The sequence below is a fragment of the Aedes aegypti genome, chromosome 3, assembly GCF_002204515.2.
Source record: "Aedes aegypti strain LVP_AGWG chromosome 3, AaegL5.0 Primary Assembly, whole genome shotgun sequence".
Classification (NCBI taxonomy): domain Eukaryota; kingdom Metazoa; phylum Arthropoda; class Insecta; order Diptera; family Culicidae; genus Aedes; species Aedes aegypti.
In genome coordinates, this window is record NC_035109.1 from 141978367 (window position 1) to 142233462 (window position 255096).

Sequence of the window (255096 nt, forward strand, 5' to 3'; positions counted from 1 at the left end):
AATGGTTTGGATTCCTTGAAGAATATGGTCAAGCGGGGAATCACAGCTCTTGAATACTCAAGCTAAAACACTATTATGTGGCAAAACAATAGTTTCTTGAATCCGATAAAACCACGAGGTCGATCTTTCTCCCCCCTCTGTTGATAATCAACCACGTGCTAGCTATTCTTCGCCGCAGTTTTCGCGCGCGACCCATTCCGTTCATACGGCAACCGGAGAGTGAGTACTCCGCACATCTCTTGCCACACCGTCGCGACGCTTTGCGCAGACTTCAGCACGTGAGAGTTTGCGCATCGACTGGAGCGCGACACGTTTTCGCGAAGAGACCGGCTTTTGCATGACCATAACAACGTTTCGCGCGTGGACAAATGGATCGCGGATCTCAGCGTCGTGCTCTTGTTGAATGGTCCTCCAGCGAGGGGCGTCTTTGGGCGTCGCGCCGCCGCGCATACGCGCATATATAATTCCAGCGAGCATCGGCAAGGGTTTCTCAGTTTCGATTCGGTTGTTCCGCGGAACGTTTGTTCGGTCGAGTTCGGCGTGCGAAAGGTAGTAAAGTACCTCTACTTTAGGTGTTGAACAGGGCGGTGGCGAGTACATACACATGTTGGGTTCGGTTTCCAGTGCTTTTTGGTGGTCGTTTTTTTGGATTTACCGCGATCGCGCTGTATTATTCCTATATTGGGACGGTAATCAAAGTGTGATTACCGACCGATCATCATTGCTGTACACGGGTGTGGTTCGGCTGGAAACGAAGTACGAGTGGATGATGTGTTGAGGGGGTAGCGATCCGGTCTATAAGGTTGACCAACGATTCGCTAAGGCTTTGCAAAAGTGTTTCGGCCAGGTGTCGGTAAAGAAGTGTCGCGAAATCTATACGGTCTTACAGGGAAGAGAAGAGGAGGAGAGTGTGGTGCACGCGTTTCGAAAGCACTGATTGAGAATCGGTGTTTTCTCATGTGAAAGAATTATTTGCACTGTTGTTTGCCGAGTTCGGTTGGAAAGTAAACTTAAACGATAATTTATGTGCATAGATTGCGGGACTCGGGTGAAACAAGAAGGAAACACTGAACTGAAGCGTCGCTGGAGTGTGTCTCCGTTCGCATTCAACAGTCCCATTATTATGTGTAATTATTTGTCTTCCATTCATCGGTAACATTGCAGAAACAAAATCGTACAATCAAAGAGGAACAGATTGACCTACCTTAGAGTGGGTGAGAGGCAGAGGGAGTGAGACTATTTGTGTTTCCGATAGTTTTGCAAAGTATCTACCGGGAGAGACCGGCAGCAGAGTCCACGTTGCAAGCTGTTACGAACTACGAAAAATAAAAAAAAAGAAACAAATGCAAAGTAAACCCGATTAGGGCACTGTGAACGAAGTGAAACATTTGGCGCAACACTCTTGACGACCCCCAAGCGGATCTTGATTCTTGGGAACCAAGCCGGGCAGCAGTGCGGGGTGTCTCCGTTTCTCCAGTTCCCGAACTGGAGTTCAGAGTTATATTTATAAATTTCCTTTTTTCCAGTTTCTTATTTGCAGTGAATCTTTAAACTTTTTTGTTTCCATGCTGAGTTGTGTTTTTTTTTGTGTGATTGCTTGTGTTCGTTAGTGATTGAAGTGAAGAGTAATAAAAACTGCTGACTTTTCCGCTGGCGCAGGTGTAATAAAAAACTACTGCTCGTTAGGAGCACTGTGTATGCAAAAAGGTAGGTGGAAATTATCAGAATTTATTTAGGTTCCCATTGTCGCCTTTTATGGGTTAAAGTACACTGGGCAACAAAATCAGGATTTTTGTGTAGTTTATCGTCATTTGATTGGATAAGCCAACGGGATTTTAGTTACATGTACAGTGTTTTAGTAGAACGGGTGTTTTATTCACATATTTTTTTGTATTTGTATGGAAATTTAACTTATTGGTTCTATGATAACACTGCGGAACACGTTTTTGTCTCCAGCATCAAAATACCTCTATTTACTCTGAATCTATTACCGTTTACATAATTATCATAGCACGTCTAGTTTTTGAGATATTAGGTGTTGAAAATGTAAAAATTGACTATTTCAGCCAACTTGCATGCAAGTTTGCCAGCTTGTAAGGAAATTTATTTGCTTAATTTGCCACAGAATTCAAACTTTATGAGTATAACAATACTTATGATCAAAGTTCATAATACTTTTCATGCGGAAAAGTTATTTTTGATGGTTTAGTAAAGTATTGTATTTTACCATATAAGAGTAACAAAGAATTTTGTATGGAGACTGCAAGCATGTTGAAAAAATCGGTTTAATCTAAATTCAATCGTAAAATTTCAACCAAAATATATCTAAAACGAAAGTTTAGGTCCTCTTTTACATGCTTGGTGGATAAGATCACAAAAAAGTTTGATAAAATATACTTCAAATTTAAGGTAAACATCAACGAAACCAATGTTTTATACCGTTTTGATTCATATTACGGACAGCTTCAAATTCCGGACACTCTACTTTGTATGGGAAACATTTCACACGAAATGTTTCATTTTTTGCCGTTCAAAAGTTCTCAATTTCAAGACTCGTTTTAGTAAGCTTTATCCATAAATATCTTTGAAAATTTATAATGCCCAACTACCTTAGATGGCTCTTTAGTGGTTGGACGATTTCAATTGATGATTTGTCTTTTCTATTTATGATTTTCATGAGCTGTCCGGGATTCGAATCAAAGTGTCCGGAATAGGAGGCAAAAGTAAGGAAGCGTCCGGAATAAGAATCCTGAAAAGGCCACACATTTTGATTTATTCAAAATTATTCAAGTTGCGGAAGCGTATTGTTTATCCACCATTCGAAAGTTAAGGGCTTCCGACGCTCGATAACGCCAAGGAATCATACAGAATGTTTTATTTTGTATGCTCTATGCTGGGTTATACTTCACTGAGGCCTTAAGTGTCCGTAATATGAATCAAAACGGTACAACTTTGACGACCTGTAGCTAAAAATTGTGACGTGCTGGAAAATTTCTGAAAACGGCATCAGATTCAGCAACCCCAAATCTACTAGAGACACATAATTTGATTCTTGAGACACGCAAAAATGTCATTTTTGTTGCGCTGTGTAATTGTTTATCACTGAAATCTTTACTTAAAATAGACGTTGATTAGCTCATTCAAAACAGTAAAATCGTTATATTACGCCAATTTCTCCAAAAAGTGTGTATCCTTTTTTTGAAGAAAGTGTAATTTTTGTTCTTTAACTGTAAATCAGGCCGTCCCTTATTTTTCGAAAAAGCAAAATGTAATTAGTTCGTCATTGTAAAGTGCTCGTTTTGGGGCTCGTGGGGGCCTTCCTTAACCGAGTGGTTAGCAAAGCCATGTTGAACGTGTCTGGGTTCGATTTCCGGTCGGTCCAGGATCTTTTTGTAATGGAAATGTTCTTGATTTTCCTGCACATAGAGTATCTTCGTACTTGCCACACGATATACGAATGCGAAAATGGCCATTTTGGCAAAGAAAGCTCTCAGTTAATAACTGTGGAAAGTGCTCATAAGAACTCTAAGTTGAGAAGCAGGCTCTGTCCCAGTGAGGACGTTAATGCCAAGATGAAGAAGGCAATGCTCGCTTTGGTAAGAAAAAAATAAGGTAAAAGTTTGAATTCTGTCCGTGGACGCTAAGTGGTCCCCCAAAGGTTTTGAGGGTATCAAAAATCGAGCTCGCTGCTCTAGTGCACGCTACATGGGTACAAAAAGCCACTAGTTATAAATTCTCCTGTACGCCCTCATAGTCAGCATTCAAGTTTATAAATAATTAACTTCTATGCTCACTACACTTTGCATTTGTATTAAATAGTTTCCAATCCGAAAAAGGTAATACATTATGTCAAAAAATAAATTAACTTTGATTTTTTTTTAAATTTTTGATTATGTTTTTAGCATTGCACCATCTTTTTAATTTAGTAATATCCTAGGTACCCCTACTAATTCATACCTAAGTCTGTAATCATGAAATAATTCAAAAATTTTTAAGCATGCACCAAATATATAACTCATTTACGAGTTTTGCTGAAAATCTCATCAAAATCGATCGAACGTTGGCGAAAAAACAGAATATTGAAACTTCATTGTCGATAACTACAGTGATACCTCCATGAGTCGATGTTCCATGACTCGATATCGACTCATGGAACCATACTAAAAACATAATTTCATGGTTACTATGATGGTCCCTAGAAGCAGCTTTCCAAAGAATTGCTGTTCCATGACTCGATATTTCCATGAGTCGATGGTCCCTTCAATATCGACTCATGGAGGTTTCACTATAGTACTGTAATATTTTTTTTATATTGATTAACGAGATTTTTAGCCCTGGGCTAGTTCATCTCGGAACCAACGGCTTTACTTCGCTTCCGAAGGAAGATCTTTTTGAGTCATAAGTGACTATGTCGGAGATGGGATTCGATCCCAGGTCCTCAGCGTGAGTGGCGTGTGTTTTAACCACTACATCAGGTCCGCCCCCTAGTACTGTAATAGTTAAACGACTGAAAATCCCTGCTATGTCCATTTTCATGACTTTCCATGGCAGATCTTGAAATGTTTATCTTGAATATTCCATTCCATTTTTACAAGTAATTTTAATTATTATTGAGTCATCATGGTAATTGTTTTTTCTTTATTATTCTTCTTCTTTAAGACCTATTCCCCTTTTAGCTTAAAAAAAAATCGAAAAAACTTACTATTTGAACCCAAAATCTACACATTCTTTGTAGAATATACACTACGAAAAAACTAATGTTTTACATGACGTAAATTTTATGTTACGCAGAATACACCATATAGGCCCCGTCCACAAATTATGTAACGGTCTAGGAGGAGGTGGGAATACGCTCGAGCGCACAATGCGTTGAATATATGGAGATGTGGGACAAAAATCAAAACTGGAAGATTAAGCCATTTGAGCACCTAGGTATGGAAGGGAAACTTGTTTCTGGTCAAAAGAGCTACAATTTTCATAAATGGCATATAATATACACATAATCGCAAAACTATCCCAAGTGCCAATTTCATTGTTTTCAAAGAAAAACCTTGCAATTTGTACTTTTATTGCTCATAGTTATATAAGAAACTATTTGCAAATACGTCTCTTCTTAGTCGTAGCTGCAAAATTGACTTATACACCTTTATGCAAAAAATCGCATTTTTTTCAAATTTTTCAGTTGTTAATATTAATTTTGAATAAAATCTAAGAAACTACACGTAAAAATATTATTTTAGGCATAAATTTGCTCTGGTGTTATGTCTGGTTGAGCCGAGATCACATAGCATTGCAAGATTTTAGGTTTTTTTTTTATCACAAACAACTCATTTTCTTACTTGTGCTGGTTAAGGAGTATACCTACAAATAGTCTAAAATCTCGAAGAGTTATAGGGAGTTGTAGCTGTATCTTTCAGAGCTCTTAGAGAACACTCTAAGAAAAATATTTGTGAGTGATTTGGAGTGGAACTCGGAGGAACTTTTTTGGAATCGATAATCCAAGTTCCAAGTTAGTATATCGTAAGTTTGATTTCAGTAGCCAACCCATCATGCCGATTTATCATATTTATAGTGAAAATTGGTGTGGTTATCCCATACAATATACTTTACCAACCTTCAACCATGTTCTCTTCTAGATTTTGATTAAATATATTGGTTTCAGCACTCTCCGTACTACTTGAAGGAATGCTGAAAACATGCAACAAAATTTAGTTTTTCTGCTACTCCGTCAACTGTAATTTTCAACGCTTGTTGTAGTAGTTTTAGTGCTTTGTATAGCTTTAAAATACTCAATTGAATAGCGGATGGATGCTATCTATAAACTCTTGTGGATACTAACTATCGCCGAATAAAATAATTTGAAATTTGATTTTTGTCTATGGAGCAACGCACTGTGGAGCGTTACGACTTATACAAAAATTTTAAATTCTTCACACAAAAAGCGTCACGGTAGGGGGGGGGGAGGGGGTCTAACATTTCCAAGTTTATAGTTTCCTAAAAATGACCTAAATATGATAGTATCTGTCCTTCAAAATGCGTCATTTTTGTAAAATTACATCCAATGTAATTGAAGACTGTTGTGCTCCAAACAACATTTAATTCAATGTGACGGAAAATTATGTCATTGGTAACTTAAATGTACATCATAGCGCTAGCTTTAAAATGTCGGGCATATTTGACGTAAATTTACGTAGTTTTTCTAAGTATGTAAGAAGAAACACTAATAAAAATTCAGCAATTGATGCACACAAAGATTTTTTTCACGAGACTCAACTAACAAAATGTTCGGTAGCTTAGCAACGGCGCACGATTTACTGATACTCGGCTTTCATTTCCTGAGATCCCAGGAAACACGGTATACACAAAAAGCTAGGGCCTAGGCTATTCCCACGTGTAAACAACGATTTTCCATCAAAACATCTGTCGTCATTACTGTCGTCAAGCAAGAGGCCTTGAGGATAGTAAAGGAGAGCAGGCCTTACTTTCTTTTGCACTCGTTCGAGTTTGCGATAGGAATGACGTCACTGCCAAATGTCATTTTTCGAAGTATAAAACCTTGCTTCTTTTTACCGTGCCCAGGAAATTAGTTAACAGACTACTCGGCTGTGCGAATCTCAGTTAAAATTAGCCGAAATTCGCCATTCTAAATTAAGTGTGTGTAAATTTGAATGCAGTTCGGTTAAACGAACGTCAAAGTCGAAAATGACATTTGCTGTTTTCTAGCCCTTGTTTCACTGTACGCGTAAGTGTGGTGTATCACCTACTCATGAAAGAGTTCAGTTAAAATAATAATAATAATAATAAACACAAATATTTTTTTTTCTTACAATTGGGTTTTACCTTGGGTTTTCTTACACTTGAAGAATCTCAGCTAAACGGATGTCGACCACCGTAAAGATGTTTTATACTCCCTGTTTTTTGGATCAGTGGTGGAAAAGTCCACATCATGAAGCAGCTCACGAGTGCATACCAACGCATAACACACATCACAGACTCGCGAACTGGCTAGGTGTGAGTAAGTCCGCACCCATCTGCTCGGGAGAACATGTCAAAAGAAGTAGCAACTTCGGGAATGTTTACTCGCGAGTAACCGATGGTTTCGACAGACAAATTAATTGTATAACCATCAAATGGACAGCCAAACTTGTAGTTGTAGTCAAAAACTCATGGAAACCACAACCACGCAGTTTTTTTCCCAGAAGCACAATATGGCTTTGAACAGCTCCGAACACGTTCTCGAATCACCTTAGCTTCGGTTACTCGGGAGCACGACAAATGCGAGTAAACCAGCGCTCTAACGCTCAGTAGCGTTTGGTTTTGTTTTTGTTCCACTTCGGCAAAACTGTTCGCCACTTTCCATCACTGATAAACATCGCTCAGCTTTTAAATTTGTTCCTTATCGATTTTCAGCTATTCTAAAATAAGGCAAATGGTTTTCTATTTACTATATTTAATATTTCCTTAGAATTACTGCTTTGTTACTCTGCACACTTAGTATAGAATGACGAAACTTGGCTTATTTTAACCGAGAACCGCACAGCCGAGTACTCGGTATGCAAATTTCCTGGGATCTCTATCCTGAGGCATAATAAGAGTGGGATTATGAATATGTTGACATTTAATTTAAATTATCACCTATATGGATTCGCATTATGCGTTTTACACAGTGTATTCTGTGCTCTTTCGCCTTTGGCGACTTTAAATAGATACCGATCTGGTTTTTTCGTTGCTGGTCTTTTTCGTGCTGAAATTACAAAAAGCTTAATCCTGCCTAGTTTGGGTAGTGGCTACGGTTAGGTTAGCTCAGATCAATCTTCAGCATAAAAGAACAGCAACGATCAATCTTTGCAGACTCATGCAAAATGGTGCAGCCAAAGTGGCGCTAGTTCAAGAACCCTACTTTCGTAGAGGGAACTTCTATCTAGGTAACCTTGTGGACCCAGTTTTTGCTACTTTCAGCAAACCTAAAATGGCAAACTCGCGCTCCATGCCCCGCGCATGCGTGCTTGTTAATAAAGCAATCGTTGCTACACTCATTTCTGAGTTAACTACCCCGAGATGTATGTGCTGCCACAATCGATGTTTCTGTTGGTGACCTCAACAGGAAATACATCTATTGTTCGGTAAAGTTACCACATGATGAACCATCCCCAACGGATGACTTCAAACGAGTTGTCGTACAACTCGAGATTCTGGGAAAATCATGCCACAGAATTTAACCGGACTGTAGATTTGGTAGATGTATTTTATACGGCTTATGTTCACTTTCAACCCAGTGATCTTGCTTAGGAATAGATTAAATACTGGTAGAGGAAAAGACGATTAATTTCTTGCAGAAGCTTCCAAGTTAGTCGAAAACAACTGAAAAACGATGTACTTTATCTTTCTACATAAATACATGTGTTACCTTTGGTTTGATGTGCTTAGGTAGCCATGACTTTTGTGAGTTGAACATGTATGATTATTCAATAAAAATGGATTTATCTCATATAGTCTATTAGCAAAATCGATTTTAAACGAGGTAGAAACATATCATCTTCTCCAAATTTTGCTCACATGTACTTGAAAGACTGCAACATCGTTTGGTGGAAAGATATATTTTTTGAATTGCTCATAGTTGAGATACAATGCATACAAAATAGCTAATTTTAAGATGAAAAACTCAAACAACATGAAAACCATAAGAAATACAACTTTGGTATTTTCAGCAAAGTTGTAGCAAAGGATAAGTATAAAAACTTTGTAGAACATAGTAGGCCAATAAAACCAAAAAAACAAAACACTTAAGAGCAAAAAACGCTTTTTTATTTAAAATTCTTTATTATCTCGGCTGTTAAGCAAAACCGAGAAAAAGTTTGTTCGGTAAAGTTGTTTCTATGTTAACGTTAAGTATAGTAATAGTTTTTTCAATAAATTATGGTATTTTGTTATTAAGTCAGTTTTTTCTCATTTTTGTCTCAACATCACTAAGCAATGTTCATCTAATTTAATCATTTTCAGAGCTCAGAAGATAAAAATTGTAGATATGAACTAAAAATGTTTAAGTTCTGTCAAAATACGCATTCTAGCGGAAATATTTTTTTTTCGAAATACAAAATAATTTAATGGTTTAAAGTAGCTTATGAAGCAAAGTGTATTTAATATAACGGGTGTTCAGTAAAAAATCTTTCTGTAATTAAAGTAAAGAGCGTATCTCTTTTTAATGTATTCGAATCCTCTGAGCAGAATCTCAATAGAGAAACTAAAAAGTAGATTGGACTACCTTGTACCTTTTAATTCCGCCCTAAATAGTTATCTTTGTTATGTTTGTTGTTTGTTTGTTACGCGTATTTCGACTACCACTCGCAGTCTTCTTCAGTGTCAGTCACTCGTATCCACTGAAGAAATTGTCGCATCGGTTCTCCAGATTTGTGCTTTTGAAAATTTAAGGTTTGGCTTCGTTTCATCTTCACCTTAATCGAAGATGGCGTCGAAGCAGCAAGTACTCCGCGAGCGAGTTGTACAGTTTTACGAAACGAATGTCCATCGTGGAACAGTAGTTTACGGAACAAGTTGCAGAATGATGATTTTTACAGCACGAGTCTTAAATTTATCCTACGAGGCTCGCCGAGTAGGATTATTATGTCGAGTGCTGTAAAAATCGAGTTCTGCAACGAGTTACGTACAACATTTTTTGCAATTTCGTAGAAGACCACATGAGGGTATCAGAAATTATATCGGAATGCATTCACCACCATTTTACAATTTCTGAAAATGGTAGTGTAATGATTCATGACGCACTCTAAAGAGTTGCGTAATGAGTCGTTACAACAACGGTTTCAGTTACGTAATGACTATTCCCACACTGCATACTTCAGTGCAGGAAAGTAAGCCAGATGACAGATTGGCGTGATGAAAAACAGCCGATGGGCAATTGCAAAAAAAAAGTTTAGGGTAGACCAATTCGAGACGAAAACGTGCCCGGAGTACAGTTTATCGGATCCTGGAATGAGCGTGGAGCGGAAGGCCTGTAGTGGCCGGCCGGTTATCTTCTTCAGAAGAATAAGGAAGCGTTGAAAAAGTTGTTCCGACAAAAAGGACGCAACGATTTTGCGTGACGTCGGCCAAAAATATCAGCTTGATTCACTGAACCTTGAAGATGGAGGGCATCATCTGTCGGAAGAAGACTCGGTTTCCCGAGTACAAGGACGAGCATATAGTGACAGTGAAATCGCAATGCTGGTAGATGACAAAGAAATACCGCGGAACGTTGATCGTGCCGGACGACGAAAGTTACTTTCCGATCAACTTGCCGCAGTGCCGTCCCATTGGGGATTTTTTCGGCTCCCTTAGTGCCTTAGTGTACAAAAATAATTGGAGGGCCAAGGAAACGAAGCAGTTGATAACGAGGATCCGGAATTGTATCAGGAAGATGGACGTCAGTGCCGTTAGACTATCGAGACTGCCGTTAGACTATCGAGATCGTCGTACGTCTAATCGAGGCCCCTTTTCTAATATTCATTGACGTTTTTTAAGGGATAATAAAAATACTGAATTCAACAAAAAACCTTTTTTTTTACTGTAAGGCTGGAAAATTTATCATTTTTTATTGAACACCAGTTATTCTTATCATGAATTCCGATTAGCAAACGTAATCAGTTGATGTGCGACAAAAATTTTCAATTTCATTGAGAATATGCAAATTTTTGAATAATATAAACATTTTCTCAAAAACTGTACGTCTTTCAAAAATTCTGAGAGCATATTCGAAGTTAGCGGGCAAAAATCTATTGAATCCATTGCAAATAGTCAAAATACTTGAACCTGTGTTGCCCAGTGTCATTGCTATATTGTGAGGCATGGAGCTAGAGGAGGGATCGTGAGGATTGTTGTGTTCTGTTTACCTAATATAGGATTTTTTTGCTGAACCACGACAAAGTCGTAAATAATGCTATTGAATGGAAGGTAGCGACTCGCGGTTGGATGGCTTTGGATTGGCTTGTGTGCTGATATTCTGCCAGCGATAACATTCAGATTCAGCTGACTAAATGTCACGTGCGTTGATCGTCGAGGGATGACTCTGTCCGTGCCATGATCGTCGGGATCGATGTTTTTGTGTTGTTTGACAAAAGGGACGCTTGCGATAAGAGATGGAAAGAAATTGTGTCATGTTTAAATTGCATTTGAATGTGACGATGAGTAAGATTCTCATATTCGTCACACTTGTGAAATATTCACTTTATTCATCCCTCTACCGGCAGCTTCATTTTTGACCATATGACTATTTTGTGATGAAAAGATAGATGCTGCTAGTATAGAGGGCTTATTTTTTCCATGACAGGTCATGAAAGTGATCTACGTGCATTACGGATCGTTGGTGGGCCCTGGTTGAACAGCACAGAAAAAAAATAGTTTCGCGCATATTCCCCGCATTGTGAATTTTGCTACTGCATACGTAGCTCTCTCTTAGAAATTCGTTTTTTGATTGAACATATAACCTTTCGGTGTACGAGAATACTCCTATAAGAAAATCGAAGGAAGCATCGTATAAATTGTACACTTTGTCGAAAGACATGTGAACTCACTCACTGATCAGAACCTATCGATGAGAGCACGTTGCTAGATAGCATTTTATTTGCAATAAATTACGATTTACACTCACCCAACAGCAAGCTCGCAAAAAGTCATCAACGGATTCTTATTTGCCGCAGTCATGCAGTCATGTCTACGCTTTCCCACAAGAGATACCAATCTAAGCACTAGGCAAAGTCTGGATCTCGTCATTTCACAGGCTCAGCCCATCAGCTCCCTAACCAAAAGAGCGTGGGTCGGCTCGTTACTGACACCGTAAATTTATCAATTAAATTCTTGTTAAGACCAGTTACTGCTCATCAATCCTCACCCGAGGAACACCTATGCGAAGAAGGGGACTTGCTAGAAACCGTGTCCGTTGATGGACGGCTAAACTCACCCGCTAAAGTCATCATCGTCCGAGTGCGCGAACGTGTATGTGCTAATGATGCTAGCACGTGACGAGATATGCTGGTAAAAAAATCGATCAAGCTTTCGAGCGGACGGCTCCTGTTCAGGGTCCGTCCATATACCACGTGAACAGAAGCTTTGAACCGCCTTTCCTCTTTGTATGAATAAGCGTAGATATCCCATTAACACCTACCCCATCCTTAAATGTCTATCTGGACTTAATTCACTACATTTTGAATTTTTGTAAACATTTTAAAAATTAGTCAGATATTTGAAAAATATAAAAATATTTTCTGCAAATATCTGATAATTTTTTTTGAAATGCTCACCAAAGCTCAAAATGGAGGGGATCAATTTGCAGAACAAACGTTTTGTATAAACGATCGCTTAATATTGCATATATTTTGTATGAAATTATTTTTCTCCAAGTAAATATAATTGTGTGGCTAATCATATTCGAGGCTTATAAATCATTATATTTATAGTTTAATTCGCATAATCTATGGCTTATTCGTATTTTAATATTTATAAAAAAATAGGTTTTAGAATAATTGGCTGAATTAAGACTGAAACTTACGGAGAAATCAAAACGCTATGTTTGTTTTTTAAATCAAACGTTTCGGCTTTTGGACTTGGCTTTCTTCAGGGATATGAAGGTGTACCCGTTCTTGTAACGCGCTCAAAGTTTTGCGATCGGTTGTCACTTTTATGGAGTTCTCCTTCTGGTTGCCGAATCATTTATACGGTTGCGTTGGCGTATAGCCACTGTTTTTATGTATCACTATCTGTTTTACCACCTACCCTACACCAAAATGGAAACTTCAGATCCTTCTCTTCTTCTTCTTCTTCTTCTTCTTCTTCTTTCTGGCATTACGTCCCCACTGGGACAGAGCCTGCTTCTCAGCTTAGTGTTCTTATGCGCACTTCCACAGTTATTAACTGAGAGCTTACTATGCCAATGACCATTTTTGCATGCGTATATCGTGTGGCAGGTACGAAGATACTCTCTGTCCTGGGAAGTCGAGAAAATTTCCAACCCGGAAAGATCCTCGACCAGTGGGATTCGAACCCACGACCCTCAGCTTGGTCTTGCTGAATAGCTGTGCGTTTACCACTACGGCTATCTGGGCTCCCAAAACTTCAGATCCATATTTTTCAAAAATTTCCATGATGATTTCCATATAAACTTACATCGCCTTCGGGCACTAAAAAAGCAGATTTTTTCACAGAAACCTTTTCCATGATAAGGCTTGTAAAAAAGATATGAGAGATTGGATTTTCATTTTTTTTTTGAATTTTTTAATGCACTATTGCTTTACTGCGAGTTTGAAAATTAATACACTTTGCTTTAATGTAATGTGGAAAGCCATATTAGTTATGAAGTTAGTGTAATGCCAAATTGTAACGGTTTTCAGATCGTGCTATGCGAAGTCTCGACAGGTGCTCCGAGACCGTTTTGAAAAATTGTACCAATGCCTTGAAATATCTCATTTTTTTGCAATTCAATTGACTCTTGAAAATTTAGAGGTAGTTTTAATTCATCTTCATTTTATTATGTATATGACGTCATGGTGGAAGACGAAACACATTTTTCTACGAGTCTCATGCACACGGCCAACATGTCGATTATTATCGAACTTTTATTGTGCCGTAAAACTTTGATAGCGTGGAACCCATAACATACTTAACGAAATGAGATAATATCTATTAATTAGTTAAGCAAACCGAATGCAAAAGTAAAGAATATTAGTATGACACTTCATGTCAGAGCTATTTTCATTTGAATCGAGAACATTTGAGACATAATATACGACTATTAAAAATTTATGCAATTTCAGCAATTTCGAAACGTTCACAAACAATCTATTCTACGATCACTGTTTGATGTAGTTTTGAAAAGTTGGTCACTTATCTTTAAGAGCCTAGTTAGGGGTGGTCCATTAATTACGTAAGGGTTTATGTGGGGAGGGGGGGGGTCCAAGATTTCTTACGCGCCATACAAATTATTTTTGATTTTCATACAAAAAATCTTACCATTGGGTGGGGGGGGGGTTTTGAAAAACCGCCAAAATTGTCTTACATAATTAATGGACAGCCCCTTATCATAGAGTTCGAATATGGTTTCAAATCTCTTAGCGAAAAGCATTTTAACAAACTGGGAACATTTTTATAATAAAAGTCAGAAATTTCCATATAATGTTAAAAGCCTAGAGGTATGCAACGCCCTATAAAGTTACGTAATGTATTCAATTTTGTTCGATCATTATCAATGTAACCCCAAAACAGAAAACCGACTTTTGATTATATGAAAAATTATATATCCATTCAAAATAAACCTTTTGGCAACCTATCACCTACAATCGATAGCTAGGATACCAGTACTTGTTTTAAAAATATAAATTATAATTCTTTGAAACAGCATGCATAAATATTCAAGTTTTCTTCGAAAAAACTATCAAAGTTACCCCGTTTAACGGTACCTTGTTATGAAAACGCTCAGAATTTGGGCTAAAATCTGTTTTTTTTTAATTTGGTTTAGTCCTGAACGTTAGAGAAATCAATTTTTCTTCTTCTGAATATTTCCGTGAGTGTTAATCTTGTGGTTATTTTATTCAAACATATGAATTGAGGTTTAATAAAGTAATATTTTGCTTCAGAAACCTGCTCAGCTCTAGGAAATAAAAAAAAAATTCAAAATTTCCTAACCAAACCAATTCTGCCTTTTTAAAGCCACGAATTTTGAAATCTTTCCCGATAAACCAAATTTAGTTGCATTTATAGGGCACCCAGAAAGTATGGGCACGACTTTACTATACTGCCATTTCATGTTAAGTGTGGATAGAAATCTGATTTTTACATATTTAATTCTTGCACTTATCGAGAACAGATTTGGGTTGTTGAGAGAATTTTTTCGCTACCCTTTTGTTGATAGTGACTATGTACCAATTTTGCTTTCTGAAAATTTTTAGCATGATTAAAACAATATTTTATGTTATTTATTATATAGCTTTATGGGGTAACATTCATCATTCATGCGAACAATGATCGGTAATATTGAAAATACTTACTTACTTACTTACTTACAGGGGCTACTTACTCATGGCCCCTGAAGCCGAATATGAAGGCCGAAGTTTTATAAGTCCTTTATTTTTTGAGTTATTTGAAAATTGAAAACTCCATGAATCATGGAATACGCCTAAATGTTAGCAATTTCTTAAACAAATTTCGCATTCTTTATAGCAATTCTTTAATTTAGCTTATTTGCTACATTCTTATGAAAGTTTGACAACGGAATCTTTTCCGGCGATACCAATTTCAGTAAAACCAGCATTTTCTTCGCTAATATCATTTGCAGAACTCATGTGAGACATGAATCTTCGGTAGCGTCATCCATGATCATGAAAATCATTGTTGCGCAAAGTAAAAAGAAAATAACGTAAAAACAAAACTTAATTTTCGCAAAAACCTTAATTTTTATGAGCTTATGTATATAAGATATACAAGCACCATTCATGCGTTGGAAATGTTTCATCGAAAAATGTTGATAAAAACGTTTTACAAAAAGGGTCATTCCGATCAAAGTTATCCAGCCGATCAATGTTACCCCGAAATTTGGGTAGGATTAATTATCAGATTATCACTTATTTGATTGGAAATAATCAAATTAAGGGGTGATTACTATTTCATGTCAGTAAAATAAGTAATCATGGAAAAAGATAGAATGAATTTTATGTATTAGTGCATATTTAGTTTTGGACATCTATTACATTTGTCTTCACTATACATAGGACAGGTGTACCAGTTATGGACATAGTGGTTCCTTATTTTATGTCTTAAAATTTTGAAAATTTGAATTTGTTGTAGTAGTTAGATTTAAGATATATCTTGATGTTAAAGCGTTGAAAAAGATTAAAAATATGAAAGTTATCAAAATTTAACATATGGCCAAATAGGGAACCACTATGGCTATAACTGGTAAACTTTCCCTAGATAACATATTTATCATTTTACCTTCAATTCCCGTCATATGCGTTGTTTCAGAAGCATTACAGTTAACACGCACGTTATTCAGAAACATATATTTTCGCTAAAATTTTCCATAATCAGTCTTATGCTATTCCCTAGTAAGTCTAAAAGATTGTGATAACATGCTGTTTCAATCAGGCAAACTTTTCTGCGGAGTTTAGTCAAAAATACATATATGTGGAAAACGTGCGTGCCTGGTGTAATGCCTTTAAAACAACACATATGAATTAAAACTATGGCAAATGAAAAAAGATAATAAATCTTCGAGCTGTTTAGTAGAATACCTATAAGTAGATGAAAAAACCGAATTTAGCACTATACCATCGTCGAGTGTAGTACACGACACTGAAGACGGCCTTACAGTTGAGATCGAAATACGCGTATCTGTCAAAGGATACAAACTCTAGTGAAATTAAATGGTATAGTGCTAAATTCGGTTTTTTCATCTACTTAAATGAAAAAAGATGTAATCTTTACTTTGCCAAAACAAACGTTATAGATGTACAAAACAGGATGTACACTGGAAATTAAATAAGCTTGGGATCACCCCCTAAAAACAAACAAAAGTGTTCAGTCCATATCTCTGTGTTTACACGTCCAATTGAAACTCTCTAAGCCACATTCAAAAATCGAAGAGTTATTCTTACTTTGTATGTAGTTTTCCAAAAATATTTTTTTTTTAATTTTGTATACTCAATTATTACTTAAAGTTGTGACATTTTTCAAAAAACACACTGAAAAAATATAGTTAATTTTCTCAGTATTGGATCGACCAAAATCTTAAAACAAAGTGTCATTAGGATCGTAATCTTATGTTCTTTGAAGGACGCTCACGAAATTTTTGCGAAAAATCTGATAACCATTCAAAATTCATTAAACTGTCATTCAAAACATCGTGCAAAAGTTTGGGTTCACCTGAGCCATATCATATCATTTGTGTCAATATCTCTGCCGTTTTTCAACCGATTTCAATAATTCATAGCTTTTTCAAACACAAATAATGGCGCGTACACGATTGGTTTGAGATTTCACAGATTTTTCGTGTTTTAAGTAAGTTCATTTAACCCAAACTTTTGTACGATGACTTGCATGACTGTTTCATTGATTTTGAATAGTTTTCAGATTTTTTCTGCAAAAAAAATCGTGAGCGCCCTTCAAAGAAATAAGACTACGATTCTAATGACACCCTATTTTCAAAATTTTGGTCGATCCCATGCTGAGGAAATTAACTTCAAACTTTAAGCGTTTTTCTTAATGCCTACTTCTTCCTTTTGAAATAGTAATCAATTTATTTTCGGTTGTCACGCGATTAGTCGCGCGTTGTATTTTGTACAACACCCTTTGTTTGTCATGTAAAACAAGAAATACTTCACGATCTAGATTAAATATAGAAAAACCATCTTCGACAAAGTTGTTTAGGCGATCAAGAGTTTACATGCAGTTGTAATTCAGATGTGGAATTCCACCACCAGGCAGCGTTAGTATGCATGAATGTTTTGTTTTGCAAATATCTCAGGAGCCTGACCACTTAAAAAGACAACGTATGCGGCAAAATTGTTCAGTAGCTCAAGGACTATCACTATTTGAGCCAATAAATTCGAAATTTTGCCACCAGGCAGCGCTAGTGAGCATGACATTTTCGTTTTGCGGATATCTCAGATTCCTGATCACATAGAAAGATGGCGTCTTTGATTCAAATTTTTCCACCAGATAGCACTAGTGAGCATGAAAATTTTACTTTGCTGATATTTCAGGAGCTCGACCACTTAGACAGATGGCGTTTTCGGAAAAGTTGTTTAACCTTCCAGTCGTCGCGCGGTTTGTCTGAACCACCACGCTGCTGTTGTGAACGAAAAGCGAGGTTTTTCAACAGTGTTGTACAAAATACAACAGCGCGACGACTGAAGTGTTAAGGCCAACCATTGAACGAGCTAATTAATTCTAAATTTTGCCACCAAGTGACACCTGTGAGCATTAAACATTCGTTTTGCAAATATCTCCCAGTGCCAAACCACTGGCTAGTGACAAAGAGGCGTCTGCGGCATTGTCGTTCAGTACTTCAAATGCTATCCTTGTTTAAGCATTGAAATTCGATATTGGTTAAAATAATTATAGCCCTTAAGCGACTGATCAACTTTGCTGAAGATTCCGGTTTTCTAAATGGTTTGGACTCTGAGATATCCGCAAAACAAAAGTGTCATGCCCACTAGTGTACATGGTGGCAAAATCTTAAATAGTGATAGCCCTTGACCGGTTGAGTAGTGTTCTTGAGAAACTGTCGAGTATTGTTCTTAAGAAGATTTTTGAGGAATACATTTTGGTTTAGTGTCGATAGATATCTTTATTGCAAAATGGTATCATACAAATCACAACTATTTTACAAAGTACAACAGCGCGACAGCCCGAAGGTTGCTTGATCTTGAAGAAGAAATGATTGAGTCAGTGCAAACACAATTTTTATTATACGCTCTTCGCAGATTAGGTTGGACTGAATCACCATTACCATTTTACAAAGCTAGATGTATGTTGATAGATGTTCACACACTTAGAGAGCATCGTGAATAGGGTAGTCGGGGTGGTTTCGCCAATGGGATGGAATGAGCACTCTTTGAAAACTGCATACATCCTTGCAATTTCATCTGAAATAGCATGCAACCCTAAAGCTGACAAGGAAATTAAGCAATAGGCATGCTATAAGTCAGTGCTCAAAACTTAAAGAAAAAGAAATAAATGAAGATCGAAAAAACTGCCCATATAGCCCCGAATAGCTTAACTTTCAAGTATAGTGAAAAATATAATTTAGATTATATGAGATAATTTTACAATCAAAAATAGGGGTGAATAGGAATGACGTCGTCAAGTAGGTGTCAGTTTTCGGAATATATCACCTTCTCAATGTAGTACACCGTGGTGAAGCCCAAGCAGGACAGTTCGGGTTTGCGTCGTCCGATTGATTTTGCTGACGGATTCGCGCGTATTTTCGTTGCCGGAGAATTTTTTTCCCCTGTTTTGAAGCGTCTTGCTGGGTAGTGATTCGTGAAGCCCAAGCCGGAAAGTTCGGTTTTGCGTCGTCCGATTGATTTTGCTGACGGATTCGCGCGTGTTTTCGTCGCCGAAGTTATGATAACATATTTTTTCTTGAAAGCGTAACTTTTATGTAATATTAAAACAAACTTTGTATGGTTCGTCACTATAAGTGTCGGCATTATGCTTTTTTCTTATACAACTTCAATATACATATATTTTTCTCTTTTTGACATTATTAAAAATTATCTCTTGAATTGTTCGACATTGTGAATGTTGACGTATTTTCCAAAACTTCTACCATATCGAGACAAAATGCACAGTAATACTCATATGTAATTTTCAAACAAACTATGTATGGTTCGTCACTACAAGTGTTGGCATTATTCCTGTTTCATTTAAGTTAAAATATATGCATGCATTTTTCAGTTTTCGTCATTAATAAAAACGTCTTTTGAATTGTTCGACATTATAGATGTTGACGTATTTTTTCCAAAAACTTCTCGAGACAAAAATACAAAACTAGCTTTATATACAAGTCGTATATTTCCCCCTAGTCCATGGATCGCATCACCGACCAAAGGTGACTCCCAGATCTTTTCCTCCCTCACTAATAAACACCCTTCCCGTGGTGGTTGTGGAGATGCAGAGGTATTCTCGGTCTCTAGAAGCAACAATCATTACACCCTAACATTCCTTCCCCATCCCAACTGACTGTAAGGACTTGGCCGGCGCCGTTATTGATCAATAATATTAGATCTGCTAAAATTGCACTTCGAGAGTAAGCGGAAACTCCCATCCCTTATTCATTTGGATCGTAGTGCAATTCTTACCAGTTCCGATCAATCACGGAGTAGCAACCATTGACATGTACAGTCAGTCTATGCTATGCTAATTTTACAATCAAAAATAGGGTGCTCATTTCACCCCATCGCTAAAAAATCGACTCAAAAAATGATGAATTTGGAACAAGCGTTCATTTGTTCGTGAACTTTATAAGACAACGGCAATCATACTTATCTAGTGTATTGATCTAAGAATTGTTGGAAATCATGCAAAAATCAGAAGTTTCCATAATATTTTCAGGACTTTCATCGACTTTTTCTTAAGATGGCCAAACTGCCCCACTTTCCCCTACGCAATGAATTCATTTATAGATGACATTATTTCTTATAAAATTGATTCACCAGTATTGTTATCTAAATTGAACTTTTATGTACCATTCCGACGTTAAGGGGAATTCGGGGCATAATAGACACATCAAGCAAATGCTTGTTTTAAGACCACACAATGACATTTTTTCAAATTACTACCGGCTAGTTTTCAAGTTTTATGTTAGTACGACGTGCTACATTCATTCATGGTAATATAAATCATATCATATGCCAGAAAAGTGAGATAGAAAATTAGGTCCAAAACAAGGCTAGCAAAAGGGTATCGGGGCAAAATGATCACTTGCATGGAATTTAATGATTCCAAAATATTTAATGTCTGTCAGTCGTTCCGATGTGTAAAAGGGCTCTCTCTCTATCATAAGAGATAAAAAGAACCTTTCTGGATTCGTTATTTTGCTCAAAAATTAGATTCTCCCACCGATTGAGGGGGTGTCTATTTCGCCCCGGTGTTAATTATGCCCCTAATCTCCCTAAGTCATCGAGAAATATTTGCAATTAACTATCACCGTAAAATTATGTACAATTCGGGCCGTTGAACCAAATGATGACTATTTATAATAAACACAACAAATTAATTGACATAACTTGGCGCAAGGCGAAGCTTAAACAATATTATCGCTCATTACCGTCAAACGGGGTATTTTGCAACAGGGGTGAAACTTGCAACACTTCGACATGTAATCGAATAGTCGTTTTGTGCAGCATTGAATTCAATTATTTTGATTTATTCCGCCGTGTATTGACCTTAGGTATGCAACAGAAGGTTTTGACAAGGGTTTGGGTATCGTTTCTTTTTTGGTGAGTTTGCTGGAGGTGAAAATCTTATTAAAATTTGGATTGTATAAAACTAATGTTGAAAAACGTTTTACGTTCCACACAAACGGTAAAAATATGTCATTCGAGGCATTTGCTATCAGTTACAGTACTTAGTAGTGTACAAATTGACAACATAAAAGTTTTGATATTTTTTCGCTTAAACACTTTAAAAATTCAAAAACGATTTTAACTACCCTTGTGGGGTAACTTGCAACATCAATTTTGATCTCAATTGTTTGATATTTCCTGTCGTTTGTCATTGAAAACACATGAAAAAGCATAATTGAACATATATTTGTACAGTAACATTAAAATGTTTGTACCTCAATCAATTCAATACACTTTTTGTATTAATTTTTGGAAAAATTTTAATAAATCGTATTATTATTAGATTTAGTCTTATTTTCTTCATGAAAGTTAATTAAAAATGAATAATTTATAAAATCTACATAAAAATTAACTTACAGATCAGTCATTGGGAACTCTCTGCATGAAATGTGATGAAAGTTATGTCAAAACCCAACAGAGACCATTTAAAACATACATATCAATATGTTATACGTCGCTTAGATTTAAATATGTCTAAAAAATAAGTTATGTGAAGTTAAACCTAAAGTACCATTGAATTCGTAGAAAAGTTGCATTTAAACGTTTTGATGGCTTTCCAATAACTGTCAAGACTTACAATATGCTAGAATTTCCAGTGTGGACACCCTATGCAATGCCAATGAAGTTTTCAATCAAATTGGTTCAATGCTCATAATTCAATCAATAATATTTAGTTTTCTAAGACAAAACTAGCCTGTTTCTGATAATTGTCATGCTTTTACTGTAGAAAATTATTAAATGACCATAATAACACGATATAGGATAAATTTTTAATAGTGTACTTTAGGTAGCACTATGTGTTGCATGTTACCCCACATCAGGGGTAGCATTAAAAATGCATATTTTGCGTCTCTCCTGATTCCAGAAAACTAAATATTGATAAAATTAATACCGCGTGGTATTCTTTAAGTAGCGATTAGGGTACCAGATGGTTTTTGTCTCATCTGAATCCTCATTTTTTTCATCCACATAGCATTGAAGATGAAAATTGTTGCAAGTTACCCCGTTTGACGGTATGTCAAAAAGTAAAATTAAGCAATTGAATGTATTAGGGTAAAAGCACCGGTTTTGGCCAACCTAAGAGAAAATGTTAATAAAAATTGAATGGGAAGCCGTATTTATACTACAAATATGTCAAATGCAAGCTTTCAATTCTTTTTATGTGTGTAAAATATCAAAACTGAGCTGTAACCATATTTTTCGCTTTGAAAATCCCGTTGGTCAATATAGGCCAACGGAACCAGTTTCGGCTAGAGATTTATCTTCGGTTCCTAAATTGCCCAATCGCATTGATTTCTCATGAGAGTGGTCAAATTAGGAGTGCCCTGGCCAAATTAGGTGTATGGGAGTTAAATTTTTAAGGAAAATGATTAGTTTCTCTTATATTTTTAATCAATCTGGACGAGTAAATGAATGTACCTCTATCACGTGAATGTTTTCTACTGAATACAAAAGGTTTCATGTTGATTAGCTATGTAAAACGGTGTATAATCCCCTATGGCTACAACTGGCGTATGACCAAAACCGGCGCTTCTACCCTAGTGAAAACAGCGCATAAAAAAAGTCTTTGTTACTGAACGGTCTACAAACATGATTGACGACAATAAACATAGAAATAAATATATTAATATTGTAAATAAAAGGCTCTTTCATCTCTTGGTCGTCGTCGAAAACTGAAAAAAAAAAACATCTGGGGTCCTTAATACCAAAATTCAAAATATGTAAAAAATCAATAACATCGAGAAATCAAAGCCATAAATAAACAGATTTCATGAATAACTAATTGATTGAATGTTTGATTGATTGCCTAAAACATAAATAATAGATTTTAATGTGGACTTTTGGTAACACCCGCCGCCTCTAAGTTGTTCACGTGGTATATGGAAGACCCCTTTCCTAGGAGAGAACCCATCGGCCTTAGTTGCGCGGATTTGACATTGATGTCCTCGATTCAAAACCGGACCCGGGTTTGACCGGAATAACAAGTCACGCACGCACGTAATGACACTACACGTACCTACATGCACGAACACCACGAGGCACCTTTTGCCCATCAAGAACTCCGTCCGTGTCTAACCTTGAACGAGTCCCCTCGCCCAGCAGAACTTTAAATGGGCCTTCATCTTATTTTTTTTTTTGCTCTCCTCCTTCCAGTCCCTTTAGGAGCTTGCTCTGGTTTGCCTTCGTGTTGAGATAGGCGTTTTTTTTTGTTATTTGCATGCGCTCGCCTCATTTCGCATCGCACAGTCATCCATAATCTGTTATTTACGCGAACACCCCGAGCATCATTAAACAAAAGTGAAATAAACATACAAACCATCGCATCACGCCTCGTTTCCAGCATCCTATTCATTCATGATGATACTGGGCCTAGACTGTCTTGACTTTGGCCAAATACACCGGGAGTAGGGCAAAGTGATTCAAAATGCATTCATGGAGTAAAATGGTCCAGAAATCATTAGACCCCCTGTCGTTTATAATGACCTTCAGCATTCCATTATATTCCCTTGTAAAAGCCCACTTATGAGGTTCAGAAGGAGTTTATCAGTGGCCGAGAGGCTTTAAGGGGATAAAAATGTAATCCCAGAAGGAATTAGTTGTTTTTTTTTATCTATTTCCTTTAAATGCTTCCAATGTCAAATTATTCAAATTATATTTCAAATCTCTTTGAATCCCCATCAACTTTATTACGACTCCCCCTTTCATTAAAACCCCTTTTTATCCCTTTTTATGAAATTTATGCAATTTATGAGTGTCCGAAAGGGTTTTAGAGGGGAGAATATTGTTTCCAGAGTTTGAAGGGATTTCCAGAGAAAATAATAGATTCCATTGGAGATGTAAGGGAGAATTAACTGATCATTAATTTTTGATATCTCTTTACTTCTATTCTCAATTATGGCCCCATTTGAATGAGTTGGCATTTTAAACCATCTTACCCCTATGCTAGAATTGCTTCTTATTCTCACGCAGAGCTCGCAAATGTGGATACTTTTCATATGGAAATGTATTGTACATGTGTGGTGCACAGTGGTACGAGCATCTTATATATCTACGGTTATTTAAATCTTATGACTGGGGGTGACCCATTTCGCATAAAGACGTTTCGTATATGGACGTTTTGCATACGGACGTTTGGAATAGCATTTTAAAGAAGTCATATAATTCTCATTATGCCAAACGTCCTTATGCGGAACGTCTTTATGCGAAATGTCCCACCCCATTATGACTACGTAGTCTTGTTGTAATATTTCTATTTTTACGCAGATAACACGGTAGAATACAAATGTTTATGTTCATATATTTGACAGATTTCTTTGTTTTCGACCCACTGTGTTGTGCTGTTACGAAAACAACCATGATAGGGCAGGAAAGTGATATTTAAGCTTCTGAACCCCATCCAAATGACGATTATAATCAACTTCAGAATCGGGTCGGGTGAGGAATCATGTTTCTGTTTTGTCGAGCTTGACCTTACCCAAAATCTGCCAGTTGCGCAATAAGTTGACACGAGTAAATTGTGCCCCTTTGGATTGGAACAGAGCGTGGTAAAATGGGTAAAATAGAAGTACGAAGAGTTATGTTTGATTGCGCGTTAAACTGAAATTGGCTGCTCCAACATTTTGACTATTTTCTATATTCAGATTATGGTAGAGTAGACTAGTTATACATAATTTGAAATGCGCCGGATTTACAAATGTGTGGCCCTGGAGCCATAGTATTGAGGGGACCTTTTACCACAAAACTTGTTTGATACCATAGAATGTACTCGTTGGTAATTTCCCTAATATCTTTAAGGATCCATGTTTATGGCAATGTTCTAATTGCTAGGAGTTAGTTTCAAAACGCTTTAAAAACCCTCCCCCAATATTGTTTTTATTCAAATTACGGACACTTAAGGCCTTAATGACATATAACTCATCAGAGAGCAAATAAATTGAATCATTATGTTTGATTCGTCAGCGTTATCAAGCTTTGTAAACACTTAACATTCAAATGGTGAGTAATGTTTTTATTCTACAACTTAAATAATCCATCTATCTATATATCTATCTATCTATCTATCATCTTAATAAATAAATTTGGAATGGCTTGAGAATGATGTTCTAAGCACCCGACGTTCGAAGATTTTATTGGCCAACATCGCTAGTAAAGCAAATCAACTCCAACAGCAAGGTTTTATTTGACAAGTGCTTTTCAGGCTATTTCTCAATGAAAATGCCCTAATAGTCACCTTTCTAGAACCCCTTCTACAATAAAGCTTGAGCTTGAGCTTGAGCTTGAGCTTGATTGGCCGCCCGTGGATGCACTCCAGTATCGCCAGATCAGCTGCACTTACACAAGGAACCAACCGAATGACTGCTTGGGACTAACAGGCATCCTCAGTGTATAAGTGCTGGTGATCTTCTATTTTTAGGCAACAATGGCACCTGCCACGTCAGAATGCAGACCAATGAGGGGAAGGGGGAGGAATTGATGATGCATTGAACTGACTCCCACGTAGACCGTATATTCCACTGCATCCACGTCAGTTCATGCGGGAGTGTATGGATTGGGGGAAAGGCATGGCAGAGAGGTTTGCTTTTGTGGTTAGCAGACTGCCTATGTATCAGGCGTAAGAAAGGCGTGCGCGTGGAAGTAGGAAGCGTTAGGGAAACGGTTTCTTTCCGTCTCTGGTTCTAGCGTTTGCTATGAACGAATAGTTTGATAGTGATATATTTAGAATGGAAGATAGAAGCAAGTGAGAGATATACAACTACTAAGTACGAGGAAAGGGACGGGTCTGGGATTGAACCCATGACCTTCTGCATATGAAGCAGAAGCGGTAGCCATCAGACCACCAACCCCGTCCTTTCTAGAACCCCTTCTACAATAAAGTCCTGAAACCCTGTCCCAATTTTAGTACCAAACGAGTTTAGGCCAGAAACACATGATTACCGTAAAACGGGGTATCTTTGATAATGCGGGTAACTCTGATAATGCGTAACCCATCACGTACTAAACGAAATATCATAATTTCTCTTCATCAGTTAAGCACTTCATGTAAGAGCGGTTTTCATTTGAATCAAGAGGCTATTTGAATTTGAGGCTTTTTATACAAATATTAAAAATTGACCCAATTTTAGCATTTTCGAACAACGCTTTCTAACAAAGCTTTTGGTTGATTTTTAAAATTTTTGTTTTATTTTTGTCAAAGTAAAATCGTTTTGATGATACAATAAGCATCTTGAAATTATTCTAAGCTATAATTATAATCAAGATCAATTCTATAGAAGTAGCCCTTTTCGAGTTATTTTAAGTTTAATACCAAAATTTATCATATAAATAATACAATTGGATATTTTTATTAGTTATTCACGGCTCTCCATCAAGAAAATTAAGTCAGTAGAGAAAAATACTCTCAAAAACTTATTGTAATTGATGAATAATCGTGAATTACTAATAAAAATGGCATATTTTATTGAATAATTAATATTTTGCCTTAAACATAACATAATTTAAAAATTGCTACTTTTAGAGTGGTGATAATGATCATTATGGTTCAGAATAATTTCAAGATTCTCATTTTATTATCAAAGCCTATTTATTTCAGCTAATCATAAGCATTGATGACCGTACAATTCGTAGTTGCTACTCCGTGATTGACTGGAATAATCAAAATTGTACAGGGAACCAACAGATGCAGCTTGGGAGTAGCCATCCTCAATGTACAATTCCGAGAACTCCAAACTAGTAATGTCAATAACGGCGGCGGCCACGTCCTTACGGTCATCGGGGAAGGGAAGAAACGGTAGTGTGACGTCCATTGCTACTAGAGACCGAGTTCACCTCTGCATCGCCATGGTTTTCAAAAGCAGGATTTGTTAGTGGGAGGGTTCAAAGCTACATGATCAGGATTCACCTTGGTAAGTGATGCGATTCATGTAGCCTCAATTAAAAAGTTATCTATACTGTGTCGACATCATTAATGTCGAAATTTACGAAGGTTTTGTTTAGTAACTGTGACAAATGAATAAAAGATTAGGTACGTGTATCTATTTTTTATAAAATAATGCAATAAGGGCTTATGTCGACACTTATAGTGACGAACCATCCATAGTTTGTATAACGATTAAATAAATGCAAGATTGCCACGATACAAATTTGTGTTATCACAAGCGTGAAACGAGCTCATCAGTTGGTAATCCATCCTCGACTGGAGTCACTCAGGAACGATATTAATTGACGAAGGGAACGAAACGGGGACAATCATACCAGCCGTTTCAAGGGAAACTGACCAGTTGCGCATTTATTTGTGAATGTATCTAATGCATTCCTGAAACAAAGTGTAGATTAATTATTTTGCAAAATAATAATTAAACTATATATAAAGAGATGGGGATACTTAACAATCTAACAATAATCAGAACAATCTCACCAAACGTCTTTTTCATACAACGCTTCTATAGCTTCATCTAGCATATTTCAGCATTAGCATGGGCGTCTCCATAGAAACGTTCGCTCTGCGGAGTATAATCAAGCTTGATAGAAACTTCTCAGCGATGCAAAGAGGAGGCGATTTTGCCGTTTTTCTGAGGAGAAAAAACTAAACTCAAAATTTTCAACACAGAACCTCACCTTTACTCACACTTCAAAAGAACTCTTGTCATACTCGGTAAGTAGGCCTTGACAAGGGTTGGTGGATTTTTTCTGCGCTTGTCATTTTTTTTCTGTTTTTCAGGTGATCTCTGAGTATTGACGAATTGGATGTGAAGCAGTAATTTGTGTCTGTCACCCGAGCAAGACAGTCCTCGGGGAGTTGTGAGAGCACCCTTTTTTGATGGAATTTTACTCTGTTGTGTTTTGTGTTGCATCTTCCTCGCTCGATTTTCGTTGTCTCTCTGCTTAGCATTTTTTCGCTCCCTCGCAAAGAGGTAAAGGCAGCATGCTGCTCTAGAGTATTTCACCGATGTGATGTGGAGGAGTATGAGCCTCTGTACGTGCCATAAATTCTTTTGTTCTCATGACTTTTACTGTGCGCCGTGTGTTGGTGCTGTCTCGCTCTCTCTCGCGGGCAACTTGAAAACAGGACGCACAGTAAAAGTCAAACGTTTTATAGCATGCACAGGCTCATTATCAGGCCTGAGTATAATCACGTCACTTCGTTGCCCGCCGTATGCACGGAACATGATTTTGCCCAATGCCTGTCATATCTGCACATTTTTTACGTTTCCTTCACTAGTCTAAAGCGCACAGAGTTGTGGTTCAATACTCTTTTCTATGATTTTTGGCTCTTTTTAAAACTTCTGAACTTTATTGTTCAATTCAAATGGTTTTTAACCTCACAGAAAAAAAATATTTAAATTTCAATGTAGTGTAAACTGAAAACTACTGTAAAGATAAATAAAATTCATGTAGCGTTACAGCATCTTGTAAACTTGAATGAATATACATTCAATTTTCAACTAAAAATGCTTGAATTTTACATGATCGTGTAAATTTCAATAAAATTCAACTAAAAAATAATAGATTGGTCGTTGAAATTTACGTTTATTTTTATGCTCCAAATATGTGCATGAAGGAGGTACAGATCTGAGACGAGACTCGCGAAGACGGTCTTCTTTTTCTGTGATTGCTGAGTTTTTTTCTTATTCCACTTTGTGTTTATACCAATTATGCGCAAGCCGTTCAAATCCTCACATGAACCTCTCAGCAAAAATGATTGAGTTTGCATCACATCGAATCATAAATAGCCGTTTGATTGAAATTTCATGCCAGCAAACGTAGCAGACATTAGAAATAATTAATCTTTTGCTTAGATTTATCAGAAACTTTGGAAAAAACTGCTCCGCTGACTGAGGGTTTCAATAACAATTTACTTTGAACACAATACTTTTCACTTTTTCAGCCATAAAAACGGTGGGCTGCATTTGACGTTTCGTGAGAGGGGAATCTGGGCTGCATATGACGTTGATATTTTTCCTCTTCGCGAGTCTCTCTCAGGTACAGATACTACACACGAAATATGAAGCAACACTTTTTCCAAATTGCTAGATAACTCCCGCTCACCAACGACAATCAAGGCAGGCTTTGGAAAAATCGCTAGTTTTCTTTTGTTGTGTGCTTTCGATCTTTCTGAATAAACTTAGAAAAAGGGACATAGTTGTATGTGCATTTTATTTTAATTTTGATTGGAAAAGACTAGAAAGATGCGTGTTTCAATACCTTAAATTCGATCAAATTATCGTGACATTGTTTTTGGGTGTGCAGGAATTGATTTTCAACCGATTGTTGTTAACATTGTTAAAATACAAATAACATGTTTTGAACAATTACGCACTTTTCTCAAGTTTGTCCATTCTTTAAGATCTGGGTTCACAGTGATAGATCGTGACAGCAGAATCTCGGCTCACTATGACCACAATGACGTACATAAATTTTGTATTGGTTTTTCCCTCCCAGATTTTCACAAAAACTCTGATAGGCAGCAGATTTAAAAAATACGGAACAGAAGATAAATTGACGTCCACATTCGCGCGCGGCCTACTACGATCGCTGTTAGAGCATCTACTAAAAGTCGATAAAACTCCTATAAATGCTTCTCCTTTAAGTTTTGTCTCTAGAAACTACAGGGCGTTCAATAAGTTTGTATACACTTGAAAATGTGTTAAAGAAATGAAAACACAAGATATTCTTTTCGAAATCAATTTTTATTGAAGCAATGTTCATTGAAAACCTTTAGGGCATATAACCTGGGAGCATCCCTCCCCCCTTATGAGCTTTACGACGAGCTTGAGACGTTTCTCAGAAGAATCACACGTGACACGCAGCTGGTAGATCGGCATCTCGTCCCAGATCTTAGAAATGAGCTTCCTCGATTGATCTATAGTACTCACTTGATGTTCGCTCTGCTTGGCCTGCATAGACGACCATACATAAAAGTCCAGGTCCGGGGAGCTGGGAGACCACACAGTCTTATCGAAAAATCAGTCAAATTTTATTATCAAAGTCTATTTATTTTGACAAAAACCAAAATTTTGAAAATCGACCACAAGTTTTTGTTGAAACCCCTTCTTATTAATCATTAAACTTTGTTCCAAACATCTGTTTTCTATCAAGATTCTTCGGTGAAAATTGTAAACAAAAATAATAAAAATGGGGTTTACGTGTAATATAAGGTTTAAGATTTATTTTTGAATTTTGATTTATCTATATAAATAAAAATGGAGTGGTGTTTGTATGTCACGAAATGGCTTCCGAACGGGTCAACCGATTTGAATGATTAGTTTTCCGTTTTGTTCGTCAAGTGTTCCGACGTGTTTGTGTGTATAAAAATCCCAGATATTCACCGAGAAAGTCGGAAAAACGAGCGTGTACGGAACTGTCATTTTGTATGGCACGATCCATAGCGTTTTTCAACAGCCTACTTGATGGCAAGACGAAGTTTGCCGGGCCCACTAGTGAATAATAAAAAGCTGTGTCCTTTTGACATTCAGTTTTACATATATAAAAACAGTATGTCTTATGGGGTACTTAGAGGTATACCGCAATTTTCTCATATAAAATCAAATGAACTTTTATTTTTCTTGTTAAATTTTGCATTAAATCAATGTTTCCTACTAAATAAAATCAAAATAAACCATCTTGGACATTCAAAATGGTTTCTGAAAATTTTTAATATTATTGTTACAGTCAAGTAAGATGAGAACTAAATTAATTTCGTAAAATTACTTTTTAACTATAATTCAATATTTATCCCACAGTTTTTATCTTTACTTAATCTAGAATTTATCGTTTAGGCGGCGAAATAATAATATACAAAATTTGTGGCATTTTGCTCTGGTGGTCTTCTTGCCCCTTAGGAGTGGCACTCTTGCCCCATGCCTCGTTTAAAAACCTCATAAGAAGGGACATTTTCAAAAATCTCAAATCATCATGTGTTTCTTATATTTTTGAAATCTATAGATAACATCATTTAGAACAAGAGGTGGGCTTGCCCTTACACTGGAATAATCTTCAAAAATTGTGCTTATCAACCATGATTTGAACCTATATATCTTAAGGTGTCCTTCTTGCCCCCAGCCCCCCTTTCGACCATTCAACTAACTTTTCTCAATCAATAATATTTTTGAAAAATTTATTCTAAACAGAAAAATGGTTCGAAGTTATGAGCTAGTTATATGCTTTGGAGAAATTATTCCAGAGATTTCTTGGTGATGATCTTCTGGATTCTTCCTGAAATGTCAATTGGTGATTTCTCCAGGAACTTGTCCATTGATTTCCTCGAGGATTTCATTAGAATTTTATTTATGAACTTCAATGGGAATTCTGCTTTCCTAAAAATTTCTGCAGGGATCTGTTAGGGATTTTTTTTAAATTTTCAAAGTATTCTTCAGTAATTTCGTCGGAATATGCCCCAGATATAACTACCTAGACTCCACATGAATTCAGGACTCATTAAAGAAAATCGGAGATCAATCCTGGGAATGCAAACGGAAACTTCTCCTGAGATTTTCTCAGGTAAATTCCTTTGAAGATTTCTGCAAAAAAAATAATCAAAAAAATTTCCATGTACTTCGGAAATATTTGCTTCATAACACAGTGTAACAAAAATGACATTTTTGCGTGTCTCAAGGGTGAAATTATGTGTCTCTAGTAGATTTTGGGCTGCTGAGTCTGATACTGTTCTCAGAAATGTTCCAGTACGTCACATTTTTACCAACAGGTCGCCAAAGTTGTATAAAACATTAGTTTTAATGATGTTTACATAAAATTTGAACAATATTATATCAAACAATTCTATAATCAAATCCACAAAGCATGCAAAATAGGAGTTAAACTTTCATTTCAGATGTAATTTGGTTTGAATTACACGATTAAATTTAGATTAAATCAATTTTTTCAACATGTTTGTAGTCTCCATACAAAATTCTTCGCTTCTCTTATATAGCAAAATACAATACTTTCCTTAACCTACATAAGCATCGGAAGTATTATGAACTTTGTTGATATGTATTGTTTTACGCATAAAGTTCTGTGGCAAATTAAGTAAATAAATTGTCATGCACGCAAGTTGGCTGAAATAGTCAAATTTAGTGTTTTCAACAGCAGTTTTTTTTAAATCTTAAGAAATTCTTGACGATTTTCTCTATCGGCCTACATAGGTAAGCATAAAATTTTTAAATTTCTTAGCTGTTTAGTCAGCAGTTCTTGACGGCATCACCACGCTTGACTATTGTTACAATAAGCGTGGTTTCCAAATCAGAGATGCCTGAAAGATTTTAGTATGGATCCTGGAAGTCAGTGCGGGTTCCGGGATTTCAGTGTAAATTCTGAGATTTCAGGATGCCTCCTGGCATTCCAAAATTGATCTTGGGATTCCAGTGGAGATCCTAGGATTTTAGTGCAGTGGGTTTCCAGTGTGGATCCTGGGGTTCAAGTGTGGATCCTCGGATTCCAGTATGGATCCTGGAATTCCAATGTAGATTTTGGTATTAAATGCGAATCTTGAGTTTCCAGTGTGGATACTTGTATTCTAGTGTTATTCCTGGCCCTGGGATTGTAGTGTCGATATTACGATTCTAGTGTATATACTGGGAATACATTGTGGATCTTGAGACTCCATTTTGTAGATTTCGAGTGTAGATATTGATAAGCCAGTGTGGATTCTGGGATTCCAGTGTTATTCCTGGGTTCTGGTATTTCATTGCAGATCTTGGGATTCTAGAGTGGGTACTAGGATTCCAGTGTGGTTTCTGAGATTCCCGTATGGATCTTTGGATTCCAGTGTAGATCCTGAGGTTTCAATATGGATTCTCGGAATTCAGTGTTGATCCTGGGACTACAAAGTGGATCCTGGTGTTTCAGTTGGAGCCTAGGTTTTCAGTGTGGATCCTTGGTTTCTAGTGTAGATTGTGTTACTTCAAAGGTGCTATTGGGATTCAAGTGTGTTTATTGTATTTCAGTGGGCAGTACTGTAGATTGTACTGTACCTAATGGGATTTCAGTGTGAATACTAGTATTCCCATATGGATCCTGGGATTGTGTATTTTCAGTGGGGAACTTGAGGCTTCAGTGAGGATCTTGACATTTCAGTGTGGACCTCGAGATTTCAGTGTGGATCTAGAATTTTCAATGTGGATCTTACAATTTCAGTGTGGATCCTGTGATTGAGAATTGGAATCTAGGTTTCCAAGGTGAAAGCTGGGATTCTAGTATTTGTCCTAGGGTTCTGATGTGAATTCTCGGATGTCAGTGTAGATCTCAGAATTCCAGTATGGGTCCTATGTTTATCTTATGTTTGTCTCTTGAATCGCCGGAAGTGACCTCAGAACCCAATTACTGTCTGTGCGTCTCGCCGAAGTACCAATAAATGCAAAAAGCATATTCTAACAGAAATGTTGAGATTATTTCATGAAGTTTGAGCAGTCCCATGTCTAGTTTTGCCTCCTCTACGTTTGTTTGTTCCTGATTCACCGAACGTGACCGCAGAATCCGGTCACTGTCTGGTCAAGTGGCTGAGGTGTCCATACAGGCAAGAAACATGTTCTTACAGCAACGCTGAGGTTATTTCATGGAGTTTGAGCAGTCACATGCATAGTTTTATCTTAAGTTTGTCGCTTAGTTCACCGGAAGTGACCCTACAACCCAGTCTTCGCCTTATGGTAAAATTGACAATATTGAGAGTTGATGTTTTGAATTGGGTATCTAATTTGTTCCTTGGGCTCGGCTCTTACACGGACAGTGCTTCCGGAATCAGGTTCCGACAAAAAAAGCAAAATGAATGGCTAATAATCCACAAGTTCTGTTATAATAGCCTAATATGATCTTCATCATGTCTCCATACTTATTCATATAATACTTATTCATATAAACAAGTCGAGGTATTATAGCTCATAGTGTGTGTGATTATAATAGGCTAGCTATTTTCTTCTGATCCGAAAACCTGTAGGACTTATTTTAAAATCGAGTTTTTGTAAAATTGGAAATTATTGTGTTCCTTAAAAGCTGAATGGTTTCTTTTAGTTAAGCAAACTAAAAGAGTCTGAGTTTGATTCCCGGTCGGTCCAGGATCTTTTCGTAATGGAAATTTCCTTGACTTCCCTGGGCATACAGTATCATCGTACCTGCCACACGATATACGAATGCGAAAATGGCAACTTTGGCAATAACTGAGGAAATGCTCATTGAACACTAAGCTGAGAAGTAGTCTCTGTCTCAGTGAAGACATAATGCTAAGAATAGAAAAGAAAGCTTTCAAAACCCCAAGCTGTCAAAGTGAATCAAATTGGCACTTTTAATTGGAACCTGCTGCCTGTAATAGTAAAAACCTTCAAGTCTTTTGAAATCAAGGTTTCGAAGGTGCTTGGAAAATGATTACATGTATCCATGCAAACGATTGCATGGATGATCAATTTCAATGTAAGAAGAAATCTTAACCTCACATTAGTCACTACCAATAGAGTAAGGTGGGGCAAAAGTTCGTCCTTAGTGGTATAATCAAAGTTTGCAGGAAAATAATAGCAGATGAAACAAAACAAATACCATACAGCGAACCTTCAACATATTGGCTATAACTTTGCTGAACAAACTTGTGTGAAAATATTTACCCATTTTTAGTTATAACAGTTTCAAAACTGATTGTCTTAAACGAACTTTTGCCCCACCGGTGGGGCAAAAGTTCGAATCTAGTGTGGGGCAAAAGTTCGTTGGCTAAAACAGAAAATATGAATACTTTTATGCCAGACATACTTTACCTATACCAGCTGTAAACTTATGTTTGCCGAAAAATACACACTAAATTTTCATCAAAAAATGCCCAAAACAGGGTTAATTGTAATACACCCAAAAAATAGCAGTTTTTCGCAAAACTAAGTGAAAATGTAAAATATTTGTGACATTTTTCGCACGATCAGGCAAATTTCGCTAAATTTGAAGATAATATGTAGATTTAAGGAAATTTGAAAAAAATTTCGTGGGTTTATACATGGGTCGAACTTTTGCCCCGCAGATTCGAACTTTTGCCCCGCTATGGGCCAAAAATTGATTCCAACTATTTATGGAAAAACTAATACACGTCAAAGCATCCTTATGATAGGCCTAGAAACGCCCTTACATAAAATATTGAAAAATATTTGATCTTCATTTGGTTCCATGCATCGAAAGTTTGACCAAATATTACAATATTTACGTCGAAAAACAACAAATAGCCATAACTTTTCCAAATCTTAATCGATTTTTATGATATTTGGAGTGAAAGTCTCTTACTTAATAGCATTCGAACCACCATGACATTTCTAAGTTTTGATTTGATTTGAGCTAGAAATCTTAAAAAGAAACTTTTGCCCCACTCGAACTTTTGCCCCACTTTACTCTACATAATTGAAAAATTCTGGGTTAATCAATAAAATCTTTGTTTCATGCCTTCAAAGCACCCCATGCTGAAAATTAAGTACTTCCAATTTGCGAATTGTTCGTACAAATTTCTCTCCATTCTACATGGTTCTCTCTCATCCATTCAATTCGTTTGCGTAGTCACCACTAGCATCGCAGCTGGAACCAAGAGTATCATTGTTCGCGTGTTTGCGACGCGTTTGTTCTTGAACCTGCAGCAAGTCCTCTTAGTTTGTTCCCCTTTTCTTCCATTGCTCCACTGCCATACTATACCTTCTTGATATCAGCTACATTTCCCACCGTCTGGGGTCGATCTGCTTTATATAGAACACTGTATTACGGTTTATTTACGTTTTATTGATAATTTCCTTCCTACGACTGGGGCACACTGATACTAGTGTTACTACTTACCGGTAGTGTGATAGCAAAGGGAATCTTCGAGTATTGCAGATTTCAATAATTTCTTGATGTTCTTGTTGGATTAGTAATCGTATTTAACCTAATTTTTACCAAGGGTTCCCACTATGTGTTGGTTTATCGTAGTGCTGCTTCCACTTTTCAAACGTCCTTCCATTTATACAATGCAATACAAAAAAGTATTTTAAATTCATTCGTATTTGTCAATTTTGCGGTTAAGCCATTCATGCAATCTTTTTTTTTTGTTGTGTAGGTGCTATTACTTTCTAAATTACCCGTTTGTTAAAAAAGAAAAGAATTCACATAGCACTCTCACCCCGCACTTTTCAAGTCGACGCACTTCCAAAGCGCGTTCTCCAGCAGGGACCGAAATAGGCAATAGTTGCTTCTGTTTTCTACATCTCCGGGCTATATGTAGGTAGGTATGATCATTATGGTTTTGCATCTCGTTGGTGACTTCGCCTAGCAGCGGGTTCTCACTTGTCGCAGTAATTGGAGCTGATTAGGCAATGCCCGCACTTTCGTTGGTTCGTCACACCCAACCGACGATCTTACTTATCTTTTTGGAAACTGGTTGGATATAGTGGTAGCAATTGTGGTAATTTGCCGTTTTTTGATATGTTGAGCGTCTAATTAGTGATGAAATAAATTGCTGTACAATTTTATAACATGACATTCCCGATCAGAAAGACATAACAGAGAAATAACTCAAACCTACCAAAAATAATTATTTATGTCAACGTTTGTCATATTTAGATATTTTGAAAAATATTGGTTAGAGAAAACTTAACAATTGTATCAGAATAATCACAAGATTGTTTTAAGGTAAACAATGTGCAATATATAACTTTATATCATAGTAATATATCTAATTTGTTACAACTTTATAATTGCCTTTTCAATCTCAATTTATTATTTCTTTACGTTCAATATAAAATCTAACCTTTTATTTTTTTATTTTTGTGTTCCAGGTATTGATGCTCTTTATCTCAAAGTAGAGTACCAGGTATTCTCTAAGGAATTCCAACAGGTATGTGTCTGAAGTTCTACTAGATATTCCTCCAGATATTCATCTGTAAACAATGCTAAGAACCCATTCAAAAATGGTCCCATGTAGTCAATCCATTTTTTTTTCCAGAGATTCCTCAAGCAGTTCTTTTCATTTTTTACAAGATATCTCCAAGAGTATTTGTAGGGCTTTAAATAGTTTCCCCTTAGCGATTCTTCGAAGAAGTTAATCAAGAAATTTCATAAATTCACCCAGAAATTTCTCCACGAACTCTACAATGGATTCATCGAAGAATTTCGCTTAGATTATGTCCAGGAACTTTTTCCAAGTAATTGTCTCCAACAATGAATTTCTTCAGTAGTTCCAATAGTTTCTCCATGACTAATGTATCGAGTCGGTGTCTTTATGACTTGTACGTGAGAAATATCGATAATTGTATTAGAAAATTGTTCATCAAGACAGCTTGCAGACTACTTTGTTGTTTCTGTCACATGATGAACCGCAGCCGAACTGCAAGGACCTTTGCATAATACTCTGGACAATTTGTCTTAGAGCTGATTATCAAACTTTTATCAAGCCTTTAAGCTGATTATCAAACTCTTTCGGGCAAAAAACTAAGATAGTAGATAAGTTTTCAAAGAAAAACAACAAACATTCCAAGTTTTCGCTCACACTCATGGGTAAGACAATCATTCAATGCATGTCTTCTAGATATCTCGGGGTTTGGTTCGACTACAAATGCATCTGGGGAAGCACATTGTGTAGCTGACAATGAAATGCCGGAAAAGAATCATTGCCATGCGAACTATAACTTGAACATGGTGAGCATCCCATCCGGAAGATCTGGTCAAGCTGTACCGAATCTTGTCAGTTTAAGAAGACCACAGCTGGTTACGGAATCCGTAAAAAGCCCTATTCGCAGCTGCAAGACGCTTTAACACACTTCCGGCGGTATTCGACTGCTACACCTTCTGTTGATAAGGGCTGAACATTGAAATGCAACGGTCGCTATTCTTGTTTGTTCGGAGGGGTAGACAACCGTGCAAAAATCTTGCTTACAATGAGATAGTGATCAGAGTCGATCATTTTATAAGTCTAAACAACTTAAGTATTATTATAAGAATACAACAGAAACCCTGAAAATCCTTTCTTTTCCTATTGTAAAAAGTATTCTCTAACCTCGAACCAACCGCCAGTTCTTCGGTGCCCCTAACTGACATAGTTTTAGGATAATTACTAAGTATCATATGTGGAAAAATGAAATGAATTCGGCTCGGTTATGCCCCATGGCGCAAGGAGTTGGGTCATGGATTCCTAAGCGATTCTCTAAGACTTCCTCTGGAAATTTATTTTGAAATTCTTGCAAGAACTTTCTCCGATGGTTTTATTAAGAAGAATTCTACTCTGAATCCTTGTAGCAATGTCTCATGGGACACCAATCAATCCTGCACCAAATTTTTCAGAGATGTCATCAATAAAATTGTGGAAAACTGAACAAAACACACTAGAAATGTGTATAAGCTGCTCAACACTAACTCTGTTGAACTAAGCATTACTTCGTGGATTTCGCCCAGGGTTTCAAAAAGTATATTTTAATTCATTTTTCAAGGATTACTCCAGTGCTCTCTAGCCAAGGGGTGGATCACTTCTTCAATGCACATCGAATGTACATCAAATTGCATCAAATGCATTTTTTCGACATTCACATCAGCTTAGCACTGATCATTTTTATCGTGCCATGCTATAGCAACGCATTTTTGTTTGTTGTGAAAGGATCAACATAGTTTTACTCTTCCCAATAAACTATTTATCAATATTTTGTTCATTTCAGGTACTCAAGCTGTAGCTTCAGAACAAATATGTATTAAATTTTAATTGAAAGCTTTCCCGATGCCGCGGCAATCCATAAGCAGATTCTTGGAGCGGATAGTGTGTGATCATAAAGGGTTTTTTTTTTTAAAGAACGGTCTACACCTTAACAAGTTTTGGTAGTACTCAGTGCACGTCATGAGTTAGAGGATGATAGCTTGATAAAAATTCGTCGTATCACGTCCCTGTCAGAACCACCTTCCAGAGAAACCCACATACTGTGCCTTAATAGTGACGGTGGAACGTACAACAATAGCCTTGAAAACAATTGGTCTAAACAGCTTTTTTTAATTTTTTTCAACAATAAACTGTAGACTAGATGTGTTAAAGCCTTATCTATCTTATTTCTATATTGCTTCCAGAAATCTTGCCTTAGACTTTCCACAACTATTGAACGTAGGTCTATGGAACATAGATTTGCTGAAATAATTTCTTAATATTGTTCATAAATAACAGCAAATGAACAGATCTCTAGGTCTTAAATCATGTACCACACATGCTGGACACTTCCGAATAAACTCCTCTCTATAACAGAGCGCGATATAGCTACGCGTCTCAGTTAATATCTATGCATTACATGCTTTGACGAATAAAACAACCACTAATCATTTCGGATAGTTTTTCTTTGAGCATGCCAATGGTCCATCTTCACAATATGACGATTTCAAGCTTCCCCGAAGCTGGAATCCACCTTGTCATCAGCTTAATTTCCCGAAAGGTTTAACGGTTTTCGATGAAGTTGTTACTCAAATGTCGATATCCGATACTCTAATGAAAAATGTTTCTAGTCCCTCTAGGCACTATAAAACCTGATCGATCATTTTTTGAGCGAGGTCTTCTTAAGTTGATAGAAAAATGAGTTTGACACTTCAACAAGTACAACAATGAAACGTTTGAGCAAGCCATGAATTGCAAATCTATCGAGTGTGCATTTAAATGCATTTCGATTTAACAGATGCATCAAGAGTGATCCACCCCTTGTCTCTAGCTCTGTGCGTTAGCAACAAATAAGCATGCATCTTTAATTATTGTTCAATAATGGTAATGACAGCTGAATAAACAATTTGTCCTATAAGGAGCTGAGAAGATGCTCTTAAAATACAAACTTAGGTCAATGTTCTGCGTTATGCATTGGAATGAACAAAAGTTGAATCACTCCTTGTTAAACGTTTCCAAGGATTGTCATTTGACTAGTCAAGATTGTTTAAATAACGAGCTGAACAAGACTTGTTTCATTCTATTAAAAAGCCAATACTCTACCAAACAAATGTATATGTGTAAAGGGATATTCAAAAGATAAACTAAAGTTTACTTGCTTCGTACTTCAGCTATTTCCACATGTTCAACATAAACATGATTAAGAGCTGAATAAGTATTTGATTAAATCTTAATTCAGCTTCGGTATATTATTAGAACAGTTGATCCATGAGAGGCCAAAATAACGATTATTACTTAAGGCTCACATTGATTAAATTTTGAGCAAAAAATGGTTTTGAAAATTTGTAAAACGATGATGGTTATATTCCTCTTAAACTTATTGTTCAGCAATAAATAAGCCGTGCAAACGTGGTCACCCTATAGCTAAGTTTTTGGAAAATGGACTATATATCCGAAATTCGTGTTGAGCTCTGAATGCATTTCAAAGTTTCAATTACTAATATAAAAAAGTTATCAAATACAATCATAACTGATGCTTTCTCGAAACTTTTTAAATAGTTGTTTAGAAAATAAACTTGATCTGCCTCCAGAAGAGTAGGATCTAATGAATGGCTCGCAGCTATTGGTCAGATCTCACAAAATCTAAATATGACATGCCATTGTTGTTCTATGAGTTTATTTTAGAGATAATTTCCAGATCTTCTATCTCTTATATGTATCAAGTCAATACCACTTTCAGCTATCTATATTATAATTTGCTATTCCTAAGCTGTTTACGTCTGCTCATCCCGTACAAGAAAAGTTGAAATTTCTTTGACAGAATCGGTTGAAGAAATTTCTATAGCGAGCTACATTTGAAATGGCATTCTTTCTCTACTGAATACTGTGATCTAAAAAAAATGACTCACTTAACCATTTCTGCAAAAATCCCAGGTATCAAGTTATTCCACTACATTTCTTTTCAGCTGTATAGTCCTCTGCATGATTTAAAGATATTCATACAGAGGATTATTTCTTCAAGGCATAATAAATTTATGTAAAACACAAATCAGCAAAATAATTAACTAATAAAAAATAACTTATAAAATAAATGAATTTTAATTTAAGTTAATGAATCATTCAAATTGAAATCTTTTTGAACTTCAACTTATCATGAAATTAGATGAATCATTTCAGACTGATTTTACTTTATTCTATCCTATTCTATTCTTAGTGCTTGCTTCAGACTGATTTTATTTTATGTGAACAATATTCAGCTATGAGAGGTAAATATTTTGCACTGGACGGTATATTTATCAATTCTAGGATGACCCGGATGGTGTAGTGTGTTACTATTGAAACTTTTTTAAAGGTACTTTTTTGTAAACTTACTCCAAATTTTGTTTCAGCTACCCATCTTATTCCTTGATGGCTACAGCGTAGCGTCATGCCATTGCCGGGCGTATTGTAGAGATCCATCTTCGCCAGTTTTGGGCGACACTCCTCCAGTTGCCCCCAACGTTTAGGGTAACCAGGTCCTCTTCTTCTGCGTTGTACGCAGCATATTCGTGGTCTTCCACGAAGTCGTCGACAACTACCTGGTTCTCTGCTGAATTGTATTTGGGCAATTCTTTCTTCCGACATTCGCTCTAAGTGACCAGCCCACTGAAGTCTGCCGTATTTCACACGCTTAATATTTTTTTAGTTTCCCACCGATTAATGTCCGCAGCGCTTTACGCTCGAAAACACCGAAGGCTTTCCGGTCTGTCTCTTTCAATATGCCCGTGGAGAGCCACCGGAGGAATCAATGTTTAATACAGGGCTATTTTTGTTTTCGTTTGCGATTTTGCGAGACCTAAGCATGTTATGTAGTTCGTAAAACGCCCGGTTCAGAGCCGCAATCCGTCTTTTCACTTCGACATTCTCATTGTCACATGTTACAAGTATTACAAGGTAAACAAACTTTTCAATAACTTCAAAGACATCCTTACCAAATACTACCGCAGTACCAACACCACTAGGCCTGTCTCTATCTCTACCTGCAACCATGTACTTTGTTTTGGTAGAATCAATGGTCAGGCCTATCCTTGCTGTCTCCCTCTTCAGAGGCACGAAGGCTTCCTCCACTGACCTGCGATCGATTCAAATAAGGTCGATATTGTCCGGAAAGCCAAGGAGCATGTTTTCGACTGTATGATTATAGTGCCGTTTTCCTGCACACCAGTTCTCCCAATAGCACCCTCGAATGCAATTTTGAACAGTAAAATCGAAAGTGCGTCTTCCTGCTTCAATCCGTCTAACGTCACAGTTAGAAGTAAAGTTGACACCTCGTCTGCAAACCTAACACTTGATTTCGAGCCATCATGCATAGCACGTATCCGCCTAATTAGTTTCGCTGGAAAACCATGTTCAGACATAATCCGCCACAGCTCATTTCTTTTCACTAAATCCTACTCTGCTTTGAAATCAATAAACACGTGGTGAGTCTGCAAGTTATACTCCCAGAATTTATCCAGTATCATTCGCAAGGTCCGTTGTCGAGCGGCCCTCACGAAAACCAGCTGGTATTCGCCGCAGAAAGACTCCTCAATTGGTCTCAGTTTGTTAAATGCGACAGTATTTTGTACGCCACATTCAGCAGGATCATTCCTCTGTAATTGGTACACTCCAGTCTGCGCCCTTTCTTGTAGATTGGGCGTAACCAGCCGGAGGGCAATACTTCGACCCATACCTTTAGAAGCACTCGGTGGATCGACTGGTAAAGCTGCTCACTTCCGTGCTTGAGAAGCTCGACCGGGATCTCGTTCTTCCCAGCCTTACAATTATTCAGCCAGATAGCCATCTTAATCTCTCTAATGATCGGTGGGTCCACGGCTTAATGGCTAAAATATTAACGTCCCATAAAAAAATATAAAATTTCCATAAAAATTGCAAAAATTGCCAGTGAAGAAACAAGGGTGAAATCAACAGAAAAGTTAAAAATTTACATAAAAAAAATAAAGAAGTGCATAGAAAAAACAAAATTTTTCATATACAAAACAATTTTGAGCAATAAACAGATTCAAAAGTGCAGTAGAATCGACAATAATCTCACTAAAAAATATCGAATTTTACATTTAAAAACCTCAAAATGTCCCTATTTTCTTCACAAAAAGCAAGAAATAATTATAAATTTTCCACAAAAAAAAGCCAAAATTTGCAATACATAAATAATAATTCACCCACAATAAATCAAAAATGTCCATTTAAAAAATCCAAAAGAGCAATACACTATAACCTCAATTTACGAACTAGATCGGGGGTGCGTAAATTGAATCAGTGCGTAATACGAGGGAGTTCAGTTCGTAAAACGAGGTTTTGCCGTTTGCAGTCTACTTGTATGAAATTAATTTATATCATTTAGAAAAAATATGCTCTTTTAGCACCATTAACATATTATTAATACATTGGGTTCTAAATCAGGTTAGAATGTGTGCATGTTAAGGCCTTCCAAGAACTCTTTGGAGTTAAGGCATATGATTCTACATGAGTTAACGGAGATCAATTTATCATTTCTATGTAGAAGAATGTCTCACAATACTGGACCCTAGAAGATTGTTATATTTTTAAGAAGCGTTTGTATTGTCAGATCCAAGTTTTGGTAATTAAGTGAGTACAACAGGTTTTCTAGTTCATCCAAAAACTTCCTGGAATATATACCTGCAATGTACTGGCATATTTGGCGATACTTTGATGTTTTTTTGATATGGCACAGGTCCTTATCTATTCATAGTAGTAAAATGAGTATTTTTATAATTTGTGCCGATGTCATAGGTCCTCCAAGGACTCCATTGAATATAGGCCTTGGGATCTACGACCGTGATAATAGAGGTTACTTTTCAAATACTCCACAAGCCCCTAACCATTCATGTGAGTAAACGGTGTATTGTAATAATTTGAGCGGATGTCCTAGGTCCTCCAAGATCTATATTGAATATAGGCTTTGGGATCTATAAACGTAACCAATTATCAATAGATGCTATTTTGATATGGCACAGGCCCTTATCTATATGTAGCAGTAATGTTATAATTCGTACCGAAATCCTAGGTCCTCCAAGGACTTCATTGAAAATAGGCCTTTGAATCTACAAACGTGATCAATGATCTATAGGTAGTTTTTAAATATGACACAGTCTCTTAACCATTTATTCAAGTCAACTGAATATTTTATTGATTTATACGGATGTTTCTGGTGCTCCAATGACTACATTTAATAAAAGACAGGATCTACGGCCATAATAAGTGATTAGAAGAGAATTTTCAAATACTCCACAGGTTTTTTACCATTCCTGTGGGTAAACGGTGTATTGTATGAATTTGTGCGGATGTCCTTGGTCCTCTAAGAACTCTATCGAATATGGGCATTAGGATATACAAGCGATACCAATCATCAATAGATAGTTCTTCAATATTGCAAAGGCCTCTTACTGTCCAAATTTGCAAACGAAGTGTTGTATTGAGTTGTGTCGATGTTTTTGCACTTCCGAGGATCACGATATATGGGCCTTTGTATCTACAAACTTAAGTAGTTGTACATTGATGATACTTATTTATAGCATAAAATCTAAACCCTTAAGACTAAGTAGCCTGTCATTCGTTTTGATAGCCTTGTTGATTCAATTCTAAATTGGCGTCGGACATCGATTTTCGTCATCCCCTCATCGTGCCCATTCCGAAAATACCCATATTGTATGGGTTTCCAACGGTTTACCCCAACCAGAGGTAACCATCTTGGATTCCAAAATGTATGTATATTGTATGGGTTTTTAACGGTTTACCCGAACCAGAGGTCGCCATCTTGGATTCCAAAATGGCGTCGGACATCGATTTTCGTCATCCCCTCATCGTGCCCGTTCCGAAAATACCCATATTGTATGGGTTTCCAACGGTTTTCCCCAACCAGAGGTCGCCATCTTGGATTCCAAAACGGTGTCGGACATCGATTTTATGCTCTTATGCCCCACCAGCCAGGGAACTGGTGTTTACAAACTAAGCATCATCTGTGGCAACACTTTATGCGGCATGATGGAACTTTGCCGAGCGCGCTAAGGGTTGTTAGACCACTGACGTAGTTGCATGAAGTGGGTGATGAGGTACAAAAGTAGCGTTACAGCATGCTTAACCATATTTGTAGTACTGAGACAACCCATTAGATCTAAAAATGAACCAATTAGAAGATACTTTAAAAAGCGTTAAGTTCGTATGCAAATAAAAAAAAATATTTATGAAAAAACTCATCAATCGAAGTATACACATTTCTGCAACTGCTGTAGGCAGTTACACCAAAGATGAAAGTGAATTTCCGTAATATGAGTCCGTATTATGTTTAAAATCACTCGCCACTAGCTCAGTAGAAAAACCTATCATACAAACAAAACACACATTATTACTCATTATTGGAAAATTACGTTATTTTTATGGAAAGTTTTACTTAAATATTGGAATTTTCTACAACATTTTCATGTATTGATTGTCATTTTGAATTGCTCAGTTGAGTTTGTTTATTGCAACTTTGCATTTACTGCTATTGCTCTTTTTGATCTTTTGAATGGACATTTTTGATTTATTGTGGGCGAATTATTATTTATTTATTGCAAATTTTGGCTTTTTTTGTGGAAAATTTATAATTATTTCTTGCTTTTTGTGAAGAAAATAGGGACATTTTGAGGTTTTTAAATGTAAAATTCGATATTTTTTAGTGAGATTATTGTCGATTCTACTGCACTTTTGAATCTATTTATTGCTCAAAATTTTATTATTTATGGAAAATTTTGTTTTTTCTATGCACTTCCTAATTTTTTTATGTAAATTTTTAACTTATCTGTTGATTTTACCCTTGTTTCTTTACTGGCAAATTTTGCATTTTTTATGGAAATTTTATATTTTTGTATGGAACGATTAATTGTCTGCCACGGCTTAATCGTCATCATCAATGTTCATCCTGATTCTGGCTTCTAGCTATTCCTTGGAAATTTCTGCAGTAAATCTGCAACAGATATCTGGACAGAGCATGCGTTACAGCCTATTGCTAAACGAGCCCTTTTCCATTTTTTTTACTGAGAGCTTATAGTCAAATTCACTATTTTACATTATATATGGTATAGCAAGCAAGATGCTGTTATGCTAGAAATGTCCAAGTTCCGACCCTAATAAAACTCCTCTCAACTATAGAAAAGCTTATGGTGGACATAACTTAGAAATAGACAATATAACATTTACTCTCGAAGTGCACATCATAGCAGTTGTCATATTATTGATCAACAACGGCGCCTGCCAAGTCCTAACAGTCAGTTGGGATGGGGAAGGAATGTTAGTGTGTAATGATTATTGCTTTTAGATAACGAGAATACCTCTGCATTTCCATAATCACCACGAGAAGGGTGTTGATTAGTTAGGGAGTAACAAGATCTGAGAGTCACCTTCAGTCGGTGATGCGATCCATGGATAAAAAGGAAGAATACGGTTTTTGTTTAAAACTAGTTTTGAATTTTTGTTACGTGGTGGAAAGCTATTGGTAGAAGATTAAAAAAGAAAGTCAACATTTATAGTGTCAAACTTTTCAATGTTTTTTTTTAATAATTACGAAAAAGGCATGTGTATATTACAATTCTATGAAACATGATACATATCATATGATAGAGACCTTTCTTAGGTGAGTGGTTAGAGTCCGCTGCTACAAAGCAAATACATGCTGAAGGTGTCTGGATTCGATTTCCGGTCGGTCCAGGATCTTTTCGTAATGGAAACTTTCTTGACTTGTTGCAGTGCTTGATGTGGTCGCAAATCGTGTTCAAGGTTTTTTGGCGTGGATCGTGGTCTATAATGAACCTGATGAATCGTCGAGGTGGAGAGGTAGTCATTAAGAAGTTGTTGCTCATCACACCTGACTTTTGCCATTTTCCCGCTTGGTACGTGTTTTTGAAGTATGGTATTAATGGTTGACAGGCTTTGCCTGTGGACATAGCTTTATCGTTGTGGAACCTCGCTCGGATGAACGGAAATCCTCGCCAGTCTTGATTAGGGTTGCTGAGCTGGAGCGTGTTGTAGCGGGATCACACTCTCAGCATACGTGGTCAAATCTCCCAGTGATTGGTGTTTTCGACTGCTACTGATACTGGTTAACAGGCACCGCCTGTGTACATAGCTTGAACGTTTCGGAACCTCGTTCGTTTGAACGGAAATCCTTACAGAAATCTCCTAATCGGTATAGCTGAGGCGAAGCAGAATTGTGGATACTGTGCTCGCCTCTGCTCGTTGTCACTGCTCCCATTTGGTGTTTTTGTCAGCTTTCGCTTCTTGGTTGACAGGCACTGCCTGCGTACATAGCTTTACACGTTACGCTTAATCCGCTTTAATGTCCTTCGCATGGAATCTGCCTTTCTTCCCACTCATCACGTCCTCCAGCAGGTACAAGTTCGTCCCGAGGATCTCCTTCACTATTGCCGGAACGAATTTCGGCTCTAGCTTGCTGTTGATCTGGTCCGCTTTCGATGAGAGGATGAACGTTCGACGCCACACCAGATCTCCGACTTTGAACGCCACTAATCTTGTGCGGAGGTTGTATCGCTGTTTCGCCCGCTGGTGGCTGTTTTTGATGCGATCGATGATCAGCTTCTGTATTCGGCGAATCGTTGATAGCCGTAGATCTTGCGCAACTTTTGGGTCTTCCGGCGTGTTCAGTTCTTGCTGCGTGTAGAGGTCCGTGTGTAGCAGTAGGTTTCGTCCGAAATTCGCTTCGTGCGGACTCACACCCGTTGCCTCATGCCTGGCCGCGTTGATTGCTGCCGTGATTGCCGGTAGCTTCTCGTCCCACTCTCGATGATCGCCGTCCAGCAACGCTCGGATGCAGGTGACTACGACGCGGTTAACGCGCTCCGCGTTGTTGACCTGTGGGCAGTAGAAAGCCGTCTTCATGTGGCCGATCTTGTTCTTCGCCAGCCAGGACTTGAAGACCATCGATTCGAACTGCTTCCCATTGTCGGACAATATCAGCCGTGGACGCGAGAACTTCAGGCACACCTCTTCTTCCAGGAACTCCACCATTTTCTTTGAATCCGCTGCGCGCATTGGCTTGGCGATCACGTATTTGCTGACCCAATCTACTACCACCAATAGCACTGTGTTTCCTCGTTTGGAACGTGTGAGTGGACCAATAAAGTCCACTGATATCATCTCCCATGGTGTTTTCGCCGGCTTCGGGTTTCCCATCTGCGGCATCATTCTGCTCCCCGGTGCTTTGCATGCTTTGCAGGTCGCACAGTTCCTGACATAATCACTAATCTCCTGCTGCATCTGCGGCCAGTAATAGTGGGCTTGTATTTTGTGCCAGGTTTTGTAGAAGCCAAGATGCGCAGCTGCCGGTTCGTCGTGAAATCTTCGGATCAGCTGGAATCTTTCTTCTTTCGGGATGACTTGCTTCCACTTGTGGCAGACTGCTCCGACTTCGTTCTTACAGCGGCAGTTTTTGAACAGCGTGTCGTTTGCTATGCGAAAGTCCGGGAACTGATCTCCTTCGCTTTTCACCTTCTCCACCAGCTTTCTGTACCACGGATCTTGCACCTGATCTGCGGTAAACACCGCTTCTGCTACCGTTCTCGAAAGAGCATCTGGAACAACGTTGATAGATCCCTTCCTGTATCGGATCTCAAAGTCGAACGCGTTCAGACGCAACAGCCAACGACTCATCAGCGCCGTCGGGTTCTTCATGGACTTTAGGTAGCTGAGCGCCGCATGATCGCAGTACACGATGAATCGGATTCCTTCCACATACGCCCTGAACTTCTCGATTGCTCGGATCACAGCGAGACACTCCCGCTCTGTGACCGAGTATTTTCTTTCCGACGCTGACAGCTTCTGCGAGAAGTAGCTGATTGGGTGCTCCTCGTCGTTAATCTCCTGCGTTAGCACCGCTCCAATTGCAGTATCACTGGCATCGCACGCTATGGCGAATGGCTTGCTGTAGTCGGGCATCGCTAGCACCGGCGCCGAAACTAGGGCTGCTTTTAGTTTGAGGAATGCTTCTTCGGCGATCGGATTCCAGCGGAACTTGGCGTTGCCTGACGTCAGGTTCGTTAACGGAGCCGCCAGTTGCGAGAATCCGGCGATAAAGCGTCGGTACCAATTGCAGACACCGAGAAAACGCTGTACTTCTTTCCTCGTCGTTGGAGTTGGAAACTGCACGATCGCTTGGATCTTCTCATCATCTACACGCCAGCCTTGCTCGTCAATCACGTAGCCGAGGTACTTCATGCTCTTCCTGCAAAACTTGGATTTTTCCGCCGAAATCGTGAGATTTGCTTGGCACAGCCGGCGGGCAACTTCTTCAAGAAGTGCTATGTGTTCTTCAAAGGTCTCGGAGCAGATGATGATGTCATCGAGGTAATGAAATACCAGCGGTTCTAAGTCGGCGAACAGGTGTGTCATAATTCGCGCCAGAGCTTGGCTAGCTGTACATAGTCCGAATGGCACCACCTTGAACTGGAAGTGGCCTCTGGATGGGACGGTGAATGCTGTTAGCGGCCTCGAACCGGAATGGAGAGGTAGTTGCCAGAAGGCATCCTTGAGATCGATGGACGAGATATACTTGCTGCTTCGGAGGTTGTTGGTAATCACCGCGATCTGGGGAATCGGGTAGCCCTCGTTCACCATGATGGAGTTGAGGTGTCTAGCGTCCAAGCAAACGCGATACTGCCCAGTCTTCTTCTTGACGGCGACCAGCGGGTTGTTCCATGGCGAGAATTGCGCCTCTTCGATCACGTCCAGCGCTATCATCCGGTCGATCTCTCTATTCACCTCCTGCAGAACATACGGCGACATGGGGTAATGCCGTTGCTTCCGTGGCGGTGCGTTTCCTACGTCTATTCGGTGCTCGTACAGCCTGGTACGTCCTAGCTTGCCTTCAACCGCTTTCGGGAACCTTTGGATCGCCTGCTCTAGACGTCTCTTCTGCTCGGGATTCAGCTGCTTCATCTCTTGTTCTTCGCTGCCTTCTTCCTCTTCCTGCTGGGATTCGACTGTGCAACACACCGCTTTAACTCCAAACTTTTCCCAGAAGTTCATTCCGAGAATGATGCAGTCCGGAATGGAGGGCACCAGTAGCACTGGAAGAACTTCGTTGCGGTTGTTGTATACGATGGGAAGATAGACGAAATTTGTTATTCTATGTTTTGTGCCGTCTGCCGTTTTTATTCCGCCACAGACGGTACCTTTCTGCAGGCCATATTCCTCTGCTAATCCTACTACTGCGCCTCCTAGTAGAGAGCAGTTTGCTCCGCTGTCCAGCAAAGCAGTGAGCTCTTTTCCGAGCACTGAAATGACGGCGTGCGGTCGATTGTCGCTTCCGGGGTTTATAATGATGGAGTTTATGTTTTTAAATTCTGGGATGTCGGAGGGGTCTCCGAGAATGTGCGGAGAGCTGCTCCCCTCTACTGCTGGTTCTCCGCTGGGTAGTTTACCGCGTCCGTGCGGCACGTGAAGCAACTGCGCAACGAGTAGCCTTTCCGTCCACACCGGTAGCAGAAAAGGATCGCTTGCGGTTTTGGGCAGTCCATGAACCTGTGGCCTTCCTCGTCACAGTTCCAGCAAACCATCGCTATCCGCTGGTTGTTCGGAGCTCCTTGCTGTTCTTCATGGCGACTTTCCGGTTGCCTGACCGGTTCTGGCTGTAAACGGTAGCTCCGCCGGTTGCTCTCGCTCGGTTCCTCCACCGTGTTTGGAGTCCACTGCTGCGTTTGCCAGCCCGCTCTGCTTCGAACCTGTTCCGGCTGCTGTTGTGGTTGCCGTTGCTGATATGGCGCCGCTTGTTGCCGCTGCTGCTGTGCTTGTGCTTCCCTCATTTGCTGCCGCCCTGTTCTCAGAACGTCAGCCTCTGAACGGTTGTACCTGTCTGTCGACCTGAATTGTCTTTCGTCCCGTGCGCCTAAACTTGGTCTTGAAAATCTCCGCTCCTGGTTCAGCTTCAACGCGTTGACTTGTTCAACCAGTTCGTCGATGTTGTGTTGCCAAGCGTCTTCGCCGTGCTCTTCCGCTAACTCTTGTTCGGAATTACTTTCTTCCGCCTCTACCACATGGATTCTGCTGAAGCGCGGTGGCTGCTGCTGATGCTGAATCGGCGGCGGTTTGTTTGTTGCTACTGGCGTAGCAAAGTTCGGTTCTAACAGCGCACTGTGTGGAATCGGAATCCGACGCTGTCTATTCAGGAGCATTCTTGTCTCGTCGTAACCAGTGCAGACTTCTACCATTTCTTCCAGCGAACGTGGTCTCGCTGCTGTGACGATGGCTGCATAATTCTCGTTCATATTCTTCTTCACCAGGAAGAATTTCTCGTCGTCCGGAATCGGTGGATCCACAAAACGGAAAAGTGCTGAGATATCGCGATAGAATTTCGCAAAGGATTCCTCTTTTCCTTGGAATCTGAAGCTGGCCTCCAGACGCAGAATTTGGGAGTATCCGCTGGGCAGGAATTCTCTCCGGATTTCTCGCTTAAACTGGTCCCATGTTCGCAACAGGTTTTGCGATGTTGCTCGCGCGTACCAGTCGATGGCGTCCTCCTGGAGTAAATGCTTGATGGAACTTAAAAGTGTAGCGTCGCTCATACCTTCCGATCTCGCAAAGGTCTCCACGCGGTCCAGGAACACGTTAAGTGACGTGGTGTCCTTCTCGCCGCGGAACTTGAAGGGCCAGTTGTGTACCGCCTTCTGCATCCGCCTTTCGTCCACTCGCTCCGGCGCCGGTCGTTCTCGGCGAATCAACCGTTCCAGATCATCTCGCATACGGTAGTATTCTTCGCGCATCCGCTGTTCTCTCTCCTGCATCTCCGTTATCCTTGCTTGCAGTTCCCGGGTTTCTAGCGACTGGTGTTCCCGTGTCGAGGAGTTCCATGGACCGCGATCCCGGGGATGGTAGGGAGGTGGTGGTGATGTGGCTTGCTGTCTGAACTCTCTTTCGCCAGTGTCTTCGTTGTCTCGTGCTCGAAACGAGCTCGAAAACAGCAATCCTTGTCCTTGTCCACCCGAGAATGACGTCACAGGTGGTGGTGTGGGGTCTTGCCTCGAAGTGTCGCCCACCGGAATCGTGGCATCCGTCGTTCCTCCGACTGCTCCTTCGTTCTCGCCACTGCTTCGTCTCACTGCGCCGGTTGATGGCGCTTGACTCACAACACTCTCACTCCTTGGCACACCATTCACTACACTTGTCCCGTAGATTTTGTTCAATAGTACGTCGACATGTACGGTTAGCATACCATGCGTCTCCCGCAAATTAATGGGGGGGCGAATTAATTTCAAGCGGTCGCGATAGTGGTGAAGACGTGTACGAATTTGGTTTAAAGCTGCATTGTTAGCTGTCCGAATGGCTGCTTCGGTGCTAATCTGTAGCTGCTGAACTTGCAACTCGCAAAGTTCTAAGTTAGATTGGGAACTCATAACATGTTCCGAGCTAGTGGGCTTGTTATCTCTCAAGTTCTCTTCTTGAATGAGAGCCTTGAGGCGAAGAACTTTCCCCCTATGTGTGGTCGGACCTAGATTGACAACGTGGCGTAAAGCCAACTCGTAGGTCACTTCTTCGTCCGTCAAATGTGTGTAATCCATTATTCTGTTGCTTAATATGCGTAAGGGTTAATGTTATATTGATTATCGTATGCCGGATAACCGAAATTGCACAAAACCAAACCAAAACTGAACCAAAAATTTCGCTAAACGGTAGTTAATCTATGTGGATTTTCAGTTGGGCGCCAGTGTTGCAGGTTCCCCGGTAGCGGTAGAGCTTATTACCGGTAGCGAAAGACAAAATCCGAACCACAAACACTGAGGGCTAAAGCGCAACTAAAATCTCAAAACGTATCGCAGTTTAATACATATATTTGGGTTTTATCCCTGAATAGTGACCGAATCTTCTTAGGAGCTAATCATTATGCTGGCTAAAGCCAAGGTTTTCCTTATAAACTAGCACTTATCTTCTTGGGGCGTCCCCCATGCTGCTCCTTGCCAACGCCCGGTTCATCAGCTGACCAATCCTCGCTCATCCTGACCGCTTCCAACCAGCTATTAGACTTTTCGACCGCTCACGGGGTTGTTCTCGGTTCTCCTTCACTTCAGATTGTCGACCGACACCAGCAGTGTTCGGAATGATTTCCGCTTGATGCGTCTCCTGCCGTATTGGCCGTTTGTCTGCACACCTTTTGGTCCACGATGTCCACTTTGTCGATCCTGTTGGAGAGCCTCTCTCGTATCTACTGTGTCTTCGTCTTACCAATCGATTCCGCTCACTGGATCCTCGGTGCGACGAAAGTTGCCACTTCTACCCAGAAAAGGGGAAACTGCAAGGTCCGCAGAAGAAGACCAGTCTGCGAATAAAAAAGAGGCCCTGGCATCCCAAAGGATTAGCCGGTGCTCAATTTCGAAGGGATTTTCTACCTACTTCCTTCGGAAGGCCTCGTGCTCTGCCCAAATCCTTATGGTGCAGATGGAAAGATGGCGTCCTCCCTGCGATTCCACTATCGTGTGTGGTGGATCAACGTGGCTCGTGGCTGGAGAACAGTTTTAGTTAGTACATATTCTCGCATTTAGAGTTTTTTGGCTTACCGGATGGCAAATCGTCGTGTAGAGTGACTCCTGACCTCCGTAAACCGTAATTCCAGTCGTTCGGAGAGTGAGTATTCGGCCAAGCGAACCTTTTGAGGTTAGCTTAAACGTGGTGCTGGCTGGCTAATCTGCTGGTTCGTTTCGTCGTCCTTGAAATGTTGGAAACATTCTTGTTTATCGTGTCATGCAGGACGTTTTCACTCCCACTCACCTTTAGGCACGTATCTAAATATAGATCGTGTGATTATTTCCTCTTGGAAGTTTTCTCCCGATGGGATTAAACTTTGCTTTTCTGCACTCGCGTGGTCGCTTCTACCGCGATCGAACGGACGGCTACGAATGACGATGACGAGACCACACCGGATGACTGTGCTCTACTGCTATCAATTGTATCGCTGTGTGAGTGATCTTTTGCATTACGGCGTTGCCTTGATTTTGCGTCGTCGCTTTGCTAAAGGCCTTTTTGTTGGAGCGTGTTTTGAATTGGCCGTTGATACACGGAGCGAAATGATGTTGGCTAGCGTAGTACGTTCGGCATTTGCTATTTTGATAGTTTTCTTGATACTGACTTATAAATATTTACAAATCATAACTTAACGTAACAGACTTCCCTGGTCATGGAGTATCATCGTACCTGCCACACGATATACGAATGCGAATATGGTAGCTTTGGCAAAGAAAAGCTCTCAGTTAATAACAGTGGAAGTACTCATAAGAACATTTAGCGGGAAGCAGGCTCTGTCCCAGTGACGACGTTATGCCAAGAAGAAGAAGATGGATAGTAAGGTTTTATGTTGACGCTTGTAGTGACGAACCATCCATATTTTGTTTAAAAATAGCATAAACGTAACGTAGCCACGATAAAAATGTGTTATCATAAGCATCAAACGAGCTCACCAGTTGGCAATCCATCCTCGATCGAATATCTATTCACACTCGTACAAACGAATTGGTCTTGATTCCGTCGCGAACCCCACAGGAGCATGCAACGGAACCAGAAGATCACACACTACTCCATAACGTAACTCAGATTTTACGAAGCAAGAATAACAATCTAGTAACGTTATATCGAAGTATCACTGTAACAGTTTTGGTTGGTGTAATTGTGTTATCCATTTCTTATCGGGATATAATTCGGCTATAAATTCGCGATCAAGAAAATAGTGCGGAAGTCAGTAGTAGCGTAGGCAACGAGAACATAATTCGGCTCCCTGGAAAGTCACCCAAGCTACTTCGGTACGACACGTCCATCTCCAAACGACACATCAAGCTCACCAGCTAACGATTGATGACACGCCCGATAATTGTGCACGTTTCTCGGAAGGCAAAGGCCGGGACCCAACCCGTTGCACCTTCAAACGACGGACAAACAGACGTAACACATAGAACAATTGCTTCATACTTGCAAAAATGGAAGATTTCTTCTAATGCTTCCAAAACTCAAATTGTAATATTCCCACATAAATCAAAAGCTCTTTATTTGAAAACTTCAAAAAGACATTTTGTCACGATGAGGGGTTCCAATAAACTGGTCAGATGAAGTTGAGTATCTAGGGCTCATGCTAGATAAAAATTTAAATTTCGTAAAACACATTGAGGGCATTTAAGCCAAATGTAAAATTATATAAAATGTTTGTACTCACTTATTAACAGATAATCGAAGCTTTGTGCTTTTGACCTTCAAACAAATTTTCAGGCCGGTCATGTTGTATGCTGTACCAATATAAATAAAAACTTGAAAATCATTTTGAAGCTCCCTCCCTGGCGTAGTACTAATGAGTTACATAAAATATCCAAAATAGAAATTTCTTCAGTGTTACGTCTGATTGTCTAACCCGTTCATAAATACCATCGGCATGAGGCGTATGTTTGCAATACAGAAATAGCGCATCTAGCCAGCAGCAGCAGCAGACGACAAACGGCGATGACTACGACGACATTGCACGGTGCATGTAGTGCATACTGATAGAGAGAGAGAGATGCATTTGGTTTACCAACCAGCCAGCGTGGAATATACGTCTCCTTAGCCAGACGACATAGACCATCGTAAATACGGGCATGTCGTTTATTGTCCGTCGACAAATGGGAGCCCTTATTGGCGCGGTTCGCTCCGGTGGTTTCCACGTTTCATTATACGGTGGACTTGTGTGCTAAGTAAATGGTTATCTTTCCCTCGGTTGAGAAAGGTGTATTTGTCAGTTGCCAGTGTTAGGTGTCTTTTACACCTAATCAGTCGCTCAAACAAATGTGTACAACTCTTTAAACTTTGATAAACTTGAAAGTAATACGTTTGTTTCTTGAATTGAGAACGGGAGCGAGCATTCCAATTCAAAATATAAAAAAAATGGATCCTACTTACTTGATACTTGATGGGCAACAATTCCTTGCTATTGCGTCGAATCTACGCCGAATGAAAAAGCCTTCTCCATCCCTGTCTCTGCGATTTGGAAGCAAACCTTTATTTCCATAATTGAGTTCAAGATATTCTGACTAAATTCTTCCAAACAACTGACCACGATTGGCGGCACTCTTTGTTTCATCACTTGAAAGAACCTGGGTTACAGGCTGCTTCGATTCGATGTTCGGAAAATTTGTCTAAAGCATTGAACTGATTGCCCAATTTGATGCAATTATCAACATTAAACATTATGCCCTTGTAAGAAAGCGCGCATTCCATAGAAACGTCCTTTCTTCCATTTTTGCCTGGTTAAGGCTAAGTAGCCCGTCATTCGTTTTGGCAACAATGATGACTTTTCAGCTTACATAAAGTGATAAAACTCAGTCTTGATATTTTATATTGACTTGAAAAAGTATCACTGTACGCGCTAACATGTATAAAGTATGCTGATATTTTTTAGCTGTATCAGTGCAAAACCAACTGATTTTCTTTGATTCGAAAAAGTGAGATGAATTAGCAACAATCATCAACGACGCGTACAAATTTCAATGACGGCCTACTTCGCCTTAAGTGACAGTTTTAAAACCCACTTTTATGGAAGAATGTTGCGAATTCAGAGATTCATCCTTCCTTTCGTTCGTAGTTGCAACTATATTCAGTGAACAAACGGAAGAAGAAGTAACCTGTAAAGAGGTTTTTTTGTTTTTTAGAAGACGGTATCCAAGAAGGATTACCACCGCTAGCTTTCGCTAACGGGTCCAACGAAAGATCGAAGGCACGGGTCCAAATAAGGATTGAAAAGGGATCAAAAGGTACAAAAAGTAGCACTGAAAAGAACTGTTTTAGTAGAACTGTGATGTACTGCTTTAACTGCTTAAGATAGTTTTAAAAGCTTTCGAGAGAAGAAAGAACTTGTGTACGAACAGCACTCTCCTTAAGGCAAAGTAGGCCGTCATTGAAATTTGTACGCAACTTTGATGATTGTTGCTAAATCATGTCAGAATTTCGAATTAATAATAATTTGTTGAAATTGCAATGATGTAGCTGAAAAAGTATCAGCATACTTTCCGCACATAAGCGCATATAGTGATACTTTTATGGATCAATATTACTTGTGAGAACTGAGATTTATTACTTTAAAATTGCAAGTTGCAATAACTAGATGGCTGACAAAATGAATGACGGGCTACTTAGCCTTAACTCGATATGGAAGGGACCATCGAGTAAGGGAGAAGAAGAACACAAAACCAGAGCAAATGCGTTCCAAGCAGCGTATTGATAAGTAGCCATGTTTTTTTGCAGTGAGCATCAAACTCAAGAGTAATTACTCACTTTGGCCAAATCGTATCAATAATAATTTTTCATTTTGCCAAACAAACTTCGAGACTCATCATAAAAAAACGTTTTTGTTCAGAATCAAATAAATTAAGCGTTTGTGCAGGTCCGTCACACTCGGGCTCAGATTGGGTACCACTTCTAGTACCGTAAAATCGGGTGTAATTGATCAGAAGGGTGAAATTGATCATCGTATCACACGATTTTATTTATGCGTAATGGAGCACAAACATCAATGTAAGTTGCAGTAAATGAACGATGTTTGTCATAACTATTGTCAAATTGTGTGTTGTGAAGTTTTTTGCGTTGATGAATGTTTATTACTATGAAAATGATGTAAAATTTCAAAATCATGCACGGTACAGTATTGACAAACACCTATAAACTTCTATTTCTAAGCAAGGATTTGAACAAAGTATAAACCTAACAGTTTGTGAGGATGCTTGAGGTATATCCCCAAACCAGATTTCTTCACCAAAACTCGTACCAATTAGCTCAGATGGTTGAAATAATTGAATTTCTGTTGAATTTCTGATATCATTGATTTCCTTAGGAAATTGCATACATTTAGGCGTTTTCCGCGTAATTCTTGAAATTTAACTGTTCGTTATTTATATAAATATTGCATTGTTAAGAATTTGACAAGCATATTCGGATTCAGGGTGCTCAAATTTATCATATAGAGTTGTTTTGAAAACTAACAATAATGGCATTGACAAGTGATCAATTTCACCCCGAAATGAGATCCCCTGATTTTTTTATTTTAGAGATATTTGTTAACACTTAAATGATTTTTGTTAGAAAATTTCGGTACATGAGTCGATGAGGCTCACATTCGTACTTGTTTTCCTGCATTTAGTTGTTTGGCATTGTTAACATTATAGAAAACAGACTAAAAATACCGTGAAAAATGATCAATTTCACCCGAAATTACGGTACTGCATTTCGTCCCTCGGTAGTACAAAAGGTACCCAAGTTTGACAGATCGCAGTACACTTTTCACGGCATTCTAGATTACCTTATGAGCCATAACATTTTGGGCAACTGCAAGGGACATGGAGGTCTTTAATTTGTCTTTGGTTTGTGTGCCTATTTAAAACAGCATAAAGTGGTATTATACACATTTTCCCCATAAAAATTGTTCCGCCGTTCTAGATTGTTTATCCCGAAACGACTATTTGTTTACTAACATTGAACTATCTTGGAGAACCACTTCCCAGTGGGAACCAGAGGTGATGGCTCGTTTTTTTTCCCAGGGGGTAGTATTGTGGTGCCAGAAGCCTGGATCTAAGGGACCATCGAGGTAGCCATGGAAACACTAACTTTTACTATGCTGCCGTGAATCGAAAATTAGTCCCATCTGTAAGAAGTAGGCATTGAAAAAAAAAATGAATGAGAAGTTTTCAAACTCGTTTTTCGAACAAATATTGCATAAGTTCCAGGAGTTTGAAGCACGTTTCGATCTAAATTAAACTTTCATAATTTTTGTGATACACCGTTTTAAAATCAGTAATGGAACTGACATGCGATTATTTTTTATTATGGGACATTTCAAATTGGTGTTTTTTTTTCCTGATTCCACCGAGCAAAAATGTTCTCGTAAGAGCAGCCGAAAGATCATTTCAACACAACTTGAAAACTGATATCAACTCAATTTTGACCAAAATGCAGATGGTACCGACTTGCGATTCACGGCAGTATGACTGGATATCGATATACGGAATATCGAGTAATACTACGTTCAGACTAGAGCTGATATTACGTAATATGAGCTATCTTGATATCAAACGTCATACATCTTATGTCCAGTGAATGTATAGTTTCTCATATCAAGAAAGCTGTTATTCCATAATATCAGCTGTAGTCTGAACATGGTATAAGGGAGAGTTGACCGTATATTGTTTAAATTGTTCAAATATTGTTTCCAGCATATTTACATATAATTGCGTCATGATAAACTCCTGGACTCTAACTTTAAATCAGAATTTTACCAAAGATCTTGCTAGAAATCATTTAGGGAATTTTACGTTTCCAATGAAAAAAAAAATCGTCACGTAAATTAATATTGTGTTTGAATTCGACAAAAAATCATCTTCAGCATTTATATTTGTAAAATTGTTGTGTTCTCTTCAAGAGTTTTTAGAGTGCACCATAATATTAATTTTACCAGAAACCATTCAAATGTTTTATAAACAGTCTGCAGTATATTTTTAGTGGAGTCATTTAAAAATCTATCATGGAAAAATTAATGCCAATATTTGCTAAATTATCTTAAAATGAATCCATCTAGAAATCCTTCGAAGAATATGTCAATTAATTTGATTAAAGAATCTTAGATTCCTCTACATGTTTCTTCAAGGAATTCTTCTATTATCACACCAGGGTCAATGTGTTTCCATAGCTAACTAATTCTTTCTGCATCGAGTCATCAGCAATACCTATGGGTATTTTTTAGACAAAAGACAATTTACACCGTCTTCAGCCATAGGCTGCACAGACTGAACATAACTTACCGGACACACGGAACGACCAGTGGACCAAAGAAGAATTTTCCGTTTGACGAAAAGTTTTCTCCGACTGGGGCGGGAATCGAACTCTGTAGCACAATACGCCTAAACGACTGACGCCGCTAACCGCACGGCTACGAAGCCCATGAATCTTTGGAATCATACCAGAAATTACTTCAAACACAAAGTCTTGCTTCATGATTTTGTTTTACGAGTTATAGCAAAGAACTTACTGAGAAGTTTATATGAATTCATCCAATTATTCATCTAAGACGGCACCTTCGGCATATTATTTTTTTGGTGGTGATTTCGCATAAAGAATTTTCGCATAAGGACGTTTCGCATACGGACGTTCGGCATAATGGACGTTTTGCATAATGTAGTTTCATACAAGAACATTTTAAAAAAGGCATATAATTCTCATTATGCCAAATGTCCATTATGCCAAACGTTCTTATGCGAATCGTCCTTATGCGAAATGTCCCACCCCCATTTTTATTTTGAGAAGACGCCTTCTGCAATTCTTTTGCATATTTTCTGATGCATTTTCCCCCGAACTCAGTCAATAGCTACACCAGGAATTCCGATAATGACATTATATATTTTTTGGGAATCACTTAAGGCTAAGTAGCCCGTCATTCGTTTTGGAAGTCATGTTGACATACCAGCTCGCAGTTTCAAAGTGAAATTACCGTTTTGATTCATATTACGGACAGCTTCAAATTCCGGACACTCTACTTTGTATGGGAAACATTTCACGCAAAATGTTTCAATTTTTGCTGTTCAAAAGTTCTCAATTTCAAGGCTCGTTTTAGTAAACTTTTTCCATAAATATCTTTGAAAATTTATAATGCCCAACTACCTTAGATGTCTCTTTGGTGGTTTAACGATTTCGATTGATGATTGGACTGTTCCATTAATGATTATCGTGAGCTGTCCGGAATTCGATTCAAAGTGTCCGGAATATGAGGCAAAAGTGAGTAAGCGTCCGGAATAAGAATCATGAAAAGGCCACACATTTTGATTTATTTAAAATTATTGAAGTTGCGGAAGCGTATTCTTCACCCACCATTCGAAAGTAAAGGGCTTCCGACGCTCGATAGCGCTAAGGAATCATACAGAATGATTTATTTTGTATGCTCTATGCTGGGTTATATTTCCCTGAGTCCTTAAGTGTCCGTAATATGAATCAAAACGGTACTGCAGGTGCACATAAAAATATTCAGGCTTAATTGATGAAATTGATGCAAAATTTGTGGCAGAGTTCTAGAAAAGAATACCAGGAGTGATGTCTGAAAATTATCTTGAGGATGAAATTTGCAATAATTCCTTCAACAAATCTTGAAATAATTCATTAATATACATTGGCAGTATCTCTGCATCAATACTTATAGGAATTCCGAGTCTAATTCCTGGAGGAATTCGAGAGGAGATATCTAAAGGCATGTATGCATCAAATGTTAGTAAAAAACTCATAAACTCATTGCGCCTTTATAGAAATCAAATTCTACATTGAGGAGTTTCTGAAACACTCCTTAAAGTTTGGAAATTACACGGAGAGGATACAAAAAACCCTGTAAAATCACTACAGGAATCCCTAGACATTTTTATGGGGAATTTTCTGTCGGATTCTTCGGAGAAAAAAAAATCCTGAAAGGAATGATAGATTTTTAGGGAAATCTTGGAGGAATTGTATGAAACTTTATAATTCGTTACTTTAACTGGTTTGGTTGAAATTGCTGCTCAATAGAAACTTTACCAATCGAACTTTCTGAAAATTATCTAAAGAATCTCACACTTAGCCAACAAATTGCACCAAAGGCGCGTTCCGGTTCCACTTTGCTCACTGTTAAAGTAAAATGAAGGTAGATGTCCGTCTAATTTTGACGGTTCATGCAAAAAGGCGGCAGAGGTTGTGTATAATGCTCGTTTTGCATGAAAATCATGGGTGAACTTTTGAGGTTGCTTGGTTTTGAGAACCACATACTGAGAAGCAGGCTCTGTCCCAATAAGGACGTAATATCAAGAAGAAGAAGATGAAGGAGAATGATAAGAAGGAGTAGAAATAGAACTCGACATTCGACACTCAATTTGATTATTGCAACAACCCAACAAGTTCAATCACCGGTAAGTGCAAATTGCTAAGGGTACATAACAAAATTATGTCAGCACATGTTATTATATTATAACATAGGTTGAACATAGGCTGTAACAAACATGATGCAGGATGTTGTTAAAATAACTTAAATTATAACAACAAGTGTGTAAATAATAACATAAACATAACAAGAAGAGTTCTAATTCTATAAAAAAAACATATCAAACCAAGTTATAAAGTTTGATACAAAGTATGCAAATTATAATACTGTTTAATATACGGGGTAACTAATTCAGTTTTAAGCTTTTTGATGCATTATATGAGTGACAATACTTGATGTGCTACAATTCGCTACGATGAATCTGCGACGAATGGATGAGTCTTCTCCACTGGGCTCGGTCCTGGGCCATTCGCTTCCAGTCGCCCTGAACGTTAAGTACTCTTAAGTCCTCCTCAATCGCAAAAAGCCATCGTGTGCGCGGCCTACCACGAAGTTGGCAGCCTCGTTCGGGTTCTCTGTTGAATATTATCTTTGCTTGTCGTTCTTCCGGCATACGGACAACGTGACTAGCCTAACGCAGCCTGCCGTGTTTTATGCGCTTGACAATATCCACCTCTTTATACACTTGGTACAACTCGTGATTCATGCGACGCCGCCAGATGCCGTTTTCTAGTTTACCGCCGAGTATTGTTCGCAGCACTTTACGTTCAAACACCCCGAAAGCTCTCCGCTCGACTTCCTTCAATGTCCATGATTCATGGCCATATAGGAAGGAGCAGTGTCTTGTATAACGCGAGTTTTGTTTTCGTTTGCAGGCTACGGGACTTCCGCTGGTTACGGAGCCCGTAGAAAGCCCAACTCGCAGCTGCAGTACGTCTTTTCACCTCGCGGGTAACATCATTGTCGCATGTCACTAGTGTTCCAAGATACACTAATTCTTCCACCACTTCAAACTTTTCACCACCTAGCACCATTTCGCTACCACTAACACGTCCGGACCCACGTTGACTACCAGCTATCATGTACTTCGTTTTTGTGAAGTTGAACGTTAGCCCGATCTTCGCTGTCTCCCTCTTGAAAGGCACGAACGCTTCTTTTACTGCCCGACGGTCAATCCCGATGATGTCGATATCGTCCGCAAAGCCAAGGAGCATATGAGAACGTGTGATAATGGTACTGCTTCTCTGCACACCGGCTCTAATGATAGCACCTTCGAGCGCTATGTTAAACAGCAAGTTAGAAAGAGCGTCACCCTGTTTCAATCCATCTAAAGTTACGAACAATGACAAAATCTCGTCCACCACCCGTACGCTTGATTTCAATCCATCAAGCGTTGCACGAATCAGTCTAATCAGCTTCGCTGGAAAGCCATGTTCGGACATAATTTGCCACAACTCGTTTCTATACGCTGCTTTGAAATCTACAAACAGATGATGAGTCTGCAAGTTGTACTCCCGGAATTTATCTAGGATTTGACGCAGGGTAAAGATTGGGCTTCGTGGCCGTGCGGTTAGCGGCGTCAGTCGTTTAGGCGTATTGTGAGTGCCACGAAGCGTGGGTTCGATTCCCGCTCCAGTCGGTGAAAACTTTTCGTAAAACGAAAAATTCATCACTGGACTACTGGGTGTTCCGTGTTGTCCGTTGCCTAATGTTTGTGAATGTTCAGTATGTGCAGCCTTTGGCTGAAGACGGTGTAAATTGTCTTTTTTGATCCGTCGTTGATCGGCCCTCTCGAAAACCAGCTTGGTATTCGCCGACAAAGGACTCCTCATACGGTCTCAATCTGTTGAACAGAATTCCAGTCATGATTTTGTACGCCGAATTAAGGAGTGTTATCCCTCGGTAATTGGCGCACTCTAGTCGATGCCCTTTCTTGTACAAAGGGGAAATGAGACCTTCCAACCAACTAGTGGGCATTTGTTCTTCCTCCCATATCCTCGAAGGAGTTCGTGCAGCTGCTCACTTCCGTGTTTGAGAAGTTCGGCCGGGAGCTCGTCCTTCCCAGCAGCCTTGTTGTTCTTCAGCCCATTGATAGCTTTCTTTACCTCATCTAGCGTTGGAGGTTCCACAGCCAGTCCATCGTCATCGATTTGAATTCTGCTACCAGATCCGCTTTCGTTATCTCCGTTCAACAATGACTCGAAGTACTCTTTCCACCTGGCGGCCACCATAGTTTTATCCTTCAGCAAGTTTCCTTCGCGGTGGTTGCACATGGCGGGAGACGGCACTGTTTTTCTCCGCACACCATTTACGGACTCGTTGAACCGTCGCATGTTGTTCTGTTCCATAGCTTCTTGCGCCTGAACAATTACTGCCTCTTCATGCTCCTTTTTCTTTCTGCGATGGATCCCTTTTTCGGCTGCCCTTGATGACATCGGTAAAATGTCAGCCGTCTACCAGAACATGGTCGATTTGGTTGCAAAGTTCGCCATTTGGGTGTTGCCAGGTGTGCTTGCGGATATCCTTGCGTGCAAAGTAGGTGTTACTGATGGCCATCCCCCTGGTGGCAGCATACTAAACGTAGGCCGTTGTCGTTGGTAACAGAGTGAAGGCTTCCTTTACCAATGATAGGGCGGAAGAAGTCCTCTTTTCCGACCTGCGCATTAGCGTCGCTGATGACAATTTTCACGTCGTGTTTTGAGCATTCTCCATAGATCTTGTCGAGACAATGGTAAAACGCGTCCTTCACGTCATCGGGTTTGTCGTTAGTCGGTGCATAGACGTTGACCAGGCTGTAGTTGAAGAGTTTGCCCCGAATCCTCAATATAATAATCCTCAATGATCGGCCTCCACCTAATAACGCGCTTCATCTGTTTCCCGATCACTATGAAACCGACTCCGTGTTCAGCTTTATGGCCACCGCTGTGGTAGATGTTGTATTTGAATGCGGTGTTAGCGGTCTAGGTCTCTGAATTCACGTTCTCCAGATCTTAACCAACGCACTTCCTGAATAGCAGCCACGCACACGCCAACTTTTCGCAATTCACGAGCGCAAAGGTTCACTCGTCCAGGTTCATTTAAGGTTGTTGCCTTATTTTGTTGCCAGGTCGGTTGCCGAAAATAACGTCTGTTTTTTCTTCTTTCTCCATTTTTCGTGGTGGATAATGAATTCGGTATGCTACCTTACCGGGGTCGCGCTTCCTACATCACGTTGATGGGACTGCCATCTTAGGTGTAGCTGACGTGATACAGCATTTCATACTCAGCCGCTGGATGCCAGAACAGGCGCTGTTTGAGCCGCACCTCCTGGTGTACAGACGCTCAGAACGTACCTCCTCACTCTAGCTGATGTCAGAAGGAAAACAGTGCCCAGGCTGCACTACCAGCTAAGTACGCAACCCTTAGCTGGCGGTCTTTGTCATCATTTGACCCGTGGAAGCGCGAGGTAGGAACTTGTGAGGACCAGAGCTGTGTTGGTCGCTCCTTCCTGATTGTCGACTCACCATTTTGCAGCCCAACAAACAAAGCATGATACTTGGTGCAATTGACAGAAAAATGTATGATTTTTACATTAAATCAAGCAATTTAAAATTGGCATTTTTCGATTTCGAGAACTTTCGAAAGATAAGCCGCAGCCTAATGGTTGGTCAAAAGAGATAGTAAGCGCGATTTACGTTAACCCATACTTCATTTATTCAAGAGTATGTTCTCACGCTACAATGCAATGACTTCTAAACGATCGAAACTAAAATATTGAAAAAGTTGCGGGACATTGAAGTTTCAAAATATAGTCCTTATGATTTTGAACTTTCAAAGTGTATAACTTTTCGGTGTTTTGGACATTTTCCCACAATAACTCCGTACTACCTCTTTTCCTCTTCAAATTTTCATGGAATTAGAAGAACTTACTTCATGATATTTTTATTAGACTTCAAAATTTTGGCTAGATTGAAAAGATTGCCATATGCATTTATTTTGCATTATAATGTTTTACTCTTTTCAATTAAAGGGATTCTTTTTTGAATCTCCATCTTTTTAACTGGGTCAACATGAACCCTTTATACTCGACATGACATAACAAATCCTCACCGCTCTGACTCACTAGGATGAGAAGTACCACAGATCACACAAAAAAAGGCCGACACAGAATGCTACCCCGAACTGGACCGCGCTGGTCTTAAACTGTCAGCCACACGTTCGGTACCCTAAGCCAAATTTAATTTCTCCGTTCCCAGAACTCGTTCCACAGAGCAAACGCAAACAAGGCTTACCCTAGAAGAGCCGGAGATATGAAACGAGAGTTGATCTTTCCTCCACACGCGAACAACAGGAAGAAGCGTTGAAAAATGCATTCATGTTCGTTTAATGTTGGAACTGGAAAATCTGGTCCCCCTGTATAAATGAAAGCGATGCAGTTTAGCATGCCCACGGATGCAGCAGCGAACGAGAACAAACGGATGATAATAAATTTTGAGGACATTCAAGAGAATTGCAGCAGTGCAGTGGTTTTAACACGTCAAGAACACCCTGACAACGTGTCGTGCTCTGTTGCTTCATATCGTATGCGCTGCGCCGCTCTGGTCTTCGGCCCCTTCGGCGTACAAATACTGGCAAATTGGTTGGTTACCCCGATGGCAAAGGATATCTCCACCCAAGGACGGTCAGGTCGATAAGGACAGTGAGGAGAAAAAAAAAACTCGTTTTCGATTTTAAATTGGCATACAGTGGAAGCTCCATTTACGTGAATTCTATTTCTTAGTACCGTAAAACGGGGTAACTTTGATAGTTTTTTTCGAAGAAAACTTCAATATTTTTGCATGATGTTTCAAAGATTTACAATTTATATTTTTAAAACAAGTACTAACATCCTAGCTATCGATTGCACTTGATAGATTGCCAAAAGATCTATTCTGAATGGATATATAATTTTTCATATAATCGAAAGTCGGTTTTCTGTTTTGGGCTAACTTTGATAATGGAGTATAAATCGAACAAGATTGAATGAATCACGGAACACTAATAGGGTGTAGCACACCTCTAGGCGTTTAACGCTATATGGAAATTTCTGACTTAGATTACAAAAATGGTCCCAGTTTGTAAAAATGGTTTTCGCTAAGAGATTTGAGACCGAATTCATGTTCTACTATAACTAGGCTGTCATGGGTAAGTGACGAACTCATTATGACTTTATCAAATAGTGGTCGTAGAACAGATTGTTTGTAAGCGTTGCAAAAATTCTAAAATCTTGTAAAATTTCAATATTTGCATAAAAATCCTCAAATGCACTTGATTTCAACGAAAATAGCTTTGAAATGAAGTGTCATACTAATACTCTTTACTTTTGCATTCATTTTCCTTTACTGATTGACAGAAACTTCGATATTTTGTTTACTATGTTGGGGGTGTCGCACTATCAAAGTTACTCGCATGATCAAAGTTACCCCGTTTTACGGTATGTTTATCAAGTTTGGAGTTCATAGATTTATGGATGTCCAAGAAATTCTTGAGTATACACCTTCAAATCAACAGGCGTTATCAATGATCTCTCGGAGGTTTACGGATAAGGTTCATACTCTAGCAGACTCAAACAAGCATAATCTATTAAGTTTTGAGGCCAATGGCTGACTAGGATTATCCAAAAGCTCCGATTAGACCAGGATTTCGAATCAATAAATGATTAAGGTGAAACAACTCGGAACCCAAAGATGGCCGTCACAAAGGCCGATTTGTGCCCCTAATTACGTTTTCAAAGGCACTAATCTAAAGAGATAGATGGCAAACGTTCTCCATCTTCTTATTTTAAGCTTTCTGCTAGTGCACAAAACTAAAATAAAAAGTGCACTGTTGTTGAATGCCTACTTCGCGAGATTAGTGCCTTTGAAGTTTAAGTGCAAGCTTAGAAGTTGGATTCCAAATTGTTTCACCTTAATCTTTTGAAGAAACTCAATAAGTTTTACACTGATGTGGGCTGAAACAATTATGTTGACCAAGGTCAAACATGGAAAAAGGGTAATAGTTTTCTATGCATTTGATTTTCATTTTTATTGGAAAAAGCATGAAGATGCCCATTTGAATACTTTATAGTCAATCAGAATAAAAGGTGCTCTCGTGGCATTACTTTAGAATAATCATGCGAAATATGTTTTGATCAATTACGCGCTTTTATCATGTTATCCATTGTTTAACATCGCGGCTCACAGTGACAGTTTGTGACAGCAAAATCTCGGCTCACTTTGGCGTACAGAAATTTTTCATTGGTCTCTCCCTCCCAGGGTAGAACCATAATTTGACCCCAGCCGTTCAAAGTTCATATAGGGTTAACCTGGGAGGGAGGCACAGCTACTCCACAGGAAATATGAAACAACTCTTTTCCAAATTGCAAGATAACTCCAGCGACCAGTGTCTGCATATTTCAATATACAGTCAACAACTCCGATTCTCAGTTGGATCCGTCATCGTTGAACTCATCTTTGTGTGAATGTTTTTTTGACAATACATGCATGAATTTGGTAAAACGTGCATTCAGTTTTTCAATTACTTTTTCTACACTGATTCTCTTCCACCTACTGACATTCGGTGGCAGCAAATTCAATTTCGCTTGTGAAAAAATTCATTTCTTTCAGAATACCCCACAATAACATCCCCAAATTGCAAAAGTTATTTATTTATTTAAAGACAAACATGACTCATCAACTGGTGGCATCACATTGCCGTTTTCTGACACCAGTGATATAAAATTCATTTGTAATTTTTTTTATTCAATTTTCAATTTCAGTGCCTCTAGGTGAAATTCAATTTTGAAATGACACCAGCGTGTGCGTGAGTTGCACTCACTCTCTTTCTCGTCGCATTCGCTCTCGTAGAGCTTAGTGACATTTGAACTCACGAACATTCGCATACGCTCGTCATACACAGTTTGTTTTTGTTTTCCTCAACGAAACTTACACACACTTTTCAGACTAATCAAAATGCATATGGAAATATTACCCAATTTGAAATATTTTTACCCATATTCTGGGTGTTGTTTGAGACAGAGTGTATATTGTTTTCCTCTAAGCTTCACAAACACTTCTACACTAGGGCACTTATACAATTAAGCGTGATAACCACTATAGTCAGTGCTAGCGGAGTTTGTTTTTGTTCGTTTTCGCACTGATCGGGTATCATTCGGCTGAATTTTTACGACAATGGTGCGGACACCACATTCTACAGTGGGCCAGTTATACGTGCAACATCAGTTCCTCCCATTTTCTCTCATTGATCTGCAACCTGACGTGGCAGGCGCCATTGTTGCCTACAAATAGAATACCACTAACACTTACACACTGAGGATGCTTGTTAGTCTCACACAGTCATCTGGTTGGCTCTTTGTGTGAGTGCAGCTGATCTGGCAACACTGGCGATCAATCAAGCTCTAGGTAGAACTTAACCGCATGAGCTTGTATGGGTTTTATCTTTGTTCGCAATGTTCCGAGAGGTCACTTGTTACGCTTGTAGGGCAGATGACATATACTCCGTGTTGTTTTAGGAAAGTATAGTATAGAATTGTTAATAAATTTTTAAGAGATTTCTTTTTTAAGAAACCAGACCTCTGAAAAGATAACTCAAGGAGTGTTGGGTTGTCGCGCCTCTGAAGTCCACATAAACCAGAACATGCTCTGTACACATACTGCACTAACATTACCATTGGCTTCTGACTTTTTTTTCTGGAACCACCTTACTGTATTACTTCAGGGAGAAATTCACTGGTTACGTTTATAGATCTGAAGTCGCATACTCAAAGAAATTATTGGATAACCTCAAATATTCGTTGAACTATAAACTTGATACCGTTTTGTCTCAAATTCCGAAAATACTCATATTCCGAACCCTCGAATATTGTATAGCGAGTTGGTTGAAGCATTTCACTGAAATGTAGCATCAAATTTCCAGGAAATGGCAGTCAATTGCAGCTCGATTTTGACAAGCTCGAACCTATTTGAAATCCAGGGAGTTTAGAGTGACGATTCTCTAGTTTGAGGCCAGTAATATCAGTTCTGATGAATTTAATTGCGAAATTATTCATTTGATTGCAAATTATTCGTGCTGTTCGGAATTTGAATCAAGGTGTTCGTAAAATGAGACAGAATAATCAGAGTGTTCGGCATTTGAAGCGAAATGTTGTTTCATACTTAAGCTGAAAACGATTATAGTTATTATTTTTTTCACAGCATTCAATGGTTTACAGTTGAACCATAAGTCATCATAAGGGGCGATCCATTAATTACGTAAGACAATTTTGGTGGCTTTTAGACCCCCCCTCTCCCCATAGTAAGATTTTTTGTATGAAAATTAAAACTAATGTGTATGGCGCGTAAGAAATCTCAAACCCCCCCTCCCCCCATAAACCCTTACCTAATTAATGGACGACCCCTAAGTCTTAAGTGTTCGAAATATGTCAAAACGGTGAGCCTGTATGAGTTATATCCTTGTTCTCAATGGTCTGAAAGGTCACTCGTTACACTCGTAGATCTAATGACCTGTACTCCAAGTAGTTCTTGGATAGCCTTAAACAAAGAAAGAAAGAAAAAAGACGCACAAAAGTCTGTTTTGACGGCTCAACAGAAAGCGCGCACGCACGGGTCAAGACTGACACTCGATTTGAAATGACCGGTTATTATTATTATTATCACTCTGCATTTGTTTTAAAAGCAGCTCTATTTATTTTACAACATGTTGCCGTGTCCAAGAGTAGATAACAACATTAATTTAATTGAAATGATTTGAAATTATAAATAGTAGACTAAAGTGGGACAAAAGTTCGAGTAGAGTAAAAGTTTATTTTCAAGATGTCTAACTCAATTCAAAACAGAACTTATAAATGTCATGGTGGAATAGCATTCGATTCAAGTAAGAGATTTTTACTTCAAATATTATCAAAATCAATTGATATATGGAAAAATGATGGCTATTTGTTGTTTTTCGTCGTAAATATTGTAATTTTTGCCCAAACTTTTGTTGCATGGAACCAAATGAAGATAAAATGTTTTTCAATGTTTTATGTAAGGGCGTTTCTAGGCCTATCACAAGGATGCTTTGAGCTGTATTAACTTTTGCATAAATGCTTGGAAACAATTTTTGGTCCATAGCAAAAGTTCGACCCATGTATAAACTCACGGAAAAATTTGCAAATTGCCTAAAATCCAAATACTATCTTCAAATTTTGTAAAATTTGTCTGATCATGCGAAAAATTTAACCAAAATTGTTCATTTTAACTTAGTTTTGCAAAAAACTGCTATTTTTGGGTATATTACAATTAACCCTGTTCTGGGCAATTTTTTTGATGAAAATTTAGTGTGTACTAGTGGTCCCGGCAAACTTCGTCTTGTCAAGTAAGCTGTTGAAAAACACTATGGTTCGTCCCATACACAATGACAGTTCCGTGCACTCTCGTTTTTCCAACTTTCCCGATAATTATCCTGAAAGTTTTATACACACTAACACGTCGGAACCCTTGACGAACAAAACGGAGGAAGAATCATTCAAATGCGTTGACCCGTTCGTAAGCCATTTCGTGACATACGAACACCAATCCATTTTTGTTTATATAGACTTCCGGCAAACATAAGTTTACGGCTTGAAAAAAGTATGCCTTTCATAAAAACATCAATATTTTGTGTTTTTGCCAGCGAACTTTTGCCCCACACTAGATTCGAACTCTTGCCCCACCGGTGGGGCAAAAGTTCGTTTAAGACAATCAATTTTGAAACTGTTATAACTAAAAATAGGTAAATATTTTGACACAAGTTAGTTCAGCAAAATTATACCCAAAACGTAGAAGAATCACTTGAAAATGTTTGTGTTTATTTTGTTTTAACTGCTATTGTTTGTTTTGAAACATTGATGATACCATTAAGGTCGAACTTTTGCCCACCTTACTCTACTTACAAAAACAAAACGGGGAGGATGTTTATACTGACTGTGCAGTACAAAAAAATCTCATAACTTGAAGAAATACTCGTTGTTGGTTCATGTTCGGGTTAACAAATTTTATTTAAAATATCGAATAACTAGACATGCAGTTCAACCAGTGGCGTAGCTAGGGTTTTCAGGGCCCGGTGCGGAGTCAAATTTGGGGGCCCTTCTAAATAGGAGTAGGGTAGGTGTACCAGTTATGGCCATAGTGGTTCCCTATTTCGCCATACGTAATAACTTTAATGTCTAAACATTTTGAAAAGTTTTTTTGTGTTTTAGCAGTAAGATATAGTTTATATCTTGATGTGAAAATATTTAAAACGGTCAAAAATGTGGAAATTATCCTCATTTTGCATGTGGCCAAATAGGGAACCACTATGGCTATAACTGGTACACTTTCCCTATGTGCCAATTGACTGGTCAATCAATTGAAATAACATAATATATAACAATAGATTTCGTGTTGATCTATTGTTGAAATTGTTTTTGATTTTTATTTAGTAGTCAAAACGTTAATTAATGGAGAGTTATATACCGATACAACCACTTCAGGGCTGATAGTGAATAAGTGTTTAAAAAGAAACTTTAAAAACCTCATGCCAGAAAAATGAAACCAAGATGAGACTGAACAGGAACCACATTTTGATAAGGATTACTCAAGCAATCCGACCAGACAACTCTTAAAAAATCTTTTCTTAAAGATTATGTGGAGTTTATTGATTTTCTTAAGGAATTTCATCAGAATGTAATTCAGATATTTGATAAATGTTTGCTTCAACTATTATAGACTATTATAGACTTCCCAAAGAATTCCTCCTCCTCCTTCCTCGTTCGAGGTACCTTGAAAAACTTAACAACTTAGAACTTTATCCAATGATACCCACTGATTTTTTTTTTCCACAGATTCCCTTTAAAAAATTCCCAGATTAGTCCTCAAAGATTTGTTACAAGATATTTTTAGGAATTTGTCCAAGGAATTTTTTCAGATTTTTATTGGAGGGGATCTCTTAAAAAACTAGTTACATTTCTAAACGAAATCAGGAAATACGAAGACGCATCGTCAATGGAAGTCGTGCCTATTATGGGCTCCAGAAGAAAAATTCACCCCCGCACCAAATGCACCATGTAAAGACAACAGCCCTGTAAAGACGGTGATCGCTGCTAATCTGTTCGGAACAAGAAGGCGTAGGGCGCAGCGAGTTAGCTAGATTGACCAGGTGCACCGAGACCTGAAAGTCGAGGATTGAGAGAAGCGACCATAAACCGAGTGAATTGGTGAAATATTGTTGGTGAGGTTTTATCAAGCTAATTTATGTACAATCAAATAAATAAAATAAATGATAATTTCTAAAGGAAATCTTAAATATATCACTGATGAAATAAATCATATGATTAATTCCTACAAGAATAAGTCTTTCAAAGATCTCCGGATCTCTTCTGGACTTTTAAGAAAGTTTAAGATGAGTCTTCAGAGGTACTAATAATGAAATAATTGGAAAACTACCCAACCAAAATTCGCTAGAGCAAAATCTAGAGTGGAATTGTGTTGAGCTACAGGAATAATTGCTGTAGAATTTTGTGGTTTTAAACACTTCATAAATTTTCAAATTCAAGAATCAAATTAGAATCTACTTCAAAAATAATTCCAGAATTTTTTGAATGCGATCATTTTCCATGGAGAAATTAATGAGCAATCCTTATTGAAAATTTATGAGAATCCTTGGAAGAATTGATGGTTCAAAATCTGGGATAATTAGTGTGGTAATTAAAGAAAGATAGGTTCCGAAAACGGCTGGAAGTGTTTCTGAAAAATTGCCATGAGAGACTTTCGAGGAATTCTTGTATGATTACTTGAAATAAATTACATGAATTACATCAATCGTAGAATAAACCTTTGTTATTTTCGTGGAAAAAAATCTGTAGGAATAGGGTATCTCAGTGTAATACCTGGAGAAATAGTTACAAGCATCTCTGAAAGAATTTTCGTTGGAATTCCTGAGAGAATTGCTAGAGGAATCTCCATAAGAATTCTTGGGGGGATCCCTGGAGAAGTATCTTATTTATACCTAAACACAGCTCTGAATGAATCTCTAGAAGAATCTCTGAAGATTAAAATCAACGGGAGTGGCCCATTTCGCATTCGGGCGTTTGGTTTAATGAACGTTTCGCATAAACCAGTTTCATACGAGAACAGGTAGCATTTTAAAGAACGCATATAGTTCTGATTATTACAAAGGTCCGTATGCGAAACATCCTTATGCGAAACGTCCGTATGTCAAACTTTATTTGTCCTTATGTCCTTATGTCTTTACGTCAAAATCAACGAACCTATGGAGTAGTGGCGTAGTAATATCTGGATCCTAAAGAATTTACATCACGATTCATTACATTACGAAAATGGAACTATAAACTTTAGATAGATAAGATTCTCAGGATAAGATGGTTTGCGTAGAAAAGAGACTTTAGAGACCTTTGTTCACCTTTGTTCGTGTATCGAAATATGGTTTGGTACTTTTCAAGAATATATAAAATATTGTGTACAAATATTCATTTCGGCTTGGTTCAGGATATGGCTCATAATATAATGTTTCCAAACCAGTTCATGGTTTCCTCAGGCTCAAGTTATAGAGGGCCCCCTGATATTCGATGATTAACAGAACAATATATTTTTGAATCCAAAACTACGATGTTCTATTCAAAAGTGCTGTTCTATAGTGTTGAAATAAATGCTGCTCTTATCACTTTACTAGATGATGTAGGGGCCCCTACTTATCACCAATTCAGGGCCCCTCTAAACCTGATTTTCCTTGCCCCGCTAAATTTTGATTTGTGCAATACTCAATTTCTAATGCAGTGAGAAATTTTCACCATGATCTTGGGGCCCCTAAGAATCCGGGCCCAGTGCGGGCCGCACCCACCGCACCCCCCTAGCTACGCTACTGAGTTCAACAAGTATTTGATTACAGAAGACTTAATATTTTTATTTCAAATTTACTGCCAAAAATTAATTAAATCGCAATTCAAAATTTTCTCAGAAAGATTTCCGAAAAAAAAACTTAAACAGGGTTTCCATTAGAATCAAAGAAGGATTTCTAGAACAGGGCCAGGAGTATCTTCAAAAAAAAAAAATTCTATGAAGAATGTCTGAATTCTTGCAATTTTTTCCATAGTATTTTTTTAAATTATTTTTTTTTTGGATTTCAACAAAAAAGATTGTCAAATGATTTGCGGTAGTATTCTATAGGGATTTTCAGAAGAATTCCAAGAATTTGAACGGAATAATCTGACAGTGAAAGAATAGATATTTAACTATAGTTTCAGATGGATCGGAATAATTCAGAAGAATCGGAATAATCCTGAGAAAATCTAAGAGGGATGTCTAAAAAAGTCTCAGGAACACTCTCGAAAGAATTACTGATGGATTTCTCAAAAAAAAAAAAATTCAGAGGGTTAATATGACCATTTCAAATGGATTCCCGTAAGAAATGCTGAGGGGTTTTTGTAAGAAACTCTGAAAGATTTCTGTAATAATCCGCAAAAGATATTTAGAAGAATCCCAGATCTTTTTTAAGAATTGCCTCCCTCTGGAAAGCAATCAACGAAATATTCAACATTAAAATTGAAAAAAAAAATCCAGATAAATTTTACGGAAAAATTTCCATAATCAAAGAGAAGGAAGATTTTCGGAAGAATCCCAGAGCGATCAGAGAGATAACTATAGTAATTTCAGAAGGGTTTCCAAAAGAAACTAAAAGGAATTTCCAAGAGATTTCTGGAAGAATCCCAGAAGGGTTTTTTTTTCGGAAGAATTTCACAGGGGTTCTTGGAAGATTTTCTGAAAGATTTTAGGTAGTATCATAAAGAAATTACAAGATGAATCCCAGAAGCTTTCCCGGAATAATCCAAAAAGATTTTTGACGGAACAGCTCTGGATAGGTTTATGAACTACAGAGGGATTCCCTGAGAATTTCAGAAGGATTTCATATAGAGGATTCCATGAGGATTATCTAAAGAACTTCAGAGACATTTTTGGGATAATCCTAGTGAAATTTGTGGAAGAATTGATGAGGGATTCCAGGAAGAATCTCAGGAGGATTTTCAGAAGAATCCCAGAGAACTGTTGAATTTCTTGAAGAATTCTAAAGTGATACAATTTGGAAAGAATCCCAGAAAAATATAATTGGCGAATAGAAAACAGTCATTAATGCATATGATTTAGTTTTTACTGCTTTCTTGGTGTTCAATCACAATTTAAGCATGTGCTAGAATAAGGGCGTAAGTCACATGATCGATTTCTCTTCATCGATCCTCTCTTCTGTGAATAAAGGTGACAAGATGGAAGTTTGTTGGCATTTTTTTATTCAGAAAGCAAGATTTCATTGCCGCCTAGCATCCTAAAGTGAAAAACTTCTAAAAATTTGCATCTTGTTACCTTTATTCGAAGAAACGAGGATCGATGAAGAGAAATCGACCATGTGACTTACGCCCTTATTTTAGCACAAGATTGAATTGTTATTTTTTTTACCGTGCATGCGCTTGAGAATGAATCTGGCTATGGTGCAACAACCGCACTACATTAGATGAATCCCATGCGACAAATATTGTCGGCGCTATCCGTCAAATTCACTCATTAAATAACAACACAGCTAATGTGTTTGCCAATCAAAGGTGGCTACCCAATCAAACTGCTTGAGTAAGGCAGCCAACAGTTTCAAATGCTGAGAGCAGTCAACTGTACAGCCTATTTAAATGCTTATGGGTTATTTTTAACTTTTTTTCCGTCCTCATTACGATGAGGAAGTTTTAACACTGGTATAAGATGATGAAAATTCTACATTTGCGTCTCGAACCTGGACACCCGTAAAGTTTGATTGCTGAAGACTTGATCCTTGCTCGTATTCCCAAGTAGTCAATAAGCATTGGAACAGCATTCATCCAGCATTATAGGCGTCAGCATGACATTGCTTTAAATACCGATTGAACGTATAGCTCCCATAAGTGCTACGCCAAAGCAGGTTTTTGTGAATTACAGGGCTGCTTTAATGCAAAACATTCAGGAACGTTCTGTTTGATAGTGATCCTTTATATGAGAGATAAGCGGAAGTGAAATGGAATGATTTGGCTACAGACCAGCAGTGCTGAGATTGCTCGGCGTTGAGAATAATATTGTAACACGGATATGAGTTCCTCATTGCTAAAAAGTGTATTTAGTTTCGTTATAGATCTTCGAGCTTCATTTCCAAACTAATAAGCAGCAGACAAAATCAACAACTAAATATCGCATTGAAATAAAATCAAATAAAGAAAGGATTACATATTTGTTCTATGCAAGTTGAATGGTGTAAATGATCTGCTGTAAGATTTATTTAAATGTTTATTTGTTGCCTAGGTTGTTGTGGAGAAATGAGACCAATTTAAACAACACTTTTTTACGTCATTAATTCTGCGATTGTGGTAGTGAGAAGATTTATGTTTGCTTCCTCTTACCAATGCATGCAACACAAAGCGCAGATAAATTGTCTTAGAAGCATTGATTATGCAGTAATAGGGTTTTAATGCGGTGAAAGTGCTGTGATGAGGCGTGTAAGAATTTGTAGTGCTATTATATTGCTTGTATGCATCTACCATGCTTATTTAGGACTTATTATTAGTGCTTATGGTTACTTGGGTACATACTCCCGTCTCATTACGTAACTGGAGGTATCACTGTACAAGCTATCGAATGCTCTCCACTCGTCGTCGATGGTTCTAGACTCCCTAGAGATCGTGGCTAACTACAGCAAGCTATCAAAACCGATCAGCGAGGTGGGTAAGAAAGTAAAACCTGATTCAGATAGAGTTTACCATCAATATGCAATTATGTCATAGGTTGAACTGCCGCCTTCGTCGTCGTCGTCGTCGAGACGAGAGGACCAATTATACGTCCCAGCTCCAATCAGGGACATATGCTAAAGAGGATTATGTGTGTATGTGCATGGTAGTCGCCTGTGCACTGGTCCTATATAGGGATGCCAGCGATAGCAACTTCAGAAGCTCCCTTTGGATAAAATGAACATACCTCATGGGCACAGGTTTACCCCCAGCTTATGCATGCAAAGTATGCTGAGTACTATGAATGGTCGGTAGATACTTACGTCGGTAGTGCAATGATGACGATAAAGACGACTAGTTGCGCCCGGCAGAATCAACAGAGTAAAATATGGGGAAAAATTACATTTGTACGGTTGATTACGAGTGGGGCAAGTGACACACGTGAGCCATGCAGGGTTGAGCTCCCGAGAAGCGATAAAATATCCTGTGTGGTGGCTGGTGGAATCGGGTTGGGGTTGCAGCTTATTAAATACGTGATGTCGCTAAGGTCGCGAGCTCGTTGGGTTGGCTGCCGTCGGAGATGATGAGACCATTTTAAATGGCGGACCCGCAGTCTGTATGGTCCGGGCGATGATGTGGTTTTATCGATCGAGTGCAACAGTCGGTAATTTCTTGAACAAGAATATAACGAAGTCAGGGAACGTTCTGGTTTTTGGCCAACGAGTTGGGTAGCTTAACATGAGAACTTATGCTGGGTGTATATATTTTTCAATACATCTTTATTTTAAAACTTGTTCAATAGTTCATTTTTCAAGAAATTTAATCTTAGTTGTAGAGCAGTGTTTCGACAATAAATTATCTCTAAAACTATCCTAAATTAGTTTTGCACCATCGGTCTTCATTCTACAATGTTTATTCTAAAATCAACTGTTTTCCTCATAACCCTCGAAAACGCTTAGATGAAGTCAGTACTGAAATCCCACCGTTTTGTAAATCCCATAACCCGTTCAAGCCGTCCAAAACCCAAAGACAAGAGACAAATAGAGAGATCCATGACATCGGATGACGATGGTAAATCTTCTCCCCCATGCCATACCAGGAGGAAGCCACAAAAAAGTTTCATAATATTCAAGCATGTGCGGTGCATCATCATCACCGACCGACCTTCGCCAGCATCTCGTGCTCGACCAACTAACGAGCTGGGAGGGGACTTTACAAACGACACCAATTTCGAGCAGGTCCGTAATCATCGAGGGGATTTTTCATGGATTTAACGTCACTGTGTCCTGCACGGGCGTATCAAGCTATGGTGGAACCTCTTGATATTAGATATAATGGGCTACTGTTACTTCCGGTCAAGCTTCCGATACCAAGTGTCGGATTTCACTTTCTAATAATGCGGATAAAACTCCAACACATTCAAGTGTCCAAGATTTTATCTTTTTATATTTTTTAAGGCGATACCTTAGCTCAAAATTTGAAGTCCTTTCTACCATATTGGCCAGAATAGGAACAATGTACATCCAGTTTTCCTAGTAGATATAAACACAAAACGATAGTTTCTCACGTGCTCGTAGTTGGCAAAGTGCTCACCAACTTTCAGCACGTGAAAAACTACCCTTTCATCGCCTCCAGCTTCGTGTTCTAGCACATACATTGTAGACTTATGCTCCTGCAGCATGTGAGATAGTTCTTTGGCGTGGTCCTACCCAATTTGAATCCGTTGAAATGCGTTGCCTACAAAGTTTTTGGGTTGAGCAAAAAATAGGTGACGAAACAGCTGTGCATTGCCCTGAAGCATATCTTGGAACTTGAAAGTGCAAAGTTTTCGCCAGGATTTCTTGCCAGGACAGTTCGTGGAAATGGAATGTGGGGAATGTGTTTTCCTTGCTTGAACTTTGACGAATTTACTATGCATATTTGATTTGAGGTTCAACCTTAACTTTGTTTGGTGCGAACAAATCGGATTAAGGCTGTTGTTCCTAAAAATAGATTGACTTTTTAGTACATGGAAATAGTTTCCACTTGTAGGAATTTCAGTTCAGCCGTCATCGGCATTCCAGTAAAGCCGTCGAGCTATTACGACAAATTATTTCCACTTAGCGAGCCGTAAAACAAGCAAATACATCATTCCGCTTCCAATGGGTTGGCAAAGCAGATAAAGATCTGATTGTGAGTCTAAATACACTGCATATTAGCACACTGATTATCACCAGAATGGTAGATTAGGGTGATTCAATATTAAAAAAAAGTTGAGCTTTATTATCCATTCTCCCATATCTTCTTTACCATTCTTTAGATACAAATAGTGTACTGCGAAATATTCAGTTTTTTTTGGTGGCCCAAAGACAATGTATATAGAATAAAAAAGATTGTGAGATTGTACTAATAAAATGGTTATTGACTTACGTTCATCTAATGGATCCAAATATTTTTTGAATGTTTGAAATTGACGGATTTCACGCCAACTCGACACGCGATTGGCAGTACCCCTTCAGAATTCAATGAAACTTTCTGGGTGTGAAGACTATGTGAAACTAAGATACTTTACATACTTTGTTTTTTCAAAATCGATCTAGACTAACATTTGGAAAGGGTCAAAGTTTATTTTTTCTTTTTTTATAAACCCGTATAACTCGAAAACGATAAGACCTACAAAAAAGTGTTGTATGGGGGACTGTCGTGAAATTTCCTGACGTTTTAGAAAAAAATATTGAAAAAATAAAAACACATTTTCTACACTGAAAAAAAAAAAATATTCAAAACTTTAAAGTCGATTTAACAAAACGGCCATTTCAGATTTTGATCATTCTTAAGCAAAAAGTTTTGTAATTAAATTTATTAAAAGTCGTCCATACATTGCAAATTGGGCATATTTAAGGGAAAAAAGTTTTTCTAACTTCAAACTTTTTAAGTCCCAAACTGAAATTTATATTTTTCAAAGATTTGTTATAGTCAAATATGATTGTGTTTTCAAGTGATAAATGAGTTTGAATCAGAAAATAGATTGTATTTTTTTATTGATAACTAGTGGTCCCGGCAAAACTTCGTCTTGCCATCAAGTAGGCTGTTGCAAAACGTCATGCAATCCCCCATACAAAATGACACCTGAGTCTTCCCCCGTTTTCCCGATTATTGCGGAGGCTTTCCCAAACTTTTTTCCTTGCACGAACACGTCGCATCCCTCGTCGAATGCAACAGTGAAAAACTTACCTCAATCCGTTGATCCGTTCTCAAGTTATTTCGTGACATACAAACACCACTCCATTTTTATTTATATAGATAGTTAAAAAACGGAATTATACAGTAATTATGTTTTTTAAATGCAGGCAATCAATGGACTTCGCTTCTGCCTATGAGAAAATCAACTCCGTCTAACAATCCGACGGATTTTTATGGTTTGAAAGGTATCACAACAGTATTGCAAACATTGAAAAGTAACAACCTTATCCATACCCCATTAAATTCTCTTCTAGAAAAAGTTTTGTGAAAAAAAACTTACTAAACGTACCTGCGATAAACGCCATATGAATAAGAAAAAAGTTGATAAGCTCATATCTCATGATTTTATTTGCAAATAACAGTCTGCTTTTCTACGAAACATAAAAGACTCCTTAAAACAAGGTTAAATACTGGTAATTAGCGACTTTTCTGAAAAATATAACGCTGCTCAAGGATATCACTGGAATAATTCCCAAGCAACGATACACCAATTCTAGATTTACCATAAAAAACTAAATAAATTGGAAAATGTTAGTTTTATTATAATATCAGACCCATGACACAGTAGCAGTTCAGCTATTTATTTCAAAATTGATAAATTTTGTTAAACAAATCAAAGTTATTTTTAAGTCAGATAAGGCTGCAGCTGATTATAAAAATAAAAAAAAATGTCAGCTTATGTAATTTCAAGAAAATACATGGATTGGAAGCAGAGTGACACTTTTTTGCCACATCCCACGGCAAAGGCCCCTGTGACGCTATTGGTGGCACTCTCAAGCGAATGGCAAAAAGAGCAAGTCTTGCAAAATACTAAGGTGAAGATGAATCGAAGCCAAACCTCAAATTTTCAAGAGCACAAATCTGGAGAACCGAACACCCGTTTGAGCTGAAAACTTAATCGATTGGTCACCACCTGTCCAGCGGATGTTCAGTGCATCGGAGAGTATGTGTGTGCTTCCGATGAAGTTGAGAGATTTGCAGTTCCACGTACCGAGTTTCCAATCGCTAGTCCATTTTCGTCGCTGTGGTCTTTGCCGATTGTTCCGGTCCATATTCTCTCGTTGACGTTCCTGTGCTGATGTGTTTTTGCGGTTGGCTTGCAGGGCCGGACACCAACCCCCTAGATTTCCGGTGGACCATTCCCCCTAAATGTTCGGAGGGCCATATGGCACTCGAACGATGATCAGCCGCTCTTGACTTGGGGAACAGATGCTGTTGTGAGCAGCTCCTAACATGGAGTACAGACGCTCCAGGTTTGCAGAAGCAAACCCCCCCTTCCTTGTCAGCATACGACCAAAGCTCCCACCGGGGTTGGTTACCCGATCTTCCCTAAGCTTACTCGTAACCCAGCCAGTACCACGAGGAGGTAGGGATAGGAGTTGCTGGGCAAGAGGCTAAGGACCACACAATGGGGTCTATTTTATTCCTGTAGGTACGCGAGATTACCAATGGTAGGCCATGCCAAGCCATTTACCCCGCTATTTCATGCATCGATCTGATTTAAATGGAGGAGTAGGATATTTTACAGGAAATGATCAGCGAAAAGGTAATCCGTGTGCAACGGATCACCCGTAACGAAGGCGGCAGAAAGGTTAACCCATATCCGCCCAGCGTCCTAAAAATAGGACAGAAGCCCCGAACGCCCAGCGTCCTATAAATAGGACAGTACTTGTAGGGCAAATATCTTGAAAATAAAGAGGTTTAGGAGAAAACTGTCTTTTGCAAAGTTGATCACAGGACTGCTGACTTCCACTTGGTAACTATTTTAATTCAGAATTAACTCACCAGGTGGCGCACAGACGCCAACAAATGTCGCATATATAAGCAACATATGAAACAACTTGCGTACAAATATTTGCTTCGTTTATATCTCAGTCCAGCGATGAGATACCAAATTGGTGTCTTCGACAAAGTTCAATAACTAAATAATACCTATTCGCATAGAACCTTACAAATTCGGAAAACACTCCCAAGATGGCGCTAGTGAGCCAAAACTTTATTTGCTTATATCTTAGCCCAGTTATGAGATACAAAAATGGTGTCTTCGACAAAGTTGAACAACTAATTATCACCTATTCGCATAGAACCTTACAAATTCGGAAAACACTCCCAAGATGGCGCTAGTGAGCCAAAACTTTATTTGCTTGTATCTTAGTCCAGTTATGAGATTCAAAAATGGTGTCTTCGACAAAGTTGTACAACTAAATAATACCTATTGGCATAGAACCTTATAAATTCGGAAAACACTCAAAAGATGGCGCTAATGGTCGAACATTTTGATTGTTTATATCTCAGTTCAGTGATGATATACAACGTTGGTGTCTTCGACAAATGTGTTTAACTGAATGAGATCTAGTCACCCGAAAACTTATTAGTTGGGAAAACACTCACTAGATTGCGCTAGTGGGCAAATATTGTATTTGCTTGCATCTCAGTTCTGTTATGAGATACAAAATTGTTGTCTTCGGCAATGTTGAACAACTAAATGATACTTAGTCACATAAAACCTTATAACACTCAGAAGATGGCGCTAATGGGCAAAGATTTGATTAGCTAATATCTCAGTCAAGTGATTAGATACAAAGTTTGTGTCATGGACAATGTTGAACAACTAAATGAATCTTATTCGCCTAAAACCATATTAGTTCAGAAAACACTTACAAGGTGGCGCTTGTGGTCAAATATTTTATTTTGGTCAAACTCTCGAATTTGGTATCTTCGTCAAAAGTGTTCAGCTGAATGGGATCTATTCGCCCAGAAACATAGTAGTTTGGAAAATTCTCCCAAGGTGGCGCTAGTAGACAAACACATTATTTACTTTTGTCTCAATCTAGAGATTGGATACAAAGTTAGTGTTTTTGACAAAGTTGGAGAACTGAATGAGACCTATCTGCCTGGAAACTTATTACTTTGGAAATCACCTAAATGTCACTACTGGGCACACATTTTTTTCGCTTATATATCAGTCCACTGATTAAATCCAAAGAAAGCTATTCGCCTAAAACCTTCTTAGTTCGGAAGTCATTCTCATGATTGAAGTCCAGTGATGAAAAATTTGGTATTTTCGAAAACGATGATCAACTAAAGGAGATATTTTCGCAAAAAAAAACATATTAGCTGGGAATTGCTTTTATGTGTGAAACATCAAGGAAACAACCTATAAGAACTTGGTCTGCCTAGATCAAAACAATGGATACTTACTATCGATTCGAGCAACAATCGATTATTTCGGATACAATGCTCCTTACATTTTTAGATGAACCTTGACACCATTTAGATCTTTTGAAGGGAGTGAAGAACGAAAAAAACGACAAATTGACTTATCCATCCATGAACTGAACTCCAATGGTGAAGGGCGGCTGTCAAATGGGAGTAAAATTGAATAGCCGCCAACCTAAGTCCAGAACCAGTTTTATGACTTAAACATGGAAAAGTAAAAATAATTTTTCGCAAAATTACAGGTAATAAACTGCAGTGCGTTGTTGCCAATTTAATCAGAAAATTCTACTTATTTCCCAAAACGAAAGTTTTCGAGAAAATTGATTACGGCTTCACCATTGTTTGGTCGTAGTTTTGTATGGCTGTTTACCTTTTAGAACCAGCGACGCGTTGAGGTAGCTGTAAAGAGCCTTACTTGCTGAACTCACTCGGTCCAAAAATTGTGACATTTGAGCGGGCACGCTTCCGTATGCTCCCCAGGTATTCTGGTCAGCTCTAGTGTCAAAAAGCTTGGACCGCGTGGATTCGGTTCTATCGGTGAATAAGACTATATGCATCAGTGATGCAGTAACTTAAACGTTATAGCCGAATAATGTTGGCTTCAAATATTCACATCTGTAAAGCATGTAATAGTTGGAGTCCAATATTTGACTGTCATTGGACTGAAGGACTAACTTTTGATCAGCACTAACGAAATTCTGATATTGCCAAATATAAATTTCGATCATTGTCAGATCAGAGTCACATTGTATACTGATAACTTGAGCCAGAAAAAATATTTTGATAGTTATGTTTCCATTTTATATAATCTTTTTGAAGACTATTCTGAAACATCTGTAGGTTTTTTTTCTAAATTCTAAATTTGATGTAAGATTTTATTTTGTTTTTGGTATAAATGGCTTAAGTGTGCATTGTTGTACATGTACATTAGCCTGGGACACGGTTATATGATAAAATTAGATTCTCGCTCCAGTCCACTTTTTGGATTGCATTTAGGTCCCATAGCAACTGTGCAAAATTTCAGCTCGATCGGTGAAATTATTTTTTAGCGCCAGCCGTTCAAAGTTTGTATGGGATTTACTATGGGAAAACTTACTTTTGCAAAGAAAAATCGCCAGAGATAGCCCATTGACCTCTATAAAAATTCTGAACACAGACCTCGATAGGTATTTCTACGATGAACAACATTGCCGAAGACCGCAAAGCAATCCGATGCTTGTGGAAAAAGTTATTAAGCACAGACTATTCGGAAATTTTGCCCGATTTTGTTATTATTGTTATTTCTTCACGTGTTAATTAACGTCGCCTTGTCAATAGGTTTTTATTGAATAACTTTTTTCACAAGTGTCGGATTGTTTCGCGGTCTTCGGCAATATTCTTTAACGTAAAGATACCTATCGAGGTCTGTGTTCAGAATTTTTATAGAGGTCAATGGGCGACCTCTAGCGATATTTCTTTGCAAAAGTAAGTTTTCCCATAGTAAATCCCATACAAACTTTGAACGGCTGGCGCTAAAATATAGTTTCACCGATCGAGCTGAAATTTTGCACAGTTGGTGTGGGACCTAAATGCAATCCAAAAAGTAGACTGGAGCGAGAATCTAAATTTTGTCCCACACTAATGTACATGTATGGGAATGTATGTATGTCTGTATCTTACTTACGTGGTAGAGCAAAAAATTGTATTGAAGTCACTAAATGATTTAGTTCTGACATGCACCCGTCGCCTCTGATTTTTTTATTTTTTATGTTGCAATTTCTTAATCAGGGTACGTCCATAAATTACGTCACGCAAAGTTTTGCCATATTCATCCTCCTCAATTTTCCTCTGTATCACATTTTTTGTAGGGATTTCAATTTTTATATGGGTAGTCACGTTTCATTGTAATCTCCTCCTTCCTTTTCTGTACGTGACGTAATTTATGAATTACCCCTCACCAGCAGTTTTTTCCAACATGTTTACATTGTAATGGGTCGAACTGCATGAAAATATATTTGATTAATCTCGAAAATAAACTTATAGAACAGCTAGATATGGACGACACACTTTCAAGAATTTGTTCGGATCCCCACCATAGACTTGAAATTTTTTGGTGAAATAAGGTTTAATTTATGGGAATACGACTATGAGTAATAAAAACGGAGCTGAATTCCAATTGTGAGATACCTTGGGCGTTAACGGGTTAATACACCGGCATTGATCCTTACGTTTTGTAAGACCACATACCCGGAGTATATGAAAGTCGGCTTGCTGCGTGTTGCTACTCGTCTCTATTTCCCGAACCAGTTGCTTTTCTACGGCTATGGGCACACTCGTGCTCGTTGCCCTGGGCCGCAACGCTGCGCCAATTGTTCACAGAACTTCTACGGGGAAGAATGCGGTGAAGCTCCGTTGTGCCGTAATTGTAAGAGTGATCATCGCCAGTGTCCGGTCTACAAAAAGGAAGTGGAAGTGATCAAAGTGAAAGTCAGTGAACACTTGAGTTTACTGGAGGCCAGAAAACTTGTGGAGCAATAAGCTGGAAGCTACGCCCAGGTAGCGGCCCAACAGAGCGTTTTTTTGAGATAAAACTGAAGGAGCTAGAAGCGGCTATGTTAGCAAGGATAAAGAAATCGCGAAACTCCATGATGAAAGCAAACGAAAGGACGGAAGGATCGAGCAGATTATGGCTTTCATCAAGCAAGTTGAACAACAATCGAGCGTCACCCTCATCTCCCTGAGAAGGCCCTTCGAGAGTTCATGGCATAAACATTACACGAAGCGTTTCCCCAGTGCCGGCTGTTGTCGGTATTGGTAGAATTAGTGTAATGGTTTCGACAGCAGCTGGTACTGTGGGACAAAGAGTCCCACAGACAAGTGATGGTTTGGTTCTTTCGTTGTCAGAGGCTACCGCCCTCCCTCTTTCTCCCACAACAGAATCGCCGATCCGAAGAACATCAACCTCGTCACGATCAGCTAAGGATAATCGCTCCGGGGGCTGCTTCGCCCTTCAGTGGAATATCCGTGGTCTACGGGTCAACATCAGCGAGCTAAAGCTGCTCATCTCCGACTTCAAACCGTGCGTCGTAGCTTTGCAGGAGACCAAGGTGAACCAGACTGGTGTTCCGCCAGACTTCGTTGGCAGAAACTATACGTTGCTGCTACAGTCGAGGAACGCCAACTATTGGCAATATGGTGTAGGCCTTGCCATCCGGGAAGGCATACCGTTCGATACATCCCTGCATCTCGTTGCTGCTCGCCGTCACGCGCCAATCCAGGCAACCGTTGTGTCGATATACGTTCCACTAAGTTCAGCTCAGTGCAAGACCGCACTGGATGAATTGTTCGATCAGCTGGAAAGTCCAATTTTGCTCCTAGGAGACTTCAACGCTCACCACATCGCATGGGAATCTCACCAATCAAGCAAGCTTGGGTGATTCGTAGCCGAAACAACCCTGAAGAAGCAAATGGTGATCTTGAATGTCTGCTCAGCTACCCGCATCGACCCGGCTTCGGGCAACACTTCGGCGATCGATGTGACCATCTGCACAGAGAGTCTGGCTCGGAGGTTCATTTGGCGAACCTTATCAGACACGAACAACAGTGATCACTTCCCAAACGCTTAAGTTTAGGCCAAAAATACATGTTTACTCAATTTTATAATGGTTTCCGTTGGTTTAAGTCTAAAAAACATTTTTTTATGTTATTTTTTCACACCTCTTGGCTTAAACTCAAACTTTGGGTGTATTTTGTTTTCCGTGTCCCTTCCGAAAAGTCAGATAAGAACAGCCCCAATGTTAAAACTAAAAGCCCTGTGGTGTTTTGTCGACTAAGCGAACGTCAAACATGATCTCAAGTGTCGAGGTTCATTTATGGACCCAATTTTTAATTTAAAGTTTAAAGCTAATATAGCAGTGCAGTAGAACACATGCGATTTGGTAGTAGACATTGCGAAGCCGACACTCTTCGCCCATTTACATACAGCCTTAACGGTGGCCTGCAACTTCGTGTGTAGCCTTTCGCTCTTTGCCCCTTTAACGACGAGGAGAATGTCGTCAGCGTACAAGAGTATGTCGACTCCATTGGGCAGTATCCGAAAGATGGGCTGCATCGCCACTAAGAACAGCGTTACGGATAACACTGATCCTTACGGCTCACCATGTTGAGCGGAAAAAAATGCTCAAGTAGTTGAAGTAACATACTCTTTCGTGTTGTTAAATAAAAACAAGATTTTAGGACCCAATTGCGGTGTCCGTACCTGGATGGTCAAATCAGCAAACAACGCGACGAAAATGGCTATACAATCGAGCTGCTTGGGATCTATACGAACGGATTACAGCAGAAACTATTCGCTCAGAGGTTGAGTGGGATGTTGGAAACTTCACCGGAAAAATAATTGCAGCAGTGACTTGGTCCATCCCGTGAACTAGTGGCCGAATCGGACCGAAAGCGGTAGAGTAAAGTGGGGCAAAAGTTCGAGTGGGGTAAGAGTTTCTTTTTAAGATTTCTAGCTCAATTTAAAACAAATCTTATAAATGTCATGGTAGTTCGAATGCTATTCAAGTAAGAGACTTTCAATCCAAATATCATAAAAATCGATTGAGATTTGAAAAAGTTATGGCTATTTGTTGTTTTTCAACGTGAATATTGTAATTTTTGGTCAAACTTTCGTTGCATGGAACCAACTGAAGATAAAATCTTTTTCAATATTTTATGTAAGGGCGTTTCTAGGCCTATCATAAGGTTGCTTTGATGTGTATTAGTTTTTGCATAAATGCTTAAAAACAATTTCTGGCCCATAGTGAGGCAAAAGTTCGACCCATGTATAAAATCACGGAAAAATTTGCAAATTGCCTAAAATCCACATATTATCTTCAAATTTAGTTAAATTTGTCTGATCGTGTGAAAACTGTCACCAAAATTTTACATTTTCACTTTGTTTTGCGAAAAACTGCTATTTTTGAGTATATTACAAACAACCCGGTTTTGGGCAATTTTTTGATGAAAATTTAGTGTGTATTTTTCGACAAACTTAAGTTTACGGCTGGTGTCAATTATGCCTGTCATAAAAGAATCGATATTTTGTGGTTTAGCCAGTGAACTTTTGCCCCACACTAGATTCGAACTCTAGCCCCACCGGTGGGGCAAATGTTCGAATAAGACAATCAATTTTGAAACTGATATAACTAAAAATGGGTAAATATTTTGACACAAGTTCGTTCAGCAAAATTATAGCCAATATGTTGAAGGTTCACTGTATGGTATTTGTTTTGTTTTAGCTGCTATTGTTTACCTGGAAACTTTGATTATACCACTAAGGTCGAACTTTTGCCCCACCTTACTCTACCGTGCTGGTGTCCCGGGGCAAAGGCGGCAATCTGTTGGCGACGGAAGTGTCTTCGGTCGCTCCGACGTTTACAACAGGTCAACCCAGATCAACCCGAAGCGTTGGCGGAGTTCCAAGCAGCAAAAGCTTTTGAAAGCACAAAAGGCGATTAAAGAAGCGAAGGAGACATCATGGGAAAGTTTTGTAGGGCAGATCTCCCCGCACTGCACGTCGATAGAACTGTGGCGCACGGTTAATACACTTCGGTGGAAATCGGACGAGAGAGAGTCCATAGATGTTTCGTCGAATACCGGTGACGCGTATAACGTTGACATCACCCTAGCCGAACTTCTGTGGGCTCTCGATAAAGGTCGAGGTGCCTCCACAGGTGCCGATAGGATAGGGTACCCGCTGCTTCAACGTCTTCCCGGGTCCGTAAAATTTGTACTGCTGGACTAAATCTGGCGCAACGGTTAGTTTCCCCCCAGCTGGCGGAATACCCTTACCATATCCTGATTGATCACGGAGTAGCAACTACGAAGTGTATGTTCCATCAGTTGATCGTTTTGATCGTTTTGAGCTGGCGGAATGCCCTTGTCGTTCCTATTCCGAAGCCGAACTGTAAAGATTCCGATCCTGCTGCCGGATGCCTGAAGACATCCGAGTGAATTGTCAGCTGTCGTTTAATCACGGAGCTGGAGTCGAACGGACGACTTGGCAAGCGGCAGCACGCTTTTCGTGTGGGACGCGGTACCGACACATACTTCGCCGAGCTGGAGAGGTCGATACCGAACGCCAACTAACACTGTTTGATAGCGTTTCTGGATCTGTCAAAGGCCTACGACAACACGGTATACTTCGGACCCTGAAATCATGGCGGTGATGAACCTTCTGCAAAGCTTCCTCTCGGAGTGAACGTTTCAGGTGTCGTTTGGGATAACCACGTCCAGTGAACACAAGCTGGAACATGGTGAGCAGCAAGGATCAGTGTTATCCGTAACGCTGTTCTTAGTGGCGATGCAGCCCATCTTTCGGATACTGCCCAATGGAGTCGACATACTCTTGTACGCCGACGACATTCTCCTCGTCGTTAAAAGGACAAAGAGTGAAAGGCTACACACGAAGTTGCAGGCCACCGTTAAGGCTGTATGTAAATGGGCAAAGAGTGTCAGCTTCGCAATGTCTGCTGCCAAGTCGCATGTGTTCTACTGCAGCCCGAATGCACTCCGAGAGCCGGCGCGGAATATCATTGTAGACCAAGCTTCTGTCCCGAAAATCAACCGGCTGAAGGTTCTAGATGTCACTCTCGATCGCACCTTGACGTTCAAACCGCAAAATGGCGGAGGAAGCATGTGAGTCACGACTTCGAATAATCCAGATGATCGGAGCCAAACTACCGCGAGGCAATCGGGCCAAGGGTGGAGAGCGGCTGTCAACTGGGAGTAAAATTGAAAAGCCGCCAACTAAGTCCAGAACCAGTTTTAAGGCTTCACGCGGAAAAGTAATAATCATTCTTCGCAAAATTACAGGTAATCAATGCGCTTGAAAGAAATTGTTTGCAAGCAGTTATTTGCTACGTGCTACTGCAGTGCGCTGTTGGCAATTCAATAAGAAAATTCTACTAAATTCCCAAAATAGATGTTTGCGAGTAAACTGATTACGCCTTCACCATTGTTTGGTCGTTATTTTGTATGGTTGTTTACATTTTAGAACCAGTGACATGTTGGGGTAGCAATAAAGAGCTGCCAGTTCCACCCTTGAATCGGACAAGTCAACTGCAAGTCGGATCGGCGTTAGTAACTGCAAAACTGACGCACGGTATCGGATTGATGAGCCGAGGAGGACCAGCAACATTGCAGATCCTCGCCCCTGCTTATAATGAAATGGTCCGGTATGCTTCTGGAGCGTTTGTTACCAGCCCGATAATTTCCGTAATGGCCGAAGCGGGCACCTTACCGTTCGAGCTGTTAGCGGCACTCTCTGCTGTCGGCCATCTCGTGGGACAAAACGACCGTGCTTGGAACGGGCGTGAGCCCTTGATTGTATGGGACGTGAAGTGTAGTGTTCGAACCGGTAACCCACCGGAGAAAGTCCGCCCAGTCGTTCAGCAACTATTTGTTGTGACTGGCCGAGTAATACACACAACAGCTATTTGTTTTAACACTTACTAACTTTTATTCTTAACAATTTAGTTGAGGGAATTTAATGAGCACATGCTCACGCACGCGGGGAAGAATATTTATGCAATAGCTGACTGTACTGAATTGTCAAACGTGCGGAGCAAGGTATATGAATGGGAAGGTAGTTATACATATTCAGGTGTATGTAACATAAGAAAGGTATGGTTCAACATTTATCAATGAAGTGTAGCAAAGGTATGACACTATTGTTGACTCGCTTTCACAACTCGACCGTCGTCTACACTGACGGATCAAAGTGTGAAGACACGGTAGGAGCCGCTTATTATAACAACGGTATTATTGAAGATTAGTTGTATAATGAATATAGTGCCGTGTTATAAATTACTTCAATGCATTACATATAAAAGAAAGTGTTGTAGAAAATCTATAATACCAAAACACTTTAATAGCTCATATCGGTGAACCACTTGTGAGAACGAGAGACTAGAGTGCGAGAGAGCCGGGATGCTCGAGCTCTCGTTAAAAGAGTTTGGAAGTCAGTCTTAAAATCGATTCACATGAAGGCGGTTGTATCGCTTGTGAGTTGTCACGGAGAAACGGAGGAACGAAGATGACAAGGCGAAACTATAATCCGGATCATCGAACGGAGCAATCCGTTGATTCCGGACCAGAAGAGGTCGGAATCCACGACAGTTATCTCTGGAACTTTTAGTCTAGCGAAGGAGTGCAACGTTTTCTCTGCAGAAGCGTATGCGATGAAAAAGGCGGTTTCTATCCCCAACCCTGATAAAAAAAAATTCAATCTTGTCGCTCCCTTGCGACGCCTATCCACCTATTCATTTCAATCATTTGTAAAAAATCTTCTACAGACTCCCTCTACCTTTGAGTCTCATGACCGCTATAGCCATAACAAAAAATAATTTAAAAACAATCACGGTCGATGCGTTCTTCTATGTCATTGCTAACTTTAATGCCAAACATCGGTCATGGAATAATGGAGCAATTTCAACGGTAGAATTTTATTTGATGAGTGCTCTTCAGGATATTTCTCAATTCAATACCCTGAGAGCCCTACTTGTTTTTCCTTTTCTAGAAATCCTTTAACGATTGATTTGGTCTTAACCGACTCTAGGCACCTTTGTAGCCAACTGATTACTCAAGCGATTCTCAATCCTATCATCTCCAGTTTCAATTATTTACGAGCCGACTGGAATTCAAATGAAATATACATCGATAGTAATCTTGATGTTAACCTTTCTTTGCAAACAAAACTTGATATTGCTAATGCTCTCGAAATTTTAACAAATTCCATTGTTGAAGCAAGGGGCATTGCAAAATGAAAATGTGAAGTCAAATCCGTGATTAAAGACTATGATCTTAAACTCTTAATTTGTCATACATTGGTAGCATAATCCAAAGTTATACGTTTACCTTGTGATAGTATTGAATTCTTTATATACTGTTTCAATAAAACTACAAAAGATCTTGCTCTGATAAGACAACTGATACTGATAATGTCTTAATAGAAGTATTTCATATGAAATAATGATCAAGAGAAGCCCATAAGAACAAGTCATGTTTTGAAAATTGGTCACCTAATTAAACATAGTGGAATAGTAAAAAAGATAAGAAAGATTGGATCTTCAAACTTTTTTAAATTTTGAATCACCCTAATGGAAGATTCCACCGTTCTCACCTGCTCCAAGTCAACTGCGGCTAAATGACGTCCCGAGGTGTGATTCATTCGTCCGCCCATAATAAACTGACGAGTCTAATTGAATGACAAAATCCGGGCCTATCTATGTGTGATCTCTGATGTGGAATCAACCGGTAAAGCACCCTGGGGGTTTGCATCATTTAGCAGTTGTTTGAAGCAATTAGTGTCGAGGGTGATAAGATGGGTGAGCTACTGGAAAGGCGTCAAGCGCACAATGGGCAGTTTCCATTACAGTTAAAAATATGTTTGCATCGAGGTATGTGATAGGGGAAGGGGTGGTAAAATGAACACCTTAAGGAAATCATCTTGTTTCTGATAGAAAAACGAGAAATTTGTGTAGTTCTATCGCATAACATTGAAAATAGGGATGTAATCTATAGCAGCGACATGGATTCAGACTAAAATTGCTAAATTTTCCAATTTTTTCATCGCTATCAAAAAGCGATGCAAATGTTCATTTTACCTGCACTATGTGGGTAAAATGAACAGCAGTTGGTGGTAAAATGAACACCACGCAAAAAAACGTAAGCAAAACAAATATTTCTGAAAATTTTCATTGCCCTACCGAAAATATATCCATTAATGATTGTAACCCATTCAAAAAGAATTATAAAGGTATCAGATTTGACATCATATCTTAACGATATTCACCTCACTGAAAAACCTGAAGCCTTCCGAGCTTAAAGTTACGTCTGTTCTAATTTTCAAACGTGGTTTTCTAAAATCTGAGTTTTTGTTGATATTTACACTTCAATTGACCTCCGTATCAACTCGAACACTCAGATTTATGCTCTAAATCGTCCGTGCGTGATAAAAATTCATCGAAATTTGTTTTTTTTTGGTAAAAGGAACGGTGTTCATTTTACCACCCCTGTTCATTTTACCACCACTTCCCCTATTTATAAAGTTAGTGACATAAATTGACAATAAAAACAATATTTTTTGGACAAACTTTTTTGAAAGGTACATTAAAGAATGAAATACCATTGATGAAGTTCATAGTGATCGATGAAATCATACAACTTAGAATCAAGATATAATTGGAGTGGAGACTTTTGTGCAGATTTGTGGAGATATTTGTGATGGTATCTGTGTAGAGTTGTGGTCGTGTGGTGAAAGGTTAGTGTAGAATGCAATGAAAACGTCTATAAAGACTTCTGTGAAGATTTTTGTTAAGCTCTATGTAGAGTCTTCTGTAGAGATCACTCTGAAGGACTTTGCGGAGACCTATGTTGAAACTTGTGTAGATCTATGGATATCTTCGTAGACACCTTTGTGTAGAGTACTGAAGCGACGTTAGTGGATATTTCTATGAAAATTTTCGTGAAGACTTTTGTAGAGAATTTTTGTAGACATTTGTGGTGACCAGATAGTTGAGGGGCTTTAACAATAAAACCACCAATAAGTAACTGGATAAAGGGATTATTTTGTATGGGATTTGAGCGATAAATGGCCTTGTTGTTTACAAATTTTAAGGTAGATTAAAGGAGATAGATAGATTTTGTGCAGAGCCTTATACTTGTAATTCCTATGAGCTGAATTCCTTGGATGACAAAGAACATCTGTTTCCAAATCCAATCCAAATCCAAATTCAAATCCAATCCAAATCCAATCAGAATCCTTTATGAATTCATTTGAAATCAATTATATCAATTGAAATGCATACCAATACTGATTATGTGTTTCTTCATTTATTTCCAGACTACATTCCACAGAACCTGCAGCAAAAAGAGCAACATTATTGGTATGTATTTTTAGAATAAGGTTTCGTCCGTAGTGATTTGTTTTTAAATGCTTTGTTACTTTTTTCCATCCAATTCCAATGAATTCCAATTATCCGGTTTAACCAGATAAATGGTCTTTCCCGCATAGCTTTCAAACCCAAAACAGTAATTTCAATACAACCAGAAATATAAATGACTCTCGATAAATTACCATGTGGTGCTTGCCTGCTGTTTGATTGGTTCCAAGAATTTGTCGAATCATGTCAGGTTGATCCTGGGGGCGTTCCACGTAAAATTGAAGTTAGGCAGATCTTACACATTGGAGAATGATGAACTGCGTAGTGGAAGCCTATTCCTGTTTGGAATTCATACTTCTACGTTCAAGTTTCGATGTGAACCCTTTTTCCGGCTTACGTAGTCCACTGAAAGCTAATTAAATCAGTTCAGATCTAAGCTCTGCGGAAGTCAACCGAATCCTGTTGTCGAAAAGTTAACCCATCCATATCGTCAGATATGCGATTGCTGTTTTGCCGCTTGTACCTTCCACGAACAGCGAGCGAGAGAGATGGAGAGGGGAACACCCTTTTGTCAAACAGCCTGGTGTAAACCCAATTCGGCTGACGTGGCGGCGATCGGCGGAGGGGTCCAAAAATCCGTGCAAAAACTCGTTCGTTGTTCTAGGTAGCCAAGTGTAAATATTGGTCCACATCGACCATATATTGCTTCGCCTTCCGCCCGTCGTCGTATGTTGTCGCGTTGCACAGAGGAGTAATTTGGGCCGATAGTGGCCAAAACTATTTTCTGCCCCAAATGATCTTCGTATGCCCTTAGGGTTCATACACAAATTTCGTAAAGCCGAAAATTGTCATTTTGAATACCCTCTTGTAATACTTTTTGGATGAATATTATAAAAAAAATGAATGAGCTGCAACATTTTGAGGACACCCACCCAGTACCTTAAAAAAAGCGTCATGAAATTTGTGAATAGGTCCTTATATTGACTAAAAAATGGTTATAGCTCATAATGGAATAAATTCGAACTGTTGAAGGAAACCTATCAACCTGACAATGAGTAATTCTCGCATAACTTCTGATCTCGCCCTAAAAGCCATTGGTAACCATGTGTGTAGCTCGTTGTTACTGAGCATCTGAATGGATTTTCATGTTATATAATAACGCTGTGGGGAAGAAAGGATCAATATCTACCTGTCCGTGATGTTGGTTTTGATGCTTATTCCTTCATTGGCTCAGAAAGAACGAGCTACGCTCGTGGTTACCAATGGCTTTTAGGGCGTTATCTCAGAGTATGCGAGAATTGTATCGAAAAACGTGCCATAATAGGCAAACAATTTTTGAGATCATTTTGAATACCATTCATTATTCCATCCAACAGTAATGAAAAAAGTTATCTCTAAGCGCTGTTTCATAACGGTGTTGAAAAGAAGCACTTTCCAGTTCTGTTTTGGGAGTTGGCAAATCAATATCGAAGTGATAACAAATCTTCGACCTTTCAATATTTGAGTGGCTACATCGAATTGTCGAAGCTCTGGATTTCTCTATGACTTAGTTAATAAGCTTTTGATTTTACATCCGTTGGACGATCCGAATTCGACTCATTTGAGGGATTATCTGTAAAAATAGTTAAATCCAACTATTGCGATAATTTTCGTGTTTGCAAAAATATGTTGTATGCAACTCGTTATAAGACTTGTTTTTCTAGCACTAGTCGTACTTATCCAACTCGGCAAGCCTCGTTTTATACGATTTATGTTGAAAACAGATCTTCATTTTGCCACTAGTACCGTAATCTGGGGGCAAATTGATCACTATTTCACAACTTTTTGCTGTGTTATCCTTCGGAATTCAAATATTGACAAATAAATTTCGACAAAACCAGTACTCTATTGGTCTTAATCAGTTTATGCAATCGCTTTTCAATGGAATAATATTTAACATTTCATAAAAATAGTTTAAATATCAAAACATTACAATGACACAATGAGGCGAAATTGATCACCATATCACAAAGCAGATTTTAGAATTAAATATTTCCCTATCTACTAAATTTGGGTCTCCTAAATCTGAAAATGATGTCAAAATTCTTATAACTTTAGTATTTGATCAGTTTATTGCAAAATAAAACTATGAAAATCTGTCAATTTCCCTTTGAAATAAGTACATAATTCGAGATTAAACAGTAATATGAGCGAAAAACTATATTTGTTATGCTGTATGGTATCAAAAATAAGTTCAGTAGTTCATACTTAAGCTTACAAAATATTTTTAACACTCAAAATTAACATGTCGGCATAGCACCACTGGATTGTTTAGCACAGACATTTCCAACTGTATTGCTTACACCTTCAAAAATTGTGAATTTTCCTATGCAAAACTGACCCTAATAAAAATGGAATGATTCAAAACCATTACTACAAACAAAATAATATGGAATGCTTGTGGTGCCAATGAAACCTTCAGCATCCTTGGAAATGGTTTTTGATACCGACCTGATCAAATTAGCCCCAGTGATCAATTTGCCCCCGGATTACGGTAGCATTAATAACTACTTTTCGGCATAAATTTTTGACCTCCTTACTCTCTAACTGGCTAAGCAATCGATAAATTTTTTTGCAACTGTTCTTGGATATGTAAGCTTAAACATTTTTTATAAGCAGGGTTAATTTTCCATTCGGGATGAACTGACGACACCTAGTGGAAAAAATTCAAATATTTTATTCCACTATAAGCTACAAACTGGTTGTTTAACCCAGGGTTGTTAATCGATAAATTATCTAATCTAATCATCTAATCGATAAATGATCTAATCGTCTGTTTATCACTATCGTCGTTAACGATAATGTCTTCAAACGTTGAGTTTATCGGTGATAACACGTTAAAGTTTTACACAAATTTTCTTGGCAATCTTAACTGCTGTTGCGGTCGTAACTAGGATTACTGGATTTTCACTAATTCATCGATGGAACATTGATGTGCTAAATCAATTAAAACGCTTGGTTATCGTCAACGGAAGGTTATCGAGAAACTTCAAGTTAACGTTAAGTTATCGGACGACAATTTATCACTTAAAAACCCAGGTCTAAACGAATTTGTAGAAAACACCAACTGCGTTACTAGTGCCACCTGGCGGATGAATTCCCAATCAGTTTTTCTCATCGCCAGAAAGCCTTTCTTGTGTAAAAAAATCCAAATCTTCTAGCTCATAAGGGTCTATAAATTCAGAAGATTGAATAAAATTTGTCACTAGTACAACCTAGTGAATGAATATCGAATTTGATGTTTCATCACCAGATAGTCTACTGATCAATTTTGCCGAAGACATCGACTTTCTAGCAAATCATGGGATATAGAAGATTGAAGAAAATTTGTTATTAGAGTCATCTTGCTAATTGAATGTCCGTTTATCTGCTGAACAAGTTTACCGAAGACACTAAGCTTCTGGCTCATAAGGATCTCGGGCGATATGACCAGTTTTGGTATCCCAGGTCAATCTGGAATAACTCCGGAACTACTTGAGCCATTTTTTCAAGGTTCGGAATGTTCTGAAATTTACAATGCTGTCGTCAGAAAAAAAAGTTACCCTGATGTTAGAGTATTTTTCAGCATGTGGAAAGTTTGTTGTCTGGATAGAGGTTACCATTGGATTCATTGGACTTCCGAGGTCTTGTCAATGTGAAACACATTGATATAGAGTAGTATACAGTCTAAGCTTATATTTTAATGGCAATAAGGTCCTAGAATTTCTGATGAATTCCTCTTCATAAAATAAATACATTTATATGTGTTAATTTCACGGATTTCATTCAATATAGGGTAGGTGTACCAGTTATGGACATAGTGGTTCCCTATTTCGCCATATGTGATTATTTTAATGTCTTCCAATTTTGAAAATGTTCATGTGTTGTAGTAGTTAGATATAAGATATATCTTGATGTTAAAACATTCAAAAAGATTTAAAATGCGAAAGTTATCAAAATTTCACATATGTCCAAATAGGGAACCACTATGGCCATAACTAGTACACTACTCCTAGTTTTTATTTTACTAATGAAGTTGATAAGTTTGATATTGAAGTGGAAATTCAAAATTTAAATTGAAAGGAGTTGACTCTGAACGGTTATGAAATTTTCGATGGAACTTCAATTTCGAGATTAATAAACCATTTTTATACGCAAAAAACTGGAATTCATGGTGATTTTCATACAAATTTCTCCAAACCTAATTGTTTTGGCAGCATTTGGTGAGATTCCATAAATTTTGCAGCCAAAGCATTTCGCGGCTCCCGTTAAATTGCGAATTTGCTTTTTTCCTGATGTTTAACCAATTATAAACATGCGTTCTGTAAACTAAAAAAATATATAATGTGTTTTCCATTTAGTGTGCTTATTCGTGATCTAACGCAATTTCAAAATGTGTTGGGAGCACTCTTCTAGAACAGTTAATGATGCATCCCAAAGGACGTTACTGGCACTAATTTAGGAAGAAAAACCACCACAATCACTCTACTGATAATATGTCTGAGATTTAAAGCACAGGAAACCGTAAATATTCAATCAAATTTGTAGAACTTTCGCATCTTAACCTTACATTTGATCGCCAATAGAGTGGACCCCAGTGTGGTTTTGTACCAAAATTTAACATAACGCCAATAAAGATCAAAAACTAAGAGACAAAGTCCTTACAATGTAAGAGGGGTTTGAAGATGCACAAATGTTTCAAATAGATCCTGGACCGACCGTGACTTGAACCGAGACATCTACAGCATGGCTTTCTTGTACAGGGTGTCCGTAAATTATCCGAACAACAAAATATGGAAAAGATGATCTCACATTGAAAACAAAAAAAAATCAATGTCTATGCACCCCTTTCAATACAACTATGTGTTAATACACAATAGAATTTTGAATAATTTCGTAATTATTGCCCTTCTAACTGAGATAGACAAATTAAAAATTTTCAGGGACGTTTTTTCCTGAGAGCCGCTATTCATACTAGTGATGTTTTCTCCTTAAAATCTATAATTGATGAATACAAATGCTCATAAAGCTCGAAAAACGACTTGGTTTTTTTTTATTATTATTCGAAATCGGAAATGTGTCAAACTTACTGTTTAAGAATATAATAAGTCAATGTATTAAATCATGCAAGAATATTGAATTTATTCCGCTTGATTGCAGAGAGCCATTCTTTCAAATTTGTGCGGATAATTTACGGACACCCTGTAAGCGTGGAGCTGTCCTAGTGGTAAGGAGGGCACAAAAACGAGTTTTCATGTAAAGTTCGTGATAATGAAATAAATTGATGCATCTAAGGTATGAAATTGGAATTTTACCACGAGAATTCTGTTACATACAATATTCTTAGGGAATATATTTCATAATACATCTTATAATAATCTTTAACAGGAATAGAACGATGTCCCATAATTATTAATATAATTAATAAATTAACATAATATGATTAAACGCACACTAAATGTTAATTATTAGAGTTAATGATGCATTAGAAATATTAGAAGTTTTAGAAGAGCTCACTTTAATTTTTATTGTTTACATAAAACATAAAATGTTGTGTCCTTATACAGGGTATCTTGACGTATTCTCTGTGTAGTTTGTGCTTATCGGATGAATGGCTGGACCGGAATGACCTTAAGAAGCCACTGTGTTTTCAAATGTCACATTAAGGTCTAAATGCAGGGCTGGTAGCCACTTACTATGCTAAGGATAGGAAATTAGGCGATCTTATGCCAAAAATAAAGAGCCCAAACAAGTACTAAGAAAACATTAAGAAACAAGGGAAAAGGCTCAGAAGATAAGAGTTTTCATAAGGATTTTCCTGAGAATTCGACCAGACATTTCTCTAAGAATATTTCTAAGTGCTTGTTTTGGGAGTTTTGTAGTATCACTCGTGTCATTACGACAAGTAAGTTTTGCTGCTAGTTTGACTCTAGGTATATTATCATGACTTTTTCCAGAGATATTGTTAGAAACTAATTCAAATGCACTAATTCAAGTTTTGTTAAGATGTAACTATGAAGTTTTTTTCAGGCGTTCTACTAGTAATTCTTTTTGCGCATTTTCGAAGGAGTTCGTCTAAGAACTTAAGATAACATCACGAATTCAGCTTAGACATCTTCTAAGGTTAACTCCTGAAATTACGTATATCTGAAGATTTTCACCAATTTCTCAAGAAAGCCCTCCAGGAATTTATCCAGTGATGCTTCAATCGGTCTTGCTAGAATTTCGTACAAGGTTTCTGTGTAGCGCATCTTTAAGAATAAAAAAATCTGAATCTTTACGATTTCAAGCAGATGCCTCTTCTGCAGAAAATTCATATGAACTACTGCTAGAATATCATAAAGAATCCTGAGGATATCTTGATGGATTTTCGAGACAAATCGCTAAGATATTAATGAGATATTGAAAGAGTCAATCAAATCCCTGAATAGTACCCAACAGAGAATCCCTAATAAAATTTACGTAGGAACGGTCTGGGAAAATACTGGAATAATTGCTGAATTGAAAACTTAAATTTCAATAATTATGAAGATATTGTTACATTCAACTTCAGAAGTCATACGAGCTATGTTTATAAGAACGAAAAAATACACAAAAGTCATACGAGCTATGTTTATAAGAAATGATGGAGTAATCTCTGGATGAATTGTTAAAAAAAAATCTATAAACAATATGGAGGAACTTAATAAGGCAGGGTTTTTCAGCCTTTTCGGCTCGCGGCACTTTTTGAAATAAAATTGTTGCGCGGAGCATCTGTTCTTATTCACCACTCCGTTTGAAATCCAGATTTTTACACATTTAAATCGAATCTATAATGCAACCTCTTGTGTCCAAAGTACGGCCCGCTGCTTGATTTTATGTGACCCTCGAAGAACTTGAAGATTTTTCTTATAGCTACTCTTCCAAATTGATGGTTTAACATCTTGGTTTTGATGATTTTTTATTCCTCCTAGATTAGCTAAAGTTTTCAATCTTTCAAACGTTTAATTCTAAAAAAGCTAATGAAATTTCGTACAGAAAATCTCTCCAATAACTTACAACACTATTAACCCTCTAATACCAAAACCCGTCTTTAGACGGGGTACACTTTAGAATTTTGTGTATTTTTTCGTAGCTCGTAAATCAAAGTGATTTTATTTTTGGCTTAAACCTTGGCTTATAACATGTTTATAAGGAAAGTGTTTTATGATTTTTGAAACTTTTTTGTACTTAAAAATTGTATTTTTATGTAACCTAAAAATGCTGGGGATTCATTTAACGTGTAATACAAAAAATCGTACCTTTTATATTTTTCTCTAATCAACCGATCACAGAAGTAGAGCCTGGTGGTATTAAAATATTTCAAACCTGTTTTTCCGTTAGTTACACGGAAAATAAACTGTGTCCTAGAAAAAAAAATATTTTGAAAAGTATCGTAAAAATTAGAATTTTTATTATTGCCAAAAATCAGTTACCAGAAGAGGTTTAAGGAAAAATATGAAAAAGGATAGGGATGTTTTAAAATAAAAATTATAAAAATCAAAAACCAAAATACATAAATTCGCGAACAAAAAAAATCTTTGCCCAAAACGTGATAACGAAAAATGATATTTAGATCAAAAATAAAAATTTGGGTATTAGAGGGTTAAATTTACAAACAATATCGAACAAATTTAGTCGTCAAAAAGTTAAAAGCGAAACACAATCTCAATAAATACTAAAATACATTGTTATGGACACCTGAGCATGAAATGTTTGCTTCTCTGTATACAATTCAAGGAAGGTTTCTCCCATGAATTTAACACAAAACTTGTGCAGAATTAAAAATTTGTGGGGTCACGTGGTCATTTATGAGGGGAGGGAGAGTCTGGTGGTCCACACAAATTTTCAAATTTTCGTACGGTCAAACGACCAGAAGCGGGGGAGGGTACGGGATCAAACAAAATATGACCACGTGATTAATGGGATGGTAGGTCATTTGGAATAAAGTCGTTTGGCATGAAGCCGTTTGGCATAACGCATCTGAAACCAAGGATTTCTTAAGATGGTATTCGTTTTTACGTTTCTATTGAATCTTTCTGATGACATCAGGCTTATTTTGGAGTCAATTGAAATTGACACTTTATTCAAAAATCGTATTGTCTTGAATAAATTAAAGCATATTATGAAAGTTATTGCCGATTGTATATTATTATTTGAATAGAAATTTCTCTTCTTTCATTTATTGATTCTTCTTTTGAGTTTCGCTGTTGAAATTAATTTTTGCATTGAAGATTTTGATATATTTAGCACAAATTTACCCTTCTTCTAAACATTGGATGTTCTTTCTAAATATGATGTAACCATTATATGTAATAGGTATAAAAACTGTTGCTTTAGAATTAAAATAAATTTCACCTTCTTTTATACATAGGCTGTTCTTTGGAACTATATTTTTTAAATATTTTTTGTTTCCAACTGATAGGGAGCTGGATCTTATTCATGGCCCTTTAGATTCACTTCGGCAGTGGGTTTTTTTGAAGCTACTGAGCTCATATTTGGCCACAACATGCGTCACATTGAAGTACTTCTTATTGCAAAGTTGCAATGTTTCAGACAATTCTTCTGACTTAAAAAAACCTATGCCAAAGTGTTATTCAAGTGTCCAAGTTATCAACTAGAGTTTTCAATCCCGGGAACATTTACCGGGAAATGAGGTTTCCCGGGATTCCCGTTTCCCGGGAAATAATTTTCTGCTTCCCGGGATTCCCGTATTTCCCGGGAAGCTCTATTTCAATAAAGAATTGATCATTCATATTCAAATAAAAACCATCGTTCAATTTACTTTTCATTTATTGAGCTGATTTTCGTAATCGTAATCTTTTCGTAATAATTATTGAAAAATGCATATGTTTCTGACGATTTGTTTTTCCTAGAATTTACTACGTTTCTGAATCCATTGCCGTTTTCAAAAATATCATAGCATGTCTAGTTTTTGAAATATTGGCTGTTGAAAATGCAAAATTTGACATTATCAGCCAACTTGCATGCAAGTTTGTGAGCTTGTAACACACTACGCTCATTTTACCGGAAATCGGTGAATTTCACCGTAATCTCAACAACTGAACAGTTCGGTGAAATAAAACACCGTAATTCCGTCGAACGGATTCCGGTGATTTTTCATCGAATACTGTAAAAATTTACCGTACTCCTTTAATTTATTTTACCGAACTGTTCAGCTGTTGAGTTTTTACAGGAATCCGTAAAATAATTTAAGTGTGAAGGCAATTTATTTGCTTAACTTGCCACAGAATTCAAACTTTATGTGTATAACAATACTTATCAGCAAAGTTCATAATACTATCTCAAAAGTTATGTTTTGGTGTTTTAGAAAAGTATTGTATTTTGCCATATAAGAGAAACGAAGAGTTTTGTATGGAGAGTGCAAGCATGTTGAAAAAATTGATTCAATCTAAATTTTATCGTGCAATTTCAACATAATTATATCTGAAATAAGATTTGAAGTCCTATTTTGCATGCTTGCTGGACTAGATCACAAAAAAGTTTGATGAATCATATCTTTAATTTTATGTAAACATCAAATAAACCAGTGTTTAATACAGCTTTGGCGAACTGTAGCTAAAATTTGTAACGTGCATGGACATTTCGGAGAACGGCATTAGATTCAGCGATCCCAAATCTACTAGAGACACATCATTTAATCCTTGAGACACGCAAAAATGTCATTTTTGTTACGCTGTGTAACAGTCACAATTTTCAACGAAAGACTAGTTGGTTTTTGATTTAATGTTCGAAAAGATTGATTAAATGTTGGCAAATATTATTTGAACTTTATACGATTCGTCTAGAATGACCTCAACATGAATGTTTGCTTAAATTCATAAAGTTTTTTGTTTTAAATCCTAGCATAGTTTTGTGGGCTTCGTAGCCGTGCGGTTAGTGTCACCAAGGCATTTAGCCGCATCGTGCTAAGGAATGTGGGTTCGATTCCCGTCTCAGGCTGAAAAACTTTTCGACAGGAATGTTTCCCGACTGTGCCACTGGGCGTTGTATGCTAGTCCGTTGTCTAGTGTGGTGCTTCTTTCAAAGGGCAAATAGCCCTCTGGAAGCATTAACGTGTAGTGTCTTTTTTTTTAAAGCGAAGCCAAAAGATTTTTTTTTAATTTAAACAAATTACTTATAAAAAAATATATAACCGTACATATTTACTGGTCATATAATATAGTATAATATACATATGCATGGATAATTAAAAAACACTCCATCAAATAAGCTTCATTTTCATGGTTTTCATGAATTTCCCGGGATCCCGGGAATTCCCGGGAAATGAAAATTTTCATTCCCGTTTCCCAGGAAGTCGAATCCCGGGAAATTTGAAAACTCTATTATCAACGAAAAAAAAAATCGATTACTGTAGTTACATTTTTTGAAATCTTTTCATTTTACAATGCCGCAATAAGTTTTAGCGTCCAATCTTCTATTGTTTTAAAAATAAATGTTGCCTTTTTTAATAATAGGCTGTTCTTCATTTTTATACTGTAATAAGATAAAATTTGGTAAAGCTAAATGTTAACCATTTTTTTATATTGCTGTTTTATCAATTCTTGCAATTTGTGCTGTTAGAATGAACCTGCTAATATTTCTACATATTGTATAAGCAAACAAATAATATTGATGATATCGAGATATGCTATAAAAATATGATTTCAGTCATATTTTTTTTCTTTTTCCGATAATAGACGGTGTTTTTGACGTACACTTCCAAAATTAAAATTATTATTGAATCGTTCAATAGTTTTGCCACAAATGTTTTATTCATTTGAGTTATGCTGTGAGTTTGAGCCTTAAACATTTTAAACGAAAAAAGACTTTTGCATTATGCTGCAATAAAAGATCTTTGGAATAGAGCTTTCAATATTTTGCAAATAAATTTTCCCTTCATTTACTAAGTTATTTTCATCAAGTGTTACGTCCCAACTGGAACAGAACTTGATCCACAGCGAAATATTCTATGAGCGTTCCCTTTATTATTAACTGCGAACTTTCTTTGCCAATTTACTATTTTCAAATATGTATATCACAACAAGCTCAAAGATACTCTATGTTCTGGGATGTACAGAAAATTATTATTCCGAAAGGATCTTCCACCATAGTTATTTAGTTATGCTCTCTAATGTCACAACAATCTTTGACATTCATAGCTTGGAAAATCTCGCTTGTTGAGAACATACCAAAAAAATTTGCTATGGGCTCGTTGGTGTTGATCTCAGTAAAAGCTTCAAGCCGATCAGGACGATATTCGTTCTAAATTATTCATTATGCCAAACGGTCAGACTCTACCTCTCAGCGAAGACGGCAAGACCAAGGAACTGGAATAGGTATATTTTTGAGACGGCAAGGATCTACGGATACAAGAAAAAAACGATAAGAGCCATCATTGACGAAAAGGAAAGTATCAAGTCATCAAAGTAAATAATGATAATTACACTCTAATCACATTTTTCAATGTTTTTGACGTCTCCAGAATGTTACAACAACTTGCGTCATACTTTTAGCTATGCTTAGAAAATGGAGCTTTAACAAATACCTTAATATTTGAAATTATTGCTACAATTTCGTTCTAGCCACCCACTGTGCGCAGTCTCAAATTATGGAAATGAGATGGTTTGGGATTAGCGCGCGTACCGGCGATTTGCATAAATTGACCCACTTTCCAGTCAATGGCGAGTGAGGTTTGGCGATGTGTTGTAGTGCTGCCGTTTTATCACTTCGCCGGACTACCGGACTATGGACCTTCATCCTCCTCGTGGCTAGCGCGGGGATGGTGACTTGGACAAGTGGCCAACTCGTGTGGTAACACAACAGCTCGATACATGTAGAGTAAGGTGGGGCAAAAGCTTATAAAAAATATAAAAGCTGTTCTTTTTAGTCCTTTCATTGAAAATTATCTTGAAAAAAAAAACAAGTCGCAATTTTTGAAAATCTAAATCGATTTATATATTTTTGGAGTGAAAGCCACCATGGCATTTATAACATTTGTTGTGAATCGGGTTGGAAATCTCAAAAAGAAATTTTTGCCCCACCCTCCTCTGTTATGTTATGTAGCGCAGTTCTATCGGAGGGATCATGTGTGTTTGCTCTTTGATGGTGCTCCACAATGTTGCTGATGACAGGCCGGACAGCTAGATTGAGTTTGCTAAAGGTGGAAATTTCGATTCTTTCTGGTGCCTAGTTGGATAAGTTCGACAGTAGTTGAGCAGGTAGGTTGGTCATTCGAATGGTGAGGAATGGGGATTGACAGGTGCTATGCCGGAATGTGAAGTGTTTCCGATGTATCAATGTCTGTCTCAGGATAGTTTGTTTGCTTGAATGGTTTGCTTAGTCAAGGTCAATTAGACTAAAATGGATGATGTAGTTTCACATTATGAGAGTTTTTGTTGTCTTTAAATTGAAAATTGCGTCGTTGCTTAACAAAAGGGGCCTAAATGAAATTGAATTTTTGCATCGATATGCAATATAGAGGCATATCTTCGAAAGAACCATCTTTTTGCCTGCTTCGCTTGGCATGTAGGTTATGACCCCATTTGTTATTTTCTTTGTTCAGAATAATTTATATACCGCAAAAACGTATTCACATCAACAAATAGTAAAAAACTCCAAAAACTTTAATATAGCCAGTAATAATCAAAATAGAGCGAGAGATTAGAGAATCTCTCATTGTTACACAAGGCCTTCAGTAAAGTTCAACCAGATTTCTCACGTCACTTAGTATTGAAATAACATAAAATCATTTGTCATGATGTTTTCTGAAGACGACAAACACTATAAAAATATCTGCAGTTATATTACTACTATGGATTTAAAAATCTTTTCAAGTGGGAACATTGATCATGAAACTATTTAGAAGAGGTTATGAAAAGACTTTGATTGAGCTTTCGGTTTTAATATCAATTGTCTAGGGGAACCTCATAGAGAGCGTAATAAAACTTAAAATATTGCATATGAACACTCGCAATTCTTTGGTTTTCATATTTCTTATGTTAGACAACTATAGATAATCTCAAACCTTATTTCCCAAAAGGCTGCTTTTTTTTCTATATGTGACATAGTCTTGAAAAAAAAAGTATCAGTGCGGACTAAATTGCAAAGCTAATGTCTAGTGACATAGAAAATGTATGATTGTTGACATGTTCCAAATGTTACGATCTCCGCGTTTGGAATTGACCCCAGCAGAGTATACTGCTGAACAACACGCATCCAACAAAGGAATACTCCCAGACATGTATGTACCTTACATACAACGTGCCCAACAATCCATACTCCTCCGTAACAAAATAAACAACTTGATTTCGTATTCAAGTAAAGATTTTTTCTGCACTCCCTCATTTTTCTAAGCATGAGGCGTTTGCCAGCATACCCGTGTAGGTCGTTAAAAGCAGCGCGGTGGAACAGCGGTACCGTAAAACTGTGTAATTTTGATAGTTTATGAAAAAAAATGATTTGTCATGGAAAGATTTTGATATTAGATTTTCAAGATGAAGATGCATCGAAGCCAAACCTCAAATTTTCAAGAGCACAAATCTTCTTCAAACATGTTTGATACGTTCAGAAAACGAAATACAGTTTATAGTCACGGGTCATTAGTGCCAGTCGTTTTTTTAACATATAAAAACAGACCAATTTTACCTCGGATTACGGTCCATCCGAATCAGAATCGCCCAGGTGTACTTACGTATACGTAACCACTTGAGGGTGTTGACTTGTCCCCTTCATCCACCAGGGGCACATGTGTCCCAAATCATGCAGTGAATACGCAAAGATGACAACTTTCTAAGAGGGGGCTCGATTTCCGCGAAAAAAATGAACAACATCAGTTTATTGATTTTTGTCGTCGGGGAAAAAAGGGAGGAATAAGTACATTCAATGCGATTGGTTTTGCAAATACATACTCGACGTGGAATGAAATACAACCAACATGTCGAACCCGCGACACAAATTAAGACTGACAAAGTCGGTAATTGTGGCCATTTTTCATCACCGAAGCGCTCTAGTGCATTACCGTTTTTCGCACTGCCGTTCACCGAGGGCATACATATAATGACCGTCAGCTGCTGCGGACAACTAGTGTCTTAATGATCGATTCTATCCATGTTTTGAGCAAGCCCAAGTTGGGTTCTAATTTACGGTTACCGTATATGTACAAATTGAAGGTGGGAGCGGATGCTCTACACCTAGCTAATAAACGGCGATTGGGTGCTGAGAAGCTGAACTGAATCACCTGTAATTAGATTTCATTATTTTTTTGTAATTACCTTCAGCTGATTGACTGTGCAATGAAACCCATTTGGGGTTTCTAGGGCCCTTCCATGGAGCCACCGACCTTTATCTGATTCTCAGATGATGTTTCGATTGTTCTGTCGAGTATTGTCTGCTTTCCCTAGCCTTGTGGACAAGGACATAAAGCAAAGACACGCTTAATATATCTAGTATCAGTTGATCAGAAGGTTAATAGTCTTTTCTTTCTTTTCCGGAGTAACATTGATCGGAAAGGCTCATCTCGGGGGACTGGGTGTAAAACGCGCCATCCTTGTTTTGAACAAACGACGTGCTTTGGGACGCTGTTTTTCACCCGAGATAATGGAAAATGTATTTAAATGCTTCTCTAAATATATTTTTGAGTGTTTTCCTGGCAAAAATCGTGAAAAACTCGAAAAAACGTTTTTCGCTGTTTTCGTTGCAATTTTGGGGTTTTTCTAGGCCATTTTTCAGGCCGATAAACAACAAAACTTTTGAAACTACCACCGAGAATCGACTTGTGCACTCCCATAGTTCGTATTCCATGCGAAAAAAGTGTTGAATTTATCCTTAAAAAGCGTTTTGAAGGACTTAAACTTTAATCAATTCGTGGGGCAAAACGGCCACTCCTATTTCATAACACCAAAACAGCCGTTTGAATTCAAATTCCAGCAAACGTAATGCCAAGCTGTAGTTACGTGCCAATTTGAAACTTACAAATGCACATTTTTCGATACAGCATGTATACTATAATCGAACAATAACATCTGATCAAACGCCCTTATGTATGCAACGTATTTGCAACAGTGTTGCATTTGAACGCGTTCAGTTTGCGTTCCAGTTCAAACCTTTGAACGAGGGATCAAGTAGGATCAACATTGAGCAGTTCAAAAATTTGAACCCGTGCGAGCTGCAAATTGAACGTGAAATGGAAAATGTCATCATGGCAGATACACGACACATTTCAATGCGGAAGTTTTCCAAAGATGTTAAGAAACATTTAAAGTTCCATATATATATGTAGGGATATGATTTCAATATGACCTGACGTAGTTTTTTTTTTCGGGTTCATTGAGCATTTTAAAGTGAACGGGCCGTTCATGAGCAGGTGCAGAATCTTGCACGAGCGTTCAATGCTTACTAGGTTCTCGAGCAATATTAGAACGCGTTCAGTTCACTTTTGGCTCGCGTTCAGTTTGAAATGCATCACTGGCGCGTTTTACCCCGCAAAAAATAAAAATGCAGATAAGCAAGCATTTTATAAAAAATTGATTTATTTACTCCAGAAAAAAGAAAATGGATCGCTGTTTCTACTATTTGATAGAAAACATGTTTGTCTATGAGATAATGAATAAAAAAAAGGCTTATAATAATGTTCTTCATAGCTAAAAACGCTTCCTTCCTTAGAGGGGGCGTTTTGCCCCCAGTTACCCTATTGATAGAACATTTCTATCATATGGATGACACTATCGAAGGTTCGTACCTCTCATGAAATCGGCAAATGATATTTACAAGAAAAATGTGGTTGTTACTAAAAATGTCATCACCAAAAACGATTCCAATGTCAAAACATCCTTGAGTATGTTCAGTTAGACAACATCAAGTAATTTCTTTTACTAATGCAGTATTTCTTTCGGAAATAGCCTACATTTAGGCAAGAGGTTCAAAGTGTTTATTAAATTTTAAAATAGCACAAAAACTCAATGACTTGTATGAACCTGGCATTCATGTTCGGCTTCAGGGCCTTAACGACATTTCCATTATTACCGAACGTTGTTAGCATGGGTGATCAATGTTACACTTTATCAGCAGAACAAAAAATCCACTTAAAATTTGTTTACACACGCTTAGGATACGAGCGGTGGAAGTCAGAGACCTACATCGTCTTTGGTCGATTGTCCGACATATCCCCGATAATATTTACCCGAATGATTTTTTCCCGAAGGATTTTCTCCCGAAAACCATTTCCTCGAATGTACTGTTTCCCCGAATCTATCTATCGGCATAATAGAAAAAATCGCTTTAAATGATTGATTCTTTTATATTTGGATTGGAATCGATGACAGTTTTTTTCACCAGGTCTGCTTTTAAAAATATGTTGAAATAAATTCAGTATTTAAATTTTATTATGCTAAGAATTATTAATCAAGCGCTGTACAAATCTTATGCTTAACGTCGTTTGTCCGGACAAAATTCATCCATATGACATATGGCTGGACGGGCAACAACAGATTTGTGAAATAAAGTTTGACTGGTCTAAAATAGTTTGCAAGATTCAAAGGTGTGACCCAAAAGGGACATGTTGATCTTCACTGCATAATAACTTTAAAAGAATAAAAGAGTCGAAAAGTTTGTTTCGGACGCACGTGACAGATTAGCACATCGTGTGGAGGCTCGATCATTACTTCCGTGTTAGATATTTGTGTTTCATGATACATACGGAGATGTTTAAGTATTATTTTTTCTGGAACAATAATTGACTACGTAAAAGTTGCTTGTCTTCAATTTTATAAACATCTCTTTTTTAGAATGTAGGTTGTTATTCTTTTTATACTGGTCCAATAATCAATGACATGAAAATAGTTGATAATTTGATAGCTAGATCCGCCTTCTTTTATTCGTTGGCAGTTATATGAAGCTTTGCTGTATTAACACTGCTCTGCATGCAGCTGCTACTGATTTCAACAAAAAGTTTCCTTCTTATATTAGAAGGCTTCAGAGATAGATATACCAATAAAAAAATAACAGAGCTATTGAAACATTAAACATATTTTTTCTGATAATTATATGCTCTTCTTTCAAATTGCTGTCAATACAGGTCGGATTCGATTATCCGGAATTTTAGACACGATTACCCGGAATATGTTTTTTGATATTTTTGTTTTACAGTTTTTATGCATAAATTTGAGATAGTTTAGAGTTGCAGTGTACAATATAGATGGTTTTGGACGTAGGTAAGAAAAGGGGGATTGATTGATTCTTCTCAAGACCCCTTATGTTGCTGGAAATAATTTCTGGCTACGCCACTGCATCATATAAATAAAACAATGAAAAAAAAAGAAAATATTTAAGTTCTTTAAGCAGATTGTAATTATTTAATGATACTCCCGACAATCGAGTTCGACCTGTACTTCAGATTCTAAGGTTTTGTCCATCCATCTTTTTTAATGCTTTGGATCTATTATTGATAAAGATGTTTCTCTGAATAGGCATATTTTTTTATTGAAGTAGAGATATTAGGGGTTATTAAGATTGTTTTGGGTATTCATTATTAACATCTTCACTTTATTTGATGTTTTGGATAGACTGATATTGATTAAAATAAATAAAGAAGCATGGTGTTGTATCTTCTGAAAGGCATCTAAAAGGAAAACTTGAGGTTGAGTTATGTGGGACAAGATATAATAAATTCTATATTCAGCCTAACATTCTGAGCATCAATGGATTTACTGTAGTTACAGTCCTTTATGCCACGCTAAGCGAAATGAAAACAAAATGTTCGACTTAATAGACAAAAAGAGGGTTGAGCGAATGATGTATCTTCTCAAAATAATGCGAAACATTCAAACAGATCACGCAGACTCTTCTCATAATTTTTAAATTATTTTAAGTAAAATCCACTCGGCACACCATTTTGGTCGAAAGTACATTTCGTCGAAGGGACATTTGGTCGAATGGTCGAAAGATTATTTCGGAATGATTGATCGAAAAACCAAACTAGCATTTTTGCACAATGTATAATATTACGTTTACTTTAGGCAAACATATTCTTCATTAGAAGTCAATAACGAATCTACATGATAATTATCACCTACACTCTATGACGTGGTTAGTATATGTACTAGCTTTTATGTAGGATAAATTATTCTAGAAAATCTTAGTATTTTTTGGATTGGAAGACGGGAAGAAGTTTAAAGATAATCGTGTCCATTTATTGCTCAATGTTGGAAAATAATGATCTGTTGAACTTATTAGGCATTCATTCAAAACATCATTTTTCTTTGATTCTCCTAAATATTTTCGTCGCTAAGTTTTTGGAATACTAAACATTGTTGAATCTATTATTCTTTCAAAATGTCATCGTTCTTCATATGTAACTGCTGATCTTTATCCAATGACAAATTCTAATGTGAGTTCTTGTTACCTTTATTAAGTATCAAGTTTTACAGCGTAGGGGCCCAGATAGCCGTAGCGGTAAACGCGCAGCTATCCAGAAAGACCAAGCTGAGGGCCGTGGGTTCGAATCCCACCGGTCGAGGATCTTTTCGGGTTGGAAATTTTCTCGACATCCCAGGGCATAGAGTATCTTCATACCTGCCACACGATATGTACATGCAAAAATGGTCAATTGGTATAGAAAGCTCTCAGTTAATAACTGTGGAAGTGCTCATAAGAACACTAAGCTGAGAAGCAAGCTTTGTCTCAGTTGGGACGTAACGCCAGAAAGAAGAAGAAGCGTATGACCATGGTAAGAATTTGAAATGTGGGGACCAGACCTGATACGGTTGAACATAGAACAACTTGATAACTTTGCATTGTCTACATAGAATGCACTTTTATTCGTAGAATAAAACGATCAAAGCCACCAATTGTAGTAAAAGATGTTTACGAAGTAAATCAAAATATATTTTTTGTGTATGTGACTTCGAGCTGAATAACATTCCTAACAAAAACATTTGACTTAGATGGCGGAGTCGATGTCTTCGATTGATAATAAGATGATAATTAAATCAAACGAAAATAATCCTACAAGAGAATTATATTTATCATGTACGTCACGTGAGGTTAGACTAGTTGAGGCGACAAAAGATAATTTACTTCCATTAGAGATCAATTTGTCGCGGTTTTTTCCGATCTGCAGAATCATCCGGAATGAGCATTATGACATCTTGTAACGGCAACAACGCAATGGGTCATATTAATCTGTGGGTGAGTCTGGGAGACCAACTGGAATCCTGAAATATCGATCGTCGCATATTGAAGACTTGAAGTTTGTTCAAGAAATACCAGTACACCAAAGCAGATTTCTTGCACATTATAATGTTGTTCGACAATTTGTCATGTCCATCTTAAATTAATTTAATTCTTTTCGACCAAATGTCCATTCGACGAAATGTCCATTCGACAAAATGTACTTTTGACTATACGTCATTCGACCAAACGTCATAGATTCGTGACTTCAAATACATGGATTTTCTAACAAATTTTACAATATTTTATCCAATCTCACACAGTCTGAACGAAACGTGTTATTTCCTGAGATATATAATATGCGCATTATATATATTGGAGCGTGTAGTATCATGGATATTTACATGACATGTCATGTTAACTTCAATTATACGTTATGTAATCCAGCAGGGTCCTGTGTGTTACATGACATGTAACACATTTTTACATGAGACATAAATTTACATGACGTCATGTTTACATCGCATAAATGAAGTTTACATGACGTATAACCTTAATTATTTTTAACAGTGCATATCAGCTTGTACGTTGAATACCTTTTGGCAGTATAATCATCAATAGTTTTCGGTATGTAAATTACAATACGATTTTTTTCGGGGAAATGGTACATTCGGGAAAACAGTTTTCGGGGGAGTAGTTCATCTGGGAAAACGTCATTCGGGGAAATTACATTCGGGGAATTGTCGGACAATATCTTTGCTCGCCTTCTAATCTCCACTGAAAAAGTTATTTGAGCAATTTTTTTATATAAGGATGGTAAAGCACAAAAATAAAAAATTGCCTCAGTCTAATGACCCAACTGTCTTTAAAAGTTTGTAGCAGTTGTGTTGTGACCCCATCATAGCATCGCCGCTTGACAGCCAAACTTTCCGTTGATAGCTTATCTTTTTTCATGTCATTAAAAAAACTAAAAATCAAAACGCCAGCTTAGAAGTGACTAAGCTGGTGTTTGATCCGAGTGGGACGGTGTAAACAACTAGCTGCAGGGCAAAAACCGCAATATCTAATTTAATGAACTGCCTACTACTGCCCCTCGTGCTCCTCTTGTCCGTTGCTCCGTGCGAAAAGCCTACCCTCGTAAATTCGCGACGTCGTCGCGTTGTCGGCTGCTGCGCCATCAAGTCCTTCTAATACATAAAAAAAGTGCACGCGGCCAGTCAACTGAGCCAAAGGATTTTGCGACTTTAAGAAAACTAAAAGCTTATCCGGGATTGTGAAGCTATTTACCTTCATGTTCCAAAAATAAACTAAATTGATCCATTTATTATATCTGTTCTTCTTCTTCTTCCTGGCATTACGTCCCCACTGGGACAGAGCCTGCTTCTCAGCTTAGTGTTCTTATGAGCCCTTCCACAGTTATTAACTGAGAGCTTACTGTGCCAATGACCATTTTCGCATGCGTATATCGTGTGGCAGGTACGAAGATACTCTATGCCCAGGGAAGTCGAGAAAATTTCCAACCCGAAAAGATCCTCGACCGGTGGGATTCGAACCCACGACCCTCAGCTTGGTCTTGCTGAATAGCTGCGCGTTTACCGCTACGGCTATCTGGGCCCCTCCAACATCTGTTATACCGGTGAAATTAATGGAAGAGGAAATTCGCAAAGATTTTTTGTAGTTCGAATTAGTGCTTTTCTCCTTTGTTTTTTTTTATTTGAAGTGAAAAATTGTACCACTAAATAATATCAAAATCTATAAAAATACTAATGGAATGGTGTTTGCATGTCACGAGTTGCCTTGATAACAGGTCAATGGATTTTAATAATTATTTCACTGCTGGTTTTGTGCAGGCCGTGTTCGTTTGGAGTAAAAGTTTAGGAAATTTAGGAAAGTCTCTGAAATTGTCGACAAAATAAGAGAAAGTTAATCTATCATTTTGTATGTGAGGTTTCATGGCATTTTTCAACAGCCTACTTTATCGCAATACGAAGCTTATCGGGACCACTTGTACATCATAAATATAAAAGCATGCTCCATATAAAAATATAAAATATAAATATAAAATATAAATATAAATAAAAAAAATTTAAAAGCATATTCTGGACTTTTATAGATATGCTAAAGATATCGTCGTATCTGCTCTTTTCTAAACTGATTAAGATTAGTGATTAAGATGGTCAATTCCGAAATTACGGCAAAAGACTGATCACTATATTAAAACTGTTTGTTATATAATCTTAAGGAATTAATTTATTTTCAAACTTGTTGAAGAAACATCAGTACCGTAAAACGGGGTAACTTTGATAGTTTTTTCGAAGAAAACTTCAATATTTATGCAAACGGTTTCGTAGAATTACAATTTATATTTTTAAAACAAGTACTGACATCCTAGCTATCGATTGCACTTGAAAGATTGCCAAAAGATGTATTCTGAATGGGAATATTATTTTTCATATAATCAAAAGTCGGTTTTCTGTTTTGGGGTAACTTTGATAATCGAACAAAATTGAATGAATTACGGAACATTTATAGGGCGTTGCATACCTCTAGGCGTTTAACGCTATATGGAAATTTCTGACTTAGATTACAAAAATGGACCCAGTTTGTAAAAATGGTTTTTGCTAAGAGATTTGAGACCGAATTCATGTTCTACTATAACTAGCTGTCATGGAAAAGTGACGAACTCATTATGACTTTATCAAATAGTGATCGTAGAACAGATTGTTTGTAAGCGTTGCAAAAATGCTAAAATCTTGTAATTTTCAAATATTTGCATATAAATCCTCAAATGCACTTGATTCCAACGAAAACAGCTTTTAAATGAAGTATCATACTAATACTCTTTACTTTTGCATTCGTTTTTCTTAACTGATTGACAGAAACTTCGTTATTTCGTTCAGTATGTTGTGGGTCTCGCACTATCAAAGTTACCCGCATTATCAAAGTTACCCCGTTTTACGGTACCGTAAATTCGGGTGAAATTGATCACTGTGTCACACGTTTCTATTTCCCTCTAATAGAGCACAGAAATCAATGCAACCTTTGTAAATGAACGTTGTTTGTCTTAACTATTGTCGAATTGCATGTTGTGAAGCTTTTTGTGTTAAGGAATATTTATTTCTATGAAAATAATTGAAAATTCCATAATCGTGTTCTGCGTGGTATTGGCAGACATCAATAAACTTATAGTTTTAAACAGGGACTTGGACATGGTGTCAACCTGAAAATTTGTTAGGATGCTTGAAATATATCCCCAAAACGAATTTTATCATCAAAATTCGTACCAATTTGTTCATTTTCTTGTAATAATTGAATTTTTTATTGATATCAGAAGATTTTTTCAGAAATTGCCTACATTTAGGCGTTTTCTGCGGTATTGTTGAAAATTAGTTGTTTATTATTTCCATAAATTATGCATTGTTAAGAATTTGGCAAGCATATTTGGATTCAGGAGGCTCAAATTAAATAATTAAAGTTGTTTTCAAAACTAACAATAATGGTTTTGACAGGTGATCAATTTCACCCCGAAATGGAATTCCTTGATTTTTTATTTTAGAGACGATTTTCAGCACTAAAATCACAACTGTATGAAAATTTGAGTATATAAATCAATGAGGCTCACTGTCGTACTTGTTTTCCTGCATCAAGTTGTTTGGAATTGGCAACATAATAGAAAACAGACATGGAAAACAGTGAAAAGTGATCAATTTTACCCGAAATTACGGTACTTCGTTGGTCTATATTAGCGTACGTTGACAACACTCAGGGCTAAATTGATCATATTAAGGAATAAACCATATGTTGGGGCAGGATCGTGGTTTCCGGCTGGGATTGGGCTCACACACGGACAGGGTTGGACACTACCGGGGGTGGTCACTTTTCGACGGAACTGGGCACCAAAAGAATCACCACACAGAAAGAAAATATGAATAATAGCCGAAGCGCAAATAATTATTTCGCTGAAAAACTCTTCGCGTATTCGCAAATTCATTGTAAATTTATGATGGAAATCATGCACATGGTAGGAATGCTAATGATCGTGTGAAATTACACTAATACAAATAATTTCAAAACGTTTCCAAACGGTATTGAGCTTGATGCTATGATTTTTATACTGTTACTATCGTAATTTTACATGACTTAGCTAAACCCATCTTGCAGTCGATGCGGATCAAACATTCGGTCAGCCATATTGAAAACGAGCCGATAAGTGATTGTTGTGTTTTCAGATTCGTTTCGAGTTTTAAAATTGAAACACATTTTGAATTATCTATAGTGCAACAGTGATTAGCTAATAACATACTCATTGTTGAATGGATGTGAGAGCCCGCAAGATTTGTGCCATCGGAAATGTTTTAGCAGCGCGCAGACGCAATTGAATTATCACAACCCTTTCGAAGGCCGCAGCATCTGGCAGAGCAGAAAAAAACATCGTTATTTGACAGAGATTTTACTGAATAAAGTGGATATACAGAGCGAATGGTGTTTATTTTCTATTCATGACCGGATGAGTCTATTGGAAACCACATATCTCGGTGTTTTGGATTCGTGCTTCAATCTCTTACCAATGTGTTGTTCTCATTGTAAACAAAGGCGTATTCTACTAAGATAGCTGTTTGTAAAATTACACGACAACTGAAAATTACATTGACCCAATACCCGAACTTGTAACTTTATAATCAAGCGTAAATTTATGCGTTTTCGAGCATTCCCTTCATGTGCATGATAAATAGTGTAAATTTACAGGAAATTTTCTATCTGTGCACTCAAACAACTTTTAACTTTTTTGGCACTTCAACTCACTTCATTTGCGTTTAGAAAGGATAACTTTATTACTCGAATGTTCGATTTCAACTGACTAAAATTTACTGTCTTACATCTACTTTTAACCTTACGTTGCGTGAAATAATTCCATTTTGAATATACCATAAAAACTACCATAAATTTAAATATTTCAGGCTGCGGTCAGTCTCACTGACAGCATGGCGTACCTGCTTTAAGCAGCTTTCAGTTTTGAGAACTGTCACCATATATTTATTTGCTGCAGAAGATATCTTTATTGGTTCATTAAATAGGCTCCCGTTAACTGAGACGAAGACGACGTGGTGGCGCGGAGCTTAGCGTTATTTAGCCGGGTCGCCTAACCCGCATCCAATCATAATTATTCACTTCATTATGTGCCTCGCTGGTAGTGCTGCTGAAAATAGGCAAATAAGCCAATTAATTACCGATCGATGCAGTTGAATGGTATCTCTTGGATGGTGGATGGATAGGGTCCGACCAAGGATGGCTAAGTATAGCACTGTGTCAACCGGACCTCTTTCGAGTTGAGGGTTTATCGAACTGGTTTTTGGCGGCCAAGACATTGTTTATGACGGGTGTTTACCCTTCTAGAGCGACCCGCGAAAGGGTAAATCGCTTATCGAGCTTTCAGTGCGCATCGTACTCTCATGCTGTGTTTTTAAAACTACCTTAAACAATATAACAGTACTTCTCAGTAATTTTTCTACTATTGATGCCTTTACGATCCTTGTTTGGATCCGTGCCTTCGGTCTTTCGTTGGTAATTCTTGTTGGTGACTATAAGTCACCTGAAGACATCAAAAATTGAATAAATGATTTTCTTGGATTTTCCCCAGTCCAAGTAACCATTATGAAAAAGAGAACCCAGTCTGGCATTGTTCGGAAAAGGCATTCTCAAGAATTTTATTTAGTTCACTTTAACAAAAAAAGATCTAAATAATATTAAAGCTTTAGAAACAGCAAGACTTATGATCGATGTCCGTGTGACATGGGAATATTTCCAGAAACCTGGATGAAATTTCCAAAAATCCACTCAGTGCCGTCAGTGCCAAAAGTGGGATTATTGAACAAAACATAGCCACATAGATGTTAAATGCATGATTTGCGGAGGTTCTTCTCACGCCAAGGATGTCTGTCCTGTGAAGGTAGATACCGATAAGTTCAAATGCGCAAATTGCGGGGGCAATCATAAGTCTAACTTTTGGGCTTGCCCTTCGCGTAGGCTAGTTGTTGAGGCTCGTGCCAGACAGATGAACGGTAATGTCCGTTACGATAACGGTCGTTTCCGGAATTCCCTTGGTTGAGTATCGAACAATGCTCATTTTTCAGTTAACGATAGCTTGATTAAGAATCATATCATCAGGAAGATTATTATCATGCTTATTTACAAACTTATTTTAATCCGTCGAGTAGCCGTTCGAATCTTTTAATTTCGAATGGATTTATCCAAGGAAAATCCTATGAGGATATCGTAGCAGGTAATTTGAATTCCTCCCCTTTTCATACTACGAGTACCCGTTCTAATTGTTTCAAATCAAATGAAAACCCTGCCGCCACAGGAAACTTCTACTCCGCTTCTTCGTCTACCGAAAATTCTAACGGAAAATCTTTCGATAATGTACCCACTTCAAGTGATATGATTTTATTTTTCTAACTGAACAATTGAATCTAATGATTGCTGCAATGTTCAAAGTCACGAAATTTCGATTTTTGCCATTTAGCCTAGGACATTCGACCACTCATCAACTTTTACGTGTAACAAATTTGATCCGAACCAACAAATCTGAAGGCTATTCCACTGGTCTTGCTCTTCTAGACATAGAAAAAGCATTCGACAGTGTTTGGCATGAAGGTTTGATTGTAAAATTAAAAAACTTTAATTTTCCAACATACATTGTTAGAATAATTCAAAGTTATCTGTCAAATCGTACACTCCAGGTTAATTATCAGAACTCCAGATCTGAAAGACTTGCTGTAAGAGCTGGTGTTCCTCAAGGCAGCATTTTGGGACTAAAATTATACAATATTTTCACATCTGACTTACCTGAGTTACCTCAGGGATTGCAAAAATCCCTGTTTGCGGATGACACAGGCCTCTCCGCCAAAGGTCGAAGCCGACACGCATCTGTAGTCGATTGCAAAAAAGTTTGGATATTTTTTCTTCATACTTGCAAAAATGGAAGATTTCTCCTAACTCAACTAATAATATTCCCACATAAACCAAAAGCTCTTTATTTGAAACCTTCAAATAGACATGTTGTCACGGTGAGAGAGGTTCCAATAAATTGTTCAGATGAAGTTAAGTATCTAGGGCTCATGCTAGATAAGAATTTAACTTTCAAAAATCACATTGGGGGCCTTCAAGTCAAATGTAACAAATATGTGAAATGTATCTATCCCCTTATTAACAGAAAATTAAAACTTTGTATAGAAAAAGAAGAAAAAAATTATTAAAACGTGTTTTTTTTTTCTTATTTATTAAAACGTGTTTTTTTTTCTTATAAGCAGGTGAAATCAACTCACCTGTAAACAATCTGAACTGCTACGGCAAATGTAATGTAATATGATGTTAACAAAATGTTAATAAAATCTTAAATTTGTTTTACCAAAATAGGATGATAGTGTTGTCCTGGGAGGGAGAAACCAATACGAAATTTGTGTGCGTCAAGGTGAGCCGAGATTCTGCTGTCACGAAGTGTCAGTGTGGGCCGCCTACTAAAACAATGGACTAACATGATAAAAGCGCGTAATTAATTAAAGCATGTTTTTGCATTTTGTTGAAGGTGCCAAAAAAGCAGATAAGATTTAGTTTCTACACATTCAAAAGCAATGTCACAATAGAATCTTTGATTTAAATTAAAAAACAGTAGTGAAACATGCTTATTTTTACTCTTTTTCTATAATGAGTGAAATTAAATGCATAGAGAAATGTAGCCCTTTTTCAATGTTGGTCCGGATAGTCCGAAGGCACACATCAAAACGAAAATGGTGATTTCAACCAAGCGTGCCTTGATTATCGTTCGCGAGCTAGAATTATCTTGAAGTTTGTTGTATATTTAGTGTGTAGTATCGGTGTCTCCCTCCCAGGTGTTGTCTAATAACATAGAACACCTAGATATTAGAAATAAATGTAATTTTTGAAATGATACTAATAAAAACAAGAAAAGAAAAAAAAACTTTGTCTTAAGAACAAGCTTTTGATATTCAAACGACTAGCTGTTGTAATACCAGGAAGAAAGCTCTGTAGAGAATTCAAAATAAAATTTTGAAAATGATGCTGAAGCTTCCTCCCTGGCATAGTTCCAATGATTTACAGAGAATATCCAATGTTGAAACATTGGAACAAATGTCGAATAAAATAATTAATAACTTTAGACAAAAATCGTTGCAATCTTCTATTGCCACGATTAATGCGTTATTTAGGTTAAGTCAAGTGTTGATCTGCCAATAATGAGAATATCATGCAAAAAGTAAAAGTTGCAAACATATGCGAAAACCATTAATCTCAAACGGATGCTACACGTTTACTGAACTACTTCTCCCTACTTCTGGAGGTTATTGACTTCGAAGATGGTGGTGCGAAAATCGAAAAAAAAACCATCGCTCTGAGGCAAGGATTAGCAACGGCCGGCAGCAGTAACTCGACGACATACGTGTATCCCAAAAAAGGGAACCCATTGCCGAAAGCAAAAGCCGCCGAAAAGTTTGACTCATGCCGACCGTGACGTAGAAAGTTAACCGTGCGAATGATTCGATGCAGCGTGTGTGCGCGCCGCAAGGTAATTCCCGACCAGAGGCATACAACAAGATTGTGGCACATTTTTATGAACAGCGGTAAAAATACAGAAGTTGATATAATTTTGTTATCATTATTTAATTTCGTCTCAACCATTCATTTTTTTGTAATAGATTTAATACAATATTTTTTATATTTTTGACATTGCATTTGTACGTTTTTTGTAATAACATTCGAAAATATGAACTGTTTGATATTTAGTTACATATTAGAAACACATTCTGTAAAACATTTGCTATAATACACCTCATATGGTATATGATTCGTCATATCCCTGTTTTAATTGGTGCAAATTTTGTAGAAATTTTGTAATTTTAACTAATAATAGTTTACGTTCTAAAACAACTGGCGATGCAAAAATATCATATCAGTGAAATACATTCTGTTATGATCCAGTTTCTCCCGTCTAGTCGGGAAGTCTGCGAAATCGCTTCCTCAGGGGGAGAATCAGAGTCAAGTGAGAAAGAAACCCGCTCTCAGCGGCGATGTTGACCCAGTCGATTGGATGGATGGCAAACAAAACGGAGTGAAAGGGTCCTCAACAGGTTGGACGAGCCAAAAATAACCTTTGGGTGGTTTTGTTTCATCAGGCTAAATCAGATTCCAGCTGGAGATGCATTATGTTTTTTTTTTACCGCAGACACACCAAGTATATTGATGCTGCTGGAAAATGTTCGCAGCATGTGAATTTACAGATTTATGTGAACTGTTTGGTATACCACGCTTAATTGAGGAAGATTGATTCCATGCGATAAGGCATATGGTATTGAGAACTTGGTTCATTTTTTATAGGGTAACCCATTGTATTAAGCCCCTCTTTAATATTCAACGCACCAGATTCAATATAAAATTAAAAATGACTGGGAATCCTGAAATACTAATCCTGAAACTTTCCTACTATGTAAGTCCAATTGAATTGTACTCTGGACAATATGACCTACTGTGGATCGAAACATATGCCCCACGCTTGATACCTTTTCGCAGTTTTTTTTAGTATGCATTTACAACTGATTTTTGTTGTTGAGTATAGTTTAATGAAAAGCTTGCATATTTCAAATAGCTCTTAAGGTGAATATGAATTGATGCCAAAGTTTAAATTTTCAAGAGCACGGATCTGGAGAACCAAACATCTGTTTGTGCTGAAAACCTAATCGATTGGTCACCACCTGGGAGGGAGAAATCGATACGAAATTTATGTACGTCAAGGTGAGCCGAGATTCTGCTGTCACGAACTGTCACTGTGAGCCCAGATCTTAAACAATGGACAAGCATGATAAAAGCGCGTAATTGATTAAAACATATTTTTGCATTTTATCAAATGTGACAAAAAACGATTTAAAAGCTATTCATGCTTATTGTCACGATAGCTTCTTTTATTTTGATTGAATATTAATATACGCATCATTTTACTTTTTCCAATAAAAACAAACATTAAATGCATAGAAACCTTTGTCCCTTTTTTCCATGTTTGTCCAGAACGATCGAAAGTACACAACACAAGAAAACTAGCTATTTTCATCAAGTCTGCCTTGATTGTCGCTGGCAAGCTGGATTTTTCTTGCAGTTTGAAATAACTTTGTGTCATATTTCGTGTGTAGTATCGGTGCCTCCCTCCCAGGTCATCACCAGCTGGTGACCAATCGATTAAGTTTTCAGCTTAAACGGATGCTTGGTTCTCCAGATCCGTGCTCTTGAAAAATAAAAATTTGGCTTCGATTCATCTTCACCTTAACATAATAAATTATTTCATGCGTTTTTTTTACTTTAGGTCTAAGAATTGTTTCGAAAAGTAATTAGTGATATTAAAGATATTTGTTCTTTAAGCTAAGGCAGTTTAACACCGAATATTTCGGAAAATCTAATTCTGTTATAATAGGTGATAAAAAAGAAGGTTAGTTTATTGAAAATATAAGTTGTATTGAAAATAGATCAATAATAGCCCTTCTTTATAATTTAATATATGCATAAAAAGAGACTTTGAACACTTTTATTGGCAATTTATTGATTGATTGGGAACAAAATTTACCAGAAATCTAACTGAAAATGTCAATTATGTTGAATGTTATATTAATTTTATTTAAAATCCCAACAGAAACTTTTTTAAAACGTATTATATGGAAAAAGTGCTGCTCTGAAAAACTCACATTAGTTTGATCCACCTACGAAGCCCTGCTCGGTTTTATGGAGTACAGTGTTGTTGGCACGCTCCGTTTTTGGCAGCTCTCGATTTTGGCAACAAAACGAATCCGTTTCTGACAAATTTTTAGAATACTATTAAAATCTATACATTTTTGTAAATATCATTGCGTCTTTTGTTATAGTCATCTTAATAGCAGATAAGCTATTGCATTCAAGAGCTTCGTCATCATCGATAATCCCCAAAATCGCACCAACTGGGCTTCCGTATGCGCTCATTTGATTCGAGAAGGTCATTTGTTCGTAACATTTCTTAAAGTCATAATTTCTATAAGTGCGAGACTGACCACATTTTTTTTCAGGGATTCCCAGTGTCTGATCAGCCTTGAGTCTGTCAACTTAGTAAAAAACTCACTGTTCTTTATTGTGGAATTACATCCATTGTGTATGTAAATGTTTACCGCAATGATAGAAACAAATCAAGCAAACAGCGTTATCTCTAAGCTCTTAATGGAATTTCCTTAAATAAATTGCGTAATTCAATTGAATTTCAGAACTGTCAAAATTTAATCTATAACTTGGACAGTAGCCAAAGTATGGATGACTCACCGGCTTTTACTATACGCCGATTATTAGCGCCATTGTGACAAATGCGAGTACAGTCGTAACTGTACTTTATTCTCAATAATGAGTGCTGTGTGAGTGTTTATATTGATCTATCAGCGTTAATTATTTAGAGCCACATCCATTTTCAGTAGAGACTCTGTATGATATTTTCCATTTTTTAAGAGACGATCCACCATTCTGTACCAATAGTACTCAGGCTGAAGTACATTTTGTGCCATAACGAGAATTTAAGGAAGAGTGTGGGTCGCATGATATAATCAGAACGTTTCTTTCGAGATCCTCGTGATTCCCAGCTGGGTCTAGGAGTTGTCTAACTGGATTATGAGGATTTCTGGATACTGGATCTTATGTTCCTATAGTTGGTTTCTGGGAACTTTCAGTGGATACTGAGCGGAATCTGGGTATTCCAAGCGTAAATTAAGGGTTTCTTGTGGGGGCCTGAGAATGTATAAATTGTTATTGAGGATGTCACGAGAAAAATGGCGATTCCTAGTGAACTCCTGGAATATCTAAGGCGTCCTGTAAATTTCTATCAGAATACTGTTGAATTCTTTTAATTGGTGTTTTGAGAAATACGAAAAAAAAATCTCTGGGATTGCCAGCAGTAGTTCTAAAAAAGTTTTGAGAACTTCCATTGAAGACTTAAGAATTTTTAGCAATAAACGGCGAACACGAAATTATTGCGACACTGAAAATGTCATGCCAATTTTCTTATAATGTTTAGAATCAAACCAACATTTTATGGTAGTTTTATGCATATATTTACTTCAAAAATCAAAAGAAAATTTAATCGATGGAACCTGGAGTGTAAAATTGAAGGCATTTTCGATTGATGCCCTCCATCAAAGTGTTTACAGTGTCATCCGGTACCTGTTTCTCAGTTTTTTTTTTCATTTTCTTAACTTCTTAACATTTTCGAACTTGCTCTTGCCGGTGAAAAACTCCAACCCCGGAATTTGCTTAAAATCGGCTTTTATATACGTTTTGTCAGCCATATTTTGTCAACATCTTCTCTTAGAGCTTCCTTGCCCGAATTTTAGCCGTCGATTGTTGCCGCTCATCGCGGTTTGGGAAGTTTTGTACCTTGTATGTATGTAGTTCAGCTCTCTTCTTTGTATTCTGGGTGTAGCTCTGCGACATGACGATCTTTTTTACCAAATCACGGCTTGAGACGTTGGGATTTGCTTTAATCATCCACTTCACCTTTCCCTCCATCTTTTTGTACTCCGGTCCCGGTTTTCGTCCAGCTCCTTACCGTCCAACGTCAATCGTTCCTGGAACCGCTTCAACACTCTGGAGACGGTTGAATGGAGCATGTTTAACATTTTTCCCAACTGCCGGTGCGACAGGTCAGGGAACCTGGAATTGTTTGGAAAGAATTTGTTCTCTCGACTCGCGTTAAATCAAAAAACACGACTTCGAGTTTGACAGCATGTAAATAATACACATCAATGAGAAAGTGTGCAAAATTTGGTTGATTTTTACCCAATGGTAGAAAAGTTATGCCCTGTTGAATATGTCGCAATAATTTTGTGTTCGCCCTTTATTCTTGCGGAGCTAGAAAATTCTAAGCCAGGGTTTCTCAACCGGTGGTTCGCGGACCCCTAAAGATAAGGATCTTGTTTTTATTGATGAATACATGTAAGAAAACTCTTTCTTAGCTTTTATTTTACAAAAGAAAATTTAAAACGTAATTCATTTTGCTTATATTTCTATTCCCATGAGAGGAAATGAGAGCCAAGTATAGAGTAAAGTGGGGCAAAAGTTCGAGTGGGACAAGAGTTTCTTTTTATGATTTCTAGCTTAATTCAAAACAAAACTAATAAATGTCATGGTGGTTCGAATGCTATTCAAGCATGAGACTTTCACTACAAATATCATAAAATGGCTGTTTGTTGGTTTTCGACGTAAGTATGGTAGTTTTTGGTCAAAATTTCGTTGCATTGAATCAAATGAAGATAAAATCTTTCATAATATTTTATGTAAGGGCGTTTCTAGACCTTTTATAAGCATGCTTTGTGGTGTATTAGTTGCATAAATGCTTGGAAACAATGTTTGGCCCATAGTGAGGCAAACGTTTGAATCAGCAGGGCGAAAGTTCGACCCATGTATAAACTCACGGAAAAATAAATGAAAATTGCCTAAAATCCATACATTTTCTTCAGATTTAGCGCAATTTGAGTGATTGTGTAAAAAATGTCACAAGAATGTCTCATTTTCATTAAGTTTTGCGAAAAACTGCTTTTTTTGGGTACATAACAACTAATTCTGTTTTGGGCAATTTAGTTAATGAAAATTTAGTGTGTATTTCTCTGTAAACATAACTTAATGATTGGTATAATGAATGCCTGTCATAAAAGTGTCAATATTTCGTTTTTCGAATAGTGAACGATAACATTTGAAGCTTCATATTCGAATATTAAAAATCGATTAGATTTTAGCATTCGTGAAACCTTTACAAACAATTTGTTCTAAGAGCATTATTTGATGAAGATTTAAAGAGTTCGTTGCTTATCCCTGAAAGCCCAGTAATAGCAGAACATTAATCTGGTCTAAAAAATGAGTGAAAATCAATTTTATAAATTTGGGGCTATTTTTGTAATCGAAATCAAAAATTTCCATAAAACGTTTAACGCCTAGAGGTTTGCAACGCCCTATTGGCTCGAAGTAATTCATTCAATTTCGTCCAAAGGATGCTTTTTCATCTTCCAAAAAAGGTTCGGTAAAAAGTTTATGTCGAAAAATGAATATCAATCGAAAAATTTTCAGAAATTAATTTTATAACAATTCATACAGAATTATAATGGTAATTTTGTAGGTATTTTTTTCTATAAATTATGTTATTTTATGAACAAAACCTAATTCACGTTTTCTGGTAACATAATCCAATCAAGTTCCAACTGCAGTGATGCCAAACAGTAGTTTGGTTGTCGATTTCCATGTGTATACACACTCATTATCAAAGTTAGCTAAAAATGAATCGTTATGGAACCTATCGACTGCAATCGATAACTGAGATACCAAATACATGCTTTTTAAATTTAAAATAAAAAACTTTTAAAATGGATGCAAAATATTCAGATTTTCTTCCAAAAACCTATCAGAGTTACCCCGTTTTACGGTATTAAAAATGCTTAGGTCATGAACGAAAATCTGTCCATTTTAGGTACACTTAATGATAAGCTAAGCAGAGATTCCCAGCCTTTTTACGGCTACAGCCCACTTTGACGTTTGACGTTCGAAATATTCTTGACACACACCCAAAAGATATTGTAATTCGTTATTCTGCCGTGAATCGCAAGTCAGTCCCATCTGTAAAAAGTAGGCATTGAGTAAATGGGCTGTGAAGTTTTCAAACTCGTTTTCCATACGAATATTCAAAAATTTCCAGAGGATTGTACCATGTTTCAATCTTTAAGCCTGTAGCGGGACTGATATGCGATTACTTTTCATTATGGGAAAATTTGAATTGCTGTTTTTTTCCGAACAATTCATATTATTTCATTAGTGCTGCTGAAAGAGCATTGGAAGAGATGTTGAAAATTGAACTCAACTCAGTTTCGACGAAAATGCCGATGGGAGTGACTTGCGATTCTCGGCAGTATAGATAGCATAGGAATTGAGTAATTTTCACCAATTTCGTCGCTGGTAAAGTCTTCGTTGTATGAGGTTTGCCTTTTTTCCGTCCGCTATCAAAGTCAAAGAACCATCTACCATGTCCTGGGGATGGCAAGGAATGTCTTCAACACGCACTGTTAGTTTTGTTCAACGCAGGTGAAAAAAAAAAACCTGCAGAGAACTCTACGATCATGTCTGTTTGCAGATTAAGCAGATTTCTCTTAGATCATTTGGAGTCCAGTAAGTCCACTAAGAATTTTGCCAAAGGGGTCATGCACAAATTACGTCACGCTCCAAAGGAAGGGAGGGGGTCGAGCCAAGCGCCAAGCCTTACAAAATTTTCGGAGGGCTCATACAAAAACTGTGACAAAGGGGGGGGGAGGGGGTCGAAAAAGATGAAATTTAGCGTGACATAATTTGTGTACCATCCCAAACAAGTTTTTAAGAGTTCGAGTGGCAAGGTTTCTGCATTTCAGCAAACTGCTTTGAATATTTCAACAAACTTCATGGGAGCCAATTTACGACCATTAGATAAATGTGTTAGACCATTAGGTAAATTCGTCAGACGTTTTTCAAAAACCTTGTCAGATACCCATCAATAATTTTCGCATTTTCGGAATGCAAGAATGCATACCGTCAAGCTACCATTCACCGTGCATTTAAGAAAAATTTGCACTTCGAAAAATTCTATAACTTTTCCAAATAATTTGAAGCGTACTAGAATACCACTATGTAGCGTGCAATTATATCATAATTCAGGGAAAAATCTTAAACTAGTGATACATAACAAAAAATTACTCAAAAACTATGTTTGCAACTGTCATGTTAAGGTCGCCTCGTACCGTTCTATGTCACCATTTACCGTGCACACTAGTGCACCATTCACCGTTCGTATAGTTTTCGTCATGATTTTATTTCGTATCTTGAAGAAACGTTAGTAATGGAGCAACTATGTTGCTAATAGTGTGCGCACTCATTTTAAAGAGTATTCAAATCATCATTTACAATAAAAACCATAAAAAGTTTAAAAAATGGCAAAATAATTATTTTTTCACTAAAATCGTTATAGGAGGTTTGACTGTATTTTCCAAACCATTCCATATTCACTCAAAAACTAAATATGAAGTAGTTAAATCCCGACATAACATTAAATCTAATATAACCGAATAATTCCATGCCTTTTACACTAATGCACGGTAATAGGAACCGTATATATTGAAATGGGTCCATTCACCGTGCATTTGGGTTTCGACTGAGACACAATAAAAAAATTCTAATTTGCATAAAATTATTGCTCATACGATGATATACATCTTACTAATAGCATCCACAGTGAAAACTTGTTGAAATTTTGAAAAATTTCATAATCTAACGTTAAAACGAAAAATGAGAATTGTTGGCCTTTCTACTAAGAGTATTGAAAAATCTCATCACCAAACAGAATTCACATGATTTTGACTGCATGAACTAGGTTTTCCAAAATGTTTTTTGACAAAAACTACTTCATTTCATCAGTTTTATCTTATTTTGCTGACAAAAGAATAGTTTGTGAAAATTGTATGAATATTCTGTAAGAATTTGTATATGTGCACGGTGAATGGAGGCCGCACGGTGACTGGTGACTTAACGGTATATAGAACCATCATAATTTCGTTCTTCTTAAATAGTTTGCCAAGAAACTTTTATGTAAATTTACGAGGATCTCGACAAGTAGGATACTTCTAGGAACAATGTTTATTGCATTTTCAATTTCGTTCATAAAAAATGCGATGTCGATGAGGTAAATTTGGGCTTGTAATCTTTTATTGACAGCATGACAATGCAATTTTTTTCAGTATGTGTGTAGATGAGTATAACAACGATACCTCAGTAAAAAATTTGCCATATTAACAATTCTAACCCCACCAATGGTGATCTTTTGCAAATCAAGTGAGTATAGAGATTCCTCACATTTAACAATTTATCAAGATAAACAACATTTATTTACAATAATGGCTTTGCGGATCCCTTCAGAAATCGTCACAGCCCCTAAGGGGCCCGCGAAAACTGGCCAAAAGTTAAAAAAATAAAGTTTGCAAATTCCTTCATGGATGTTTTTCCTTTATTTCTGTAGTATTCTGTAGTAACACTTCCGATTGATTGGTGTACATTTCTATTTTTTACGCCATGTGACCTGTACAGATGTACTAAATCATCACCAAATTGCCAACCGGTCCCATTCAAAGGAATTTTCTTTATTCTTTGTTTTGAAGATGTTTCGAATCGTATTTGACATGTTTAGCATTTGAGCATGCATACAAGTGTATAACATAGATCTTCTTCATAAATTTGTCTAATATTCAAAGCTAGTGCAAGATATCTAGGAAACTATCTAAAACAATCATATACTCCTCAATGTGTTGCAAATATTTCATACTTAGTATTACGCCAAGATATGAAAAATTATTGTGTTGTTACACTCCGAATCAAACCATTAAGATCATGTTCTTCTTGGCATGACATCCTCACTGAGACAGAGCCTGCTTCTCAGCTTAGTGTTCTTATGAGCACTTTCACAGTTATTAGCTGAGAGCTTCCTTTGCCAAAGTTGCGATTTTCACATTCGTATATCGTGTGGTAGGTACGACGATACTCTATGCCTAGAGAAGTCAAGGAAATCTCCATAACGAAAAGATCCTGGACTGACCGAGAATCGAACCCAGACACTTTCAGCATGGCTTTGCTTAGTAGCCGCGGACTTTAACCACTCGGCTAAGGAAGGCTTCGTTTAGCGAGTTATAATATACGCCGTTTCCCTTCATACAATCAATGTTTGTCAATACAACCTTAAAAGTAGCTGACAAAGGTCAACCCAAAAAAGCCGTTCCCGCTGAATCAACTTTATCAAATTCAAACCCCAAACCGATCAGTTTGAGCAATCTAGAAGCGTAGTTGGTAATTGGATCGAAATTGATGACGAATGCCCCTGACCAAGACAAGTGATTTAATTACCGGCCCAATCGAGCGCAACACAGCGAAAAATGGGATCCAACCATTCGTCACAGTCACCGTGTGTCGGCGTCTTGTGCATACAAAGTTGATCAGACACGCGTGCAGTTCACGTTTAGCCACCCACTTTATCGCTCGTTCTGCTTTTAGCGTGCGGGGAGTTTATCATCACCATCCAACTGGACCGCGAGAGACATGAACTGGTGACAGGCCGCTACGATCGCATATTGGGTGGAAAAAAAAATGAAGTGTGGTCAAAACTAGTTCTGTTGAGTCGAAAAATATCTAATCTTAACATGCTATCTGGTAACTACAGAAAAAGACTAAACGCTACAGATACTTTGCAATTGGGATAAATGGATAAATTGAAGTGGAATTTGTGAACAAGTTACACGTCTTCTCTGTGAGAATCAAACTCACGTTCCTCAATTAACTAGATAGAGCGCGTAACCGCTACGCCTGCGTACTATTTAGAATGGCAGCGACTTGACGTGACACGAGTTATTGAAAATGAATAATACTGAAACTTCAATCAAATATATTTTTTATCCTGATATATGATAAAAGCTTTGAACCATAAACATTCAGGTATTGCATTATATTGTGGAAACATTTCTAATATATGAATTTAGGATTTTATATTCATATTTTATTTTTCAATTTTTCGATTCAAGACACACAAATTAACGAACTTTAATTTTTTGTACAATTTTTTTCGTGGATCATAAAAAATTTATCAATAGATATGTTAAAAAAAATAAACAACACAAAAACTTCAAAAATATCATTGGTAATTCTGGCCATTTCGTTGCTTGGAGTTCGTCCATTGTGGATCGTGTTTTCCATACAGCACACTGACTCTGACGACGGGCAGACAAGCGGTAGACATTAATTGTAGGCAGCAGCAGCACCAGCACCAGCAACAGTTGAACCAGGTGGAAAGTATTATCTGGTGCTCCAAGCAGTGCCACTGGCAGTTATTGGTAACCAGCCGATCACGAGGGGGTTAGAAGAACGTATTGACTTGACGCAAAACAAACAGGTACTTATGCCGTACAACACAATGTATGGCGAATAGGGTGACACAGCTTTTCGCGGGAAAACCAAGTATACCTGAAATTTTAAGCCTCATTAAAAGGATTTCTTGCTTGCCGAAAATAGAACAATTGTTTATCTAGCAGTTTTTATGGAAAGACTGAAGGTAATACCAAAGACAAATTAAAGACCTCCAAGTCCCTTGCAGTTGCCCAAAATTTTATGGCTCATGAGGTAATCTAGAATGCCGTGAAAAGTGTACTGCGATCTGTCAAACTTGGGTACCTTTTGCACTACCGAGGGACCAAATGCAGTACTAGAAGTGGTACCCAATTTGAGCCCGAGTGTGACGGACCTGGTAATACTAATGATAAGTGACGGAATGGGCTCGATCTGCAAAAAATATCTGAATTCTCTTTAAATGGTTCCTTGAGGTAGTTTCATTAAAACTCAATCCCATGTCTTGTGACAGATTTCTAGAAGACTTTTCCATGTTTTTCTATATCATCGACCTTGCACATTTTCAAGTTTAATTTTTCATGAATAGTTGAATATTCGTCCTTTCCTAATGGCGAGACTCATATGCATGCAAATGAACGACATATGGTGACCTACGGCAATGATTGATTGCATTTCATTCTGATTTATTGTCACTGTAGGGCAACTGCATTCAAATTCTACGCTTCAGAAACAGATATGTCCCAGATTACGTATGACTCAAAATTGGCCTATGTGGTTGGAAGTCAGTGATAACGTACGTGTCGTGCAGCCTATATTAAAACTGGATGATAATTGCGTACTTCAAAGGTATAGCCGCACTATTCGTGATATTAGAAACAACTTATTTGTATGCAATTTAAAGCAAAGATAGAATAGACAGATAGTAGGGCATTCGTATATTTATATATTTTTTTAATTCCTTTATTGGTTTGGAATATTACAAGTTGAGTTTTGGAAGCATTGGGAGAAATCTTCCATTTTTGCAAGTATGAAGAAAAACTTTCCAAAAATGTTTGCAATCTACTACAGATGACACGAAAGAATCGTCCTTTCGCGGAGGGGCCTGTGTCATCCGCAAACAAAGATTTTTGACATCCCTGAAGTAACTCAGGTAAGTCAGATGTGGAAATATTGTATACAATTGACCCAGAAATGCTGCCTTGAGGAACACCAGCTTTAACAGGCAGTCTTTCAGACTTGAGGTTCTGATAATTAACCTGAAGTGTACGATTTGCCGGATAACTTTGGATTATTCTTACAATGTATGTTGGATAATTAAAGTTCTTTTTTATTTCAATAATCAAAGCATCATGCCAAACACTGTTGAATGCTTTTTTCAATGTCTAGAAGGGCAAGACCAGTAGAATAGCCTTCAGATTTGTTGGAACGAATCAAATTGGTTACACGTAAGAGTTAATGAGTGGTTGAATGTCCATATTGGAATCTGAACTGTTCATTGGCAAAAATTGAATTTTCGTTGATGTCGGCCATCATTCTATTCAAAATGAGGTTTTCAAAAAGTTTACTGATGGAGGGAAGCAAACTGATTGGGCGATAGCTAGAAGCTGTTGCAGGATTTTTGTCTGGTTTTAAAATTGGTACAACTTTGGCATTTTACCATTAAGAATGTCTTGCTTGCCAAACATAGAACAGTCAGGAAAATATGCCAATTGCAAACATTTGTTAAATATATCAACCAAGAATGATAAGTTTCTTGATGAGGATATAGAAAATTCCATCATCGCCAGGAAATTTTACATTTTTTTTTTATTTTCTTAATAATAGTTCTCACTTCTTCCAAATCCATCCCCCTAGAATTGTCAAAAAATATTTCTAGATTGAAAATGCTTCTGAGAAAGCAGTGAAGGGAATTTGAATCGTATTTAGGTTGAACCTAGGGTTTGTGTGAGAGGTTCAAAAATAAATTCAACATTTAAGGTAATTCTGTGAGTGACTTACGCCTCGAATGACGTAAGGTGAGTAATGTTAATCGAATGGAATCAAGTCAACTTTTATCACCTTATTCGAGTCGTTCCACAACCCAGAACCGACTTGCGGATTAGTTAGTTTTGGCCAATATTTTCCCTGAATCAAAACGATTTCTACAAACAATATATTTAACCGTCCATTCCAAATCATATAATTACAGTCGACTCTCCATAACTCGATATTCAAGGGACCATCGACTTATAGAATTATCGAGTTATAGAACATACCGACACAAAAAATCAGAAAACCATAGGAACATATTTCTGTAATACCAATGCTTTTATGTTCACTTTTGTAAGAAAGCAATATTATTTTGTTGATAAAATTTAAAAAATAATACATTTGAAAACTTTTTTCAAAATTCTCGAGCAATTACTTTTTTTACTGAAAATCGATATTATTTTTTTTTACTTCAATTGCAACTTGTAATTCTTTACTCACTTTCAAACCAGCAGAAGTTCATGTTTTCCTGTTTAAGAAGGATTTTTAGCTGGATAGCGAGTTATGAAGGGAAATTTTCCTCACACGTGACATCGACTAGTGGAGACATCGAGTTATAGAAATATCGACTTATGGAGAACATGATGTACCTACCTTGATGGCTACAGCGTAGCATCACGCCATTGAAGGGCGTATTGTAGAGCTCCATATTCGTCGGTCTTGGGCGAAACTTCTCCAGTTGTCCCGAACGTTTAGGGTCGCCAGGTCCTCTTCCACTGCGTACAGCCAGCGTATTCGTGGTCTTCCCCGAAGCCGCCGGACTCTACCTGGTTCCCTGCTGAATATTATTTTCGCAATTCTTTCTTCCGACATTCGCACTAAGTGACCAGCCCACTGAAGTCTGCCGTATTTTACACGATTGGTAATATTCGCATCTTTGTACACTTGATACAACTCGTGATTCATGCGTCTGCGCCACACACCATTTTCGAGTTTCCCACCGAGTATTGTCCGCAGCACTTTACGCTCGAAAACACCGAGAGCTTTCCGGTCTAACTTTTTCAACGTCCACGCTTCGTGCCCGTAGAGAGCCACCGGAAGAATCAATGTTTTATACAGGGCGAATTTAGTTTCGGTTTGCAAGCTGCGGGACCTAAGCTGGTTACATATTCCGTAAAAGGCCCTATTCGCAGCCGCAACACGTCTTTTCACTTCGCGGGAAACGTCGTTGTCACATGTCACAAGTGTTCCAAGGTAAACAAATTCTTCAACAACTTCAAACACATCCCCATCAAACACTACCTCAGCACTTACACCACCATGCCTGATTCTATCTCTACCTGCAACCATGTACTTCGTCTTGGTAGAATTGATGGTCAGGCCTATCTTCGCTGTCTCCCTCTTCAGAGGCACGAAGGCCTCTTCCACTGACCTGCGATCGATTCCAATCAGGTCTATATCATCCGCAAAGCCAAGGAGCATGTGCGACCTTGTGATAATAGTGCCATTTCTTTGCACGCCAGATCTCCTAATAGCACCCTCAAGTGCAATGTTGAACAGTAAATTCGAAAGTGCGTCTCCCTGCTTCAATCCGTCTAACGTCACGAACGAGGTTGACACCTCGTCTGCGATCTGAACACTTGATTTCGAACCATCCAGCGTAGCACGTATCAGCCTAATTAGTTTCGCCGGAAAACCATTTTCAGACATTATCTGCCAAAGCTCATTTCTTTTCACTGAGTCGTACGCCGCCTTGAAATCAGTAAACAGATGGTGAGTCTGCAAGTTATACTCCCGGAATTTGTCTAGGATCATTCGCAAGCTAAACATCTGGTCCGTTGTCGAACGGCCCTCACGAAAACCAGCTTGGTATTCGCCGACGAAGGACTCCTCGAGCGGTCTCAGTCTGTTAAACAGGATGCGCGACAGAATTTTGTACGCCGAATTCAGCAAGGTAATTCCTCTGTAATTGGCACACTCCAGTCTGTGCCCTTTCTTGTAGATAGGGCGGATGAGGCCATCCAACCAGCCGGTGGGCAATTCTTCGTCCTCCCATACCTTCAGAAGTACTCGGTGGATCGACTGGTAAAGCTGCTCGCTTCCGTGCTTGAGAAGCTCGACCGGGATCTCGTCCTTCCCAGCAGCCTTACAATTCTTCAGCTCGCTGATAGCCTTTTTAACCTCTCCTATGGTCGGTGGGTCCACAGCTTGATCGTCATCATCTATGTTCATCCTGTTCCTCGCTACATTTCCATTCTCACCGTTCAACAATTGCTGAAAGTGCTCCTTCCACCTGGCAGCCACCGCCGTTTTATCGGTCAGCAAATTCCCTTCTCGGTCATTGCACATGGCGGGCACTGGTACGGTATTGTGCCGCGCACCATTGACCGTTGCATAAAATCTCCGCATATCATTTCGGTTCATGCTTTCTTGTGCGTCAGCTACCACACTTTCTTCGTGCTGCCTTTTCTTTCTGCGGTGGATTCGCTTTTCTTCGGCTCTCGCTGCCCTGTACCGCTCTCTGTTCTGTCGGGTACCGGCCACAAGCATACGGCTTCTGGCGACATTCTTCATGTCTGTCACCCTCTGGCACTCTTCATCGAACCAGTCGTTCCGTCTTCGTCGTTGACCAGTGCCGATCACTTCCCGCGCCGTTGTTGTCACAGCTTCGTGGATAGGGTCCCACAGGCTGTCGACGTCTCCAGCAACGTTGACTCTTCCCAACTTCTCGTCTAGTTGCTGACGGTACTGCGCAGCTACCCCATCAGTCGACAAGCGTTGTATATTGAAGCGTAGCGTTCTGTGTGTTGCGGAACTCGTGACGCTGGATAACCGCGCCCGAATTTTAGCTACAACGAGATAATGATCCGAGTCGATATTAGGGCCTCGGAAGGTCCTGACATCAATGACATCTGAGAAATGTCGCCCATCAACCAGCACGTGGTCTATTTGGGAGCAGCCATCGCCACTCGGGTGTCGCCAGGTGTGTTTGCGGATATTCTTTCGTGCGAAGTAGGTACTGCTGATTGCCATCCCTCTAGCAGCAGCGAAGGTTACTAGCCGCAGGCCATTATCATTGGTAACGGAATGAAGGCTTTCCATTCCAATAACGGGTCGGAAGAAATCTTCTTTCCCGATCTGCGCATTTGCGTCGCCAATGACTATCTTGACGTCTTGTTTTGGGCACTCTCCGTAGGCCTTATCCAGGCTCTCATAGAACTCATCCTTCATGTCATTGGGCTTATCGTTCGTTGGCGCATATATGCTGATCAGGCTGTAGTTGAAGAACTTGCCCCTCATTCTCAACACACAGATTCGGTCACTTACCGGTTTCCACCGAAGAATTCGCTTCATCTGCTTCCCAATCACTATGAAGCCAACTCCACGTTCTGCTCTGTCGCCACCGCTGTAGTAGATGTGGTACTTGAATGAAGTGTTGGCGATGGGATCCACCGCTCGGAATTCGCGTTCTCCCGTTCTCGGCCAGCGTATTTCCTGGATAGCTGCCACGTTCACGCCGACATTCTGCAGTTCACTAGCCAGGAGCCCAACACGCGCGGGTTCATTCAAAGATCTCACGTTCCAAGACCCAACTTTCCAATCGTTGTCCTTTATTCGTTGCCGGGTCTGTTGCCGTAAAATCAATCCGGTTGCTCTATTTTGCCTTTCTTGGTTGGTGAAGAGTCTTCGATAGGCCACCTAACCAGGGTTGCGCTACCTACATCGTGCTAGAGGGGCTGCCTCCTCGATGCTGACTCGATACAGCATCGTCCGCTTGTTCTTTACATGATGACCACGGTCATAGCCATCACAACCATCCACCTTTATCAGGGCTTTGGACCTGTAGCTCTGGTTCTCAATAGTTTCAAGTTCTTTCGGACATGCTACTATGGTGAGCCGTCATGCGCTAGCGGTGTTGGAGAACATGATGTATGGGAATTTAAAGGGACCGAAAAATCCATCGAGTTATCGAATACATACATCGAGTTATAGAGTATCGAGTTGTGGAGAGTCGACTGTATATCAATATGGACAACGAATGGCTTCAATAAATGTTGGCACAATTCTTTTCACAATCTCCGTACCAAAGACAAATTAAAGACCTCCATGTCCCTTGCAGTTGCCCAAAATTTTATGGCTCATAAGGTAATCTAGAATGCCATGAAAAGTGCACTGCGATCTGTCAAAATTGGGTACCGTAATCCGGGGGCAAATTGATCAGTGGGGCGAGTTTGATCAGGTCGGTATCAAAAAACATTTCCTCCTGATGTTGAAAACTTCGTTGGCACCACAGACATTCCATGTTTTCTAGTTTATGGATGTCTAATGATGATGTTGCACTATTTCATTTTTATAAGGCTCAGTTTTCAATAGAAATATTCACACTCTTTGAAGGTGTAAGCAATACCATTGGAAATGTCGGTGCTAAACAATCTACTGGTGCTATGCGTACATATCAACATTGAGTATTTAAAATGTTGTGTAAGCTTAAGTATGAACTCCTGAACTCATTTTTGATATCATACAGCATAGCAAGGATAGTTGTTTGCTCATAAAACCGTTTATTTTTAAAAAATGTGCTTATTTCAAGGGAAATTGCCTACATTTAGGCGTATTAGGAAGATTTTCAAAGTTAAATTTTGCAATAATATGATCAAAAACATGAGTTGTAAGAATTTTGACATCATTTACAGATTAAGGAGATCTAAATTTAGTAGATACGCAATTTTTTCATTCTTAAACCTGCTTTGTTATATAGTGATCAATTTCGCCCCAGTGTGTCATTTAAATTTTTTAATATTAAAACTATTTTTATGATATGTTAAATATTATTTCATGAAAAGTCGATTACATAAACTGATAAAGATCAATAGAGTACTGAGTTTGTAGAAATTTATTTGAGAATATTTGAATTCCCAAGGGTAACACAACAAAAAATTGTAAAAAGTGATCAATTTGCCCCCGGATTACGGTACCTTTTGCACTACCGAGGGACCAAATGCAGTACCGTAATCCGGAGTAACATTGATCATATTTTTGAATATTTCATAAATATTTCGTTTCAAAATGCAAATGTTGCCAATTTTATATTTTTAAAACAAGTACTGTCACCAAAGCTCGTAACTATATAGTGCATTTTGTTTTTTGAAAGATTTAAGCATGTTTAAAAAAATGTTTTAAGTGATTTTTTGATTTAGCTGATATGGGGTAACATTGATCACCTATGTAAACAACGTTCGGTAATATTGAAAATATCGTTACTTACTTAAATCATGGCCCCCGAAGCCGAATATGAAGGCCAAACGCTTACAAGTCATTTACTTTTTGAGTTATTTTAAACTTAAAAACACTTCGAACCACGGAATACGCCTAAAGGTAGGCAATTTCCTAAGGGAATCCTATATTCTTTACAGTATTTCGTTATTGTTGCCTAATTGAGCATACTTATGAAAGTTTTGACAATGGAATCGTTTTCGGCGATGCTATTTTTAGTAAGAACCGCATTTTCCTTGCTCATATCGTTTGCAGAACTTATGTGAGACATGAATCTTCGGTAGTGTCATCCTTACCCATTGAAATCATTGTTTCGAAAAGTTGACAAATTTACGCATAATTTAAACGCAATTTCCGCAAAAATCCTCACTTACATTAGCTTATGAATATGAGAAAGAGAAGCACCATTCGTAATTTGAAAATGTTCCATCAATAAAAGATGATACGAACTTTTTACGAGGTGAGTCATTCCGATCAATTTTACCCCGCTGATCAATGATACCCCGGATTACGGTGCTAGAAGTGGTACCCCATCTGAGCCCGAGTGGGACGGACCTGTCCGTACTGTTTTGTTGAGCGTTGCTTATTGGCCTGTTTTTCAGTAACATATTTGTAAGAGGAAAGCATAATTGGAAAAAGATTCACAATCAAGTCAGTTCGTTGATTTTATTTGCCTTGTTTGTTCCTAGCCACGGTAAAAGGAAGCAAGGTATTATACTACGAAAAATGACATTTGGGAGTGACGTCATTCCTATCGCAAACTCGAACGAGTGCAAAAGAAAGCAAGGCCTGCTCTCCTTTATTATCCTCAAGGCCTCACGCTTGACGATAGGAATGACGACACATGTTTTGAAGGAAAATCGTTGTTTACACGTGGGAATAGCCTACCTTGTTGTGTATACCGTGGTTCCTAGCTTATAAACCTGAAAAGAAAGACAAAACATCATATACAATAAAAATAGTTTCTTATTAAGATCGTCTGAAAGACAAAAGCGAAAAAAAATCTGACATTGAATAAGTTATCAAAAATAAACTGAATCACAAAGCTTGCTTCGATTGAACTATAAAAAATATATAGTGTAGACAAGCAATGTCAGAAAGGGGTGATTCAAAATTTATAGCAAGCTAGCGTAAAAAGCTGGATATCCCGACAAAAATTGTTTAGTCGAAAATTTTTGAAACCGCGTTTCTTGATAATATTTTAAATGTTAGCCCATGAGTTGCTCTGCAAAACGGCATATAAAATTTTTTTATCCTAGTTCTAAAAGAATAAAATCGATTTTAATCACTTATTTTGTTTATGAAAACATTTTTTTTTTATTTGAGGCATTTTTTTTAATTAATTAACCGTGCTTATCTTGAAGTATATATAAAGTAGAGTAATCATACAAAATTACAACCAAATCCGTGCATTTTTTCTTTAACTATAGTTTTAGTGAAATATAGTAGTTTTTATGATTCTGCATGTTTTACGACAAGGAATCTTTGGGGAGTCATTTTGTCAAACCCTGAAAATTTCAGCCTGATCAAAGAACATCGATACAAGATGGAGCCGCGGCTCTCCCGAACTGCCTCCTAACTACCCATAAAAGCATAACTGTCCCATATAGATTTTCCAGCTACCACCTCTTTTCGTCACAACATCCATGTTTTAATGTGTACTTTGCTATGCATATGAAAATTAACAAACTTTGTTTGAAAATGTTGTGGAAAAATATGATGGTGGTGCAGTCTCATATTGAAAGATAAAGGCTTAACAGTACCGTGCACCACCGCTTATTTGAACGGTACCTCGTGCAAAACATCGGGGTTCGTTTTTAATTTAAACATCTAGTTACTCTAGAAACGTGTTTCTGGCTACCTCTTTCACTGTTTGGTTTTGATTCTGCATTCCGTTCCACAGCGTTCCATTTCACTTTACTCCGTTCCATGAGGTAAATGACGTTTGAACCATTTTTAATCTGAACGATGTGCAAATTAGCGGGGTACAGAATAAAAAATGTTCAGATTAAATGTGGTCAAACCAGCGGGGGTGCCCGGTATATATGTATTCAACCCAAATAGCACTTGCAAAACGAGAATTATGTACATGTTTATATATTTTGCTGATCAATAGAAGTAAAATGAGTTATCTATGCCTTGCGTTAAATGCATATGGCATGTAGAAATGTACTAGAATATTATAAATATTTGTAAGAGAAGTCAAACTTTAAACTTTGTGCACTTTTTCTCTATGGCTACTTTTTCCATATGGGACAGTTATGCCTTTATGGGCAATCAAGATCTTCACTGAAATCTCAGGATCTTCACTTAAACACTGGATTTCCACGACAAGACAAGCGATCCCAGGATCTAAACTGAAATATTAGAATTTACACTGTAATCCCAATATCCACACTGGAATCCCATGATCCACACTGACGCACTACGATCCACACTATAGTCCCAGGATCCACATTGAAATACTACAAACCACACAGGAATCGACCTATTATCCACATTAGAAGCCTAGGGTCCACAATGAAGTAACACAATCCACACAGAAACCCTTAGGATCCAGACTGAAACATCAGAATCCACTTTTTACTCCCACGATAAAAAAAATCCCAGAATCCATACTGGATTCTCAAATTCCGCATTGCAAATCCAGGGTCCACACTAAAATACCAAAATCCACACTGGAATCTCAAAATCCATTCTGGAATCGCAGGTTCCACTCTGGAATCCCAGCATACATACTGGAATGCCAGGATCCACACTAAAATCCCAAAATTCATATCCCAGGATCTACACTAGAATCCCAGCATCCAAACTGGAGTCCTAGGATCCACACCGGAGTTCCAGGATACACACTGTAGTCCTAAAATTCACACTAGATTCTTTGAATGTACAAGGGATTCACAGGATCCATACTGTAATCAAAGGAATCACACTGAAATACCAGGATTTTCACTGGAGCTCAAGGATTCTCGCTAGAATTCAAGCCCCAACATTGGAATCCCAAGTTCCACACTGAAGTTCTGAGATCCACATTACAATCTCAGAATCCACACTGAAATCCTTGATCTATACTACAATTCCAAGATCCACACTGCATAACCATAATCCACACTAAAATGCTAGAATTCATTACAACAAACCACACTATAATCCCAGGATCTTCTTCTTCTTTCTGGCATTACGTCTCCACTGGGACAGAGCCTGCTTCTCAGCTTAGTAGCTTAGAGCACTTCTACAGTTATTAACTGAGAGCTTACTGTGTCAATGACCATTTTTGCATGTGTATATCGTGTGGCAGGTACGAAGATACTCTATGCCCTGGGAAGTCGAGAAAATTTCCAACCGAAAAGATCCTCGACCGGTGGGATTCGAACCCACGACCCTCAGCTGAATAGCTGCGCGTTTACTGCTACGGCTATCATAATCCCAGGATCTACACTGTATTTAAAGGATTCACACCGAAATACCAGCATCCACACTGGAATGCCATGATCCATTTTAAAATCTCAGATTCCAAAGACAAAAGCAAGTAACCGAGAGACTTTTTAATTTAATTCGAAAACGGTAAGTTTTGGGAAGTTGGTGTGTTCTGCAAATTTGTGTGACTTCTGAATTTGAATAACTTTGTAAAACAGACCAACAACCCACAACTTACAACTTATTTGTAGTTCGTCATCCAAATTTCAGCCAATTCGGACTACCAGAAGCTGAGATACAGTTTCTTAAACTTGAGCATTTTGTATGGAAAAACAGAATTTGGTTACTAACTTATGTCACTGACTGTAGATCACTAGGCGTTAATGGGTTGAGGCAGATTAATAGTTTAATATCATTGTCTATAATCCACACCGTGTGTAATGCCCCTTGCTTCAACAATGGAATTTGTTAAAGTTTCGAAAGCATTGTCAATATCCAGTTTTGTTTGCAAAAATATTAACATCAAGATTACTATTGAAGTATCTTCCATGTGTGTTCCAATCGGCTCGTAATAATTTGAAAGTGGAGCTGATAGGATAGAGAATCGTTTCATGAAATATTTGAAATTAAGACCAAATCAATCGTAGAAGGATTCCTAGAAGAGGAACAACAAGCTCTCCAGGATATTTCTCAATTCAATACTCGGGCTATCAGAGTATTGAATTGAGAAATATCCTGGAGAGCTCTCATCAAATAAAATGCTGTTGGAATTACTTTGCGAATTATCACATGAGCGATGTTTTGAATTAAAGTCACCAATGGCACATTTTTTTTTGGCTTTCTGCGAGTCAATCTCCGCAAGTCATTACGAAGCAAATTAACTTGCTGCCCAATGCATTGAAAAGGCAAATAGGCAGTTATGAAAGTAAGGGGATAGGCAAGATGATTGAGATAGGCAAAGTTTTACCAAAATTCAAACGCTTTTTGGACTAAATTGGATGCATCTGGAAGCAGTCTACGGCAAATTTGGTCTAGTTACAGGAACTTGCTTGGCCATGCATATTGGCCGTCGAACGCCGGAGATGTTCTGGATCTTCCGAGGTCATGTTCAATTGGCATTTTTTCTGTCGTTCGTATTTTTGTTTGGTTTGAATTTCTATAGATGTTTACCATTACAAAAAATATAACTTATAGGAGAAATAATGAAAAAAACTTGAAAAATAGATACATTTTCAAACCTTAATATCTCCAAAACCGCAAAAAATTGTAAGTTCTTATTTTCAGGCAATATAGAACAATACTAGATGAAACGGATGTAAAAGTTTCAGAGAGGTATAATTTGGTGGTTTTGAGAATTTTTAATTTGTTTACTTTTTTTTTCAAATATTCAAGTGTAATTTAAAATTAGCGAAAAAAAAATACATTTCATTATTTCATGAAGTTTCTATATCTGCCTGCACTTCAGAGGCTTCAGATTTCATCTGGATATTCATCTGTTACAGCTTTTGGAAGCTTTCCATTTAAGGAAATCACCGGAATATAAACACACATTTTAGCCAAAACAACCAAAACAACCCCAGTAAACAAAAACTCGTATACGATAGCGCATAAGAGTACAAATTTGGAGGCAATATACGTACATGCGCCATAAGGCTGCATGCAAGATGTGCGTATATCGCCTCCACATTTGTTCTCTTATACCCCATCATACACGATGGTGTGTTTACTGGGACTGTTCTCAAAGCCAAAGGAATCTCCAAATTGCTACCTTTAATCTAAATCCTCTGTTTTAAAAACATCCAAGGATCGATCAACTTTCTTTCCGCTTAAAAACAAATCTACAAGAAATTGTGCGCTATGATATATTAGTATTTAGAGATATCGACAGGAATATGCTTTATTATTTGATTTTCTGTATTGAAAGTAAGACATTCTCAAAAAATATTGCTCACCTTAAGTCATGATGACGACAATTAACTGACACTTGATCAAATTTTTCATGACGTACTATATCCTTTGAGTCATTGAAGAACAACATAAATGTACCCTGTTCTAATTTGCACGTTCATCTACATTACTCGATATAAACTCAAGGAACTGTTCTAGAACTGAATTTCATGGCTACTTTGATGGCTTATTTTAACACTTTTCTGAAAGTTTTTGTTCTATGAATCGTTTTTTTTACCTAAAAGTCGATCGTCCTCTCAGATCGACTCATGGAAATTTAACGGTATTGAAGTAATATGATCATTGTAAAAAATGGAAATTTCACAAAAACACCAAAATACAGTGATACCTTCATGAGTCGATGTTCCATGACTCGATATCGACTCATGGAACCATACTAAAAAACAAATTTCATGGTTACTATGATGGTACTTTCCAAAGGATTGCTGTTCCATTGCTCGATATTTCCATGAGTCGATGGTCCCTTCAATATCGACTCATGGAGGTTTCAATGTATATCTCTTTGAAATTTGGACATCCGTTTCTAGTATTGTTCTATGTTGCCTGAAAATTAGAGCTCGCGATTTTTTTTTGCGCTTTCATAGATATTAAGGTTTAAACATTGCTCTATTTTTAGTTTTTTTAGTTTATTTCTTAATTTTTATTCGTCGTATTATTAAAAAATTTCTACCAGAGTTTTTGTGTGTTATATTTTTGTCAGAAAAAAATACTGTATGACATGGTTCTTAAGAAAAATATCAAAGTCGGTGAAAAAAATCGTTTTTTCGCTAATTTGGTCTTATTTTGCCAATAACTCGAACACAGTAGGCTGTGGAATTTCGACGTTTTCGAGAGAGTTGTTTATGGACTTTTGCACGGGTTCACTATTTGACGTTTGAGCGGTGCCGTGTTATTTATGTGACCATGGAAACAAGTGAATTCGGCACCGCTCAAACGTCAAATTAGTGAACTCGTGCATAGGTCCATTTTATCAAAATGACCAACTTTGCCGAACACGCCAAGTCTCATGAACATCACAGTAAAAAGTTAGATTGTGGCACTACCTATGTGGACGATTTACGAACTATCCGATTATGTCAGTAGATCCTCGTAGATGGTCCTCGTTGTTACAAAAAACTTAGCCGAAGACACCAAATGCCGGAAATGCTTCGTTACCGAGTTATTAATTTTGTCCCGCCAGATTGCGTCCCTGGCCCATAGTGCAAGCTGTGTTTCAACAGAACCACCCAAAGTTTCAAAAACTTTGGTTTCAAATGACTAAAAATGTTTTATACGCCTATGAATGATGATTGCAACTCGCCCACATGTCCATCGAGTCGATCATTACGATAAACAAAAACGTTTGGATCAAGGTTTCAAATAAGTTTTAGTAATAACTGCTATATGTATGTTATTAGCTGAAGGAAAATTAAACAGCTCGTCCTCTCTACCATTCGAAGAACAAGCATTCCAATTTAAAATATAAAAACAAATTCGATCCATTGAAGAAATGTTATCCAACAACAATTTTATTAGTGATTTTCACAGCCGTTGTAGTAGCTGTGAACATTGCATCAATCATTTGAATCAATTGATTAGAGAAAATGAATCAGATCAATAAATCAAAGAGAGAGAGAGACATGTTCCTAGAAGTGCAGTGGCCCAATTTCATATTCGTACAGTACACTGGCGTCACATCAAGTAAGTAAAAAAAACTAATATATGATATATTGAGTTTGAAATGCTTTATCTATATTGATGGCCATAGGTGTCATATATTATTTGACAGTCATAAAATGTTTCCATTTACATTCATCTTTGGATTAATGAAAAAGTATTGAATTTGTGTCTAAAATTCACCCAATCCCATATTCGTACACCTATCAAAATTCAAACATACAACATTTAAAACTGAATTTTATTGCTATATTTGCTTGCTTGAGTGCTATATTATGTTGTTCAGACGTTGTAGAGTACATTTGGACAATTTATAAGCGGACATATATAAAACTTAGGTAAAATTATTAAAAATACCAGTTTTTCAATGATTTTTGCTATAAAACTCAATAATTCTAACAATAGTGTTTACTTTCGTTGTAGGAATCAATCTAAAAAATATATTCATGATTACTGAAAGAGTTTTGGTGAAAATATATTTAGTTTACAGAAATCGAAAAAAGTGTTTATCTTCCTTGAGTTTATAAAATTGTTATGTCATAACTTCAAAACTCTTCTTAAATGTTATTTTCAAACAATGTAAACCAAATTTTTGTTCTAAACAACAGTAAAAGGTTAATTTCAAACTAGTCTGTAGAAAGAATTTTAACTAAGAACTTCGTTTTACAACAAAGTACCCTACACTATGCTGTACATACCTTCACATAATTGATGTTATATAAATATTCAATTACTTTTGAATTCATATTCAAATTATACTCAAAATAGGACCCCATTCTGTGGTTTATTTATTTTATAATATAAATACAAGATATTGAGAGTGAGCGGAGAAGAATAATATACTTTTTACTAGAATATAACCTGTTGTTTTCATCATTTCAAATAACGCATTTATTATAGTGACGGCAACAATATATATTCTATTGATCTCTATGATATTGTTTGGTAGTTAAATATGAAATAAACATAATAATTGCACAATTTTAAGATAGGAATATTAACTATTGATAATGTACATCCATTTAAGAGCTAAACTGAAAGAAATTGACTATAATTGTTGGTTTCAGATTGTTTATAAATGTTATATTAACCAAGATTGTGAAGTATGATATACCGATATCCACTCGTAAGTACTCTATAACTGATTATATGTTATTGAAACTCGTTCAGTATTCGTAGTAATCATTGTTAATGAGGTGTACTTGAAAAAATGCGTTATTGTTCGACTTACTAGATTGTTTTTAGCAAAAAACATTAAAAAAGTGGTATTTTTCTTAAATTTACATAAGTTTCAAATATGGCCGCTTACATTTTTTCTAAATGTACTCTACTACATCTGAAAAACGTAATGAAGATATTGAGCAATCATTTAGCACATAAAAAATAGTTTTAAATGTTGTTTGTTTGATTTCTGTTAGGTGTACGAATATGGGATTGGCTCAAATTTAAATACAAATTCAATACTTTTCCAATATTCCAAAGATTTTAGCGAATAAATAGAGTTTATGACTGCCGACCAATAGATGACACCTACGACCTTCGTAATTGATATAATAAGTCCGTAAATTATTTAATTGCTTTAATCCTACTTGATATGGACACAGTGCCCCGTACGAAAATGAGGTTGAGTCACTGTAGGTGCATTTTCTGACGATTTTTTGTTGGTACTATCCAATAACTATGAAATTCTGTTTTATTGTCTCAGTTAGTAGGTATTAAAAACTTCCGAAAGCAGCAATAATTTGCATACGCACAGCACAAGGGTACGATGCGTACTGATTCTAACGGAATATTATTCATTGCAGCATCCTGCCTTTCCTGTGATACGTGAAAAGTTACTTCAGAACCTAGGTTAGTTGCACAACAAAGTAGGTTTCCCTGTAAAAGCACAGAAAATTACTATTACCTAAACATCAATCAGCTCGCTCGCAGACCAGTAAATATTTCAGAAAATTGTATACCGTAAAACGGGCTAACTTTGATAGTTTTGTCGAAGAAAACTTGAATATTTATGCATGCTGTTTCAAAGAATTTTAATTCATATTTTTAAAACAAGTACTGGTATCCTAAATATCGATTCCAGTTGATAGATTTCTAAGAGATTTATTCTTAATGGATATATAATTTTTCATATAATCGAAAGTCTGTTTTCTGTTTTGGGGTAACTTTGATAATAGAGCATCACTCGAACAAAATTGAATGAATTAGAGTAAGGTAGGGCAAAAGTTCGACCTTAGTGGTATAATCAAAGTTTCCAGGAAAACAATAGCAGTTAAAACAAAACAAATACCGTACAGTGAACCGTCAACATATTGGCTATAATTTTGCTGAACAAACTTGTGTCAAAATATTTACCCATTTTTAGTTATAACAGTTCCAAAATTAATTGTCTTATTCGAACTTTTGCCCCACCGATGGGGCAAGAGTTCGAATCTAGTGTGGGGCAAAAGTTCGCTGGCTAAAACACAAAATATCGATCCTTTTATGATAGGCATACTTTACACCAGCCGTAAACTTAAGTTTGACGAAAAATACACACTAAATTTTCATCAAAAAATTGCCCAAAACCGGGTAGTTGCCGATACTGGCAGCGCTGCTCTAAGTTTCCTAACAACGCCTCTGGTTGCGTGTCTGCCCATTTGTACGTGAGTGACAAGCAAACATTTCCGCAGGCGCTACAGTCAAATCAACTAACTGTCAGCAGTCAGGTGTCAGGCGATAGTTACAAAATATCAAAAGAAGATCGGAATCAATGTTTACATGTCACTAAAGAACGTAAAAGATTTATTTAGATTAATTTACAATTAAGAGTTATTATAACGAATGCAAAACTGAAGAGTCGGTGAATTAGTTCCAGCTGAATTTGTTATTAACTAGCAGTAAGTTGTACAATGAACTTTTCAACTTATACAGTATTTCAATCAATTGTTAATTATATTAGGTTAACACGAACTCGATTCGTTAGTTAAACGGATCCTGAGTAGATCCGAAACAGTAGTTGGATTTCAATCTGTTCGACAGTTTAAGGAAGACCAATTTGTAAGTAGTTTGTCAGCTTCAATCAGGTCATTTATTAATAAATTTGAATTCCAGCTTCAAGTAATCAGCGCTACTAAATCCCGTGCGTTTTCTCTGAAGAGGTCTCCGAAAGAAATCCAACAAAGCTTGAAGAAATTGCTTCAAAGACACCAAACAATATGCCGGAAACCGACCGATACGATTGTAAGATTTGCCGTCGGTCCAATAACGTCGATAACATGGTGTTTTGTCCAAAGTGTGAAGACTGGTTCCATTATCAATGCGTTGGAGTGAACGACGCTGTAGCGGACCAAAGTTGGATGTGTTCTACCTGCTTGACACATCCAATGACCAACCCTTTGAGACAAACGAGCACACATCTATTTACCCCTGCTGGATTAGCTGAAGCGCCGGGGCTATCTGCTGTTCTCCCACCGATTGTGAGTACTGTGACGTCAGCAGTGACACTAAATCAAGTGACTACTGGACACCTTATGAATCCGGGTCAGTCAATATTGACCGAACAAGCACGGGAAAGTCTCCGGTGAGTTCAAGAACAGCGGGAAATAGTAGAACGGGAAATGGGGGAAAACCATCGATTAGAATTAGAGCGAAAAAGATTAGAGCTTAAAAAACTCACCAACAAGGTCATGTTGGGGATTCTCAACAACACGAGCGACGCAGCTACAAATAGTTCTAACGACCCAGCTGCCGCGGTAGGTAGTTGGATGCAAGGGATAGCAGGAGAGATGCAAAATCTTTCGATCGCTCAGGTGAGCGGAATACCAGAGAAGCAATCTATCGGTCCCACATTTGACATCAGTTACACACCGACTACTGCTGGAGCGCGTGTGAGTTCGTTCGATCATACGTTGTCGCCAACTATCCACAGTATCCCGATTAGTGAGATGAGTCTGCCTCAAACGACAAACCTCTCGTTTCCGACGGTTGTACCACCAAAACTGCCCATTAACACACAATCAGAAATCGATCACTACCATCAGCTTGGTGCGATGCCAAGTAATTCTCGCGTAACATTACTGAAGGACCTATCTAACATTGAGAGGCTCTCTTTGTTTACTTTCTCTTTCATTAATAACTGAGTCACATTAATCTCTTCTGTTGCGTTTTTTGTATGAAACGCTAGTCAAGGAAATTGACTTTCGATCTATAGTGAAAAACTTCCCAAAATCTTTAGTGTTCCACTGTTATAATCGAAAGAGAACGAGAGAGGAGAGAATCCCTCATTTGTACATAGGTCCTTTAGTAATGTTCCGCGAGAATTCGATCAGCCGAGCACCTCCAGGGCTGGGTATCGGTAATCAAACGAATGTTGTGACAGCTTGTTCTACAGTTCCAACGGTTGGTCTTACTTCGACTCGATGGGGACCTACAAATTCATCAGGTGGTGCGATGGTGAATAATCCACCAACAGCCTTTGTTCCGTCGACTCGGTATCCTGGTATAGCAGCTAATGTGAATGCACCTGTGAATCAACAAGCGCCAAGTTTTCCGAATTTGCTTCCTAGTATGGATTTAAACTATGGAGTAACGAGTAGAGGACATGGCTATCATTCGCTTCAAGTTCCAGAGTATGCAGCTAATGTTAGTACGGCTGGAGGATTTCCAATTAGGCTCGACAATATACCCGCACATTCGAGCGGCCATAATCCGTTTACTGTTCCGAGGCATGCAGTTAATGTTAGCGTGGGAGGCGGACATCCCGCTTATCCGGATAACATTCTAGGACTTCAAAGGCCGTATGATCCAATGATTCAGCAATCAGTTTTCCCTACACAACATCAGTTGATGGCTAGACAAGTCATGCCCAAAGATTTACCATTCTTCAGAGGGGATCCAGAAGATTGGCCTTTCTTTTACAGTGCATACGTAAACTCGACGATGGCGTCTGGGTACTCAGACGTTGAGAATTTGGCCAGACTACAGAAGGCGTTGCAGGGTAGAGCATTTGACGCAGTAAAGAGTCGTTTACTGCTTCCAGCATGCGTGCCTCATGTTTTGTCTACACTATACATGCTCTATGGTAGACCTGAGTTGATAATCCAAACTCTTTTAAGCAAGGTTCGAGAGACTCCAGCTCCAAAATCAGATAAATTGGAGACACTTATTTCATTCGGGTTGACAGTCCAAAATCTCTGTGACCATCTAGAAGCATCAGGGCAGCTGGCACACATGTGTAACCCTATGTTGCTGCAGGAGCTAGTGGAGAAGATACCGGTTCATCTTCGTTTGGACTGGGCTCTGTATAAACGGCAGTTTATGACAGTGGACTTACGAACGTTTGCGACATACATGTCTACGCTCGTAGCAGCAGCTTCTGATGTTACCTTCAACACAGATGCTAGGCAGTCACAATCAGTAGAACCAACAGAGAAAGAATACAAGGTGGAAAATGTGTCAGGAGTGGTGTGCTTGGCATGCAACGGGCCCAACCACAAAGTTAAGGACTGTGTCATTTTTAAGAAGTGGGATCCTGAGAGCCGGTGGAAAATCGTTAAAGATTGTCATCTTTGCCAAATGTGTTTGGGCAAGCATGGACTGCGGCCGTGTAAACAGCAAGGTAATTGTGGGATAGAAGATTGTCAGCTAGGACATCATCCACTGCTTCACATTGCGATGCGGAAGCGACAAAGTCCATGTGATGATGAATCGAATGCAAAAAATACAAGCCCAAACGTATTTTCCGGAGAAGGAGTAAATGCTCACCATTCAATGGGAGGATCAACGATGCTGAGAATCATTCCAGTGAAGATTATGTGGCAGGGAAAGTCCGTTGAGACCTTTGCATTTTTAGACGATGGCTCGTCGATGACATTAATTGAGCAGTCTATTGTGGTTTGGTTAGGTATAGACGATGGAGAGCCGCTTCCACTCGGCCTAACGTGGACGGGCAACATAAACCGACAGGTTCCAAACTCTAAGCGAGTTTCTATTAATATTTCTGGTCTAGGGGACAGTAAATTTTATGCTCTTAGGGACACAAGAACAGTTACAAATCTGGAGCTTCCGATGCAGACACTGAAGTACGGGGAGTTGTCACGACAGCACGCTTATCTTCGAGGATTGCCCATTAGCAGCTACGAGTCAATCTCACCGGGTATCCTAATAGGATCAAATAATGCAAATTTGATTGCAACGTTGAAGTTACGTGAAGGTGATTTCGGCGAGCCATTAGCTGCCAAGACCCGTTTAGGTTGGTCTATATACGGACCTGTAGCAAATGTTAAAGATACACAGAAGTTTAACTTTCATATTCGTGAATGGCACACAAAGGATTACCGCAAGTCAGGAAAGTAGATTAGAAATGAAAAATACTCGAATTCAATTCGAAAAGGACAATCACGTGGAAGTCATGGAAGACTTCCCAACGATTATGCAGTATCCAAATCAAACCATGGAGGATATGTTGAAGTCAGTCAACGATTGTTCGTCGGAGAAAAACATATCGAAGTCAGGTGGACATGTTCAGGCTGCGACCATTGGAAAGGACAGCCAGACGCTGAAGATGGCGTTACCAACTACAACAGGACTGTTCAAATGATCGCGGTCTAAGCTAGCAGAGCTGCAGATGCAAGATGGTAGTAACGCAATCGATGACGGTAATGAGCGTGCGTTACGAGCCGGGGGATGTTGCCGATACTGGCAGCGCTGCTCTAAGTTTCCTAACAACGCCTCTGGTTGCGTGTCTGCCCATTTGTACGTGAGTGACAAGCAAACATTTCCGCAGGCGCTACAGTCAAATCAACTAACTGTCAGCAGTCAGGTGTCAGGCGATAGTTACAAAATATCAAAAGAAGATCGGAATCAATGTTTACATGTCACTAAAGAACGTAAAAGATTTATTTAGATTAATTTACAATTAAGAGTTATTATAACGAATGCAAAACTGAAGAGTCGGTGAATTAGTTCCAGCTGAATTTGTTATTAACTAGCAGTAAGTTGTACAATGAACTTTTCAACTTATACAGTATTTCAATCAATTGTTAATTATATTAGGTTAACACGAACTCGATTCGTTAGTTAAACGGATCCTGAGTAGATCCGAAACAGTAGTTGGATTTCAATCTGTTCGACAGTTTAAGGAAGACCAATTTGTAAGTAGTTTGTCAGCTTCAATCAGGTCATTTATTAATAAATTTGAATTCCAGCTTCAAGTAATCAGCGCTACTAAATCCCGTGCCTTTTCTCTGAAGAGGTCTCCGAAAGAAATCCAACACGGGTTAATCGTAATATACTCAAAAATAGCGGTTTTTCTCAAAACTATGTGGAAATATAAAATTTTGGTGACAATTTTCACACGATCAGACATATTTTGATAAATTTAAAGATAATATGTGGATTCTAGGCAAATTGCAAATTTTTCCGTGATTTTATACATGGGTCGAACTTTTGCCCCGCTGATTCGAAGTTTTGCCCCACTATGGGCTAAAAATTCTTTTCAAGCATCTATGCAAAAACTAATACACTTCAAAGCAACCTAATGATAGGCCTAGAAACACCCTTACATAAAATATTAAAAAAGATTTTATCTTCATTTGATTCCATGCAACGAAAGTTTGACCAAAAATTACAATATTCACGTCGAAAAACAACAAATAGCCATAACTTTTCCAAATCTCAATCGATTTTTATTATATTTGGATTGAATTTCTCTTACTTGAATAGCATTCGAATCACCATGACATTTATAAGATTTGTTTTGAATTGAGCTGGAAATCTTAAAAAGAAACTCTTACCCCACTCGAACTTTTGCCCCACTTTACTCTACAGAACATTTGTAGGGCGTTGCATATCTTTAGGCGTTTAACGCTATATGGAAATTTCTGACTTAGAATACAAAAATGGTTCCAGTTTGTAAAAATAGTATTCGCTAAGAGTTTTGAGACCGAATTCGAGTTCTACTATAACTAGGCTATCAAGTATAAGTGACGAATTCATTATGACTTCAACAAATAGTGATCGTAGAACAGATTATTTGAGAGCATTTCAAAATTGCTAAAATTTTATAAATTTTCCATATATGCATATAAATCCTCAAATGTACTTGATTCCAACAGAAATAGCTTTAAGATTATTAGTGTCAAACTAATACTCTTTACTTTTGCATTCGTTTTGCTTAACAGATTAACAGGAACTTTGTTATTTCGTTTAGTATGTTGAGAGTCTCGCATTATCAAAGTTACCCCGTTTTACGGTATTAAATTTCAAGCTCTCTAACGGTTCCGCATCATGGTGAAATTGCTGCCTGCCGAAATGGTTGCATAATAATAGGAGTGAAATCAGTGGCGTAACTTGTCCTTCTGGAGATGGACGAGAAGGGCGATACGTGCGTTCAGGAAATGAAGGAAGGTGTAATATTGCCTGCTTTCAAGCGCTGGCATTACATCAACAACATACAGTCAACTCTCTACAAGTCGATATTGAAGGGACAATCGAGTTGAGGAGATATCGAGTTAAGGAACAAAAAATCAATGCAACTGCAGTTCATGGAGCTTTTGAGGTAGCCTTGAAAACCAACTCTCAATAACTATAACTTGTGTCGAGATATGGAATATCGAGTTACGGAGAGTTGACTGAAGTACGTCGAGGCAAATGGACTATTTTAGCTCAGTCTGAAGAGGAATAGCTATTGAGTCAAACCATACTGACGGTGTCTGGGTTCAAATCACGATTCGCTCAAAGTTTGTTTGAAAACAATTTCTCGATTTGCATAGGCATGTGTATCTTAGTTTGTTGAGAAAACTTTCAGTGAATTTTCTTGAAAGTGCTCATTCCACACTAAGTTTAAAATCATGCTTATTGCCTGTTGGAATGCCTATAAAACGTCAGGATGAAGAAGTAGTGTTGCTGATGATGCTATAATCCATGAAATATGCAGTTGATACTTGAACGTGATGTTTACGCGGTCACCGAGCGATGAGCCGGCTTATTGAGCTCGCATAAATTTCTCTCCGTCATGAGACAGTCGTGTCATACTACTGAATGAGCAAAAATGTACAATGAGCAGTCACAGTCACAGGTGACAAGTTACATACCGACCGCGACAGGTACTCTGACGGCGAGGCACGCTGTGCTACTGGGTCGAACAACCCTACCAGTCGATTACAATAAAATTGTATCACAATTATACCAAAATAAATTAAAAAGAACAAAGATTGTTTCAACTTTTTAGACGCACAATGAGTTGATGGAGATAATTATAACACAATTGAAACAGGATCAGCTATGATATTGAAGTCTGTTTTAAATTTGTTTCAATTAAATACATTACTATAACACAATTTGTTATAAATAATCTGAAATATTTCAAAAAGTAATTGAAAATATGAAATTTCTGTTGTGATCCACTGGTCGGGAAGAAGTCGCATTTACAATTCCATCCACGTAATGGTACTCGATGGAGCGATAGTGGAACGCGACGGCAATTAATGAAGCTAGTGGAATTGGTGGGCCGGTGGCACAGAATGGAAGACCAACTGTCGCCGACCGGAATTGGTACGTCACCTGGTGGAGCAAACGCGTAGAAGTTTAACGATCAGCTAATTACGTGAATCAATCAGAGTGCTTGGAAGGATTGTTATGGAACATGTTTCGGTTGTAAAATGGAATAATTTGGCTTCGTCGGAGCAGTTCAAGTGTAACGACTATTATGCTACTGTTTCAAGGTGCATTGCGAGTCCTGGGATTTAAGAAAAAATCCTAGATTTTGAATGGAAATGCTGGATTCCAAAGTGACTCTTAAATTGCAATGAATGTTTTGTGATTTTATAGAAATTTGAAATAATGTTATTGTTTTTAGGTTGTTATTTTAACATTAATGTGTAAATACTGGTGTTTCTATAGGCAGCGGCATTAAAGAAAGAATTATTTTATATCAAGGGAATCTTGATATTTTATAATTAATTCTGGGATTTCGGGAAGTATTCTAGGTTGTGATCATTTGGTTGACGCTCTATTTTCGACATTTCTCCAGCATGACTTTGGAGATGCAAAGTAATAGAGGATATATCTGCTTCCTTAGAAAAGCTGTTGTAGAAGTGCGTAGAGTAGCTGATTACGTGCACATTACATATTTTTTTAAAGCAAATCTTTAATTCTACATCATATAATGATTTGAACTGAGCTAGTTACGTTAGTTATTTTGAAAGCAAACCTTTGAATGGCACTCATTGATTGTTAGTGTACCACCAAATACCGGTAGGAGATGTTGGAAGTGGAACGCGTTTTTTTTTTGCAAAATTAAACATCTTCAACGAATCGGAAAATAAACCCCTGCCGATTTTTTCTTCAAGGAATGTTTTTGCTTACCTTACCTTTTTGCAATCTTTTGAGCCGCTCGAAACGTAGCTCGGATGTCCGAAATGAAAACATGCGACAGGATCTGCATAAATATTGGCAGACCCTTCTCATTTTATGAAGTAGGTTGGGTGCCCTCTGATGATTGGAAATATGGTACCATACTGAGATTGCATTCTACAGTGGTCCAATAATGCTAAATCAATCATTTTACATTTCTTCAAGCTAGAATTGGTAAAACTTAAAGCTTATTTATATTAAAATAATGATAGTGTGGACAAATTTTCGTTTCTAACTCGATTGGCTTCCTTGATGGAACACTGAAGCCTCCATTTACGTGATGAGTCAGTAAATCAAACTTGTTTTAAATAATATCAATACGTAAATAGAATTTATGTTCCGTAAATGGAATTCTTGTCCTCGAGATTCGTTTTATATGAAGTTATGTAGATTGATATCAAATATTCTAAAAATTAAGTTAGCTTGATATATTTTGAGTATTGCTTGATGTTCCGGCGAATCGATGGAGGAAGAAGAGTTGATAGCAGCGCACTCTATTTCCATAGTAGAGGAATGGATGAAGTCTAGGAAACTAGGACTGGCCCGTCACAAGACTGAGGTGGTGGTGACTCATGAAAATGAATCCATGACATTTGGTCGAACGACATTTGACAAAATGACATTTGGTCGGATGTCGTTTAGTCGAAAATACGTTTGGTCGAATTGACATTTCGTTCAATGAACATTTGGTCGAAAAGAATTTAATTGCTTTAAGAAGCATATGATATTTGTGATTGAGTGATTGATTAATTGAAAAAGGTGAGTGCATATTAAGGTGGTTAAAAAAAAGTTTTTCCTCCACACCGCTCATTCGATTCTCTAGATCAAATTCTTGGTGTCCTCCCAAAATTTACTGAGACGTCCGATTTGAAAACGGTCTTCGGCAAAGTTGTAGCTGATGCATGTATCTGACAGAATGAATTGCTTGTTTTTCCTATAGTAATTTCCATACAAACTTTGAAGAGCTCGTGCAGTCTCATTTTTGATCCAAATAAGCTCAAATTTTGGGAAGACACCAAGAATTTGATCGAAAATCGAATGAAGGGTATGGAGCAAAAATGATTTTTTGAACCACCCTAGTGCATATGTGGTACGCGCTATTGTTGGTGGTTGCACATGCTAGATCAACAGGATAGAGCGCAAGAAATCTGCTTTGGTTTTCTGGTGAAATTTATTGAACAAACTTCAAGCCTTTAATATGACACGATTGATATTTTGGGATTCCAATTGACCACCAAAACTTATCCACAAAACTGATTGACCTCTTGCGTATTTGACGTGAATTTTTGTTTATTCTCAATTAGGTTTATTCAGCGAATCGGATAAATCACGGTGATCTGATTTCAAATTAAAGCAAACAAACTCTTGTCACCTACGTCGATGCGCCTCACGATACACAGGATAAAAATGCTTCTTTTTTGTTCGCTTTGATACATTTTAAATAGACCGGTTCCGATAGGGCTCCAGGAATATCTTAGCAATTTCTCCAGGAGTTTCTCCAGAGATTTGATAAGGGATTCGTCCAAGGATTCCTGCAAAAATTACATGGATTCGTTCAGAGATTTTGCAAGTAATTTCTGCAGGAATATCATTATAGATTCCTCAAGTAAATATTTTACAGGGATTCTTCCAGGAATTTTTACCAGAAATCCTCCAAGATCTGTTTCAGGAATTATTTCAGGAAAGTTCCGGAATTACACCAGATATTTTTCCAGCGATTTCTTCTGGTATTCCTTTAGAGGTTCCTCTATAAACTCATCCAAGGATTTTTGCAGAGTTATCCTAAACGTTTTCTCCAGGATTTTCCCCAGGAGTTACACCAGGAAAATTTATTCAAGGATTACTCAAGATATTTGTAATATTGGTTTGTTCAGAATTTCCTCTGAGGATTTTTCCACGGAACATACAAAGATATATCCCCAAGTAGCCCTCTCAAGATTCTTCCGGAATTTCTCCCCGGATCGCTCCAGGCGTTCTACCAGGAATTCCTGCAGGTGTTTCACAACTCACAAATTCCTCAAAAAATACTCAAGGAAAATCGCGACATGAATTATTCTAATGATTTCTCCAGATAATCTCAAAGAGATTCCACAGGCATTTCTCCTGGGACTCGTTTTGGACCATCAATAATCCTTCGGGGATTCCTTCAAGAGCACTTCTTAAAATTCCTTCAGTGATTCTCCTATGAATTCCTGAAGGAATTTTATCAGAAATTTTCCTAAGAATTGCTCCAGTAAATGCTCTACATCAATTCCTTTTGGAAAATCTTTTTATGGGTTTCTCCAGATTTCTCCAGAAAATCTCTTCAGGGGGGTTTCCAGGGATTTCTCTACAAATTACACCAGCAAAAATAGTGATTCTTCGTGGAATCCTCAAAGGATTCTTAAGGAATTCTTCCAGAAGCGCTTCAGAGATTCTTACAGGTTTCTTCACAGATTCATTAAAAGATTTCTCTAGTAAAATCGCTTTTTTCCAGGAATTTTACATAGGATGAGCTGGTAGACAATCATTTTCATATGTGAATGAAATATGATTTTCATCTACGCAGTCTTCATTATAAAAAAGACTGCGCATATTTGATGTTCCAGGGAATTTTCCAGGAATTCCTCCAGAGAAATTTCGTCGGGAGTCCCTCTATAGGCTCTTGCAAAAAATTCTCCAGGGATTTTTCCATAAATTCAACCAGGGATTCCTCAAGGGGTTACACATAATTTGTTTTCTAAAGTTACAAAGCGTTTAATCACATCGACCAAGGAGTGCGGATTCGTTTCCCGCTTCAGTCCGGAAAACTTTTCGTCAGGAACGTGTTTCGTCTGTGAAATTGGGCGTTGCATGGTATTCCATTGTCTAGTGTAGTGCTTTCTTCAAAGGACAAATCGCTCACTGGAAGCATTTAGGTATAGTTGTATTGTTTAATAGAGTTTTCTCCACGGATTGCTCCAGACATCCCTTCAGGAACTTATCTAAGGTTTTTTTTCAAGAAACTTTTTAGGCAAGGAGTTCCTAGATGAATCTCTACAAATAATCGCAGAATAAATTCTGGATGAATTCTTATTCATTTTGATGAAATTACTGAATGAATTCATGTGAGAATCTTCTTCTTCTTGGCATTACGTCCCAACTGGAACAGAGCCTGCTTTTCAGCTTCAGTGTTTTTATGAGCACTTCCACAGTTATTAACTGAGAACTTTCATTGCCAACATTGCCATTTTTGCTTTTGTATATCGTGTGGCAGGTACGACGATACTCTACGCCCAGGGAAGTCAAGAAAATTTCCATTACGAAAAGATCCTGGGCCGACCGGGAATCTAACCCAGACACCTTCAGCATGGCTTTGCTTAGTAGCCGCGGACTCTAACCACTCGGCTAAGGATGGTCCCTCATGGGAGAATTTCTGTAGGAATTTCTAGAGGAATTCTCGAACAATTCTCCGGATGATTTTTGGAGGCCCAAAAAGATCCGAGAATAATTCATGTAACGTTTTTCCAGGATGTATCCCTGAGAGAATTCCTGAAGGAATCTCTTGAGGAGTCGCTATAGAAATTTATGAAATTATTGCTTGTAGAATCCCTAGATGAATTTCTGGAGCGATATCGGAGGAAATCCCAGGAACAACTCCTAGAAGAATCTCGAGAAAGCTATCGGAGGAAATTCTGGAGAAATATGTGGAGTAATTCTTGAAGAAATCGTTCGTACTGTAACTTGGAGAAAGCCTTGAAGACATATCTGCATAAATCCATTAGGAATCCTTAGAGGAGATTATAACAGGATGTGTTGCTCTGATATGGTTTTATTGTATCACCAGTTGTTATAAAACATATGCCGTTAGTAGTTAAAATGACGAAAATTCTAACGAAATTTACGCCAAATAAATGTAGAATATAACAAATCTTATTAAAATTATAGCAAAATTATAGCAGAACGTGTCCCAGACATGTCACAACATAACAAAACTATTGCAAACTTTGATACTGTTCATAACTTTAGATGCTAATTATAACCAACTCACATGTGCAATGTTAAAAATATAACAAATGTTGTAATAAATCTGTTACGAAACATGTGGCAAGTTAAGAAAATTATATCAAATTATATTATTTTTAACAGATTTTGTTACAATATGTAATAATCTAGTTATGTGATTGTGGTCGGGTCTCTGAAAAATTTCTTGGATTAATATCAGGAGGAGTCACAGAAGTAATCTCTGGAAAATTACCTTGACCAATCCTTGGAGAAATCCTAGTAAAAATGTTATGGAGGAATTACTGGAAAAATTCCGACAGAAACGTTTTCAGAAACTCTTGGTGAAATTTCTGTAGAAATATCCCTGCAAAAATCCCAGGAATAATCCTTGGATGAATGTCTGGAGGAACTCCTGGCAATATTTCTGAACGAATTGCTGAAGGTGTTTCTGGAGCCCTATCGGAACCAGAATGGTAACGAACAAATTTTCTTCCTGGAGAAATGTCAGGCAAACCGCTTGTGGTATCCCTGGAGAAATCGTTGTAAACAATACAGTAGAAATTATTTTCGATCTTGTGGCTCCTGTACATAAGGCTACAATACGTACACAGTAACTCTATCTTCATCTGTATACTTTCCTTACTCTATGGTGTCTTCAATATCGAGTTATGGAGAGTTGACTGTATAATCCCTTTTTGTCTGATTTGTATGTAACGCAAATATAATAAATTTATATTTGGAAAACCCACCGGTAAACGTGCAGCTTTTCAGCAGGGTCGAACTAAGGGGCATGGGATCGAATCATACCGGTCAAGGATCTTTCCGGGTTGGTAATTTTCTCGACTTTCTACAGTCGATGCACAAGGAAGTTTAATAACTTTAGAAGTGCTTATTGAATATTAAGCTGAGAAGCAGGCTGTGTCCCAGTGAGAACGTAATGCCAAGAAGAAGAAGAATAATTCTTTAAATTCATGTGATCGTCATGCCATTGTGAATTAACATATTTTAAATTTTCTTTTTTTTTAGATTTTTTATTAATATCATTCCAACATTCCAAAAATTAATTTTCAATTTCTTTATTAGTATCATTTCAAACATTACATTCATTTCTTATATCTAGGTGTTCTGTGTTATAAGAAAATACTATCATCCTAATTTGGTAAAACAAATTTAAGATTTTATTAACTTTTTGTTAACAACATATTACATTTCATTTGCCGTAGCAGTTTAGATTTTTTACAGGTGAGTTGATTTCACCTGCTTATAAGAGAAAAAAATATTTTTTTTAATTTACTTAACCTAACTTAACCTAAACATATAACGCATTAATCGTGACAATAGAAGATTGCAACGATTTTGCCTGAAATTATTAATTATTATATTTGACATTTGTTCCAATGTTTCAACATTGGATATTCTATGTAACTCATTGGTACTATACCAGGGAGGAAGCCTCAGAATCATTTTCAAAATTTTATTTTGAATTCTCTGCAGAGCTTTCTTCCTGGTATTACAACAGCTAGTCCATATTGGTACAGCATACAACATGGCTGGCCTGAAAATTTGTTTGAATATTAAAAGCTTGTTCTTAAGACAAAGTTTTGATTTTCTATTAATAAGGGGATAGAGACGTTTAACATATTTATTACATTTGGCTTGAATGCCCGCAATGTGATTTTTGAAAGTTAAATTCTTATCTAGCATAAACCCTAGATACTTAACTTCATCTGACCAATTTATTGGAACCCCTCTCATCGTGACAACATGTCTACTTGAAGGTTTCAAATAAAGAGCTTTTGGTTTATGTGGGAATATTATTAGTTGAGTTTTGGAAGCATTAGGAGAAATCTTCCATTTTTGCAAGTATGAAGAAAAAATATCCAAACTTTTTTGCAATCGACTACAGATGACACGCAGGCTTAGTCCTTTGGCGGAGAGGCCTTTGTCATCTGCAAACAAAGATTTTTGACATCCCTGAGGTAACTCAGGTAAGTCAGATGTGAAAACATTGTATAATATTGGTCCCAAAATGCTGCCTTGGGGAACACCAGCTCTTACAGGAAGTCTTTCAGATCTGGAGTTCTGATAATTAACCTGAAGTGTACGATTTGATAGATAACTTTGGATTATTCTAACAATGTATGTTGGAAAATTTAAGTTTTTCAATTTTACAATCAAACCTTCATGCCAAACACTGTCGAATGCTTTTTCTATGCCTAGAAGAGCAAGACCAGTAGAGTAGCCTTCAGATTTGTTGGAACGGATCAAATTTTAATTAACTCATTACGCGTGGTAAAGATGGACAAATTATGGGTGAAATTATGAAAAAAATCCCCGTGCTCGGCTGGGATTTGAACCCAGGACTCTTGTATGCTAGACGAGCGCTTTACCAATCAAGCTACCGAGCCACTTGGTGACCCAATAACTGAGTTGATTACAATATTAGAATTCAAATCTCTACAGACCACGCGGACCCCTTTCATAACCCATATTCATCCATCTCATATAACTACACACGCGGAAAGAGCGAGTGCGATTTATTTAGTGTTGAAACTGTTTGCCTATCGTACCTACCTACATCGCATCCACAACAACTGTATTGTGGAAGAGTAATGATGTGGGAAGGCTATCAACGTGTCGTTCTCACTCAAGTGACGACATGACTACTACAGAGAGGCAGTAACACTCTAACATAAATTGATACTTACAGTTGTGTTCAGAATAATAGTAGTGAAAGCCGATTTTCATACAAAATGCTCAACTTCGGCATGCTGTAACTTTGTTTCCATATGAGCAATCGGCATGAAATTTTGACAGTGAACTACAAATATACTCAATTTCATTATCACAAGATTTGAAAATTTTCACACTACCGATTAAAAAGTTAAGCACCAGGTGAACTCGCTCAAAATAATAGTAGTTTTAATAATTTAAATATCTGCTGTATTTTGAGTTTTTGATTTTTTCTTTATTCATTGTTTCAACCATTTCCACCCAAGCTATGAATATATAAACAAGCCAATTTTTTACAAAATTGTTGCTGAACAAAAATTTACAAAAGAAAAACTACTATTTTTGAGCGATTTCACCTGGTGCTTAACTTTTTAGCCGGTAGTGTGAAAATTTTCAAATCTTGTGGTAATGAAATTGAGTATATTTGTAGTTCACTGTCTAAAATTCATGTCGATTGCTCATATGGAAACAAAGTTACAGTATGCCGAAGTTGAGCATTTTGTATGAAAATCGGCTTTCACTACTATTATTCTGAACACAACTGTATATTGAGCTGTTCGGTTATCCAATCCGCAGGGTTATTAAACTAATTAACTCATTACGCGTGGTTAAGATGGACAAATTATGGGTGAAATTATGAAAAACAATACACGTGCTCGGCTGGAATTTGAACCCAGGACTCTTGTATGCTACTCTCAGGCAAATGGACTATCGATAAACATAGGAACCTCTTATGAAAATTCGCCACAAGGAATCGGGTTGAAATTCATAAATTTGCCTTATGAAACCGAAATTTGAAAACAAAAATAGTTTTCGCGGCAACCTGGAATCGACCAAGGACCTTGCGATCGACGCCTTGGTGTAGAGTGATGCTAAAACGATACACAAAGCGTTCGTATTGCGATAATTGTTCCATGTTTCATACGGCAAAATGTATGAATTTCGATAGTCCAGTTTGCTGCGTGTAGACGAGCGCTTTACCAACTAAGCTACCGAGCCACTTGGTGACCCAATAACTGAGTTGGTTACAAGTTTAGAATTATAGATTGGATTACCGAACAGCTCAATATAAGTACCGTAATTTCGGGTGAAATTGATCACTTTTCACGGTTTTTCTTGTCTGATTTCTATAATGTTGACAATGCCAAACAACTGAATGCAAGAAAACAAGTATGAAGGTGAGCCTCATTGCCTCAAGCACCGAAATTTTCTTATAAATGTAATTTTAGTGCTAAAAAATATGTCTAAAATATAAAATACGGAGATCTAATTTCGGGGTGAAATTGATCACTTATCAATGCCATTATTGTCAGTTTTCAAAACAACTTTACATAATAAATTTGAGCTCCCTGAATCCGAATATGCTTGCCAAATTCTTAACAATGCAATATTTTTAGAAATAATGATTGTTTAAATTTCAAGAATTACGCAGAAAACGCCTAAATGTATGCAATTTTCTAAGTAATTTCCTGATATATAACAGAAATTCAATTATTTCAACCGAATTAACGAATTGGTACGAGGTTTGGTTATGAAATCTAGTTTGGGGACATGTCTTAAGTATCATCACAAACTTTCAGGATTATACCATGTCTAAATCATTGTCTAGAACTAGAAGTTTATTGATGTTTGTCAACACTGCACCGTGCAAGATTTTGAAATTTTTCATTATTTTCATAGAAATGAACATTTTTGAACGCAAAAAACTTCACAACAAACAATTTGGACATACTTACGACAAACAACGTTCATTCACTGCAGGTTACATTGATATTTGTGCTCCATTAGGCCGGAACAGGGGGGGGGGGACAAAAAATAATAAAATGGAAATTCAGGGAAATTCATCATTTTTTATTATCATATGGTGAAAAACAATGTTTTGCTACAAATATCCGTCAAATCAAAATGTTTGAATAATAAACACGACATTTTTTTATTGTTCGTAACATCGATCGTTTATGAAAAATAAAACGGCTTTCAAATTGTACTCTAGCTATTAAGGTGAAACATCTCGGAATGCAAAGATGGCCGTCACAATGGCCGACTGTGCCCCTACTCACGTTTTCAAAGGCACTAAACTGAAGAAATAGTTGGCAAACGTTTCTGATCTTCTTATTTTAGGCTTTCTGCTAGTGCACAAAGCCAAAATAAAAAGTTCACTGTTGTTGGATGCTTTCTTCGCGAGATTTGTGCCTTTAAAGTTTTAGTGCAATCTAAGAAGTTGATTCTAAACTGTTTCACCTTAACAATTTCAAGAAGACTGCGAAAATGTTGCATTTATATGGAACTAAAAATCATATTTAGACTGTATCAATTTGGTCCAACATGTATGTAACATTAGGGCGATTCCAATTTTAAAAATGTTTGAAAATCCAATCTCTCATATCTTCCTTATAATCTTTACCATAAAAATAGCTTTCTGTGAAATTTTCAGCTTTCTATGTGATTTGAAGGTGGCCCAAAGACGATGTAGGTTTATATGAAAATTAATATGCAGAATTTCTGAAAAATGTTCCAATTACGTTAGTACTGTAAGTACAAACTTATCATCCCATAGGGAAAACTTATTCTTCATGTCTTAATGAAGAAGTTGCTGAGGAAGTAAATCCGTTTTGAGCAAATTTTGTTTGGGATTTTTGTTGATGTTTGCTGGGCTGTGAAGCTAATAGCTAACAAACTCATGAATATCTTTTCTCCTATCGGTCGGATTGAATTGCTCTCTTCGACTAACTTCTTTATTATGGTTTGAAGAATGAGTTTTTATTATAGGATGATAAATTTTTACTTACATTCCAGTACTAACGCTTGGAACATTTTTCAACATTCCTCCATAGTAATTTCTATATAAACCATCATCGTCTTTGGGCCACCTAGAAAGCTGAAAATTTCACCGAACTCTATTTTTACGGTAAAAAAGATATGAGAGATTGAATTTTCAAACTTTTTAAATTTTGACTTCCCTGGGCATTAAGTGCTATCGTACCTGCCACATGATATACGAATGCGAAAATGGCAACCTTGGTAAAGAAAGCTCTCAATTAATAACTGTGAAAGTGTTCACAGTTATGATTAATAATTAATATCATTAATAGCTGAGAAGCAGGCTCTGCCCCAGTAGGGACGTAATGATAAGAAGAAGAAGAATTCACGAAAATCATAAAAAAATCTATTTTCATAGGCCACACTGTTACAGTAAAACAAACAAATTGAGGACTTGTAATCCAATTGCATCTGTTATCTCATATAATACAGTAAAGACGAATTACAAAGCTAGCTAAAAACACGAACAATAAGGGAAACCTACACTGAAAATAAGATATTTTATTTATCTTCCCCTTCTGACTTTTTGAAAATTTTTAAGGGAGGGGGGGGGGGACAAAAGTAAAATTTCAAATTTGTTCCGGCTTAGGAAGAAATAAAATCGAGTGACATAGTGATCAATTTCACCCAACTGATCAATTTCACCCGAATTTACGGTATCAATTTATATTAGAGTGTTACTGCCTCTCTGTAGAAATCATGTCGTCACTTGAGTGAGAACGACAGGTTGATAGCCTTCCCACATCTTTATTCTTCCACAATACAGTTGTTGTGGAAGCAATGTAGGTAGGGGGACATGGGGCAAGAAGTGCCACCTCTAATTTCACGTAGTTCAAATCAATTTTTTGATGTTTAACGCAGGATAAGTATAAATTGAGTACTAATTGAGGGTTGTGTAAATATTACATTTAAAAATGTTTAGTACAAACAATTTTATTTAACTCACCAACGCAAAATATGCGAAATATTATAAGAATGTAAGACTGGAAAACAAGGTTTGACTCCCTATAAATACAAAACATATTGATTTTTCTGCACAGTATTGATGATTTTCAATTGTTTAATATAGCTGTAAGGAATTTTTTTTCGAAAAAGTCCTTTTGACATTAAATTTTACACATATAATAACAGTATGTCCTATGGGGCAAGAGGGACACCGCAATTTTCTCATATAAAATCAAATGAGCTTTTATTTTTCTTGTTTAATATTGCATTCAATCAATGTTTCCTACTAAACAAAATCAAAATAAACCATATTGGACATTCAAAATGGTTTCTGAATATTTTTACTATTATTGTTATAGTCAAATAAGATGAAAACTAAATTAATTTCGTAAAATTACTTTTTAACTCTAAGTCAACTTTTATCCCTCAGTTTTTATCTTTACTTACTCTTCAATTTATCGTTTAGTCGGGGAAACAATAATATACAAAATTTGTGGCATTTTGCTCTGGTGGTCTTCTTGCCCCATACGAGTGGCACTCTTGCTTCGACAACATCATTTAGAACAAAAGGTGAGCTCTTTCCGCGTGTGTAGTGATATGAGATGGATGAATATGGGTTATGAAAGGGGTCAGCGTGGTCTGTAGGGATTTGAATTCTAAACTTGTAACCAACTCAGTTATTGGGTCCCCAAGTGGCTCCGTAGCTTAATTGGTAAAGCGCTCGTCTAGCATACAAATCCCAGCCGAGCACGGGGATTTTTTTCATAATTTCACCCATAATTTGTCCATCTTTATCACGCGTAATGAGTTAATTAATTTAATAACCATGCGGATTGGATTACCGAACAGCTCAATACAAGTATCAATTTATACGGATCAAATTTGTTACACGTAAAAGTTGATGAGTGGTCAAATGTCCATGGCGGAATCCGAACTGTTCATTGGCAAAAATTGAAATTTTTCAATATTTTGTGTAAAGGCATTTCAAGGCCTATCATAAGGATTTTTTGCTGTGTATCAGTTTTGCTTAAATGCCTGGAAACAATTTTTGGCCCATAGTGGGGCGAAAGTTCGACCCATGTATAAACTTACGGAAAATTTTATATTAACGGTGTACGGTAAATTTTTACAGTTTTTGATAAAATTTTACCGAAATCCGTTGAGTTTCGACGGGATTACGGTGTTTTTTTACCGAACTGTTCAGCTGTTGAGATTACGGTAAAATAATTTAAGTGTGTAATGCTAATGATAACTGATTAACTTCATGCATACTCCAAAAAGTTTGTGAGTTCAAGAAGACAAATCTTAAATCACCACGAAGGATATTGTTACCAATAAAATGATCCCTTGGTTTATCACAACCTGTTCGGTATTTTCATAACATTCATCTGTGTGTGCTAGAGGAATGATACGGAGAATCCAATGTCTACAAATTCCATTTACGTAATATCATGCACCTTGAATAACGTAAATGAAAGTGCAAGTATATTTCTTGATCTCATTCTACCAACTTTTTAAATATTCAGTGACAAGTAAACTGAATTCAAGCATCAACAGTACAAGATATCTCTTGATATAGAGAGCGGCTACCTGCCACCGACCGTTTGCGATATGAGGAAAGTAGAAACTCACTATTTCAAGCAAGCAGATAAAATTGATAAAATAAACAAACCTGTAGAGCAAAGATAGGAAACATTATAATATGCACCCCACCATGGTACCCGCGCCGCAATTTCCTCTTTATCGGAGCCATGGACCACGACACTCACTAATTTCAATTTGCAATCTCGTGCTATCCGCCCAACCCTGACACGGACAACCCGAGAGAGTGTCATGTGTCGCTTCGTCTCCATCGTATCGTCGAATGCAAATTGCATTCCAGCACGGGGGATCATTTTCGTAAAATCAATTATTTATAGATTTTTGCTGTAACCAATGAATACATTAAAATGGCCATAGAGAGGTACCTACCTACCGAGACAACAACCGTTGAATTTATGATGGTTGCGAAATTGCTCGTCACCGGCCACCACACGTTCAAGTGACAGTGAAGTACGTGCGATTGAGTGAATGTAACGTAACGTGACCATCGAAGAAGAGGACTCGGACCGATACTGCTCGATTCCGAAGGGATGGCCGCCGGGTGGTTGGGCCTTGCCCTCGTTATGGGTCGATTTGTTATCGAACCGCGAATCAGCTCCAAAAATGCCACTCAGGAAGGCATCTTTATATGCCAACCAGCAACCGAGAGTGTTGTTAGTTCAGCATGCTTACCCAAAAACCTTTGTGCCAATATAAATACTTACCAATGCCAATCACCTTTACAAATCCACTTGGGTTTACCTGTCCGTGCCCGAGGAGGAACGAATAACTCACGCTTATCTATGCTTACCATATTTTGTTATCATACCAAGTTAGGTATTGTTCAGTAGACCAGGTATTGCTACACATCAATTTTGTATTACCGTTTTGAATCATATTACGGACAGCTTCAAATTCCGGACACTCTACTTTGTATGGGAAACATTTCACACGAAATGTTTCAATTTTTGCTGTTCAAAAGTTCTCCCTTTCGAGGCTCGTTTTAATAAGCTTTTTCCATAGAAATCTATGCAACCTTATAATGTCCAACTGCCTTGAACGTCTCTTCAGTGGCTTGACGACTTCAACTGATGCTTTGACTGTTCTAATAATTATTTCCATGAGCTGTCCGGAATTCGAATCAAAGTGTCCGAAATATGAAGCAAAAGTGAGGAAGCGTCCGGAATAAGGATCGTGAAAAGGCCACACATTTCGATTTATTTAAAATGGTTCAAGTTGCGGAAGCGTACTCTTTACCCACCATTCCAAAGTTAAGGGTTTCCGACGCTCGATAACGCTGATCAATCATACGCATTGATTTATTTTGTATGCTCTATGTTGAGGTAAACTTCACTAAGGCCTTAAGTGTCCGTAATATGAATCAAAACGGTATTACGGTACCGTTTTGATTCATATTACGGACACTTAAGAGCTCAGTGCAGCATAACTCATCATAAAGCATATAAAATGAATCATTCTGTATGATTCCTCTGTGTTATCGAAACTTCAAAACACTTAACTTTCGAACAATGACTGATGATTTTGATTCCGTAACTTGAATAATTTTAAATAAATGGGAATGTGTGGACTTTTCATGATTCTTATTCCGGACGCTCCCTTACTTTTGCCTCATATTCCGGACATTTTGATTCCAATTTCGGACAGCCAATGAAAATCATAATCAGAAAAGTCAAATCATCAATTGAAATCGTCGAACCACTGAAGAAACGTCTAAGGCATTTGGGCATTATAAATTTTCATGCGTATCTATGGAAAATGCTTATTAAAACGAGCCTCGAAAATGAGAACTTTTGAGCAGCAAAAATTGAAACATTTCGTGTGAAATGTTTCCCATACAAAGCAGAGTGTCCGGAATTTGAAGCTGTCCGTAATATGAAACAAAACGGTATTATAAATATTATTTATAAGAATTGAAAAAAACCTCATCGAAAGATTCGACAGCTTTTGAAGTCTGATTGAAGTATTGAACTACTACACGCTAAAAAAAAAGTTATGGAATACGTGAACTGTCAAAAATACACCATGAACTACCACCAAAGGTCACATAAACATGATCTAGTTCACGGTGTATTTTTGCTTGTTGACGAGTTCACGTCTGTTGTTCACGGATACGAGAACGGATTTTTTTTCTGTGTATTGACAAATTAACCTCCTTTATGAAAATTTATCATGTACCTACTATTTAGGTATTGCTATAACCAATCCAATTATTATTCTGGTATTTGTTGGATATGCATAAGATATTATTTGTGGTATTTTACCTTTTTGCAAAAATTTTTACCCCTTATTCAGGTGGAAAGTATTAAAAACTGTCTGGTATGGAATACCAGTAGAAGCATTAACCTAAGAATGCTAATGTCGCTGCTGTTCGTGTTACCAACATCTAGTTTGCCACGAACTGACAGCGTGAGTACCGGGCCTCAAAGTGTCAGATTAATTTTAGGAACCAAAACAACATCATGGTATAGAACAAACAATGAAGAACCATAATTAAAGGTAATAAAAATTGAAATCAGTTTTATGACAATTACGCTATTAGCGTTCTACTACTATTATTTCTATTGGAATACCATTGCTTGGTATTCAGTAGCAATTTTCTTCTGCTCGGGTGGTGGAGGCAGTTGGGTTTGGTCGTTATCCGAGCCTGACCGGAATGTGAGATCAGTCGATTGGAACTTTGGCAAGCGCATCAGCATTTAAGCGACGTTGTATTGATTTTTGGTATTGCCCCTCTTTGTGACTACGTGCATGACTGTGAACTGAGAAGTACACTCTTTGTACGAGGGGAGAGAGGTGTTATATTCGAGACTGGGTCATGGAGGCTGTGCCTTTTCGTGTTAACACTTGTCAACGTACTTGTAATAATGTTACTTCGACATGGTTAACCCAAGATCGATCGCATGCGTGTACTGAGTGCATTGACACGCAGTATCAGAATTGCAAATTCAAATGGTGGGATGATCTTAACCTGCTGAGCACTTTTGCTAAAGATTTGGATTAAGGATTTCTGGTAAAAAAAATTCGGATAGCTCCTTATCGTGTAAGTGTTTTTTAACTTCCCTTGAAAGTCAAACACTCTATTTTACTTCTTTCTGTTTACTGCTAAAATCGCTTTTTCTAGAACCCTCTAAAACCTTTCCTAATGACCTCCTAACATCTGAAACACAATGCACTCATTAGAATATTAATCTTTCTTTTTCAGATTTCTTCGATGGTTTCTGCTGTATAACCATCACAAAAGCCAGGAATCAAAGAATTCTCTTCCCTCAAATCAAATTACTTCCTTTGGTAAGCTGTCCGAAGCAGTGTTTATCCTGGAGAACACACTCTAATACAATCAACCGTCAAACCTAAAAAAATCTCCAATGTCGCAACCGAAAGAAGTGGAAATGAACACGATGCACCGGGTTGGCTCGGCCAATCGGTTTCAGGTCAATCCGGTAAATCACGACCAAGGAGACGGTGGTGACCGGGGAGGTGGCGGCGGAGCCAATGGCCATGCAGACATCACCACCGAGGATGACACGTTTCCGGAGGAGCTGGTTAAACGGCGCACCTCGAGGCTTCAATCGCTCAGGACCAGCTTCCGGGACAAGGAACGGAAAAACTCACAAACCACCCGGTTTAAGATGGAAAATGGGGATGCGTCCGATTCCAATGAGGACGAAGAGGATAATCTGATTGATGACAATAAATACGCCAGGAGCTTCAGGTAAGTTGAAATCTATGCTTTATATCATATTCAATCCAAGTCCAATTAAACTGGTGAATCTTACCTTCACCACATTTAAAATCCATTTATTAGAAGTTGCACAGCTTAAATCTTGTTCGACGTTGTAAGTTGTTTATTTCATACCATGTTTTTTCCACTTGCAGGCACTTTACCAGGGAAGCCCTACCACGTGCAGATAACTATAGGAACATCCTCTCCTTCCAAGCAAACAATCGTCCCACGTTGGATGAGCTCCATCATGCCTCCATTACGAACAAGGTAAGCTTATCAGATTTGCTGCCTATAGTATAATTGAAAGCAGATTCCTTCACGTTTTGGTCGGAACCGGACAGTGACGAAAAGTTGCGTCCCACGTGCTAGTTAATAGAAATGGTATTTACTGAGAACGAGAGGTAACAGACGACGACCAGACTTGTGCCAGAGGCAGTCGTCGTCGCACCTTCCTTCTCGGAAGCTCGGGGGAGAAGATGTTTTGTTTGGCTGTTCCACTCGAACAGTTTTGCATGTTTGATGCATCACAAAATTATGGTATTTTTCTCGTTTTTATACTTCTGCTAATTGTATAAAATATGATGTTTGCTATAGCATTCGATCATTCATTGGTATATAAATACCTTTTCTCTTATTAGGGGCGGTCCATTAATTATGTAAGGGTTTATGGGGGAGGGGGGGGTTTGAGATTTCTTACGCGCCATACAATTTATTTTTAATTTTCATAGAAAAAATCTTACCATGGGGGGAGGGGGCTTAAAAAACCCCGAAAATTGTCTTACGTAATTAATGGATCGCCCCTTAAGAGAACAAACTTATGCAGTAGGGTGCGGAATATATTTTCGAAAGATTTCAGATGCGAAAGTTCGTGGGTTATAATGAAAACAAATCGCGTTAACCTCGAAGCTTACGCCAAAGTATTAGAGAAGCTTTCTCGACTTCCCAGGGTACAGAATATTTTTGTATCTGCAACATTGTATGCACAAGCAAGAATGGCCAGCCGGCTAAGACAGCTCTTAATTAACAGATGTGGAAGTACCTAAAAGAACATTTTGCTGAGAAGCAGGATTTGTCCCAGTTGAAACGAAACGCCTAAGATAAGAAAAAGAAATAGAAAAAAAGAAAAAAAGAGAAATTTAAATTTTAAATAACACAATACTTTATAAAACATTTTTTTAATTTTCACAATAGTATCTTATTAGGAATAAAATACCAAAGTTTCATGATGGAACTTTTCTAATGACTAAGTCGATTGATCGATTGTCAAAATTCTGTTTTTTTTTATGAATACCCATATCCATCCATCTCATGTTAACTACACACGCGGGAATAAATAAATCGCACTCGCTCTTCCCGCATGTGTAGTTAACATGAGATGGATGGATATGGGTTATGAAAGGGGTCCGCGTGGTCTGTAGGGATTTGAATTCTAAACTTGTAACCAACTCAGTTATTGGGTCACCAAGTGGCTCGGTAGCTTAGTTGGTAAAGCGCTCGTCTAGCATACAAGAGTCCTGGGTCCAAATCCCAGCCAAGCTCGTGAATTTCTTTCATAAGTTCACCCATAATTTGTCCATCTTTACCACGCGTAATGAGTTAATTAATTTAATGTTTATTACGTTTTGGTTAAACAAAGTTCAAGTTTTTAATAAAATAAGAAAATGAAATGATAATCTGCAAACTTTTAATAAATATAATATCGAGGACAATAGTTCCAAAAGATTTATAATTGGTTGAACAATAACAAAGTTATATAACCTTTACTGAAAGACATATGTAATAACTTGGAAATTTTTGTCTCGACCGTTTGGCCACTTATAAATCTTAATATTTCTGGATAGAATTTTCAGTTTTATCTTTGTATGTGATTTGATTTCAGAAGGGCACACGAACTTTTGGTTTTGAAAACTTTCGAAAAATACCCCGCACCCTATTTAACACCCCCACTGAAAGGGCACAAGCGTGATGCGAAATCAATTAAACTTTTGCGTCGTCGGTATGATCCCTGATTCCAGTTGACCTCAACGCAAGCAATGCTAGGAATGGGACGACAACCACGCCTCCACTGACTGATGGCGCTGTGATGCGGCGACCTACGGGCACCTCATTCATTAATTGGTAAAAATTACCCCATCCAACCATCCATTCAGTCATCCATTCATTTCATTCATTCACTCAGTCGGTCAATTATTCGAGCGAGAGCAGAGATGAAATTCGCAGTAAATGGCCAACTAGCAGCAGCTTCTTCTGGCAGGCAAGATGACACAAACGAATGAGTGTAAAGGTTAATTGGCGTCGACATTGGCACTGTTCGGCAATGCTTGTTTGCTCTAGAATGGGAGGTGTATTACTACAACGAGGCTTTTAGGCTAACTCATGTTGAACGCCAAACGCGGCTGTCTAGTTTGGAATAAATTAAATTTAACGTGATGAATCATCGAACGCACATTTCTTCGGATGATTCACTGAGTCGGTTTAATTGATTTGGACTGATAAAGCTACATAGAATTTGTTTTGAAATTATTTAGAGTTTCCTTCATCAAATAAAAATGATAATGCAATTTATTTTCCGTATATCACTAGCAGTACGCAAAATTTATCTTCTTTTATTAACTTTTTACTTTAATTTGGAAGCCAATAGCGTTCACAAAATTGGGACAGACCCTAAAAATATGGAAATAGTTTGTGCAATATGAAAAGAAATTTTTTGTAAAATAAAGCATGGAATGAAAGAATACATCATGGATTTCAAAAGTTTTGTTTATGTATCGCATCATTTTGTTTTCCTTGCATCATACTCTCCACTACATTAGGATTACATGCAGCGTTTTAGATTTTTACACCACTCTGCTTCTGTATTCCATGATAAAACATACAGTATTTATATTTACTAAACCATTCAAACAAAAAATAAATAGTTTGTCGAATCGCTATACCTAATGTGTATTTTTAATGAATAGAGCCAATTTGTCATTCCAAACACTATTTTGATGTGTTTTTTTTCTCCAAAATCATAGACAACAATGTTCACAGCTTCTCAGCGTAGTGTTCTTATGAGCACTTCCACAGTTACTGAGTTGCCATTTTCTCATTCGTTTATCGTGTGGCACACTGTGGCAAGTACGATGATACTTTAGACCAGGGCCGTCAAGGAAACTTCCATTTCGAATGGATCCTGGACCGATAGGGAATCGAACCCAGACAGCTTCAGCATGGCGTACGTTACCACTGGCCTAAGTAAAACCATGAGGCCCTTTTGCATCATGTTGGTATTGAAGGAACTACAATGCTATTTATTCACCACTTGCTTAATCATCATTCATTCAGCATCATTCAAATTCTAGATTCAACACTACGATTTTACTTTTTGTTCCAGCACTTTGGTATGCTCGGAATCCTCTCAGGATTTTATATAGAATGTTTTCAAGAACTTATAAGAACCTTCCAGAATACGCCTGAAACTCTATCAGGATTACTTTCAGAATGCATTCAGAACTTCCATCAGAATCTTCTCATGGCTCTTCTCAAAATCTCATCTGAATTCCTCTGTTCCAATCTTCTTTATATTCTTATTAAAACCCCTTTCAACATTTTTTCTTTGAATAATGTCTGGATTTTTGTCGAAATCCTCTCAGGATTCTTTTCAAATGTTCTCATGATTTTTCTCAGAATCCATTCATAATCCTCTCATAACACTACACTATAACCTCGATTTTCGAACTAGCTTGGGGGTGCGTAAATTGAATCAGTGCCTAAAACGAGATTTTGCCTTTTGGAGTCTACTTGTATGAAATTAATTTTTATTGTAAGTTTGAAGACATTATGCTCTTTTAGTATCATTTACATTTTGTTATATTTGGTTCTTAACCAGGCTAGAATGTGTGCCAGTTAAGGTCTTTCAAGAACTCATTGGAGCCTAGGCATATACGAGTTAATGGAGATCAATTTATCATTTCTATGTAGAAGAATATTTCACAATACTGGACCCTAAAAGATTGTTATATTTCGAAGAATCGTTTGTATTGTAAGAACCAAGTTTTGGTAACTAGGTGAGTACAATAGGTGTTCTAGTTCATCCAAAAACTTCCTGGAATATACACTTGTAATGTACTGGCGTATTTAGCGATGCTTTGGTGTGTTTTTGATATGGCACATGTTCTTATCTATTGATAGCAGTAAACTGAGTATTGTTATAATTTGTACCGATGGCCTAGGTCCTCCAAGGACTTCATCTAATTAGGATCTACAAGTGTGTTCAATGGTCTTTCGATAGTTTTTTAATATGGTACAGTTTCTTAACCATTCACTTACTTCGTCGGAATATTTTGTTGGTTGTTTTTAGTTCTCCAAGGACTCCATTGAATATAGGCCTTGGGATGTATGATTTAAGGTTAGTTTTCAAACACTACAAAGGCTCCAAACCATTCATGTGAGTGTATTGTATTGATTCGTGCGGATATTCCAAGGTCTCTATCGAATATAGGCCTTAGGATCTACAAGCATAACCAATTATCAATAGATAGTTTAATATGCGAAGGCCCCTAACTATCCATATTAGTAAACAAAGTATTGTATTGAGTTGTGTCGATGTTCTTGGACTTCCTAGGAATCCACGTAATATAGGCCTGGGTATCTACAAACGTTAGTAGTTGTATATTGTTGATACTTAGTTATGGAATAAAATCTTAACTCTTCATATAAGCAAATGGATCAATGTACTGATCTATACTGATGTTTTTGAGGTTACTTCGTTAAAATGTGACGTCATTTGAATTTGCGTAAAAAAATGCTTCTTTAATTGAGATTTCAGTGAACTGGATCCCAAAATGGCATCGAACATTGATCTTTGTCATCCCATGTTCGTGCATGTTCCGGAAATACCCATATTGCAAAGGTTTTCAACGATTTTTTCTAACCAGAGGTCGCCATTTTGGATTCCAAATTGGCGTCGGACATCGATTTTTTTCATCCTCTCTTCATACCCGTTCCAAAAGTAACCATATCGCAAGGACTTCCAACGATTTTCCCCAACACATTACATAATTTCCCACATAGGGGGACATGGGGCAAGAAGGACACCCGGGGCAAAAGTGCCACCTCTAATTTCACGTAGTTCAAATCATTTTTTTATGTTTAACTCTGGATAAGAAAAAATTGAGTACTAATTAAGAGTTATTTAAATATTAAAATTAAAAATGTTTAGTACAAAAAATAGAAAAATGTCTTTAACTCACCAACGCGAAAAATGCGAAATATTATAAGAATGTAAGACTGGAAAACAAGGTTTGACTCCCAATAAATACAAAACATATTGATTTTTCCGCACAGTATTCGTGATTTTGGACATTCAAAATGGTTTCTGAAAATGTTTACTATTATTGTTACAGTCAAATAAGATGAGAACTAAATTAATTTCGTAAAATTACTTTTTAACTATAAGTCAACTTTTATCCCTCAGTTTTTATCTTTACTTACTCTAGAATTTATCGTATAAATAATAATATACAAAAAAAAATAATATACAAAATTTGTGGCATTTTGCTCTGGTGGTCTTCTTCCCCCATACGAGTGGCACTCTTACCCCGTGCCTCGCTTAAAAACCTCATAAGAAGGGACATTTTCAAAAATCTCAAATCCTAAGGGGTCGGACCTGGTGTAGTGGTTAGAACACATGCCTCTCACGCCGAGGACCTGGGATCGAATCCCATCCCCGAAATAGTCACTGACAAAAAAAAATTGTAGTGACGACTTCCTTCGGAAGGGAAGTAAAGCCGTTGGTCCCGAGATGAACTAGCCCAGGGCTAAAAATCTCGTTAATAAAGAAATTAAAAAAAAATCTCAAATCATCAAGTGTTTCTTATATTTTTGAAATCTATTGATAACATCATTTAGAACAAGAGGTGAGCTTGCCCCTACACTGGAATAATCTTAAAAAAGTGTGCCAATCAACCATGATTTGAACCTATACATCTTAAGGTGTCCTTCTTGCCTCAGCCCCCCTAATTGTCTAAGCTGAATTTACGCATTTCGCACGCTATGTCTGAAGCAGCAGATTTTATAAATCTTATGTACCTCGGATTTTTTCCCGCTATATATCAGTATTCTATAGGTGAAATTTTTCCCATACATTTTGTATGGGCTGAAATTTGTAGGAAAACGTGATTTTCATTGATTTCCATGGGCTTTATATGAAAAAATAGCTAAAATGCGAAAAAAAAAAATCAAAATTTCATCGATGGAATAATTTAAAACCTTCCAATTATGAAAATATAACTTAATTACTAAACTCTAACGGAAAAAAAACCGAAGAACATTCGTAAAAGAAGTAACGTTATTTTTATTTACTTCGTAAAAAAGTGACGTTAATTGAGTTTGCGTAAAATAAGACTTCGTAAATTGAGGTTATAGAGTATTCATAATCTTTTCAACTTCTAAAATTAAAAAAAAAAAAAATTTTTTAGAATCTTCTTAGGATTCTCTCAGAATCCTATCAGGATTCTTCTCAGAATCCTATCCGGATTCTTCTCAGAATCCTATCAAGATTCTTCTCAGAATCCTTTCAGAATTCATCCCAGATTCCTCTCACCATTCTTCTCAGAATCTTCTCTGGATTTTTTAGAAAATCCTCTCAGGATTGTTTTCAGAATTCTTCTCGGAATCGTCTCAAAATTGCGCAGAATCCTCAATGGAATCCTCTCAAGATTATTTTCAAAATTCTCGCCGGATTCTTTTCTGGAGCCTCTCATTTTTCTTCTCAGAATCGTCTCCTAGAATTCTTCTAAGAATCTTTTTAGGATTCTTCTTTGAACCATATCAGGATTTTTTTCAAAATCCTCTCAGGATTCTTATCATAATCCTTTCATATTCCTCTCAGAATCCTCTCAGAATGCTCTTAGCATTCTTCCCAGATCCTTCAGATTACTCTCACCATTCTTCTCAGAATCTTCCCAGGATTCTTTTGAAAACTCTCTCAGGATTGTTTTCAGAATTTTTCTCAAAATCCTGTCAAGAATCTTCGCCGAATCCTCTCAGAACCCTCTTAGGATTCTTTTCAGAATCTTCTCAGGATTATTTTCAAAATCTTCTCAGGATTCTTTTCTGAATCCTCTCAGAATTCAATCCTCTCAAGATTTTTCCCAGATAGCCGTAGCGGTAGCCGTAGCGGTAAGCGCGCAGCTATTCAGCAAGACCAAGCTGAGGGTCGTGGGTTCGAATCCCACCGGTCGAGGATCTTTTCGGATTGGAAATTTTCTCGACTTCCCAGGGCATAAGAGTATCTTCGTACCTGCCACACGATATACACATGCAACAATGGTCATTGGCACAGTAAGCTCTCAGTTAATAACTGTGGAAGTGCTCATAAGAACACTCATCTGAGAAGCAGGCTCTGTCCCAGTGGGGACGTTAATGCCAGAAAGAAGAAGAAGAAGATTTTTCTCAGAATCCTCTCAGGATTATTTTCAGAATCTTCTCTGAATCATCTCTGAATCCTCTTGGGTTTTTTAAGAATCCTTTGAGGTGTTTTTCAGAATTCTTTTAAAAATTCTCTCAGGATTCTTCTCAAAGTTCTCTTAAGATTCTTATCCTGCTCCTCTCAGGATTATTTTCAGAATAGTATCAGATTCTTCTCAGAATCCTCTCACGTTTCTTCTCAGAATCGTCTCAATATTCCTCACAGAATCCTTTCAAGATTCTGCTGAAAATCAATTAAGAATTCTTCTCAGAATAATCTCTGGATTCTTCGCATAATCCTCTCAGAATTCTTAGCAGCATAATTTCATATTCTTTGCATAATCCTCTCAGCATTCTTCACTGGTTCTTCTCAGCATTCTTCTCAGAATTCTTTTAGGATACTTTTGAGAATCCTCTCAGGATTGTTTTCAAAATCCTTCTCAGAATCCTCTCAAGATTTTCCTCAGAATTTTCTCAGAATCCTCTTAGATTTCTCTCAGGATTCTTTTTCGAATCCTCTCAGGAACCTTTTCAGAATTCTCTCAGAATTCAGGTCTTCTCAGGATACGTCTCAGAATCCTCTCAAGATTCTCCTCGGAATTCTCACAGGATTGTTCCCAAAATCCTCTCAGTATTCTTCTCAGAATCCTCCCATCCTCTTTCTTAGAATCCTTCCAAGATCTTTCTCAGAATCGTCTCAGGATGCTTCTCAGAACTCTCACAGTATCTTTGCAAGAATCCTCTCAAGATCCTTCTCAAAATCCTCTTAGTTTTGTTTTCTGAATTCTCTCAGGGTTGTTCTCAGACTTCTTTCGAAGTTATTCTTAGAATACTCTCAGGATTGTTTTCAGAATCGTCACATGATTTTTCTTAAAATCTTCTAATCCTCTCATTCCTTGCAGAGTTCTCACATGATGCTTCTCAGAATCCTATCATGATTTGTCTCAGAATACTTTAATGGTTCTTCTCAAACCCATCTAAGAATCCTTTCAGAAATCTCAGAATTATTCTTCTCCAAATCCTCTAAGGATTCTTCCAGAGCCCTTTTCAGAATTTATCAGGATTCTTCTTAGAATCTTTTCAGAATCGCAGAATCCTCTTAGGATTCTTCTCAGAATTCTTTTCAATGTTTTCTGAGGGTTCATCTCAGATTCCTTTCGAGATTCTTCTCAGAGTCCTCTCAAAATTATTTTCCCAAAACCCTTTCAAGATTCTTCTCAGGATCGTATAAGTGTTTTCCCCACATTCCTTTCAAGAATTTTCCCAAAATCCTGTCAGGATTCTTCTCGGAATCCTCTAAGAAATCTTTTCAGAATCCTCTTAGGACTCTTGTCAGAATTCTCCGCATTTACACAGGATACTATCAAGAATCCTTTCAGCATTATTTTCTCAAGATTCAATTCGCAGGGTGGCCATCGAACCGGGAAAAACGGGAAAAGCGAGAGAAATACGGGAATTTGAATTTATCGGGAAAAAGACAGGAAAAACCGGGAATTTGAGATGGTCGCTGGGAAAATAATGTTGAACGAACATCTTCAAGCTCTAAATCTAAAAACTACCAAAAATAAGTTGTAGAAAGTTGTTATGGCTGATGATATTGCCATTAAGCATTTGTAATTTTGGAAAAATAACTTTCAAACATCATTTTATTTATTGATCAATTTTTTTAATTTAATTTAGAAGTAGTCTATTTTTCTACACTATACTTCTCAGAAACTTTTCTCATTGGTTAGCCCTGTTTGGAAATATTTTATGATTTTTTTCTCTTACTATCAGCGATTGAATTTTTCATTAACTTATTTGGCTTGAAGTTTTGAATCAGAGTTTCAAAACTTCTTACAGAAGGATCAAGTTCTGAAACATATTAGATTTCACCTTCGGGCTGTCGCGCTGTTGTACTTTGTACAACAGTTGTGATTTATATGCTATGATTGTGTAACAAAGATATCTATCGACACCAAACCAAAATGTATTCCTCAAGAATCTTCTCAAGAACGAATCTGAGATTAACCCTCAGAAACAGTTTTTGTTTACAGAATGGATCTTTATAATGCGGTAAAATCAACAAATGTACAGAAAAGTCGCATAATAATGAATAGACCAAAATTTTAAATTGGTATATCTCAAAATCCAGATAATGTCGAAACATGGGGTCTTCTGTAAAGTTGTTTTGGAGATAGAGCGCTATCTGATGGTACTTCATTTATTTCGGAATTTGACCGCTAGGTGGCAATAGTGGGCATGGAGCTTTTACTTTTGTTCTGCAGATATTTCAGGATCCTTGCCATTTAGAAAGATGGCATCTTGGGCAAAGTTGTTCAGTAAGTTAAGGATAATCATTGTTCGAGCTATTGATTCAAAATTTTGCCACCAGGCTGCGCTAGTGAGCATGAAACTTTTGTTTTTCTGATACTTCAGGATCCTGACTTTTTAGAAAGATGGTATCTTCGACAAAGTTGATGCGTAGCTCAAGGACCATCATTATTTTAGACAATCTCGAACTTCAAGGATTAAACAAAGAAAGGATTTGAGCTACCGAATAACTTTGCCGGAGATGCCATATTTCTGATTGGTCAAGCTCTTGAGATCTACCAAACAAATGTTTCATGCTCACTAGCGTCACCTGTTGGCAACATTGAGAATCAACTAACTCGATCAATGATAGTCCTTAAGGTGAAACAGTTTGGAATCAACATCTAAGATTGCACTGAAACTTCAAAGGCACAAATCTCACGAAGAAAGCAACAAACAACAGTGAATTTATTATTTTGGCTTTGTGCACTAGCAGAAAGCTTAAAATAAGAAGATCAGAAACGTTTGTCAACTATTTCTCCAGTTTTGTGCCTTTGAAAACGTGACTAGGGGCACAAGGCGGCCATTGTAACGACCATCTTTGGATTCCGAGATGTTTCACCTTAAGCCACTGAACAACTTTGCCGAAGACGCCATCTTTCTAAGTAGTTAGGCACCTGGGATATTCGCAAAACCAAGCGAGTTGTACAACGTACAACGCGCGACTACTCGCCTTACAAAAATTCGCGCGACAACCGAAAGGTTAAAATTTTCTTTAGTTGCTTAAAAATAAATCAATAATCCGAAAATAATCCTTCATTTATAATAGTTACTAATGTGTCTTCAGCAGGCATTGCAGAATTCGCTCTCATTTGATTTTGAAGCCCGATCAAAGCAAGCGAAGAAAAACATTCCATCTGTTGCGGTCCACGTTCGTCCATGTATCGCAAGTTGTAACAAGTCTGATAAATAAAAGCAGCGAACGAGAGCCCCAAAGAGAGAGCGATGATAAAATCCATTTTTCTCGCTTGTTTTCCGTTAGGAGTAGTTGTTTTACATTACCGTCAAACGGGGTAACTTGCAACAGGGGTGAAACTTGCAACACTTCGACATGTAACCGAATTGTCGTTTCGTTCAGCATTGAGTTAATTTTTTATAATTTATTCCGCCATTTATTGACCCCAGGTAAACAACAGAAGATTTTGGCGAGGGTTTGGGTATTGTTTCTTTTTTTCTTGGGTTGCCGGAGATGAAAATCATATTAAACGTTGGATTGCATGTAATTTATGCTGAAAAACGTTCCACGTACCACAGAAACGGTAGAAATTTGTCATTCGAGGCATTTTCCATCAGTTACAGTTTTTGGTAGTGTACTAATTGACAATATAAAAGTTTTGATATTTTGACTGTTAAACACTATAAAAATTCAAAAACGTTTTTGACTACCCTTGTGGGGTAACTGCAACAGCTATTTTGATCTCAATTGTTTGATATTTCTTGCCGTTTATCATCAAAAACACATGAAAAGACAAAATTGAACATAAATTTGTTCAGTAACATTAAAATTTTTATACCGCAATTTATTCAATACACGTTTGGTACTAAATATTGAAAAATTTACATGGATCGCATTATTATTAGATTTACATTTATTTTCTTCATGAAATTAATGAAAAAAAAATAAAATAAAATCTGTGTGAAAACTAACTTGCAGATCTGCCATTAGGAACTTTCTGCATAAAATATGATAAAAAAATGTTTCAGAACTACAACAAATACCATTTTAAAACATACATACCGATATGTGATACGTCGCTTTGATTTGAATTTGTGTTAACAATAAGTTATGTGAAGCATTACCTAAAGTACAATTGTATTTGTAGAAAAGTTACATAAAATCATTTTAATGGCTTTCCAATTACTGTCAAGACTTATGATATGCTAGAATTTCCTCGTGTGCAATACAAATGAAGTTTTCAATCAAATTGGTTAAATACTCATAATTCAATCAATGATAATTAGTTTTCTAAGAGTACAGTACCTATTTCTAATTATTGTCATACTTTTACTGCAGACAATTATTAAATGATCATAATAACACGATATAACTCAAGTTTTCAATAGTGTACCTCAGGTAGCACTGTGTGTTGCATGTTACCCCACATCAGGGGTAGCATGAAAAATGTATATTTTTCGTCTCTCCTGATCACAGAAAACTAAATACTGATAAAATTAATACCGCGTGGTATTCTTCACGTGGCGATTAGGATACTAGATGGTTTTTATCTCATCTGAATCCTCAAATGTTTCATCCATATAGCCTTGAAGTTAAAAACTGTTGCAAGTTACCCCGTTTGACGGTACTGGCACGATAAAAAAAATCCCCGAACTTCCGATAGCAATAGTGTTCCCCAGGTTTGTAGCTTGTTGAGAGGGCTTTTATCATGCACTGCTATCACCCCGATCTGATCAAAGTTGTAGCAGTATACGTTAAACTGTCAAACTTTGCTGAATGCTGCTTAGTTATTATTAGTTATGATGACAAAACAACATTTGTCGATGGCAATCTATCAATTATGGTTCCACCATATTAATTTCACTCCGGTTGCCACAATTTCACTATTTTCAAATCAAATTATCGCCATGAATTCACTCATAAGATGCTATGGTATGATGATTAAACTGGCTAAATATAATTTGAAGCACAATCATTGCCCAAACATACCAAGAAATGTTGAATATGTTTTATTCTTCACCTGGCGGTTTTTTTTTTAGCAAATGCTAATTAACTAGAAATACACACTACACTTCATAGCCTCTTTCAGAGCGGGCCAACTAGTCACGTTTTAATCTACAAGAGGTTTTGTAGGATGCGATGAAGGCAACAGTGCCTTAACCGTGGTTTTATGAGCGTTAATTTATAGCACCCTAGAAGAAATTTGTAAAACTAAAATTGTTACTTGGGAAAGGTACTTTATCATTTGTGGCTTTGTTTCGTCCTTATCTTAAACTTATTTGCGAAAGATTAGGAATTGAAATTATTTCAATTGAGGTACACAGTAGCGCAACCAGGATTTGGTTCTAGGGGGGGTTTTGTACATTTGAAAACTAATTTGGGAAGATATTTTGTGATGTATCATGTATCATTGCATAGTAAAATCTATATAAATAAAAATGGAATGGTGTTTGTATGTCACGAAATGGCTTACGAACGGGTCAACGGATTTGAATGATTCTTTCTCAGTGTTGTTCGTCAAGGGTTCCGACGTGTTTGTGTGTATAAAAATCCCAGGATATTTACCGGGAAAGTTGAAAAAACGAGTGCGTCATTTTATATGGGACGATCAAAAGCGTTTTTCAACAGCCTACTTGATGGCAAGACGAAGTTTGCCGGGACCACTAGTGGAATAATAAATATCACATGAAACTAGCGTGATGCCATTCAACCGCTCTTCTCCTGTGTTGTTCCTTATATATATTTTCTGATTCTTTAACAATGAGAGTGACTTTGAGAATAATCTTTAGGTGCAGTATTTTTCAAAGAAATCATTGCCGCTATTGCTGCAGTAGGTCGAAAGTAGATCTGCATTGAAACATTCAACTGCTGGTAGAACACTTGGAGAATTGACAATCTAGAAAATCGACTCCGAAGGTCCACGATGAGTTCTGCTTTTATTGTGAATGAATTCTTCCACTTACTATTGTAGTGGAATGCTGATGCCTCCATAATTCTAATAAACAAAGCCGAGTTATAAGAACATTTCCAACATTTTTTATATGAACACCCTATTTTCATGAATTACCCAGAAGGCAGATTATTTTTTAGAATTTTAACTCATGATCCATAAAAGGTCATAAAATTTGGCAAAATGCTGAGACAACTATAAGAACTGTGATATTCTGGATGCAGTCCCAATGAATATGAATCTATCCGAAAGATTGACAAACTGCAGTCGACTCTCCACATCTCGATGTTCTATATCTCGATATCTCTCCCTATGTCGATGCTTGCTTCGGTCACTCCATTCTGCATACGATTTCTCTCTCCACATCTCGATATCCTCCATATCTCAATATCTCCATATCTCGATGTGTTGATTTTTTGTTCCCAATTTTCTCTCTATATGTCGATATGAACATTATCAAAAGTAACTAGACCAGATTTAAGGCTCAAGACTCCATCATTCAATCATCAGCAATCATCAAGAATGAAAAACCAGTTCTTTTGTTCAAGTTTTTAAAAAATCCCATGAAATTCTATCATTGCATTACATATAGTAAGTTCCATGTAATGATAGATTTACTTGAACATTGCTTTAATTTTGAGCAAAAAATCTGGTTTTAAAAATTTGGAAAACGATGATGGTTATTTTCCTCTTAACCGATTCATAACAATTTGGAAACTCGAATTTAGTCTAGTGTTCATTAAATTAATGTTCTTTGTCTCGATCTCTCCCTCTCTCGTTGGTCCCTATGATATCAAGATGTGAAGAGGCGACTATATTGACACAAGGCCTTTAAAGGCTAGAAAATTTAATAATTTATCCCCGCTCGTGGTCATTTGCCCATTCAAAAATTTTAAAACTCGTATGAACCATGGTCATTAGCCAGACTCCCTTCCTCCCCCCATTAATGGCCACGTGGTTTATGGACGACCCCTTAGAAGAATATAACTGAGGAAACCACTGACATTCCCAGTGTTAAGGTGAAACTCCTTTGAATCCACTAATAACTGTATAAAAGTAATGGTACACAAAAAATATTCCCCTATTTGATGGTAATAGTGTAATTATAATTGATAAGACGTTGTTGCCAGTAATCGCTACTTCAATTTGAGTCTTTTCCCCTTCGACTAAATAAGATTGCTTGATGTCGTACGTAACCATCAACGTATCTGACAGCCCTGCAAGCGAGCAGCCGGCGTAAAATTAGAAAAATAAAAAAAGCGAATTGCTGTGATCAAGTGATTGTTTTTAGCACGGTTTGGTGAAATTTTAAGTTGTTTTCATCAGAAATCCACCAGTAATTGTTCTTTAACAAGTGGTGAAAGTAAACTGTGTAGGAGGTTCTATGTTTAGTTAAAGTGCTAAAATTAGGCGAAAAGTGTTCTTCGTTCGCAGGCGGATAAGTGTAAACAATTGTAGCAAAGTTAAACGTCCGTGTTGAAAATTAGCACGGTTCATGAAATTTCCACCAGCTACTAGTGTTAAAACTATGGAAATCGTAAGGTAATAGTGTTCTGATGTCTCGTTGGTAATTTGGGAGTGAACTTAGTGTAGGTAAGTGAAATATTTTGAGAAATAATGTGGACTTCCAGAAATGTGTTTGTATATGTGAGGAAGCCATTTTCACTGCCATGACAGGGATTCCTTCCTATATGTCCTTAACACGAATCAAAAATTAGGCTGATGCAAATTTTAATTTTCTCCTATGTCCGAGACCACTTGGAAGGTGAAAAAAAAAATAAACGCAGCAGGCTGTGCGCGCGGGTGGATGTGTTCTGAATTTGCTGCCACGTTTTTGTCTCGGTTCGGTTTTTTGATGAAAAGTGTCAATTTATGAGAAGTTTTGATTTTGAATGCCGCGAATCGGCTGGTGGTGCTATGCCACCTGGCAAATGTGAGAGGGTTATATTGTGAAGTGACAACAATGCTTGTGGATGTTTTATAGCAGTGGAGTGCTGCATAATGTTGAAGTGTTTTTCTGCACCGGACATTTTTCTCTCTACCTTCTTTTTTGGCTTGTGGAGAGTGTTTCGGGATGGCCGAAGCCGCGAGGTTATTTTAGAATCTCTGTGGGAATTTTCTTCTCGGTTACCACGTATAAATGGCACGGAGTGAAGTGTTTTGGTGTCTCCGAACGCAGAACCTTTTGTTAGAGACTCAATGAGAGCTAGGGTATTCACGTTCAGACAAACAGTTCCTCCAACACTTAGAGAAATTTTGAGGTGAACTGACGCCATTAATCAGTTTAGCACATCCACTAGACTCGCACAAATCTCGCAAAGTTTGCTTCCGACTGATCAAATGTCAGAAACCGCTACACCTACATAGTGCAAACCGAGCTGTCATAATCCATTCTCAGCTGGGTATCATACATCCGAAGGGAGCATACCTCAAATGCGGAACTCAACGCTAACTATGAACCCATCTATCTGTATCTACGTCGTCGTACGTTTAAGTTTGAATGAAAATGATGATAATGCGGTGTAACGTTACGAAAGTTGCCATTCTCGGGAGCTGGCCATAGAAGCGACGACGGCAATGCTACGGAACGGTGATTCCATTCAATGTGAATACCAGTTTTAAGCTAGATAAATTCTTGCCTTATTTATCAAATGCTTTTCTTTCGAAGTTGAAATCTTCGCTGGCACCATGTTTCTGTGCTGAAAAGTGGTATGCAATAACTTAATCAAAATTCTAAATAAATTATATTTGTTTTCTCGATAAGTAATGGTATGCAGAGTTAAGGTTAGCAATTAACTTCAACAATGTAAAAACAAAATCTAAAGGGCTAATAGCCCTTATTAGAATTGTTACATTACATTCATTTCTTATATCTATGTACATGTTTTATGTAAGACAACACTATCATCCTTTTTTGGTGAAACTAAATTAAGCTTTTATTAACATTTTGTTAACAACATATTACATTTCATTTGTCGCAGCAGTTCAGAATTTCTACAGAAGAGTTGATTTCATCTGCTCATTAGAGAAAAGATGCTTTCAATTTACTTAACCTTACTTAACCTAAATATATGACGCATTTATCGTGGCAATAGAAGATTGCAATGATTTATTTCTAAATAACTCTGAATAACTTATTAGTACTATGCCAAGGAGGGAGCTTCAGAATCATTTTCAAAATTTTATTTATGTCTGATGAAATCCCTTAATGTTTAAGATAATACTAGTCTGGCAAAACGAGCAGTTTGTTTGCCGAAAAAAGAAGAATTAATTCTTTTAATTATCACAAACATAATTATATGTGTAGTGTGCAGCTGTACAGAATACATTGCTTGCGCATTTATGCACAAAAATATTAATATTTTCAGAACAAATTTATATTTAACATTTAAATCCTTGTTCCTTGCAGGAAACGATGCGCCGGGGGACGGTGGCCAACGTGGAGCTGGGCGAGACGGAAGGAGTGCTGAAGTTCGGCTGGATCAAGGGCGTCCTGATGCGCTGCCTGTTGAACATTTGGGGCGTGATGCTGTTCCTGCGGCTGAGTTGGGTCGTGGGCCAGGCAGGTGTCATTCAGGGGGTGGTTCTTATATCGGTTACCACCGTGGTGACGACAATTACGGCACTTTCGATGTCGGCCATCAGTACCAATGGAGTGATAAAAGGTGGCGGGACATATTACATGATTTCGCGCTCACTGGGACCGGAATTCGGCGGTTCGATTGGATTGATCTTCTCACTTGCCAACGCGGTTGCCTGTGCCATGTATGTGGTCGGATTCTGTGAATCGATGACCGATATGCTGAAAAGCTTTGGGCTGGAGATAATTGATGGCGGAGTGCAGGACATTCGCATTATTGGTTTGATAACGATTGTGATCCTGCTCGGAATCGTCGTGATTGGCATGGAGTGGGAAGCCAAAGCACAGGTCGTTTTGCTGTTCATTCTGCTGATTGCCATCGCGGACTTTGTCATTGGAACGTTGATTGGACCGAAGTCCGAGTTGGACGTTGCCAGAGGCTTTGTCGGATATAATGGTAAGTGTGTACATGCTGGGAAAACTAATTATGTAATAACATTAACGGTCACAAAACTTATTGATGTTGCTCGTTGCTCTAGTGTAGCAGCTTTTGATCATAAACAGCAGCTATATTATATTTTGTATTGCCCCAATAACCATTTCTGAATCAGTCAAGCTTCGAAAACAGAACATTGCAAGTACTGCGCAGTGAATCGCAAGTCGGTCCAATGATGTATTGAGAAAAAAAAAAAGATTTTCAAACTAATTTTGAAAGAAAATATTTAAAAGAATATTAGAAAATTGATCAATGATTCAACCTACAAACAGTTGTGTCCAGAATATTTAAAATTGTGCACCTTAGCGATTTGTAATAAAATGAAATGGTGAAGTCCATGGAGAGTTTTTTTTAATTCCCTGGAAGTATCTCTAAGAGCTTGGAGAAAGCTCTGGAAGAATACTTGGAGAAATCCGTGGAAACTGCCAGGAGAAATTCCTTGTGAAATACCTGGAGGATTCCTGTAAAATTTTCTAGGATAGCTCATGATGAAATCCTCTGAGAAATTTCTGTTGAGATCCATGGATTAATTTTTGTTGGAATCCCTGTAAGAATCCTTTGTGGAAGAACTGGTTCTGGTAAAATCTTTGAAGGAATTTCTGGTGGGATCCCTGAAAGCTTTCATGATGGAACCTTCATTCAGGAGAATCATTGCATGAATTTCAGATGGAATTGTTGGAGGAATTCTTAGTGCATCCTTTTAGGAATTTCTGATGGAATCCTTGGAAGCATTCCTAGTAGAATTTCTGGGATGATTCGATGTGGAAATTCTGCAGTCGTTGACCATATTCCTGGTTAAATATCTGACGGCATGACTGTTGGAAATTTTGACGAAATTTCTTGTGCAATCCTTGGATAAAAAATTTGTGGAATCTAAGGAGGAATTTCTGACGGAATTTTTGCAATAATTTCTGATGAGAATCTTTGAGAAAACATAGCAGAATTCCTGTTGAAATTCCTGGGAGTCACTTTTGAGTATATTCTAGTGGTATCGCCTGTAGAATCTCTGCAGGAATTCCTGATTGAGCACTAGAAAATTTTTTGTCGAGACTCCTTTAGGTAAGCCTGTTTGAATAATCAACGGTACTTATGAACAACCCTGGACAGCTATTGATTTTAGAATTAGATAGTTTTTATATGTTAGAGACTGCTTGAGTAAAAAACTTATTTACTAATTTCAAAAAGATAATTGTTGCTTGACTATCGGACCACGCGAGGAATTCTCTCGTGAAAATAACCTCCAGAACAAATGCGGCTCTGTATTGGGAGATTTAAAAATGATATATAAATTATAAGTAGCCTCAATCCGTTTTGAAACAATATAACTAGCATTGAGTCTTATTAGTCTATAATCTTATTATTTGTCACTTACGTTTAATATCCCTTTTAGGTAGTCCTTCCAAATCTAATGTGTCGTTGTGTGATCTGGATTGATCACTTTAATATGCACGAATTTTTGGTTTGGCACGCAATGTCACCTATTGCTACTACTAATCGTACTAAACAAAACTATATTCAATAATGTTAAGCTTCAATTCAATGGTGTTCAGTTCTGATTCAAATTCCGAACAGCTTCAATTTCCGGACACTCGACTTTGCATGGAAAGCATTTCACACAAAATGTTTCAATATTTGGCGATCAAAAGTTCCCACTTTCAAAGCTCGTATTATTAAGCATTTTACATAGATATCTTTAAAAATTTTAAATGCTCATCTAGCTTAGACAGTTTTCAAATGGTTAGGTGATTTTAATTGTTGATTCGACTTTTCTTATTATAATTTTCATGAGGTGTCCGAAATTTGAAAGTAAGAAAGTGTCCGGAGTAAGAATCATGAAAAGTCTACCAATTGCTATTTATTTAAAATTATTTATGATGCGGAATCAAAATCTACACCCACCATTCTAAAGCTAGCCACTTTCAACGCTCGATAACACCAAGGAATCATATAGAATGATTTATTTTATATGCTTATTGATAAGTTTCTTTTCAACCGATTAAACCCAATGAGTACCCTGGACTAGAGTGACAGTGACAGATGTCATAAACCGTAACAGTTTTGATTCATATTACGGGTACTTAACGTAATATGAATCAAAGCGGTACAAGTTACAGTTTTTTTAGCTGTCACTCTAATCCAGGGTTGTCGTTGATTTTATTCGGGTAAAGTTTAAGAACGAGTTCGCGAGAGCCGCAACCCCTTCTTGTATTGATGTTCTTCGATCAGGCTGAAATTTTCAGGGATTGTTCTACTATATAAAAGATGATGTTATGCAAAATTTTAGATTTTCATATTAGGGGGAAGTGGGACAAAATGACCCCCAATGATTTCATGTCACTGAACATGCAAAATCACAAAAACTGATATAACTATAGAAAAACTGCAAGGATTACGTTGAAATTTGGCTTGATTTCTCTACGTTATATAAACTTTGAGTTAAGCATGGTATATGAATTTTGAAAGTACTTCAAATCGATAAAAACAAGTTTTTCATAAAAAAAATTAGTGATTTTCAAATCGATTTTTTTCTTACCAACCGAACTAGGTCAAAAAACTAAATATGACGTTTTGTAGGGCAACTCATGGGCTTTCATTTGAGGTGTAATCCAAATATGCCGTTTCAAAAATTTTCGAAAAAAAATTATTTTTTGGGGAGTGTTTGAATTTGAGCCATTTTGCGAGTACCGCAACCGCCTTGTCTAGAGAGGTTGTATTGATGTTCTCCGATTGAGCTGAAATTTACAAGAGTTGTTTTCTTATATAAAAGAATATATTCCGCAAAATTTCAGATTTTTATATTAGGGAGAAGTGGTACAAAATAACCACTAATGATTTAATGTATAAAAAATGCAAAATCAATTAATGTGCTATAATAGCGATAGTAAAAATGCACGCATTTGTATGAAATTTGGCATGTTTACTTAACGTTATATGAACTTCAAAACGAACATGGTATTTGGATTAGATAAATGTTTCAAATTCATGTTTTATTTTATTTATTTATTTATTTTTCATAAAATTAGTTTATTTTCAAATCGACTTAGATTTTTGTCAACCGAACTAGGTCAAAAACTAAATAAGAAGTTTTGTAGGGAAACTCAGGAGCTTTCATTCGCGGTGTACCGTAGTGAATCAAAATTCGGACGGTACCAATATCCGGACACACTGATAATATTTACCAATAAAATGCTAAATATGCTGTAAATATAGTTTAAAATAGTAAAAAGAGGCTGTCCGGAATTGGAGCCCAATGTTTTTGAATCTGGACATTGTATTGGAATTGTATGTTTCGATGCCGTAAGTACACAATTTTCAAATAAAACTGGAATAATACTTTGAACATCATCAACACATGAGTAATATGTAATAAGAACAATACTGTGCGTCGTTCATTGAACCAATCAGTGATGATTGCAGTTTAAACCACTAACATGTCTGTCCAAACAACTTAATCACAAACATTGCTTACACAATATGTGTTCATTACTATTAAAAAAGAAACCCATTTGGCAGAACTACACATTTTATAAGGGAAAAGTGGGTCAAAATGACCCCCAATATTTTTGTGTCGGAAAACACACAAAATCACAAGAACTACTGTAACGTTTAAACGGATTGTACTGAAAAATATATTTTTTTTTTTTTTTTTTGTAAAAACACACAATTTTCCGTGGAAAAATGCAATTTTTAACAATCTTTGTCTCTCTTTCACTCTTTCGAGAAATTTGCAAACATCAAGGCTAGTAAAAGTCAAAATTCCATTCAAGATATAAACAGTACAGTGTCTCATAGCAGCCATATGTGCAGTCTGTCTAAACTAAGCTAAACTCAATTATTTACAAATTGATCTCTAGCAAACATACCATCATACACACAAACATGTGACCCTCCCATTCAAACCCATCAAATATTATCCAAATTAATGCGGTAGTTGATTCCCATCCAAACAGCGTGAGAAGAAACAACGCTTACTACTGAACCGCCGAGGCTGCTAACGAAAACATTGGTGCAATGACTTATTGTTATCCACATCATCACTTTTGCAAGAAAGTGACATTTCTTTCAGATATGGCAGCGGCAACACGGTATGATATAATCAGTATTACAACTACCGACAAGAGGCTTCCATACGCTGCTCATACCGCCTGGATTTTGATTCACCACGGTACACCGCGAATGAAAGCCCTTGAGTTGCCCTACAAAACTTTAACCTAGTTCGGTTGACCAAAAATAAGTCGATATGAAAAAAAAACTAATTTTACAAAATAACAGGTTTTTCTCGATTTGAAACATTTAAAAGTTCATATAACGTTAAGTAAACATGTCAAATTTCACACAAAATCGTGCATTTTTACTATCGCTATTATAGCAGTTTAATTATTTTGTATTTTTTATATATTAAATCATTAGTGGTAATTGTGTACCACTTTCCCCTAATATAAAATTCTAAAATTTTGCGAAATATCTACTTTTATATAGGAAAACAACTCTTGTAAATTTCAGCTCGATCGGAGAACATCAATACAACCTCTCTAGACAAGGCGGTTGCGGTACTCGCAAAATGGCTCAAGTTCAAACACTACCCCGAAAAAAATATTTTTTTCGAAAATTTTTGAAACGGCATATTTGGATTACACCTCAAATGAAAGCCCATGAGTTGCCCTACAAAACTTCATATTTAGTTTTATGACCTAGTTCGGTTGGTAAGAAAAAAATCGATTTGAAAATCACTAATTTTTTATGACAAACTCATTTTTTTCGATTTGAAGTACTTTCAAAATCCATATACCATGCCAATCTCAAAGTTTATATAACGTAGAGTATTCATGCCAAATTTCAACATAATCCGTGCACTTTTACTATAGTTATATCAGTTTTTGTGATTTTGCATGTTCAGTGACATGAAATCATTAGGGGCCATTTTGTCTCATTTCCCCCTAATATGAAAATCTAAAATTTTGCAAAACATCATCTTTTATATAGTAGAACAATCCCTGAAAATTTCAGCCTGATCGGAGAACATCAATACAACTTCCCTTGGAAAGGGGGTTGCGGCTCTCGCGAACTGGCTCTTAAAAAAATACTAAAGAGCAGGTGCTTCCTAAGATGGTAGCTTACAATCACTAATACCGACTGTAGATCCAATGGCATGCACTCAAAACATTTTTTGAACAATCTCAAACAGTTGTTGAACTTGAAATATGATCGCATTTAGTTTGTTTATGATTAGGTATAAACCTTATTAATTAATGGAATTAATCTAATTAGAAAGAGTTTTAGGATATTGTTAATCGTTGAAATCAAAACATCATTGACAAAAGTTGTTTGATTCGGTTTGAATTGAAAAACTTCGGGTGATTGCTCTGATATCTTTGAAAACCAGAATATCTTCACTTGAAGGAGTTTGTGAGATCGAGAGAGTATATCTAAGACCAGTGATTTTCAAAGTGGGCCAAATCGCTCCTCAGGGGCCAATTTTCAGGTCAAGGGGGGCGAAAATGTGTAAAACTCTATCTGGAGGCCGAAAGTGCTAACATTTTAAACTCCCTATGTATAGGAGATTACGATATGATTGTAACCTACTTTTTTTTTACATATAAACCTCTAGGCATACAAAGTTAGATGTTAATTCCAGAAAAAGCGAAAGTCGGTAAATTTCATGCTTAATTTTTAACCATGACAGACGAAACACTATGTAATATACAATGTTCCTCATTCTCTAGATATTTTTTTTTAATTTTCAGATTAAGGAAAGACTTGTCTTGAAAATAGGGACAATTTTGAAAAAAAAAATCAAAATATTTAATTTTGGTTGTTTTTTTTCGTATTTGTCATTTTTATTTTGTAGTGAACAACATGGAACTTCTTTTTTTTTAGTTTAAGGAATGAAGAATGTTTGATTATTTTTGAATGTGCAATAATTGGCCGGAAAAATCTTTAATTCTTCTTTTGTCACCTTGCATCAATATGTGTCGAGAGAAGGGTGGTTAATTTATCATTTTCCTATTCTCATATGCTAAAAAATTATGTGTTGTTACATGGACAAGTCAAACAAAAATGTTTTGATCCATAATCAAATCATTTTTATCTTCAGATCCATAAAAAAATTTCAACCGCTTTGGCGATATAAATTTTGCACATGCATTCATTTTGTAATACAAAACACTCATATTTTCAGCTACAGCTCACAACTTTTCAGAATATTAAGTTAATAAAATCAAGAAAAGCAAGTTTCGAAAATTTTCAGCACACCGAGAATTTTTCACTTAGATGCAGGTTGAAATCTAATGCAAATTGTTTACATTTGGTTAAATTGAATACATCTTAGAGTTTGTGAAAACTTTTCCACTAGATTTCAATGAAGCTTAAGTAAATCTGTAATGCGAAATATATTTTCCTTTTACGCCTGCTCGTTCCATTTTCTAAACAAACTTTACAAATTGTGATATAAGTATGCATAAAATGTTAGTGTCAAGACTGTTCATTTTATAAAGTGGACACTTTGTTTATGCTGTATCTTTTATATTTATTGATAAAATCGTAATTGGTTTTCTGTACATCGTTCAACTATTATTCTACAATGTTATAAAAATATAAGATCTTACACAATGCGTTTGGTTGAAGAATTAAATAGTTTTTCCAAAAATTTCTATGAAAAGCTGTTCTTTAAACTAAAATATTATTTTTCGCAAACAAAAATCCTCATTTTTATGAACAAATTGTATGTTGGTATCCTTTACAATTGGTCGGCATTAAGTCAGAGATTAGATTGGATTATTCTATCATTAGATGTACAATTACCTTACCTCCGTTTCACTTTGATCAGATTTGATGAATGCTGTAAATTGCGAAAGATATGTAACAAATTTACTTAAGATGACCAATAAAAATCGATAAAAGTGTGCAGTCAGAGTGGACCAATATCACCATATCAGCAAAAATGATCAACGCGCTGAGGAATGCGAGGAAATGAAAAATATTTCAAGAAATTTGGCAGATTTTTCGACATCGAATGATTATTCTTTTTATCCATCAATAGCAATTTATGAATATTACTTAATTCGATGCATTAGATTTAGATTTTTGACCATTTACCATATTTGGATGGGTGGTCAGAAATGGCAACAATTTCTGTGCAAACAGAGTGGACCAAGTGTTGAAAAGCAATAAACTTAATTGATTGTTGCATTTTTGAGTCAATTTCAGAGTCCGATAGAAGTTTATGGTAGTTCTATGGTCTATGTTAGGAATGTGCTAGAACCCGCTTATTGGACCAGTATATTTTGTTCGGTACTCAAGATTTTCACTTGATCCATTCTGAATGAATACATATTTGAATATTTCAGGCCCTGACCCTGCAAAACCTTAATTTTCAAGCTATCTTAATGCCATTGATTTCGGTATTTAAGATATGGATTATTGAACAATTTACGATACTGGTGTCGAAGGGTCTTCATAACCTGCTTATCTTAGAGATATGCACCCAGTTTGACCATGCAAGCCATGAATGGTTGTTATTTTCCTAGAAATTGTTCAGTCAGAGTGAACCAATTCACTGTACGGTGGTCTTTAGTTCAGTCAGAATGTACCAAGTCACATAGTCCATCAGAAAATCGTTCTATCAAAGGTTTGGATTATGATTTTTCTAGATTATCACTTCACATTATATTGTTTGAAAGTAACACAAAGATGTGCAGAAATATTGATCCAAAATTTAAACGAGTTCAAAAATTACAGAGCGTTAAACTTTGAACCCATTTTTCTCAAAATATGAAAAGTGTCACTTGGTTCACTCTGACTTAACGCCGACCAATTAAACTAAAGGTACAGCTTTAAAAAAAAAACAATAATATTCCACCATTCTCTGACATAAGGTCACATTAGTGGTTTATCCATTTACGGGCAATACACCATCCTTTCACTTTCAGCAAAATAGAAAAGTAAAAAGCGTGTTCAAAACTCGTTTAGATTACTAAAAAAAACTATATTTGTATAAGCCAGAGTTAAATCGTGAGGTTTAACCACAGTCTTAAGTATAAATTTTATTCTTCATAATCGTTTTACTGAAAAGTCTCATACACTGGTCCCACAGTTATGAATCATTTAAGGCTCTGCTTAAATTTGAAAAATTATAGAGAGCAAAATAAACAATATTTTTTGATGAAATCAAGGCCGAATGGTAAAGTAGGATATATACTTGCAGTTCATGCACAATAGGGTGCGGCTTATTTTTCAAAAGTTCTCAAAACCAAAAATTCGTGTGCTCTACTGAATTCAAATCACATTAAAAGAGAAACCTCAAAATTTGCGCCAAAAATATTAACATTTAGAGGTAGCGCAAGCGTGTTGAAGGTGAATTTTCAAGTTATAAAGAATGACCTGCAGTTAAGTAAACATAACTTTGATATTTTTCAATCGATTTCAAAACTTTAAGCACCATTTTCTTTCAAATTAAATTTATAAAAATTTTGTAGAACATCGAATTTGCCTAAAATTAAAACTTGTCTTAGTTAAAAATACTTTTATCCAAATTTTTCCTCATTTTTCTAAAAAAATCATTTTTGTTTGACCATAATTTCATTACAACTCAATCGATTTTAAATCTTTTAACATACTTTTGAAGCGAGTTTATTTGTTTTCAAACTGTACATACAACATTTTTTTCTAAAAAATATTTTGGCTTAGGTATTCAACAAAAACTACCCAAAAACATGATTTTTCAATGAAAAAATCACATTTCTTCGGATTATTTAAGTTTTTTTGCCGAAAATAGCATTTTTTCTATAAAACTTAAATATGTAAAGCATCTTGCTTTAATTACGAGTTGAATAGTGCATATATATTTTAACATATGCAAACATAATTTTGTTTCAAAATTATTTAAAAATTATTGCAAAGTCCTTCCCAAAGTTTTAACAAATGAGAAAAATCAGTTTCAGCTTAAGAGACCATATTTAACTGCCAAATATTTGACAAAACTGGCATTTTTCGTTAAAAAATAATGTTTATGTGCCGTTTTTGCTGAATAACTTGGTCAAGACATTTTTAGTGAAACGTGATATATATAAAAGGTTTGAAAACAATCAAATTAGCTTCAAAAGCGTGTAAAAAGATTTGGAATCGGTTGAGTAATCATGAAGTTATGGTCAAACAAAGTTGAAATTTTTAGTAAAATGAGGAAAAATTTGGAATAAATTACTTTTAACTTAAACTTGTTTTAATTTTAGACAAATTTGGTGTTCAACAAAGTTTTTACTAATTTAATTTTGAAGGTATTGATGCTAAAAGTTTTGAAATCGGTTGAAAAATAACAAAGTTATGTGTGCTTCACTGAAGGTCATTTTTTATAACTTGAAAATTCACCTTCAAGACGCTTGCGCCACCTCTAAATGTTAATATTTTTGGCTCAGATTTTGAGGTTTCTCTTTTAATGTGATTTAAATTCAGTAGAGCACAAGAATTTTTGGTTTTCAGAACTTTTGAAAAATAAGCCGCACCCTAATGCACAATGTTTTCATTAAAATTGTTGAAAACATTTGAAATTTTCATTTATTTGAACATAGTCTGAAATTACAATTTATGAATCGGCTAAAAAGTTGTCCACAAATATGAATCAATATGAACACGATTTATGAATCAGTTGTTTACCTTCAATTATGTTGCAAATGCAATATGTAGTTCATATGTTTACAAGAACACCTCTTTGGACAACATTAATTACATCCGGGGGTGAACCGGAAGCAAGTATTTCAAGAATCTGCATGACATTGCTTGAATTTTTGTTTTGCTACTGAGCGGGCCTTGTGAATATTGAATTTGTGGATTTATTCTGACGCATGTTTATTTGGAGGATGATGGCAGGTAGTGTAATTAGACAATCATTAGATCTAGATGACAGAACTCGTAAATGCTTCATTCTTCGACTGCCTTCACTGAGGATTCTTATGTTATATGGCAATGATATGGTGGCACATTACGCACGTGAAAAAAACGATACTCCATGAACTCTAATTTTTTGATTTTCAAAAGTGTGAATACCTTTTAATTCTCCATGTATCTGATAGAAGAGACAACAGTTCAACCTGCGAGTTAATTTAAAGAAACAACGTGCAATATAAGTTATCATAAAAACTGACAAACAATTGATACTGATATATGAATTTGTTTATTTCCAAAATCATGGAAATTCATTAGCACTGTAATCCAGGGAAACATTGATCAGTTTTTTGAATAATTCTTAAATATTTCATTTGAAAATGCAGATATATTAAACTTTATATTTTTAAAACAAGTACTGGTACCGTCAAGCTACCATTCACCGTGCATTTAAGAAAAGTTTTCACTTCAAAAAATTATATAACTTTTCCAAAAAATTTGAAGCGTACTAGAATATCACTACGTAGCGTGAAATTGTATCATATTTCAGGGAAAAATCTAAAACTAGTGATGCAAAACAAAAACTTACTCAAAAATTATGTTTGAAAATTTCATGTTAGGGTCGCCTCGTACCGTTCTATGTCACCATTTACCGTGCACACTAGTGCACCATTCACCGTGCATATAGTTTTTGTGATGATTTTATTTCCCATCTTGAAAAAACGTTGTTGATGGAGCAACTATGTTGCTAGTTGTGTGCGCACTTATTTTTAAGAGCATTCAAATCTTCATTTACAATAAAAACCTTAAAAAGTTTTAAAATTGGCCAAATAATTATTTTTTCATTCAAATCGTTATAAGAGGTTTGACTGTATTGTCCAAGCCATTCCATGTCCACTCAAAAACTAAATATGAAGTAGTTTAATCACGACATAACAATAAATCTAATATTACCGGAAAATTTCATGCCTTTCACACTAATGCACGGTAATAGGAACCATATGTATTGAAAAGGGTCCATTCACCGTGCATTTTGGTTTCGACTGAGACACAATAAAAAATTTTAATTTGCATAAAATCTCATTGCTCATACGACGAAATACATCTTACTAATAGTATCTGCAGTGAAAACTTGTTGAAATTTAGAAAAATTTAATACTATATCGTTAAATTGAAAAATGTGATTTTTTTGGCGTTTCTACTAAGAGTGCTGAAAAATCTCATTATCAAACAGAATTCACATAATTTTGACTACATAAACAAGGTTTTTCAAAATGCTTTGTGACAAAAACTACTTCATTTCATCAGTTTTATCTTATTTTGCTGACAAAAGAATAATATGTGAAAATTGTATGAATATTCTGAATGAATTTGTATATGTGCACGGTGAATGGAGGCCGCACGGTGACTGGTGACTTAACGGTACCAATTATTCGTAGAAGTATACTGTATTTTGTTCTTTGAAACATTTAAAGCACGTTTTTTTGTTTTTGCTGATATGGGGTAATCACCCATCTAAATAATGATCGATAATATTCAAAATGTTGTTTCTTACTGAAATCATGGCCCGTAGAGCCGAATATGAACTTCCAAACTCTTACAAGTCTTTAATTTTTTAGTAATTTTTAAATTAAAAACTCCTTGAGATGTGAAATACACCTAAAGGAAGGCAATTTCCTAAGGAAATTCAGCATAATAATTCATTCATTATTAATTCATTAATTTAGCATAGTTGAACATACTTATGAGAGTTTTGACTACGGCGATGCTGTTTTTAGTAAAAACCGTAATTTCTTTGACCGCGTTGTTTGCAGATCTCATGTGAGACACGAATCTTTGGTAGCATAGAATTTGATAGAAATCATTGTTTCGAAAAGTTAAAGTTTTTTCGTGTGAATAACCCTCAATTTTCACAAAAACCTTAATTGTTATTACCCTATGAATTTAAAAGAACGTAGCACCATTCATGTTTTGAAAATAGAATATTTGTTAATAAATGTTGAATCGAACCTTTCATGAGAGGAGTCGTTCCTATCAATGTTACCCCGGATTACGGTATGTTCAGATTCCTTTACCACAAAATAAAATAATTTTGCTTAGTTTATGAACGGTCCCAAACCACTTTTGCTCTCCCGTAACAAAACTTTACATTGGAAATTCTTTGAAACTAAAAATCATTCTTAGTTTTCCGGCAACGCAGTCTTTATTAAAGTAAAACGAGGTGCTTATTTGCCTACTAATTTGCATACTAAGTACTAGTAGTTTGAATGCTGACTCATAAATTGTGACTGGTGTGTATATTTCCCACAATTTATTAATCAAGTATTTTACTCAAAAATCTCAGCCAAATCCGTATAAATACGCATTTATCTCTCATAGCTATGTTTATTGGATATATAAATGTTGTCTGGGACTCACTCTCTCACAAAAAATCTTTGAAACAAACTTTAAAACGTCATTTCTAGCTAGGCGTCAATAGACATACGGCTTACAAAGTTGGCCAAAAATGCAGCCCAATTAGCTACAAAAAGAATTTAGTAGTATTGTTGGTTCATACCACGATCAAGAGCTGTGTTACTGAGATAAAAAGCCTTGAAATGGCTGAACACTATGTGTTGCTTATCAGTAAAAATGATTCTATGGTGTTTTGTGCTAAGTTTGATAATAATATTGTACTTTTAAATCAGCTGATTCATAAATTGTGGGTGATTCAACTGCGTGGGGTGACTGTACTTTCAAAATCATATACGCATATTTATCGATCTACAGCAAATTGTAAACGTATTTCTTCAAATAATTCAATTTGTAATATCAGAATACCATATTATGAAAATAGTATTTGGAAAATAAAATCGGTTTTATTAAAGCAGTGTTGCCAATTTTAATGATTGTCATTGTGTTTTGAGTGATCTTCTAAAAATAAAATATTTGTTTTTCTATTGTGTTTGAAATGTTATTGGCGACCTTTTAAGTAACTCTATAAAGGCGAAAGTTATGTATATTTCTTATTACAGTTAACTCTCCCTTACTCGATATTGAAGGGACCATCGAGTTAGGGAGGAATCGAGATACAGAACACATATTTTTTAAATTTTAAACATCTAATTATTTTGACAAAACACATTCAAAATAGTAATTTAAATGTAAAATATGATACAATTTTTCCACATTTACCTATGTGAAACTTTTTTACCGGTCGGCAAAAATTAAAAATTTTATCCCCCAGAAATAGGCAGTAAACCTCAATTTTACTATCAATTTAGTCATAATATTCAAATTATTGATTTTTTTTAACATTTGGAGGACATTTGGAACTTTTCATGAAAATATTGAGTTAGAGAGGTAAATTCACTTGGGAAACTGGAACAGATAGCATCGAGTTAGGGAACATCGAGTTAGAGCGGTATCGACTTACAGAGGTATCAAAGCATGCTAAATTGAAGGGACCGCGCATTCCATCGAGTTAGGGGAAATATCGAGATACAGAATATCGAGTAAGGGAGAGATGACTGTAATACTATATTAGCACTTCTGTTAGAACGTACTTTAAACCAAGGAAAATTACTCATATCAGTTCCCTTTAAATATAAAATATTTTTCTCTTAAAAAATCGATGGAAAGTGGTTTTGTGATATCTGTAAAATTGTTGCTCCAAAAATAACTTGATATTATGCAGCAGGCTTCTGATTGATGAAGTTCTAAAAGAACAAGCCTTTTTACAAAATAAATAATATAGATTGTCGATTTTTTCAACCAATTTCTTCAAAAATCGATATTCGTGTGAAATTTAATTAATTTAGAGATTTTTCATTAAAAAAAACATTGTACACCATTCGTTGAACGATGTGCAGAAAACCGATTGTAATTTCATTGAATAATTAAAAAGATACAGCATGCTCAAGGTGTCCACTTTATAAAATGAACAGTCCTTAAGGTGAAGATAAATCGAAGCTAAACCTTGAATTTTCAAGAGCCCAAATCTGGAGAACCGAACACCCGTTTAAGTTGAAAAGTTAATCGATTGGTCACCAGCTAGTGACCAATCGATTAAGTTTTCAAATTAAACGGATGTTTGGTTCTCCAGGTTTGTGCTCTTGAAAATTTAAAGTTTGGCTTAGATTCATCTTCACCTTAATAGATTTTGGCTAACCTTAAGAGTAAATTTATGTTCAATTACAGTGACCCCACGCAGTTGCATCACCCACAATTTATGAATCAGCAGATTTCAAAAGACAATATTATTATCAAACTTGTCACAAAACATCACAGAATTATTTTTACACATAGTTTCTTATCAGTAAAAAAAATTCTGTGGTGTTTTGTGCTAAGTTTGATAATAATTGTGTCTTTTGAAATCAGCTGATTCATAAATTGTGGGTGATTTAACTGCTTGGGGTCACTGAATTTCACTTACAGTTTTATACTTATGGAACTTTTTTTTTAATAAATATTATTCTAGTTTACATACATCTTGATACACAGCTTTTTGGCGATAATACTTATACATCCAGAGATAGTAGAATCTACAAGAAAACATATATTCAAATGTTGGTTCGTAGTTACTGAACTTATTGAAGGCGAACTCACCAATGGCTAAAAGCCACTCAAATAGAGGTAAATTAACTAGCTGCTGGATTGATTTGGAAAGATACTCATTGAACATTTATAGTAAAGTTTAATAACGCTTCCTTTATCCACGAAAATCTCCAAAATATTCTATTTTGAAAGAATACATTATTGCAGTAAAGATGACGTAATTATTATTATTCTAAAAGAAAAATACTCAATGAAAACACCACAATTAGTATCGACCAACATTCTTAAGAGATTTCAAACTTATTATAAAATAACACCTGTTATCTCATATAATATCATTATGGAAGAACCACAAAAGTTTCAACACAAAAAATAAAGAAAACCAATCCTGAAAATGAGGACATTTAATTCCCCTTCGCCTTCCAATTTTTTCTCAAATTCGCAGGGGGGATGATGACAATAGTAAAATGTTATATTTGTTCTTGCCTTATTAAGGTTTTAACAACAGAGTTTTTCTCCTTGGAATGTGTTTGTAGTAATGAATAAAGAAATGTTGAAAAATATGTGGTATTCCTACAACTAATGCTTACAGTCAGTGACATAAGTTAGTAACCAAATGCTGTTTTTCCATACAAAACGCTCAAGTTTGAGGTGCTGTATCTCAGCTTCGGGTAGTCCGAATTGGCTGAAATTTAAATGACGAACTACAAATAACTTCAAGTTTTGCCTGTAAAAGAATTATTATATTTCAGTCATTTTCCATAGAGTTTCAGAGGGTTGTTCAAAGACAAAAGTAAGTAACCGAGAGATTTTTTTATTTAATTCGAAAACGGTAAGTTGTGAGTTGTCGGTCTGTTTCACAAAGCTGTTCAATTTCAGAAGTCACACAAATTTGCAGAACACATCAATTTTCCTAGACTTACCGTTTTCGAATTAAATTAAAAAGTCTCTCGGTTACTTACTTTTGTCTTTGAACAACCCTCTGAAACTCTATGGAAAATGACTGCAATATAATAATTCTTTTACAGGCAAAACTTGAAGTTATTTGTAGTTCGTCATCCAAATTTCAGCCGATTCGGACTACCCGAAGCTGAGATACAGCACCTCAAACTTGAGCATTTTGTATGGAAAAACAGCATTTGATTACTAACTTATGTCACTGACTGTATATCGGAAAATTTAGACCAAGAAACAAATATTGAAGTTCTCCGAAAGCTAAACCTCTAAAAAGTTTAAGCTATCTTCAAAAAACAAAGTTTTTAGTCTTGAAAGTTTTCTGGGTGATTTCAGGTAGAAAATCAATTAATCGCCACCCTTTAGGCGATTTTGAAGTGATACTAAAATTGATAATTGCTGTTTGTTTCAATATACAGTACTGCCGTGAATCGCAAGTCAGTCCCATCTGTAAAAAGTAGGCATTGAGAAAATAGGATGTGAAGTTTTCAAACTCGTTTTCCATATGAATATTTTAAAAATTCCAGATCATTGGAACATGCTTAAATCTTAATGAAACTTTCACAATTTGCAATTCACAACGATAACTTCCTGAGAAAAATATAAAGATGGTCAAAACACGGTTCATTTTTGTGTTACATGGTGCGGAAATCTGTAGTGGGACTGACATGCGGTTACTTTTTATTATGGGACAATTTGACTTGCTGTTTTTTCCTACTTTTTCCGAACAAATCTTATTATCTCATTAGGGTAACTGAAAGAGCATTGAAAGATATGTTGAAAACTGAACTCAACTCAATTTTGACGAAAATGCAGATGGGACTGACTTGCGATTCACGGCAGAGTAATACCTCGATATAACGTAACTATTTTTTTTATTTTCGTTACGTTATATCGAAGCAATTTTTTTTTCTCAATTTCGTTCAACATGTATTGTTTGATGAGAAAATGGGTCTTACATTGATATTATTGAACTATCATGATTTTAAGAATTCATAGTAGAATCCACTTTTTTTATTTGTTTTATTTGGAGCAGGGAAAAGCCTCTCGGAGTGAAGTTCCACTTCATATCGTGGAGAAATTATTTGGTGAAATTTTTGTGCAAAGGCGCCCTAGAATTCATAGATATATTAAAAAAAAAAAACTGTTGTAAAAACTCAAAATAGTTGAATTTAAAATTCTTAGAATCAGGAATTCTTTGGAAACGGTTCTTGAAGATATTCTGGATAAATTCCTGAAGGAATATTTGAACCATTTCTTGGTGGAATTGAATGCGATCTTTCTGATGAAATCCCTCAATGAATTCTTAAGATGGGAATCTGTTAAGTCAATATTAATAAAATGTTCGTAGGAATTCTTAGAAGAATCTCTGAAATTGCTTAAAAAAAAATCTGGTGGAATCCCTGGCATCATTTCTGAAGATAAGATTTTAAGAATTTTCTAAACATGAATTTCAGGAAGGTTAACTAGTGGATTTATGGAATAGGCCTGTCGGAATTATTTTGAGAATATGTTTTAAGTTTTATGCTTGAATACCATGGAGAAATTATTGGCGGTATCTCTGGAGGCATCCTCAGAATGATTCTAGTTGAAATACGACGAGAAATTTCGATATCGATTTATGGCTGTATTCGGTGCATGCATTGCTTTGATTTAGTATTGATTGGTGTTTGAATTTTGGAAAATGTTTATTGCACTGTTTTTAACACTTCAATCGTCGCGCTGTTGTATTTTGAACAACACTGCTGAGAAAACCTCGCTTTTCGTTCACAACAGCAGCGTGGTAGTTCTGACGGTGGCAAACCGCGCGACGACTGGAAGGTTAATAAAAATTGGAAAAATAAAAGGGAGCCAAAAAAAAAGTTACGTTATATCGAGGTAAAAATTACGTTATATGGAGTTCCGTTATAAAGAGTTTACGTTATATGGAGGTCACGTTATATCGAGGTATGACTGTATTTCTTCGCTTTTTTGATGCAAAGTTGATAATGATTTTTTGTCATTTCCTTCAAAACTTATTGTCCAAATTTTGCATAACTAAGAATTAACTAGCTATTCTATAGAGATATGAATTGGGAAATGTTTAGCTTTAATATATACTTAAACAACCACATATTTCTCAAAATCATTTAGAATAGGGCGATATTCAAAACTGAAAAGGCAATAGATGGCTCTTTTTCAATGGTAGTAAAAACGAAATCCTGAAGCAAAGAAAGCACCACGGAAGATGAACTAAACACAAAAAGTTATGTATTCACTTTACACTTGATTTCCAATCACTATTTTTTTGATCCAGTTTCCTAATTGCAAGCAATTTACGATTTTCATCATTTTTCATACGTTTTGACAGTTCTCCGACTACCATTCTTCCATGCGCTTGTGTTGAAAGTTTGAGAAATTTGAGAATCCAGCGTAGCGCGATCAGTGGGTGACATACAAACAACAGTGTCGTCGCTCGGCGGCCGGTAAGAGAAACTGAATGTTCGAAAGGTTGTTGTCTGTAATTTTTGCTACTGGCGCCAACTGTTAGCGTTTGAGAACAAAATAAACAGTCATTACCCTATTGCGTAAGATAATTAAGTCAGAAATGTTTCACTCATGCTAAAATGTATGTCAAATCTGCAGTCTATCTTAAATTTCTCTACAAATATGGTGATTGTGTTTACCAGGGGACGGTTTCAGAATTTATTGGCCTCAAGGGGTCGAAAGTCCGAAAATGTTGGGAAACACTGTCTTAGATCATCACAAGATATACATATTTGCATTGATGCGTAGTCCTTGGTGTATGATGTAATACATCATTGATGTATGTATAAATGATGCCGTGAAGTTTTCATTAATTTTCACGAACCAAAAGCCGCCATCATGATTTTCGGACGGCATCTAGGATGACAAATTGGTGTCCGGCCATCGGAATAATTTTAAGCCGTTGAATAGCTTTGTCTAAGTCAGAGATCTTCTTTGTCATCAGTTTGTCAAGATAGCTCATGTTGGAATCAATCAACAGAATTTCCATAAGCTATGGGTCTTATTCTATGTTTCTCAAATATCAAGAAATGACATCAAATCAATAAATTTTCTGTCTTCCCACAGGAACGCTCCTTCTGGAAAACCTCCAACCCGACTACCGACCGGTGAAGGGCACTCCGCACGACTTCTTCTCGGTATTTGCCATCTTCTTCCCGGCTGCAACCGGTATCCTGGCCGGTGCCAACATCAGTGGTGATCTGAAGGATCCCTCCAAAGCCATCCCGAAAGGTACCATATTGGCCATCGTCATTACGTCCGTATCGTACATAGGAATGGCCATTATGGCCGGAGCAACCGTGGTTCGTGACGCCACCGGAAACATCACCGACATGGCCAACGGATCGTGGGCTTTTACCGAGTGTGCTCCCGAGGAGTGCGCATTCGGCCTGCAAAATTCCTTCCAGGTCATGGAGATGGTTTCTGGTTTTGGGCCGATCATTTATGCAGGATGTTTCGCAGCGACCTTGTCGTCGGCTTTAGCTAGTTTGGTTTCCGCACCGAAGGTTTTCCAGGCTCTGTGTAAGGACAAGTTGTATCCGAAGATTGGATGGTTTGGAAAGGGATTCGGCAAGAATAACGAACCTGTTCGGGGATACATTTTGACGTTCATCATTTCGGTAGCTGTAATTCTGATTGGAGAGTTGAATCTGATTGCTCCGCTGATTTCGAACTTCTTCCTTGCTGCGTATTGTCTGGTGAACTTCAGTACATTCCACGCCAGTTTAGCCAAGCCCGTTGGTTGGCGACCTACCTTTAAGGTATATATCGTGTGGTCTGTCCTATTCAAATGATATTTTCGACTTCCATTCTCTTTTTCAGTATTATAACATGTGGCTCAGTTTGATCGGTGCCATTCTGTGTATTGCCGTAATGTTCTTGATTTCTTGGCCGACGGCCTTGATAACGTTTGCAGTAGTGTTGACTCTCTATCTCTTCGTATCCTATCGCAAACCGGACGTCAACTGGGGTTCGACAACTCAAGCGCAAACCTACAAGAACGCCCTCATGTCCGTCCAGCAGCTCAACAACGTGGAAGATCACGTTAAAAACTACCGTCCGCAGATCTTGGTCATGTCCGGTCATCCCAGTAGCAGACCCTTGTTGGTTCACTTCTCCTACCTGTTGACCAAGAACCTGTCACTAATGGTTTGCGGCCACGTGAACAAAGCTCAGACGTCGCAGAAGTTCCGCAACTACCTGCAACGGAAGGCAACCGACTGGTTCCGCCGGCACAAGGTCAAGGGCTTCTACACCTACGTGGACGATAATGAGTTCGAAACGGGAGCCCGGGCGGCGATGCAGGCCAGCGGAATCGGTAAGCTGCGTCCCAATCTGCTGCTGCTCGGCTACAAGAACGACTGGCGGAAGTGCGATTCGGTGGAGCTGGAGCAGTACTTCAACGTGGTGCACAAGGCACTGGACATGTACTTATCGGTGGCAATTCTGCGGGTTGCCAAGGGGCTGGACTACTCCCAGGTGCTCGGAGAGGATACGGCGGCGAAGCAGATTGCCGAAACGCCCCGGACGCTGCTGCATAATGATAGCTCGAATGATTTGGCTGGGCAGAACAAGATCAACTCGCTTCATGGAAGCTGCGATTCGTTGAGTCGCAATATCTCGCAAGGTAGGTGGTATATTGAAACGAAACATTTATTTGCATATATCGAGCATGATTTTATCGAGGGTCGATTTATAAAATTATTATCCATTAAGACTGATATAGGTTAAAGCATGTAAGCACAAAAAGGAGTGGCCGCCTAGTGGAATTCGATGATTGATGGAATACAAAACTAAAAGACAAGAAGACAAGAAGACAGCAAAACAGGAAGAAAGTAACAGAAAGTTAGAAAAACAGAATAACACTAAGACAGAAGGAGAGGAAGACAAGACGACACGAAAACATAATAACTGGGAGACAATAAAACAGGTATCCAATAAGATAGAAAAATAGGAAAACAGGGAACAAGGAGGACAGAAAAAAAACCTTAAAACACAATAAAACAGGCAGTCCTTCTGTTTCCTGTCACTTAAGAAGATGATGAGACTGAAAGACAGGAAATCAGAAAAAAGAAAAACATAAAGATAGGAGAGCAGAAATACAAGCAAGACAAGCAAGACAGGAAGAGGAGAATATAACAAAAAAGGAGACAATAAGAGGACAGGAAGAAGGTATGAAGACAACAAAAACAATAATACGACAGGAATACGACAAGGAAACGACAAGAAGACATCAAATATGGCAATAACACAACAAGAAGACGTCTAGAAGATATTCTGACATGTCAAAAAATTAACAAAAAACGACAAGAAGACGACAAATGGAAGACAAGAAGACGACAAGAGGTTGACAGGAAGTTGACAAGAAGACGACAAGAAGGCTACAAAATAAAGACAAATATACGACAAAAAGACGAAAATAAGGTGGATATTAAACTGGAAAACTTTTCAAATTTTCAAATGCACAGTTCTAAAGAACCAGAGATCTGATCCAGCTTAAAACTTAATCGATTGGTAACCCGATGGCAAAACCCAATCAATCAAGGTTTTAGCTCAAACTGCATTCTGGTTTTCTAGATTTGTGCCTTTGATGATTTGATGTATGGACTAGATTTATACTTACCTTAAGACGACATAAAAACGATCAATAGACAAAAAAATACTATGAAATTACTATGAAACCATGATAAAAATACAACAGAAACAATATAATAAGACGACAAGAATATCAATGAACACATGGCAAAAAATGACTAAACTAACGACAAACAGTAACAAAAGAAGGTAAATAGACGACGAATAGAAAATAATAAGACATAGACAACAAGAAACGATGAAAACTGACAAAATAACGACATAAAACTAAAAGATAAGAAGAAAAGATAGACGGTAAGGAATCCTTCAAAGCTTTATGAATCAGAATGCTCAGATGACAATACATCGTGTGTGAAAATGATTTATTTTTGAAATTGAAGTCAATGCCTGTACAGAGTTGATCGAATTGAATAAATTACCACTACACAAAAGTGCTCCGACCTGCAGAGCAAACCGAAAATAAATTCACTTTTAACCCTTTTCTCTCCTTCTCTCTTTCTCTGTACGAATAAATTCCACAACTCTGCCACCCCCGATCACGCACAAAAACATACCAAAAACCCGATATCGGAATGCGTGCGCGTCCGTTTGTTTGCCTTGCATGGAAATTCCAAAACCAAATTCGCACATATATCCCTTGGCACGAATTAATTATATTGATGCTCCCGGGGCAACAACACGACATAACCCCACACTTGAATGCAAACAAACTGACACTGGATGTTCGAAAACCGATTCCCGAACACACAAACACACGTATTGCACATTTCGGGGACAACTCGCACGTCCTTGCCGGGCCTGGTCATTCCCCTTCATTGGACCCACGATGATGACGATGGATCCTGGATTTGCTCAACCCCAGGACCCGAACACAACAATGTGCACGAGAAGAACGAAAAGAATCTCAAAGGTGAGTGGTTTTTGGCAGCCAAATTAACAAGCATTTAAAGAATGGAAAACTATGTGTTTAATCAAAAAGTAGCCAATAAAATGATTTGACATACGCAATAGTTTAAACATTTATAGCAATAAAAAATACTCAAAAAATATATTCTATAAAAATAATTGATAAAAATAAGCAATGATAAATTGGAAACTAGCAATAAAAAAATCAATAAATAGTAAAAACAAATGTGCCTGATTTAAATAAGCACTAAGAAATAAAAAATATTTAGAGCTTAATAATCAAAAACTTTTTAATGAACAATTATAATTGAAAACTTGACCTCCTATAAAAATCGTAAAAGTGAGTTCAATTGTAAAGTTTTCAATTGCTATTTTCATTCTTTTCGAGGAAAATTTCTTCTAATTTCTCATTTTTATGATTTTTATTCTTGGAAAATATTAAGTTTTCATACGCCGACTTTCAACTTTTTTATTTCTGTTTCTAAATTTAATTACTCTGACGAAAAATATATTCTTCAATGCTATTTTGAAGTTTTTAATTGCCATTTTATATCCAATTGTTGCTTGTTTATAATTATTTATTTGGCTTTTTTTTTTGGTGAACTAGCGATGGTTATCCTATTCTTAGGGCATGACAGTCTTTTTCCCATATTTTGTATACTTCGTCACCCTATGGACCGTATGTTTGTCTGACTGTGGCCATTAGAAGCCAAACGCATGACGCATCTCTATTGACTAGCAATTAAATCTCTCCAGTATGCCCATATGTTACATACAACAGTTCCCAGAGTACAATTCATTACTCCCGCATATCCATCGATTGTGTCACCGTACCGAGCCGGATATTGTACATATATTTGTTTTTCCCAACAGCCAGCAGCACCAGCGATTTGACCGCCGGAACGCCACGTATGCAGACCGTGTCCGGAATGCCCGACCCCATGGACATCAATGCGAAACTTTTGAACGTGAGTATTCAACGTGAACGTTTATTATTTTTGTGCGTGTTTGCTATGTGAGTGATGCTTTTCAATAGAAATGGGTGCTCATATTTAAACTTTATTGTTTTACTTCTGCTTAATTTGGATTTGAAATGAATATACATTGAGTTTTACGTTGTGACAAGATTTTTTTTTATGAACCGTACTGAGCGCTTTTTTGTATTCCTTTATTAGTAACGTTTCAAACATTACTTATATCTAGCTGTTCTGTTGTAGACAACACTTTGATTCTAATTTGGTAAAACTAAATTAAGCATTTATTAACATGTTGTTAACAACATGTTACATTTCATTTGCCGTAGCAGTTCAGATTTTCTACAGATGAGTCGAATTCACCTGCTTATAAAAAAACGGAATCCCTTTTCAAATACATTAACTTGAAGCTAAAACGTGTTTATCGTGGCGATAGAAAATCTCAACGATGTTTGCTAAAAATATCAATTATTTTACTCGACACATGTTTCAACAATGAATATTCTTTGTACCTTATTAGAACTATTCCAAGGAAAAAGTTTTGAAATGATTCTCAAAATTTTATTTTGCATCCTCTTCAAAGCTTTTTACTGTGCAAGCTAGTCGATATTGGTACAACATACAACATGCCCGGCCCCTCCAATCGTAATATCATATCTACTTGAAGGTTTCGAATAAAGAGCTTTTGGGTTGTGCAGGAATTGAGCATTCTAACATTGTGTAATATCTTCACATGTTATCTACTCATGCTGAAATATATGTGTTGCTTGTTTTTAATTAATTATGAATCGTGGTTTACGGCTAACCAGCCGAGTGGAAGTTTAACAACTACCGAAAAACTAAACATTACATATATTTTGCAATTAGATGTAACGGACAAATTGATGTGAAATTTGCGAAAAAATTCCGATAGGGGTATTTGGAGTTTATGAGTTTCAGTGTTCGGTGTATCAATGGAACCAACTAACTTTCCATATTTGTTGATTATGCATGACTGTAAGATAATGGTAGCGAAAAAAACACAGCTCGGCGAGTAAGCATAAAACAGAGTAATGTTATTATTTATTTTTTATTTTTTTGGTTTTACATCAATAAGCTTGATAAAACCTCGCCAACAACATTTCGTCAATTCACTCGGTTCATGGCCACTTCTCTCCATCCTCGACTGCGATCCACGCTCTCCAGGTCCTCCTGGTCAATCCATCTAGTTCGCTGCGCCCCACGCCTTCTTGTTCCGACCGGATTCGTAGCGAACACCATCTTTACAGGGTTGTTGTCCGGCATTCTTGCAACATATCATGCCCAGCGTATCTTTCCAGCTTTAGCTACCTTCACGATACTGGTTTCGCCGTAGAGTTGAACGAGCTCGTGGTTCATCCTTCGACGCCACATGCCGCCTTCCTGCACGCTTCGGAAGATCGTCCTTAGCACTCGGTGTTCGAAAACCCCATGAGCTGGCAAGTCCTCCTCGAGCATAGTCCACGTCTCATGCCCGTAGAGGTCTACCGGTCTTATGAGCGTTTTGTACATCGTGCATTTGGTGCGGGGGTGAATCTTTCTTGACCGCAGTTTCTTCTGGAGCCCATAGTACATACGACTTCCACTGATGATGCGCCTTCGTATTTCCCGACTAACGTTGTTGTCAGCCGTCAACAAGGATCCGAGGTAGACTAACTCGTCCACTATCTCGAAGGTATCCCCATCAATCGTAACACTGCTTCCTAGGCGGGCCCTGTCGTGCTCAGTTCCGCCTACCAGCATGTACTTTGTTTTCGACGCATTCACCATTAGCCCGACTCTTGTTGCTTCGCGTTTTAGGCGGGTGAACAAATCTGCCACCGTTTCAAATTTTCTTCCAATAACGTCCATGTCGTCTGCGAAGCAAACAAATTGGCCGGATCTCGTGAAAATCGTGCCTCGACTGTTAAGTCCAGCTCTTCGCATGACTCCTTCAAGCGCAATATTGAACAACAGGCACGAAAGTCCATCGCCCTGTCGTAGTCCCCGCCGAGACTCGAACGAACTGGAGTGTTCGCCCGAGATCTTCACGCAGTTTTGTACACCGTCCATCGTTGCTCTGATCAATCTTGCGAGCTTTCCGGGAAAGCTATTCTTGTCCATGATCTTCCTTAGCTCTACACGGTTAGTACTGTCGTATGCCGCCTTGAAATCGATAAACAGATGGTGCGTAGGGACCTGGTACTCACGGAATTTCTGAAGGATTTGCCACACGGAAAAGATCTGGTCCGTTGTCGAGCGGCCGTCGATGAAACCTGTTTGATAACTTCCCACGAACTCGTTTGCAATAGGTGATAGACGACGGAACAGAATCTGGGATAGCACTTTGTAGGCGGCGTTTAGGATTGTGATTGCACGATAATTTTCACACACTAGTAACTCTTTGTAGATAGGGCATATAACACCTTGCTTCCACTCCTCCGGTAGCTGTTCCGTTTCTTGGATTCTGACTATCACCGTTGCAGACAAGCGGGACGCGTAGCCATACCCTACGTAAAAATCTAAAAACACGGAACATATTCCATATTCGGTTATTCGCTTATCAAAATCAGAATCTCTTGTGATGAAAAATTGAAGCAGATGTATGCAGTCAATTTCGAATAATAAGAATTTATGTTTCTGGGACCTCCATGTCACATTGGAATATTTTTAAAACTAGGTAACCAATGATCAGAAGCAATACAGATTATAGAAATAGAAGAGTTTTTTTTTTTTTGAGAGATTGTGAAAAAAATTGTGCAAAATGGAGGTTGATAGTTAACAAGAAACAAGATTCTAGTGATTTAAATATATTTTCGTGGTGAAAAAATGAAGGTGCCGTAGTCTCTAAGATGGCTTAGCTGAGAGCTTTCTTAGCCTATACGAAGATACTCTAAGCACTGGTAGTCGACAAAATTTCCATCACGAAAAGACCCCCGACCAGTGGCGCGGGAAGTGGGTAGGACAGGTCGGACATGTATTACGCACGAAAAAACCTGGGTAGGACAGTCAAAGGATTGTCCTACCCACGATTCAACTAAAAAAAAAGATCAGCGGAAAGATTGAAAACCAACTTAAATATACATTAAAGTTTCTCCTGAAAATTGTATTTAGTATATTTTCAGGGTTTTCTTCCGGGGTCTCACCAGAAATTCTACTAACGATTCTTCCAGAAATTCTTCCAGCGATTTTTCAAAGGATGGTAAGAACAATTTCTCTAGAATTTGATCAAGGAAATCCATTAGAACTCCAAAGTATTTAGTTATTTCGTAAGATATTGCTTTGATTTTTTTCCTTAATTATTCTAGAATTTTCTCTAGATATTTTTACACTAATATTTCAACCGAATTCACCAGTTGTTACTCTAGGAGATCTTTCTAAGATTTCTACAGAATTTCTTTCTAAAAAAATCATAAAGTTTCAGTCCAGAGTGTTTGAAAACAATATCTCAAGGGTCCTTTTTTCCAAGAAACCCTGAAAGATCTCCTCCGCCTGTTCATGTAGATTAGGATGCGGCTTATTTTTCAAAAGTTCTCAAAACCAAAAATTTGTGTGCTCTACTGAATTCAAATCACATCAAAAGAGAAACCTCAAAATCTGGGCCAAAAATATTAACATTAAGAGCTGGCGCAGGCGTCTTGAAGGTGAATTTTCAAGTTATAAAAAATGACCTTCAGTGAAGTAAACATAACTTTGTTATTTTCCAACCAATTTCAAAACTTTAAGCATAATTATCTTCAAAATTACATACATAAAAACTTTGTAGAATATCAAATTTGTCTAAAATCAAATCTAGTCTTAGTTTAAAATACTTTTATACAATTTTTTTCTCATTTTACTAAAAATTTCAACTTAGTTGGACCATAACTTCTTGAATACTCAATCGATTCCGAATCTTTTTACATGTTTTTGAAGAAAATTTAGTTGTTCTCCAACTGTTCATACAACACATTTTTCTTAAAAATGGTTTTGACTAAGTTTTTCACCAAAAACTATCGAAAAACATGATTTTTTAATGTAAAAATCAAATTTATTCTGACTATTTAAGTTTTTCGCCGGAAATTGCATTTTTTTTCTATAAAACTCCAATATATAAAGCATCTTGCCTTTACTGCGAGTTAAATAGTGCATATATTTTTCAACATATGCAAACATATTTTTGTTTCAAAATTACTAAAAAAATGTTTCAAAGTCCTTTCAAAAGTTTGAAAAATGAGAAAAACCAGTTTCAGCTTCAGAGATAATATTTAAGAGCCAGTTCGCGAGAGCCGCAACCCCTTCTTGTATTGATGTTCTTCGATCAGGCTGAAATTTTCAGGGATTGTTCTACAATATAAAAGATGATGTTTTGCAAAATTTAAGATTTTTATATTAGGGGAAAATGAGACAAAATGACCCCCAATGATTTCATGTCACTAAACATGCAAAATCACAAAAACTGATATAACTATAGCAAAACTGCACGGATTACGTTGAAATTTGGCTTGATTACTCTACGTTATAAAAACTTTAAGATAAGCATTGTATATGAATTTTTAACCCTCTAATACCCAAATTTTTATTTTCGATTTAAATATTATTTTTCGTTATCTAAAATCGTTCTAAACACGTTTTGGGCATTTATTTATTTTTATTCGCAAATTTTTAAATTTTGGTTTTTGATTTTTATAATTTTTATTTTTGAACATCCCTAGCTTTTTTCATTTTTTCTTGAAGCCTTCTCTAGTTGTTAATTTTTGGCAATAATAAAAATTTTAATTGTTACGGTATTTTGAAAAATATTTAATTTTTAATTTTTTTTCGGAGCGTATTTCATTTTCCGTGTAACTAACGGAAAAACAGGTTTGAAATGATTTTAATACCACCAGGCTCTTCGTTTGTGATAGGTTAATCGTAGAAAAATATAAAAGGTACGATTTTTTATATTACACGTTAAATGAAGCCCAGGCATTTGTAGGTTATATAAGAATGCTATTTTTCAAACAATTTCTAAAAATACAAAAAAGTTTCAAAAGTCATAAAAAACTTTTCTGATATGCGTGTTATGCGTCAAGGTATAAGCCAAAAATAAAATCATTTTGATTTCCGAGCTACGAAAAAATACACAAAATTCCAAAGTGTACCCCGTCTAAAGGCGGGGTTGGGTATTAGAGGGTTAAAGTACTTCAAATCGAGAAAAACAAGTTTTTCATAAAAAAATAGTGATTTTCAAATCTATTTTTTTCTTACCAACCGAACTAGGTCAAAAAACTAAATATGACGTTTTGTAGGGCAACTCATGGGCTTTTATATGAGGTGTAATTCAAATATGTAGTGTTTGAACTTGAGCCATTTTGCGAGTACCGCAAACGCCTTATCTAGAGAGGTTGTATTGATGTTCTCCGATCGAGCTGAAATTTACAGGAGTTGTTTTCCTATATAAAAGAATATATTCCGCAAAATTTCAGATCTTTATAATAGGGAGAAGTGGTACAAAATAGCCATTAATGATTTAATATATAAAAACATACAAAATCAATTAAAGTGCTATAATAGCGATAGTAAAAATGCACGAATTTGTATGAAAATTGGCATGTTTACTTAACGTTATATGAACTTCAAAATTAACATTGTATTTGGATTAGAAAAATGTTTTAAATTCATGTTTTATTTTTTTTTAATGAATTTTGTTTATTTTTTTCAAATCGACTTATATTTTTGTCAACCGAACTAGGTCAAAAAACTAAATATGAAGTTTTGTAGGGAAACTCAGGAGCTTTAATTCGCGGTGTACCGTAGTGAATCAAAATTCGGACGGTACCATATCCGGACACTCTGATAGAATTTATTTATTAATAAAATGCTAAATGGACAACATTTATACAACTGTATTGAATGAAAAAATAGCTGTTTTTGTAGTTATTACGACGTATTGGCCTTTCGGAGGTCTGTTCAACAAACTCATCAATGTCCTCGATGAGATCAGCTCAAAGGTATAAATTTATTGATTAGTGATAATCGTATAGCATATTTTTATTACATACATTTGGTCTCTTACTAGGCAAACAAATTCAAATTTTTAAATTTAATATAGGGAAATTTAGGGTGCTATCTGTAATTATTCAGTTTTAATAAGGATATAGTAATAATATATAAATTATAATTCACTTAATAAACGATTTTGCATTCACATCGATCAATCAACAATGAGAAGGTATTTTTTTCAATTCTCATTCCCCCACTTGACATTTCCCCCACGCATTCGCATGGATGGTATATATGCGCTTAAATGGAGGCAATCGTCGCAGCAGTAGTGATTGTAACATAATAATACACAAAGTTATAGTTTAGTGACACCTCATTGCAAAAATAGGCTGTAAATATCAGTGTCTGCATATTTCAATATACAGTCAACAACGCCGATCCTCAGTAGGCTCCGTCATCGTTGAATTCTTCTTTGTGTGAATGTTTGCTTGACAATACATGCACGAATCTGGTAGAACGTGCATTCAGTTTTTCAATTACTTTTGCTACAGTAGTTCTCATCCACTACTGACATTCAAATTCAATTTCACTAGTGAAAAAAATCATTTCCGTCAGAATACCCCACAAAACATCCGCAAATTGCAAAAGTTGTATTTTTTTTATTAAAAGACAATCATGATTCATCAACTGGAGGCATCACATTGCCGTTTTCTTACAACAGTACTATTTACTATTTTTAACTGTCCGAAATTGGAGCCCAATGTTTTTGAATCCGGACATTGTATTGGAATTGTATGTTTCGATGCCGTAAGTACACAATTTTCAAATAAAACTGGAATAATACTTTGAACATCATCAACACATGAGTAATATGTAATAAGAACAATACTGTGCGTCGTTCATTGAACCAATCAGTGATGATTGCAGTTTAAACCACCAACATGTCTGTCCAAACAACTTAATCACAAACATTGCTTACACAATATGTGTTCATTTCTATTCAAAAAGAAACCCATTAGGCAGAACTACACTTTTTATAAGGCAAAAGTGGGTTAAAAATGACCCCCAATATTTTTGTGTCAGAAAACACACAAAATCACAAGAACTACTGTAACGTTTAAACGGATTATACTGAAAAATATGTTTTTTTTTTCTTTTGTAAAAACACACAATTTGCCGTGGAAAAATGCAATTTTTAACAATCTTCGTCTCTTTTTCACTCGTTCGAGAAATTTGCAAACATCAAGGCTAGTAAAAGTCAAAATTCCATTCAAGATATAAACAGTACAGTGTCTCATAACAGCCATATGTGCAGTCAGTCTAAACTAAGCTAAACTCAATTATTTACAAATTGATCAATAGCAAACATACCATCATACACACATACATGTGACCCTCCCAATAAAACCCATCAAACATTAACCAAATTAAAAAAATACGGTAGTTGAGTCCCATCCAAACAGCGTGAGAAGAAACAACGCTTACTACTGAACCGCCGAGGCTGCTAACGAAAACATTGGTGCAATGACTTATTGTTATCCACATCATCACATTTGCAAGAAAGTGACATTTCTTTCAGCTATGGCAGCGGCAACACGGTATGATATAATCGGTATTACAACTACCGACAAGAGGCCTCCATACACTGCTCATACCGCCCGGATTTTGATTCACTACGGTACACCGCGAATGAAAGCCCTTGAGTTGCCCTACAAAACTTCAACCTAGTTCGGTTGACCAAAAATAAGTCGATTTGAAAAAAAAAACTAATTTTACAAAATAACAGGTTTTTCTCGATTTGAAACATTTTTTTTATCCAAAATGGTCATTTTATAGTTCATATAACGTAAAGTAAACATGCCAAATTTCACACAAAATCGTGCGTTTTTACCAGGTCCGTCCCACTCGGGCTCAGATTGGGTACCACTTCTAGTACTGCATTTGGTCCCTCGGTAATGCAAAAGGTACCCAAGTTTGACAGATCGCAATACACTTTTCACGGCATTCTAGATTACCTTATCAGCCATAACATTTTGGGTAACTATAAGGGACACAGAGGTCTTTAATTTGTCTTTGTTTTTACTATCACTAATATAGCAGTTTAATTAATTTTGTATTTTTTATATATTAAATTATTAGTGGTTATTTTGTACCATTTACCCCTAATATAAAATACTGAAATTTTGCGAAGTATCTTCTTTTATATAGGAAAACAACTCCTGTAAATTTCAGCTCGATCGGAGAACATCAATACAACCTCTCTAGACAAGGCGTTTGCGGTACTCTGGCTCAAGTTCAAACACCACCCCGAAAAAAAATTTTTTCGAAGATTTTTGAAACGGCATTTTTGGATTACACCTCAAATGAAAGCCTATGAGTTACCCTACAAAACGTCATATTTAGTTTTTTGACCCAGTTCGGTTGGTAAGAAAAAAATCGATTTGAAAATCACTAAATTTTTTATGAAAAATTCATTTTTCTCGATTTGAAGTACTTTCAAAATCCATATACCATGCCAATCTCAAATTTTATATAACGTAGAGTATTCATGCCAAATTTCAACGTAATCTGTGTAGTTTTACTATAGTTATATCAGTTTTTGTGATTTTCCATGTTTGGTGATATGAAATGATTGGAGGTCATTTTGTCCCACTTCCCCCTAATATAAAAATCTAATATTTTGCAAAACATCATCTTTTATATAGAAGAACAATCCCTTAAAATTTCAGCCTGATCGGAGAACATCAATACAACTTCCCTTGGAAAGGGGGTTGCGGTTCTCGCGAACTGGCTCTTAACTGGCAAAAAATTTGAAAAAACTGGCATTTTGCGTTAAAAAATCATGTTTTTGAGCAGTTTTTGCTGAATAACTTGGTCAAGACATTTTGTAAGTGTAATGCGTTGTATTAAAGGTTTGTAAACAATTCAAATAGCTTCAAAAACATGTAAAAAGGTTTGGAATCGGTTGTGTAATCATGAAGTTATGGCCAAACAAAGTTTAAATTTTTCGTAAAATGAGGATAAAATTGGGATAAATTACTTTAAACTTAAACTTGTTTTGATTTTTGACAAATTTGATGTTCTACAAAGTTTTTGTAAATTTTATTTTGAAGGTAGTGATGCTAAAAGTTTGAAAATCGCTTGAAAACTAACAAAGTTAGTTAACTTCACTGAAAGTTATTTTTTATAACTTGAAAATTCACCTTCAAGACGCTTGCGCCACCCCTAAATGTTAATATTTTTGGCTCAGATTTTGAGGTTTCTCTTTTAATGTGATTGGAATTCAGTAGAGCACACGAATTTTTGGTTTTGAGAACTTTTGAAAAATAAGCCGCACCCTAATGTAGATTCCTTGAAGAATTCATCCACGTTTTCTCTCAGAAATCGGAAAAATGCAATCTTCAAAAGTTTGTTCCAGTTTTCCCACCAGTTTCTACTACAGCAATTTTTCAAATTTTTCCTTCGATTATTTCTTCACAAATTTCTATAGAGATTCTGTCCAATGTTTTTTGATTATCTTGGCAAATTATCAAGGAAACCTTCCTCAACTTCCTTAAGAGCCAGCAAGTTATTTCACAGAACCTTATTCATCAAGGGTGACTTTTAAACTTAACCCTGTTTTTACAGAGGTTAGCCTAGGATTTACTTTTGAAATACCATACGGATTTATTTTCCAGAAGGAATTCCTAGGCATTTTCCTGGAGACATTCCTCGAAGAATTCTTGAAAAAAAAAACTTTCAAGGCTAAGTATGCTGTCTTGCTCAAAAAAAGTAAAGAAATCCTTGGACTGAATGGGCCGAGAAATTTCTTGCAGAGAGGGCTATTTGAAATTAAATTTCTTCTAAACTGCGTACAGCGATCAAAGAAATGTGATTCTCTTGAACATGTTTGGAAGCAAATCGGCGTTTATTTTTCTTGTCATCAGATAAGCGATTATGTTTCTTGTCATCAGCAAACCAACCTTTACTTGAGAAAATCTCAAATAATTACGGGAGGAATTTCTTTATAAATCTTAGATGGAATCTCTGGAGCAATTGCTAAAGGTATCTTTAGGGAAATCCCTAGGAGAAATCTTTCCTATATCCTGGCTTTTATAAATTATGGTGAAGTTATTGATTGAATTTTAGAAGATGTTTTGACGGCAAAATTGGAAATCGATGGATAAAGTCTTGTAGGAGTTAGGACTTTCTTGAGAAATTTCTCAAAGAAATTTCGGAGGAATTTAGATGATTTCTGAAATAATCTTTGAAGAATTTCCATTTTTGCGGTCCCCTTGGAAATCCTTATTGAATTTTTGAGATATCCCAAATGAAATTCCTGAAGAAATTTCCCAGGAAAATTAGTGGAGAAATTCATTGAAAAATAATCACTAAATAAATTTCTTTAGAAATTTCTGGAGTAATATCTGAACATTTGGGCAAATATCTTAACAAATATCTGATGAAATTACTAGTGAAAATTATGAGAAAACACATACCGTAATACTTGTCGTAATGTCACTAGGAATTCTAAAAAAGAGTAGGTATTTAATCTTAGACAAATGCCTGCTCTGACACTATGAAGAATCAAACTTATGTCTCCTGGCTCCTATTAGGTTAAGTTAAAAAAAAAAAACAAAAGAAAGTAGCCGATCTTCTAAGAATTGTATTGCTTTTTTTATTAAGCTTTTTTTATTAATCACCTGAAAATATCGTTAGAAGGCTTAAAAACAGAACGATTTCCTAAACTCAACTCCAAACAGACCAAAATGTCACTAACATCCTTTGCGAGTCCCTCAAATATAGAAACTTTCATTTTCTAGTCCAGGGGTAAACATTTTTATTTGTTCACTGTGCAAAAATATTTGCCAACACTTGTCCTACCCATGGTTGCGAACGTGGACTCGCCTCTGCCCCCGACCTATGGTATTCGAATCCACGACGCTAAGCTTGATCATCAGTAAAATTTCAGTGCGAGCACCCTATTCAGTCATATATCTTATGTATATCAATATGTATATCAATAACAAACAGAAATACGAGTAATTAACACTGAACAATACTGCAAGGGGTAATGCATATATCTGTTAAAACTCGAGATTCCCCTCAGAGAGTGCAAAAATACATTAAAGATTCTAATTCTAACTTGTGAAGAACTTATAATCGAAATGGCTTTCTCTCTGCTTTCCCAGGAAACCAACAACCGTTCACTGAAGCGTACCCACAATGATCCGGCTCTGCTCTATCGCGGCCCTGGCGGAGCCGAGCTACCCAAGGAAGTTCTGGATGAGCTTACACAGTTCACGAGCAAAAAGAAGCACGGCGTCATCGATGTATACTGGCTGTACGACGATGGCGGTCTAACCCTGTTGCTCCCTTACATCATCAGCACCCGGCGCAATTGGAGTTCTTGTAAATTACGCGTTTTTGCCCTGGCTAACCGGAAAGCCGAGATGGAGTTCGAGCAACGGAACATGGCCAGCCTGTTGGCCAAGTTCCGAATCGACTATTCCGATTTGACGCTGCTGCCGGACGTCAACAAGAAACCGTCCCAAATGATGTCCGGTTTCTTCAAGGAACTTATCCGGGACTTCACCGGCGAAGATGGTAATCGTGTTTTCTACAAGAGATTGAATTCGGAGATTATGATGATTCCCTTATTTTCAGGTATTATTTCCGATGCGGAGCTTTTGGCAGTACAGGATAAAACGAATCGCCATCTGAACCTGCGCGAGTATTTACTGGAGCATTCCAAGAAGTCGGACCTGGTCGTAATGACCTTGCCGATGCCCAGGAAGGGTGTCGTCTCGGCCCCCCTCTATATGGCCTGGTTGGAAACTTTGAGCCAAGGGCTTCCGCCATTCCTGTTCGTCCGTGGTAACCAGACCAGTGTACTGACGTTCTATTCTTAAAACTGGAGAAGCCGTCACGAGTACAATCTCGGTCCATTTGCACACTTACAATACATTTTAGTTTTCACTTGTAGCAGACGTTCCAGCCATTATGCTTCACCTAGCCTTAATGCCTTTGAATTGTCGAGACACAGAAACGTACACCCGCATAACTTATTTCCATTATTAGCGTTTCATTGAGTTCATAATAGTAAGAACAACTTTTCGTAGAGTATATGCATATGCTAACGGACAAGGAAGAGCGATTCGTGTCACATAAAAAGCAAGAATTTTTAGTACATTATGTTTGACAAGTCTTAAATTGTAAGTTAACATTATAAATATTTGATTTTACGTTGTTTTTTTTTGTAAGATTCATTTGAATTCCTCACAATTTGATTCGAAATGATTTCTATTTACATGTATCATTTACGCTTCTTTCCGACAAAGAGCGAGGAAAAACAGTATGCAGAAAATTATTCCTCCACACATCTCTCTCATCAATATCGCATTTCATGGTCAATGCACAATACTTATTTTACTTACATCTTAAGTTATCAGTGCATTTCAATGTTTTTGATTTTATAATTACTTGACATCATTTCGATTTAGTATTGTCTAATGCAACAGACGAAAACATACGTTTCATTATTACTAAGAAATTTAGAAAATAAAACGAGAGTTAAACTCTCTGGTGCCGAATCAAAGCTATTATTTATGATTATATACAATGAAGAGCTAGTGAGAGTCACAAAAATGCTCCATGATGTGAAAATCGTACGACCAGAACGTAGTTTGTCAAGGACAGAACCCTTTTCTTAAAAATGATATTGATAGTGAAAATGTTATAAGCTGTAAAAAAATCCGGAGCAAGTTATTTTAAATCTGTAATTTTTTTATTGCTTTTATGTTTCAATAAGTTACATCATCACGGGCAAATAGAACCAATCGTGAAGAAGCGAAAGACACATTTCCAGTATTAAATAAAATAAACCTTGTTTTGGAACGTAAGTGTAATAAAGTAATTTATTCCAGATATTCACTTTCCCATGTTTTTTTTTTGTGCCAATCTGACACATTTGGTATAAGCCGATGAGTCCTTCTACCCTAAGTGCAGTTTTCTCATTCTAGCGTTGCCTCTTCACACACGTTGCGAACTTCTCTGGTACCGTAAAACGGGGTAACTTTGATAGTTTTTTCGAAGAAAACTTCAATATTTGTGCATGCTGTTTCAAAGATTTACAATTTATATTTTTAAAACAAGTACTGACATCCTAGCTATCGATTGCACTTGATAGATTGCCAAAAGATTTATTCTGAATGGATATATAATTTTTCATATAATCGAAAGTCGGTTTTCTGTTTTGGGGTTACTTTGATAATGGAGTATAAATCGAACAAGATTGAACGAATCACGGAACATTTATAGGGCGTTGCATACCTCTAGGCGTTTAACGCTATATGGAAATTTCTGACTTAGATTACAAAAATGGTCCCAGTTTGTAAAAATGGTTTTCGCTAAGAGATTTGAGACCGAATTCATGTTCTACTATAACTAGGCTGTCATGGGTAAGTGACGAACTCATTATGACTTTTTTCAAATAGTGGTCGTAGAACAGATTGTTTGTAAGCGTTGCAAAAATGCTAGAATCTTGTAATTTTTTAATATTTGCATAAAAATTCTCAAATGCACTTGATTTCAACGAAAATAGCTTTGACATGAAGTGTCATACTAATACTCTTTACTTTTGCATTCATTTTCCTTAACTGATTGACAGAAACTTCGATATTTCGTTTACTATGTTGGGGGTCTTGCACTATCAAAGTTACCCGCATTATCAAAGTTACCCCGTTTTACGGTACCTCTTTAGTTAAAGTATTGAACATCTTTCTTGACGATGGGCGTCATCCCGGCTATGATGCACACGGCCTCTTTAGAAACTGTTCGGGGCACTTGCTGCTGTTAAGCACATAATTTTATACATGCTTTCCAACTGCTCTAGGTTTCTGCTCTTTCTAAGTGCTTTTAAGGGGGCAGAATCCGTCATTAATTTCGGCATTTTTCGTGTTTGATAGATAATAAACAACTTAGAAAACTCAGTGATTGCTGAGATGGTAAATTCAGTTCACTGCGATTTTTGTAGCAACCCATTTTGGAAAGCTGTACCAATCAGTGCGCCGAAATGTGCCTTAGCTGTGCAAGGCACACTGCGTAGAGTGACCACCCCCTTGGGAAAAGCCAAACCTTTTGTATTCAGTCCTCTATCTGCTCGTCATAATAATATATGAAAAAGCGCTCTTTCCATGAAAAATCTTCCCAGCTACAACTTTGCCGAAGACCACATTTTGTTGGGACGTAAGGATAATTTGTTATTCTTGATTCCAAAGTCTTACACCATGCTGAGATGATCATTCAATTACTTTCAGAGCAACACTGGTTTTTTGCTGTAGAACATAGTAGCCTGGATTACTTTGATCTATTCTTCCCGCCAGGAGCACCACTGTTGCCTGCCGAACAGTTGGTGAAGCTTACTGAAGGCAAACCTACTTTATGATGACGAATAACAATTTATTCTGACGTCCAATCAAAATGTGGTCTTCTGCAAAGTTGTAGCTGCAAGAATTTCACATGAGAAGAGTGTAATCACTTTTCTATAAAAGTTTATGACGAAGAGATAGAGGACTGAACACAAGAAGGAAGGAAGGTCCGTTCAAGAAGGAGGTCACTCTACGCATTTCATTTGGCACAGCTGTGCCTTCAGTGCGCCAAGGTGTGCCAAGCGTGCCAAACGTGCTATAATACTACATGCCATAAGAATTCAATGAACTGAAATTATTGAAAAACGTTCTCAGCAAGCATTGACATATGTAATTTTTTATCTTGTTTGCTCTGAATTTTGCATCACTTCTTCATCAGGGAATGCTCTTTATCGGGCTGTGGATACGTTTACATTATCGTAGGAGAAACTTGTGGAAAATCTAAGTCATATGTGAGACTTTAAAAGGAAGGTTTAGGAAACAGTCCACTTGAATTCCAGGACAATAATTGAATTGCAATAAGGAGCGTCCACAATTACGGGTATGGTGGAAAAGAAAGGAATGCGAAGAACATTACGATGGAATTATTGCAAAGCAATAAGACGTATGTCATGTGTGGACCAATGAAATCCTAGTACATACGATGGCGATGATACCGTCCCACCTTCCCCTAACGAGAACGTCATTTATTAACGTTCCCTTAGAACAAATATGCAAAATTATTTCCCAAACGCTTTTTCGTTTGATAGTATATATATTTTTGTTATTTCCTCAGATTCCCCTACTTTTTCACTCGTTTCTCTGTCTTAGGATTTTACTTCGAGTCGATGACAGGGCCACTGACGCTTTTTTTGTATCGTTTAATATAACTTTTTATTCGCTATTAATTTCGCACTACATATAGGACAGAAGGCAAAGCCGAACCCTTGAGTGTTGCTCTATGGGTTGGTGTCACTCTATAGCTTCGCTCTGAAATAAAAAAAAAAACAGATTATAATTCTAAAATCATTATATTAAATAGTGTTAGCCGGATTCTTCTAAAGTTGAAGCTAACGTGAAATTTTCGTTCAATCCGTGTTTGACATATAGCAACATCTAGCTAACTCAAAAGGCGGAAATTTCAGTTCACGGCGATTTTATGGCAACCCATTTTGGAAAGCTGTGCCAGTCAGTGCACCGAGATGTGCCATAGCTGCGCAAGGCACACTGCGTAGAGTGACCACCCCCTTGACAAATACTTGATAAGTTCCGGGAATACAACTTGCAGACTCATCATCTGTTTATTGATTTCAAGGCGGCGTACCATTCAGTGAAACGAAATGAGTTATGGCAGATAATGTTAGAACATGCTTTTCCGACGAAACTGATTAGACTGATTCGTGCAACGTTAGACGGGTCGAAATCACGTGTGCGGGCTGCGCATGAGATTTTGACATCCTTCGTAAGCTTAGATGGATTGAAGCAAGGAGATGCGCTTTCGAACGTTTTGTTCAACATTGCCCTCGAAGGAGCTGTGTTACCAATAGGGCTTTTTACGGGCTCCGTAACCAGCTGAGGTCCCGTAGCCTGCAGACGAAGACAAAATTCGCGCTATATAAGAAACTGATCCTCCCGGTTGCTCTAAACGGCCATGAATCGTAGACGTTAAAAGAGGTCAACCGGAAAGCGTTCGGGGTTTTTGAGCGTTTAGGTGCTGCGAACAATACTCGGCGGTAAACAAGAAAATGGCATCTGGTGGCGCCGCATGAATCATGAATTGTATACATGGCAGGCTGCATTGGGCTGGTCACGTGGTACGAATGCCGAAAGAACGACAAGCAAAAGTAACATTCAGTAGAGAACTCGGAAGAGGCCGTCGACTTCGTGGTAGGCCGCGCACACGATGGCTTTTTGCAGTTGAGGAGAACCTAAGGGCGCTCAACGTTCAAAGTGACTGGAAGCTATTGGCTCAGGACCGAGTCCAGTGGAGGAGAATTATCCATTCGGCGTAGATTCAACATAGCGGATTGTAGCACATCAAGTATCAAGTAATGATTGATGATTACAATGACTTCCCATGTGACCTTAGGAGTTTCAAAAAATATACAAGTACACACAAAAAAAAACTATGGCTCCGTAGAGCGTTAAACACGATTGAGCATCAAATCATTGATCTAAATAAAAAATGAAAATCTTCGATTAGCGCCTTATCCTACATTGCTTCACAGTGAGACATGTCACTAGAATGGCTGATCGCTGGAAATTTGTACGACAATTTTTCAATTTACTCTACATTACTACGTAACATATATGACTATATAGTAGGGTGCGGCTTATTTTTCAAAAGTTTTCAAAACCAAAACTTTGTGTGCTCCACTGATTTCAAATCACATTAAAAGAGAAACCTCAAAATCTGAGCCAAAACTATTAACATTTAGAGGTGGCGCAAGTGTCTTGAAGGTGAATTTTCAGGTTATAAAAAAATGACCTTCAGCGAAGTACACATAACTTTGTTATTTTTCAACCGATATTGAAACTTTTAGCACCATTGTTTCTCAAATTAAATTTATAAAAACTTTGTTTAACATCAAATTTGTCTAAAATCAAAACTTGCCTTAGTTAAAAACAACTTTTATTCAAATTTTTCCTAAAAAAAATAATTTTTGTTGGACCATAACTTCGTAAATAATTCCGAATCTCTTTGCATGTTTTTGAAGCAAATTTATTTCTTTTTAAACTGTTCATACAACACAATTTCTAAAAAATGGTTTTGACTTAGTTATTCAACAAAAAACTACCCAAAAACATGATTTTTAATGAAAATTTTTTTTTTTGAATTATTAGAGGTTTTTTGCCGGATGCTGTTTTCTATAAAACTTAAATTTATAAAGCATAATATTCAACTGGTAAAAATTTGAGAAACTGGCATTTTTCCTTCAATTAAAATCATGTTTTTGTGCAGTTTTTGCCGAATAACATGGTCGAGACATATTTTTAGTATGTGATGTATGAAAGGTTTGAAAACAATTAAATTAGCTCCAAAAGCATGTAAAAAGATTTGGAATCAGTTAAGTAATTGTATTTTTACAATACAATTTGAAATAAGTTGAGTGATTTGAAATTAAGATGTTCAGAGCTATGGGAATTCAAAAATCTGACTCAATTTCATGGTTATTAAGGCGTAAATTTACATGATCAGTGCTTCTTGCAAATAATCAAGTCTGTTTTGAAACGTGGTCGGTGCAAGTCGTCGCGACTAAAATTTACTAAAAAACCTGGCAAAATTGAATGGAACATCTAATGCAATTTATAAAAATAGTGAATTTGGTTGCACTTCAACGCTACCTTACAGAATATTTTTTTATAAGAAGTGCGCAATTTTTAACAAACGTCGTATCAAACAGAAAACAGTCTGATGACGCAATGAAGTTGTGTGAAAAGTTCCATTTGTATCTTTACAAAGCAAGCAACAGTGCGTTTGAAATCAGTATATGATGGCGGAAGAGAATAAAAGTATCAGCAGCTGCCATTTTGAATTTGTACCTGAATCAGCAAATTGAGCTAGTGAAATTATTATGTTCTGGATTAACGTTTAACAGACTACTGCTTTTGAAGCTCAGTTTTGAAATTTAATGTTTGCAAGGTACAGAATTGCATTGATTTTCAGAACACACGTGACGAGAGCATGATCAGTTTCACTACTAGGAGGTAAGAGTTTCTTTTCGTCAAGAAATTCAATAGACCATTTCCGTCAGATCTAACCCCCAGTTTTTGTATTTTTCTTCGAAAGACAATCATTTATAATGAATATTAACGCTCTCCGATTTTGTTTATACGCACTCCTAATTTTCTTATGAATTTTTGAAAACATGGATACTCACCACATTTTGAAAAATATTTCGAGATGCGGCACAGTTGGTTCAACCCTATGGGTATCAGCGTGGTGATTTTGCAACAGTTTTTCGATTCCACCCCTGCATTGGGATGCTTGTTTACATTTGGAAACGTCAAATTAGGTGCACGCTCAAACTGACCGTGATCCCGGTCAGGGCGCCCCAAACAGGAGCGCCAACGAAACTATCCTCAAATTACACAAACAAACGTTCTTGAACCAGGTTGGAACTGGCGCAACCCGAATCACAGTTTCAACTCCAACCCGATTCAAGTTTTCCTGTAGGAAAATATATTTTGCTCCACAGATTCAAAATTTAAACCCACCCCGCAAATCTCTCATCCACCCAACAGTTACGGTACCGGTTGTTCTATTAGAGACTTTTTCTGCTGTTCATGCAGACAAATGCCTAAATCTATCAGTTGGCTGTTGATCCGGAAGATTCCCGCCTAGAGGCAGCAACAGCCGTGCAAGGAAATTTTGAGCGGTTGTTGTTGCTTCAAGTCGAAAATCTTCCAGCTTATTGAATCCTCGTCGGCACAAAACATCTGTTGACTACAATCCTTGCGTTACAGAACCGTGTAGTGTTCGGCAGGTGCAGTCATAACCGGCCGAAGCGGTGAAGGTGGTTTCCGCGGTGATAACGGAGATTTCAGGAACCGTGAAGGAAGGAGGTAGCGGAACCAGCGGAGCCCATTATGATAAATGAAAACATAAACAAAAATCATATGTTCCTCCAGCTGATCATAAATTCACCACAACGTGGGGGCAAAACCATAGGAGAAAAAGGGGTCCGCAATTTTTTCGAGGTGAAACAAATTGTAGGGGACCGAGGGGAGAACTAACGTGCCGCCAGTTTTTCATTGTTTTCGAATAGTTAGAGGCTTCAAAACACATTGGTTTCTTAGGAAAGTTTGTTCAGTAAAATGACAGGAAGCATATAAGCCAATAAAAAAATTTGACGGAAATGGTCTATTGCCCAATAGCGTAAAGATAAATCACCATGGTCATCATGATCAACAAAGCCGGCATCAAAATTGAAATATGCAAAATTAATACACGTCATGTCGTGAAAGTAAGTGTTTATAACTTTTACGCCATGACGTGTATTATTTTGGTTTATGATGATTTTGTAATTTTATGAATGGATGTAAATGTATTTAAAAATGTTCGCTTCTTTTTGTGCGTGTCTTTACACGAAATTATCTACGAGTGTAAGCATTATTGAGTGGAAAATCGAAACAATATTCATTTAAGTTTACATTATGCTGTAACAACACATAAATTTAGTTTATTTTTACAGCAATTTTCACTACATTGCAATTTAAATATTTGTTTCTGCCTAGTTCATCCATATGGGTACACGTGTTTTACGGCTTTAGCGAAGGAGGAAGCGACACTTGCATATATAAAATTTACTCCGTAAATGAGCAGAATACCTATATTAAAAAATGATCTGCATCGTTATGATATGGCTTACAACTATGAATGCAAAGGTAAATGATTCCTTCCATGCCAAGTATCTTTTCCATAATTGGGCGACGAACAGAAATAAAAGTTACAAATGGCTTCTCGTTAGATATGATTCCCGAATGGAAGATCCTATTGAAAAAAAAGCTTTTTTTCAGAAGACACATGGTGGAGGGAACAAAGTTTGGAATAATTCACAAACTTTCTACAACCAATCGTTGATAAAGTGGTACGGAGGGAGTTGACTAACCGCCGCAAATGCCAACAGCAAGTGTCAACAATCTTTGCCCGCAGACGAACTCATGTGCTGATCGAACGTTGGAACGTTTTCTCCGTCGCTTCAAAATCAATCACAGTGGAAAACTTTTCAGCATATAACGAATGATTACCTTCATGGATTCCTATTGTTGCGGACAATGTTTGAATGTGAGTTGAAAAAAAAAAAAAACTCACATGGTGAACGTTTAGTGAGTGCAATCACCACAGTCATCTACAGTTCAACTCAGAACTGCATACAGCTTTCTCTCAATGCAGGTTACGGAGTTTCAAATAAAGAGCTTTTAGTTTATGTGGGAATATCATGATTTGAGGTTTGGAAGCATTATGATAAATCTTCCATTTTTGCAAGTATGAAGAAAAAATATCCAAACTTCCAAACAACTAAAGATAACACGCAGGTTTCGTTCTTTGGCGGAGAGGCCTGTGTCATCCGCAACCAAAGATTTTTGACATCCCTGAGGTAACTCAGGTAAATCAGTTGTGAAAATATTATATAATATTGGTCACAAAATGCTGCTTTGTGGAAAACTAACTCTTACAACTCTTACTCTTGGAAAATTAAAGTTTTTTAATTTTAAGATCAAACCTTCATGCCAAACACTGTCGCATGCTTTTTCTATGTCTAGAAGAGCAAGACCAGAAGAATAGCCTTCAGATTTGTTGGAACGGATCAAATTTGTTACACGTAAAAGTTGATAAGTGGTCGAATATCCATGGCGGAATCCGAACTGTTCATTGGCAAAAATTTAATTTTCTTTGATGTGTTCTTTGATTCGATTCAAAATAACCTTTCCAAAAAGTTTATTGATGGAGAAAAGCAAGCTGATTGGGCGATAGCTAGAAGCTTCTGCAGAATTTTTGCCTGGTTTTAAAATTGGAACAACCTTAGCATTTTTCCATTTGTCAGGAAAATATGAAAATTGAAAACATTTGTTAAATATATCAACTAAGAATGATAAGCGACTTTCTGGAAGTTTCTTGATGATGATGTAGAAAATTCCATCATCGCCAGGAGCTTTCATATTTTTGATTTTTTTAATAATAGTTCTCACTTCTTCCAAATCAGTCTCCCAGGAATGTTCGAAAAAGATTCTCTTGAGTGAGAATATTTTCGAAGTCCCGAGTGACTTGATTTTCTATTGGACTAGTAAGTCCTAAATTAAAATTGTTCACGCTTTCACACTGTATAGCAAGTTTTTGAGCTCTTTCGCAATTAGTTAGTAATAATTTATTTTCCTTTTTCAATGCCGGATTTGGCTTCTGATGTAATATCAAGTTTAGTTTGTAAATAAATGTAAACATCAAGATTACTATCGATATATCTGTCTTATATTTTCAAGTCGGCTCGAAAATAATTGAAAGTGGAGCGGATTGGATTGAGAATCACTTCATGAGATATTTGAAATGTAACAGGGACATAATCAGAAAAAAAAACTCATCATGAGTAATCAGTTAGCTGCAAACATGACCAGAGTCGGTTACAACTAAATCAATCGTAGATGGGTTCGCTACGATTGAAGTGATTTAAACGAACTAATTGTAACAACGAAGATTTCAACTAAATATAGTAGAAACATCTACCATTCCAAATCAATTCGCCTGATAATGCTCTTATGAAGGCATCATAAAATTCCCTAACGAATTTTCTGCTAATTCCCTCTGAATAATGATGCGTCGAGCAATTATCCTAAATATATTAGAATCGCATGACAATTTAAACCAAAATAACGATATGGGTACGAGGTAACTAGAATCTGAAAGTACACCTTGCAGGACGGCATCACCTTCCACAAATTGAGAGAAGATTGTTCCTTATTAGACGATTCCATTTCAAAGTAAAGGTACAATTGGGCTCTTCTCGGAATGCTCGTCCATGCTATCAACAAGCAATTATTAGTACAAATGCTAACCGACCGAGTTGGAAAAAAATTTCTCGCCCGAAGCATTTCACCGCGGCGGGACACGATGAAAGTGGGCACGGGGCTCCAACTGCGCATTTCCAGCTCAAAAGGCAAATCACGTAGACGTTAACTTTTCCGAGCTGAATGAAATTTTGCACATGCTTTATTTGGCGGCATTTGATTCAAGACACTATCTTGAAATTAGTTAGAAAACTCGTTTTTTTTTTTCACCAAAAGCGTATCGCTCGTTTTGAATTCAAATATCACCATCAATAACTGAATAAAGGCAGCTAAAAACGTGAAGTGAGCACTGGTATTCACCCTATTCAATGAACAATGGTTTTCTAAAAAACAAGTTTTCAAGCGTCGGTATTTCCACGAGTCAAATGTAAGATAGGAGATAAAGAGATCTAGATAAAGCATCAGTTAAATGCTTAGAGTAAGGTGGGGCAAAAGTTCGACCTTAGTGGTATAATCAATGTTTCCAGGAAAACAATAGCAGTTAAAACAAAACAAATACCATACAGTGAACCTTCAACATATTGGCTATGACTTTGCTGAACAAACTTGTGTCAAAATAGTTACCCATTTTTAGTTATAACAGTTTCAAATTGTCTTATTCGAAGTTCGCTGGCTAAAACACAAAATATTGATCCTTTCATGATAGGCATACTTTACACCAGCCGTAAACTTAAGTTTGACGAAAAATACACACTAAATTTTCATCAAAAAATTGCCCAAAACCGGGTTAATTGTAATATACTCAAAAATAGCAGTTTTTCACAAAACTATGTGGAAATGTAAAATTTTGGTGACAATTTTCACACGATCAGACAAATTTAACTAAATTTGAAAATAATATGTGGATTTTAGGCAATTTGTAATTTTTTCCGCGATTTTATACATTGGTCGAACTTTTGCCCCGCTGATTCGAACTTTTGCCCCACTATGGGCCAAAAATTGTTTTCAAGCATTTATGCAAAAACTAATACACCTTAAAGCAACCTTATGATAGGCCTAGAAACGCCCTTACATAAAATATTGAAAAATATTTTATCTTCAATTGGTTCCATGCAACGAAAGTTTGACCAAAAATTACAATATTCACGTCGAAAAACAACAAACAGCCATACCTTTTCCAAATCTCAATCGATTTTTATGATATTTGGATTGAAAGTCTCTTACTTGAATAGCATTCGACCCACCATGACATTTATAAGATTTGTTTTGAATTGAACTGGAAATCTTAAAAAGAAACTCTTACCCCACTCGAACTTTGCCCCACTTTACTCTACACATATTTTTAACATGTTTTTTTTTGTTTTTAATTTTATCAAGACTGGTAAAAAAAAACTTATGGAATATTTACACTTAACTTTGCAAAATATATGAAAATCTCTAGTAAGGCGGGCAAGTTTAGTTTAATACTAATATTTTGCTTATTTTTTGACATTATTATTATTATTTCGCCTGTGACTTAAAAACTTCTTCAGTGAAACCTTCTTCAGTTGAGCACTTTTAATAAAAAATTCAAATATTACGAAATTTGCTCGTGTTACTAGTGATTTTTAATTATTGTCTTATTTCTTTTTGCAAAGAAAAGTGAAGTGCAAACATTGAATTATATTTTTTATATATATATATTCCTGTGCTAAAGTTTGGTTTCGACAAAAAGTTTTTTTCGAATTTTGATTGCTAAATTTTAGTGTCCGGCCATTTGGCCAAATGCCGTTTGGCCGTACACCATTTAATAAATATTTTTTTCTTCTTTAAATCATCGGCAGTTCTCTGTAGTTGTACTGATGAAATGATTATATGCATTACACTTGCTTAAATTTTCACAAGAGATTTTTCCTTCTTTTGATTATAAGTTGTTTTTTCATGAGAAAAATATGTTTCATAGTTATTGGAATTAAAGCTTATACTACGTTTTATTCGAAACGTATTTGTTTAGCTAAAGGGTTAACTTACAAAGGTGAGACGTCATTCTCCTTCAAGATGATTCCAACATGTGAGCTAAACACTACACCCTTGCTTGCGTATAGCAATAAACGACTCGGTGAACACTTACGTCAAAAAAGCACACTGTTTCTCCGTTGTAAAAAGAAGAAGCCAAGACTTGTTGATATTAGAACTATGACATATATTCTTTAGTACGATTCGAGGGATCGAAGTAACCTGATCCAGCAGGAGGACGAATAAGTCTTAAATCGATTTAGTTACTGTCAAAAGCTAACTACAAATGCGATACCAAAACATCTGCTGGTGGCTACTACCGCTAGCATAGAAGTGAACAACTGCTCTTCTTTCAGCACTGACTATTTCTTGAACTAACACTAAAAAGCTTATTAATGTGATTCAGCTAATTAATAAAGAAGGATAAATTGCTTTATGAATAAGCTGAATAAGTTCTTTGAAATTCATTATTAATTCATGCTAACTGCAGTTCACTTTTGTTTTCAATTTCGGCCAAATGGCGTTCGGCGAAACGGCATTCGGCCAAAGTTGTGACATTTTCGAAAAATTACACTGAAAAAATAGCGAATGTAGTAAACAAAATTCAAAACAAAGTTTTTATTAAAATACCTAGGAAGTACCGTCAATTCATTGCCTTTCGAATAAGCCATACACAGAAAGAAAAATCCATGTAAAATTCAGCGAAAAGTCATGCACATAAAGGGAGTACCAGGTTTATCCCTACGCGGCAATTCGTACAAATTTTCGTGGCGATATTGTAATATTACACGATGTGTTACGTAAAATTGCAACAAATCTGGCATTCCCTTCATGTGCATGATGTTACGCTGAATTTTACATTAAAAAACTGAGTTCGTAGTGAATAACATTAAAAATATATTATTTTGGTATGTTTATACCAGTTGAGATCCAGGTACTGTCCCAGTTATAACGCAAAAAAGAAGAAAAAAAAAACACTCAAAAACAGTTTCACATTTCTTGTATTATTAAAATGATTGTTTACTGAGAATTAGTACCATGCAAGATATCATAGAAGTCGATTTGTTCGAAACAGTTTACGTTAGAGTTTTTTATAGATTTAAAGCCCTTGTCCATATTTTCCCATACAGTCAAGGATGGCTCAAAGAATGCTTAAATATTTTGGGAAACACAGTACAAACATATATACCTCGAATAACACTCGAAATGGGCTCAAAATATAAAAAATAGGGCTTTAGGACATATGGTCAAATGGCGGTTGGTCGAATTACATTTGATCGAAAGTACATTTGGTCGAAGGAACATTTAGTCTAACAGAGATATGGCTTTGAAACATCTAGTCGAATGATATTTGATCAAATGGACACTGTCTACATATAATAAGTTATTGTTGTCAATTATTTTACTCTTCAACAGTTTTTGAATTCAAAGATAGGAGGTGTTATGTTATCAAATTTATCAGATACACAAAAATAATTTTCCTGCGTAATTTTCAGCTGTTTTGAATTTTCCTCAAAATTAAATGCTCAATGGGAGTTCAGCTTGAAGTGTGTTTGAGAACGGACGCGTGTTGGAAATACTACCGAGCATGGTGTTTTCTCGCGATGAAATGTGTTGTGTACTCTGTGCCCAATTAAGCCTTTCATGAAAATATTAAAGAAGCATTGAGAGGTTTCATCGAATATAAAGTGCTTAGTTCGCGTTTTATTAAATTGTATCTCGGCGCGTTTTTGCATACTGTGTGGAAAGCAAAGGACTAACACGGCTGTCATCCTGCATACATTTTGGCTCTTCCCCACATCGTTTTTGGTACTTCGCGTTTTGCCTTGATTTGCTCCTGATTTTCGAGTACATGGCTCATGTGTTGCTAGTGCTAGTTTCTGGCAATTAAATATATTGCGTTGAATCGTCGTATTTGATGACGTTTTGTCTCTTTTCAACATTTTGTTGAATGTTTTACGCATCAGTGAGGAATCATTGATGTCTTCTATCAAAAAAATCATATGTTTTGTCAGTCCCAAAACAATAAAAACAAAGACACTGGACGCCATGTTGAATTAATGTTGGATAGCTATTTATTGGCTCATTTCACCCCCCTTGGTGGAAAGTGGGCGTATGTTTACTTTTTAGAGTACACACTCAAAAAAGCGTTCTGGAAAACGTGAACTGTTGAAAATACACCGTGAACTTCCATCATGTTTACATGAATGTTCTCGGAACTAGGCAACGTGTTCATATATGCATGATCTAGTTCACGGTGTATTCTTCGGTTAACGTAGGTCCAACAAGGAAGTGAATGCTCGGCAGCAATTCGGTTTTCATTTCAACTTCAATAGACCATTTCCGCCAGTTTTTGTATTGTATCACTTTTAATGAATATTAACGCTTTCAGATTTTGTTTATATGTACTCCTGATTTTCTTACGAATTTTCGAAAACATGGATACTCACCACATTTTGAAAAAAAATTCGAGATGTGGCAGAGTTTGTTCAACCCTATGGGTATCAGCGTGGTGATTTTGCAACAGTTTTTCAAAGATAACCCGTCATAAATACGGACTCACTAAAATAAGTATTGCAACACTCAGCTGAATATTGAATCACCCCCAAGAAGTTTAGCATCACCTTAAAACAGATAAATTCACATTGCTATATCTCGAGATCCTTACGATTTGCAAAGAAGCGATCTTCAGCAAAGTTGTTCAGGGGTTCAAGGACATCCAAAAAGCAAACAGTTTAGTTCGCGATTTTGCCGCTAGGTGGCGCTAGTGAGCATGCAAAATTGAGCATTTCAAACTAGTTGTAGCTTGTGCTCCACGAAAGATAGAAAGTTCGGGTCTTCGGCAAAGTTGTTCAAGGGTTCAAGGACATCCGGAAAGCAAACAGTTTTGTTCGCGATTTTGCCGCTAGGTCCTTGATCTTCTGATCAACTTTGCCGAAGACCCGAACTTTTTATCTCTTATGGATCACAAGCTAAAATTAGTTTGAAATGCTCAATTTTACATGCTCACTAGTACCACCTAGCGCCAAAATCGCAAACTAAACTATTTGCTTTCCGGATGTCCTTGATCCCCTGAACAACTTTGCTGAAGATTACTTCTTTGCAAGTCGTAAGGATCTCGAGATATAGCAATGTGAATTTACCTGTTTTGAGATGATGCTAAACTTTTCAGGGTGATTTAATATTCAGCTGAGTGTTGCAATACTTATTTTAGTGAGTCCGTATTTATGACGGGTAGTGTATACAAAAAGTGTGTAAGGCCGGTTTGCCGGTAGTTGTGTGGGTATTACGTAGCAGTTAGTTTTTTCTCGTTCTGCACGTTTCGGTTCGCCACACCTTTGGTGCTGGCGCATCGGGTAGAGGTGCTTCTTCAAACACTAATAGTGCTTTTCACGCTCAATTGTTTAAGTGTTAGTGAAACTTAGAAGAAAACAATATGCACTCTACCACCCTCTCTCGAAAAACACCCAGAATCTGGATGTCAATATATCAGGAGTATCTTTGATAATGCGAGTAACACAAAATTATTCGAACGAATATGATTGTATTGAAAGTTGAATCCTCCGTACACAAGAATGAGGGTGATAAAAATTGATGAGATTTTAGCTTTTCTGAAACGCCTACCCACAATCTGTTCTACGGTTATTGTTTGTTTAATTTTAAAGAGTTGGTCACTAAAATTGGGGTCATTTTAGTAATCAAAGAGGAATGCAACTCGTATATCTTACGTAATTCATTTGATTTTGTTAAAATCATACTTAAAGTCGAAGCTCGTTATAACGATACTTTTTATAGCGAAAAAAGCTCTCTGAAGCTACATGTTTCGGGGCCATGAAATATATTTTAAAATTATAACAATAACGACATATCTATATCTATTCTATTTGCGTTATCGTTATAACAAGCTTCAACTGCATTTATATTCTACAAATGATTAATTAATTTTGAATACAATGTCAATCATGAGAATCGATATACATTCAAATATATAATTTTATTTTAAAAAAAAATTCATACACCTAAAGGGTGTCCACGATGAAATTGCCATGCACAAAATTGATTCGCAAAATTTGAGTTTCCAACCGATTGCCATCAAATTTTCAGGGATTGAAAAATAACTATTAAACTTCATTTTACCATTTTACTCGTATTTTATTTACAGTCCATACGCAAATGCCCGCACCTTGGCCTTAACCCCGGCCATAAGATTTTGCACAACCTGTGAATCAACCGTTTTTTGCATGTAAACCCATACTTTCTTCAATTCCTCGACTGTCTTCACTACCTTAGGTCGTTTAAGAAGGTGCTGCTTCATAATCGCCCAGTACTTCTCGATGAGGCGGAGCTCCTGGGTATTGAGAGGGTTGAACATTTTGGGCACGAAATTGACTTTATTGTCCGCATTCCACTTCAGCACGTCCTTGGAGTAGTGGTATGAGGCCAAATCCGGCCAGAAGATTGTTGGGACGTTGTGGGCCTTCAGGAGAGGAAGCAGCCGCAACTGGAGGCACTCTTTCAGGTACACCTGTCCGTTCATCGTGTCCTGGGTCACGAAAGGTGCACTCCGCTTCCCGCACGTGCAGTTGGCTTGCCAAACCAGGAATTTCTTCGCGGTTGTGATTTTTGGTGTTGTACGGAATACTTTTTCCTTCACATCTGGGCTTCCGATCGGTGGTCAATCGTTCCTCGAACCGCTTAATCACTCGCGACACCGTGGAATTCGCGATTCCCAACGTTTTAGCGATGGAACGATGCGAGAGATCCTTGTTCTCGTGATGAATGCGCAAGATTTAATCACGCACGAACTGTTCTTTCGACTCCATATCCGCGAATTTTGATCACAGGACTTTAAAACTTGCAGGATGTAAATAATGCACTATGAACTAAATCCACCCAAATTTTCATTAAATTCTACCCAACGGTTAAAAAGTTAGAGCAATTTGAAAAAAAATTGAAGTAGATGTCTTGTACGTATTCTGTAGTTTAATGGATAATATCCAATTAACGTACTGAATTACCATTCTCCAACCCAGTTATAATTGCAATGATGTCAACCAGTTGTCATATTATCAAAGTAAACTGAAAATCGACTTTCGTTTATATGGAAAACTATAGGCGCATTGAAAATGAATCATTATACAATCTTTCAATTGTTATCCATAATCAAAATATCAGTGCTTGTTTAAAAGAAAAAATAATAATCTTTAAAGTATAATGCAGAATTAATAAGATTTTCTTTAAAAAAAACTATCAAAGTAATTTCATTATACGGTATATATTATTATAAAATTCTCAATAACTTGAGAACAGTTAGAAAAAAAAAATTATGGTGACTTTAAGTTAAGCATTGAATGTAAAACGTTAAAAATATTTAAAGCAATTGACCTAAGTTTTACAGCCAAATTTAAATCTTAATATAAGCTTTTTCAAGCAAAAAACTGTATACTGCCTTTTTACGCCTGCTTGTCCCAGGTTCTTCGTAAATATTATGGACCAGGGGACAAATATGCGTAGAATGGCAGTATAGTTCTAGAAAGATTCGCGAATCAGGCGAAACTGACAAAATGTACACAATTTAAGAAAATATAGCGTTGAAATTGTAGCTCGATTGTCTATTCACTGCACTTGAACTTTTCCCCTATCGATAATTTAACTATTCAAAAAACGCAAATTTGTAGAAGACGAAACTTCACCTCATGCCAAACCACACACTTTATTGATTACGCCTGTGTTTTTGTTTAACAAAGTGATGGGCGCATCTGAAATCGAAATCAAAACACGGCGAGAGTAAACGGCGACACTGCAAACAAAAAATAAACAAGGCGTACATGGTGGGCTTACTTGGAACCAGAAGGTAAACACGGCGCAAAAGTAATGGGCGACACTGAAAATAATATCGATTACAGGCTCATAACATTGGGCGATACTGGAATTCTCGAGTACGTTTTAGGCGAAACCTTTAAAGATATTTTGAGTACGAAATAGCTAGGGGAATTGTAGGAGATGTGTGTGGTATTAATGAGGATTTTAAAACTAGGTTTATGAAATGTGTATTAAAGTGAAAAGGTTAAAGTTTGAGTATATTTTATCCAATTGGGATTTGAAATTGCACATGAGAATTTCATTGATCATTTTCTCATTGTTATTGATTTGTCAGATAGGCCCTTATCGCGAATCCCTCTCGAGTTATAAGATAAACGGCTTCATGTATAATCTACAACGTGGATTTGCTTTGTTTTCTTCTCTCAGAGAAATTTTTTCTAACAGCCGAAATAATGTCATAGGTGCGTTATGGCTTAATGTTAAAATATGTATTTTTTGTTATTAAAGTTAGGAATTGTAAAATTATTAGTCTTTTTTTGATAACATAGCGTAGTCGAGGAAATTTAACAAAAAAAATTATGGGAACTGTCATATCGATAAGCTACTGACGCATATGCAGTTTCCTTTAGATTGAAAAAGTCGGTTTGATTTTGTCATTTTATTTCCGTTTTGAGTTGGAAATGCTCATCTGTCTAAGCGGGCCCAACAGCAAGCCCGACGATACAATCTTCACGTAGCGATGACTTTTTTGTAGCTTTCCTAGGAAAAAAGGCCTGTCCCCAGTTACGACTATGGGAGTTCCTCGAGGTACTTCTCCTTCTTTTTCGAGCGCTGCGGTGCGTTTCGCGTGAGATTAGCCATTAAAAGCTTTAATTTCGTTATCGTTCTTTCCTACGACAGTGACTCCCATCGGCCCCCATCCGGCTCTCCAGATGTGTCGTATTTCGATATAAAAGGCGCGATAAGAATAAACGGCTCTAGATGGGAAAGAGAGAGAGCGTCGAGTTGCCTCTCCGAGCATAACTCAACGTGCTCCCAGAGATAGGAAATCCACGTGTTGCTTACAGTGAGGCTTGATTATTTTCATACGATCTTGTTGACGGAGTGCATTGGCGCGTTTTCACGATAACAGTGCTGCTGGACAGAGGCAGCATGCGTTCGTAATTTTAATGAGCGGCTTCGAGATGTCTGATAAGTATAAGTGAGGTGATAATTACCCGGATCAGAATGTAATTCATGTTGGTATGAACTCGAGTGGGAAAATGAGTGGTTGTTGTGGTAGACACGTGAGGCGAGATCGAGTGTGCACGAGAGACTGACGATTGTGCTACCGCGGTGCAGCATGTATGCTGGTTGTCACGCCACCACGCCGATACATGTGTGTCTATGAACACTGTGTATGAAGGGTAAGGCTGTCAACACCACATCCCCCTTTCTTTAATATGAAAATGTCCATTGGTTTACATGATAGATAATTTTCAATAAACTTATCGATCACCTAATGTAATACAGATTTCCGCACATTTCTTGTTATCAAAATTCCTTTAAAGCTAGTTAAGTAATAGTTTTATAAGAACAGTTATACGAACCCTTTTATGTACGAGATGCTTCATATTGTTTGGTTTACTTTGGTTTAGCTGTGCACTACATATATTGAATTATAATGGTACATTTTCAAAACGATATGCGTAGTGGAACTTGAGATTTGCTTCATCAAATGGATAAGACAGCCTCAAGGATACGTTTGTTTTATTCCAGTCACACACCATGTCGCTTTCTGATTCTGATAGAAGGACTTTTCTACTTTGACCATCCTTAGCATTTATGACCTTTTTTTTACCAGCGTATCATTAATGTGATTACAGTGCTGCACTTTCAGTGAATTCAATCACAGCTTCTGTCTGATGCGTTGCAGAGGAAATTCTTGAGAGATTATCATAATATTTTTATACAATCATTTTAAGCCAAGTACGCCAGGTTGTTATACGTCAAATTTTCTAAAAAAATGAAATCTTTTCTAAATCACGATCTGAGACAACCTTTTTTTTATTTCATTTGTCACCTTCATTTAAGTGATGTTCACATAGCTCCAAATCTGAAATTTCAATTCAGCTTTGAAAAGTATTTAAGAGGCAAATGAGGGTGTGTTGCAACATTCAGTACGATTTTTTTTTATCTAATTGGTGGTTTTTATGATAAGTGCTCAACTCAAAATTTGGTTCTTCTAACGGTAATTTAAAAAGTTGTTTCATAAACAACCCAATAAACAGTTGTTTGTTGGCTTGTTTGAAATATTGGGTTACAGTGAACATGAGTCAATGTTCCATGGCTCGATATCCTTTCATGAAACCACACTAAAAACACAATTTCATGATTGCTATGATGGTCTCCTCAAACAGCTTTCCAAAGCTTTTCTGTTTCATTACTCGATAGTTTCATAGGTCAATAGTCACTTGAAATATCAGAGGTTTGACTGTAATTTGTTAAAAACAAAAATTAGTCATCACAAGGTATGATTGACAAGACAATTTTTTTTTCGCTTCCAATGTGTTGATAAAATTGAATCACAGATCTGTTTGTGTAGTGCTCTTAATGTTCTCCTTTCTTATACGCAATTGGTGAATTTAATCACAGTTTCCATTCAGCTTCAAAATGTATCGAATCACAACCCCAATCAGTGATTCTCTAAATCACTATTCTTTCATTCTCATCATTTTTAGTAAGTTTGCTGATGTGTCCATTTTCATTCCGCAGTCAGTGAATTTAATCACAACTTTTCTTATTCTCTTCAAGCATGATGTTTTCAAGCATTCTCAGTGAATTTAATCACATTTTATCTCTTATATCGCAGCGCGCTTGCTTGACATGTTACGGTATCAGTGAATTTAATCACAGCTATTTTTCTCCATGTTCAGCAAGTTTCTCCTATTTCTTTCCGCAATCAGTGAATTTAATCACAACTGTTCTTATTCTCTTCAATCAGAAAGTTTTCATACATTCTCAGTGAACTTAACCACATTTTTTCTCTCTTCTTTCATCGCGCTTGATTGCCATATTGCGTTATCAATGGACCTGATTTTTTTTAGTTTCAGTAAGACGAGCATTTGTTGTGTCCATGCGCTTCAGTGAATTTAATCACAGCTCATTCTTAGCAACATTAATATGGCGTCAGTTTATTTTATTACAATGCTCATCATTCTACTTCGACAAAACAGTTCTTTTCCAGTCGGTATACCGTGTAAAATACCAGAAATCTGATTGAACCACGTTTTCATCCAACTCTAGTCATCGCATAATATTATAACACTTATTCCAAACTGTTAGAAGCTCCGGGCAAACAATCCATCTCGTTGAAATTCTGATGTTTTTTTTTTCCTGAATATCGCTTTCAAGCCATTGTGTGCTTCGCAACCTAGGGGAACTTACGTATTCTCGGCAGTCTAAGCTGATGCCGCGCTTCTTTTATAATTTTCTCGGACATCAGCAGATAAATTCCGTGTTTGTCTGTTTACATTCGTGCGGTACTCAATCCTCTATCGATTTATACCGACAGACATGTCAAAATGCTTTTGGAAACGTTTTTACAACGCTGCGAACATCCCTTGTCAGTGTGACTATTGTCGGCAGCCTCATTCTCTTCGGCAGCTTTCCCATAAAAACTGCTGGTGAATCTCTTCGGCAGCTCCAAATCAGTCGCATTTCGAGGCGTGTTCATTTGAATTGATGATATCTTTGGCGATATTGTTTGTTCAGTCTCGGAAATCTCACCAACGGGAAGCGGGCAGAACAAAGAATCGTCTGAATGTTTTCATTGATGTGTTTTGATGGAAAAATACTGTGTAGTTGGCATTTGAAATTTTGTTGCCGATAATAGTCGAATGGTGACGAAGCCGTAAGTCTCTCTATATAATATATTAACATTACCGACCGGACCTTTGAAGCAGTGTCCGTTGTTCATTGTCTAATGTGGTACTTCCTTCAACTGGCAAAAATAATCACTGGAAGCATCAAAGTGCAAGTGTTTCTAAAAAAAACTAGACAGTGCTAGCCTAAGAAACACCAAGTTGATCTGAAGATGGGAACGCTGACTATAGGGCGATATTCAAAACTGAAAAGGCAATAGATGGCTCTTTTTCAGTGGTAGTAAAAACTAAATCCTGAAGCAAAGAAAACACCACGAAAGATGAACTAAACACAAAAAGTTATGTATTCACTTTGCACTTGATTTCTAATCACTACATTTTTGATCCAGTTTCTTAATTACAAGTAATTTACGTTTTTCATTATTTTCCATACGTTTTGACAGTTCTCCGACTACCATTCTTCCATGCGCTTGTGTTGAAAGTTTTAGAAATTTGAGAATCCAGCGTGTAGCGTGATCAGTGGGAGGAATACAAACAACAGTGTCGTCGCTCGGCGGCCGGTGAAAGAAACTGAATGTTCGAAAGGTTGTTGCCTGTACTTTTTGCCGCTGGCGCCAACTGATAGCGGTTATGAACGAAATAAACAGTCGTTACCCTATTAAACTCGATTATGGCGAGTCCTGTACTCAATAAGCATCGAAAGCTGACACGTTGGGCAGGACATGTTTTAAGATAACTGGACTATATTCCTTCAAAGGCCGTGTTCATTTCAGAGCTATCGATACAAACTAACTTGACAGTTCGGTTGCTCAAAGGTTCGACAAGTGTAAAGCTCAGTCAATAATAATGCTAATGCAGTCGTAAACCGAGTTGTCAATCTAACGAGATTTTTGTTTTTCCATAAATATTTCATCAACCCGGAGATCGAGTGTTTTGTACCCTTTTTTCCGCGCCAAAAATCGGCTGAAGCAAATCACATATTTCGTTTTTTTTTTGCATAGTGAATTGAATCACATTATTTTCCCATAAACTGTCCGATTGCTTCATTCAACACATACGCTTTTTCCTGCTTTAAAATCACCGTACTGTCTAGTAGATTGTTGCTCGAACTTGGCCAATAGAAAGTTCAATTTTTATGCATTTGAAATAACTGAATGAAATCCTTATTCATATACCGCATATGCCTTATTGAACTGCACCTGATTTTAATGAAAGAAGAAGCTATGGCTATGGATACGTACCTTTTCAACTATGTATATGTTTGATAATCCAGAACATCCATCCATTACCACAGCGAGATGAAACTTCAATCCCACTCAATGTGACCGATAATCAGCTTTTGAGAACACGCAACCACACAAGACATACGCGCTTCACTTGGTCAAACCCACTCATCCACACGACACAATGGTTTCTACCTACGCTTTGTTCCGCCGTACGGGAGGGAAAAACCAAGGTCATCTTCTGCACACAGAACCACTGCAATGCTGGTTTAATGCAAAGCTTCGTCCAACTTTGCAATCAAAATTTTCACTGAGTTCACTGAATTTTATTACTTGAATCACGTCACTTCAACAGAAATAAAAATTTTCTTTACAATTCCACTTGGATTATTTTTTTTCGTAATGAGATTTTCGTTTTGTTCGCGATTGGTTTTTTGTATTTTTTCAAGCTGCTTTTTCCAGCGTAGATGATTAATAGTTTCACTTATCATTATTATTATCGTATTATTCAGTTGAATACCAAAAATAAATAACTAATTCACAATCAGTTGATCTAGCACTTTCCACTCTCAAATACTTTTTTTTATCCTCGTCGCCACTTGTGGTAGACACGTGAGGCGAGATCGAGTGTGCACGAGTAGGGTTGTCGCAAATTAATCGATTATTTCGATTAATCGATTAATTGACTCACTAATCGATTAATTTTTCATCGATACCTGGCTCACTCAATAATCGAGATAATCGATTAATTGATGTCGATTATTTGACAATTTTTCCAAAATAAAATGTCCAATTCAAACTACGGTGATGTTTTCCTGTTAAACACTGTGTTGTGTTGGTTGGGTTCGAAAATGTATCGCACAGGCAATTATAAAACCACGAATAGGAGAAGTGGGACAGTTTGGCCCCCTTAAGGAAAAGTCAATAAAAGTGCTGAAAATATTAAGAATTTTTCGAATGTTTGCATGATTTCCAACCATTTTTAGATGAATACACTAGATCCGCATGGTTTCCTTTGTCTTATAAAGTTCATAGATAAATGATTAATTTTTAAAATTTGCCATTTTTCGAGTCGATGTTTTACTGATGCGGTGATATGAGTATCACATTTTTGATTGCAAAATAATCTCATATAAGGTACCCGGAGCAAGTGGGACATAAAAAAACGATAGTACAAACAAATTGTTCGGAATAATTTTCAAATGTCAATATTTTGCAGATCCAACAACACGGTCACATTTTGGCAACATATTTTGTGAATTGTGAATTGTGAAAACCTTAGAAGAAAGATGTACAATGAGCCATTAGACGCAGTTGCCTCGCTAAACGGGGCAAGTGGGACACATCCAGTGTCGTGCGTAAAACCACATCAGTAAGTCAACCGTTGCAATAATAGGATTGAAAATCATAGATATTTTATTTTGAGTACATATTTGATGTACAGAAGGGATCAACCATTAAATACCTAACGTTTTAGGAATTAACCCTACATTTAATAATATGTCACATCGCATTTAATTTTAACTGAACATTTCTCACAAAAAGCGTAAAGAGGTATACAACATGTTCAAAATATATCATTTATAAGTTATCAATCAAAAAGCAACAAGTAAACTTTCAATAATTGACGAATTTTGAATTTGTTCTGTTATTGTTGTTATGCATGGCGGAAAACCACTTAATGGGATGGAATTGTTTTCTGCAACTACTGAAATTGGTAGAAATAGCTACTAAAGTTCAATAAAAATAGAAAAGTAATCGTTCTCAAGATGTGTTTTATATTTTATTTCTATCTTCGCTCAATTTTGAATTCGTATTTAAAATATAAGAATAAAATAATATTCAGCAAAATTTGGCATTTTATCTCTTTTTTAAGCAATTACGTAATATAAGATTGATTTTTTTAGATAAAAATCATTCGTTTGAATGTTATAATGCTACTCTCTAAGAAAATTTTTGAAACGTGTAGAAAAAGTTCTAATTCTGGCGCTTGTTTTGATAGGTCCCACTTACCCCGGGTATTAAAATATTTAGGGGTAAGTTAGACCATATACATTTTCATATGAAATGATAACAAAATACCTGTTTATCGCAAGCAGCTTGTAATAATACTTAAAGTTGTAACTTACTGATGGTAATTCGATTTATAATACAATTATTTTTTGCGAGCCAATGCAGAACGTGAAACGTGTCACAATTTATCATGCAAGTTGAAAATGGCGCTGTTACAAGGAGCACATGGTAATAAAAATAACAATATTGTTTGTACTAAATACATTCCTCATCATTGTATCTTCAACTTTCTAGAAGAATACCCCCTTGAAAAACGTTTCCTAAACGAGCTATGACGGAAGGTCCCACTTACCCCGTATTCTCACTTGCCCCGGGGTACCCTAATCTAAAAAATCAATTATTTTGTTACTACACTTGAAAGTTATTAGTAACTAGTGGTCCCGGCAAACTTCGTCTTGCCGTCAAGTAGGCTGTTGAAAAATGTCATGGAACCTCTCACACAACATGACATATTAGTACTCCCCCGTTATACCAAACTTTCCCACAACTTCTCTAAACTTTTTCGTCACACGAACACGTCGGAGCCCTTCAAGAAGACAACAGTGAAAGAATTGTGCAAATCGGGTGTCCCGTTCTGAAGTTATTTCGTGACATACAAACACCACTCCATTTTTATTTATATAGATTATGAACACTCCGTGGAAGAAGATATAATTTGTTAAGAACATTCAAACAGTCAAACATCATCATTTTGAAATGATGACATTCAAAAGAGCCATTCAGGGCAATACGGGCAGTTTTTTCGAACATCATTTATTTCTTTTTCTTTGAGTTTTGAACACGGATTTATAACATGTCTTTTGCTTCATATCTTCTAATTTCTCCATAATTTTTAACAAATATTGCATGAAAAATTTCCAGAGAGTAGTGTGTGGTCTTCCGATTCCATGGCATGCTCTTGCAGGGCGAGCGACGGAATCAAGACCAATTGTTTTCGGTCCGCGTGGCGCGAGTGCGAAAAAAGATTCGCGTTTCTCAGTTAGTATGTATGCTTCAAATAAAGCTGAAAATTGTGGCTGCTCAATCAAGGATGAAGGATCAATTGGTGAGCTCGTTTCATGCTTATTTTTTAATCTATAAAATATATATGACCGCACATTTAATCGTTACAACGGTGGGACATAAATATGATTATTCAACAAACTATGAATGGCTCGTCACTGTAAGTGTCGGTATAAACTCTAATTCATTTTTTTGTTTTATATTTTTATATAAAATCCCTTGCCTTTTACTGTTATTTAAAAAAAACATTGAATGGTTTGTCTGTGCTAGAAGTGTAGACTTGCAAAACACTTTGAATGGTTCGCCACTGTAAGTGTCAGCATAAGCATATTATGTGATGATCCAGCCAATCGATTTTTAGTTTTTCAATTTGAGTAAAATATTGTTACACATGCTTTCGTCCTAACAGCTGTAGGAATGTTGCTTTCAGCTATTTGTTCAACAAACTTTGAATGGTTCGTCACTTCAAGTAACGACATTGTTTACTCCTATTTGGAAATTTTCCATGTCAATTGAAAATATTATATTCCTAAGCATGTTTAAATCTCACAAATAATCGTTTATTATGGTCTAATCGCTTATCAAAGTGAATCCTGTGACCCAACGATCCTCCCCATTAACAACCATCCCTCCCAGTAACCTTTGTGGAGATGCAAAGGAAAACACGGTCTCCAAATAGCAAAAGTTACACCCTAACATTCCTTTATTCAATCCCACCTGACTGCAAGGACGTGGCCAGCGCCGTTATTGACCATGCATAAATAGAGGCACTGAGTTATGCACACTGAAGAAGATTATGGCCAATCCCAGCCGAATTTCTAGTTGATTCTTTGTGCATTTTCACTGACTTTGGTCAGTCTAAGCTAAGCTAATATTGCATGAAAAATTTCCAGAGTGATTCTCCCGTCAATTTATCCAGGAATTCCTAGATTAATAAACTTGTATGGATTTTTCCACAGATCCAAAAATTGCTCCAGGAACCACACTGCGAAGATTTTTTCATAGGGATCTCTATGCATATTTATAGCTGTGTAATCCGTGTAGATGTCTCTAGAAATTCAACATGAAGCTCAAATATAAGATTCCTTCATATTTTTCAGGGTTTGCTTCAAAAACTCCTCCATGGATTTCTTCCTAAATTAATTCGGACATTTCTTCAAAATATTCTTGGAATTTATCCAGGAAGTTGATAGAGATTGTATCGAATTTCATTTCAAGACTCCTCCAGGCATTTTCAAAAAAAAAAAAAAAAGAAAAAATACTGTCGAATTGATTTCTAGCGATTCCTAAAAAACATTCCAAAATATTTCTCTATCACTTCCATCTAGGATTCCTATGGAACGCACTACAAGAAAACCCTCTTCAAACCGTACACGACGTCCTCTATGTGCACCTGAAGTATTTGCCCCAAGTATCCTTACATAAAATCATCTAAAAATTCCACCAGGAGTCGTCTACAGATTCCTCCTGATTTTTTCTAGGAATTGTTCAATGGATTCTCCCAAAACATCCTATTAGGATTCCTGTGAGAATTCCTCCAGACGATACAAAGAGATTTCTTCTACGATTTAAACCAGGGTATATAATAAAAACTTTTCCTCGGATTTTTTGGAGAAATTCTTGGAGTATTTCCTGAAAGAATTTCAGGAAACATTCTGGAGGAATTTTTTTTGAAGAAAACTCAGAAGAAATAACTGGAGAAATTCCGAATGGAAAAAAAACTGTCAATTCCAGGAGGAGTTTTCAGATGTATCAATGTAATGGATGAGTTTTTACAGGCGTTCTACAAAGAATTTCAGGAATAATACTTGTTGTTTTACTAAAAAAAACCCTGGAATGAATTTCAGGATGAATTTATTGAGGAATTATCGGTAGATTTCATGGAAATTTTGTAAGAACAAAGAAGGGATTCCTGAAATAAAAAACATAAGGAAATTCTAGCCGATTTTAGGAGAAATGACTGTAAAACAGGAAAAATCCCTTGAAAAAAATCTGGAGCAATTCCTAGAATAAGGCGTAGAGGAATCAATGGTGATATTTATAAAGAAAAATCCTAGGAATTTCTTGGAAGAATACTTCAAGTAACTCAGAGATTTTTTTGAAACTTTTGAAGAAATTGCTGAAGGAACTCTTGATAGAATCACAAGAAAATCTTTTGGAGGAGCCAAATGATATTTTTTGATACAATGGTAGGAAATATCCCTAAAGAAATTTCTAAAAAATTCTTGAAGGAATCCCTAGAGGAATTTCAAACAAAATACTTGCAGCCATATCTGAAGAAATTTTAGAAAGAGACCCATAAGCAATTTCTAAAAGTTATACTAGAGCCATTTATAAAGGAATCCTTGGATTAATTATTTAAATACTTGCAGGATTTTTTAGAGGAATACCAAAATAAATTCATAGTAAAATCCGAAGAAGAAAAACTGTAGCATCTAAAAAGAAACGACTCGAATAATTCCAAGCATAGGGGGAGATCCCCAGTGCCGGGCAGCACCCAATACCGGACAAAGTCGAAACATTGAGTAATCATGGTCTTATCAAGATTATTAGTAGAAAATAAAGCTTTTATGTAGACGTATGTTTGCGTAGAATAACACATCCTTGAAATATGCATGCTTTTTTAAAAAAAAGTAGAAAAGTTTACAAATCTTTAAAAAAAAATTACGTATTTTAAAAGACAATTTACACCGCCTTCAGCACATAGGCTGCATAGTATTTTCTTGATTTTGAGCCTATTTAGTAATTATTTTGAATATGAAAAAATACTTGGGATCACATAAGCATGATCGAAAATAATCCTAATTTGATAGTATGAATGTATTTTGTACCAGAATTGAACTAAATATGGACAAATTACAATTTTCGTTAAGCACCTCCTGTCCCTCAGTTTCGGACAGCTTGATTTGTTATATGATATCTTTGTAATTATTGCGTCAGTGTCTCACAATACATTCAGTTTTCATGAATTCCATCGATCATGGTATCAAACATGCAATAAAATTTAAAAGAATGGACATTTAGAACAACATCGTAAAATGTGCTTTTTTTCATCATGTATGGAAGAGGTCTTTGATTCCGAAATGTCAAATAGGAACAACCCCAGTGTTAAAACTAAAACCCTTGTGATGTTTTTGTCGACTAAGCGAACGTCAAACATGATCAAAAGTGTCAAGGTTCATTTATGGACCCAATTTTTAAATTTAAGTTTAAATATGATATAGCCGTTCTGTGGCGTAGTTGGTTAACGCGCCCAGTCTAGCGTATTGGGAGTCGTGGGATCGAAGGCCATCAGCACGATTCTATTATTTTTTACAATCTTACATCTCAATTTGTCCAA

The 255096-nt window shown here is 37.0% G+C and overlaps 1 protein-coding gene and 1 long non-coding RNA gene across 6 annotated transcripts; one reads left to right on the forward strand and one right to left on the reverse strand.

Annotated features, from left to right (window-relative positions):
* Window positions 1-462: 462 nt before the first annotated feature.
* LOC5567586 (solute carrier family 12 member 1) lies at window positions 463-226768 on the forward strand. Of its 5 annotated transcripts, XM_021853732.1 has the most exons (13): window positions 463-549; window positions 1527-1707; window positions 36869-36927; window positions 94882-94924; window positions 173031-173540; window positions 173705-173819; window positions 190392-191019; window positions 209518-210212; window positions 210274-211078; window positions 212909-212956; window positions 213826-213920; window positions 225059-225473; window positions 225534-226768. In XM_021853732.1, exons 5-13 carry the CDS (start codon window positions 173194-173196, stop codon window positions 225776-225778), a joined length of 3393 nt encoding a protein of 1130 aa, XP_021709424.1. In that variant the 5' UTR covers window positions 463-549; window positions 1527-1707; window positions 36869-36927; window positions 94882-94924; window positions 173031-173193; the 3' UTR covers window positions 225779-226768. The 5 variants fall into 5 exon arrangements, with proteins under 5 accessions (XP_021709424.1, XP_021709422.1, XP_021709426.1 ...); XM_021853730.1 differs by lacking the exon at window positions 36869-36927; XM_021853731.1 differs by lacking the exons at window positions 463-549; window positions 36869-36927 and adding an exon at window positions 625-756.
* LOC110679340 lies at window positions 52791-54104 on the reverse strand. The gene is made up of 4 exons (XR_002502409.1): window positions 53743-54104; window positions 53532-53680; window positions 53368-53476; window positions 52791-53313 (listed from the first exon to the last, which is right to left on the reverse strand). It is a non-coding gene; the product is annotated as an uncharacterized LOC110679340 (long non-coding RNA).
* Window positions 226769-255096: the final 28328 nt, after the last annotated feature.

Bases quoted from the DNA above. Each gene is read 5' to 3' on its own strand.
- LOC5567586 (XM_021853732.1), top strand. From the start codon at position 173,194: ATGTCGCAACCGAAAGAAGTGGAAATGAACACGATGCACCGGGTTGGC. The intron at 173,541-173,704 runs GTAAGTTGAAAT...TTCCACTTGCAG, and splicing joins AAATACGCCAGGAGCTTCAG to GCACTTTACCAGGGAAGCCC. The intron at 212,957-213,825 runs GTGAGTGGTTTT...TTTTCCCAACAG, and splicing joins GAACGAAAAGAATCTCAAAG to CCAGCAGCACCAGCGATTTG.